This window comes from Lagenorhynchus albirostris, chromosome 2 (assembly GCF_949774975.1).
Source record: "Lagenorhynchus albirostris chromosome 2, mLagAlb1.1, whole genome shotgun sequence".
Classification (NCBI taxonomy): Eukaryota; Metazoa; Chordata; class Mammalia; order Artiodactyla; family Delphinidae; genus Lagenorhynchus; species Lagenorhynchus albirostris.
In genome coordinates this window covers 178,958,617-179,194,805 of record NC_083096.1, presented here as the reverse complement: position 1 = coordinate 179,194,805, position 236,189 = coordinate 178,958,617, and the positions used below count along the sequence as shown (strand labels likewise).

General features: G+C 51.2%; 2 protein-coding genes, 1 long non-coding RNA gene and 1 pseudogene across 4 annotated transcripts; 3 read left to right on the top strand and 1 right to left on the bottom strand.

Moving 5' to 3' along the window:
• Positions 1–48,193: 48,193 nt before the first annotated feature.
• Positions 48,194–48,990, top strand: LOC132516384 (uncharacterized). The gene is made up of 3 exons (XR_009539308.1): positions 48,194–48,247; positions 48,760–48,866; positions 48,941–48,990. It is a non-coding gene; the product is annotated as an uncharacterized LOC132516384 (long non-coding RNA).
• A 32,506-nt stretch (positions 48,991–81,496) lies between these two features.
• On the bottom strand, positions 81,497–130,004 carry LOC132515622 (developmental pluripotency-associated protein 2-like; annotated as a pseudogene).
• Positions 129,820–160,428, top strand: SLC25A33 (solute carrier family 25 member 33). 2 transcript variants are annotated; one of them, XM_060141520.1, is made up of 7 exons: positions 129,820–130,121; positions 139,120–139,299; positions 150,933–151,010; positions 153,193–153,293; positions 155,257–155,323; positions 158,468–158,748; positions 159,936–160,428. In XM_060141520.1, the coding sequence occupies exons 1-7, from the start codon at positions 130,066–130,068 to the stop codon at positions 160,136–160,138; spliced, it is 966 nt and encodes a 321-aa protein (XP_059997503.1). In that variant the 5' UTR covers positions 129,820–130,065; the 3' UTR covers positions 160,139–160,428. The 2 variants fall into 2 exon arrangements, with proteins under 2 accessions (XP_059997503.1, XP_059997504.1); XM_060141521.1 differs by lacking the exons at positions 129,820–130,121; positions 139,120–139,299 and adding an exon at positions 147,203–147,315.
• Positions 160,429–163,738: 3,310 nt separating this feature from the next.
• Positions 163,739–188,208, top strand: TMEM201 (transmembrane protein 201). The gene is made up of 11 exons (XM_060141519.1): positions 163,739–163,958; positions 170,794–170,914; positions 171,561–171,755; positions 172,968–173,144; positions 174,301–174,653; positions 175,138–175,341; positions 180,692–180,924; positions 182,998–183,069; positions 183,747–184,046; positions 184,858–184,995; positions 186,140–188,208. Exons 1-11 carry the CDS (start codon positions 163,846–163,848, stop codon positions 186,235–186,237), a joined length of 2,004 nt encoding a protein of 667 aa, XP_059997502.1. The 5' UTR covers positions 163,739–163,845; the 3' UTR covers positions 186,238–188,208.
• Positions 188,209–236,189: the final 47,981 nt, after the last annotated feature.

Below are 236,189 nucleotides of genomic sequence, written 5' to 3'. Positions count from 1 at the left end.
TGCTCTCGCCTCCTTCCCACAAGCTCAGCGCCCACCCAGACCGGCGACCCCCCGGACCGCCCCTGTCTCTTCACGGCATAGGGAGCAGACGTTCCGTTCCCCCTCCCACCTGCACCCTCAGGCCCCATCTTTTGAAAAATTTTCAACCAGAGCCCGTTTATGAAGTACCTTCCCAATGATTTCAGTTAAGCAAAGCCACCGTTGGGCTGCTGATGACTGCAGGTAGAGGGCTGGCATCAGGTGGCCAAAGTGGGACCAGGACGGAAAAGCAGGGAAGAAAGGGCGAGGGTTTTTTCAGCCAAAAAGCAAAGAACCTCACCTTCCTGCTGGTTCGCGTGTTGACAGGGGAAGGGCCTGGACTCCGGAGCCAGGACAGCCCGGGATTCATGCCCAGTTACCCTCCTTGCTGCCCGGAAGGGAACGGGAACCCCAGGAGCCTTGTTGTCCCCATCTGTGAAGTGCCTCTCCGCTTTCCAGCTGGCTCTTTTTAAAAATTGAGGTGAAATACACATAACATCAAATGCACCATTTTAACGTACGTCTGTAAAAACCTTAGAGCACGGCCCCGCCCATGGTAAGTGGTCAGTAAAAGCAGCCGATGTGATTATTCGCACACCGCCTGGGGCGCCCAGAGACTCTTGTCTGTGCTACAAAATCTCCTGCAGCCGCTGTCAGAAACGAGACTTTCCCGGGAGGGCATCTTGCAGGGAAATTGCCTGGGCCTGGGAGCGCCTGTCCTCCTGGATGGAAATGAGGTCACTTTTCTAAAAACCAGTCTCATAATCAGGGCGGCAGGCTACCCAGCAGTTAAGAGCTGCATGGTCTCGCTCACTCTCTCTGACCCCCAATCTCCACATTGTATTAGTGTTTGGAGGCTGCCACGGTGAGTTACCAGACACTGGGGGGTTTAAAACAACACACATTTATTCTTTTACAGTTCTGGAAGCCAGAAGTCTAAAATCAAGGTGTGGACAGAGCCGTGTTCCCTCTGGAGGCTCTCGGGGAGAAGGCTTCCTGCCTCTCCCAGCGTCTGGTGGCTTCAGGCTTTCCCCGGCTTGCGGCTGCATCCCTCCAATCTCTGTCCCCGTTGTCACATGCCCTTCTCCCCTCTGTGTCTCCGTATCTATCTTATAAGGACAATTGTCCCTGGATTTAGAGCCCACCTGGATTATCCAGGATGAAATCATCTTCAGATCCTTAACTGGATGGCATCTAAGGCTCTTTTTCCAAAGAAAGTCACATTCACAGGTTCCAGGGTTGGGACGCAGACCTATCTTTCTACCATTCAACCGTCTACACACATCTCTAGAGCAGAGTTCATAATAATACCCACTCATAGGGTGACGATGAGACTTTATGAAATGATGAAGGTGGTAAACAGCCCAGTGCCAGACCTGTGAGGGGTGCTTCCAAAAAGGCAAGAATTCCCAGAGTTATTAGCTACGGCACCATGGCCCGCCTGTCCCAGCCTCTGGTGGCCAGTCCCACGAGAACAGATCTGCTCTGGAATTGATGGGCGTCTTCTATGAGGTAGGTGCCCAGGCTGTGTGTGGAAACCACAGCGGATGTGGAGAGAACTTGAAGCGTGACCACAGACCGAGGATGTGGCCCCTCTCTCTGGGTCTCCCTCTGAGTGGCTATAGTGAGTGGGTCGCAAGGTCTGGAAAGGCGTGGACATTGCTCAGGGGTCATCGGAAACCGAGCCAGGGATGGGAGGCCCGAGTGCCAAGTTCCCCGTGGGGTCTTACTGCCCACTTTCCTCCATCTTTCTCTGGGACGGGGTGGGTGGGGGGAGGCAGCTCGCATCCCTGCAGCCTCTCCAGCCAGGCCCCGCTTGTGCTGATCTGTACAAGGAAATGGAATGTGAACCCCGGGCTATTTAAAGAGCAAGAGAGACGGGGGCGAGGCTGGGACCGGGCCAAGCAGGGTGTCTCAGGTCGGCCCAGGGCTCCTCTTTGCACATGGTTTGATTTACTGGAGGGCTGCGAGCAACTCCAACTTCAGACAGAGAACTATTTGAAGCAGCTGCCAGATGTTGTGTCTGAGTTGGGTTTTTACAACTTGCTTACTGGTTAGCAGCCTGCCTCCCGCTGGAGTGCATCTCGCCCCAGCGGGTTCGGGGGCCCTGGCACTGGCCCACGGGCCTTTGTTCAGCGGCTTTGCCACTTCCCCCCGCGCAGCCCAGGCCTGCTCTTCCTCGAGTGAAGCGAGAGTGGGAGTCCGATTTCCAAAGCATCCAACCCACCTGGGGTGGCAGCGTGGCCCCTGACTTCAGGGCATCCTGCAGGCACCCGAGGCTTGTGGAATGTTCCCCTGGTATAGGCAGGGTCTAAAACCAACCTCGAGACCCCAAGGACAGCTCTGCAGTGAGCGCCCCTTGGAGCAGGCCCTAGTGCCAGGGCTGTCCCCTGGGAGGCATGGACACAGACCTCACCCTTTCTTCCCTGCTTTTCCGTCCTGGTCCCACTTTGGCCACCTGATGCCAGCCTCTTCTAATGGAGCACAGAAGGCTACAGGGGACCGGGCCTGAGACCACAGTTCATTTTAGGGGGCTGGTTCTGAAAGGTTCCCAAACCTCTGGAAATCCCAGTGAACCAGGGAAGTTCCAGGGAGGCACCAGTAAGACCAACCTTTGGATGGAGGCCACCGTGTCAGGCCAGAGGCCAACCCCATCAAGCAGGCCAAGATGTCCCAGCATGAGACTGTTGAGGTCCACAGGACTCAGGGTTAGGGGGTGTTTCTCATCCCCTCTCCCCTCCGAGGAGGCCTGTGGCGAGAGTCACGTGATCCAAGTGTTCACTTCCTGAGGCCACTTGGAATGATTTCTCCAAAGTCTGCTCCGGAGCAGAGCAGGCGACCAGGGACAAGGGAGGGGATGAGAGGTGGGGATGGGAGGAGGCGGGAGGGAGGGGGGCAGGGAGGGAGGCTGTGCAATTAATCTTGTTGCATGTGAAAGCACACTTGTGTCCGTCCAGGAATCCCAAAGGCCGCCAAAGTGGACAGAGTGTTCAGTCCCCTCCTGAACGTGCCAGAAATGTTTTGTCCACTGGGCAAGAAAACATCCTCTGCTAGCGCGCCCGTGTCTGGCTCGCCCTCCTCGAATGAAACGCCTCTGAGGGCTGTGCTGGGAGGGGCGGGGCGGGGTGGGTGGGTGATGGGATGCGGGGAAGGGGAAGCAGCTCGCCGGCCTGCCTCCCTGGGGTACAACGGGAGACTCCCCAGCCTGCCCGCCAGCCCTCAGGCACCCACCTCTGCACCACCCATTTGCAGCCCTGCTCGCTTTGAACTTCTGAATCTTCCAGAGAACCAGAGAGAGACGGCGACCAGGGTGCCCTCTCCCAAGAGCCCGTGTGCCCAGTCCAGAAATGGTGGCAGAATTTAGGAAGTCCCCAGGCCTGCCCACCACAGCGTGAAGCCCGCGACAGTCCACAGACGCACAGAGAGACCCAGGCAAGGGGGCGGAAGGGCTGGGGTTTGGGATCTAGATTCAGAATATCAGTTGCCCACCCCGTGTCGCGCTCCTGTGGAGCCTCAATTTCCTCTCCTGTAAAGTGGGAATAATGATACCTTCTAGCCAAGCTCATGGTGTTGCAAAAATCACACGAGGCCTGGGTGTGGGGCAAAGCCTGGAGAAGTTGCGAAGCCCAAGCATGCCCGAGGTCTGATTGTTGTAATATGTTTACAAGAAAGTGGGGAAAATAAGCATCTTAGATAAACCTGCCCCTCCCAGAAAGCACCCGTCCTTCTGGTCCTATGGCTTCTCCTCAGGTACCCTGCAGCCATCCCTGGAAGCTGGAGATCCCCTCTGAGTATACCCCACCAGTAGCTTCCTGGAAGGGTGAGCTGGGGTTGAACTGAAGCAGCAGCCTGCCCAGACTCACCTCTGGAGGACAGGCCCTTGAAGTCATCCTGGCCACCTAGGAGGGAGAAAAGCAACCTCTTCCTGCAGGAGGCCCTGTGGGAATGAGGAGAAGAGGTGCCACAGCCTTTGTTATCCCATTAGGCAAGCCCATCTTGACCCCTTGTCTGTGCCAGACACGTGGGGACACCAGGGATTCAGACTCAGAAAAACGTGGGAGATGGGGCTCTGCATCCAAGTGAGGCAGAGTGAGGAGCAATGGACTCCACCAGGTGATCAGGCCAAGGATGTCCTAGCAGGGTTTTGAAGGATGAATAGGAGTTTTCTGGGGGAAGGAGAATGAGTTCATTTGTGTCGACTCCTCTGTAAGATAGGGATGGTGACAGGACCTGCCTCGTTGAGTGGCTCTTTGTAAGGTGCAGGATTCAGTGTGTGGCACACAGTGAGTGCCATTTAAGTGCTGGGTAGAAACAGTAATACCACCACCGCTAATAATAACAATGCTGCTAAGCTCACAGCCTCTCTGCCTCCCACGGGCAGCCCCTTGAAGGAACCTTAAACCCAGAACCTCAGGGATCCGGGGTCCTTTTTTCTGCTTGCATACAGAAGTTCTTCCAGCTTTGGGCAGCTCCTGGTCTAGGCTCTGGCTCTGAATTCCCCTGGGTGCTCCAGTCTCAAAACCCACCAGAGTCTACACTCCTGAGAAGAGCCCAGGCTTATCTGTGTGGCTCCTTCAGCCCCGCCCTTTGGTGTCTGGTTTGCCTGGGAGCATCACGGTGGCTGCGTGGAGCCCGCTCAGCGCGGTGCAGAGTGTCCCGGGAAGGGGGTCCTGTGCTCCCAGACCTCTTCTGAGCACGGTGACTGTTCCCTCAGGCACCGGGGCTGTCAGTGGGTCAGCCCCCAGCGATGTTGCTGCTGTACCTTGGGGTGTGTTCGGGGGAACAGGGCCCAGCATCCCCAGGTGAATTGAGGCTGCCTTTCCCCTAGAGTCGTTCCTGAGCGGGAGTCCAGGAGGAGCTGGGGTCTGCCTCTCCTGAGGGATGTGGGTTCAAAAAAGGACTTAGAGGGCTTCCCTGGAGGCGCAGTGGTTGAGAGTCCGCCTGCCGATGCAGGGGACACGGGTTCGTGCCCCGGTCCGGGAAGATCCCACATGCCGCGGAACGGCTGGGCCCGTGAGCCATGGCCGCTGAGCCTGCGCATCCAGAGCCTGTGCTCCGCAACGGGAGAGGCCACAGCAGTGAGAGGCCCGCGTACCGCAAAAAAAAAAAAAAAAAGACTTAGAGTGGAGCCCTGGGCTCCAGCCCCAGCTCTGCTGCTGGTTGGTGATTCTAGGGAAATGACCCATTTCTCTGAGCCTCTGCTGCCACCCTCCAAAGCAGGTGTGATCACAATGTCTACGTCTAAGCAAAAACGCAACCCTGAGGTCTCGCCCTGTGGCAGCAGACTCTCTCTGCACACATTAACACGTGCGACCCCGTCAGCAGCCCTCTGTGGCAGGAGCTGCCATGACCTCAGATGCTCAGAGAGGCTCATTCCCTTGCCCAAGGTCACACAGCTGAAGTAGTGAGGCCAGAATTCAAAATCAGGCCTCCCTGACACCAAACCCTGGACTCGTCACCCCAGGCTCTACCGCCTCTCTCAGGAAGTCGAGAGCTTTCTGCCACCCCTGCAGCCATGCTCCCATTCATTCAGCAGGTGTCCACCAAGCCCTTACTCTGTGCAGGACGCTGAGTGTGGTCCCTGGGCACGGAGTGGACTTGACCTGCCACAGGAATGGGAAGGTGGGCATTGTGTCTGTCTGTCTTCCTCCTTGAACTTGGCACATAGTAGATGTTCAGCAAATACACATGGAGTGAACAAGAGGCTGGGAAGCAGGGCTCAGCTCTTGAGGGCCTGGAGGGCCAGCAGGAGAAACCCCTGGGCTTTCTGAAAGTGAAGGAGAGGCAGCCAAGTCTTCTCTGACCACAAAGGCCCCAGGCCCGGGGAATGAGGCGGGGGCCATGTTAGGCTTGACGCTGAGAAGCCGGGGCAGCCTCTAAGACAATGACGAAGAGGGAACTTGTACCTTCAACTGGCACTGGGTGGGGGTCAGGGTGGGAGGGCCAGTCTGCCTGAAGGGTTTATCTGTCATGGGCTGTCACGCCCTGGCCTTCTGTTTATAGGAGAAGCTGGGACCCAGGTGTCCAAGCAGCAACCTGCGCTCCCAAGCCCCGGGTGCTCCGTCCCTGGCAAGCCTGCAGGGGAGCCACTAGCGTCCCCATTCCTCAGAAGCAGAAACCGAGGCTCAGAGGGTGCCAGGATTTGGGGGCAGAGCTGGTGCTGCCGTGCTTAGCCCCGTGGGAGCTCTGTCCTGCCCCAGTTGGCCCCTCCAGCTCTGCCCCGCTGTGTCCACACAGCAGCCTTGACAGCAGCTGCCTTGCCCCTTGGGGAGGCCTGGATCAAGTCCACTCTTGCTGCCTTCTCTTCCTTCCCTTTGCCCAGAACTGACATTTCTGTGTTTGGAGCTTAGAAATGGATCCCGGAGCTGCTCACAGAGAGGGAGACTTCCCAGCAATCCTCCCCCTGTCACTTGGTTCGTGTCATCAGCAAACACCCAGCTTGCAACTCTGTGTAGGCCCCGAAGGTAGAAATTGGATCAAGTGACAACACAGAGCAACAGTAGTGCTAACACTGGGACCCCCTCACGGCGTGCCAACGCTCTCTTATCCACGCAGTCCTCTCCCCGGGGTGGAGGGTCCAAGTCATCCCCATTTCACAGATGAGGACACTGAGGCACAGGGCAGCTGGCTGCACCGTCCACACAGGACTAAGAGGTTCAGGCCCCAGCCTGCCGGGCTCACACGCACATGCGCTCAGCTCCCAGGCCACCCCCCCCAGGATCTCAGACGGCAAGGGGGACAGTGAACCTTTACAGCCCACAGAGGTGGCAGTGAGGACCCTTGCCTGGGGTGGGGGCTGCCAGGGCTTCGAGGTGGGCACGTCTGGGATGGGTGCCCCAGGTGGGACCCGGGGAAACACCATCCGGAACAGAGTGAGCAGCCCGTGGACAGGCTCCGAGGAGGGGAAGGGGGGCCCTGGGGAGGGTGGGATGCCAGCATTGGGCTGAAGGGTGCAGAGAGGCAGGCAGGGGGCAAGGACTGAGGGGCGATGAGGCTGGTGGTGAGGAAGGCTGGGCTGCTGTGCCCGCCTCTGCTTCATGGGTACCAGGGAGCCCCTTAAGTAAGGGAGCAGTAAGGTCAGATCACTCCAACATTTCTCTCCAGGACACGAACCTGTGTTTTCAAGTCTGTTTCCCCTCATGTCCCTCTGGAAGCATCTTGAAGGCAAGACCTGAACGGCTGCCTGGCCTGTGGAAAATGCTTAGTACATATCTGTGAATTGATTGAATGAATGAACAAATGAATGGATAAGTGAATGAATGAATGAACATAGGAGGTATGCCCCAGACATGTGTCTCCTTGATCAGTCACCCAGAGCCTGGCTCTCTCTTGAAGCCCAGATAACTGGGATGACCAGCAAAGGCCTCTGCACTGAGGGTGGGAGCCTCAGGAGACAGCAGCTGGGCGCTTGGCAGCCCCGGGGAGGTAAAGGCTTCTGCAGATAGAGTCCTGGCTTCTCCAGAGGCCTGTCCTGGCCAGGTGGCAGTCCTTTGTCTCCTCCTGCCCCTGAGGGGGAGACTCTGCAGCTTCTCCCCACCCAGCCCCCCATGGATCTCTGCCGAGGGGCACCAGCAGAGCTGCTGGCTTCCCCAGGGCCACATCACTCCTTGTTTTCTCTGAAAGCATCCCTGTGTCCAAAATAAATGAGGACCGTTGACCGAGCTGGGTTACCTTGGTCTCCCTGGCCCAGTCCTGTTCCCAGCTTATTTTTATGAGCTGTTTAATCTGCACACTGTCTTCTGTTCTCAATAAATGGGCTTGCGCATTCCAGGATGGCCTCGAATGATAACACCAGCCGTCTAGACGGAGGCCAGCCCACTGACACTGTCATAAATAAAAATAGCTTTGTCTTCCAGCTTCTTGCCAGAGCCTGGGGAGGGGAGAGCAGGCTCCTGCAGGCTGGCTGGGATACAGCTCCCCGTCGCCCTGCCTGCCCCTTCCCCTGCCTCCAAACCCCAGCCCCGCACGTGGGGGGCCGAGGAGTCCACACTGCCTGTGGGGGAGGAAGGAGGCCAGGCACCCCTGGAGGCTTTGACTTCGGACTCCAAGGTCAGTGCTCCGCCCACTGGTCCCTGGGCCCAGGTCTGGGCTGGGAGAGGCTACGGACCCAAGCCCAGAACCAGCGGCGGTTAAACCAAGAGAAGGAGCTGCCTCTACCCGGCCCAGACCCCGAAGCCGACCAGGGTCCAGAGCTCTGCTCAGTCCAGGAGGTCAAGGCACAGGGTCAGGATTTCCAGCCGCTTGCCCTCTCCTTTCGTCATCATTTGCCTCAACTGTCACTTGCCCCCTCCTTCATTCATTCGTTCGCTTATTTGGTCTCTGCTTGTCCCTCAAACTCTGACTCAGGTCTGCCCTCGGGGAGCCCTGGGAGCAGCAGGCAGGTGGAGGAAACTTGGGGCATCCCCCAAGCTCAGCGGGGGATGGCACAGTTGTAGGGGTGTGTGTGTGTGTGTGCGTGTGCGTGTGTGCGTGTGCGTGTGTGTGCGTGTGTGTGTGCGTGTGTGCGTGTGTGCGCGTGCGTGCGTGTGTGCGCGTGTGTGTGCGTGTGTGCGTGTGTGTGCGTGTGTGCGCGTGTGTGCGTGTGCGTGTGTGTGCGTGTGTGCGTGTGTGTGCGTGTGCGTGTGTGTGTGTGCCAGGAGTGTGCAGGCACCTCTCTGAGGGTGTCCAGGCCAGTGTGGGGCTAAGCACAGGCCTGGATTCTCACACTTGCCCACATGGTCTCATATAGGTCAGTTTATATCTACACTGACAACTGTCCTCACAGGTGCCCTTGTGCAACACGCAACCTGAACATCTGTACAAGGCAGCCCTGTGCCACTTCCCCTCTCTTGCCCCAGGTCCAGCCAGATTGAGTCTCTGTAACAGAAAATCTAGCTCCTCCGTGGTCAGTGTGGCCTCTGGTGTGGGCTGGGGGAGTCCCGAGGGTCACTGGGTAAAGCAGAAGAAAGATTTACACAGAGCCAAAAGGCAGATGCTTTGAGATGGACCCTGGCCTCGGGGAGTTGTGAGCTGTTCACCGTGTGCCCAGCCAGGCCCATAGACGCGGGGCTGCTGGTCCTCTGCTGTCCCTGCCACCCCGGCATCTTCGACGAGTGCTTGTTAGGGGGCTCCATCCACACCAGGCAGGGCCTCTGGGATCCAAGTCAGAGGAAAATGGGGGCCGCAGGTAGAACGGGAGGGGTCAGTGCCATGAAACTCGTGCACCTGGGCCGTTCCCCAGCTCCCCAGAGAAATAGCCGGGCGGGTGCAGGGGCGTCTTCTGCGGGGCTCTCTGGCCTATCGGGACTAAACGGCATCTTTAGGCCAGAATGTTCAGTGGGCAATTCCCCAAACCATGCCGAGCAGCTCCGCCATGAGGAGGGACCATCCCACTCGCCCTTCTGGCTGCAGACAGGTCTCTGCCAGGACCGCCTCAGACAAAGGGGCAGTCCTGGGAGAGGCCTTTTTCTCTTCAGAAAGGAGACTGCACCCTCCTGAGAGCTTTTTCTCTCCTCCCCTTCTCTCTCCCCTCACACCAACAGACAGTGTGCACAAAACCAGGGGATTTCTGGCCCGAGCATTCGGTAGTAACACCATGTTATAAGGGGAGAGTGAGTGAGACGCTTCCTGTTGCCCCAGATTACACCCGCCCCCAGTCATACAGACAGACTCCGACCACCAGGGCCAGAGTGCCCTCCCCTTACTGGGGGGCCAGCCCCCACCCCAGGCATCTTCCTTCCCTGGCTGCAAGGAAGGAGGTCCGGGGAAATTCTGGGGAGGGGAGCAAAGAAGGGGACACCGGCCACTCATCCCCCCGTTGGGTGATTCTCACGCCTCCAACCTGTTAATGCCGGGTAAGCAGAAGGGGGAGAGCAAAGGAGGAGGCCAGAGAATTAGCATGCGGAGGCCTCTGCTGTGTAAAATTGAAAGTGATTGAAAATCTGCGAGTCAAGGGCCAGGAAGGAGCGGTCTGACAGTGCACAGCTGGGAGGCAAGTGACGGGAGCAAAGTCCAGGCCAACCACTCCAGGCTGTTTGATGAGCCAACCGCAAAGCCTGCGGCTCGGACCCGGCCCCTGCAGGGCACTGGAACATTCTGCCTCACTTACAAGCTGCCGCACTTCCAGGAGCTCGGCTGCCTGTCCTTGTTTTACAGAGGAGGAAACTGAGGCCCGGGGGGGAAAGGCTGGCCCAAAGCGAGACTCGCAGCCGGGAGGAGGGGGGGCCTGAGTTCAGACAGAGGCAGCTCTGATTCCAGGCTGGCCCAGCCCCTATGCCTCCCCGTGCCCCCCGCCGCCTGGCACCGGGTCGGAATAAGACGTGTTTCTTCAACGTCCGACCCGGAGAAAACAGAGCCGTCCCTGCCCCACTCCCACACGTCAGCCTGCCAACAAGCACTTATTGAAGACGCCGGGGTGGCAGGGACAGCAGAGGAACAGCAGCCCAGCCTCTATGGGCCTGGCTGGGCACACGGTGAAGAGAAGGACACAGAGGGGACCGGAAACACAGACCTTAGCTGCAGAGCACCAGCCCGTCGCAGGCCTGGAGGTGGAACTCAGAGGTCGGGATCTCAGGCTCGGACAGGGACAGGGTGCTTGTGAATGTCTGCTGAGGCCCCCGGCAGCCTTTTCTCATCCAAAGTGTCCTACTTAGTTGTCCCGACAAAGGCAGCGGGCCTCGTTTTTACAACAAAGGAAACTGAGGCCCAGAGGGCAGAGGGGCCAACCAGCCCCTCACGCAGCGAGGATGGGGCAGACAGGGGTGCGGCCTGCTCTCTCACTACATCAGAGCCTCTGTGCGGCGCAGCTGGGGAGCTCTAGGGGCCCGCGGTGTCTGGAGCTGCAAGGGCAGACTGTGAAGTAGCAGCCCTGTCCCGCGGGAGGGTTTATGGTGTTGAAGTCCTGTCCACCTGCAACCAGCACCCAGGAGCTTGCACCTACCCCGCCCCCGACAGACTGTCCACCTCCTGCTTCCCGGGTCTCTGGCCAGGCAGGACCCCGGCACGAAGGAGGAAGAAGCCCCAGGCCCACGTCTGCCCGCCCCGCTCCCACTGCTGCAGGTGACTGATAAAACCTCCACCCACCTACCTCACCAAGCTGGAGGACACTGCACCTGACCTTTCCAGAAGTCTCCATGGTACCCTGACTTCCCCTAGGCTGGGGGGGTGGGGGGAAGGTGCCTGCCCGGCATGTGATCCAATCCACCACTCTCTTCCCTGGGACTCCTGCAGGCTCTGGTGGGAAAGCAACTCTCTGCTGAGAGGCTGAAGCTGGGAGGATGAGAGCCACCTGGGCCCCCCCCCCTCCCCGGGCAGAGCTGCTGGAGGATGCAGCCAGCACAGGGGGACACAGAGCTGAGAGCAGGGAGGGAAACACGCCTATTGCGGGCCATCATTTGCACACCTGAATCCAGAGGCGCCTCAGGCCAGGCCACCCCCAGGGCTTCTAAGGCACATGAGCCAGTAAATTCTCTTCTTGCCGAAGCCTGTGAGAGCTGGGCTTCTATCACCTGCAGCGCCGAGAGTCTGGAGCAGTCCGGGTGGTCAGGCCCCACTCTCCCTGCATCTCCACACCCTGAAGGACCCCTTTTGGAGGCAGAAATGGCTTCTTCTGGGACCCCGAGAGAAGGAGGGTACTGCCCGGGACTGTGAAGCCCAGAGAAGTCCTACAGCCCCGCACCTCAGCCACACGGCTTTGGGCAACTAATTGAGCCTCGTGGAGCCTGTTTCTTCTTTCAAGTGGGGATGATACTAATTGTAGGGACGGGAGGAGACGGAGCAGGGGCTCAGTGCCCGTCATCGGCGTCCCAGCGAGAAGCAGAAGGCTCCTTTGGGTCCTTCAGGGAGGGCTTATTCACAAGCTGGGGAACCTCAAGGGAGAAAAGGGGAACGTGGGAGCCAGGGTTGGCACCAGGAGAGCCGTTACCACCCGAGATCCAAGAGGACAATGACGAGAGAGAGGCGTGCGGGGCAGGGCACCTTATCGGGCAGTGACCGTCGGGCAGGGGACACAACCAGTCCAAGAGGGCTTATCCCCCAAAACTCGTGTCTCCCCGAACCTCAGAATGTGACCTGAGTTGGAAGTAGGATCTTTGTGGCTGTAATCTGTTAAGGATCCCGAGATGAGATCACCCTGGATCTCGGGTGATCTAAATCTCTACCTGGCGTCCTAAGGAGAAGAGGACACACAGAGGAGAGGCCATGTGGAGATGGAGGAGGAGATTGGATGATGCTGCCACAACCAAGGGAGAGCTGGTACCACCAGAAGCCGGGAGAGGCCAGGATGAATGGTCCCCTAGAGCCCTGAGGGACCGTGGCCTGGAGGACACCTTGATTTCAAACATAATGCCCTCCTGAACTGCGAGAGAATACATGTCTGATGCTTTCAGCCACCCAGTCTGTGGCGCCCGTAGTGACCACTCCAGGAAACTAACACAGGCCTTGAAAGGAGGGGCCTGGGAGAATGAACACCTTGCCTCAGCCTCCTGCCTCCCCCTAGCCTGCGGTGGGGCTCCCCAGCCAGAAGATGGAGGGCACAGACCCGCTGTGGTTCATACAGGCAGCCTCTGAGGCGGGAATGCTGAGGCCAGGATCTGGAGGGGCAAGTGGAGGATACTAGATAACAGTTATTATTACAGGACATCCCACCCCGATCCCAAAGGGAGAGCTGTGGTTCTTCTAATCCCAAGGAGGTGGAAACCGAAGCCCCGGGGACCTCGGTGGACCCTGGCCTGCCCGAGGGCATGGGGAGTCCTGCCACCCGTGTCTGTGCTGATGACGGTAATGTTGGTATCTGTGCAGGTCACTCTCTGCCTATGATAACCTGGGCATCCACGAGATTTGCCAGCGAGACACCATGTGCTTCCTTCTCGTGCCCCAAGCCCAAGCCCTCGGGTCCAAATCATCGTGGGGAAAATCATCAGCAAAGAGGGCCTCCCTCGCCAGGAGGGGGTCCAGGAGGACTGAGGTGGGGGCCACCTGGGGAGGGGTAGTTCTCTGTTTCCTTCCAGGCAGTGCAGCGATGGGGGGGGACATCCAAGCAGGGAGCGCTCAGGTTACCGCAGAAGCTCCCCAGTCAAACGGTCCAAGGAATAGGGCAATACTTCCTGATTACCCACGACAAGCACTGAAGCGGCTGCCGTAGGGATGAGGCAGGATGAGGTTGGGGAGGACTTCCCGCGCTGCGGCTGTGACTCCATCCCTTTCTTTCCCACCTGAGAAAACGGACCTCGATACAAATGGCAGGGGGTGACGTCGTTATTGCAAGTGACAGAATCCCACCTCAAACTGGGTTAAGCCAGTCGGGGGCTCTAGTGGTTCATGTGTCAGCAAGTTCAGGATCGGGTTGCTCGGGGCTTGACCAGGAGGTCAGGAGGCACTTGGACCCCCTCTCAGTTCTGGGTCCCTGATTTCTTGCGTGGGCTCCATCTCTAGGAGGCCTCTCCCCCTGCAGTGGCTGATGGCCGCCAGCCCTCCCAGCTCCCGTTCATCCTCAGTGATTCTCCTCCACTGTTTCTGCAAAAGTCCCAGACAGAGCCTTTTTGATTCAGGTCACCTGCCCTGGGGCTGGGGAGATGTGATGCTGTGATGTTTTCATCGTCTGGTCACCTGCTCCACTCAGGGGCTGGGGGCTGGGGTCAGTTCCACCCAACACAGGGAGGGAGTGACAGCAGGGACGGGAGGTTCCCAGAAGAAGGTCCAGGAGCTGCCACCAGGGAATGGGGAAGGAAGGCCGGACAGGGCAGGGCAGACCTCGATGGCCCCTGTGTTAGTTTTCCGTGCTGTTATAACAAACTGCTACAAAATGACCTAAAGCAACACAAATGTATTATCTTACAGTCTGGAGGCCGGAAGTCCTAAAACCAAGGTGTCAGCAGGGCTGACTTCTGGGGCTCTAGGGAAGAACCTGTTTATTTGCCTTTTCCAATTTCTAGAGGCACCTGCATTCCTTGGTTCATGGCCTCTTCCTCCATCTCCTCTCTCCCTCTCTCCTTCTCTTTCTCTGTCTCTCTCTCTCTGCTCAGGCTGCCATATAAAATAACACTGACTGAATAACTTAAGCAATAGAAATTTATGTCTCACAGTTCTGAAGGCTTTGAAGTCCAAGACCAAGGTGCTGGCCAATTTAATTCCTAGTGAGAACTTTACTCCTGGCTCGTAGACAGTCATCTTCTCACTTTGTCCTCACGTGGGCTTTCCTTAGTGTATGCACACGATGGCGGGTGGCGGGAGCGGGAAGAGAGAAGAAGGAGGAGGAGGAGGAGGGGAAGAAGAAGAAGGAGAGGCTTCCCTGGTGGCGCAGTGGTTAAGAATCCACCTGCCAACGCAGTTGGCACGGGTTCGAGCCCTGGTCCGGGAAGATCCCACATGCCGCGGAGCAGCTAAGCCTGTGCACCACAACTACTGAGCCTGCGAGCCACAACCACTGAGCTCTCGTGACACAGCTACTGAAGCCTGCACACCTAAAGCCCATGCTCTGCAATGAGAGAAGCCAATGCAATGAGAAGGCCGTGCAATGCAATGAAGAGTAGCCCCCGCTCTCGCTGCAACTAGAGAAAGACCACACGCAGCAACGAAGATCCAACACAGCCAAAAATAAATTAATTAAATAACTAAAATTTTAGAAAAAGCTTATAGAAAAAAGACTTCAAAAAAAAAAGAAGAAGAAGGAGAAGGGAAGGGGGGAGGGAGAGGGGGAGGGGAAGCATGGGGGAGGGGAGGGAGGGGAGAGAGTGCAACCTCTCCCGTGTCTCATGAAGACACTAATCCTACCTGATCAGGGCCCCACCATTATGACCTCACTTAATCTCAATTAGTTTCTTAGGTGCCCCATCTCCAAATATAGCCACACTGGAGTTGTTGGGGGTTGTTAGGCCTTCAACACGTGGATTTTGGGGAGACACAAACATTCAGTCCATAACTGTCTCTCTCTCCTTCTGGCCCTCCTGCCCCTCCCTTGTGAGGACCCTTGTGATCACAGGGGGCCCACCTGGATAATCCAGGTTAGTCTCCCATCTCAAGATCCTTAACTTAATCACATCTATAAATCTCTTTTGCCAGGAAGGTCTCATAGCCACAGTTCTGGGGATTCGAAAGCAGACATCTCTGGGCAGCTCTTATCCTACAACATCCCCTGCAAGGATTAACCTCATATCCATCTTAACGTTCAAGCCCTAACTCCTACTAGTGGCAAATTATTCAGTCTTGCCTCAGAGAACCATCCTGCCTGTAAGATCCTGCCCCAAGTTTTGACCTATGCAAACGGGGCCCAGCACTCAGTCCAGTGGCAGACAGAGAACCGTCTCAAAAAACACCCCAGAGGTGGAGGAACAGAGGCCCGATGCTGCTGAAAGTCAAGAGGACACGGTGCCCGGTGCGTCACTGTCCCCCGCTGCCCAGGAAGTCACAGGAAGGTAGAGCCAGGGGAAGGGCCCCCTGGAAGGAGGGAGGGAACCCAGCTGCTCCCTACACTTTCTCAGACCCACCTACGTGGACTCGGGTCAGAATTCCAGACTCAATAAAGAGATTTTTAAAAAGAAGAAAAAGGGAGTGATTTACAAGAGAAGGGGGTGGGCTCCGACATGGTCACCCTTCCCTGAGGTGGCACGTCCAGGACGGACTTGCACACTCAGCAGGATGCTGGCGGCCTCTGCTCAGCCATTGGGCCCCAGCAGTGGTGTGTGTGGACAAGGGGCTGGGCCCTGCTGAAGGGTCCCGGTCTCAGCTAACCCCAGGAAGGGGAAGGAAGGCAAAGGGCTCCCAAGAGAGTATCCCGGCCGTGGCGGCTGCCCTGCTGCCTTCTGCCACCCTCGGGGCCACTCTGTAATAGCCCAGCACCGCCCACGCCGGGTCCTGTCAAGCTGGACTCCAGGGGACTGAGGCCTCCACAGCTCGAGTCCCCAGGCTCGGGCTGGGCCCTGAGGTTTCTTTCCTGGGAAGGAATAGGTCCTGCGGGGCTGGGGGCTGGAGCTCTCCCAGACCTAGCAGGCTTATCCCCTGGGATGGACTCCAGAGCCCAGAATCCCCTGTTCAGCCCTCAGCGACCAGCCGCTGGAGAGATTTCAAAGGACTCTTCAGTGAAATCAGTGGAGCCGAGCAGCGCCCCTGTTCAGGGTGGACAAGCCCGGGCACCGCGGCAACTGCTCAGCCGGCACGGGGCCTCTGGCCAAGGCCAGCGGCCACACCCTTGGACAAGCCAGGCTTTTCCTGAGCGGGATGAAGCAGGGTTCACATCCCGTGTGCCCTGCAGGACCCAAGCGGCAGGCAGGTCATCCGGGTCCCATGGGAAAGGTGGGGAATTCTGGCCGGCAGCCAGGGAGGGGCTGGGAGAGGATGCTGAGATGCTTCCAGGCAGTTTCTCCACCCTCTTGAGTCACGCGGGACCATCTGAGACCAGGAGGCAGGTGGCTGGGGGCAGGGGGGAGGGGGCCGGCAGCCAGCGAGTGAAGCTGGAAGAAAGCTGGGAGGAGGGTCCAGCTGTAGCTTCAGCCTAGTCACCCCTCCCTCCTTTCCAGGGACGTAGCCCACCGAAGGACTCACTCTCTGGATGCACTGGCGGGCCCCACCCACGAGGACAGGGGACAAGCCTCCCCAACCCCAGCGGATCCCAGGGCGTCCCACAGCCTGGACTCACAGCCCGCCGCTCTCTGCCACCCCCGCGGGCTGCTCCTTCTTCATTCTACCCCCAAAGCATCCAACACCAAGCCAGGCAGGTGGCTGGGGGGCAGTAAATGCCAGGGTCCTCTCCTCCTTAGTATCACGACAGAGTCTTTCCAGTGTCCGCTTTGCCCCAGTAGGGTCACTCACAAATTGGAAAGTAAATAATCAGCGAGAGCTGGCTTGCGTGCCCTTGGAGGAGGTGACCGAGGAGCAGCCTGGGCTCCCCCCGCCCCGGCCCCGCCCCAGGGAGATGCTGGCGGAGCCCCTGCCTGGGCCTGTAAGCGGAGCCGCCCTCGAGCCCCACTCCCTGGGAGGATCCCGCTGCCACTCGGATCCGCAGGCTGCCTCTGGGCACCGTCCTTATTTGCAGTTTGGCACCTCGAGCAAGCGGAGCCCTGTTCTGCCAGCTGCCGGACTGGCAGCTCAGCCCATCCTGCAGCTGGGGGCCCGAGCCGGGAGCCCGGACGAGCCCTTGGAAGTCGCTGTCTCGGCCGACAGCCCTTCCCTCTGGCCTCCCACTAGGGGATCCCACTGCCTCTGGTGTGGACAGACACCCCCAGAGCTCGGAAGAGAGCAGCCATCTTTCCAGAAAACATGCAGCCAGGAGGGGCCTGCTGGAAGCCGCTGCCTGCAGCTCTCAGGGCTGGGACCGTGGGGGCCGTGGCTCTCTGCAAACTGACGTGGGCTTTGGGGTGCAAAGGGGAACCACAAGACCTCAAGGTGTCGAGGCCAGCCCGTCCCAGCCACCTGTCGCACAGGCAGGGCTGAGGAGAACCTTGGGGGATGTTTAGTGCCGGCTGCTGCCTTGTACCCAGGACTAGAGGTCGGGCAGCTGGGATTAGTCAGACATTCCGAGTTGGGTCTTCGGCCAGCCCAACCATGGGGACCTTCTCCAAGTGAAAACCTCGGCCCAGGCTTGGCTAGCAGTTGGCCTATGAGCTGGAATCAGACCGGCCCACCTGGCTGGACACACCGATGGCCCAGACCACGTGAGCCTCTGGGGCTCCGCAGGGAGGAGGAGTTTGGCTTTGAGATCTCTGGCCCCCGGAGGACAGGGGAGGGCTCCTTCCTGCCAGGACCCAAGAGGGGTTTGGGGACCAGCAGCTAAGCCTCCAATTCAAGCAGCCAACAAATGCCCCTGAATTCTGCTCTGTGCCAAGCCCTGTGGTTGGTTTTGAGATGTGGAAATACACAAAACCAGTCCCTAGCTTAGAGGAATTCCCTGGAGACAGGTAAAATTACGGCATCACAGTATGTCTGCACAGGTGCACAGAAGCCCAGAGAAGCCTCCAGCGAACCGCCTGAGAAGTCTCCAGCGAACCGCCTGAGAAGTGCCCCGGAGCTGGGCCCTGCACGACGGGCAGACTGGGTCGGCAGGAAGGGGTGAGGATGCTGGACACAGGGCTCTGCAGGGCTGAGGGGGCCCGGGGCTCATTTGTTCAGCCATCCCTCCCTTCCCAGCGTGCAGGGTTCAGGCCCTAGGAGGCGTGAGCCAGCGCGCAGGCCCCCGCCCTGGAGCCTCTGCCGTCCAGGAGGCCGCAGCTGCACCTGCCCGGCCGGCGGCCAGGGGAAGTGACTCGCCTCCCAGGCTCCTGCCGGCCGCATCCCGGGGGAGCCCACAGGAAAGAGTTTGCAAGTTTTACGGCCACTGAAGTCAGCTCGGGCCTGCGCCGGGTGCGGGCCAAGCCGGCCGGTTCTAATTAGGGGATTGGGCTCCTTGCAGGAGCCCTCGGGGCCGGGGGCGGCGCCAGGTTTGCAGAACGGCCAGCTCTGTTTTGTACCGGTGTCTCCCAGCAACGGGGGGCACTCTGATACAGGCTGGGGGCGGGGGGGGGCGGCACCCCGGGAGCTGGCGAGAGCCGAGGCCAGCCTGCTGCACAGGCCTGTGAGCGGCCAGGCCCGGACACCCTGGGCTGGAGGCGGTACTCCCACTCATGCGGCCCCCTTGAGGGCTGACCTTGGGGAGCAGAGATCCCTGTTGGGCTGAGGGAAAACTGCCCTCCCTTGCCCAGGGCACCAGTGCCAGGACTCAAAGGGATGGGGGCAGGGCCTGCTTCTGGGATTTACTTTATTGCCTTGGGTTGCCCTGAGCAAGCGTTCTACTACCATGCCTGGCACACACGTTACAGTAGGTGTCCAAGAAAATGCAGGGCAAATAGCTGGAACCTAGTATCCGGACAATGCCTAGCGCACAGTAGGTGTCCAAGAAAGGTACACTGAAGAGCGGAACCCAGTGCTTAGAACTTCGCCTGGCACGTAGTAGGAGCTCAATATAAATGTGTCGGACAAAGGAAAGAATGAGGTTTTTCTTCAGCACGATGCAGTCGGCTAGAAGCAGGTACCCTGCTGTGACCCCGCCCAGGTTCCCACACCCAGAGTGCCCGAGCCTGGGCAGGATGGGCCCCAGCGAGGTTCCTGCCCCGCTGCTGGGGGTGGGGGTAGGGGAGACGCCGGCAGGCAGCTGGTCAGACAGTGTGAGTCTGGACTTTGAGTGCTATTCCCGGCAGTTCCTCTGATTCACAGCTGTCCCAGGAACAGTCATGGCTGTGTCAATAAATATTGGTGACTCTGAATGACCTCTCCATCTCGCAGGGCCGTTCGGGCCTTCCTGCCCCTCCAGAGATCAAGTCCAGGCCATTGTTATTCCAGCCAGCATGTCACTCTTCTTGCTAGTGAGAGGGCCTTGGAGAATGAATGGCCTGGCGAGCTGATGATCCAGGAAGCGTGTGCCGCGTCCCAGCTTTGCATTTTCACGTACCCAGAACTGTCCAGACCTTCTGGGAATTCATGAACCTGGGTGCAGAGGGATGGGTGACACTGCGAGGCTCAGACTCAGAAAGACCAAGAAAGACGCTCAACTTTGACCCTGCCCTTCCCCCCACACCCTTGCCTGGGTGTCCCTTGCCTCCCTCTTTGCTCCGAAAGGACAATATCACGTCTCAGATGGACGCCACCTACCGGGCAGAGACAAGCTGCCCTTGCCGTTTTCAAGGTTCACACTTCCCATGGTTTAGACTGAGAGTTTGAATTCTCAGTATTTCCTCAACTGCTCTCCCTTTACGGGGTACAGATTTTATCATGAAAGGAAAAGATAGTTGTGAGCACACAGAATTAACGGTCGTCTCCAGATTCAACTTCAAGAAATACGGATTCCCTGCTTTCTATATGCCAGGAACTCCGGGGAACACAACCAAACCCAAGACGGGCTTGGACTTGCCCTTGGAGTGTGTGCAAAGCAGAGGATTAAAGAAGCCGCTCTACAGGGAAGGATCAGGGCTTTGCTGGGCCACCTCTGGCGGGCGCTGCCGGAGGGATCACCAAGATGAGAAGGGCCTGCGACCAGACGCCACGCGCAATTCTTGCTTGGATCCCGGATTGAAGCAAACTAAGGCCAGTCGCTACTTTTAGGGACTATCGGAGAATTAAATCATGGATCGTATATTAGATAATAGTCCTGCATCAAAGTTAAATTCCTGGAGATGAACATGGAATTTGGGTCATGCAGGAGACTGATTTGGTCTTAGAAGACACTTGCTTAAATATTCAGGAGTGAGGGTGATTGTGCCTGCGATCAGCTTGAACATTTAGGTGTTTTTTGAGGAGGCAGGCACCGGCAGCCTGAGCAGGAATTAGCTGAGAAAAGCAGAGAGAAGGTGCCCGGGACAGAGGGCAGCCTGGCAGAGGCCAGCACTCAGGGGTGGCTGCACGGAGAACAGCTTGGAGGCTGGGACTCTTAGGACGTGGCAGGCAGGGTGCAGCAGGATGGAAGGACAGGGGTGCTGGTGGTGGGTGTGGAGAGAAGCAGGGGCTATCTGGGACGTAGAGTCGACAGGGCTTGGTGTTGGCTTGTACGTGGGGAGAGGGGGTGCGGAAATATCGAGAGACCTGGTTTCCGGCTTGAGATCCAGGACGATGGAGGTGCCACTGTCAGAGGCGGAGACCCCGGGGAGAAGCGGATTCGGAGCGGGAGAAGGTCAGAGCTCGGTTCAGACCCGCCAAGTTTGGGGCTTGTAGGGCATCTCTGTTAGCGTCCCAGGAATTTGAAAGTGCCTCTGGCCAAATACCCGGGAAACCAGAACTCTGACCTCAGGCATGGGCCGTGGGATGCTGTGTCCTTTGGCAACGCCAGGCAGGCAGGCTGGACGCTGCAGAGCTGGGGCCTGATGAGGACGGACAGAGGGACGTCTAGAACAGAAACTGTGTGGCTGCCCATCCCACATCTGTTTTCCCAGGTTCCTCTTCATCTGCCGGGAGGGATGGGTTGGGCTGGGACCATGCCATCCCTCATCCCCACAAGGCCCTCGACGGGAGCCAGGATTCTGAGATGCACCCAGAGGCCACCCACCTCCTGTCACGGGTCTGATTTCCCAGAACTCAGTGGAAACGAAGCCACACATTTCAGCCTGGATTTTCTGCGTTCCCACGTGTCTTGTTTATTCATCACCAGGGCAATGCCGGGTGGCTTGGTCAGGTGGGGGCAGGCTGGGCCAGCCTCAGGGATCAGGCTGGGTGCCTGGGCCCTTTCCAGCTCCCTGGAGGCAAAGACCTTTCCCCCACTATACGGTCACTCAGCGCGTAATTACTGAGCACCTACTGTGTTCCAGGCATCATTCTAGATGCTGGCAATAGAACAGTAGGCAAAACAAGAGGCCAATCTATAGTAATAATCATTTTTATTGTGGTAAATCATTAACATAATATAGATAATAAGGGGTCAGTATATGGTCATGACTACTACTTATTGAGAACTCAGTACATGCCAGGCACAGTGCTCAGCACCCTCCATCCCCCGTAACCTTCACGACCACCTATTGTGTAGTATTAGTATTCTGACTTGACAGATGGGACAACATGGGCTCAGAGAAGCTAGCTGCCAGCCCGCCCTCTGGCAGGTGGGAGTTAAGAAGCTTGAGACCACAGACGTACTGGAGAACGTACTTGAGGATATGGGGAGGGGGAAGGGTGAACCGTGACAAAGCGAGAGAGAGGCATGGACATATATACACTAACAGACGTAAGGTCGACAGCTAGTGGGAAGCAGCCGCATGGCACAGGGAGATCAGCTCGGTGCTTTGTGACCGTCTGGAGGGGTGGGATAGGGAGGGTGGGATGGAGGGAGACGCAAGAGGGAAGAGATACGGGAACATATGTATATGTATAACTGATTCACTTTGTTATAAACTAACACACCATTGTAAAGCAATTATACCCCAATAAAGATGTTATTAAAAAAAAAAGAAGAAGAAGTTTGAGACCAGAGCCCGGTTCAGGTGCAGGTCTGCCCCCAGCGGTCCAGCCTGACACATCACTTCGGCGTTCTCCCGCTCCTGGGCTCCTCCTTGAGTCTGGGTCCCCACCCGGAGGGATGGCTGGAGAAGACGACCCAGGGTAGGTTCAGGCAGGTGCGGGTGGCACAGAGTCGCCAGACATTGCGAGGGATGTACTTAGACTAAAAAGTTATTTGTCGTTTATCTGAAATTCTGATTGACCTGGAAGTCTTCTTTTCACTTGCTAAATCTGGGACTCTTAGGGGCGGGACTGCAGAGCAACGTGGCAGTTCCCAGCAGGAGGGGGCAAGGGAAGGGGGTTTGGATGAAATATCCTGGGAAGATTCCCCTTTGGGCCCGCTATTTATCTATTTATTTGTTTATCGTTGGAGTCTAGTTGATTTACAATGTTATGTTAGTTTCAGGTGTACAGAAAAGTGATTCAGTTATGCATATATGTGTATATATCTATATTCTTTTTTCAATTCTTTTCCATTATAGTTTATTACAAGGCATTGAATATAGTTCCCTGTGCTATACAGTTAAGCCTTGTCGTTGATCTATTTTATATATGGTAGTGTGCATCTGTTAATCCCAGATTCCCAATTGATCCCTCCTCCCACCTTCAGGCCTTCACCAGTCCCCCGGGGCCAGTCCTGTCAGGCAGGAGGTGCGTGATCTTAGTCGAGGACCCACTGCACCAACCATCCTCCCGGGTGGACTGGTCCTGCCCCCAGGGATGTGCTTTTAGCTTGTGCCTGCTCAGGCGGGGGTCCTTGCGGCTTTGAACCTCCTGCCCGGCTTCCCTCCCAGAATGAGGCTCACGCAGATTCTCAGACATTTGAGAGCCTTTCCTTCCTGCCGCCTAGAAGTTCAGGTGTCAGCTTCCTGTCTCCTGATGGTTTCGTTCAACCAACATTCGCTTATGAGCTTCACTAGCAAAAGAGTGACATGTAAGCCTGGCTTAGAGCTTACTATTTACAGCAGTCACTGTGACCCTTCTTCCCCATCTAGCCCTGCACATGCGGCCACTCCCCCATCCTCCACCAATTCCAGCCATGCTCTAGAGCTGCCGGGGCCTGTCCCTTCTGCCTGGAACACTATCACCCCAAGAGAAAGAAAGATAAATGAGCTGGATGACAGCACCCAGCCCAGAGCCGGCACAGACAGGATGTTTTTTGAATGGTGTTTGAATAAATGAATGACTCAGTGCAAAGGGCCTGGTGCCCAATATTTTGCCTGCTAGGCTGGACTCACCCTGAGTGTGCCCCTCGAGATCACCTCCCCATCCCCAAAGGTCACCTAGGCCCACGTCCTGCCCTTCCCACCAGCTCAGCCCAGGTTCACCTGGGGTCTCTGGGCCATCTCCCGGGATGGGTGGGCACTGGACCCATCCAAACCAGGAGGCCCTCACCTTGGGTTCTCAGATGCTTCCCCGGCGCCCAGGACACAGCCTGTGTGTGTGCCAGGAAGCCACAAGGATGTCCAGCCAAGGTGTCTTGATGGGCAGGGAGAGTGGACCCTGCAGGCCATGGCTACAAGAACCAGTCCCCACCTCAGCTCAGACGCAGGTCACCTTCCCACGGGGCTCCGGCTGCAGGGCCATCAGCTGAACTGACGCTGCGGATGGAACACTGTCTCTGCATTAAGAATTTTGACATCCACGCTCACGTTCTGTGCTGTGCTGATAAATGCTTAACAACCGGCTCTCTGGGGGGAGGTGTGCCCATAAATATATGTACATAAGTTTAGTATAAATTTTACTACAAATAAGTGCTTGATTACCATCCACCTCAGCAAAAGAAACCATTCACATCATTGAACAGAGAGCGCTGTTCTGACATGAAGGTTGATTAATATTTCCACTTATATTAATGCATGAGGAAGAGTGAACCAGTGAAGATATGCATCGGAACTTCACTTTTTTGCTGAATTGCATCACAGTGTTTGAACACAGGAAGAATACGTCCTTAATTTTTTGTGCTCTTCACGATGCAGTGACCCGAGACACGACTCACTTTCAAGTTTAACCTGCATTATTACCATTTTCCCCATCACCTTCTTAAACCTAGAAAATCAACAAAACAACCAAGCAAGGCCTGACTAATAGTGTTTACCAACTCGCTGGTGTAAAGCTTCCACCAAGGCTGATCCCAGGCCACCAAGGCGGTGTCACTGACCATGGAGTTGAGAAGAGACACCTAGCAGCCGCCGTTGTACAATGTTTCCACCACGCAGATGCGACAGACGTAAATAACCTTCAGAGCACAGACAATAGTAAAATATAGTAAAATAATGAGGAAGTGATGAGATTTGAGTATTTGCTTCGTTTTTAATAGAATTTATTGAATTGTAAGCTTGTAAAACTGAATTGTTCATGATGGCCATATTTAACCGCTGGCTCACGAAATTCCTGAAAACTGACCATTCCACCTTCATGAGCCAGTCCAAGCTGGCTCCAGTGAGTGCACATCTCATCCCCCTACAACTCTGTAGGGTAGGATTTAGTCTCCCTGTTTCACAAATCAGGAAGCTGGGGCTCAGAGGCCACAGGACAAGGGCTTGTGCCCAGGACGGTCTGATGCCATGGTGACATTAGACATGCACCCGTCGCTCCGTGGGGCCGACGTGAGCAGGGACTGAACAGCAGGTGTGTCTGGGGAGTTGCTATTGTGTCAGGAATCCATGAACACACTCCTCTCAGTCTGGTGTGACCTGCAGACATCACAGCCCCAGCACGTAGAATCCACTAGAACAAAGTTAACAACAGGAGACTTTCAAAAGAAGATAACATGGTGGCAGAGTTTTCCTTTCCATAACACAGTACAGGAGAGCTTTGCCCATCTAGTTCTAAAAAGAGGGGTCAAGTCTCATAACCCAAATGCTGAAGCTCTTCAGACAAAAACATTGAATAGTTCAAAAGCATGGAGTCAGGCCTCAGGGTTCCTCACGCTCAGGACTACCAACATCAGGGGCTGGTCATTTCTTTGTTGTATTGAAGGGAGCTGTCCTGTGCATCACGGGATGTTGAGAGGTATCCCTGGCCTCTACCCACCAGATGCCCTAGCACCCCTCCGAACCCAGAGTTATGACAACAGCCAAAAGTGTCTCCAGACATTGCCAGGAGAGGAGGGAAGAACCATCCCCATGTTGAGAACCGTCGGGCTTGGGAAAGGAGGAGCAGGGAGAGCCCAGCTCAGACTGATGAATGGGCTACATGTGCCCTGGGCCCCAGAGCTGGCCTTGGTTGCTGGCTGAGCAACAGGAAGGCTTGGCGGGAGTGGGAGGAGCCAGGCAGTGGGAGGAGCCAGCAAAACACACTCCGACATATCTGCCAGCCTTGAGTCGTGAAGTCTGGGCTTTTTCCAAAATGGCAGCCATAGGGATTTGTGTGTGAGAGAGGACTGGAACGGTGGACTTCTTTCAGACTCACCCACTGTGGCTCTGATTAATTTAAGAGCTATGGAGTCCACCGGGTGCCTGACACTGCCAGGTGCTGGGATAGACAGTTGAGAGGGGAAGAGACCTTGTGCTCTGTCCCCTGCTGGAACAAAAGCTCCACGGGGACAAGAATGTTGGGTTTTGCAGAACCCATAGTAGGTGTTCAATATATACCTGCTGAATGGAGGAATGACAGATGGGAGTTTTCAGCCTGGCTGGGGGACGGACACATAAACAGATAGTTATACGGAGCCAAGGAAAGCTTTGTGGACCCCTGAGCAGAATCAGGAGGCATAGGAAGAAGCCAGCCAGCTAAGAGCGCCAGGCAGAAGGCACAGCATGTGGCAAGACATGAAGGTGAGAGAGAGACAGAGAGAGACAGAGCATTGCTGGCTGAGTGTATTAGTTTCCTACTGCTGCTGTAACAAATTACCACAAGCTTAGGCACTTAAAACAACATGTTTACTCTCTTGTAGTTCTGGAGGTCAGAAGTCTAAAATCAGTCTTGCTGAATGTTATAGACTAAATTGTGTTCCTCCTCCCAAATTCATATATTGAAGCCCTAACCCCCAATGTGACTGTATTTGGAGAGAGGGTCTTTAAGGAGAAAATTAAGGTTAAATGAGGTCATAAGGGTGGGGGCCTAATCCAATAGGACTGATGTCCTTTTTCTTGGCCACGCTGCATGGCTTGCAGCATCTTAGTTCCCCGAGCAGGGATTGAACCCTGGCCCTTGGCAGTGAAAGCGCAGAGTCCTAACCACTGGACCACCAGGGAATTCCCAGGACTGGTGTCCTTATAAGAAAAGAAAGAGATACCAGAGAGCTCTCTCATTTTTTTCTCCATATGCACAGAGAAAAGGTCAGGTGAGGGCACAGTGAGAAGTCAGTTATGTCCAAGCCGGGAAGAGAGCCCTCACCAAAAATCCAATTTTCCGGCTCCTTGATCTTGGACTTCCAGCCACCAGAACTGTGAGAGAACAGATTTCTGCTGTCTAAACCACCTAGACTATGATATTTTGTTATGGCTTACCCGGTAGACCATACCCGGGGCTAAAAGCAAAGTGTCAGGGTTATGTTCCTGTGGAGGCTCTAGGGGAGAATACGTTGCCCGGCCTTCCCCAGCTTCTAGAGGCCACCTGCATTCCTTGTCTCATGGCCCCTTCCTCAATTCGCTCCAGCCTCGGTTCCTGTTGTCACCTCTCCTTCTCTGACTCTGACTGTCCTGCCTCCTTCTCTGACTCTGACCATCTTGCTTCCCTCTGATAAGGATCCTTGAGATTACAGGGGCCCACCGGAATAATTCAGGACACTCTCCCCATCTCGAGGTCCTTAACTATAGTCACATCTGCAAAATTCCTTTTGCCGTGTGAGGGCACATAGTCATGGGTTCTGGGGACCGGGATGTGGACGTCTGCAGAGGACCCTTATTCTGCCTACCACACTTTGGTCAGCCAAAGAGCAGCTTGTGCAGTGTGTGTGTTAGGGGCTGGGGGTGCCATGAGGACACAGAAAGAATCTGGGTCAAGACTTTGTGTACCAGGTCTAGTTGTTAGAAACATCAACTTGAATCGGTTCCTCCTGAGGACCCAAGCCATATCCAGCAGAGTGGAGCAGCAACAATAACCCCTGTGGTCTTCTCTCTTACTTACTAGTACCAGAAACCCAATTCATTCTAGCTTAAAGGGGGGAAAACCTATGAGCTCTGATCTGAAAACTTCACGATGGGCCAGCTTCAGCTTCAGGTACATCAAGATCTATGAGGTCAAATGATGTCATCAGGTCTCCATCCTTCTCTAAGATAAAGTCTCTCTAGGAGCAGATTGTGGGGGCGGGGGGGTCACCTGAAACCTAAAACTTGCCGTTTTTCCAATTCACCTGCCCTCACCAGCAGGAAGGAGAGCTCCTGCCCAGCAGAAAATTCCTGGGAGGGCTCTGATTGGCCAACTTGGGGCATGCGCTTATGCCTAAGCCAATCACTGCAGTCAGAGGTGTGAATGGGTACCCTGATTGGCAGGCTCTGAGTCATGGGCTCACCCCTGAGGAGAGGAGGGCCTGGTCTTGGAAATGCTGGGAACAGCGTGATAGTGGGCTGCTGCTACCAGGGGATGGGAGGGGTGCTGGTCCTGCAGAAACAGCAGTGCCCCCTGGTTGGGGTGGCCTTGTTGAGGCTCCTCCCAGCTTTAGCTGTGCAGTCATCCTTCCAGTGGACACCCCAGTCTCTGGGGACCTTTCTGTCCCTGAAACCAGAGGAGTCCGATCACAGCACATCGGGTGGTTCAGGCCTCCTTCCTCTGCCTTCTGGGTCACCACCTTGTCCTGGGTGAGCGGCCACCTTGTGGGTTCTGCCACTGATTCTGGGGCACCTTGGTGTCTGAGGCCTCCTCGTACCACCCACCAGGACGTTAGAAATACAATCTCAACCTAAAATAAATGTCTAATAGATTAAAGGGAAGTCGCTAAGAAGTTTTAGCGACAGGAGGCCAGGTCTACAGAGCATCACTCCATCCCCTGAAGGGCCTAAGACGTAAGAGACAGCATCGCTCCAAGTCTGGGCTAGAGGTGAGCAGTGGGATGACAGAGGTTTCCTTTGAAAACAAACCATATATTCTGCACCCAGTAGGTGATTAGCAGATGTTTTCTGATGGATGTAGGCTGTTAGAGAATGGAACCAAAATAATTCCCATCACTGAAAAATAAAAACGTGGCCATATCCTGTGCCACATCCCCTTGGGTCTTGGGGAAGAGCATCTATTCTACAAAAGTACTCTGAAGTTCCTCTGTGTGCCAGGCTCTGGAGGGCAGTGCAGCAAGCAGTCCTTGGGTGCTGCATCCCTCCCTCCCATGCCTGCTTTGGTCCCTGGTCCCTGGTCCCGAGCCCAGCCTTCCCACCCTGTCCTCACCCTGACCCAGCAAGCAGGGCTTGGCTAGCCTGACCTGTTTTGCCTTCTAAGTGGAAACAGTCTGCTGAAAAAGAAAGTCAGCTCAGGTCAGAACCCAGTAACTCTTGATTCATGTTCACCTCTGACCAAGACAGAAACCCAGCTGTGGTTATCAGAGAGCAAGTGAGAGGCTAGGTGTGGGAGTGGGGGGGCAGAAGGAGGAGGAGGGGTTACGGGGAGGGATGTTGGGGGGAATGGAGAAGTTCTGAATCACGGGATCTTATTCATGGGGCAGACGTGGCCACAGGATGGGATGGGGCGAGGGTAGGGAGTCCAAGTCCTATGCCGAGGGCAGGCTGCACGGAGCAGGGCTTCTGCATCCCCTGCCTCCCTCCTGCCCCCCTCCCCAGAGTGCACGGCATTTCCTAGGAAGAGTGGAGGCCGCAACTGTCCCTGAGATCAAGGGCGTGGAGATGGTCCCAGGCCTGGGAGGAGTGAGCTGGCCTGGTCTATGGGGGTGAATGAGTCAACAGTCACCTGAATCCTGCTAGCACATTACCAGGGGACCAGGGAGGTGGCCTTGGCAAAGCCCTGGAACAAACGTCCCCAACTGAGCAGGGCGAGGCCGGGCAAGACCCAGCAGGCCCGGGACCCACTGAACCCCCAGGGCCAAACCTGCCTGATTGGCCAACCCGTGGAACTGAGATGGAAACCCCCAGCCTGTGGCCAACAACTGCCAAAACCATTTGAAAGGGAAAGTCTCCCACTGGTTAGAAACTTCAGACTTTGCAAAGGTCAGGATTAATGAGCAAATCGGTTGCTTAGAGATCCTTAGACAGGCAGTGGAGGGCACAGGACCGGGACCTAGAGGCCAGAATGGAGAAAGTGGGCCTGGGGGCAGCCCGTCAGCAAGCTGGTTCCCGTGGGGTCAGCTCTCAGGTTGGCGATGGTGGCCTCACCCTGGCCTGAGACTCCACGCAGGGAACAGCTCTCGTCCCAGGAGCCTGAGCCAATGTCCTAACTCTTCCCATAGCCACGGGAAACTTCCAGGGAACTGGGACCTCCAAGCCCAGAGAGAACGCCTCCAAAATTCCTTGGGATTTTTCTTTTCTAGTGAACCGAGTGTCTATTTATAGATGTGGAAATATGCATGGAGAAAGGACTGGAAGGAAATACGTAAAATGTTCACATGCTTGTTTTCTTCTTTTTGGTGCTGTTTTATAAATTTAAAAAAAGACTCTCAAGATAAGAAAAAAGATTTTTTTAAATAAAATTAATCTTGATATAAGTATTCATGCTTGTTATAGAAAAGTGGGAAGGAGAAATTAGAAATCACCCACGGCACTGTCAACCATTAACGTCTCACTGTGTTTTCTTTCACTATTTCTCCTATGCAGACATGTCTGATGTAAGGTTGTTGTTTGTTTCACATAGCCGTGATCATCTTACATTATTACAAACCTTTTTCATGTGACCACAAAATCAACAAAGCATCTTTTAAAATGTCTATCTAATATTTATGCAGTAGATAATACCATTACTCCTGTAGCCATTCTCCCATGTTAGCATATACAGGTAGTTTCCAGTTCTTCACGGTTATAAATAACACTGCTGTGAACATCTTCATCTGGAAAAGTCTTTCATTTTTTGGAGATTATTGTCTTCAGATTCTCACATTTCCAGATGTGGGATTACAGTGTGAAAGGTGGCCACACATGAAGTAACAGGGTGAACTTGAACCCAGTTAGTCTCCGTCCCAACTCCCCAGCCTTTAATCCTAACAAAGGGTGTTGAAAGAAAAATAGGAATGAGGCTCCTCTGGGGACAGGGCAGGGGTGGGATCTCTCCTGCCTCCCCCATGCCCCCTCCCCGACCCCATTCACCCAACACATGTGGTTTTTATCATTAGCAGTGGTGTCCGCTGTGAGCCCAGCCCTGCCACATTTGACAGGATGCTGTGGGGGGTGAAGAGGACTGAAAGACTCCCCAGCAGAGTTGGGGAGCTAAGGTCTTAAGAATGAGCAGCTTGGACCACGAGGGAGAAACCCCTTGTGCCACGAGTGGGAAGGCTTCTCACACATGATGCACCAGCCACATCTTCCAAGGTGGGTAGGGTTCCTGCTGACAGAGCCGAGGAAAGCACTCTCCCAGGGCTGGGGCCCCGGGTTGGCAGTTAGGGCCCATGCAGAGGAACCCAGGAGGTAAGAAAGCAGTGAGAGGCCAGGCTGACATAGGGGCAAGTCAGTTCCAGGTGGGCACATACGGAACTGATCCCCCAGTACATCCCCGGGGACATGAGGCAAAGCCCCGCCCCCCCCTTCAGTGTCTTGGAGCATTTCCGAAGTTTCTTCACCTTGCAAGCAACCCAGCCCCTGGCCTCCCCCACCCCACTCCAGGCCTATCTCCCACTCAGCCCTCGTAGCCACTGCCTCCCTGGTCCCTCCCTGGTTCCCGTTGTTCTGTGGAGACCACAGCATCCTGTCCTGGCCCAGGAGGGCTGCTGCATATGCCGAGGGTGAGCGACTTCCTGTTCCAGCCAGACTCCGTGGGGGGTCCTGTCTCCTGGCTGGCCCAGCCCCAGAACAGAGGGCAGGCTCACGCTCACACACACACACTCACTCCCACCTTCACACACCCTCTCCACCCTCCCCGTGGCTCAGAACACCTTGCCCTGCTGCCCCACGAGAGGAGAAGTGTCCTGGTCAACGGGACCAGCTGGCTGGTGTCCACTGCCCCCAGCAGCTGCAGCCCCCGCCTCAGCTCCTGCCCCTTCCATGGACACAGGGGGACACGCCCAGAGGAAGGACCCAGGTCCCAACCCCAGTCCCACCATTTGGGAAGAGACTGGGCTCGGAGCCTGTTTCCCTGCCTGCAGGGGGCTTGGGCAACTAAAGGACGTAACGCGTGCTAAGGGCTGGGCATGGTGGGAGCTATGTGAGTCCCACGGATGGGATTGTAAGTGGCAGAGTTAAATATCACTACCATTAGAAGACCTCACACGCTAGGTACAAGGCCGGCGCCAGGGCCCCGGGGCTGAGCGCCCTGCCGCTGCTCTCTGTGCCCCAGGCTGAAGCCCAAACCCAGCAGCCCGGGCCCTGCCCAGCTTCCTGCCAGCCAGACACACCCAGACAGCATTCATCCCCAAACTGGGGCAGCTCCGCCCTCGACCTGGGGACCCCTCGGCCCCTCCTGCCCAAGGGCCTTGATCAATAAGCATTTTATAACTATTTTATAACTGCCCTCAGCTCTTCCTCTTTGCTCTGATCACCGTGGTGCTTTTCTTCCCTCCAGCCCTGGGGTGCATGCTGCCCCCTCCCCCTTTTCTGGCCTCAGAGCCCCTTTCTGCTCCATCTTTCCCTGTTCTTTCTGCTCACATCCCACCCCGAACCGCTTCGCCACTTCACACCCATCCCCGCCTCCCTCTCCCCCCTCCCACCTCCTCCACACCTGCGGCCTCTTTCCATGACCTCCTCCCCCTCCCCTCTGACGGCTGACCATCCTTTCCACCTAATCAGACCAAGCTAGCTCCCTGGAACACGGCCAAAATTTCAGCCCAAGAGAGTCCTGTCCTTGGAGCAGTCTCTCCGCAGACAAGGGCTGCGGTGGGGAACGAGGTGATTCCAACGGGAGCGTCAGGAGAGCAGAACCGGGCGTGACCAATGTGAACCGGGCTCAAGGGCCACACCTGTGTCCATCCTGCCGGGAGCTCCAGATGGCTGGGGAACTCTCGTTGGCTCTGCCCTCCCTCTCTCTGGGGCCAGGCGGTCATCCGAGAGGCGCATATTGGGGCAGACTGGGCTGAGGCCTCCTGCCTGTCCTGGAATAGCGCTCCTGCTACACTTGGAGAGATGCCCACAGCCAGGGACAGTGCAAGCACCCAGCCCCTCCTGCAGAGCCGTGAGCCCATCCCAGGCTGATCTGGCCCATGGCAGCTGGGAGGCCCGGCTCTGCCCCCAGCAATCTGCCCACGACCTTCCTGTGGGCTGCAGGTGGGGATCCGTACCTCGGCTGGGAAAATTCTACCCTGGCCATGGTGCCCAGGGCACACTCACGTTGGTGGCAGGCATTTGAAATTCATCTGCCCAGGATGGTTCACCTCGTGTGGGGCTGCTTGTCATGAATTCGGCGCCACCAGGTGAGAAACACAAATGCAGTTCACTCTGCTCTGCACTCTGTACAGCACGGCAGCCAGGTTTGGGACCAGACAGACGTGAGTCTGAGGCCCAGCAATGCCTCTTCTTAGCTGTGTGACCCCAGCAAGTTACTTAAGCTCTCTGAGCATCAGCTTCCTCATCTGTAAAATGGCGACTGTCAGAGAACGTACCTCTAGGATTTGGAAAGTGAAATCAGCTCGTACTTCTAAAGCCAGGCACAGGGTGGGCACTCAAACGTCTCCTCGGAAAGAAGTAGCAGTAGATGCTGTCATTGATATTATTTCTCAGCTTGGAGTATAGGAAATGAGGCGTTGTCCCAGACGCCCAGGTGGGGACAGCAGCCTCAGAGCCCCAAGCCAGGACCAAACGGTGGAATTTGAGCACGAGGCCTGACCCGGGCTTTCCCCATCTTTGCAACCTGGAGCCCACCCTCTCCCACACCCCAGAGACAGAAAGGGAGAATGAGTCCATACCGGGTTTGTTTCCACTCGCTCTCAAAGGAACAGCAGGCCAAGCTCTGCTGGGCTGCCCATTTGCTTTCGTCAGCATTGCTGCTCTATCAGGCTGTTGTCACTGGATGAAGGATCGCGGTAACCCTGCTGGTTTCCAGGGCTTGCGGGGGAGATAACACCCGACTTCCGCTCGGCTTCTCCCTCTTCCAAGAGGGCTGTTTCCTTCCGTCCTTCATCCTTTTCTTCTCCAAGAGGTCCCAGGTGGTAAACGGGTGGGTGGATAGACATCACAGTACAGGTGGAAGCAGGAACCGGTTGCTGTGAGAGATAGAACCATCCTCCTAGTTTCATCTTCTTTTCCTATGTGAGCCTTTGCCCGGCAGAATTAGGTATGAGAAAACCACTCCCATCCACCACATACACGCACCCCAATTTTAAAAAAATTTTTAACATCTTCATTGAGATATAATTTACTTACAATAAGCTGTACCCACTTAAAGTGTACAATTCAATGAGTTTTAGCAGATCAATACGCCTGTGAAACTACCACCACAATCAAGATAAAATCCAACTCTACTTAACTGGCTATGGGTGGCCCATCTGTATTATTCACGGCATTTTTAGTGGCAGATGGCAGGAACTCAACTCACACTGCCTAGGCAAAGAAAGGGGAATACTGATTTGTGTAACTGGAACATTCAGGAATATATCAGCTTCGGGTATGACTGGATTCAGGAGTTCAAGTGACATCATGAGTGTCCCTTTGCTCACTTGCTTTGTCTCTAAGAAACTCTCTCCCTGTGGCTGACAAGGTGGCTGCTGAAAGCCCCAGAATAACATACTATATCTCTTGATCAGTGCCAAGGGAAAGAAATGGTCTTCTCTGATAGCCCTAAGAACTCTGATACAGCACCTCTGGGTCACGTGCCCATCCCCAGATGGGGCAGAATCAGCACCACTGATGTGCTGTGAAGGTTCAGTGATGACATGTTTGTAGCTTGAAACTGGCCATGGTGGGAGCACAGGCAGACCTCAGAGATCCTGCGGGTTCGGTTCCAGACCACTGCAATAAAGCAAATATCACACTTAAGTGGGTCACGTGATTTTTCAGTTCCTCAGTACATGTAAAAATTATGTTTACACATAATTTTTATATAATTATGTGGTCTATTATAGACTACTTAATTATGTAGTCTATTACGTGTGCAATAGCATTATGTCTTTAAAAACAATGTACAAAGCTTAATTTCAAAATATTTTATTCCCAAAAAATGTTAACCATCTTCTGACAACGCCAGGTTGCCACAAAACTTCAATTTGTAAAAAACACAGTATCTGTGGAGCGCCATAAGGCAAAGCACAATAAAACGACGTGTGCCTGTATTTACACCAGGGAAATTGGCAAACGCTAGAAATCAGGGCTTCCGCACTCCACCCCCACTAGAGCCAGCTGTTGAACACAAACACACCACAGGAGTCGGCCTACCTAAACCAATGAAACAGGTTCTCCTGAGGAAAGACACATTCTGTTACCGAAAGAGGGGAATTAGAGGGGGGTCAGACAGAAACAACAGAAGAACTCCACTTGGTTCACGCAGAGCTGCCTAGAGCAGATGTCAGAAAGGAATCTTCCAGGGTTTCCTCCCACCCAAAACCCTCGTGAGAACACTGACCAGGCCGAGGCCGGACCCGCCACAGAAACAGTCCAGCCAACGTGCAGGAGAAGTGTCCAGGCTCTGTTCCCCAGCCTCCACCTCCCCCCACCACTGCCAGTCACGGAAAATTCAGGAACTTTCTGAGCCCTCCACTTTCTGCAAAGCCATACCAGCAACCAGAACCATGATTTTCAGCTTGTTCAGCTCTTTTAAAACAACTCTTTCAAAGCAGCCCAGAAATGGGGGCTGTGGCTTGATTTGAGGTTAAACAAATAAGTGTCATTTATCCAGCGACACTCTAGGAATGAGAGGTTTCTTAAGGCAAATTCCCCAGCTACGTGCTCCAGAAAAACTACTGCCCCCAATTGCTGGGTTCTAGTCCACTGTTCTCCATTTCTGAAGATATCTGGGTTGCTTCCGGCTGCGCTCTGCACAGAGCATTTGGACTGAGGGCACACAGCCTCTAGGCTGTGTCAGCCTCCCACCCAGTGCCCACAGGACCCTGGAGCTCCGGGGTATTTCTTGGCCTGCTGGCAGATGACCCCCCTCCAGCCAAGGGAGCCAGGCCAGACTGCTGCTATCTGAAGCAGACCGCTTTTCTTCCCATGTTTTGAGGGTAGGCAAGAATGAGAAAAAGGAAGAAGAGAAAAAAACAACCCAACAACCACATTCTCAGACAAATAAAACTCAGCTCTACCAGACAGGAAAGCTGAGCTTCTCAGCACATAGGGTGCAGGAGCAACTCAACAGAGAAATTTTCCTTTTCTCTCTGAGAGATATCAGTCTTTGGGCCCCTGCTGGAAACCTGGGCCAAGAGTTTTCAGCTCTCCCTACTCTACGCACGAAGTACCCGGCAGCAGAATCAATGGTGCTCCCCAAGTATGCCATTTGCTCCCCTGCCTTTCCCAGCTGTGCCGTGTGACTCGTTTGGGCTGATGAAATTGAGCAGAAGGGATGCATGTCATTGCAGGCGGAAACAGTAAAAAGCCCAGGCCGTGATCGCCAGTCTCTCTTTCCTGGCCACTCTGACCATGGAAGCCAAGTGTTCCAGATAGTGTGGCTATAAGATGACGGAGATTCCGCCCGCCTGGGTCCCTGAGTGAGTCTGTGGAGCAGAACTGCCTGCTGATCTGCTGGGATGTACAGCGTGAGCAAAACCCTTGTTGTGTTCAGCCACTGAGACCCAGGGTTGGTTTGTTATTGCAGCATTACCTGGCATGGCCTGACTGATTCAAGCTCTGGTGTACTTTGCCATGTTGTCACTGGGAGAGCCCAGCATGCAAGAGGTGGAAAACCACACTTCCTCCCTTTCTGGCCAACAGCCTTCACCCAAAGGATTGCTTATATTCAGGGGCCCACGGTTCCCTGTCTCACCAAAGATTTAAGGAACTTCTCTGAGGCTTGGGCCTGTGCCTTCCTTTGAATTTCTTTGCAGCACTTGGTTGAACACAAGCATAGAAATGGTCATCTCTCACATTCTCTCATTGAACAGGAAATGAGGCACTGTCACTGGTGATCCCCCATGAGGAAGGTGGGATTGCCTTAATTCCTATGTTAAAGATGAGAATATTGAAGCTCAGAGGGAGTTAATGTCCTCCTGAGGTTGCACAGCTAATTAAGGAACTTGAACCTAGGTCTGTGCCTGTCATCACAACACTGGTATTTCTCAAAATGTAGCTCATAGACTCCGAGGTGGGGCTTGGGAATCTGCATTCTCAGAGCCCAGCGTGCTAACCATTACACCATGGAACTGCACAGGAATCTGCATTTTCAAAGCTCCTCGGGCAATAACGATGCTCGCTAAGTCTGAGAACATTTACACCACCTGCTTCCGTCAGACAAAGCCACCACCAGGGCGGTGGGGTTTGAGGGGTGCAGCAAAGGACCACCTCTCCAACTAAAACAACATAATGTCTCCCCTGCCAGACAGCTCGTGAAATTCTCCCCAAAGAGCCCTTTCTTTGGGTTCAAATACAAGTTGTCCTAGAAACACGTGAGGCTTTCTCGTGAATTAACTCAGATTATCCCCAGCTAGGAACAACCGTCTGTAAGACGTCACTCTGCAAGGGAAGTTTCTGCAGGGAAACAAGACCTTGCTCTGAAAGCGTGCATCCAGCTGGAGGCTGCAGACGGGGATGTCCTGGACTACAGGAAGAGGCTGAGCCTCATGGGGTTGCGGGTGGGAGGAGGACTCCAAGGAGAAGAAAGAAATGCAACTGCAGGAGGTGGTTAAACCTTCACACAGGAGAAAGAGTCAGAAAGAACTGGAGTAAAGTCTCAGCCTTACTATTTACTACCTGGGTGAACTTGCAAAAGTTACTTCATCTCTCTGAGCTTCAGTTTTCTCATCTGTGAAATGGAACTACTCACAGAACCTACCCGTAGTTAGGCTGCTGTAAGAATCAAATGCATTTGCACATCCATAACAGTTATTGTTTATCCATCCCTTACCATCTGCCAGCAGCCGTTCTAAGTGATTCACATATATTAACTCACTTAAACATCACAACTATCCCATGATGTGGTTATTGCTTTACCCATTTTATAAATGAGGCAACAGAGGCACAGAGACGTGAAGTAACTTGCCCAAGGCTGCAGAGCTCATAAGTGTCAGAGTCAACATCTGAACCTAGTTGGTCAGACTTCAGAAGCAATGACCCTGGGGACTTGCCTGGTGGTTCCGTGGTTAAGACTCTGAGCTTTCGATGCAGGGGGGAGGGTTCAATCCCTGGTCGGGTAACTAAGATCCCAAATGCTGTGCGGTGCGGCCAAAAAAAACCCCAAAGAGGCAATGACCCTAATGGCTACATTCAGGGTGTAAGTGGAAGCCTTATCTCAAAGGGAAGGATGCCACTGGAGGAGGGCTGGAGTGGAGTCTGTTGAAGGCTGGAGTCCCTGTTGCTCATGTCCAAATGCAGTCTGAATGGCAGCCATAATTATCAACACAAATACCAGCACTCTTGCTCTGCCTCCAAGCCAGGCAGTGTCCTGGGAACAATGTTTTGGGTGTTGTTTTATCTCTTTTGCCTTTTTAGTGCATCCCCTTAAATAAACTGCAGTGTTGCAAGTAGAAAAGGGAACCAGCATGTCTTGAGCAGTTACTACAGGCAACATTCCATATCAGGCAAACCCACGTGTCTCATTGGGCCTCACAATTTCATGAAACAGATATTACTGTCTCCATTTTACGGATGAGGAAAGTGGGCCTAGAGAGGTTAAATGACTTGCAGCAAATCGGTAGCACGGCGCTGCTTCAAAACCTTGTCTGTTGAATCCAGAGCCACTTATGAGAAGTGATGGCAAGCCAGGGCTTTTAGATGCAACCCCCGAAGATGAAGCTCCCTGTTCCTCACCCATTCCTCCACGTGCTGAGTGTTTTTGAATGGCTGCTCTAGGCCAGGCACCAGCTTAGTGACCGTGGCAACCCGGCTTCGGCTTCATGCTATTCAGCAGGGATGCAGGTCTATCTTAACAGTATATTTGGAGAGATTTCTATTGTCCCCGGGATCTGTGAGGACCGACCATCAGCCCAGGGGCTGCTTCGCGGGGCTAGGGGGACTCAGCCTCCTCCTGGGAGAATCCAGGCTCTGGGTGTTTCAGGAAATGTCTGACCTGCCAGGTTTCCGTGTGACTGATCAGCTAGAGCTGAGGAAGGGGGGTCGGCGGCCGGGAGGGGAGGTTTCCCGTCAGCCCAGCTTTTGTCTCGCACATGAGCCCGAGACAGACAAACCACAACCACAGACTCGACCAGCTGTGGAAGCATTGAACAGGAAACCCAGAACATCTGGTGCCCCACTTCCTCTGAAGGCTGTGCAAGTCTGGGTGTGTGTGTGTGTGTGTGTGTGTGTCCCTGCCTGTGTGCACGTCTGTTTTCTCTCCCTCTGTTGTTTAGTGGGATGGGGATGCAGACAGGGTTGGAAACCACAGGCCTTGTGGTGACAAGGGAGCCTGACACCCGCTCCCCAACCCCTACGGTGCCTCAACCCTCCTCAGACAGTGACCCAGGATCTGACCCACCCTCACAGGCCACCCTCCAACACCTAGCTTCAAGTCACCACGCACTTCAAGAAAAGGATTTTTTTTTTCCTTTAGGATTTGGGTGGTTTTAGTGGAATTTGTTTGGGGATGAGGTGGGAGGGCTCTGCTTAAATCTAATTTGGCCTCAGCACACAGACTCACAGAAAGCAGCGTCTGGATGAAGGCTGTTTTTAAAACAATTTGAGGAGAACCTGTGGATGACCTCTGAGGCTGTGTGCCGGTCAGGGGGCTCTTTTCCCACTAGTCGTGTTGTCCTCTGTGTAAGGCCTGAGAAAGACAGGCGCTGAGAGGGGAAGAAATGTAAGGAAGTGGAAAGAATACCCCCCCACCCCCCAACCAGGGCACGAAGTTTAACTCTCACGTCTGTCATCTTTAGGAGGTAGGGTTATGCTCATTTTTACAAATCATGAAATTGAGGTGCAGATGGAGTTCAGAACTCACCCAAGATCATTCAGCAAGAAAGGAGCAGGGCCAAACATCAAGACCAAACCTGACTCCTGGCTGCACCGTATCTCCTGGATCTCACTTCATTCTTTCAATGAACAGTAATCATGCCCCACACACAACTGGTGTTCAATGAATGTTTCTTTAATGAATCAATGAAATGAGCTGTCACGGATGGCAGGGGCTGGCCTCATCACTGTGTCCCCAGGGCTCAGCACCAGTGGGTGCTTCCTAAGTTCCAGAACAGTGACACTTCTTTTACCTGGAGGTCATTTACTTAGCCAGGTCAACTGCCTGGATCCTGGCTAAAAGTCTGAACGGAGGTAAAAGGAACCACAAGCTGTCCACAGAAGTCGCAAATCCTTAAAAGTTCAAATACTTGGCTCAGAGACCTTCTCAGGCCCTCAGTCGGAGTCTGGTTACCCTTTCTTTACAACTCGTGCTAATAAGTCTGCTTGCTGACCTTACAAGCGTTGGCTGAAAAGCTTCCTGCTAGAGGAAGCTTGCTGGCAACACAATCTGGGAATTCAACTAGCATTTTCAGACTAGTAGGTGGCATTATGGATGGAACAACGCACCAGGAGAGGTAACAGGCGAGACAAACTGCCCGATTCTCCGATATCTGCTAGCTTTGAGAAAGCCAGTTGGAACTATAGCATCTCTGACGATTTCTCTGGCCAAAATTAAAGGAACAGCAGCGAGAGCACGCAGACCTCAACTGTGCTCGCTCACGACTTGGTGTTTAAGAGCTACACATGCGCCAACCTGAGATGACACATGTGCAGTGTCCGAGGCCGTGCTCGTTTTCGTCGGCAGAGCCCACTTCTGAGCTGGGACTGACGTCATGCAAAGCGCCGCGGGAGCATGACGTCATCCGAGTGCGCCTCCCACGGTGCCGAAGCCCCCGGGCTTCTACTAAGGTGTTGCTGTGGAGACGGGGCGCCGAGCCCCACTCCCGAGACGGGATTGGAGGAGAGCTGGTCATCTGACGTTGGTGAGGTTTCGAAAGCGCGCGGGAGGCGCTGTGGGGCGCTCTCTGCGCGGTTCTCCTGGCAAGTCAGATACTTTCCCGCAGTTCTGCCCGGCAATTTCCGGGAACGCCCCGCCCCCCCCAAATTAGAGTCAGAGACCAAAATTCAATTTGAGGGGCTTCTTGACTTACGGTAGTAAATTTCGGATGTACCTCTTGTCCAAGTAAAGTACAAATTCAAAGTGCCCTAGACCCTATTCTGCGTGGGGCAGGAGGCCCCGTTAAGGCTTAAGTTTATCACTTAAACAGCGTAGGGATGGGAAGAAGAGTCTGGACCAGAAGACTTAGTCCTAGGGGCAACCTAACCTTTTTTTGAAATCAATTTATTTATTTATTTACTTATTTTTGGCTGCGTTGGGTCGTCGTTGCTGCACGTGGGCTTTCTCTAGTTGCAACGAGTGGGGCCTACTCATTATTGTGGCTTCTCTTGTTGCGGAGCACAGGCTCTAGAGCACAGGCTCTAGAGCACAGGCTCAGTAGTTGTGGTGCACGGGCTTGGTTGCTCCGCGGTATGTGGGATTTTCCCGGACCAGGGCTTGAACCCGTGCCCCCTGCATTGGCAGGCGGATTCTTAACCACTGCACCACCAGGGAAGTCCCAACCTAAACTGTTTGAGTCTCAATTTCTTCTCCGTGAGATCTTTCCCATAAGCATATAAATATATTATTTCTTCCTTCCTAAGAAATCCTTTCCTTGACTCCATTTCTCCCTCCAGTTCACACCTCATCTCTCTCTCCTTTCTCTGAATATCAGAGCTCCTTGAAAGAGTGCCTACAGTCACAGTCTCCAGCTCTCCCCAGGCTTTGTCGAACCCTCTTCCTGCATACTCACTTTCTTCCCCATCTCCTTCTCACCTGCTCTGTCAGCAACGTTTGAAACAGTTTATCACCTCTCCTCTGAGAAACACTCTCTTCACTTGCCTTGCAGGACTGCACACTCTTGATTTTCTTCCTTGTACTTCTCAGTCTCAATTTATGGTTCCTCCTCATTCCCCTGACCTTTCAATGTAACAGTACCCCTAGGACTGGCTCCTTGGATTTCTCTCTCTTTTCACTTAATATATCTTGGTGACCTCATGTAGTTTCATGACTTTAAAGACCATCTATATGCTGACGAGAGCCTCTCCCCTGAATCTCAATACCTGAGTTTACAACTACCTATTTGGCATCAAAACTGGGATGCCTAGTCAACTGCTCAAACTCATCATGTCCAAAAAGGATTCCTGAGCTTCTCTGCCAAAAGATGCTTCACCCGTGCTCTTCCTTATCTCAGAGAATGGAACCTCTGTCCTTCTAGCTTCTCTGCCTCCAAACCTTGTGTTCTTCATCCCGCATCCAATCTGTCAGCAAATCCTATTGGCTTTTTCTTTAAAATATACCCAGAATCCTACCTCCACGGACACCACCTTAGACCCAGCCCCTCATCTCTCACGGATTATTGTAAATGGGTTGTTGTAATTGCCTCCAAACGGTTCTCCCAGATTCTACCTTTACCCCTCTCTTCCTCAGTCGATGTTCACATAATGACAGTAATTCTGTTAAAAGTCATAACATGTGGCTCCTTTTGAGCAAAACCTTCCAAAGACACCCCTCTCACTCAAGTAGAAGGCAACGTTCAATCATGGCCAGGAGTGTCCTCCACCACCCGGCGCCTGGCAGCTTGCTGAGCCACCGCTCCTAACTTCAGCTCCCCCACTGCCTCTACTGCAGCCACGTAGGTCATTTTGCCAGGCTTCCTTATGCCTCCAGGACACTGGACTTGCTTTTACCTCTGCATGGAGCTTGTCCTCAAATAGCCCCAAGGCTCCCCCTCTCAATGTACACTCAGACATTCCTTGCTCAGAAAGGCCTTCTCTAACCTCTGATTTTAAGTTACACATCTGCCTCCGTAATCCCACATTCCCATTGGGCTTCATGGCATTTATCACCTCCTAATATACTATGAAACTTACTTCTTTATCTTATGTGACATCCCTCTCCACATGAAGGCAATGATTTTGTTTTGTCATGGCTGCATCCCAAGTTCCTAGACAGAGACCAGCAAGTGATAGGTGCTCAAGAAGCAGCTGCTGGGTGAATGGATGCATTTCAAGATCAGAGGGTTCAGTACTGGTTTCAAGCCAGAGCTTTAGGGGCTTGCGTTCCAGTCCTCCTTTGCCACTTAGCTGCTTTGAGGCCTTTAGGAAGTTTAACTGAATCTCAATTTCCTCATTTTTTAAAATTAATTAATTAGTTTATTTATTTGTTTATTTATTTATTTTTGGCTGCATTGGGTCTTCAGTGCTGCGTGCGGGCTTTTCTCTAGTTGCGGAGAGCAGGGGTTACTCTTTCTTGCGGTGTGTGGGCTTCTCATTATGGTGGCTTCTCTTGTTGCAGAGCACGGGCTCTAGGCTCACGGACTTCAGTAGTTGTGGCACGTGGGCTCAGTAGTTGTGGCACACGGGCTTAGTTGCTCTGTGGCATGTGGGATCTTCCCAGACCAGGGCTTGAACCCATGTCCCCTGCTTTGGCAGGCGGATTCTTAACCACTTCCACAGGGAAGTCCTCGATTTCCTCATTTTTAATGTCAGTGAAATAATACTTCTTTCATTCAACAATATGGAACCCCCCTCATGTGACCAGCAAGCACTGTGCTGGTTGCTGGAGACTCTACAGAGAACCTAAATGCACATTTCCTCACTGCTCTGGAGTCTAGAGCCTGAGGAGGGGATACAGATAATATCCCTGTAGTCCTCCAAGTAAGTGACTATTTGCAAACTGTGATAAGTGTGACAGAGGAAAAGCAATATAGTGCTGAAGGGGGAGGGGTGGGGAGAATCTCTCCAGGGGAGTGACTTCTTAAGTATTAGTCAGCTTGGGCTGCCGCAACAAATACCACAGGCCAGGTGGCTTAAAAACAGTAAACATTTATTTTCTCACAGTTCTGGAGGCTGGAAGTCCAAAATCAAGGTGATGGCAGGGTTGGTTCCCCCGAGGCCTCTCTCCTTGGCTTGCAGGAGGCTGCCTTCTCCCTGCGTCCTCACATGGTCTTTCCTCTGTGCACCTGCAACGCTGGTGTCTCTTCAGATGGTTCTAATCTCTTCTTATAAAGACTCCAGCCAGATCGGCTTTGGGCCCACACTAATGGCCTCATTTTAACATACTTACCTCATTAGAGGCTCTATCTCCAAATGCAGTAACATTCTGAGGTCCTGGAGTTAGAACTTCAACATATGATGGGGCGGGGGGCACCGTTTAGCTCATGGCATTAATTAAGATCCAAAGGATGTTGGGCTTCCCTGGTGGCACAGTGGTTAAGAATCCTCCTGCCAATGCAGAGGACACGACTTCAAGCCCTGGTCCAGGAAGATCCCACATGCCGCGGAGCAACTAAGCCCATGCGCCACAACTACTGAGCCTGCGCTCTAGAGCCCGCAAACCACAACTACTGAAGCCTGTGCACCTAGAGCCTGTGCTCCACAACAAGAGAAGCCACCACCATGAGAAGCCCGTGCACTGCTTCAGTAGAGCAGCCCCCGCTCACCGCAACTAGAGAAAGCCCACGTGCAGCAATGAAGACCCAATGCAGCCAAAAATAAAATGAATAAATTAAAAAATAAAAAAAGGATGCATAGGAAGGAGAGATGGGACAAGGGGAACCCCAGGAAGAAGGAAGAATATGCACAGAAATCCCATGGCTGGAAGGAGTGTGACAGCTTGGAAGAAATGACAGCCCCATGTGGCTTGAGCTCGGGGTGAGGGGTCTTGGTACGAGATACGCTGGGGTTTGGGGGGAGCAGCCCACACAGAGCCCTGGAGGCCACCTAGGCCTGTGGTTGGTGATGTGGTAGGTGTCGTCTTATGAAAAGATTCCTCTGACCACGGTGGGTGGAGGGAGGCTGTCCCCAGCTCCAGGGTTGTGGTGTGCTGAGGGCTACCTGATAGGTTACACGGTGAGTGTCTCACTCAAGGGCTCAATAAAGGGTTAACTGTGAGTGTTTTTAATAATGCCCCCCCGACACAGTTGATGGGGAGACTGATGAAAAAGAGACCAGGCAGGGGCTTAATAAACTGAAGTGATAAACACACAAGCACAGTAAGGAGAAGCATGAAGAAGGATGGAGTCTCCACATTTGGGGGCTCTGGATATAATACAGCTTAGACAGATGTGATTTATGATTAAAACTGAGAGTTTTAGATGAAACTAACGCAAAAGAGAAAAGGTGTAGATAGAGCAGTTGAATGCTTACCCCCTATGTCTGTCTCCTAGAAGCCAAAATACAGTGGAAATGATTTGGTAAGAAGGAGCGCTCGTCTTTTTTATTTTTTTTTCAGGCCCAGCTAAAATCTTCCCTTAGGTTTTACCTTGGGGAAATGGATACACAGCAGGTAGTCCTAAAAGACTTGGAAGGAAGAAGGGGTGGTCATCTCCCATAGGCTGTCAGTAATGATGGGGGAGTGGGCGGTGTCCCCATTTCATTCCTAGAATTCGTATCAGGAAGTGAAACCCGGTGTCACTTCCCTCCCACCTTCAACTTGAGTGGTGAGTCTGCCCTCTGATGACTTAAGGCAGCAAAGACTCATTGCCTCTTTGTGTTGGAGGGAACCAAGATGAGCATTTCATCCCAGTGGCGAAAGAGCAATAACTATCCACTTTGATACTCCGGACAGAGGGCCGTCTGCCAGTGATTGGGAATCTACAGGGCAGCCCATCCTAATCTGGGGCAGAATGAACTGTTAGAATCTGCTTTGTAATATTAGGCCACATCTATGTCTTGTAAGTCTTGGCCTGGCCTTGAGGAGCTACACAGACCATGATCCCTCCTCTTTATAGTGTCAAGTATTTGACAATAGCTATATGGTCCCCTTCTGAGGCCTCCAAGTCTTCTGTCCCCAAACCGAACACCCCCCTCCCCCCAAAAGTGTTCTTTTCCTAACAGTAATTTTATGAATATCCTCGTACATAAATCTTAACTGTCTTTGGATACATTTCTATAAGCGAAACTACTGGAGCAAATGGTACATTTTATAGTTTTTGCTCTGTGTTTCCAGATTACCCTCCAGAAAGGGTGATTTTGTTTGTACCTCTTACAAAAGAGCCTGTTTCCCCACACCCTCGCCACCAAACTGGGGAATTTTCATCCCTTTAAGCACTGCCAATCTGATAGGGGAGAGTGATTATCTCATGCTTGCCTTCATTTGTATTTCTTTGATTACGGGTGAAGTTGGACATGTTTTCCAATCACATCCTATACTTTTGCAATCAAGTTTTGGAGCTGGACGCAGGAGCTTACATGTATTCCAGTTAAATTTTATCTTGCTGGATTCCACCAATCATTCCTTCCTGCTGAGATAATTTGGATCCTGGTTCTGTGATTCCAACATATTGGCCTTCCCACACAGCCTTGTGTTATTTGCATGGTTGATAAGCAGTTATCTTTGGCTTCATCCAAGTTGTTGATAGAATGTTAAAGAGTTTAGGGCCAAGGATAGAACGGCTTGGCAGGTCACTGGAGAAAGCCTTGGGAGGACACTGTCCCATGTGCTGTTAGGATTCTACCTGACCACGCCCAGGAGCCGTGGCCTGTGGGTGGAGCCTTCACCTGGGACAGGGGCCAGGCACAGACTCCAGCCCGGACACTAATCGGCTGTATGGTCTTGAGCAAGTGGTGTCACCTTAAAGGGAGATGTGACACATGATTATCTATTTTCTCTTCAGGCTCTGGAGGCCTTTTTGTCACTATTTTGTCCATAAAGATTTCATGAGAACCTTTCAAACTATTGTCAAAAGTCATCACTCTGGGACTTCCCTGGAGGTCCAGTGGTTAAGACTCCATGCTTTCACTGCAGGGGGCACAGGTTCGATCCCTGGTCAGGGAACTAAGATCCTGCATGCTGCACGGTGCAGCCAAAAAAAAAAACGATGTATAGATATAGATAGATAGATAGATATAAAGTCATCACTCTATAGATATAGATAGATAGATAGATACAAAGTCATCACTCTATGGCAAAACGCTCACCAGATTTACTAATCTAATGAAAGACGTTCCTTCGATGGTCAATATTGAGCCTTATGCTCGCCCTTTCTAAATGCTGGTCCACCATTCATGTGATTATCTGCTTTAGAATTTTGCCCAGGATCAACACTAAGCTCACTGGCTTTCCATTTATCCAATTCATAATTTTTTTTAAATTTGGGACATTTGCCTCCATTCTGCATGATTCCTGAAAGGACTCTGAGCATCGGAAGTGTCCCGGGCTCCCTGCGGAGGCAGGGCGGTTCTGCCTCCCTGGTTGTTCTCTTTCATATCATGAAGGAGCACGTCCCTGGAGCATTGTCTCCTCTGCTCCCAGCATGGACAGAGGGTCCAGGGAATCTGAGGAGGGTTCATAAATAACTTGGACAGTATTGACAAGGAAGCAGGTAGAATGGCCCAGTTTGAGGGCAAAGAGGGTCTTTGTGAGGCTGAGGTTTGCCAGCTGTTCTCGTCTTTGGCTGAAGAAACAGCTCCAGTGGGCCTGGGAGAGGGGCCTCTGGTTATCCAGCTCCGGGCGTAATGAAGGAAACAGGCATCAACGGCATCGCCTTGAGGACACACGATGGGACTTTCCTTTGAGTGGCTTCCATATCAAAAATCAGACAAGACTATTCTAAGGAAGGAACAGTAAACACCCCCATGTAATAGATAAAGAAACTAAAAGACAAATTAGGTCACTGATTTAAGTGACATAATGAGTCAGTCCTAACTCTGGCCATCTGACTTCTTACAGCCATGTCTGCGAGGTAGCTGTTGATTTTCACCTTGTAAATTTACCACTAACATATGTAAAAATGGTCGTCCCTTGCCGTGTGTTGTTGCTCAGACTAATAATAACCATAAGAATGATAATAAAGACTGATACTTAGCTCTCCTGTACGTGTGCCAAGCACTGTCCTAAGTACTGCGCATGAGTTAACCCTTTAATCCTGACAGCACCCCTGAAGGGTCAGTGCTGTTTTCACTTGGTTTTTTCACAGATTATGAGACGGAGGCACAGAACAGAGTTTAAACGACCTGCCTGAGGTCACACAGCCCTGAAGGGCCACAGCTGGGGTTGGGACTCAGGCAGCCCGGCTCCCCAAGTCAGGAGACATGAGTAAACGAGGACGGAAATGGAATAGCTAGTGGAAGGTATTTCTCCCCCAAATTATGAATGTCTTGCCAACAGTGGTCTCAACTGCTGTGGAGGAACAAACCGACTCACCCCCTGAACGAGCTGCGTGAAAAGGAAGGAGGAGCCACGTGGAAACAGGAGCTCGGGATGTGAATAACCTGTCGGGTGGGCGCACAGGCTCTGCGGAATCCCGAGGGGACGGCATAAGCCGACGGTGAGTGTGACCATGACGTGGGACACACAAACACCAGGACCCGGGATTACAACCAAGCCAGATCCGTGAGACGGGGCCTCACTCCACGGGCCCCCGCCTTCCAGTAACAGGACTGCGAGTGCAGTGACCACTGACGCAGGGGAAGGAAGGGCTGCAGACCCGGCCAGGACTAGGCTCTGATCGGCAGAGTCCCAGTATTGTCTTCCAGTTGCTAGACTACGCTGCTTTCCAGTACATGATTAGGGATATAAAAACTAAAATGTAAGGAAAGCATTTTCATACAAATAATTTCAACGGCAACGAGGCAAACTGGCTTCTGATGAAGTTGGCAAGGGCAGGTAATGAACTCACTCCAGTTGACATATTGAGAGTTGCTCTCTCCAGATCCAACTGGCAGCTTCATAATTATGGAAACGTCCGTGTTGTTTCCACTTATCCAGGGTTAGGCCTGCTGGTATCTGATTCAGTGTTTACTTCATGAATGAGGTCAGTTCCCAGCACAGCTGGGGTTTCAGCAAAGGAACCAGAGCCGCTGGTCAGCAGACAGCATTCCCAATCACCTCTGAGCGTGGATGTCAGGGCCGCCTTCTCACAGCTCACCCACGCTGGCCACTCTCTCTGGCATTTTCTGGGGCTTGGCTCTCCTCCCTGCTCTGCAGACGGAACCCGAGCTGCAGCCTGAATGTGATGAGATCACATCCAAGTTTCCCACAGCCCAGCGGTTCACTCTTCAACCTGCCCCCCGGCATTGCGACATCTCGCCCCTTCTGAGGTTCAGAACTGCCAGGAAACCGGGTCGCTGTTTAAAATTATTTATTCCAGGCTGGTTCCACTTGTGTGGCGTGAGAGTGACTCAGAATACCTTGGAAGCCACCTCCAGAGGTAACTGTGTCCCACAGGCCAGAGCATTCTCTGGGCCAGCTCCCCACACTGGGGAAAACAAGAACAAAAGCTCACGGGGGCTCAGAACACTCGTTTACGGAGTGACATCCCCAAAGTTCACGGAGGTGACAGGGAAGCCTGCTGAGGGCAGAGAGGAGGGGTGGCGCTCCAGGTGACTGCAGCAGCGGCTGCGGGGGTCTTCAGCGTCACCGATCTGCTCCCCTGCGTCCCGAGCCGCAGCCTTGGGACAGCAGCGGCGACAGAGCGTGGGGCCCAGTCTGGAGCGGCTTCTCAGCTCTGGCGGGAATGGCTTTACCTCAGCGAGAGAAGGTGGCAGGAGCTTAGGGACAGCGATCTGGTTTGGACTGCACAACGATCGTGGGAATCATATGCTGAGATGGTTTCACGCAAAATCTGTGGGCTGTGGGGGGAATCTGGAGTAGGACGTGGTTTAGGAGTATGAGGCAAAGGCAGATTCAACAAGGAGGCTTCCTCCTTCTCACGCTGACAAGGCAGAGTATGTGCCACGACACACGTTGTCACCGCCTAACAGACCGGGGGCTGCTGACACAGGTGCGAGAGAACAGCGTGGAGGAGCCACAGTCCCAGATGTGAAGAGGTGAGCTCTCTCCTCCACTGACCTCAGCAGAGGGCGTTTTAGGATAAAGACTTCACTCTCTCTCTCATCTCAAGGGTTGGTCCAGCGGCCGCGGGAGACTTCAGAACGTCTCTGCCCACCGGAGGGTCTAAAGAGCCTGTTCGACTCGAGTCAGATTCAATCACTTCCCTGACATGCTCCCTCAAGAGCACAGCCTGCCTCAGCCCCAGGATGCTCCGTCCACCGATTCCTGTGACCCAGACCCCGTTACTTGCTGGCGATTCTGTTGCCCGTTGTATCCACCGTTGTCATGTCAACTTCTAGTCTAAATGATCTTTTCCCTTGAATATGCTTCTGGAAGTTTTTGAAGATGAGGCCCTGAACAAAGTCCATTCCTGCACCCTCTCTGGCCTCGTCACCTTGGCCCTCTGCCCGCTTGGCTGCCGCTGCTGACACTTGAACGTACCAGACACACATGCACCTCAGGGCCTTGGCACGCGCTGCTTCCTCCGCCTGGAATACTCTCTCTGGGCTGTCCACGTGGCTCCATCAATCAATCCCTTCTTTTAGGTCTTCATCCACATGCCTGCTGGCCAGTGAGACCTTCCCAACCACTCTCCTCCCCAGACCCTCCCATGTGTGTCCTCCTTCCATACATGTTTGTCCCTGGAGCTTTTAACCCCATCTCAGACAGCACCCACTACCTGTCTGTTCTCCACCTACCTCCCCCATTGGAACGCCAGCTCCACGCCGGCAGGGATTTTTGACTCTTTTGTCCACTGTCACAGACTCATACCTGTAACAGTGCTTCGCTTATCCACCCTGAAATATTTAGTGAGTGTTCCCTGCACACCAGGCACCAGTCTAGACACTGGATGTTTTTGCAAAAGTTTGTCCAGGGCTTCCCTGGTGGCGCAGTGGTTGGGAGTCCGCCTGCCAATGCAGGGGACACAGGTTCGCACCCCGGTCCGGGAGGATCCCACGTGCCGCGGAGCGGCTGGGCCCGTGAGCCATGGCCGCTGAGCCTGTGTGTCCGGAGCCTGTGCTCCGCAACGGGAGAGGCCACAACAGTGAGAGGCCCACGTACCGCAAAAAAAAAAAAAAAAAAAAAAAAAAATTGTCCACTGAGTGAGGCATTGGCTCAGTAGGTCCTATAAGCTGAAAGAAGCTGTGTGTCTCCTGATTCCTCGCGGAGATTTGAGGACTTGGATGAATACTTTGCCTCTCTCCCTCTCCTTCGCTGCGCCCTTGATTCTGTATATTCTGCTTTCCCAACAGACACAGGAAAGGGGGCTCATTCCAGAGGAAAGGCAGAACCTTCTATGATTTAGGAACACAGGTGTTCGCTCTGCCGGGGCCAACTGAGCCTGCTTTTTACGAGCTTCTGAGGAGGAAACGCATCTGACGTGCTGTCACCTCCCGGCCGTTAACTGAGAGCCCTGGGACTGGCTGAGCTGTGGGTGAGGCAGGCGGCTGGGGCCCTTACACAAGCTTTCCAGAGAGATGGGGGGGAGGGGGGAGGTTGGCGGGGTGAGCTGATGCCTCAGCCACAGCAGAGGGACGGAGGCTGCAGCCTGCAGCCAGCAGCCTGGCTGGAAAGTCTGCGTAAAGGACACCTAGAGGAAGAGGGGCCTCCGTCCCTCTCCACCTCGCTGTCACCCTGCATTTCTCGCCCCCTCCCCACCCCAGAGATTTGCAGCCCGGGAGGCTCCCTGCATCTTGATCATTTAAAAGCTCGCTGGTTTCTCCCAACAAATCAGAACTTCTTTTCTTTCCTCCCTTTTGAAAAGCCTTTTGTGAGATTGGGAGTGACCCAAAAGTAACCTCTCTATTCCTGTCTGAAGGGAAAATATTTCCAGATCAGAGTGGGCAGTCGGCAGTGCCAAGCCCGGGCATGTATGAATACTCGATTATGCCTCCTGAGCCGCCAGCCAGTCACAGTTTCAGAAACGAACCAGCAGCAGAGCAAAGAACTTGCGAATCAAGAGGTTTATTCTTCTCCCCTATGCAGTATTTTGAAACCGAAGTTTCCACATTTTTAAGGGTTTGATGTCATAAAATTCCCATGTACGACTGCATTTTGCAAAATGGAGTCATTGTGTGTGTGTCGGAATGTGAGAGGTTTAGCGTATCACTTAGAACCAGGAATCTGAGATGCACAGACAAGACAGGCCACTGGGCATTTTCTGTCATGAGTTCATGTGATGGTAAGACTGTTCCGGAGCCATCTGGAAGTTAAGTGTCAGTCTTCTGAAAAGAACTGGGGCCTCTGAGTGCCAGCTGTTGTTATGGCAAGTGCAGTGCAAGCAGGCTTCCATTTAAAACATCCGCAGCTGGTACTTGACTAGTTCTCGTTGTCCGAAGGGCACCCTCTCTCCCTCGGAGTGTTGCCCACGCTAGTCCGGTTTAACCCAACCTGCTGGGTCAAACCCAACCCAAAGGCATGAAGAGAAGGACATTGATAAAAGGAGCAGGGAAGTTATGGTCTTGTGCTGCCGGAACCAGGCTCAGATGAAGACAAGACAGCCCTGGAGACAGTGCTGGAGGGCGAGGGGTGGAGAGCGGCCAGAGATGGCGAGGAAGGAGTGTTTCCCTGGCTTTGCGTGAAAGAGGAGGCAAAGGCAGACACCCAGGACTTATCCCTTCACAGCCTGTCTAGTAAGGCCCTTGGGTGCCCCCTGGGATCCAGGACGCCTAATCTAAGTAAACTCCAGATCTGGACAGCAGTTGCCTATGGCGGGCAGGGGACACTCAAGAGAGGAAGAAGGAGAATTCAGAAGTGGGGTGAGCGGGGCTGGAAACGGGGAGATGGAGGGATCTGCAGCACAAGCAATCGAAGGCAGAGACCAAGGATGAGCTGGGTGTCAGGACGGGAGCCCAGAGTCTTTATTATCATGTAGGTCCCCAATCTTCCTCGCCTTAATTATGGAATGAAAAGTGGTGAGGCTCGGATACTCGAGGACCGGGGCTTTAAGGCTGTGGATTTTGTTCCTATATTTCCCCAGTTGTGTAAGACTTCTCCCTTCTGATCTTCAGAGGCCCTCCTCTCCGTCCTCCCACCTCCATTCTCCCTCCTCCCTCCTCCCTCCTCCTTCATCAGCCCTCCTCCCTCTCTTCTCCCTCCTCCTCCTCCCTCCTCCACCCTCCCCATCCCTCCTCCATCCTCCCTCCTCCATCCTCCATCCTCCCTCCTCCATCCTTTACTCCATCTTCCTTCCTCCCTCCTCCATCCTCCCTCCTCCTTCATCAGCCCTCCTCCCTCTCTTCTCCCTCCTCCCTCCTCCATCCTCCCTCCTCCATCCTTTTCTCCATCTTCCTTCCTCCCTCCTCCTGCCTCATCTCCCTCCTCCCGCCTCATCTCCCTCCTCTTCCTCCTGGGCACAGCCAGTCACAAAGGGGCAAGAGTGACACCAGTGGGGACAGAGGTGTGCTGGAGCTGGGCCTGCAGTAGTCAGCCCTGGAACAAGGCAGCACTTGTGTATATAGAAGCTTTTCAAGGCGGTTTCACAGATACAGGGACGTTGGAGTGAGAGGAACAGAGAAATTCCAGAGATTTTTCACGTGCAAGCGGATATTTCCTTTGAGAGTTCATAGACTAAATACTACTCCTTGCGTCTGAGGGACGGTGTATACTGCTGACCTGGCAATGTTCTCTGCGCGAGGCAGGCACCAGGAGCCCCCGGCGGCCTGGAGGGAGATGGAGGCAGAGGAAGGTGAGGCCGCCTGAATAAATGTCTTTATGGAAGAACATCGGGGGTGTTCTCCCCCCGCCGGACAAGAAATCCATTTCAAATATGGAGGAAGAACGTGTTGGCAGATCTTGGGAATGAAATGAGCTGGACTTCTCAAGATAAATATACCCAGGCCTTTCTATTAACCATTTTCACATATGTGCATATATTTTCATCGACTTTATTTTTTAGAGCAGTTTTAGATTTACAGCCAAAGTGAGTGGAAAGTACAGAGAGTGCCCATCTACCCCCTGTCCCCACACGCACAGCCCCTCACTATCAACGTCCCCCACCAGAGCGGCACGTTTGTCATGCGCAACAAACCTACACTGACGTCACTGTCACCCAAAGTCCACACCTCACATTAGGGTTCACTCCGTGTTTTGCATATTCAAAAATGTTGACAAATGTATAATGACATGGTGTCACACGGCCTAAAAGTCCTCCGTGCTCCCCGTATTCATCCCTCCCCTGCCTCCAACCCCTGGCAAACATGGATCTCTTCACTGTCCCCATGGTTTTACCTTTTCCAGAATGTTCTATAGTCGGAATCATGCAGCCTTTTCAGATTGGCCTCTGTCGCTCAGTAATGCATGTAAGGTTCCTCCATGTCTTTCATGGCTTGATGGCTCCTTTGTTTTTCGTGCTGAATAATATGCCATTGTCTAGATGTAGCCATCTTCATATATATTTAAGCAGTCAGATTTTTTAATGGGGTGACATAAGTTACTAATAAAATCTATGATCAGATAAAGGCAACACTTGGCTTAAATGGAACAACCTCTATATCAACCCTATTAATATGAGGGCTATTATCAATCCTTCTGGTTGTAATAAGTAAACTGAGGCACAGAGACGACCTGACAGTTAAGTTAGTGTGGGGAGATCCATAAAAAGAACAGAAGAGTCTAGAATCCCAGCTGTTTGCTCTAGCTCAGATCAGAGCGTAATAATACGTTAGTAGTGTGTGTTTTTTAATATAAATTTATTTATTTATTTTTGGCTGCGTTGGGTCTTCGTTGCTGCGCGTGGGCTTTTCTCTAGTTGCGGCGAGCGGGGGGCTACTCTTCGTTGCGGTGCGCGAGCTTCTCATTGCGGTGGCTTCTCTTGTCGTGGAGCACGGCCTCCAGGTGCTCAGGCTTCAGTGGTTGTGGCTCGCGGGCTCTAGAGCGCAGGCTCAGTAGTTGTGGTGCATGGGCTTAGCTGCTCCGCAGCATGTGGGATCTTCCCGGACCAGGACTCGAACCCGTGTCCCCTGCACTGGCAGGTGGATTCTTAACCACTGCGCCACCAGGGAAGCACGTTAGTAGTGTTTTAAGTTGATAAATGTGGGGAGGGGGGACGGACCCTTACTCCCAGCTCTTCAGGTTGCCGGGCAAAGGGAATTCCTTAGAGTAACACTCCTTGCCTCTCCGCCTCCCCGCACCACTTCCTCCTTTCACCCCAGGGGAGGAGGAGCCACTTTCCCAGTTGGGTAGATGGGGGAGAACTGGGCATGCTCAGAGTATCCCCCAGCTCCTCTCTGGGATAGCCTGGCTGTGGAGCACGCACTGGTCAGCTGGTCAGCTCTCAGCCAGCCTGTGTAAATCAGCAGGTCCAATTCAGGAAGGTGACATCAGCAAGCCCACTGGCCCACACACCCAAGCCATGTCCTACAAACAGGTTCATAAGAATAATGACACTAGCATCCCAATCTCCTTTTCTCTGACTCCTACCTCTGACTGGTTGTCCTGATTTAAGTGGGGAGGACACCCACTTCCAAACCTATAATGTCATCATGAGTGGCTCTGACAGGCTCTTAGCACCTTATCAGCCAGATTCTTACTGGTGCCAAAGTGTCTCCACCATCACTGAATCTGGTAACTTTGAAGCTATTTTAGGCCCAAGGGACAAGATTTAGTGAACTGAGGTAGTAAATTAATTAAAAGCACTGAGCTAGCCTGGAAGCACAGCCAGCCTACTTTCAGGTAATCATTTGATCCCTTAGAGAAATCCAACTGAAAAACTAATTTTAGACCAGAAATTTAACTGCTTACAGCCTATACAACAAGTCTATCTGGAAATGTCTACATAGAACCAACTGCAAACTAAAATTTCCATGAAAGAAAACAGATATTAAGACTACATCCAAATTTTTATCAGGAGTTGCAGAAAACTTCCCTCTTCTGCCCTAATGGTTTTTTTTTCCCCTAAATGATGTTTTATTTATTTATTTATTTATTTTGGCTTCGTTCGGTCTTCGTTTCTGCGCATGGACTTTCTCCAGTTGCAGCGAGCGGGGGCTACTCTTTGTTGCGGAGCATGGGCTCTAGGCGCGCGGGCTTCAGTAGTTGTGGCATGTGGGCTCAGCAGCTGTGGCTCACGGGCTCTAGAGCACAGACCCAGTAGTTGGGGCACACGGGCCTAATTGTTCCACGGCATGTGGGATCCTCCCAAACCAGGGCTTAAACCCACGTCTCCTGCATTGGCAGGTGGACTCCCAACCACTGCGCCACCAGGGAAGCCCCCATCCTAATGGTTTGATACACATTTTCATGCCTTGAGTCCATCCCAGTACATCCAGGTCATTTGGTAACATCTGAGTTTTCTTAAGCCAAGGTTGAAATACCACCATGGCTTATTAACATCGACAGCGACAGTAAAAAGTGTAATGTTTCTGTGTCTGCCTACGTAGGGACTACACAAGAACCACGATGAGCCCCTTGAGAACAAAATCTAATTTACATATATGTCATATGTCTAGTCCACACAGCATCACTCATGAGAGCCCATTAATATTTGACAATTAGGGGAAGGAGGATGGCGATGATGATGGAAAAGGTTTTCCCGAGCTCAGTTACCATCTTGGCTGAGGTGGGCTGCTCAGTGAGACAGACACTGACTCACTGTGGCTAACAAGTTACCACTCCCGGCCCCCTCCTCCCTTGTCTACCTCAACTCAGGCTGCAAGAGCCAAATGCACCTGGCCCAGTTCTACCAAAGGACACAGGCATGGATGTCTTCTGGAGGCCCTCTGCAAGAGGTTTTGCTTTTCTTCTATGAGGTGGATAGAACTGGTGATGCCCCTTCCCCTTCTCCCTGCCTTGACAGTGGGCATGATTCCTGGAGCGGCAGCAGCCAATCATGACCATGAGGTGACCAACCAACTCTCTGAAGCCGCAGGTAGCCTAGTGCACAAAAGCTACTCTAGCTGCCAACCTTCTCTCCCCTGGGTGTAACTATGGCCATCACAGGACATCAGAAATGCCTGGAACATCATTAATCCAAAGAAGACAAGCTGCACTATTAAAATTAACTGCTGGCCTACTACCCTCAGCTAATACGAATGGAACAAGATGTTAAAAAATGATTCTGTTTCAACTCTGGCGAAGGTCCTGAGGCAGTACCAGTAGGTCCCAACTACTCTCATGTTGCGCGGAGGCACTAGACCACGTCTGCATGGCCTGCAGGGCTGTGACCACCCACGGGTTGGAGGTGGCAAGGCCTAGAGGGAGAGATTGGCAATTAGAGGATCTCTTTAAAGGTAGTTGTTGGATGCTGTGGCCCCAGCTGTGGACGAGAGGAGGGGCCTAGCATGGAGGACTCTGAGGAGGCCATTCACAGGCTGACACACGTGCCCAGGAGTTTGGGGGACCAGACAACTGGTGTCTGTCACGTGCCCGAGAAATCTTAACAGCAAGAAGCCCTAAAGTTGGGACTTCCTTGGTGGTCCAATGGTTAAGAATCTGCCTTCTAGCGCAGGGGACTCGGGTTCGATCCCTGGATGGGGAACTAAGATCCCACATGCCTCGGGGCAGTTAAGCCCACGCGCCGCAACCACTGAGCCCGTGTGCTCAGGAGGCCGAATGCCGCAACTAGAGAGAAGCCCACGCGCCACAACAAAGATCCCGCGTGCCACAACTAAGACCCAACACAGCCAAAGAAAGAAAGAGGCCCTAAAGTCATTACAGGAGAGGTGGCTGCACAATTAGGGAGAGTCTCACCCCTGGTTTTCCCATGGAGCAGAGCTGGCCCCAGAGGGCTGCCGGCGGAAAGGGGCTGAGCCATGAGGCTAAAACACTGGCTGAGCAAGTCTCCATCCCCCTCGAGGGAGCCACATGTGAGCCAATCCCCCAGCTCATGGGGAGTCTCCAAGAAACCCCAAAGCCCGTCACAGCTTTGAGTGGCCAAAGGAGGCAATGGCTGATTACATGGGGGCCCCAATCACTTCACCCTGGAGGGGCCCAGTGAGTGGGAGGGAAGAGAGTAGACAGAAAATGCGGAGAAACCCAGTGTGAGGGTTCATTTTATGTGTCAATTTGACTAGGCCACGGGGGGCCTAAATACTGGGCCAAACGTTATTTCTGGGTGTGTCTGTGAAGGTGTTTGTGGACGAGATTAGCATGTGAGTCCGTAGACTGACTGAAGCCGATTGCCCTCCCCCCAACCCGTGAGTGGGCCTCATCCTATCCATTGAAGGCCTGAGTAAGAAAGAAAGTTCCCTCTCTGCCCGACTGTCTTCCAGCTGGGACATCATCTGCTTCTGCCTTTGGACTCACGCTCGCACTGGGACTCACGGCTTCAGCTCTCCTCAGTCTCCAGCTTGCTGTCTGCAGATCTTGAACGGCTCCACCTGCATGATCCGTGACGGTCAGTTCTTTAGGGTAAATATATATCTCTGTCTCCTATCCGTCCTCTGGAGACCCCAGCCTAAACACAGGGGGAACTTCGAGAAGGGCACCTCTGCCGTCTCCCACCGCAGGCTGCTGGCGGGGCGCGGAGTTCTGGAGCTGAGTGGGAAGAAATGCAACCTCTATACATCCATGTTGCACAGAGACCCTGTGGACTTGAAATTACCAGAAAACTTTCTGCCATCCACCGGCTGCTGGAAGGTCACAGAGCTGCAGAGATTGCCCTGGGGAGGGGGGTGGCGGTGGCTAGAGAGAAACCAGCCCCCCAGGAAGCGTGGGAGGGGCCCTGGAAACTAAAGAAGAGAGTTTCACTCTGCTGCACCCACAAACCCCATCAGCGCCACACCTCGTTTTCACAAACATGGTGCGTGACGCCTGCAGATGATTTGTGTGTTTAGGCAGAACCCAAACATTTCCCAGGTCTCTTCTCCCAAACGCTAAACTCCTTTCTCCCTCCTTGGCAATCTGTGTAGGTTTTAGAGCACAATAACGTGTGGAATTGAAACCTTTGGTTTATTAAAAGTAAAAAGTAGCTTCAAGGAGCATAGAATTACACAGTTCCGTTTTAAATGTGCTTGAAAAGCAACTCCTTCCAAAGCCGTATCATTTCCCATCCTGCAAGAATCCCGCTGGAATTGGGAGGGTGGCCTCAAATCGAGTTCCAAGCTGTGTCTCAGCCGGTGAGAGACGCGGCAGACAGTGTGTTGAAAACCACCAGACCAGGAGTAGCTGATGTTTATCTGTCTCTGTCGAATTCCCAGGGATACCACGGGGGTTTCCAAGCCCATGTGGGAAGCGTCGTCAGCCTGTGTCCAGAGGTGCAAAAAGCATGAGATTGGGCAATTTCTGCGTCTTCACCCCCGCTGCCCTCATCTCGCTTGGTGCTGGCTCTCTCCGAGTCCTCTGGGCCCCTGGGCCAAGGCAGGCTAGATCCAGCTGGATATTTATAGCGCTGCTACATGAGAGCAGCTAGTGGGAGCAGGTGGCTTCTGATAGGGGGAAAGGAAGCTGTTTATACCGGGAGTTGGATGAAAATTAGCCAGAGGGCGGGCTGCAGCCATAGTTGGTGTTCCTTGCCCTCTCAACGCTGGGGAAAGTCCTCGGGATCCTCAGGTGAAAATACCTCTCAGCCTTGCTGCCTAGACAGTTCAATTCAGCAGGTGCTGGTGGGGCACCAGGTGCCGGGTAGGCCCTGAGGTGAGTAAGACAGGCCCCTCTCCTCGTTACAGCCCAGGAGGGGACACCTTGTGAAAGTAAACCGTGATGATGTGGTCCAGCTCTGCCCGCTGAGAGCGCCTCGGGAACACAAACATCAACGTGATGGAGACTGCTGGGCCTTGGGGAATGGAGATGTGGTGGGGAGAGGGGAAGGAGTGGTCAGGGAGGACCACAAGGCCATGACTGCTAACCTGGCTTGGTGGGATAGACAGGAAAGGTCCAGGGAGGAAGGAATAGAATTCAGGGTGTGGAGGTTTTGCAGCCTGACCTGGTGCATTCTGGGAACATCCAGAAATCAGACGTGACCTGAGGGGAGAGGGGCTTCCTGAGGGATTTCGGAGGCGAAGGCTGAACAGGTGAGCAGGGCTGGGCCGAAAAGGGTCACTGTCCATGCCCAGGAATGTGCACTAATGCCAACTGCGCCTTCAGGCAGGAGGAGCTGGCAAAGCTTTCTAAGCCGGGAAGCGGTCGTTATTCCAGGGAGCAGGGGAAACTGTGGATCTGTGGGCAAGTTCCTCCTGTGTCTCTGGTGGCACCATGCCTGGCACAGCTGGTACAGCATAAATGCCTGTTGAAAGAGCAGACTCACCAATCTACACCCCTGTCTGGAGGTAATGTGTGCAGACCATCCGTGAGATGAGTCCAGGCAGACTCGCTGGGCGCCGGACGGCGGCTGCAGGCACCGTCCCCTCCAGCCCCTTAGGCGGGTCCAAGCCTCCCCAAGGTTTCTTCCCATCTCACTTCTCTGCCCCACAGTCCAGCTCTGCCCTGCCTCCGCTCTGATTCTGCCTGTTGCTTTATCTCCACCTTGGCATCCACCCTGGCACGGGTGTGGCCTCAGGCCTTCTATTTGAAACCCAAGTAATAACCATAACAACAACAAAAGACACTCCTGTGTGCTCTGGCTGAAGGTTTGGGGAGTTGAAGCGAGTTTACAAACGCTAACAACTTAAAACGGAGTATTAGCCTTCTGCTTGTTCTTAAACAACTGTAAGCCATTTCCGCTTCCCCCCGCTTCTTGCTTCTTCCTCTCCCTCCAGGCTTCTCCCCTTCTCTCCCTTCCCAAGTGCCTGTTCTTTGACTATGCGGGATAGTTTAAGGTGTTTGGGGTTTGGTTTGGTTTCTTGGTCTCCTTTCCTGCGAACTCTGACCGCTTCACCTTTCACCCTTTAGTGGTGTACTTTCGTAAACAAAGACCTTTTGTTCCCTAAGAAGAATGCTGGTCCCATAAGGTAAGAAAGTCATTTTTCCCATATCACAGCATGATGGAGCAGCTGTGTGATTTAGTTTATACCTGGCACCATAGGGGACAAGAAAAATAAGAACTGTCCTTAGGGCAAATGTTGGAAAACGACAAAGATTCTTTGCTTGACCAAATTTTTTCAGACTCCTGAACCTTCTAGGTCCATCTGTGCCCTTCCTTGTAAAATCCAGTTTTAGCAAGAACCCTGCTAAGTCAGTTCAGCAAGAGCCCCCAGGCCTTGCTATCTGATCAGTTTCTTATGCCCCACTAGCCCCCAGGGCTGTCTGCCCACCCTGGCCTGTTTCCAGCAAGAATCCTCTGAGGTTCGTTTAGCCAGAACTCCCCTAAACCCTGATGTTTCCTCTTAGGAATTTTCCACCCACCGACCCCACCCCTGCTCCTTGGCTGTAAATCCCCACCTGCCTGTGCAGTGTTCAGAGCTGAGACCAATCTCTCTCCCACTGCAAGACCCCACTGCAGGGGTCCCTGCGCCCATCGCCATGGCCCCCCTTTGAATAAAGTCTGCTTTCCCGTCTTCAACAACTGTCGTTGAATAATTTTTTCTTTAGCAGGAAAAAAGACTTAACCTAGAGCACTTTGACTCGGTATTTAATCACATGTTCCATTGGTGGCCACACTGTATAAAGTGTAGAAAGCAGAGGTGAAACGTGCCCGTGGTGCTGGGAGCAGACAGGACGGGAAAAGCGCTCTTCCCCATGACCTCGTATGGGAAGAATTAACACTCCAGGGCAGCTAATTGGTTTTCCGTGATGGAGGGAAGAGGAGGGGCTCGCTGGATCAGCTCTGGGGATGAGGGAGAGTGGGGAAGGGCGATGACGAAATGGGGAAGGTGGAAAGAGAAGCCGTTTGGAGGAAGGAGAAAATATAAGTTTGGTTTTTTTTTACATCTTTATTAGAGTATCATTGCTTTACAATGGTGTGTTCGTTTCTGCTTTATAACAAAGTGAATCAGTTATACATATACATATGTTCCCGTATCTCTTCCCTCTTGTGTCTCCCTCCCTCCCACCCTCCCTATCCCACCACTACCAAACTAGTGGGAAGCAGCCGCATAGCACAGGGAGATCAGCTCGGTGCTTTATAAGTTTTAAATGGATGAAGTAGAAGAAGCCGAGAGGCAGCTACCCGAGCTGTGAACAAGAAGTGCCCGGCAGCACCAAGGCCAGGGCTGGAGAATGCTCTGGACCAGCAGGTGTGGGCCGTGCTCAGCAGAGAACATCTCCAGGGGCAGCACCTGGTCCTCAGGCCCCAGGGGGTGTCAGATTCTCAGTGTGCCTTGTCTTAGAGGGATTGGGAACTTGCTGAAAGTTCTGGTATGTTCCCGACCCTTCGATGTTTGACTCAAACTCTTGGTTTCTTCTTGGAATGCTTCAAAGGTTTTCAATGCAAAGCCAGTCTTTTCCCCCCTCACTTATATATTTCTGTCCCATATCCATTTGGCTTGGTCAGGGCTTAGCAGAGGAAGCGAGGAAACACACGAGCTGAGTGCTACCGGTCCAGCCACTCTGAGCAGCGCCCCCACCCACCATGATTCAAGGTAATGAGGCCACTTTGGAGGAGCCTTAGAGACATGCACTAGGACAAGCACGCAGAGACGTGCAAAAGGCTACAATGCAAGTAAGTGTCTTTGTGACAAAGCAGTGCCAATCCCACCAGAGGCAGACACAGGACCCAAGGTAGAAGAGGACAGTAAGAGAGAGGCCCCAGGTCTGCAGGGCTTGCTGGGCCCTGAGGACAGGTCACAGATGAGCAGGGAAATGCAAAAACACCAGGGCAAAGGTGGCAAGTTTTTCATAAAGCAAACCTACATTTCATTTAAAGGCCATAAAGCAAACCTACATTTCATTTAAAGGCCATTTAAAGGGCTTCCCTGGCGGTCCAGTGGTTAAGACGCCATGTTTCCGCTGCAGGGGGCATGGGTTCGATCCCTGGTCCAGGAACTAAGATCCCACATGCCATGTGGTGCAGCCAAAAAAACAAAAAAGGCCACCCGTTGGTCATTCATTCTAAGAGTAAACGATTCCTTGGGAAGAGCTTTCTGTTTCAGAAATGATCAGCTCAGCACCACTAATCATTAGAGAAATGCAAATCAAAACCACAATGAGGTATCACCTCACATTGGGCAGAATGACCATCATCAAAAAACCTAGAAACAATAAGTGCTGGAGAGGGTGTGGAGAAAAGGGAGCCCTCCTGCCCTGTTCGTGGTAATGTAAATTGATACAGCCACTATGGAGAACAGTAGGGAGGTTCCTTAAAAAACTAAAAATAGAACTACCATATGACCCAGCAATCCCACTACTGGGCATATACCCAGAGAAAACCATAATTCAAAAAGACACATGCACCCCAATGTCCATTGCAGCACTATTTACAATAGCCAGGACATGGAAGCAACCTAAATGTCCATCGACAGATGAATGGATAGAGAAGATGTGGCACATATATACAATGGAATATTACTCAGCCATAAAAAGGAACGAAATTGAGTTATTTGTAGTGAGGTGGATGGACCTAGAGTCTGTCATACAGAGTGAAGTAAGTCAGAAAGGGAAAAACAAATACCGCATGCTAACGCATATATATGGAATCTAAAAAAATGGTACTGATGAACCTAGTGGCAGGGCAGGAATAAAGATGCAGACATAAAGAGAGGACTTGAGGACACAGTGGGTGGGGAGGGGAAGCTGGGACGAAGTGAGAGAGTGGCATGGACATATATACACAACCAAATGTAAAATGGATGGCTAGTGGGAAGGAGCTGCATAGCACAGGGAGATCAGCTTGATGCTTTGTGACCACCTAGAGGGGTGGGATCGGGAGGCGGGGAGGGAAGCTCAAGAGGGAGGGGATATGGGGATATATGTATACGTGTAGCTGATTCACTTTGTTGTACAGCAGAAACTAACACACTATTGTAAAGCAATTATACTCCAATAAAGATGAAAAAATATTTTTTTAAATGATCAGAATAGGGACTTCCCTGGCGGTCCAGCGGTTAGGACTCCTTGCTCTCACAGCCGAGGGCACGGGTTCAATCCCTGGTCGGGGAACTAACATCCCCGCCAGTGGAGCAATGCAGCCAAATTAAAAAAAAAAAAAAAAAAAAGAATAGTATGTGTCTGTTGCCCTTAAAGTTCTTACTTGGCAAAGCAAGAAGTCAGAAACATTAAGTCCTTCCAATTAAAAAGGAAAACAATGGCTCTGGGAGGCCATGAACTTGAGGGCACCTCTCCATCGCCCAGCTTGGCACTGGCAAGCGAGGCCCTCTGCAGGGAGAGCTCCAGAAGGAAGGCCTGCGGGGGAGAAACAAGTTTTTCTGACTTCTTTCTGGGAAAGAGACCGAGCTTCCTTTTCTCTCCACACCCCCAGCCCCACAACAATCACCACATGAAATCTCTGTTGTAAAAATGTCCCAGGGCAAAAGCTTGCTCAAACTAGGCTCAGGGACATGGCGTGTGTGCACAGAGGCCGGTCCCATCCGGGCCGGTGGTGGCCAGAACACAGATCCCAGGGGACCAAGGGCCAAGCTGACCTGTAGAGGCCCTGTTTGAAACCAGAGCTGCTTTTCCCATCCAGGGCCCCCAGCCATCCCAGGAGCGGCCTGGGGGCTCTGCAATTAAAGTATTAGATTGTGATGCCTCCTGGGCCGCCCTCCCCAACGTTCCGGGCTCCCTGGAGCAGGTGGGTGGGGATCAGGTGGGAAAGCCACCTGTATTATCAGCGACATGGAGCCCAGTGAGGCCAGAAACACCCATGGGTGGAAGAGGCACAGTGAGACCGGCCACCTGGGGAAATAGAAACAACACAGACCCCCAGGCCAAGAACGTTGACTGCTCTAGGGCCTCGCTTCTGCTGCCCGAATGCAAACTGCACTGATGGGCAGAATGGGGTGGGGGGAGGGGGGGAGGGACGACCCCGGATTGCATCCTTGTGACTTTTACACACACAGGCGCTCACACAGGTGCACACACACCGTTTTGTGGTACGACCCCCTCCCTTCGCTCACCTGGTGGGAGAGTTGAGATCCCTCTGCAAGGACTCCTGGGCTGGGCTCCCCCAGATAGTGTTCTGACCAGCTTTCACGCATGGGGCCCATCACAGGGAGTACTGTGACAATGGAGAGTCTGTCCTTGGACACCCTCCCCTGGCACCCCTGGCCGAGGACCGTGGCCCACCCCCTGTGTGGCTGAGCGCTTCCGTCCTGGTCTCCTTAGAACGACCAACAGCACCAAGAAGGAAAATGTCTTGGTGTAGTTCCTCGGCGTAGCAGCTGCAGCCAAGATCGGCAGGTCTGTAAACAGGCTCTTCTTAGAGAAAGCCTCCATTTTTTCAGATGTACTTTTTTCAGATCTCTTTACCACTGAAGATCCCAAATGGGGTTGATGCTGTCCTTGGGAAAGGGGGAAATTATTTTTGAGTCATTAAATGGAACGGAAACGAAGAAGAGAACCCCGTTTGCAGTCTGTTGTTCAGTACAAAAGTTGGTCATTTGATCGAAGAGCCCTTGTCAGGTCCACTGAGTTTTCTCTCATAAAATCGTCAGGCTCCCCAAGAGGCAACCTTGATGCCGTGAGTAGTTTGCAAAATGGTGATTGTGAGAATCTGGAAGGCACGCCCACCCACTTTCCTGGGCCTCTGAAATCTGGAAGCGAGACCAGGGGAGCAGTAAAGGAGTGTGGCGCCCTCTGGCGAGAGCGGATCAAAACGTCCCTCCCGAGCGCCCAGAGTGGGCGCCCGTGGACTCGGGCCTCCTTCTCCTAAGGCCCAACATCTCCCCACCTTTGTGCAAAACCCAAGATGACTAGTTTTGCCTGTGGCCCTTCGGAGTCTGCATCCTCGGGCAGAGTGGAGCTGACGTGGTTCAATCTTGGAAGACCTAATTGAGATTTTGGCCAAGTGGGGAGGGAAGTGTTTATCCCAGGGGAGATACACAGACCATGGAGGGGCTGAGATCATGGAAGGCCAGATGGCTGAGGGGTCCAGGCCTCGTGGTCCCAAACGCTGACCACAGGACTCAGGCAAGGAAGCCATAACCGGCCAGCTGTCACTACTGGGGCCCCAGGGTTTTCCTCCAAGATAAGGAAGGACCGGGCAGACACCAGGAAGCCTCCAAGTTGAACCAAGCTTCTCTGTCCATCTGGGATCAGAGCACACTTGTCAGATATGATTACAGAAATTCCCAGGGAAGATTCAAAACAAAAGCCACAAGCTTGTGAAAGGGCCTGTTCTCGGAACAACCCAACACCAGGACTCGTCTTCTGGGTCAAGTGGAAAAGTTTGCGAAAGGCCAAAGAAGATGGATTCTGTGCTTTCCGGGCCCCAGTTACAGCCTAGAGGAAGTTATAGGGAGTGAGCTCTGGACGCAGCCCCGATGCTGCAAGTCTCTCCAGGCTCAGATTTACACGCCTGATGTTTCCAGGTCCCAGACCGAGATTCCATTCAGGGGCGGATGATTTGATTCCCGTAAATAACATATGTGGCTGTGCAGCGTTGATCAGGGGATCTGGGCGTGAACCGCGAGTCACCGGGGATCCAACAGGAATTTCTCTCTCCGCCATATGTGTTATTTGGAAGCTGAGCTCCTTCCAAGCATTCTGATATTCCTTGGAGGGATTGGCCACAGACTCAGAGCCAGGCAAGAGGGGCTTCAGTGGACCCTGACACGTGGAGGAGGCCGGCGCCCACCTCCTGCAGAGGGTTTGAAGGTCCTTGAGTCTGGGCTCTAGGAAGGCCCAGAAGGGACCCTGAGAAAGAAACTCAAAAGATTCCTTCACAACATTATGAGCCCCACTAGAGACAGTCTGAAGCTTGCATATACTCTCTGGCCTTAACATGCCAGTTTTTAGATAGTTTTTTTTTTCTGGAAGTACAAGAACACCAATGAGCAAACTTGAAAACATCCTTGTCCTTTCAGGGGAGCAGGAAAGCAAAAGCTGTCTCAGATTCAGAGCCTTGGTGGTGGTGCTGGGGGGAGTCTGCCCTCCAAGGAGGGACTTGGGCTTGGGGGGAAGAGGCCTCCACACTCCCTTCCTCCCTCTGATGTGTCCATCCATTCTTTCTCTTTTTTTTTTTTGCGGTACGCGGGCCTCTCACCGTTGTGGCCTCTCCCGTTGCGGAGCACAGGCTCCGGACGCGCAGGCTCAGCGGCCATGGCTCACGGGCCCAGCCGCTCCGCGGCACGTGGGATCCTCCCGGACCGGGGCACGAACCCGCGTCCCCTGCATCGGCAGGCGGACTCTGAACCACTGCGCCACCAGGGAAGCCCCATCCATTCTTTTTTTTTTGGGCCGTGTGGCATGTGGGGTATCTTAGCTCCCCAACCAGGGATGGAACCCGTGCCCTCTGCATTGGGAGCACAGAGTCTTAACCAGTGGACCACCAGGGAAGTCCCAATCCATTCTTCATCTTTGTGATGTCTACAGCTCTCACCCCTATTCACTTTTTTCTTATTCTTACTTTTGTGACATATACATTTTTTATTGAGATATAATTCACACACAATACAATTCACCCTTTTAAAGTTATACAATGCTGTGGTTTTTAGTATATTCACAGAGTTGTGTAACCATCACTACAGTCCATTTCAAAACATTTGTATCACCCTAAAAGGAAACCCTGCACTCTTTAGCCATCATCCCCAATCCTCCCATCCCCTCTAGCCCTAGAAAGCCACTAATCTACTCTCTGTCTCCATGAATTTGCCTGTTTTGGACACTTCATATCAACGGGATCGTACAATATTCTGCTTTTTGTATCTGGCTTCTTTAGTTAATATTTCAAGGTTCATCCATGTTGTAGCATACATCATTACTTCATTTCTTTTTAGGTATGAATAATTTTCCATTGCATGGAAATACCACATTTTATTTATCCATTCACCAATTGATGGTCGTTTGGGTTGTTTCTAATTTTTGGCTATTATGAGTAATGCTGCTATGAACATTTGTGAACACAATTTTGTTTACACATAGGTTTTCATTTCTCTTGGGTAGACACCAAAGAGTGGAATTGCTGGATTATATGGAAATTCTATGTTTAATCTTTCCAGGAACTTCCAGGCTGTTTCCACCCCTAGTCACTTTACATCTAAGAGTTGGTCAGTCATGTCTGGCAAAACAATAACAGAATCACTGGACCTTTCCAGAAAGATTCTAAACAAGTACCAGGGTTAAATTTCAATTTTAGCTAAGAAAGTTGGCTAACTGGCTGCTTTGTAGATGAAATTAATGGTAATACGTTTTAAAAATCCCATTTTGTTTTAACTTTTGCTGAGAAATATGCTAATTCGATTTGGCACGTTATAATGTCATCCCTTAGAAAGAAGGGAGCAGGGAAGATCATCTGACTTTCCTTGTCAGCCAGGATGCACCATCTTCAAGGATCACTCATCCGTTCACTAATATTTTTTTAAATGGAGTATAGTTGATTTACAATGTTGTGTTAGTTTCAATCACTCTGTACAGCAGAGTGATTCAGTTACACACACACACATATATATATATATGCATTCTTTTTCAGATTCTTTTCTGCTATAAGTTATTACAAGATATTGAATATAGTTCCCTGTGCTGTACAGTAGGTCCTTGTTGCTTATCTATTTTATATATAGTAGTGTGTAGCTGTTAATCCCAAACTCCTCATTTATCCCTCCCTCCGCCCCTCACTAGCACTAATTAAGGGCCAGTTGCAGGTCAGGCCTGGGGGCTGGGTGCCCCAGATCCACAGGCGAACAAAATAGACAGTGTCTTTCCCTTCCTGGGCTACGTTGTAGTGTGGCAGAGAGAGTCAGACAAAGCAGACAAAATTATTTCTTTGAAGGTAACAGAGGAATGAGAGAAAATTACAAAGGTGTTGGATGGCTGGGGGTAGGGGTGGGCTGCTTCAGACAGGATGGTCAGGGAATTCCCTCTGAGGAGGTAGATTAGTTTTGCTGCCATAACAAGTTACCGCAAATTCAACAGTTTAGAACAATACCCATTTATTCGCTCTCAGTTCTGTAGGTCAGAAGTCTGGTTGGGCTCACCTGGGTTCTATGCTTAGGGTCTCACACGGCCAAAATCAAGGTGTTGCCTGGGCTGGGGTCTTCCCTGAAAGCTCTCAGAAAGAATCCACTTCCAAGCGCATTCCAGTTGTTCACAGAATCCAGTTTCTTGCAGCCATAGGACTCTGTCTTATCCTGTTGGAGCTGCTGTAACAGAATACCATAGACTGGGCGGCTTACACAACAAACATCTACTTCTCACTGTTCTGGAGACTGGGAAGTCCAAGATCAAGGTGCCAGCAGATTCAGGGTCTTGTGAGAGGCCACTTCCTTGTTCGTAGACAGCTCTCTTCTGGCTGTGTCCTCACATGGCAGAAGTGGGTCAGGGAGCTCTCGGGGGTCTCTTTTGTAAGGGCACTAATCCCATCCCTGAGGGCTCCACCCTCCCGACCTAATCACCTCCCTAAGGCCCCACCTCCAAACACCACCACACTGGGGACTAGGTTTCAACATCTGAACTTGGGGGAACACAAACATTTAGTCTGTAGCAAGGACTGAGATGGGAATTCCCTGGTGGTCAAATAGTTAGGACTCTGCACTTCCACTGCAGGCACCACGGGTTCGATCCCTGGTCTGGTAACTAAGATCCCGCGAGCCCCGTGGCTCGGCCAAAACAAAACGAAAGCAAGGACTGAGGTACTATCTTCTGGCTGGTGTCAGCAAAGGGTTGGTTACTCTCAGCAGCTCTGCGGCACCCTTCTCACGTGACCCCTCTATCTTCAAAGCAACAGTAGTATCCAGCTTTCCTCGTACCTTGCAGCCCTCGACTTCTTCTGTCACCAGCTGGAGAAAGCACTCTGCTTTTAAGGTCTCGTGTCTTCCCACCTTAAGGTCAGCTGTGTCATAGAACATCGCACAACAGCAGGAGTGATGTGATGTCTCCTCATATTCACAGCTTCCAGGGTTTAGGACATAGAATGGGGAAGGGCATTTTTATAATTCTGCCAAGGACAGAGGTTTATTTGTTTGTTTGACCTAGAGATTATTATATATTTTAAATTAATTTTTATTGGAGTATAGTTGATTTACAATGTTGTGTTAGTTTCTTCTGTACAGCAAAGTGAATCATTTATACAACATATATCCACTCTTTTTTAGATTCTATTCCCATATAGGTCATTACAGAGTATTGAGTAGGGTTCCCTGTGCTATACGGTAGGTCCTTATTAGTTATCTATTTTATATATAGTAGTGTGTATATGTCAATCCCAATCTCCCAATTTATCCCCACCCAGTCCCCCCTGGTAACCATAAGTTTGTTTTTTATGTCCGTGGGTCTATTTGTGTTTTGTAAACAAGTTCATTTGTACCATTTTTTTAGATTCCACATATAAGCAATATCATATGATATTTGTCTTCATCTGTCTGACTTACTTCCCTCAGGATGACAATCTCTAGGTCCGTCCATGTCGCTGCAGATGGTATTATTTCGTTCTTTTTTATGACTGAGTAATATTCCATTGTATGTATGTACCACATCTTCTTTATCCATTCCTCCATCGATGGACACTTAGGTTGCTGCCATGTCCTGGCTATTGTAAATAGTGCTGCAGTGAACTGCGGGTGCAAGTTATCTTTTCAAATTATGGCTTTCTCTGGATATATGCCCAGGAGTGGGATTGCAAAAGCAGAGGTTGACGCTGAGACCTGGAGCAGGAGGAAGAGGTGAACATGTGGGCTTTGGAGGCAGCATCCTCTCTGGGGGAGGAAGGTGCTTGGTCTGTGTGAGGGACGGAAAGGCCAGCGTGGGCTGCAGGAAAGCATGTGACGTGGAGCATGGCTTGAGAAGGAGTGAGCTGCAGGGTGAGACCCTCTCAACCATCAGGGTTGTGGTAGACAGCCGTGGACAGGACAGAGCTGGAAGTAAACCAAGCCCAGGACACTTGGAGGAGACTGCCTTTGAAAATTAAACCCCTGAAATTGATTTTTTTTAAAAAAAATAGCTTGATTAAGATATAACTGACACACAATACACAGCACATAGTTAAAGTGTACAATTTGAAAACCTTTGACATACGTATACATTCATGGAAACACCTCCACAATCAAGCTAATGAACATATCCATCATGCCAAAACGTTTCCTCGGGCCCCTTGTTAGTTCTTCCTCCTACCGCTTCTGCTCCCCCATCCCCAGGCAGCCACTGATCTGTCACTATAGACTGGCTTGCATTTTCTAGACTTTTACATAAAAACAATCATACAGTATTTTGTGGAATGAATTGTACCCCCCTTCCCAAATTCATATGGTGAACTCCTGACCCCCATGACCTCAGGGGGATTTCCCTGGCGGTCCAGTGGTTAAGATTCCATGCTTCCTCTGCAGGGGATGCAGATTCATCCCTGGCTGGGAAACTAGGACCCCGCATGCCACACGGTGCGGCCGTTCGAAAAATATATTAAAACATAAAAATTGAACAAATGTAAAATAGAAAACTGGGAAATAGTGTCTTTAAGAGGTAATTAAGTTAAAATGAGGTCATTAGAGGGCCCTAATCCAATACGACTGGTGTCCTTATAAGAAGAGGAGATCAGAATACAAACACACACACAGGGATGACCATGTGAGGACACCAGAAGGAGGTCCATCTATAAGCCAAGGAGAGAAGCCTGGGAAGAAACCAGACCTGCCAATGCTATGACCTCAGACTTCCAGCCTCCAGAAATGTGAGAAAATAAATTGCTGTTGTTTAAGCCACACAATCTGTGGTACTTTGTTATGGCAGCCCTAACAAATTAATATAAGTATGTGTGGGTTTTTTTCTTTCTTCATGAGGCATCATTATTTTGAAATTCATCTATGCTTTTGCATGTATCACTAGTTCATTTTTTTATCGTTGAGCAATATTTCATTGTACGGATACACAATTAATTTATCCACTCGCCTGTTGATGGAGGCCCAGGTTGTTTCCAGTTTTTGATTATTATAAATGATGCTGCTGTGAACGTTTGTTTTTGTACGGACATATATTTCCTTTTCCTTTGGATAAATTCTTAGGAGTCGAATGGCTGGGTCATAAGGCTGGTGTATTTTTTTTTGTTTTTTTTCTTTCTTGCGGTACGCGGGCCTCTCACCGCTGTGGTCTCTCCTGTTACGGAACACAGTCTCCAGACACGCAGGCTCAGCGGCCATGGCTTACGGGCCCAGCTGCTCCGTGGCATGTGGGATCCTCCCGGACCGGGGCACGAACCTGCGTCCCCTGCATCGGCAGGCGGACTCTCAACCACTGCGCCACCAGGGAAGCCCAAGGCTGGCGTATGTTTAACTCTTTTTAAAACTGCCAAACTATCTTCCAACGTGGTTGTACTATTTTTCATTCCCACCAGAAATATATGAGAGTTCCAGTGGCTCCACATCTCCATCACTTGGCATGGTCAGTCTTTTGAATTTTAGCCATTCTAATAGGTGTGTAGCCGTTATCTCAGTGGTTTTAATTTGCAGTTCCCTAGTGAGTAATGATTTTAGCATTTTCTCATAGGCTTATTGACCATCCAAAAATACAAGCTTATTAAACAAAATACGCATTATTTATTTGTTCAAATATTTCACCCCTTTTTTAATGGGTTCTTTTCTTAACTTTTGAAAGTTCTTTATATATTTTATCAGACATATGATTTGTAAATATTTTCGACCAGTCTGTGGCTTGTCTTCAGTCTCTAACAGTGTCTTTCAAAACAAATAGAACTTTTAAATCTGGATAAGCTCAATTTTTTGTTATTTTATGGGTTGTGCTTTTGGTGACATATCTAAGAAATCTTTGCCTAACCCAAGATTACAGGGTTTTCTCCTGTGTTTTCTTCTAGAAGTTTATAGTTTTAAGTTTTACATTTAAGTCTGTTTGGGGTTAATATTTTTACATGATGCAAGGTATGGATCAAGGTTCTTCTTTTCTTTTTTTTTTTTTTTTTTTTGGCATATGGATATCCAGTTTTTCCAGAGCATTTGTTAAAACGACTCTCCTTTTTCCATTGAATTGCCTTTGAACCTTTGTTGAAACTCTGTTGTCCGTGTTTGTTTGGGTCTATTTCTGGGCTCTCTATTCTGCTTCATTGATCTATTTGTCTTTATGCTAATACCACACTGTCTTGATTACTGTAGCTTTACAAGGCTTAAAATCAGGTGGTGTGAGACCTCCTCCTTTGCCCTTCATTTGCAAAGTTGTTTTGGCTATTCTAAGTCCACTGCACTTCCATTTGAATTCTAGAATCAGTTTGTCAAGTTCTACCCCAAAAAAGCCTGCTGGAACTTTGACTGAGATTGCATACAATCTACAGACCAATCTGAGAATTAAACACTTGACAGTATATTTTAAATTAAGATATAATTTACATACCATAAAGTTCACCATTTTAAAGTGTACTGTTCGGTGGTTTTTAGTATGCTCACGACATTGTGTAACCATCACCACTATCAAATTCCGGCACGTTTTCATCACCCCAAAAGGAAACCCTGTACCCATTAGCAGTTAATTCCCATCGCTCCTTCCCCCCAGGCAACCACTAATCAACTTTCTGTCTCTATGAATTTGCTTCTTCTGGATATTTCCTATCAATGGAATCATACAACATGTGACCTTTTGTGTCAGGCTTCTTTCACTGAGCCGATTGTTTCCCAGGTTCATCTAGGTTATAACAGACATCTTAACAATATTGATCCACAGCATCTAAATCAACGGAGACGTAGACCAACTTGGAAAGTTTGCAGAAACCTCTTTAAAAAAAAAAATCATTAGTTCATTATAAGAAACATGGAAATTATTTACACGATGAAAAGATTTCAGAACTTCAGTGGAATGGGCACCCTCACATGTTGCCACTTCAATAGTGAAGTATTTCAGTCCACATATTTTCCAAGAACATCACCATCTCCAAATAAGAAGTAATCCTTGTCATCTAGAACGACTTTGGTGCCTCCACATTCTAGTAGAACTTTATCTCCAACTTTAACGCTAACTGGTGGAATTTCTCCACCCTTTCCTTTAGAGCCCAATCCAACAGCTACTACTGCTGCTTGCAATACTTTCCCTTGAGATTTTTCTGGAAGCATAATGCCTCCTTTGGAGAAAACGCTTTTTAGAATGAACCCCCTGGAATCAGCTTTTGTAACACATATATCCGCTTATATATCTCACTCAAAGTAAACCATGTGATTCGTTTCCGGTTAACTGAGGGGACGGCTGGCTGGTTAAATAAAATCATTGAACTTTAGAACTGACGGGAAACTTAGAAATTGTGTAGCGAAGAGGTTGCAAACTGGTTGCCCAGAGGCCAACTTGGCAACCGGAGGTGTTTGTGTGGCCTATACAGGATGTCCTTAATTTGTGAGCCAACATTTCAGAATTTGGGAATTTTCACAAAAAATTCTTTAAAAAATCAGACATCTGGCAGCCCAGGGCCCGCATTTTGCCTGGAGGTGATGGGCTGGCTGAGGGGAGGAGCCTCTTTTCCAGGTCTCCTTGGTCTCACCATCCCACAGACCACCTGTGTCCCCAGACCTGCCCCCTTCCCTGTCAGGTTATCTACCCTGCCTGTAAAGAGCTGAGCTTGTTCCTCCCCTAATAGTCAGTCTCTCCTTTTTATAGATAAACCCCGGGGAGTTTACCCCATTTTGCAAATAGTGAGTTAGGGGCAAACCATGAATGTTGACATTGAAGCCTGCACCTTTTCCTGCTGTGAACATCTCCTCCACCAAGGTGACCGGCTTATCCCAGTTTTAGAACATAAAGTCCTGTAGGCTGGAACCCTCTCAGTCCCAGATAAACCGGGATGGTTGGTCACCCTCCCTCTCACTTTCCATCCTTCTCTCCCAACAAAAAACATATCACGAGGGAATTCCCTGGCAGTCCAATGGTTAGGACCCAGTGCTTTCACTGCCCAGGTTCGATCCCTGGTCGGGGAACTAAGATCCCAAAAGCCGTGCCATACGGCCAAAAAAATAATAATGATGACATGACATAACACAAAAAAGTGGAGGTTTTTTGACCTAAGATTTCATCTTTCCTCCGGCCAGCTTGCTGGGCCAGACGTGGTGCTGTCAGCACCGCCATCCCCGGCTGCTTCCTAGTCCAAGCGGTGTGCGGTGGTGCGTCCTGACAACAGTGCCTGGGGGGACATTCTGGGCTTCCAGGGGCCGCGCGGCTGACACCAGGCCCGGGGGTGGAGTCCACCTGGCACTGAGGGGCCTGGGTCCCAGCTGCCAGCAGCACGCTCACCCTTCCTGCCAGGTGGCAGAGCGCACCCCTGTTTATGATCAGGTGGCTGACTGCACTGGGAACCCAGCAAGCCGATGATGAAAGCTGTAAAGAGAACATTGTTATTTGACTTTTCATACTTTCCCAAGTAAATATGACACTCACTGCTGCTTGAATTACTAATGCCTTGGATGTGAGGGCCGAAATCTGTTCCCAAACAGACTCCTCTTTTTTTTTCCTCTGTCACCTAGGCGCTCGGCATTGTTGTCGAAATGTTTTCCTGGGCTCACCCATCCTGGTAACTCAGTACATTCCCTCGGAGAGAACTTGGCGCCCGGGAAGCCCGGATGGCCCAGCAGCCTCACTGCCCAGCGCCTCTGCTCCAGCTTCGTCCGCATCCAGCAGGCAGCTTGCCGCGGGCAGGTGACCCCACTGTCCTGTGATCAACTGCAAAAGGTGGCAGTGGAGAGGCAGACACAGCCCCTTTCCAAGGAGACACTGCTTTGCACAGGCAACTTCAGGTAGAAAGGAAAGGACCCTGCCGGACACGCGACCTCCAGGGCCCACTCTGGGGCACTTAACTCCTTCCTTGGGCTACCTGGGGACAGCCAGAGAAGGTTCCTGGACCCAAGGGGCTCTCAGGTCTCTGCTGTCTTTATTACTGCTTAGAAAAGCTAGTAAACAGATGGTTTGGTTTAGAGAAAATATGCAGCCAGGGTTTAAAAGAAAAAAAAAGCAGAAAAATGAGGAGAGGAAAGGGAAAGGCAGGAAGGCTTGTACACAGCAGGACCGGTGACAGCTCGTAAATCCCAGTGCCACTGGTTCTGCATGTGTCTCTGGCTGGGCTTCCTGGGTCCTCACTGAGCCCATCTGTCCCAAAAGAAGCCCCAATAAAACCAATCGCAGGTAGAAAACGCACTCCTCCCTCCTCACCATCCCACACGTACCCATGACACTCTGGCCAGATGGGGCTGGGGGCTCTTAGAGCCACAGAGGTCACGTGGGCTGCCCTCTGGAGGGGCCGGTCACACCGTGGCTGGTCACAGGGAAGCTGTCCCTCCGCAACGGTGACGGACGATGAGCAACCTCGGAGACGCCCCTGAGCGAAAGGAGCCGAGACCACGGATCTCCTGCGGGAATACCGAGGACGAAGTGGGCGGAGGGCGTGGTTACGTCCCTGGTGGTGACCTCAGCCGGGATGAAGCTGCCAGCCCACTTGGATCCTGAGAGCGTTCCCTCAAGGAAAAGCCCAGGACGTGCGGGCTCAGGATTGAACCACAGGACGGAGACTCTTAAGCAAGGAAGGGGCAGAGATGCCCCGTACCCCCTCCAGCAACCCCCTTCCCATGCCCTCAGCATCTCCTGGAGGGTGACATCGGGCTGCCAGGATACAGTGGGTTGGGGGAGGGGGGAGCACAGGGAAATCGGGGTGCGGCACCGTCTTCATGTCAGCAGTGCAGTATTCCAACCCAGCCCCAGAGGAAACTTGTCCCACATCTAAGGCAGAGAAGCCACGAGGTGCCAAAAGAAGCAAGGTGCGATTCCTAAGGATCTGTAAGAAACTGAAAAGAGCAAGGCTTCTGCGCTCAGGGTCTCATACAAGGTGGGCAGAGGCTTCTCTCTCTTTTACTTCCGCTAAAGCAACATACACGGGAATAGGAAGAGGACGGGACCCGCAAGGAGCTGGGAAGGGGGCCCCAGGCAGACGCAAACAGCAGGGACCACTCCAGGTCAGCCCAGGGCGGGGCAGAGGGCGGTCTAAGGCAAGGCTGCTCCAAGTGTGGCCCACAGACCTGCGCTGGTCAGCGAACAGCGTGCCTACAACCCACGGAATAAGTATAGAAATCGAGCGTCAGCACTCAGAAATTTCTACGTGCCCTTTGCCCCTCGTTAGGTTTGTCCTGTTAGATCTTGTGAGATGCGATTTTGTGACCATTGAGTCTAATGATGAGAAAAGAAGTGGGAGCTTGTACTTTGGATGGCTTTTATTTCTCGCATTTCTTTTTCTCACCTGTGTCACGGCTATTGTATTTCACAAAGGCAGCAGTCTGTGATGGCCTGGAAATGTGGAAAACATGGCCTTCTCTGCAGATACTCACTGGCCCAAGGGATGTGAAGCGCGAAGAAAATAAACCCCTCCTCGGGACTCCCCTGGCGGTCCAGTGGTTAGGCTTCCGCACTTCCACTGCAGGGGGTCCGGGTTCAATCCCTGGCTGGGAAACTAAAATCCCGCAAGCTGACACCCCCGAATAAGAAAGAGAGAGAGAGACAGAAAAAAAGAACCCCCTCGTCGGTCCCGGGACAGAGAGTGAAATCCGCGTGGCAGCAGGGGCTACACAGGGGTACTGAGCCCAGGACTGCCAGCCCCACCAAGACACACAGATTAGGGTTATCCCTGCCCTGCCCCGACCAGGCATAAGAACGAAGGCGATCAGAGCCAGCCCTGCAGTGGAGAGGTTCACTGGACAGTAAAGAGGAGGTGGGTGCCCCCAGCGTCCTGCCACGAGACACGAGGACTTCTGGGAATGGGGCTCTGGAGACCCACTGGGCAGGCTTTGTGGTGACCCCGCGGCCCCCTCCTTTCTCCCATCATGCACGTCGGGTGGAGACTCGAGATGCACAGCACAAGGGAAAAGGATGCTGCGGCTTCTTTCTAATATCAGACCACCCCCGCCCCGTTCTCTACATGCTCTCCGTCCCTCTCCTGACACCCACATGGCCTGTGGGACAGGGAAGGTGTCTTCTCCTCCTCTGCGTTCTCTCTTCCCCGGAATGGTGGTGAGAAGGGCCACGGGAACCTCCTAGAACCTAAACATGCTGTTGGCTTCAACCCAAGATGCAACATAGCGTACACTTCCCTCTATGTGAAGTACCAAAACAGGCAAAACTGTGAGCCGCTAGGATCATGGTCACCCTGGGGGTACAGTGACGAGGGGACAGGGGACCTTTGGGGGGGCTGCTCTTGTTGGGGTGCTGGTGAAAGGGAGAGTTCACTTTGCAGAAAAAAAATTGTACCTTTATAACTTGTCCACTTTCCTCACGCACATTATGCTTCAATAAACGTTGGAAGAGCCTCTCGTTTCCAACCATAATGGCGAAAACAAAATAAAATATCGGGGTAGAGCCTTGCTCTATTCTCTTCCTGTTGTGTGAAAAGCGCCGAGTCGTAGGCCCCCCGAAAAGAACAGTTACCCTGTAAGAGAAGCTGGGATCTGTTTTTTGGGTCACTGTTTTCCCAGGTGGTCAGGGGGGGGGGGGGACAGTGGACTCATTTTCCTTTCTCCCCTCCTGCCCTTGTCCCCTCCATGTGGGGCTGGCCTGGGGCCAAGGGCTGGGAGATTTTGGCTGTTGCCTTGGTAATGCTTAAATATTGGCTTCAGGTTATGATGGTAAAATAAACAAGCAGAAGCCTTGGGGAGCTCTAAGTGGCCCTGCCCGGTGTTCCAGATGCCTGTCAAAGCCCTTGCGAGGACTTGGACTTGGCTCACCAGCAGAGAAGCATGGAGCTCTCTCCTGGGGAACGGAGCACAGGTTAGGGGCCGCGTGTGTCCCGGATGCTCAGGGACCCTTCACCATACTAGATGCCCGGTCTCGACGAACTGTCCTAAAATCCTTGCTCACGGTCGTGTGGTGATACAGAGGCCAAGAACCCCAATCCAGAGCCTCGGGAAAACTTTCTCTCTGAAGGTGGGGTGGGCGCGGAGGAAATTCATGGAGCTAAGATCACTGCTGAAGGTAAGATATACTCACTTTCAGAAGGTGAGGGCCAAGAAAATAAGAGCTGTTTCTAGAGCCCAGAAGCCACCATGCCTTGACTCAGGGGCGGGGTGGGCGTGGGGGCACCTCCAGGACCCAGGAGTGGGTGAGCTGAGATTAGCAGCAGTGGCCGAGAAGATGACAACCCTGGTCCAGGAAGTAGAACAGAACTTTGCCCAAGATAAGTTCTCCATTCCAGTCCCGGCTCTGTTGCCAAGAAGCTCTTTGACTTGGAGGTGTATAACAGGTCCTTAGCAGCTCTGGGCCTCAGTTTCCCCACCTGTAGGCCATTATTTTTATAGACGGAGGTGAGAGAGAGAGTGGGACTCCAGCCGCAGGAACAGTCCCTGCGAAGCTCATCCCATCACACGCTCCCCGGGCAGCTGTGGCAGATGTGCAGTGCCTATTCCAGGATTTACGATGCGGCTGCCCTCGGGGAAGTGGAAACTGTTCGCCTCGCCCATTCCGAAGCATCCAAATAATAAACCTCCACTGAAGTCCTGGCTCAGGCAGTCTGCTTGTCCTGCTGTGTGTGCAAGGGAGGGAAGAGCACACAAGCTTGGGCAGGGGTGGGGTGGGGACAGCTCCCTCTGGGCAACGTTGAAGCATGAGGGCGGTGCTGGGAGGGGCCCTGAGTGTTTGACACCAGCATTAGGTCACCACTGTCTTGCCCCTGGGGTGTGATATGTCAGCAGGCAGCCACTGGCCCGCATGCCATGATTCGAGGGGCGGGGGCATTCCTCGCCCTGGGCCAGGGCTGCCCTTCCCGGCCCTCTCCTTGGTGCTGTCCCCTCCCGGCTCCCTGCCCAGGCTCCAGCCTCTGGAAGCCAGGAGGGAGTGGAGTGAGGCAGTGCACCGGCAGGGCCGGCCCGGACACACTGGGCATGCTCCTTTTGACTGGTTGGTCCTCTCCAGAGCCACGGACTGCTCCCTGAAAATTTATTGAGCTCTCTGCTGTTCCGTCTACACAGTGATTGAGCCCCTTCTGTATGCTGTGTGTCAGATGTTCTAGGTGATGACTGTCCTTTGAGGCAGTGTTTTTGTTTCCTAGGGTGCCCACTACAAATGACCATAAACAGGGTGGTTTAAAAGAACAGAAATTCTTTCTCTCACAGTTCAGGAGGCCGGAGGCTGGAAATCCAAGTATTGGCAGCCCATGCTCTCTCTGAAGGCTGTTGGGGAGAATCCTCTCTGACTTCCTCCAGCTCTGGGGGCTCCAGGCCTTCCTGGGTTATGGCCACATCACTCCCCTCTCTGCCTTGTCTTCACATGGCCTTTTCCACTCTGTGTATATCTCCGTGTGTCCTCCTCTCCTTTTCTTTCTTTCTTTTTTTAAATTAATTAATTAATTAATTTTATTTTTGGGCTGCGTTGGATCTTCGTTGCGGTGCGCGGCCTTCTCATGGCGGTGGCTTCTCTTGTTGCGGAGCATGCGCTATAGGGTGCACGGGCTTCAGTAGTTGCGGCACACAGGCTCAGTAGTTGTGGCACACGGGCTTAGTTGCTCCATGACTTGCGGGATCTTCCCAGACCAGGGCTCAAACCCGTGTCCCCTGCATTGGCAGGCAGATTCTTAACCACTGCACCACCAGGGAAGTCCCCTCCTCTCCTTTTCTTACAAGGACACCAGTCATCAGACTTAGGGTCCACCCTAAATCCAGGCTGATGTCATCTGGGGGTCCTTAACAAATGACACAGGCAAAGACCCTGGTTCCAAATAAGGTCATATTCAGAGGACCTGGGTGGACATGAATTTCGAGAGCCCCCTTTTTAGTTTTTTTATTTTTTTACTTTCTGCCTACACCGTGCGGTTTGTGGAATATTAGTTCCCCCACCAGGGATCGAACCCGGGCCCTCAGCAATGAGAACACGGAGTCCTAACCACTGGACCACCAGGGAATTCCTGAGGGACCCCTTTTTAGAGATGAGGAAACCGGGGACCAGTGAAGCAAGGTGGTTGGTCCGGAGTCCCCCAGCTGGAAAGTGACAGAGCGGAGTCAGGATTCAAACTCAGGCCCCATGGCCCCAGGACCCACTGTAATATTTCTGCCGGAGCCCAGCATCTGCAAGAATTCCTACCCTGCATGTCCAGGCAGGAGGTAAAGCAAGTAGGAAATCCTCAGCTTTTGGGAGCAAAACATAGTCCCATCCTCCAGTCACTCTCTAACTTCAGCTGGTGAACAAATCCCCGAACGGAGTTTGTAAAATCCCTCTCAGAGGTTCTGACCCAGTCAGCTGGATCTGCATTGTAGACAGGACCCTAAACCCCAGATGACCAGGTACAGGTGATCCAGGCGGGTCCAAAACCATGACCTGAGAATCCCCGAAGCATCACTGAGATCAGACCCTGGGGTTGAGATCAGCCCGTCACAGCTCAAGGCAGGAGCAGGGAGCACAGCTCAGCCAGAGCGACCGCTCCCCGTTTCTGTGCCAAATGAGCCCAGAGGGCCAGGCCTGCCAGGGACCAGAGGGCCTCATCCCGCCACAGCCAGCTGGTGCCGAGCAACCCAAGGAGGAGTGTTTGGATTCAAACTCCCATTCCTGAAGGAGCTAATGCAAGCTCATTCTGGGAGAGCCCCAAGGCAGCTCTGGGCTCTGCCCAAACCCCAGCATGGAGGATTTGGAAAGGCCCAGAGAATGAGCCAAAACCTTCTTTCCCCTTTACAATTCCAGCGCCAATAGCTTTCCCCCAAACCAGCCCTTTCATAGCGGCGTCATCCGTGCATCCTCAGGGCCAAGCGATGATGGAAATCGGCATCCAAGTCTTCCCGGCCAATTGGAGCTGCAGCCTCGTACCCTACGGAGTACAGCTCCTGTCCACCACCCAAAGCGGGGAGGAAAACAGGTACAGCTGGTGAACAAGACGTCCTTGGCATCTCACTAGAGGCCTCTGTACCAGGTCTCATGAAAAGACATGAGCTCAGCTTTTGGACCAACCATGCAGGTCTCCAGGGCCACTGTAGTGGGCAGTGGCTCTGCCAGTTGCCACACCCAGAATCACCTCTGGCTTAAAATTCACTGAAAGTCCCAAACCCTCTGAGGTTTAAGAAGGGAAAGAACAGGGGAAAAAGGAAAGAAAGGAGTCGCACCATCCAGGCGGCCCTGTGAAATAAGGAAGCATCCCAGGATGCCTGGAGAGTAGACATCCACTGTGTTTGGGGTTCGTTTGTTTGTTTGTTTCTAACAAACATTTTTTTAATTGAGGTAAAATTAGTATATAACATTATGTTACAGATGTACAACAGCGTAATTCGAAATTTGTGTACACTACAAAATAATAGACCATAGTAAGTCTCGTTACCATTATTACCATACAATCACGCCCCTTTGCCGATTTCACCCACCCTTCCCCCTTCCCCTCTGGTAACCTTTTATTTTGTATTAAGACATGGACCATCTATGTTCCTTTTTTTCTTTTTTTTTTTTTGCGGTACGAGGGCCTCTCACTGTCGTGGCCTCTCCCGTTGCGGAGCACAGGCTCCGGACATGCAGGCTCAGCGGCCACGGCTCACGGGCCCAGCCGCTCTGCGGCATGTGGGATCTTCCCGGACCGGGGCACGAACCCGTGTCCCCTACCTCGGCAGGCGGACTCTCAACCACTGCGCCACCAGGGAAGCCCCCCTTTTTTTCTTTAACTTCCTTTTTTTTTTTTTTTGGCTGTGCAGTGAAAGCACCGAGTCATAACCACTGGACCACCGGGGAATTCCCGACAGGGACCATCTAAAAGCAATGATGCTGGTGTGTCCAAACCAAGTTTCTTCCTCTTCCCCATTGCAATTTATCTTTTCTTAATTTTCTTATTCCTCATAGCACATTCAGGGTATAACATATTATCTTCTAGGTCTGGGGATGGGAAAGTGCAGGCAGGGAACATAAAGAGAGAGATCATCCCCCAGGGAGTGTCAGGCACCCAGGCCTGACCTGCACGGAACTGCAGGCGAACCCAACCTTCTGTGTCTGCCAAGAGCAGTCTGCCAGGGACCACACACCACTGGACAGCTGAGGCTTGCGGCAGAAGGGACTCAACGGAGGTGGGAAGGGCCTGTGAATTCACAGCCTCAGGCTGAACGTTCTTGCAGCAATTCTTGACCATGCTGCCAATATGGCTTCCTGAGCTGAAGTTATCACTCCACCCACAGTAGTCCTTTCCTGCTCTCCCTCATCCTACTTTTCCGAACACTTGTTCTGTTGGTCACCATCTCGCGTTTCCTTGAACGTGACTGCAATCTGGACTCCTGTGATGATTGAGGAATATACTGATCCTTTTTGGGATAAGCATGTTTCTGGAGTCTCAGATAAACCCCTATTTTCTGGCCATCGGTACAGTTCCATAAGGCGTCCCAACTCACTTTATTAATTGGAGGCATCATGGTCGGCAAGAGGTAAACTGGTTTACTACAACTAGATTTGGGGCAAGCCTTGAACCCTTCGCTTATTTCAGGAGGATGAGCTTGATCATCTGTATTCAGTGGCTCCACACTGACTTCTTTTTTTATATTTTTGTTTATTTATTTATTTTGGCTGTGCCGGGTCTTAGTTGTGGCACGCGGGATCTTCGTTGTGGCCCGCGGGATCATTTAGTTGCGGCATGCAGACTTCTTAGTTGCGACACGCGGACTTCTTCTTAGTTGCGGCGTGCGTGCGGGATCTAGTTCCCTGACCAGGGATTGAACCCGGGCCCCCTGCATTGGGAGCGTGGAGTCTTACCCACTGGTCCACCAGGGAGGTCCCTCCAGGCTGACTTGTGAAGTTGAAGAAACACCTGGTTCCCTTTGACGGTCTTCAACAATTCCCTCATTAACTGGAACCAATGTAAGAGTCACATTTTCTTCATCTAATGCCTCTCGAAAGAAATTCTTCTCGTAATTTGGGTATGCCATTTTTCTGGGGTTTTTAAACAATTTTTTGTTGAGGTGGGATTCACATAACATAAAATGAACCACTATAAAGTGAACAACTCAGTGGCATTTAGTACATTCACAGTGCTGGGCAAACACCACCTCTATTTGGTTCCAAAACATTTTTATCACATCAAAAGGAAACGCCCTGCACATTAAACCACCATCACTCCCGTTACCCCTCCTCCCAGCCCCTGGCAACCACCAATCTGCCTTCTGTCTCTGGATTTACCTGTTCTGGACGTTTCATATAAATGGAGTCATACAACAAGAAACTAGACATCTGTTGTTCGTAGCTGCCCAGTGCTCCATTTCCCCCTCTTCTGATCGCAGCGACCATATTTCACTTTGGAGAAGCCACCCCACGGCTCCCCTAAGTCCACTTGGCTGCCCACCCGCTGCGTGCAGGGGCGGGCGCATGACTCAAACCTGGCAAATCAGTCAGCGTGATTGGTTCAGGGATGGGCTTGTGACTCGATCTCCCCCAATGAGAGCAGCCACAGGACTTCTGGAGCAAGCGGCTTCTCTGCTTGGCTCACTGAATCAGCAGAATGGGAGACTGAAGCTGCCGGCAGCCACCTTTGTCACTGTGGAAGGAGTGCCCACCTGGGAAAGAAACGCACCTGAAGGAAAGCAGAGACAAAGCACTGAATCCGCGCAAAGGGCTCGTGTGTCCGAAGCAACGAAAGCCAAACTGAGGGTGGGCGTTTGCAACAAAGCAAGGATTTTGTTGCAGGGTGCCAAGCAAGGGAACGGGAGACAAGTCTCAGATCCACTCCAACTTGGTCTCTGAGTTAGGGATTTCTAAAGGCGAAGAACAAAGGAGCTGGGGTTAATCATCTTAATCAGCTGTGGTCTATGTGTCTTTGAACCTGTGGTCTGTGAACCGGGGGCATCTGTGTCAACATAGTCTGTACAGGTCATCTTGACCTGGAAGATATCCCAGAACATCACATAAATGGCGATGCTTATTGGAAAGCTGCGGCTCAAGGCCCATGACCTTCGCTACTCCTTATTAATTAGGCAAACATGTGATCGAACAGGTATGGCCTAGGACAGAGAGGAATAAGAAGACCAAGAACAGAAACCTGGGTGTTATTTTAATTATAAATTAGTCATTATAATGACTAATAAATTTTAATTATAAATTATTTTAATTATACATTAGTCGGTTTCAGCAGGAGGCTGGTTCTTGTCCACATTGTCTGAGCACCTGGATCCAACTCTGCCTGAAGGTAGCACTATCCTCAAAACATTTCACTTTTGAAAGTCGATCGCATCCTGTTGTGATCAAGCTGATTGGAACTGGGTTTCTGTAATACGCAACTAAAAGGGACCCAAACCTGCCTTTGCATACTCCCATCTTTTATGAAATAAAATGCAACTCCTTAGCGAGGAACATACAGTCTTCCTGATGCAGCCCTGTCTCCTTCTTCCTTCATCCCTTGTAACACCCCCTCCTCATTTAATATGCCAGCCACACAGTTCATACACACACACACACATACACACACACACACACACACACACACACACACAATGCTTTTCCTGCCTTAGGGTCTCTGCTCTTTCTGTCTCCTCTGTCCAGAATGCTCTCATCACCCCCACCCGACTCCCAAACACTTACTCATCCCTTATCACTTGATTCAGGCATGATCTCCTCCAAAAAGCCTTCCCTGACTCAGTGTCCCACCTCTCCTCCAGCAGAAAGGCGTGTCCCCCGGGCTCCACACAGCCCTGAGTTGTGGTTCAGTCACAGATCTTGCCCACACATTGTTGTTCATTATCTGCCCAAGTCTGGTCTCCACCCCGCCCCCCCCCCCCCGCCCAAACAGGGATCCTCCAGGGCCAAGTGTGTGCCTGACTCTGCTGACAGTACAGTGCTTGGGCCACAGTGAGGTTGAACTGCTTTATTTTTTTTTCCTTTATTTTTTTGGCTGCATCGGGTGTTAGTTGCGGCACGTGGGGTCTTCGCTGAGGCCTGCAGGATCTTTCGACCCGGTGGTGCGGGCTCTTCGTTGCCCTGAGGCATGTGGGATCTTAGTTTCCCGACCAGGGATCCAACCCGCATCCCCTGCATTGGAAGGCGGATTCTTTACTACTGGGCCACCAGGGAGGTCCCTGAACTGCTTTCAAAGAAAGCTTATTTCCCAAGTTTTTCCCCAAGATTTAAATTTATGCTTTCATCCAGGCAAGCTTTCATCCAGGCAAGCGTCTGCTCTGTTCTGTCCTGTACTTAAGGATGCAACGTCTAAATAGAGACACAGACAGAGAAAACAAATGTATGGATGCCAAGGGGGAAGGGAGGGTGAGGTGGGAGGAGCTGGGAGATTGGGATTGACACTATACACTATTAATACTATGTATAAAATAGAGAACTGATGGGAACATACCGTATAACACAGGGCACTCTACTTAATGCACTGTGGTGTCCTAAATGGGAGGGAAACCCAAAAGGGAGGGGATATATGTATATGTGTGGCTGATTCATTTTGCTGTGCAGTAGACGCTAACACAACATTGGAAAGCAACTATACTGCAATAAAAATTAATTAATAAGAAAATAAAAATTCAGATTCTGAAAATCAAAAAAAAAAAAAAGGATGCGACGTCTGATATTTCAGTGGTTGGTCTTTGTTTGGGCTGAGACTGGACTCTGGAGCCGTCCTCTCCCTGGAGCCGCACCACCCCCGCCCCTGGTTGGGGGAAGGCGAGAATGCGGAGAGATGGGACCCGCTCACAGGGAGGCCTGACTCCTACTGTTGAGGCCGGGGGAGCACGGAGATCTCTCCCCCAGCCTGGGATGATCCAGATCAGGCCCTTCGATGCCACCCAAAGCCTGTCTAAGGCGTTTCGTAGCGGCCACAAGCATGTCTTTAAATGTGAGAGCCCAGAGGCTGTCAGAGGGGGTCACCTGTCGTCCCCCCTTCCTCACCGATGACTGATCTGCAGACCGGCCGAGGCAATCATGTCAGGCCTCTGCCTGCCTCGGGCTAGCTGGCTCCATGCACTTAAATGCAATGTCTGAGCCTCCGTGAGCAGAGAGGGGCGTCGGGAGGTGACAGTGGCAGGGTGGGGCTAGGAGCCTGCCAGGCACGCCTTTCCTTGTTTCTGGGTGTCCCAGAAGGGACCCCCCCCTCTGGATGCCGCTTAAGGTGTGAACAGGTGGGGTGGGGCTGAGCTGGGTACCAGGGACATTGGGAACTGGCTATCCTGAGTCAAAGGATGAAGATGCCTCAATAATAGGCAACTTTAGCTGGTTCGCAGTGGTTTCCTTCCCCCACCAGTCCCTCCAGTTACTTGTCAGGGAGTAAAAGTTGCCTCTCTGGGGCTTCCCTGGTGGCGCAGTGGTTGAGAATCTGCCTGCCAATGTAGGGGACACGGGTTCAAGCCCTGGTCTGGGAGGATCCTACGTGCCGCAGAGCAACTAGGCCCGTGAGCCAGAACTACTGAGCCTGCGTGTCTGGAGCCTGTGCTCCGCAACAAGAAAGGCCGCGATAGTGAGAGGCCCACGCACCGCGATGAAGAGTGGCCCCCGCTTGCCACAACTAGAGAAAGCCCTCGCACAGAAACTAAGACCCAACACAGCATAAATAAATAAATAAATAAATTTAAAATGCACAGTATTCCAAATAGTATAAAAATAAAATTATTTTAAAAAAATAAAAGGAAGTCTATATATTTGTAGAAATGACATTAAAAAAAAAATGTCTCTCTGGACACTTCGTGCCTCCTACAACTGCTAGTCTAACTTCCCTGGACCAACTGCATACCTGGGCCCTAGAATTCTAATGACCCGGCCCATCCTAGGACTCACTCAGGGAGAATGGGTCCCACTGTTCTGGCAGGTATTGGGGAACCCACTCTTGGCTTCTCTCCTGCGGTCAGCAGGTCAGGACCGGGCACACTGGAAGCCTCATCCTCTGAGAAGCCAAGCCACTCACCAGATAGCTGCCTGCATTTGGAACACCTGCATGGCCCTTGTACTCCCCTCCAGGGTCACTCAGTGACCCTACAAGCTCCCAGCCAGACCCAGCTGCCCCGGCGGATGAGCACAGGACCCAGCTGCCCCGGGAGTCAAAGGTTGCTTCTTAAGGATTCATTTTTCCAGGACAGTCTATTCATGTGGGAGAAGAGGGATGTTTCATTCACTTATTCATTTATTAAACCTTCATCCAGAGCCACTATGAACCAGATGCTGTGCTAGGTAGTGTGTGGGGTGCAGTGCCCACCCTGGACCCAATAACAGTAATATGAGTTAAAAATAGCTGAGTGCCCAGGAAACCCCTGGCAGTCCAGTGGTTAGGACTCTACAATTTCACTGCCAAGGGCCCGGGTTCAACCTCTGGTAGGGGAACTAACATCCCGCAAGACGTGCAGCATGCCAAAACACATTTGCTAAGTGCCGGAAGAGCACAGTGACAGAGTGCTCTGGGACCTGGGAGAGAACGAGAGAGCAGGGGTCCCTCCGAGGCTCTCGCCCTCCCTGATTTAGTTTATGTGACAAGAACTTACAGAGCCTTCGGTGCCAGGCGTTGTTCTAAGGACAAACACTAGGCCCTTTCATTCTCCTAAGAGCTTTGTGGGGTCGGTATTATTATAACCATATTTTATGGAAGCTGGGGGGCACAAGGCACAGAGAGGTTGAGTTGCCCAAAGTCACACAGCTGCTAAGTGGCAGAGTGCTCTTTGTACCCCAGCAGTCTGGCTGTGGCCCTGCTCTTACCAGCCCACCAGGATCTAAATGACTCTGAGGTCAGAGGTCAGCCGAGCTGAGGGCTCCACGCAGGGCTGTAGGGCTCTCAGGCAGGATAGCTCTGTCTCTGTCCACCAGCCATCAGGGGTGGACTCCAGGAGCCACATGGGTCCGTGCAGTGCAGAGCAGGAGGTGGCCTCCCACCCCTCAGAACAAGGTTTTACACCCCCATTCAACTTGAATGAACTGTTTGTTTTTGAAGGAAAAGCAACACAATGAAACCTGACACTGGGTAAAGGGCCTCTCCTTCTACCAGTGAGGGGGGATGGGCTCCGAGAGGGAGCTCCGGGACCCATGCGGTCCCTTCCGCCTGGACCGCTGACCACCACGTGAATGCCAGCCAGAGAGAACATTCTGAGGCCCCGGCGGCCTCATCACCTCTCCCAGGGGTTTGGGAGGGAGTCTGAGAGGGCGGCCCGGCTAGGAGCTCGCAGCCTCCCTCGTGAGAGCTGACTGTCTCCTGGGAAAATGGACAGGTGAAATTCTAGAAGCAGGAGTGGATCATGTTCCAAATGGTCTCTGCTCTCAGAAAGGGGCACCTTCTGGATTGGGACAGCCTCACCCAGATGGAAACTCCACCAGGGCCCGACTTCTGTCTTCTTCACCACGTCTGTCATCCCAAAGCCCCACAATCGTCCTGTAAAGGACAAGACAACCCGCTGTTTAAGTCCACAGGTCCCGCCACCCGGATGAGACCATCACTCTGCCACAGCTGCTTTGCCTTGTTCAGTACATAAGGACGGGCTTGGCTTGTCCCAGTAAAACTTTATTTACGAACACTGACATTTGAACTTCATGTTATTTTCACGTGTCATGAAATAGCATTCTTCTTTTGCTTTTTTTCCCTCCTAAGCGTTTAAAAAGGTGAAAACCACCGTTAGTCTTCAGACTGTCCAAAAGCAGGTTGTGGCTGGATTTGGCCAACGACCCCTGACATGGTGGCTGCACAACGTTTGGGATCAAACGCAAGCACGAGGCTTCTCACGCTCCGCCAGTTAGGGCCCCTGGAACCCCGCGGGCCCCACATAACATCTGCGGTTCTCAGTTCACACCTCTCTTGTGGGCTCTTCTGGATCATTCTTCCTCCCTTTCCTACGCTTGATTTTTTTTTTTTTTTTTTTGCGGTACGCGGGCGTCTCACTCTTGTGACCTCTCCCGTTGCGGAGCACAGGCTCCGGACGCGCAGGCTCAGCGGCCATGGCTCACGGGCCCAGCCGCTCCGCGGCACGTGGGATCCTCCCGGACCGGGGCACGAACCCGCGTCCCCTGCATCGGCAGGCGGACTCTCAACCACTGCGCCACCAGGGAAGCCCCGCTTGATTGTTTTCAAGGCCCAGTTCAAGCATTCCACTTCTGGGAAGCCTCTCTCAATACACAGTCGGGTTTAGATGCCCTTCTCTTTATTGCTTGAGCCGCAAAACTGGGCCCCGGTGCGGTTGATGCCAAGTCTGAGGACAGCGGTTTGCTCCTTGGCCTCAGGCATCAGCCTGGAAGCTCCTAAGTGCAGAGCCTGGGCTTTCCATCCCCATCCCAGGGCCTCCACGGGGCTTGGAACATGGTAGGTGCTCAATAAAGGCTTGTAGGAAAAATTCAGCCTTCCTCTTCCCCTTCCCCTTGTCCTTCCCCCTCCCCCTCCCCCTCCCCCTCCCCTCCTAGTCCCTAAGGTTGTTGGTCCCCAGGGCCCAGGCCTGGGCTCTTCTTTTCTCCATCCACCCTCACACCTTCTGTGAGCTCACCCCACGTCGGGGCTTTAAGGCCATCAGCTTCCCACTCATATCTCCAGGTGGATATGGGGCAGGCATCTCGAGGTTTCCATGCCCCACACCTGCTCCTCTCACGGGCTTCCCCATCTCAGGTGCCATGCCCCCAAACCCTGGGGTCGCTCCTGAGCCCTCTCTTCCTCTCACAGCCCCTTCACTGCTCCTGCTGGCCCCAGCCACTGGCCTCTCACCTGGATGGAGGCAAAGCCTCTTAACTGGTCTCCTCTCTCCCTGGTCTCTGCTTGACCCCCCTTCACACAGCAGCCAGAGGGACCCTGTGACAGCATAAGCTCTCAGGCAAGTCACGCCTCTGCTCAGAGCCCTCCTGTGGCGCCCATCTCCATGGACGAGTACATGATCTTAAGAGGGGTCTGTCTGCCAGGCACCACTGAAGCGCCTCACTCATTGCCCCTCAGGAGAGCCCTGAGGTAGGGCCTGAGAAACAAAGGCCCAGGGAGGTTAAGTAGCTTGCCCAAGGCCACACAGCTATAGCCATGATAGAACTCAAATTCCTGACACTGGCCTTCCTGATCACACTCTCTGAGGTCAGCTGCTCCACCAGAAAGGGAGCACCTTTGTCCCAGGTACCCTAGTCCCCTCCTTCTTTCTTTCTTGTAAATATTATTTTTCAATAAGTACTACATGTGTATGGCCTCGAATTTAAAATGTATACAAGGGGGGGCTTCCCTGGCGGTCCAGTGGTTAGGACTCAGCCCTTTCACTGCTGGGGCCCGGGTTCGATCCCTGGTCGGGGAACTAAGATCCCGCAAGTCATGTGGTGTGGCCAAAAAATAATAAATATATTTTTAAAAAAATTTTAAGGTACACAAGGGGAATACAGTAAATCTCTCTCCAACCCCTGTCCACCCACAGCCACCCACTTCTCCCAGAGGCAACCTTCTGGAGTTCAGCGAAGCACCACCCTCGTAGGTGTCACGGGCATGGAGTCATGCGCCGTGGTCTCCGCGTTATACGTGCAAGGTCTGGGAGCTCTGGCTGCCTCTGATCAAGTCACTTGCTCCTTGCGGGCCTCAATTTCCTCATCAGCGAATCGGGGGACCAGAGAAGATGATGCAAATACTTCTGCCACTCTGAAGGTCACCTTCAAGTAGTAACAATGATAAAGGAGGTAATAGGCATGCAAGTGCCTTGTCAGCCGGAAACGTGGAGGCATCATGACCCCGTGGGCAGAGGAGCCATAGAAATCAGAGACTGGCCTGGGAGCGACCAGCCCAGTGTGTGCTCGGCTCAGACCTGAGGCCGGAAGGGCATTGCTTGCTTACCCCGGGGTTCCAACAGCATCCCCTTCATCTGGTCCTCCATCCATCCTTCGCTCCCCGTGTGGATAGAGATGCTCTCCAGCCGGCTCACGTATCTGCTTCTCTTTGCTAAGCTCTCTTCTAGGCCTGTGTTCACAGGCCAGAGCCCTGTCCACCGCCCTGAAGACCTGGGCTGCAAACCCACACGGCATTTCCAAACTTGTGAAAGAGACAAGGGACCTGGAGATGAAACATCTGAGTTGGGGAGGAGGTGGCCACTTCCAACAGAGCAGCTTCTAAGACTTTAATCTTGTCAAATGTTAGCTGTATCAAGCCCTGGAGCATGTCTACGGCCCTTGGGATCCTATTATTCTCCTAAACAGGCTCTTTGCCCAGAAATCATCTTGATCCACAGCCTATCACTTTCTTTTCATAATATCACACCCTTACTCCTACTTACATCCTCCCAGACTTTCCCAACCTCTCCTTCCATCTGGGACCCTTCACATCTGCCAGATGAGGCCGTGTCTCCCCAAAATCTGTGCTACGGCCAAGCTGTCGTTTCATCTTTGCTCATAATCAGGCCCTCCAGCCTCTTCATCACTTTTATTGCCTTTTCTCCTCAAAATTCCCTCCAGGGTCGCCGGTGCACTCTCCATGTGAAGACCCAAAAGCAAATTCTCCCAATAAGAACCATCCTCTTATCTCCAAGGTGCTATTTTTGTGCAAGGACTTCTCATCAGCCTGACTGCAGACACGATTTTGGCTGGATCGAGCATATTTGCGATACTCGTGGTATCACATGCTCTGTCTGAGCGTGGGTTTTCTCCCCACTCCCAGCCTGCTTTCCTGCTCTCCCTGGATCCTCTTCATCAAGCTGTAAGAGGAAACTGCTCTGTGTTATGATCTGTTTCTGCCTAAAGCACTTTCAACCTGAGGAACAAAGCCGTGGGGCTCAGCAGGTAATCCTGGAGCCCTGGGCCCGCGCCAGCCGCCTCTGCTGGTCGTTCCTGCATCCCAGGGCCCCTGCAAATGTCCGTGGAGCATCTTCCATGTGGCAGGTAACGCCGGAGGGCTTGGCCACATTATCTTATTTCCTCTGAAGCAACAATCCTAGAGGGTTTCCATTATAGGGAGTGGACACTAGGGTTGGACGGGTTAAGTAACAAACTTGGCCATACAGTCGGGAAGCAGCCGGACTGGAATTTGAACCCAAGGCCTCACCTTTCCTGTGGAACCCGTAATGCCTCAATGGCTGTGGCCGATCAGCCGGGACACCGTGGAGCTGGTACTTCTGGTAAAGAGGGACTTGTTCGGGCTTCCCTCATGGCGCAGTGGTTGAGAGTCCGCCTGCCGATGCAGGGGACACGGGGTCGTGCCCCGGTCCGGGAAGATCCCACATGCCGCGGAGCGGCTGGGCCCGTGAGCCATGGCCGCTGAGCCTGCGCGTCCGGAGCCTGTGCTCCGCAACGGGAGGGGCCACAGCAGTGAGAGGCCCGCGTACCGCAAAAAAAAAAAAAAAGAGGGACTTGTTCTCCAGACACTGCTCTACCTCCAACAGTAAACAGCCAATGCGCTTCTGGTCTCTGATCCAAGCTGAGCAACAGATACTCCAATGCCTGCACTCGAGCATCTACTTCCCCAAGAACTGCATTGCACCGTCGGTCCTTGATGAGATGAGAATGCAGGAAACTCCAGATTCGGGGCCCAGAACTTTCCTGTACTTGAGCACTTGGTGTTTGGTTCTTCTAGGCAGGCCTGAACATTTACCCCTTTAATATTAAATACATGAAACAAACTTGGACACGAATGTTCACAGCAGCACTATTCACAAAAGGTGGAAACCACCCACGTGTCCGTAGACAGACGACTGGATGAACGCGGGGTGGCGCAGCCAGGCAATGGAATGTCACTCGGCCACGGGAAGGAACGAAACGCTGGTACACGCCACAGCCCGGGTGAACCTTGTAAACGTGCTCAGTGAAAGAAATCAGACACAAAGGGCCACATATTCTATGATTCCATTTTATTTATGTCCACAGGGAATTCCCTGGTGATCCAGTGGTTAGGACTCTGGGCTTCCATGGCAGGGGCCACAGGTTCAATCCCTGGTCGGGGAACTAAGATCCCGCAAGCCACGCGGCGTGGCCAAAAAAAAATTTTTTTAAGTTCTTTTTTTCATTAAAAAAGAAAAAAGAAAAGAAATGTCCAGAATAGGTAAATCTATAAAGACAGAAGGCAGACAAGTGATTTCCAGGGGCTGGAGGGAAGAAGGAACCGGAAGTGGCTGCCTAATGGGTGGGGGGCTCCTTCTGGGGAGGTGATAAAGGTCAGGAACTAAATAACGGTCATGGTTGCACAACACGGTGAACGTATTTAATGCCACTGAAGTATACACTTTAAAATGATTAAAATGGTACACTTCATGTCATGTGTATTTTACCACAATAAACGAAAATTAAATGGGGCTCCAGGCTGGCATTGCAGACCCCTCTTGGCAGACACGACAGCTCTACCATCCTTCACTGGGTAAAGTGGCTGGAAGGGAACCTGGCATGATCTCGTACTGCCCATTTGCCCATTCTGCCCTCCAAGATACGATGGAGGCCCACGCGTTTTCCTTACAGCAACGAAGCGGAATTAGCCTCGGGGGGTCTTGTCATTTGTAGACAGTATGATGGCCGAGATCTGCTTCAAAATAATACAGGATGGGGATATGCGGAGGAGTGAGTGGAGATGTAGGCAGAACAGGACTGGCCATGAGTTGACCATTGCAGATGCTGGCTGACAGGTGCGTAGAGATGTATTATGATGTTCTGTCCACTTCTGCATATGCTCACCATTTTCCATAATAAAAAAATGAAAGTGGTACTTTTTAAGCTTTGGCAGAAATTTTTGAAAACATAGGAAAGTTTATGGACTGCAGCAGTCATCTAGAATACCACCACCTGGAGACCATCCCTGGTGGTGTCTTCGTTCCATCCTCTCCGGGTCTTTTCCACACGCACGTGCAAATCATGCTCTAAGTTCTATGCTTTATCACTTTGGAAGCTTATCATCAGTGGTACCTGGCTTTGGCTACTAAGTCACTGGCATGCTGTGCTCAAAGTGATACCTGTAAGTGCTATGAAAAGCAGAGCAAGGAAAGGATTTTGGAAGTGCTCGGGGTGGAAGGAGGGGGTGGGCTGCCTTTTTAAACAGAGTGGTCAGGGTGGGCCTCCTGGAGAAGGTGGCTTTTCTCAGGACTCGAGGTGAGACAGCTGGCCATGGGTTCATTTGGGGGTGTTCCCAGCAGAGAGGTCAGCCAGAGCAAACACCCCAAGGCCAGCAAGTGCCTGGCCAATTGGAGGCACCATGAGAAGGGGGGGAGCAGGGACTAGGCCATGAGGTCAAAGAGATGAGGAGGGTGTATTTGTTTTCTGATGCTGCTGTAGCAAATCATCACAAACTTAGTGGCTTAACACATCAGTAATTTATTTTCCTGTGGTGCCCTGAGGTCAGAAGTCCAAAACAAGTCCTATGGGGTAAAATCAAAGTGTGGGGAGGGTTGGTTCCCGCAGGAGGCTCCCGGGCAGTCTGTTCCTGCATCTTCCAGCTTCCAGAGGCCGCCTGCATTCCCTGGCTCATGGCCCCTCCACTTCTGCCTCTGTGGTCACAGAGGCTTCTCCTCTTCTGGGGTCAAATCTCCCTCTGCTTCCGTCTTATAAGGACACTTGAAACCATACTTAGGGCCCACCCAGATAATCCAGGATGATCTCCTCCTCTCAAGATCCTTCACTTGATCACATCATCAATAGACCCTTTTCCCAGGTAAGGTGACATATTCACCGGTCCCAGGGGATAGGACATGGCCATCTTTTGGGGCGCTGTTATTTGGCCCACACAAGGGGTCTGATCAAAGAGGGTCCTGTGAACCTTGTACAAACTTCAGCTTTTTCTCTGAGTGAAATGGGGGCCGCAGGAGGTTTTGAGAAGAAACATGATCCGATTTATGGTTAAAAGGATCAATGGGGCTGCTGTGTTCAGAAGATTCTAGAAGGGCAAAAGGGAGACTCCATAGGGGGTTATTACAGCAATCGGGCGAGGGGAGATAGTGAGAACAGTCACATCCGGAACATCTTCTCATGTCACGTAGAACTGAAAGGATTTCCAGACAGGTTGGATGTTGAGTGTGAGAGAAAGAGCCAGGGATGACCCCGATGTCTTTGGACTGGGCAACTGGCAGGATGGAGTGCAGGTCACAGGGGTCAGGAGCCGGTTGGGGTGGGGAGGGAAGAAGTGGATTTGCAGAAGTTAGGTTTGAGCTTCCTGTTGGGCAACTCGGCAAGATGGAGAGGCAGGTGGATGGGGCAGTCTGGAGTCAGGGGACAGTTCGGGCTGGACTGATGGCTGGGAGGCACCTGGGGGTGACCAGAAGAGCAGGGGTCCAAGGGCTGGGTGTAGGGCACACCAGCATTGCCAGCTGGCAGAGGAGGAGGGACCAGCAGGGGGAACTGAGAAGCAGCCACCAGAGAAGCAGGAGAAAGCCAGGGGAGCATCACCCGTGACCCAAGAGCCATTTCAGGGGAACGGTGAGGGCAACAGCAGCCCGGAGCCTGAGACTGGGAACGTTCCAGATCTCGCTGTGCACCCCAGTTCTAGAAGGAAACCTCAGACCTTCTGCCCACCTGGGTGAAAGATGGCCCCCCAGGTCCAGTCTTTTTTTTCTCTCACCATTTTAACCATTCTAAAGTGTGTAATTCACTGGTTTTGAGCCTATTCACAATGTTGCACAACCGTCACCACTATCTGACATTTTCATCACCCCAAAAAGAAACCCCACCCCCATGGGCAGTCACTTCTACTCCCCCTCCCCCAACCCAGGCAACCACTAATCTACTTTCTGTCTCTGTGAGTTTGCTTATTCAGGTCATTTCCTATCAGTGGAATCATACAACACGTGGCCTTTTGTGTCTGGCTTCTTTCACTGAGCATCGTGTTTTCAGGGTTCACTCATGGATCAGCACTTCACTGCTTTTTATGGCTGAATAGTATTCAGGACGGCTATACTACCTTGTATGTTGTTGATAGACATTTGGGTTGCCTCCACTTTTTGGCTATTGTGCATAATGCTTCTATGAACATCTGTGTACGGTTCTTTGTACAGACCTATGTTTTCAATTCTCTTGGGTGTAAACCTAGTCTTGGAATTGCTGGGTCTTGTGGTGACTTTAAGTTTTTGAGGAACTACCGGCTCATTTTCCACAGGGGCTGCACCGTTGTACGATCCCCCAACCATGTATGAGGGCAGTCAGAGTCTTTTTGAACTGTAACTGCTCATCACCCTGCTCTAATTCTTTGTGTGTGCACACATGTGTGTATGGGGTGGGTGTGATCCAGTGGACCCCAACCTCTTTAGACTCTAATTTTAGAGAAGCCAGTTTTATCGACCAGTCTAGAGAGTATCATGGCAACCTGCAGCTTCCGTGTTCTGGACCAAGCTCGCTGAGGGAGGGGCAGGAGGCCCCTGGGGTGTCCCGTGATGCTCTCATTTCCAGGGTGGGAGAGAAAAAAGCCTCCTCGTTCATCAAAACCACAAGGGGATGTCCAGCGTAGAGAAATCTACAGACGGAAAGTAGATTGATGGTGACTTAGGGCTGGGGACAGGGGATGGGAAGATAGTCGGGGGATAACTAAACCATATATGGTTTCCTTTTAAAGTGATTTAAAAAAGAACTAACACTGTAGGAGGTGATAGTTTCACATATCTTTGAATATACTAAAAAAGACTGCATTGTACACTTTAAGTGGGCGATCCGTATGATATGTAAATTATATCCCCCAAAACAATTGTGTAAAAAAAACCCACAAGGGAGACTGGAGAAACTCTGGGACAGAAGCCAACAAAATAAAGTTCTCTGAAGAAAGCAGCAGGAAAGCCCAGTTTTCATCTACAAGTTTTCAGCAACATTCCTGCACTCTCGGTCCTCGCCTTGCCTTCATGCACATCTCTTAGGTTTGTGCCCAAACTTTCCCCCACGGAGGAGTCAAATCTCAGCACATCTCACAGGAGGTGGAGAAAAGAGCCAGGAGGACCTGTCCAGCCCCTCTGCTCTGGGTCAATTCATGTGGTCTCAGCCGCCCCCTGGTGGACACTATGGACTGAGCCTTAGAGAGGGGCATACGGAGGGAGCTGGCGGCTGGACCAGTCTGAATAGCCTGGCCCACAGGGGTACCTCTTGGTGTCTGAGTCCCTTTGCACCCAAAGAAGGTCAGTTCTAGCCCCTGTGTGACCCTTTTAAAAAAATTTAAATCCTTTTTATTATGGGCGTTTATTATAGAGAATTGCAAACATTTTTAAAATAAAGAAATAGTCCAACGAACCCGTACGTAGCCACAACTCTGCTTCAACAATTACCAACGTGTGGCCAGTCTCATCCTCATTTTGTCTTGACCTCCGTCCACTCCCTCCAACTGTATTATTTTAAACCAAATCCCAGAGAGCCTAATATTCCATCTGTAAATATTTCTGAATGCATGAAAGATAAACTCTTTTTAATCTCATCACAATACTATCACACCTAAAAAAAAATCTTCAACATAATTAAATTACTAGTGTCCTATTATCAATAGTCTCCTCGATGCCAAAAATATTCGTTTTTTTTTTTTTAAACAGACTGAATCAGGATCCACTAAGTTTGGTTGGTCTGACATTTAAATTTCTTTTAGATAAAAATGTTATAGGCTCCCTGTTCATCTTGCCTCTTATTTGTTGAAGAAAACTGCTCTTCTATTTTTTCCAGCTTTATTGAGGCATAATTGACAAAAAATTATATACGTTAAATGTACAACAAAAAGATTTGATATACGTATAGGTTGTGAAATGATTACCATAATCAAGCTAATTAACACATCCATCACTTCACATAGTTATGTGGGGGGGGGTGAGTGGTGGTGGTGAGACCACTTAAGACCTACTCTCTCATTGTTTTTCTATTTTTGTTTGTTTGTTTGTTTGTTTGTCTTGCGGTATGCGGGCCTCTCACTGTTGCGGCCTCTCCCGTTGCGGAGCACAGGCTCCGGACGCGCAGGCTCAGCGGCCATGGCTCACGGGCCCAGCCGCTCCGCGGCATGTGGGATCTCCCCGGACCGGGGCACGAACCCGTGTCCCCTGCATCGGCAGGCGGACTCTCAACCACTGCGCCACCAGGGAAGCCCAGTGTTTTTCTATTTTAACACATAATTTAGATTTGCAAGTGGCCTGGGATTGCAGCCGTGTTCACAAACAGAGGGAATGGCCGCATGCCGACCGTGGTTGTGGTTGGAGCTACAGTTTTATTTGCTTTTCTGTCCCAGTTTTCCCAGCTCTCTGTAGCTCTATTACTTTTATCATAGAAAAACGATTTTTAAGACAGAAAATACACCTGATACTCTGTCAGAGAAAACTGACAGATACCACACAATTGATGTCTTTCAAATGACCAGAACCTAAAATTTGTCCAAGTCCTTCTGAGATTTCCAAGCCTGTGAAGGAGGCGGTGAGAAATACAAGGATCTCTGAGATCCTGAGTCCAGGTCTGGGCAGGTGAGGCCGCTCGGTTCCCAGGCTGGCCCCAGTCTACACAGGGAGTCCTGGACCTCTCTCTCTTAGCTGCCCCTCTTCCCTGAGCCCGGAGGCCCTCCTCTGTTCTCCTTCCAGAACAGTCTGCCATCCTCCAGCTCTGGTGGCCCTGTCACACAGCCTGTTTGCTGGCAGCACTCTGATATCCAAGGCAACATCAGTGATTTTAAATATTGTGACCGATTCAGATGTCACTTTGGGCCAACTTGGCCCTTTGCAATTTAGATAAACATGGCTCAGATGTCCTGATTTCACAACCGGCTCAGGTCCAGACCAAAACCCCAAATGGACACACGACACACAGTGTTCTCCCCTCCTCCCCCCGTGGTTCCCACTGTGCTCTCCCAGCAGTGGCGGCGGTTGGGGGACCTCCATTCAGCTTCTGGTCAGCAGACCTGTGCCCCTTGCCAGTTTCCTCCAGAATCCAATCACACTTAGGATGTCCTGGGATGGGTACCTTTACTAAGATACTAATGGCCAGGTGGGTGGGGCTCCAGGGCTCCCTCATCAGAGGGCTTGAGGGTGACTCTTTAGCTGGGCTAGAGCTGAGGGCACATTGACATGAAAGTTGCCATCAGTCAACTGAGGACAGCACCAGAAAATAATCCAGAAAGATGTTATTAATAAATACTTTTCCGGGACTTCCCTGGTGGCACAGTGGTTAAGAATCCGCCTGCTGATGCAGGGGACACATGTTCGAGCCCTGGTCCGGGAAGATCCCACATGCCGCGGAGCAACTAAGCCCATGTGCCACAACTACTGAGCCTGTGCTCTAGAGCTCACAAGCCACAACTACTGAAGCCTACGCACCTAGAGCCCGTGCTCCGCAACAAGAGAAGCCACCACAATGAGAAGCCCGCGCACCGCAACGAAGAGCAGCCCCCGCTCACCACAACTAGAGAAAGCCCGCGCGCAGCAACAAAGACCCAACACAGTCAAAAATAAATAAATTTAATATAAAAAATAATAACATTTAAAATTTATTTATTTATTTTTTATCTATTTTTTTACATCTTTATTGGAGTATAATTGCTTTACAATGGTGTGTTAGTTTCTGCTTTATAACAAAGTGAATCAGATATACATATGTTCCCATATCTCTTTCCTCTTGCATCTCCCTCCCTCCCAGCCTCCTTATCCCACCCCTCTAGGTGGTCACAAAGCACCGAACTGATCTTCCTGTGCTATGCGGCTGCTTCCCACTAGCTATCTATTTTACGCTTGGTAGTGTATATATGTCCATGCCACTCCCTCACTTTGTCACAGCTTACCCTTCCCCCTCCCCATATCCTCAAGTCCATTCTCTAGTAGGTCTGTGTCTTTATTCCCGTTTTACCCCAAGGTTCTTCATGACATTTAAAAAAAAATTTTTTTTTAAATAAATGTTTAAATAAATAAATAAATACTTTTCCTTGGGCTTCCCTGGTGGCACAGTGGTTGAGAGTCTGCCTGACGATGCAGGGGACACGGGTTCGTGCCCCAGTCCGGGAAGATCCCACATGCCATGAAGCGGCTAGGCCTGTGAGCCATGGCCGCTGAGCCTGTGCGTCCGGAACCTGTGCTCCGCAATGGGAGAGGCCACAACAGTGAGAGGCCCGTGTACCGCAAAAAAAAAAAAAAAAAACTTTTCCTTACAAACACGTTACTAATAGGGTTTTTTAAAGTGGAATCTAGAATTTTCCCCTAATGACCAATCAATTACTTCACCAGTACATTATCATTTTCTCGTAATTTCTTCCTTCCATGAGTTAACCAGTAGTCCCATCAATCTATGAATTTGAAACACGTACTTTGCCAATTTTTTTATCCTTATTTGTGGTTGCTGGAGAAGATGGGAGTGGGTAAATCCCCTCCAAGTGCTGGCACTCAGCGTCCCTCAAAAACCAGGTGGCAGGGCCCTTCTCTGGACTTCCTGCCCCTTGAGGGAGGGTCCCAAAGGAGGACCTGTCTGTATACCCAGCCCTAGCAGTCCGCCTTAGTGGGGTGGGCTGTCCAGGGCTGGGGTGGGCTTTCCAGAGGGGAAGGGGTTGTCTCCTTCCACCTCTGCGGATGTGTCCTGGGAGAGCCCAAGGGGCATGGTGTAGGCGGAGATAGAGGACCAGCGTTAGGGTCTCCATCCAGGTTATGGTTATGGGTGTGTGAAAGGGTTTAGAGCAGAATCCTGCAAGCATCCCCCAGTCCTGTCCTGGGGATGGCGACCCCAGGACCCGAGAAGAGGAAGCTGGGAGAAAACTCAGCATGGCCACCTTTGGGGACCTCGATTAGTACGTCATAAACTGCTGGCAAAGCAAGCTGCAGGCAGCTGCAGGGGCGAGTGTGGCCAAGAGACGGCCAGAGCGGCCGCTCCAGATGCGGCCACCAGGCGGCGCAGCGGAGCCAGCAGGAGCTCGGTGAACTGACAATTCCCTCCCGCCAACAATGCCCTCCCGCCACTGCTGTCCAACTGTCAACCCCGGGCCATCCACCCGTGTCACCTCGGTAATCTTCACCGACGCCCACGGGGGGTGCCATCGCCATGTTACAGACAGCCACAGACTTGGCAAGTTTCCCCGCTGAAAAGTGGTGAAGCAGGACTGGAGCCCAGACGCAGTCTGCCCACAGGTGGGAAACCACCCAGCCCTTGTGTTTTATTTTTGCTGCTGCTGCTGCTGTTGTCGGCTGCGCGGCATGTGGGATCTTAGTTCCCCGACCAGGGATCGAACCCACGCCCCCTGCAGTAGACGCGTGGAGTGTTAACCACTGGACCGCCAAGGAAGTCTCCACCCAGCCCCTATTTTATGGTCACCGCTGGCACCTCAAGTGTCCCCTCCAAGGCTGATGAGGCCTGGGGAGATGAGGATGACCCGGGCAGGCATGGATGTGGGACAACGGCTGTCCTTCGCCTCTCTAGACATCCTCTCCTGGGGACCCTTCTCCTGCGAGCCCCAGCTTTCCTTCCACTCGCAGCTCAGGGGCTGATGACCAGGGTGAGGGGTTTTTTGGCTCAGTGAATTTTTTTTTTTTTTTTTTTTTGCGGTACGCGGGCCTCTCACTGCTGTGGCCTCTCCCGTTGCGGAGCACAGGCTCCGGACGCGCAGGCTCAGCGGCCATGGCTCACGGGCCCAGGCGCTCCGCGGCATGTGGGATCTTCCCGGACCGGGGCACGACCCCGTGTCCCCTGCATCGGCAGGCGGACTCTCAACCACGGCGCCACCAGGGAAGCCCAGTTAATAATTTTTTAATGGACTTTATATTTTAGAACAGGTTTAGGGTCACAGCAAAATTGAGGGGAAAGTTCAGAGATTTCCCATTTACCCCCTGCCCCCTTACACTCACAGCCTCCTCCACTACCACCATCCACCACCAAGTGGTACTGTGGCTACAATCAATGAACCTACGTTGACACGTCATCACCCAAATTTCATACCTGACTGTGCGGTTCATTCTTGGTGGTGTACATTCTATGGGTTTTGAGGAATGTGTAAGGACAGGTATCCATCATTGGAGTGGCATACAGAGCAGTTTGATGGCCTAAAAATCCTCTGGGCTCCTCCTATTAATCCCTCTCTCTCCCCATCCCCTGGCAACCACTGATCCTTTACCATCTCCACAGTTTTGCCTTTATCCAGAATGTCATATATGTAGTTGGAATCATAAAGTATATAGCCTTTTCAGATTGGCTTCTGTCACTTACTAACATACATTTAAGTTTCCCATAGTCTTGGGACTTCCCTGGTGGCACAGGGGTTAAGAATCCGCCTGCCAATGCAGGGGACACAGGTTCAATCCCTGGTCAGGGAAGATCCCCCATGCCGCGGAGCAACTAAGCCCGTGCACCACAACCGCTGAGCCTGTGCTCTAGAGCCCGCGAGCCACAACTACTGAAGCCCACGCGCCTAGAGCCCATGCTCCGCAACAGGAGAAGCCACCGCAGTGAGAAGCCCCGCACACCGCAACGAAGAGTAGCCCCTGCTCTCCACAACGAGAGAAAGCCCGCGTGCAGCAACAAAGACCCAACACAGCCAAAAATAAATTTTTAAAAATACATTTAAAAAAAGTATGATGTTAGCTGTAGTTTTTCTGTAGATTTTTTTATGAAGTTGAAGAAGTTCCCCTCTTCCTAGTTTGCGGAGAGTTTTAGTCATGAATGAGTGTTGGATTTTGTCAAATGCTTTTTCTGCATCTATTGATATGATCATGTGATTTTTCTTCTTTACGCTGTTGATGTGATAGATTACATTCACTGATATTTGAATGTAGAATCAGCCTTACATACCTGGCATAAATCCCACTTGGTCATGGTGTTGAGCGAATAATGTTATGCACTAGCCCTGTGACAGGTTATGCATCTCAAGTGCTACCACACCCGCCCACCCCAACAAAGTTGATGCGTGAGATTGCAACGCTCGTCCTGACTCATGCCTCTGATTTGGAGAACTCCCTCCTTCCCTCAGTTTCCAACTTTTTAGAGCAAGTAGATATGGCCAGGAGCCCACAATCCTGACACTTTCCTCCTCTCTCCTCTGCTATCCCAGGGCTCTGCCCACTTGAACTGGAAGCCACCCCAAACCTTAGGCGACAGATCAGGGGCCTAGCAGGTCTGGATCGTCCTTCTGTTGACTCTACATGGTGAAACACAGGCTCCGTGGCCGAGCCCCTAGGCCCACACAATGTCCCCAGCTGGCCTTTTCAGCCTTGCTTCCTCTTATCTCCCCACTCCAGTTCCCGGCCCCTTAAACTCTGGCTACAACAGACAATAAATCAAAGGGTGGGGCATTCATCCTGTACATAATTACCAAGAGCCCCTTTATGCCAGGCCCTAAGCTTGGTTCTGCAATACAAGGCGAACTAGACCCGGTCCCTGCTCTCAGGAGCCTTCAGTGCTGTGGGAAAGAGATGTGAGTAAACCAACCCCTGTAACACAGTTGGGGAGTCAGTGCCAGAACAAGGGTGACACAGGGGTCTTTGGAAGCTCTGCAGTCTCCAGCCTCTCTGTTCCTTCTCTTCTACTCACCTTTTTAAATGTTCTTCCTGGGGAATTCCCTGGCGGTCCAGTGGTTAAGGACTCGGCGCTTTCACTGCTGTAGCTGGGTTCAGTCCCTGTTGGGGAACTAAAATCCCACAAGCCACAGCCAAAAAAGAAAGTTCTTCCTGGATTCTTGGTGCAGCAAACTCCTATTCATCCTGCAAAACTCAGCTCAAATGTTTTCTATTTCATGAATCGTTTCTTGGTTGTCCTTTCTGCTCAGGCAGACTTAATTGCCCCTTGAGCTTTGCTTTTATAGCATTTGATGCATGCTCCAAGGCCCACCTTTGGTTCACGCTACACTGGATATTCCTGACCCCAAGTACAACTCCCTAGGAGAGTGTAATGCTGGTCCCTATGTGGCCACCATGTCCCACCAGGCAGCCTGGGCTTCTGCTTTCAGCTCCAACTGCATCCCCCCAATTCTCCCTCTGGTGCCAGCATGAGACCTTCCCCAGCCCCCCTCCTTTCCGCTGCAAGCACTTTAATCTCCAGCCTTCTCCCAAGACTAGAGAAGCATCATTTAAAGCATCCTTGAAAGCGCTCAGTGGCACTGGGCATTGGGAGCCCGGACAGGGCCACCCTGTATGTTCGGGCGGGATGTGCACATCGCACATCAGAGGGGGTACCATTCACATCACGGGCACGCTGGACAGCATAGATTTGTATGTTTAGTGCACCAGTTTCTTGACAATCAAGGGTCTTGAGGAAGGGATGCCTTTTACGAATTTTCACAGGGCAATGGCCCTGGGCCTGAGGTAGCCGAGGCTGGAGGAAGCCAGCTGCCTCAGGTGCTGAACAACACTGAGGACGCTGGGCCCAGGGAAGTCGAGGGAAGGAGGGGGAGGGGAGAGCATGGCTCCAGACGCAGCCTCAGCCCTGGGCTTCCCCCTGTTCTGGACTTTCTGCTCCTGGTGGCTTCCACTGGGCCAGGTTCGAGTGGCTACTGATTAACGGAGGCCTCCAGGCAGCTGTGTGTGGCTCTTACCATGAGCTGTGGGCGTGTAAACTTTTCAAAGTCAAGTGTGGGTGAAGAGGCGTCTAGCATGGAGATGGAGAACGAGGCTGTGGGTGTGGTGAGCAACGGGTTCAGCCCCAGCTGTGCGTGACCTTGGACCAGTCATCTCATTTCTCAGCCTCCACATCTGTGGGTTTGGGGCAGCGAGGCTACCCACCCACCCCACGGGCCTTTTGCGGAGTAGAAATAGGACTTCGCATGTACATCGCTTAGCACATAAACCCGGATACGGGTGACCATCAGAGAATAAAACAGCAGTGGGATGGAGGCCCAGCAAGAGGCACCGGGCTCTGGGGCCTTTAGGAGACCACACGCCTGTTTTAATTACTTTACAAAATCGGAAGAAAAGAAGTGAATATATTAGTAATGAATGTATAGCGGCAAATCCAGCCTGAATTATGTTTGTCTTTATACCAATGCACTTATAAAATATATCTTAAAACAATTTTAATGAAGGAAGGGACCCAGGAAAGCAGAAGTTCTCGGGGCCCGTGGAAGTCAGAGCACAGCCCTGAGCCCTACAGTGTTCGAACGTTCTGGACGCCCGTTCTTCGGGGATGTCAGTCCACTTTGCAAATAACAACGAAGCTCTGAAAAGGACACAGTGGAGGACAAATTCCAGGCAGATGCTCTTGGGGCCCCCCCACCATGCCCACAGCCCCACTGTTGTCCTGGGGGAGAGCGGAAGACAAACCACACATCTGGACCTTCGAGGCCTTGACGGTGGATGACAGAAAGTATTGATCCAGTGTTTGATTCTGGGTTTCCCTGGCGATGGTCAGGTTCAGATTCTCGTTGGAGAAAGAGAAACAGGAAAACACTTGGCACCAGAGACTCAAACAAACCGCTCTGATCCAGGAGGGCTGGCGGCAGCCGGAGCTTATAAATAACTGTGGCGTGGCCCCAGCCCTGGAGCCAGCGCGTACAGGCCGTCCTGCCTGGGCCTCGGCTGGCACCCGTGGCATCAGCGAGCTGTTATTTGCTGCTAGAGAAGGAGGGAGTGGCAGAAGGCGGCTCAGGTGACTTTCATGGGTGCACTTGCTCTGGTCCCACAAGTAGACAGGCTCCCAGCCAGCCAGCGTGGGAAAGGTCACGGGGCTAATGTTACTTGCCTTTTGAACGAGTGTCCCTCAGAGCCCCGCAGCCTGGGACCCAAACGTGTTTATTATGAAATGTGTTTTTTTTTTTTAACATCTTTATTGGGGTATAATTGCTTGACAATGGTATGTTAGTTTCTGCTTTATAACAAAGTGAATCAGTTATACATATACATATGTTCCCGTATCTCTTCCCTCTTGCGTCTCCCTCCCTCCCACCCTCCCTATCCCACCCCTCCAGGCGGTCACAAAGCACCGAGCCGATCTCCCTGTGCCATGCGGCTGCTTCCCACTAGCTATCTACCTTACGTTTGGTAGTGTATATATGTCCATGCCCCTCTCTCGCTTTGTCACAGCTCACCCTTCCCCCTCCCCATATCCTCAAGTCTGATCTCCAGTAGGTCTGTGTCTTTATTCCTGTCTTACCCCTAGGTTCTTCATGACATTATTTTTTCGTAAATTCCATATGTATGTGTTACCATACGGTATTTGTCTTTTTCCTTCTGACTTACTTCACTCTGTGTGACAGACTCTAGGTCTATCCGTCTCATTAGAAATAACTCAATTTCGTTTCTCTTTATTCTGAGTAATATTCCATTGTATATATGTGCCACATCTTTATCCATTCATCCGATGATGGGCACTTAGGTTGCTTCCACCTCCGGGCTATTGTAAATAGAGCTGCAATGAACATTTTGGTACATGACTCTTTTTGAATGTGTTTTAACAACCCGTGTTGCTTTCTTCCAGGGCGAAAGGATGTGAGAGGAGGGGTGCACGTGGGCAGACTCCTAAGAGCCGTCGGGCTTAGAAGCTGTGGCTGTGTGCAGGGACGAGGGGTCGCCACCCTCGGGGGGTCTCAGTGAGCCCATTGTCCCGTGGGCACTGTCCCTTCTCACGGGGCCTGGCTGTGCCCTGCCAAGCTGTCAACATCTTGCCATCCTGTCAACATCTTGCCATCACTCCCGCTTACACACACCAAAAGGAAGCAACAGGCCAACCTGCCTGTCACCATCCAGCTTAGACTCAGTGTCTCCCTGCACAAAGAGAGGATGCTCTCTGGGGCCACTTCCGGGTCTGACCTCTGGCTCCCAGCCTGACTAAGCATCCCTCTCCTGACTAGGGTACTTTAGGGGTGGGGAGAGCTGCCGAGGAGAGGACCTTCTGGGCAGGGCAGTAGGTGACCCCCAGGACCACTTCCAAGGCCTGGCCGCTGAGGTTTGGGTTTAACCCTTTAATCTCCCCCAGCCCCCCACCCCATGCCCCTCAGGTTCCTGCAGTGCTAGCTGGTGCCGGGATGGAAGATCTCAGGGAGAGGCCAGGCCAGAGGCTCTCTGAATTAGATTCCCAGCGCTCTTTTGAGTATTAGGGAGCCAAGGGCAAGAGCCCTGGGGGAGCTGACCGCAGAGCAGGTCCCTGCCTGGCCACGGCCCGATCACCGCCTCCCACGGCATCTCCCTCCCGCGTGGGCGAAGCGGAATACTAGTGTCCGCCGCGCAGGTTATTCCAGGGATTAGATGGTGTAAGTAGGTTAAGGCTTAGCCTACATAGTCCCTGACACACGGCGAAGGCTGCTCTATTTTAATATACCCTACAGATGAAGAACAGAGACTCAGGACTGTATTAATTTCCTGGGGCGGCCATAACAAATTTCTACCAACTGGGTGGTGGAAAACAACAGAAATGTACTCTCTCACAGTTCCAGAGGCAGAGTCTGAAATCAAGGTGTCGGCAGGACCTGGCTCCCTCCAAGGGCTCTAGGGGACGAAACTTCCTGGCCTCTAACAGCTTCCAGTAGCTCCAGGCCTTCCTTGCCTTGTGGCTGCCCCACCCCAGTCTCTGCCTCTGTTGCTCACGACCTTCTCCTCCTACTGTCTTCTGTGAGAATACCAGTTATTAGATTTAGGGCCAATGACAGATAATCCAGGATGATCTCAAGTAGAGATTTTTAATTACATCTGCAAAGATCCTTTTTTTCCAGATAAGGTCACCTCCACAGGTTCTGGGTGGACCTATGTTTTGGGGAAGGGAGGGCACCATTCAACCCACCACGGGGCCTAACACCCCATGTGAGTTCATGGTGAAAGGGAAGATAAACCAGCTCCTTCAATGCCCGCCGGTGGTGGACGGGGAGAACCGGGCACCAGGAAACACGGAGCGTCCAGATTCCCCACCGACGTGCTGAGAGGTTACAAGCAAGGCCAACAGGTCTGCAGGTAGAGCTGGAAATGGAGGGGGAGCGAATTCTTCGTAATTGCTCTGAAAAGCCACCTGGCCTCCCCCTGCTTCCCCCGTGACAAGTCACTCTCATTGAGAACAGATGCGTGTGACTCTGTACACATGACACTCACTCTCAGATTAGCTTCTGGAACTGATTTCTTTGGCTGCTTTGCTATTTCCTAACCCTGCTGCTGTAATCACATTTGATCTGGCATCAGAAAGTGGTCCCTGCCCCGAGACAGGGCCACAGTCCTGCAGACGGGGCTAAAATTCTGTCACTTGCAAAACTGTCCCCCATTCCAATCCCAATTCGCGTCTTAGAGCAGAGGGAGGCGAGGGTCCAAAGGTGAAACGACCGTGACTGTTTTCTTTGTGCACGACCTTCTCCACCTCTGGGACCCACAGCCTAAGAGGCTTCACCGGTGTGCATGGCCAGCTCCTGTGTAAGGACAGATCTGGGAACCTTTGAATAAGCCTCCTTGGCAGGTCCTGAGTCAGCCTGAAGCCGCAGTTGGCGCTGTCATGAAAGTAACCCTGAGTCAGCCTGAGAATTCACCGTGAGTGTGACTAATCTCAGTGGACTATCACCTTAAAGCAATCGATAAGGGTACGGTTTTGTTTGTTTTGTTTTGTAACAGCTTCATTAAACTGTAGTTCACATAGCATACAATTCACCCATCTAGAGTGTACAATTCAATGGTTTTTAGTATAGTCACAGACTTGTGCGATCATCTCCACAATCAATTTTAGAACGTGTTCATCATCCCTAACCCCTTAGCCATCACCCCCTAATTCTCCCTCCCCTCAGCCAGTGACAACCACTAGTCTTTTCTTTCTGGCTATAGATTTGCCTGTTCTGGACATTTCATATAATACGTGGCCTTTTGTGCCGGTTTCTTTCGCATATCTTAATGTTTTCAAGATTCATTCATGCCGTAGTCTGTCTCAGCACTTCATTCCTTTTTACGCTGAGTAACGTTCCATTGCGTGGATGGACCACATTTCGTTTATCCATTCATCAGTTGATGGACGTTTAGATCTTTATGCCGTTTGGCTATTATGAATATGCTGCTATGAATATTCATGTATGCAAGTTTTTTAAATGTTGCTTTCCTTTTGAAATCACCAGCCAGAAGATGTACAAATGCCCTTAAGAGAGCCACATGCACTGTCTAGCCTGCAGCACTAAGAAAGCGTGAGTTATAAATCCTTCAATGGCTTGACACAGAGGTGGATGTGACTTAAGCATCAAGGACCCTAGCAATGGTCCTCTTGTGGTCAAATATTTGCAAAAGTGAGATATTTAACTGCTATTAGTTAAACATTGCTTCTTTCCATTCAGACTTTCCCTCCAACTCTCCTCCCCTCCTGTCAGGGGACATTACAGTGGCTGCAAACCATGTTTGGGGATCTGGTCAGGGGAAGATGAGTTGGGTTTGGTGGAGAATATTTATACAGCTTATGGTCAAGTCGGTATATGTGAAGTTATTGTGGAAAAGTCTGCCGGAAATGCCTCCACTGCTCCCACGTCTCCCACAGCGACGGTGGTGCGAGATCAGAGAGCCTGCAGCCAAATGTGGGGAAAAGAGCACTAGGAAACTGCCTGCTGGGCAGCTGGTTAATTTTTTTTTTAATATTTATTCTTTTTTTTTTTTTTTTTGGCTGCCTCGGGTCTTAGATGCAGCACGCGGTCTCTTCATCGCAGCGCGAGGGCTTGTCTCTAGTTGTGGCACGCGGGCTTAGTTGCCCCGCGGCATGTGGCATCTTAGTTCCCCGACCAGGGATCAAACCCGCATCCCCTGCATTGGAAGGCGGATTCTTCACCACCAGCAGGGAAGTCCTGCTGGTTAATTTTTTAATGCTGGGAATTCCCTGGCGGACCAGTGGTTAGGATGTAAAAATGTAAAAACCAGGGTTTTCCCTGATGGTCCAGTGGTTCGGACTCCATGTTCCCAGTGCAGGGGGCACGGGTTCAATCCCTGGTCGGAGAACTAAGATCCCGCATGCCGCATAGCCAAATACATAAATAAATAATTTTTAAATAAAATAAAATATATTTTTTTTTCTGGATTGATTTTTTTTTTTGTCTGTTCCCCACTTTGTGATGATTTCTTCTTGTCTCATGGAGGGTAGCAGAAACAGAGGTTGGTTTGGGTCCTGCTGTGCTAGAGGCACCTGTGAGAACATCTGAGTGGGAGGTCCAGTGGCGATCCGGAGGAGCTGATGTTCAAACAAGTTCAGGCGGGAGGGGTCCATGTGGAAGCTTATTAGCACCCAGAGAGGGAATGAGTCACCAAGGAGAGACACCGCAGAGTGAGAAGGGTGGGCCCAGGCTTCCAGCCCCAGGAGGTGACCACAGAGGAGATGCAGGGCCCTCTGGGTTTAGCAACAAGGAAGCCATTGGGGACCTTGGCAAGAGCAGTTTCAGTGGCGAAGAGAGAAGTCAGGCTGAGGGCAAATACAGAGTTTGGCTGTGAAAGGGAGATGACAGGTGATGCTGTAGTGGGAGATACCCAAGGTGATCGGAGAGAAGGGTTTTCAAAGATGCTAAATGCTGGTGGGCAGGAGCCCATGGAGAAAATCGATTCAGTCAAAATGCAGAAGATGGAAAAAAGAACAAAATAATGCCATTTGCAGCAACATGGATGGACCTAGAGATTGTCATACTGAGTGAAGTAAGTCAGACAGAGACATATATCATATGATATCACTTATATGTAGACTCTAAAAAAGGGGTACAAATGAACTCATCTACAAAACAGAAGTAGAGTTACAGATGTAGAAAACAAAGTTATGGTTACCAGGGGGTAAGGGAGGGAGGGATAAATTGGGAGATTGGGATGGACATATACACATTACTGTATATAAAATAAATAACTAATAAAGACCTACTGTATATAGCACAGGGAACTCTACTCAATACTCTGTAATGACCTATATGGGAAAAGAATCTAAAAGTGAGTGGAGATATATATATATATCTGATTCACTTTGCTGTATACCTGAAACTAACACAACATTGTAAATCAACTATACTCCAATAAAAAAATTTTTTAAAAAGAAAATGAGCTATAAAGCTATGAAAAGACAATAACATAAAATAAATAAATAAAATGCAGAAGATGGAGATGGAAAACTGATCAGTGCTTGCCAAGGGTAGGAAGGAGGGCTGAATAGGTGAAGCACAGGGGATTTGTGGGGGGGTGTGAAACCGTTTTGTATGATACTGTGATGGTGGACGTGTGACATTGCCCATTGTCAAGCCCCCAGCACAGAGTACCTTAATGGAGGCAAATTTTTAAAAACTCAGTTAGGAGGTTGAGGGATGACAGCATGGAATGCAGACTGTGAGAAGAGAATCTAACTGCGTTAGAAAAGTGACATAACCTCCCTGAAAGAGGTGGGTGAGAAGAGGTGCTGATCTAAAGTTACCTAAGCAACTTTGGGAATGAGTGGCAACCATAAGACTTTAGACAGGGTCTTCAGACAAAAGGGGCTGCACGTAGCACTGTGCTCTTGCTGATAGAGTCGTTTCTCATGGTAAACAGGCTAACAACCCTGAACCTCACGGATAAATAAACAAGTAAAGGGATGACGGGTGGTGGGAGCCTGGTCTCTCCCAGTCAGAGAGGGAAGTTACAGATAAGCCAAGGCGAGGCTAGAATGAACCACGTGGTACTGGTTTAGGGCTGGAGACGTCAGTAGGGACTCGTGTTTAGCTTATATAAATATAGATGCGTAAACACAGAAATCCTAAGTACGTGTCTATACACAGGTTTCTTATATTTACACATACATTTCCAGTTTTGTCCCTTGAGAGGGCTGGAAGCAACGACACCCACATAGCAGGGAGCACACACAGCACCCAGACCTGGATTCCTAAGCCCGTTCCTCAGTAACAGACACCAGGGCTCCTTGGAGAAGTGGCTGATTCTAGCCTGGGGGAGGAGCCTGGAGCACCTTGTAAAGCCAGGAAGGAAGTGCTCCCAAAACAAAGCCAACAAAAGAGCCCCCAGTGGCAAACGTTGGAACAATTTGAACAAAAAATAATGTGTTTGATAACAACTCGAAGAATAAAGTAAATATCTATGAGTCTACACTGATACAAATAAATGATTGAATAAGCAAATAAATGGGGGAGAGAAATCTCCCGTACAGAAAATTCTAAATAATTGAAGTAAATATTGACCCTTCAGGGGATGGGATGAACTGGGAGACTGGGACTGACATATATACACAACTATGAATAAAACAGGTAACTAATGAGGACCTCCTTATAGCACAAGGAACTCCACTCAGTGCTCTGTGGTGACCTAAATGGGAAGGAACTCCAAAATAGAGGGGAGATAGGTACACGTATAGCTGATTCACTTTGCTGTACAGCAGAAACTAACACAACATTGTAAAGCAACTATACTCCAATTAAAAAATATATATATCGACCCCCTCAAGGATGTGAAGCGTGACTCCCCACCCACTAAGTAGGGGCTGCACCTAGTGCCTTCTTCCAAGGAGCACAGTATGGAAGGAGGACAAGAAAGAACTTCACAGACATCACCTCAGTCAGCTGATATGTTGGCAGCAGACACCCTCGATGTGACGTGACGAGAATTGCATTTTGCCTGTGTGGTCTTCCTCCCAAGAGCCCATAAACACCAGTCTAGTCATGAGGAAAAAACAAAAACCACCACACAAACCCAGAACGAGGGATAGTCTACAGAAACACCCGACCCGCACTTCCCAAAACTGTCAAGATTATCAAAGACAAGGAAAGTCTGAGAAACTGTCACAGCCAAGAGCAGCCTAAGGTGACATGACAACGAAATGTCATGTGATGTTCTGGGTGGGATCCTGGAACAGAAGAAGGACATTAGGAAAAACCTAAGGAAATCTGAATAGAGTATGGACTTTAGTTAATAATAATGTATAACTGGGTGGGAGGGCTGTGTATGGGAACACTCTGTATACTTTCCTGTAAATCATAAACGATTCTAAACATAAAAGGTCTATTTGAAAACAAAGCCACAATGTATAAGAGGGGACCGGGATGGAGCTGGAGGGGCTGTGGGAGCTTTGGGCCCCACCCGCTTCCACCTCCCAGGAAGGAGGGGAGAAGGGATGGTGCCGTGTGCATGGGTCCCTGGCAGGAAGCCACGGGAGTTCAAGGCAGCAGCCTGTCATCTGTTTTCCCTTTGCAGACAAGCTGGCGTCTTTTAGGGGCCGGGAAGGGGGGGTGGGTGGAGTCCGAGCAAAGAGGAGGTTTGCAGAGGCCATTGCTGGGAGAGCACCCAGCGGAGGGCAGAGAGCTTGAATGTGCTGACGTCATCTACTAAACTATGGGATACGAGCATTTTGCCTCCCTACTCTTGGAAAAGAAAAAAACGCAACTATCTGTGACTCTCTCCCTTTTGCCACCTTAGGACATACCGACTGGGCTCTGGGGCTGGACGCTCAGAATTCTCTGCTCTGGGACAAAGTTCAGAGGTTTTTTAGTCTCCAAAAAGAGTTGAATTGTCTGCAGCCGGGGGCTGAGGGAGTGGCAGGCAGGGAAAGGGCAGACTGAGGGCCGGCCTGTGTCCTTGGGGGCCCAAGTGGAACAGCCACCTGGAGGATGTGGGGACCAGGTGGGACTGGGCCTCCCAGCTTCATCCAGAAGTGGGCAGCTAGGACGGAGGGCAGAGCAGCAGCGACCAATAAGGCCAGAAGTTCCGAGGGTCCTGCCCCAACGTCTCAATGGCCTGAGAGGACCCTCAGCATCTCCGAAGGTGGGAAAGCAGGACGGCGGAGCTGCAGTAAAGCCTGATAATGAATTTCCCTTCCGTACTGCATGACCCAGCCCCAGAGCAGATACACTTTGATTTAAAGAAAATTAAGTGTCCGGGGACTTCTCCGCTGGTCCAGTGGTTAAGAATCCGCCTTCCAATGCAGGGGACGTGGGTTCGATCCCTGGTCAGGGAACTAAGACCCCACATGCTGTTGGGCAACGAAGCCCACGCATCTCAACTATTGAGCCCAAGCGCTCTAGAGCCCACGCGCCACAACTAGAGAGAAGCCCGCGCCACAAATAGAGAAGCCCACACGTCTGCAACAAAAAGCCTGTGCGCCACAGCAAAAGGTCCTGCATGCCAAAACTAAGACCCGACGCAGCCAAATAAAATAAATAAATTTTTTAAAAAAAGAATAAGTATGGCATGCTACCATTTAAAAAAAAGAAGAGGGCTTCCCTGGTGGCGCAGTGGTTGGGAGTCCGCCTGCCGATGCAGGGGACACGGGTTCGTGCTGCGGTCCGGGAAGATCCCACATGCCGCGGAGCGGCTGGGCCCGTGAGCCATGGCCACTAAGCCTGCGCATCTGGAGCTTGTGCTCTGCAACGGGAGAGGCCACAACAGTGAGAGGCCCGCGTACGGCAAAACAAACAAACAAAAAAAGAAAATAAAGTGTCATGGAGTCAACTGTGTCCCCCCAAATTCATATGTTGAAGTTATTGTCGAACCCAAATCCATGCGCCTGACTAACAGTGGGACCAAACAAGCCAAAATGTCAGAGAGTTTGAGGCAAAGAAAGTTTATTTTCAGGGCACCAAGGAGAAGGGGCAGTTCATGATTAAAAGACTCAAACTCTCTAATGGCTTATAGGCAAGGGTTTTTAAAGACAGAGTTAGGGGGTAGGTTGCCTGATCAGCTCATGCACCTTCTTCTGACTGGTTGGTGGTGAGGTAATAGGGAGATGTTTCCAGAACCTCAATCAGCAACCTCTGGTCCAGCCAGTCTGGGGTCTAGTGCTTGCGATTAGCAGGCCGTCATCATCCTCCACTAGGTGGGAGTCTTCGTTTCTGCAGAACAACTCGAAGGTGTGCATCAGATTGTTATCTCTGTCTCTTCAGGAGGAGCTAGGAGTCCTGTTGTAACTGTATTGTTATGATCATTAACTGCTGGATCTGCTCTTTGAAACTCCGGGCGGGGAAGCCTAGGAGACTAAAGTCTTTTTTCTACAAAAAAGAAACGGAAAAAAAAAAAAGAAACGGGACACGGATGGGCTGTTGTACCCAATAGGACCCTGGAGGGTCCTGCTTACTTTCAATCCCCATTTTCTTAGATACTCCTCAATCCTGAGGGTAACAGGGGACAGGATGAGAAAGAGAATAAAGTTTTGGAAAAAGAGCTTAATCATAAACTTGGCAGGAGAACTCGGTTTGAGATGGACTCAGTTTCAGAAGTCCTAACTCCTAGGACCTCCGAATGTGACTGCATTTGCGGTCAGGGCCTTTAAAGATGTGATTAAGATTGAGTGAGGTCATACGGATGGGCTCTCATCCAATGGGACTGGTGTCTTCCTAAGAAGAGAGGGAGACACCAGGGAGGGAAAACCAGGTGAGGGAGGACACAGGGAGATGGCGGCTGTCTGCAAGCCAAGGAGAGAGGCCTCAGGAGAAACCAAACCTCCGGCACCTTGATCTTGGACTTCCAGCCTTCAGAACTATGAGAAAATTAATTTCTGTGGTTGAAGCCACCCAGTCTGGTATTTTGTTCAGGCAACCCAAGCAGACTAAGACATTAGGTAACCTGACATTTGAGAAGAGGGAGTGGCATTGACACCCACTTGGATGGGAGGGGTGAATTCCTGAGTAGAGTGGGTGGGTTCCTGGGTGGCTGGCCAGGGGGCAGTCTCCTGATGCCCTGAGTCTCATCATGCTGGCATTAACGTTCATTCTCCAGAAGTGTGTGGGTTTCCAGGGGGCCATGACCACCACGTCCTCTTTCAGGCCTTGACATTGGTGCAACCTGGATCTGGGGATGGTCTCCACGTGAGACCGTGTGATCTTTTTGCTCGCTCACTCCATCCATCCCTTCGTCTGTCCTTCGATATGCGAGGAATGCTCAGTAGCGGGGCGTTTTACTGGGTGCGGCAGCATCATGAACTCCTTTATCGCCAATATCCCAACCCAAGGCTCAGTGAACCTTCTGCAAAGTGCCAAAGAGTAACCTCAGCTTTGCAGCCATCCCATCTATGTCTCTATTACATGGCTCTGCTTCGTAGGGAACGCAGCCACAAGCAATATGTAAATGAATGGGCATGGCTGTGCCCCACCAAAACTTTAAGAACACAGAAATTTAAATTTCTATAGTTTTCACCTGTCACGAAATATGATTCTTCTGGTGCTTCTTTCCCAATCCTTAAAAAATGTAAAAACCAGGGCTTTCCCTGATGATCCGGTGGTTCGGACGCCACGTTCCCAGTGCAGGGGGCACGGGTTCAATCCCTGGTCAGGGAACTAAGATCCCGCGTGGCATGACCAAAAAATTTATTTATTTCTTAAAAAATTTTAAAAAATAGTAAAAATGTAAAAACCATTCTTAGCTTCCGAGACATACAAAAACAGACCTACAGGCTATAGTTTGAGGACCCTTATTCTAATTAAAAAAAAAATTCATCAAGCCAGATGTATAATAAGATGACCCCGAGTCTAACTGATTCATCAGGGTTCCTCTGTTTCAGTCCTTGTTGACGGATATGATTCTTGATGTCATATCTGAGCTACAAAAATCAAAGCTAAGATGGGGCTGTTTCTATGATTCACAATCGCCAAGACATGGAAACAACCTAAATGTCCATCGACAGATGAATGGATAAAGAACGTGTGACCTATAGATACAATGGAAAACTACTCAGCAGTAAAAAGAACGAAATAATGTCACTTGCAGCAACATGGATGCAACTAGAGATTATCACACAAAGTGAAGTAAGTCAGAAAGAGAAAAACAAATACTATATGATATCACTTATATGTGGAATCTAAAATATGACACAAATGAACTTGTCTACAAAACAGAAACAGACTCACAGACATAGAGAACAGACTGTGGTTGCCAAGCAGGGAGGACGAGGGAGGGATGGATTGGTAGTTTGGGATTAGCAGATGCAAACTATTATACAGAGAATGGATAAACAAAAAGGTCCTACTGTATAGCACAGGGAACTATATTCAATAGCCTTTGCTAAACCATAATGGAAAAGAATACTAAAAACAGAATGTGTGTGTGTATATATATACATATAAAAGAATCACTTTGCTGTACAGCAGAAACTAACACAACATCGTAAATCAACCATACGTCAGTTAAAAAAGAAAAAGATGGCGGGACTTCCCTAGTGGTCCAGTGGTTAGGTCTCCGCGCTTCCACTGCAGGGAACACCGGTCGGGGAAGTAGGATCCCACATGCTGCACTGCATGGCCAAAAAAAAAAGAAAGTAAGAAAAAAAAAAAAAAGATAGGAGTGTTTCTGCAGGATAGGTACCCCCACCTCCGGCTCCTCCTGGGAAGCTGATTCTGGAATGAAAACATTCACTTAAATTCACTTTCCCAGTTTACTCCTCACTCAAGACCTGTGACTTGTGACCAATCTGCTTCTAAAATTCTGCGGATGGAAATGTGATCCATGACTGTGGGGTCCCCTGTGAGGGCACAGATGGGGCCAAGTCCCTGCACGGTGTCCCTAACAACCAGGGTTGAAGTGCTGGCTCTGCTCCTCTGTTGGAAGACTGGCCTGGCCCTGTGGTTGCCTAAGAAATGCTGGCAACCCCAGGCTTATCCTAGAGCATCAGCTGAGCCCCCCTATCCTCCCCCAGGGGAAGGCCTTTGGAGAGAGAGGGCAGAGCCGGAGGAAGGAAACATCTCCAACCTCACAGTACAGCAAGTTCCCGGGACCACTGCCAGGACCAGCTGGTCTCCCAGGGATGGACAAACAGAGAAGGAAAGGAAGCAGCAGCGAGTTGGCCAGTGCGTGCCCCAAACCAAGAGACACATTTAAAACCTCACTCTATGCATAAACAACGAGGCCCTACTGGATAGCACAGAGAATGATATTCAATATCCAGTGATAAACCATAATGGAAAAGAATATATATATATGTACATACGTATAACTGAATCATTTTGCCGTACAGCAGAAATTAACACAACATTTTAAATCAACTATACTTCAATAAGATAAATTCAAAAAACCTCACTCTACACTGAACGGGAGGTGAATCTCACCTCAATTTAAAACAAAGACAAAAACATAGATATCCACACTTTCAAGGGAGACCTGGTCTCAAATTCACAGACTGTTTTAAAGAATTAAGTGTTATTATATTCACAGACACAGGGTTACTGAAACTAAGTTGACCAACTTTTCCATAGCAAGACTCACCCTTGACAAGGGGATGAGAGGGAGGTCTGGGCGGGGCAGTACCTTTCACCACTCTGTTATCTACTCACTTCACGTGTACTTCCTGGGCTGGCCACCGGCTGGGCAGTCAACGCTAAGGCAGGAAAGACAAATGTAAACAAATGGGACATCTGGCTGAGGTGTCCTAGGGGTGCAGAGGGGAAGGATGCTTGGGTCGGGGAGAAGGTAAACCTACAGCAGGGAAAGGAGAAAGAGTCCCAGGCTGAGGGCACAGCATATACAAAGGCATGGGGGCATGAAAGAGTGTCACGCGGCAGAAGAATCTGGGAACACTCCCGGGGTAGACTGTGCTTTTTTCTTTGGCCTAGATGCAGGGCACGCAGGATCTTAGTTCCCCCAGCAGGGATCGAACCCGCGCCCCCTGCGGTGGAAGCACAGAGTCTTAACCACTGGACGGCCAGGGAAGTCCTGATTGTGCTTTGAAATGGAGGTTTTGAGTTCACACTCAGCTTGCGCCTTAGGATGGAAATCCTGCAGAGCCATGGTTGAGGGCGTAGGCCTTCTGCTAGACGCCCCCAACCCTGCTCCCTGGACTATTTAACTTAATGGATTAAGTGTTTTCAGGCATCCGCCTGCATCCCCTCAGCCAGCCCCAGAGTCATGGCGGACACTTCCCAGGCAAGCCCCAGTGGCTTCCCGAATCCTCCATGAGGACATGCCCGGGCCGGGGACACACACGGTCGGAGGGAACCAGGAGCTGGTCGCCCAGGAGCAAATCTGAGGGAGAGACGCCCAGCCCCCAGCCCCCTCGGGGACGTCCTGAGCTGCGTCCACTCCGCCTCCCTGGGGCCCCGTGGGGTCTGGCTCCACATCCCCGCGGTGGTAACAGCTCGTTGGCACCTGCTTACCCTCCCTCCCTCCACTCACCACCCTGCCCAGCCTGGGACCATGTGCCCCACCAGCTGCCCACAGCCGGGCTTTCTCACAGGCCCTGGGGTCTTTCTGGGTCACCAAGGCGGTATAACTTCAAAACCCAGACTCACATGAAGGCGGGCCTGTGGGCACAAATTGTCTTTTTAAAAAAATAAGTTTATGTACTTATTTATTTTTAGCTACATTGGGTCTTCGTTGCTGCACGCAGGCTTTTCTCTAGTTGCGGTGAGCAGGTGCTACTCTTCGTTGCGGTGCGCGGGCTTCTCATTGCGGTGGCTTCTCTCGTTGTGGAGCACGGGCTCTAGATGCGCGGGCTTCAGTAGGTGTGGCACGTGGGCTCAGGAGTTGTGGCTCGCAGGCTCTAGAGTGCAGGCTCAGTAATTGTGGCTCGAGGGCTCAGTAGTGTGGCTCACGGGCTCTAGAGCGCAGGCTCAGTAGTTGTGGCTCGCGGGCTCAGTAGTTGTGGGGCACGGGCTTAGTTGCTCCTCAGCATCTTAGTTCCCTGACCAGGGCTCGAACCCTTGTCCCCTGCATTGTCAGGTGGATTCTTAACGACTGCACCACCAGGGAAGTCCACAAATTTTCAGAAGAGCTTCTTTTTGCTTTCCTCCTGAGTCCAGATGGACAGACACGTTGCTTCACCTGTCTTTGCTGGCAGTTATGTTAAAATCCACCTTCACAGAAGCTCTGGGCCCTGGAGGGGCCCCTGCACCCTTATTCCTTCAGTCTCCTCATGCCAAACATCCTGGCTACAAAGTTCAGCCAACAACTGAAGGGTAGTCGTGATTCCCTCTCCATAGACCCCCTGGAGTAATTTCTCGAAGTTTTATGGGAGATAATATGGCAGTTCCTCAAATAATTAAAAATAGAACAACCACATGATCCAGCAATTCCACTTCTGTGGAATACCCAAAAGAACTGAAAGCTGTCTGCAATCCTAAACAGACATTTATTTATACACCCACATTCAGAACAGTCTTATTCACAAAAGCCAAAAGGTGGAAGCAACCCAGGTGACGCATAATGGGTAAATAAGGTATGGTACCATATTGTTCAGCCTTAAAAAGGAAGGACTGGGACTGCCCTGGGGGTCCAGTGGTAAAGAATCCACCTTCCAATGCAGGGGACACCGGTTCGATCCCTGGTCAGGGAACTAAGATCTCACATGCCATGGGGCAACTAAGTCCGCACACCACAACTACAGAGCTCGCACCACAACTAGAGCCCACGTGCCTCAAACTACAGAGCCCACGCGCTCTGGAGCCCACGCTACAACTAGAGAGAGAAAACCCAAACGCCACAACTAGAGAGAAGGCCGCGTGCCACAATGAAAGATCCTGCGTGCCACAACTAAGACCCGACGCAGCCTAAAATAAATAAATAAATCTTTAAAAAAAAAAAAAAAAAAAAAGGAAGGACCGACAAAAACAACATGGACAAACCCTGAGGACATGATGCTGAGTGAAATAAGCCAGTCAGAAGAAGACAAATAGTGTAGGATTCCACGTATAGGAAGTACTTCGAGCAGTCAAATCCATAGACAGAAAGTAGAAGGGTGGTTGCCAGCGGCTCTGGGAGGAATGGAAAGATAATGTTTAGAGGGGACAGAATTTCTGTTTGGGAGGATGAAATAGTTCTAGAGATGGATGGGGGCGATGGTTGTACAACGAGGTGAATGTATTTAACGCCACTGAACTGTATTCTTGAAAAAGGTTAAAATGGTAAATCGTGTGATGTCTATATTACTACAATTAAAAATAAACACAGAGAATAACTTGGTTTTGTGTTCTAAACATTATCCTTTGTGTCTCGTCTTGGATTTGGAGGAGTTTTGTAGCAAAGGGTGTTTTGGGGACCTCAAATCAGCCGTATTTCCAGAAACAGAGGCTCTGGGACCAAGGAGTGAAGGGCCTTGAGGGTCCCGCAGCGTCCCTGTCACCATCCCCTTTACAAACTTGTAAACACGGTTGGTTTGCTTTGCGAGCCTGTTCCTCCCTGGCTGTGTGATTCAGCCATGTCTGCACTGCTACAGACTCACGGGGCTTGAATCAGTGAAGTTTCGGCATGTGAACTAGGATGTATTCAGAATGTAAGTTGCTGCAAACCAATCCCCAGACTCGGGGGGAGGGGGTGGGGGTGGGGTAAAAACAGGTCCTGAAGGTTGGAGTCCGTGTCTGTGCACACAGCCTGCCTGGCCTGGTGAGGACCTACCTCTCCATCCCCTGGCATCTCCCCTCCCCTGCTCACCAGCCCCCAGCCACATAGGCCTCCTTCTTCCAGCTTCTCACACAATCCAAGCTCACTCCCACCTCAGGGCCTTTGCATCTGCTATATCACTGGTGGGGACACTCACCCCAGGTCCTTACATGTCTAGCTCCTTTGCATCTTCCACATCTAGCCTAATGCCACTTCTGCAGACAGGCCTTCCCTGACCACCCTCTCCAAAGGAAATGTTAGATACTTAAAGCATTTACCATCACAGTGTTCCACTTACTTCCTTCGTGGCATTGGACACGAGGTTATAGTTTATTGTACCATTTGTTCCTTTGTTTATTGATGGTCTTGCCTAATGGAATTCGAGCTCCATGATGGGTGGGGACCACTTCTTGTTCTTACCTGAGTCCCTAGCGCTCAGATCAGAAGGAATTCAGCTAGAAGCTGTGAAAAAAGAAAAAAAAATCAGACTTTTCATGATTCAGTGACTCCATTAAGTCCTGAACTGATTCCAGGCCTAGAAAGCAACACGTGGGTGGCGATGTCCTTCTGATGGAGACCATCCAGTGGGGCAGGTGAGGTGGGCTGGGGAGGATGGGCTGAGGAATCAGTAGACGGGCTTTGTCAATGTTCGTCCCCACCTGCCTATTCAATCCCCATCTGGAAGTGTCAAGTAGGTGGATATTCCAGAACAAATCTAGGGAAAGGGTGGAGCTGCAGATAGAAATTGGGAGTCAACACGAATGTCATATGGATGGTTTTTTAAGTCTTGGAACTTGATGACGTCACCTAGAGAGAGGGTTTGGCCCCCAATCACAACATTGGGTGGTTTGGCTGTCTTTGAACGGTAGGGACCACATTTAAAACACTTTGTCAACCACCCAGCACGTAGCCCTCAGTGACGGGCATCGGGATCCCATGGAATCGGGAATGATAAGACTCAGGTCTCCTGTTATTTCTGTCCCTTACAATCTGTAGAGCTATCGAGATGCAACGTCTCTAAGCCTCAGTTTCCCCATCTGTAAAATTACTGTGGGGCACATGACTTACTCTATTTATCAATAATCCAACTACACTCCCCCAGTGCCCTCGCATGCTGGTGTTGGGAACGACCTGTCCCTGTCCTGGACCCCACAGTTTAGTGGGAGAGCTACAAGGAAGGAGTGGGCTGAGTCCCAAGGAAGCAGGAGGGACCACTTCTAACTCTGAGAGAGGGTGTGTGTTGGGGAGATTCTGAACACCCCGATGAAGTAAGCATTTTAAGCATCTTTTTATAAAAGAGGAAAGTCAGGTTCACTGCAGGTCACACAGCCCGTAAGTGGCAGAGCACACAGTGACATGCTCGGCTATCATTAGCTTTGATGCTCATGGCCATGGCCGTGGCAGCCAAAGCCCTCTGGTAATGAGAACCCAGCTTGTCTTCTTTCCCTACCCCTGCCTTCCTCTCCCTTCACTAGTAATAGATTTACAAGTCAGCACAAAGAGCGGTGATCGACGGCAAGGTGGCTTACAGATCAGGGAGAAAGAATAACTATGCATTCCCCTGAGAGCCCCTAATCCAGTCCTGGGAGGTTGGAACATAGAGTCTGGAGCCCAACCACACTGGTTCAAAGCCTCTGTGCCTCAGTGTCCTCATCTGTAAAATAGGGACAAGAATAACATTCTCCCCTCACGGGATTGTTGGGACAGTTGCGTGAGTTAATACAGGCACAGGTGCTCTATAAAGGCTACTAGGATTCTGGCTCCCTTTTGTACACCTGCCCCCTCCCTTGACCTGGGCCCAGGGTAACAGCAGCCCAGCTCCGCCCCACTTAGACTGGGGGGCTGCCAGGCCTGCAACCAGAGCCAGCTCCCCCTGGGAGGACAGCAAACATGGGATAATTGCCAAGAGCTAATGAAGCCTTCAAACCCTGGTGCCCTGGTTCCCCCTCCCTGGGCCAGGCAGCCCAGGAAAGAAGCCCATTGAGAAGCCAGCCGTCAGAGCCTGAAGGACAGACCCAGGATACACGGGCACCTGTGCCCTCCTGCACGTCTGCAGGGACTCACCGGGACTCCACCCCTACTCTCATGTCCCCTGTCTACCAACTCCCCTGTGGTCCTACAGAAAGCCAGAGAGAGCTGTAATTTCCCCCAGTTCTGTCAGGTACAACTGAGTTGAAGCTGCCCCAAGAAAAAGAGCCCTTCTCCACCCAGCTTCCCCAAGGCAGATCCTCAGTGCCTTTCTCCTGTTTTGCTTACACGGGTGGGTGGTTTTCAGAGCAGGGTGAAGGGGAACACTGGGGTCGTCACTGGGCTCTGACATCTGCCATCATCAGCGTTGGAGTTGGCACGAGCACCCTGGCTCTAGGCCATCTACGTTGGGCCCACAATTTTTTTTTTTTTTTTTTTTGGCCCTGCCGCGCGGCTTGCGGGATCTTAGTTCCCCGACCAGGGATCGAACCCTGGGGCCACAGCAATGAAAGTGCTGAGTCCTAACCACTGGACTGCCAGGGAAGTCCCTGGGCCCCCACTTTAAAATCATAACTGGTTCAGGCTAGGCCAGGAGAGCCCAGCGTGACAGTCATCAAGTTGGAGGAAAGAGGTAGAGGAAGCCATGCTCCCGCCAGCCGACGGCTGTAACTGGAGTGCCCCCCACTCCATTATACGTGGGCTCAGAAAACCAGCTGTCTGCCACAGGGACCACGGTCTGTATCCCCACCTCACAGCCATCCCTCACATGGTCTGTCATCTAAATAAATGCACAGCCCTTTCCTCTGCCCCCTATGTCCTGACCCTGCTCTAGGCTACTACTCTTTCCTTGTCTGCACCATCCAAACATCTCTCTGATTCTAATCTTCCACCAACCAATTCTTTGACCACACAGCAGCCAGAAGCATCTTCTTCAGACGTCTTCTCAGGTCGTACCACTGCCCTTTTGAAACCACCACCCTTCAGTGGCTTCCCATTCCCCCCAGGATAAAGTGCAAAATCCTGGGCTTTATTGGTCTGACCTGGCTGCCCTCTCTCCCTGCCGTTCTCCGGCCCCATGGGACTTGTTTTCTCTCCAGGCCTCAGGCCCTTTGCCCCTGCTGCTCTTCCTCCATGGGCCATTATCCCCCCTCCTTTTAGCCTGGTTCATTCCAGGTCAGTCTTCATGTCTCCAAGAGACTGAAGCCCCAGGCATGCAGGACCCTATAAAATTCATCCACTAAGGATGCCGTGTGCCAGGCTCAGGTTTGCAACAGAGAAGCGGGCAAATCAGTATTTGTTGCATGAATGCATGAACGAATGAATGAGAAGTGTCTGCCCTGTTTCTCTCTCCTGCTCAGCCCCAACCGCCTCAGTGGTTGGAAGCTGCTTTGGGTCTAGACACCGTTGCCTCTCCCTGTGGGATGGCTGCATCCACGCTGATGCTCCTGGCCCAGCATCCCTCAGAGGTCAGCACAGTCAGCACTGGGTACCAGGTTGAGGAGAACAAGGGGCCTCTCCCCAGTTCAAGGCCCCACCCTGTGGACAAAAACCCAGACCCCGCTTCTCAAAGTCTCTCACCCAACAGCCTTGCCAACTGCCAGCAGCAGCCCCCTCCCCAATCAGTGTAGCTTAAACCCATATCAAGGGGCTGGGGAGCCAAAAAGCATGATAATAATGAGACTTATGTTTACTGGCAGTTTCTCTGGCCAAGGCACAATTAGCTTATGTAATCCTCTCCACAACCCCGAGAGGCAAGCACCGTTAGTATCTATCTCCTCTTTAGAGTAGGGGAACAGATGCTCAGAGAGGTTAAGTGACTTGCCCAAAGTTCTGGAACTTGAACCCACATGGCCTGACTCTAGGTGGGTATGGTTAACCTTTGCCACCACTTGGTGGTAAAGCACTCCCATTCTGCAGCTTGCTTAACCTCCCCTAAGCTGAGTTTGCTCAGCTGCAAAATGGGTATAATAAGAGGTCGTGGCTTGTTGGGAGGATTAAATGAGATAGCACTGGACCTGGCTAGCGGGAATGCTCTTGCCATTGTCTCAGGGCTCTGTGACCTCAGGCAAAGTCCTCAGCCTGGCTGCCCTGGTGGGATAATACCCAGCTCCCAGGCTTGATGGGAGGATGAAGTGAACCACTCCTCCACAGTCCCTCATCCACCACCCTAAAATGCAGAAAGCCCCGCGAATTGGAAGCTAACTCCCTCGGCAGCAGAACCTGACCTGGCGCCACCTCATGTGGCGGCGAACTCTGACCTTGCTGGATCCTGAAGCTGTTTACACGGTGCTTTTTAATCCCACACGGTGTGACTATCCAGAACTGTTCTGTGCTTGCGGATGGAGTGCTGCCCTGGGGCTGGGGTGTCATCTAGCACGCAGTATATGCACCGTCCAGTGTTTCTAAAATCATCAGAATAGCTCTGACTTGTGACACACACCCCAGCGTTTTGGATAAGGGGTTGTGTTTATAGCATCCTCTGCACAAGGCTGGCATATAGCAGGTGATCAGTAAATAACCGTTCTCTCTTCTTTTAGGGTTACACATGTCCTTAACCCTTCTCTCCAGCCTGCTCTGCTCTTTTAAATTGGAAATGACAGTTCTTGTGCATTTCAATGGATGCAAATAGATACCTGGTGAGAATCCTGGTCATAACTACTGTGTATTCAGTATTGATCATGGGTAGGGCTCTAAGCTCTTCATGTGTCTTACCTCAGACCAATGTAGCTGGGTGGTTAAGCACATTCCCTTTGTTCAAATCCCAGCTCTGTCACTTATTAGCAAGGCCTGCTGTGTGATGACCTCCCCCCACCCCATGACATAATACATGGGGATACAGTCATAGTTCCAACTGAAAGTGTCCTAGAAGGACTTAGGACAGCATGTAGCCCATACTCAGTGTTAGCAGAATTATTATTATTAATCTTCACTTTGAAGTACATACCATAACTGGCCTGGTTGAACGAGTGGGGTGACTGAGGCATGGGAAGACTGAGTAACTTGGCAGTTGGGTGACACAGTGCTATACTCTACTGCCTCTCAGAAGTCAGGACAAAGGGAGGAGTGGGAGGGAGGGAGGAGAAAGAAAAAGGGCATTATCCACCCCGGCAGCGCCTGGCCAGCCGGACAGACTGTCCAGTCAAGTCCCAAGCTTTATTCAAAATATATCAGAAGCACAAGTCTGGGCCTCCGAGAATTTACATTTTACCGAAGGTGCTTTCCTTCTAAGAAACGGTCAGGAAAACGTGGGGTCGGGAATAATGAGCTCACAACACATTTGGAAAAACAGGTTCCAGCCTGTGGACAAGGAGAGGGAGACCCACTGGCAGAGGCTTATCCTTGCAGGAGCCAGAACAACACAGCCTTTCATTAATGAGAAGGCTTGGCCTGCAGAGCCTCATTAGGACTGTAACCAGAAACCCGGCTCAGGCTGAGTTTGGTAAAGAGAAAGGAAAGGAGGGAGAGAGGCTGCTGGCCTGTGTCCTTTGCCCCCAGTCACACCACCTACCCCTGCTTCCCTCCAGCCCCCAGGCAGGCACAGGCCTTTCAGCATCTCCTGAGATGTGGGACCCCTCAGGAGAGACTTGTCCCTGACCCAGCCTTAGACTCTGGGAACCTGAAATGCTCCTTACGAATCTCTGCAAAGAAATGAAATCTCAGGCCCTGGGGGTGGGATGGGTAATGGGATGTTTTCCCAATAGTGTCCCTTTTGCAGAAAAACAAGGATTAAAGAAGCAATTAAAGGTTTGACAGCCAGCTGTCAGAAGAAGAAAGCAAAAGGAAACTGGTAACAGGTCAGCAGGAAGGCTCAGGACCTTCAAAACCAAAACCTCAGGTTTGGTTACCAAAAACCCAAGCAAGTCTCTCCTCCAGACCCCACCAAGTCTGGGAGCTCCACGTCTGAAACTAAGCAATGCCTAAGTGGGTCTCTGGGTGTAGCTATCTGTCTGTGCCCTTCCACATTTCTGAACTTGATATTATGTACACATATGCAGTTATGTAGTCTGCCTTACTTTTTTCTTTTTAATGAATATTATTGAGATATAATTTACATACAATAAAATGCACCCATTTTAAGAGTAAGTTTTAATGAGTTTTGACAAGTGTGTATACCCTGACCAGAATACAGAACACTTTCATCACCCCAAGAAGTTCCTCTGGCCTGTTTGTAGTTAATCCCCTTCCCAGCCCCAGGCTCAGCCCGAACCCCAGGCACCTACTGATATGTTCTCTGTCACTGTAGATTAGTTTTGCCTTTTCTAGAATTTCATATATAGAATAGTGTACTCCTTTATGTCCGGCTTCTTTGTTGTTATTGTTGGGGTTTTCTGATACTATTGTAAATAAAATATTTTTAAACTTCATATTCACACTGTTTGCAGCTAGCAAAAGAAGTATTTCTTTTTTTGTATATTGACCTTGTCTCCTTTGAGCTTGCTAAATTTACTAATTAGTTCTAGCAATTGTTATATAGATTCCTTAGGATTTCCTAGTAAACTATTACATCACCTATGACTAAAGACAGTTATAATTCTTCCTTTCCAATCTTTATGCTTTTTATTTCTTTTTCTTGCCTCATTGCACTGACTACGACCTCTAGTCCCATGTTGAATAAATGGCAAGAGCAGACATCTTTCCTTGTTGCCAATCTTAGGGGGGCAGGCATGCAGTTTTATGCCATTAATTATGATGTCAGCTGTAGGTTTATTGTGACACCCTTCAGCAGGTAGAGGAATTCCTTGCTCCAGTTTGCTAAGAACTCTTTTCGGGAATGGGTATCCTGTTTTGTCAAATGCTTTTTCTGCACAGAGTCGATACTCAATAAAAATGTCTTGAATGAATGAATGAATCAGATAGCTTCCTTGACATGGGGATCAAACAATATATGCTTTTCAACATTTTGTCAGAAATGTCCAGACTTCCCTCTGAAAATGTCCCAGTCTTCTCTCCCACCAACACATACATCAGGGAATGAATGCTGGTCCAGCTCATTGCCACACGGCACAGCAACATGGCCTGGTGACCACAGCCACAGTCCCTTGGCTGAGCCATGAGGGATAGGAGAAAAAAGCACTCCATTTCCCCAGGCAAGCAGGGGGCAGCTTCACAGAGAAGGTGACTTCTGAGCTGGTCTCAGAAAAGGTCCAGAGGAGTCTGGCCAATGGAGGAAGGGGACATCCTAAGCAACAGCATGTTCCAAGGCAGGGAGGCATGAAAGATTGTTGCATCAGCCACTAACTAGATGTGTGACCTTGGGCAAATCTATCCTGCTTATCCATAAAAAGGGAAGGAAAACAACAGGGCTGCCAAAGAGTGTGAGCATCCAATGAGATAAATACATGAAAGACCTTGCAAAAACTCTTAACATGAAGGCAGCATTACTATTAACAAGGGGATGGGGAAGCCTGTTTATGTGTCCAGCACAGCCTAGACTGACAGTCCTTAGGGAAAGAAGGAGGGGGCAGGGTGCTGCTGTGGTGTGAGAAGCCTGGGTCCCAGTCTCAGACACCTCTACGGGAGCACAGCCAAGATGGAGGGCTGTGCTCCAAGGATGGAATCTCCTTGGGTTTAGAATCCCACCCGGATGGGAACAGCTCCCTCCTGGTTAATAGGGTTGCATTACTCTCTCCTGTTTCTACTCATGCCTCATAAATCGTCTTCAGCTAAAACCAGCACTGACTTTCTGAGCAACTGAATCAAGGGATTTGGGAGATCCAGGAAGCATGAAGAAAAACCTTTCTTTTTTCCCTGCCTCCCTCATTTCCTTCCTTCCTTCTTTTTCCCCAAATATGGAGCACTAGTATGGCTTTCCCCCTTCCCAGGGGCAGTAATGGCTTTAATATACAGCATTCACTGTGTTTGTATTTTGGATGACTGCTCCTAAGAGCTGTTTTTAAAGAGATCTCCCAGCAATCAAATACCTAGCTCCTGTGTTTGCACACAATTTCCCTTCTGCTCAAGCTCTTGTTGTGTTTACACACAGGACATCTAGCAGCTTGGTCTGGTCAAGGTACTGCTTTTAGCAGCTCTGGGAGACTGAAGACAAAGTGTTGGTATATTCTGTACCTGGTGCCTCTGGAGAGGGGTGAGAGTGGAGGCCGACAGACTCAAGGGTTGGCCTGTGAGAGCAGGTAGAAGAGTTTTGTTACAAGAGACATGAGGACTTGAAACCAGCAGCAGCAGTGGAAGGAGCACAGAGAGGGGGATACTTTGGGAGAATTCCAGGAAACAGAAGTGCCAGGTGGACTGGGGGTGGGGGGGTAGGGGAGAGATAGAGGAGTCCAAAGTAACAGGGAAGTTTCTGGCGTTGGTGACTGTGCAGATGTTGGTGTCACCATCTTCCAGGACAGGAAATACAAGAAGCAGACAGGTTTGGGGGAGGGGAAGAATTAAGTCACGAGTTCTGTTCAGGACATTTATTCATTCGTTTCTTGGGCATTGCTAGTGGGAGATACCTTGTCAGGAAAAACCGTGAACAAAGAAACAAAGTCCCTGCAATCCTGAAGCTTACACTCCAGGGGCGGAAGGACAGTTTACACAAATAAAACAACAAAGTAACTGCAGAAGCCTACGTGAGGAAATTAAGCAGAGTCGTGTGGTTGAGTGTGCTGCAAGGGGGGCCAAGGAAGGCCTGTGTGTCCAGACTTGGAGTTAAGAAGTTGCCAGGCTGAGTTTGACGGTGACCCAAGGACATATAAGCAGAGAAGCAGCTCGGATAGAGAAGCTCAGAAATCTGGGCTGGAGATGATCAGAAAAGAGGCCAAAAACCGTATCGCAGCATATAATGCTATTTCTAGAAAAATCAAAGATACACAAAATGATACCACGGGTACACTGGGGGTTAAGGCTATTTGGATCTTGTTTTTCCTCTAAACTGGGCGATGAATACAGAGCTGTGAGATGTCATATGTAATTTATATACTTTTTTACACAGCGTATCACAAAGTAAACTTGACTAAAAAAAGGAAAAAAGGCCAGGCGCAGGGTCTCACAACGCTCAACGAAGACCCCGTTTCTGTACCTCCCTCATCAGGGACCAGGCAGCCTTGGCCGGTTCTCGCTTCACGCGCATTGGCTCACGCAGTCTCCCCGCCCATGTCCGCCCGCTAGCCAATGGGCGTGCGGGATCCGGGTCCACACCCCCGCCGCGCACCGCCCCGGGCCCGCGCCGCCGAGTGACGTCACGGCCCGGCCCCTGCACGTGACAGTGGCGCGCCAGGCTCCAGCTGGCCGTTGGGCTCCCGCTGACTGCCGGGCTCGCGCCGCAGAGGCAGGTGAGGCGCCTGTGGCCACGCGGCAGAGGGCGCGGGCCGAGGGAACCAGTCGTGGGGGCGCGCGCGCATGGAGGCGGTGCCGGCGGCCGCCTGAGGACGACCGGGAGAGCGGAGAGGCCACCTCGTGCATCCGTCAAGCCGCCTCGAGCCCGCGGCACCCGGCGGCTGCGGGCCGCGGAGCCGGCGCGGCCATGGCGACGGGCAGTCAGCAGAAGGAGAACACGTTGCTACACCTCTTCGCCGGCGGGTGAGTGTCCCGGCCCGACTCCGCGCCCCCGCGCCGCGCCCTCGGTGCGCCGGGGCCGGTTACCGGCCCTCCCGGGGCTGAAGCTCCGCCTGCCGAAAGAGGAAGTCCCGGCGTGGGGGTGGTGGGGAGCCCCGGGGGGAGCAGGGCCTGTCCCACCTCCTGGCCGCATCCCCAGAGGGTGATTTTACGCCGCGTGCGCCGCGCCCACGCCCACCCCCATCCCCATCCCCATCCCCATCCCCACGGCACCTCCAGCTTTTTCTCCTTTTAAACAGTTAGTGGCTGGTCTGACGAGTGTCACTCGGGGGCGGTCCTGCCAGGCCACGCTGCACTTAACGACCCTCTGCCTAGATTCTCCTCCTGGGCCTTTTCCCGAAGGCTCTGGGCGGTCTTGGGGATGCTTAGTTTGGCCCGGGAGTCCCTCAGGGTAGCGCAGGGGCGAGTTCAGATGGTCGAGAGGGCTGCCGGTATTGGGCATCAGCAGGGGCCTGGAAAGTGCTAGTGAACCGTGATGCAGCGGTCAACAACCTGTGGGAGAGCTGATGGGGGACCTCGGGACTAAGTGGAGTCGGGAAGGTGTGCTGAAATGCTTCTCACCTGCTGGTTGAAGCGTCCAACGTCAGAAACAACATTAAATCTAAGATGTGCCCTGTTTTGAAAGTATCATTAGCTTAATCGTCATGGCACCTTGAATTTTTTCAGTGGAGGCAACGTATTTTTAGGGAGGTGGGGTGGTAGGGGGTTAGGAAGGGAGCTGTTGTTTTTGTTTCTTTCAGAAAATAAAAGTAAAAATGTTTTGTATTAGTAATTTGCTTTCTTTCAATACAACCTTTGGGTCCTTTTGGAGTCTTCTAGATGTTTGGAGTCTTATTTGAGGACCTCACAGGCCTGGCACAGCCATTTTTAAGTGTAGGACATTCTGCATAAAGTAGAATTTATCCTGGATTATTATCTTGATTTGTGTATTTTAGTTGCAGCTTAGTGTTTTAGTTACTACCCAGATATGTTCCTTATTACAAACAAGTAATGGTTGAGAATTTATTTGCAAAAATGACCATGATGAAAGTGTTCCTGAGCGCTCTGTGCTTTTTATTGTAGTGGATTACCCAGTTACGTTGTTTCTCCGGTCAGAAAATTGGTGGTTCTTCATACACAGGAACGATTTCTCATTCACCTCTTCCCTATCAATCCCCCTCCTTTTGCTTCATCTCCCCCTTGATATTTACTTTGAGAGTAACACAAGGTTTGGGGAGGGATTCCTAAATTAAGACAGTACATTAATTTGTCATTGTGGGGAATTTTAAACAAGTTGACCATGTTATTTAAGTCATTTCTCAAGCTAAGAAGGATAGCTAATCATTTTCTTTTTAATGATTTTATACTCAGTGATTTTGATTTACAGTTTTTAAGTGAGGTGGTCTTTAAAAAGATTCTTGTATTCCGAACTGGGAGAGTTACTTGCTCTGGAGCAGCCTCTGTGAGGCTTGCTTGGTAATTGATTCCCCTGTCGACATGAATCTCCCTACACGCCCTTCACAGTGCCCTCTGGGTGCTGATGCCCCTCCCGGAGCACCAGCCTCTTACCTTGTGATGGAGGAAAACTGCAGGAGCCAGCACAGCTCTGGACTGATTAAAACTTGGAGTTTATTAGAGGGGTGCCTGGGGCTATTGTATTTAATAGGTTTCCTTTCCTTCATTAGCAGTTTGGGATTCCTTGCAGATATTCAAGAAAGAAAATAAATCTTCGAAAAGGATGCTTTCAGAGTAACTAATTGGATTTCGACTCATTCCCACTAGCCTAAAATATACTACTTCCATTTCTTTTAGGGAAGATCATTAAAGGAGCTAAGTATCAAATGGGTGTGTCATGCAGTGAAAATCAGTGGTGCAGTGGTCCCCCCCTGTGTGGTAGAGGGCTGTGTTGCTTTGCTCCAAGTAACTAGTTTCCACTGTTAAGCTGGCCTCTTTCCAAAGAACTGAGTACTTTCTTTGAAAAGGAGTCAGAGCCCCTGCTTTTTAAGGGGTGCTCTGTGACATTTCTCCTGATTATTGAATAGCCATTGGAAACTAACATCAAACAAGTTTAATGCTATAACTAATTAATGATACTGAGTAAATTTTTATCAGGTATAACAGGCTTATGAATAGTTGAAAATTAATTTTAGATCCTGGAAAGTAAAAACTACACCCAAAATAACTCACTGTCTTTTAAATTTCTTAAAAAATTTTTAAGCAGTTTTGTGTGTTCTTTGCAAGGCAAAAATACTCCTAAGTTAACCTGTAATAGTTATCTTTTTAATATAGTGTTGCCTTTTAAGAAAGAAGAGAACTGGAGGAGAAACACCCACAAACCAACACCTAGAAATAAGCACTTAAGAATCAGGTCTGTGTGTGTATGTGCACCAAATGTCATTTCATAGTTAATTTTAAAATAGGCTCCCGGGCTTCCCTGGTGGCGCAGTGGTTGAGAGTCCGCCTGCCGATGCAGGGGACACGGGTTTGTGCCCCGGTCCGGGAAGATCCTATATGCTGCGGAGCGGCTGGGCCCGGGGGCCATGGCCACTGAGCCTGCGCGTCTGGAGCCTGTGCTCCGCAACGGGAGAGGCCACAACAGTGAGAGGCCCGCGTACCACAAAAAATAAAAAATAAAATAGGCTCCCATTCTTTATACATTGCTTCCTCCTTAGAAATATGTTGGGTTTTGATGGCAGCATGGTAGTGAATTCTCTGAGTGTACTCCTAATCAATCGTTACTGTTCTGTGGTTGCAGTGAAGAAGGTAAACAGTTTCCAAGCCCAGTGACAGGAATTCAGGGAGGCTCTTATAGTGACTTATGACAGGGCTACCTAATTTATTCTGATTACATAATTTCTTTCTGATCTTTCATTGCTAATTTTTTGCCTTTATAAACTGGACATCCTTATGTGTACCTGTGTAGTTGTCTGATTACTTCCTTAGGATAAACCATTAGAAGTACAATTGCTGAGTCAAAACACATTTTTAAGGCTTTTGCTAGCTACCAGCATCTTCATAAGCCATCTCTTAGGGTGGTTTGCTTCTGTGTGAGGGAACCTCATTCATTTGATGTCGATTTTTAGTATTTTTAGGAATTCTGCTGTTTTCTGCTTTCTCTCCTCCTATCCCAAAATCTGGGTAGTATTGTTGTCAAAACAAAAAACCTAAACAAATTTTTTTGTAAACCTATCATTCCTTTTCTACTGTTTAAACCAGACCATTAAGAGAAACACTGAAATCCTCCGAAGTGGCCCTTCTGTGTCTAGGCCTTATGTCTGTTGAGAAAAATCTCTTCTTAAACTTTCCCTATCAAATGACTTGGGAATTCTGGTTGTGCGTGTAGTGTTAGTGACGTCCTTCGCCTGCTGAACAAGCAACCAACGTGGCAGGGTGGCGATTCAGGAGAGTACTCAGCACCTGAAATAGCTGTGCTAAGCTGCTCTTAGATTAGAGGTTGATGGCCTCGATAATATTGCATTAAGTCTTATTTTTATGGCATGGTTTTGTCATTAAATGTACTTACATAGCCTTTAAAATGTATTTTAATGGGGATACGGTATGTCTTTAAGGTTTTTAAAATATGTAACCTAAGATAATGTTCATAATTCAGTACTTCCCCCATTACAGACAGCTGTCACCTGGTGTACTCCTATACTGTCCTTGTCCCTGCCGATTTAATCTGTATCAGCTAATGGTTAGTTTTGAAGTGTTAGACACATGTTAATATATCTGCTAAGGAACAATGTAGAGAAGATGCAAGATTTATTTGCAGTGATGAAAGAAGTTTTGATATAGTGTGCCCATTTATCTTATATAAGGCTTATATAAATGTATTAAGGCTATAAATTAACTTTGATTTCATCCAGTGTATTTCATATATGTGACATTTTAAAAAATTTATTGTGTTTGGATGAAATATTCCTGCTAGAATTTAAGCTTCATGAGGGTAGCACCCGTGTCTGTTTTCTTCACTGGTCCATCCTAAGTACACTGCCCACCCCACATGTTAGAGATACTTGTTTAATGAGTAACTAATTGATGTGGCCTGTTAAATTGTCCCAAATAAAGAAAAGCAGTACTTTATTTGTGAATTATGAACATGGTTCTGTAGTAAGATTTGCTGAAACTGAATTGGCATAAGGCAATATTATTTTGGATTTGTGTGTTTGTGAAAGATAATGATTCTCTTCAGATTCAGCAGGTACTGTAGAGGTTTTTTTAAATAAATTTTTTTATTTTATTTAGTTAGTTTTGACTGTGTTGGCTCTTCGTTGCTGCACGAGGGCTTTCTCTAGTTGCGGAGAGTGGGGGCTACACTTCGTGGCAGTGTGCGGGCTTCTCATTGCAGTGGCTTCTCTTGTTGCGGAGCACGGGCTCTAGGTGCGCAGGCTCGGTAGTTATGGCATGCAATCTCAGTAGTTGTGGCACAGGGCTCAGTAGTTGTGGCTCGTGGGCTCAGTAGTTGTGGCTTGCAGGCTCTAGAGCACAGGCTCAGTAGTTGTGGCCCATGGGCTTAGTTGCTCCATGGCATGTGAGATCTTCCCGGACCAGGGCTCGAACCCATGTCCCGTGCATTGGCAGGCGGATTCTTGACCACTGCGCCACCAGGGAAGCCTACAGAGTTTTTTTATTCGGGTGCTGTTTCAGATTTTTTTTTCTAAATGAGGTAGAATATAGAAAATGGCATCTAAAGGACAGTTACCTGCATCAAAAAATACGCGTTTTGCTTTTACTGAGTGAATACAGAATTTGCATAATCAAAATCTTCTGAGCCCTATGCTAGGTATTCAAATAAAACATTCCAGACAATTGTGTATAAAGAGGCACTCTTTTTTTTCAAGTAGTGACAGTAGAGGTAGCAGATGAAAAGGAGGAAATTACCAAAAGCTCCAAAGATTGGGATCACAGGGTGTCTGGCCGTATTATTAGTTAGTAGAATCCATATTGTAGTTAATGTATAAGCTGTGAGTCTGGAAACCAGTTTACTATCAGTTGGGTAGCAATTATAATAAAGAGCATCTTGGTCTTGGCTTTAGTGTCTAAAATGAGTGAGTGTATAGAAAACAGCTTCTTGTTGAAAACATCTAGGTTTTAAAATCCTCCTTGTTGCTTGAAACTCAGAGTTAAAAGGTAAAAATTTGTGTACATAATTTAAAAATTTTGTCTCTGATCACATAAAGATTGTAAATTAATGTAGTGAACATGCTGTAGTAGTAATAGTCCAGTTTTGCTCTGCTGTAAAGTTGAGGGGAGGAGTCTGATCCACAGGTGGAAGCAACAAGCGAGCTTTTTGTGGGTAAAGGTAGACAGTTAAATACACCTTTATGTAATAAACGCAAGACTTCAGTTCTGGGCAGGAAGAATGAGAGAAGGTAGAGAATGAGGGGAAGGGGAAGGAACAAGTAGTAAAAGATAAAAAAGGTGCAGAAAAATACAGGTAATGGGTTTTTTTTTTTAGAAAATTAGGCAAATAGGTTTCAGAGAACAACTACCTCTTGTGGCTGCTTTGAGACATGTGTAATTTAACTGCTGAACAAGCAGCAACGTGGCAGGATGGTGATTCAGGAGAGTACTTAGCATATTTTAGTGGTCCAGGATATGGGTATCCAATCAGAATTAGTTTCCTGACTGTGTGATGCCAGGACCGCGTCACCATGAAACTCAATGTCGAATGTGACTTTTCCTGCCTTCTGAGCATTGGCTACCAGGACCCTCAGCTGAACCTACTCTACGACTTAGCAGGAGGTGGCAGAATTTGCCTGACTGCCATTGACCGCTGCACCCCAGGCTGTATATGCAGAGCAGAAAGCTTATGGTTGTCAGCATTGTGGCATTTGGAGTGTTGAGAGAGGCTTTTCCCGTCACTGTCCCCTTCCCTGTCACCAGCCCCTACTGGTCTATAGATTGAGGGAGCTTGTGAGGCTGAGAGATGGGCACCTTGCTCTGTGTCCAGAGGCGTCCTGAAGGTGGGAGGCTGCTGCATTATTGGCCCATGCCAGCAGCGTGAGAAGGGGCAGTGTGGTGTGCTTGGGAAGGACGTAGGGCTGACTTTCTACCCAGTGCCAGTCTTGTTGCTTCATGGTGGGTGTGGAAGGACACTAGTGGTTTCCATTGGCTTGGTGTCAAGAAGCATGGGGACCAGAGGAAGGAAGGACACCTAGTGCTGCCTGCAAGGTTCCCAGGCCAAGTTAGGCCAAAAGGAGGTTGGGGGCTGGACTGCTGGTGGGCCGAATACAGGGGTTCTCAGTGTCGGGGCTCTTGGGGGGATTGAGCGCCACCCCAGGGAGGCCTGCACACCATTTACACTGACTCATAACGTTCTCTGAGGCCACCAATATACGTAACACATGGCCAGGTGGACCCACAGCTAGACCTGGACCATTTACATAAGACTGCTTCTCTCCCAGTCCCCGTGCCCAGAGAGCCCTAAAAGGAAGGGAAGGAAAAAGAAGACGGAAGAGCAGACCAAGTCCCCTCAGTGTGTTCACGAGACTGAATTTGAACAGCTGCAAGGGTAGGAGAGGCAGGATTCGGTGGAGCACAGCTGAAAAGCAGTGCCAGGGAGGACTGGCCAACAGAGCGGAGGTCTACACCGTCTCTGAATGGAGATTCCTGAAAAGCTCCATTAATGCCTTCTGCAGAGTCAGGGTGGATGGGGCTTCATCCCAGCTAGTTGACCGGGTGAGGGGCCGGGCTAATATTGAAGGTCTTTGCATTGAAGAATTGAGAATTGACAGGACGTTTTTTTCCTACAAAGAATATAATTTGTTGTACTCTGAAGTGCTTTGGACTCAACTTGACTAAATATCTCTAGAAAATTTGGAAAGCCAATCTAGAGAAGGCAGTGTTTTGATTCATATGATGTTATCTCCTCAGACTGATGAATGTCCAGTACATGTGGTTCGTGAAGAAAGAAAAAGCAGTTGAACTGAAAGATTAACATTTAAAATTCTGCTGTGAAATGTCTTAAATTTCAGGAAGAATCTTCTTTGGACAATTTAGTTTAATGTCAGAACTTGTCTTCTAATTAAGAGTATTTTCGTGAATTTGTATCCAACACAGCTTAATGATGTAAAATATCCTTTGGGGGGACTTCCCTGGCAGTCCAGTGGTTTAGACTCCGCACTCCCACTGCAGGGGGCATGGGTTCGATCCCTGGTCAGGGAACTAAGATCCCGCATGCCAACCTGCATGCCCAGCTGTGCAGCCAAGAAAAAAAACAAAAGTCCTTTGGGTATTTTTCATCTAAGATTTTTTTCCTGGTAGATGAGGAAGGGCTTAGCTACTGAGTTTACAGCTGCCAGTGCTTTCCCAGTTTTTAGTTGTTCCCCGCGATGCTGCGAGGCTGCCTCATCCCTCTTGTGGGAGAGGCACCTGGAGAGCCTCAGCTTGCCCCGAAGGAGGCCAGGACCTTTTCACCACCCCACCCCTGCCCTGGGCACGGTGTGTACTGTGTAGAACGGTGGCTGTGGAGTGAGTGTGGCCCACCATCCCCAGGAGGTGCCCGGCTCGCTATCGCTGGGCGTTCGCTTTGTTAGCAGGCACCGTCCGGCAGGCCATCCTCTGATCGGTGGCGTTGGTGTGGATGACAGTTGGCCGAGGTAAGGAGCACTGCTGACCTGGGGACAAACCAAAGGTGGTTGACCCGTGTTGTATTGGAACTTTCTGACTTTCTGATGAAAGAATTTACCCAAAGCTCTGTTTATTTTTTTATTTTTTTTCAGCGACATGAAGTCAGGTTATTGACTTCAGATATTTCTTTATCTTACTCTGGAGCTTGTAAGTTTTCCATTGTTTAAAATGTTATACTGTTTTTCAAGCACATGGCTCTTTTTTTAAAATATTTATTTATTTATTTGGTTGCACTTGGATGTTAATTGTGGCAGGTGGGCTCTTTAGTTGCGGCACGTGGGCTTCTTAGTTGTGGCACGCAAACTCTTAGTTGTGGCATGCATGTGGGATCTAGTTCCCTGGCCAGGGATCGAACCCAGGCCCCCTGCATCGGGAGTGCGGAATCTTAACCACCAGAGGAGTCCCGAACCTGTGCATTTTAATGCCAGGGATACAAAGATGAATACAACGCAGGTCCTGATCTTCAGTGTTTTCCAAAGAGTAGAACCTGTGTCGCTGGCGGTATGGGGGTGGCTTTAGATGGTACAGGACATTGTTACCTAGAACCAGCCCATCAGACGTGCAGTTTCGTGGATATTATTGTTTAAGAAAAGATGAAAGTAGGTATTCTAGGATAAATAGGTGAAAAATATTTAAATTTTAAGTTCAGGTAATATTTCAATATGAACAAATTGTAAAGGGTAGTTTGGGGAACGCTGACCCACAGAGACAGTGCATCTAATGAAATCTCAGAGGATGAATTGATTAGTTCTGACTGAGGGAAACACAAGGACTTAATGATTAAAAAGTAAGCTTTAGTTTGATTTTCAACGGAGTCCAGATTAATCAGATTTTAATGAAAATCTGGGTTGAAATAAACACTGATTTTCAAAATAGTAGCATTACCTGAATAACTATTTTGTTTCACTGTGAAAAGATGCATTCTCTAGAATATTCATTGCAACATGAGAGTGAAATTGGAAATGACATGAACGTCTAACAGTAGGAAATAGGTTAGAATATTTTACACTGATAGAGAGGAATAGTATGCAACCATTACAAATGGTGGCGTAGATGTCTATTGATGTGGAAAGACATTCACGATATCTAGATAAGAAGAAAAAAATGTGAGATTGGAAAAACCACTAATGAAAAGCCCTAAAGGATGTACTAACGTGTTAACTAACAGTGGTTATCTTTTTAAGCTGCTGGAATTTCGACTAATTTTTTTTTCAACTCTTGGTATGCTCTAATTATGAGATGAACATAGGTACCTTTTTTTTTTTTAACAGAGAAAAGTTCAGTTTCCCATTTCATCTGTGTACAGAACAGTGTAGCTTTTCTGATCCTGTTGTGATTTCTTCTCTTACAGGTGTGGAGGCACGGTTGGTGCTATTTTCACTTGTCCACTAGAAGTCATTAAGACGAGGTTGCAGTCTTCAAGATTAGCTCTTCGGACAGTCTATTATCCTCAGGTTCATCTGGGGACCATCAGCGGAGCTGGGATGGTGAGACCGACGTCAGTGACGCCTGGACTCTTACAGGTTCTGAAGTAAGTTCAGTGGCGGTTCCAACTCCTACCCCCAGCCCCCCGCCCCCACTGTCAATGCAGAATGTTTATCAGGCCCATCGGATGGAATGTTCTGTTTGTACAGGCTTTGTCCAAATTTAAGAATTAGGTTTCTGTACCAATACCTTTGAACTTTGACCTTGCTCTCTTGGCCTGAGGGCTCCCTGTGTGCATGTGATCAACGTCCAAGGACAGTTAAAGTAAACCTAACAAAGCAAACCCAACATCCATGTTTAAACTGTTGCATCAAAGTGTTGCTCTTGCCCCAAATCTTCTGAGGGCTAGCGAGAGGCTCTGAGGTGGTGGTGAAATTAAAATTTTTTAAATTACACAAGAGGAGGGTTGTAAATATTTTAAGAGGAAGTAATATGGAAATAAAATGTTGCAATTTTTTACTTTTTATTTGGAAATAATTTTACATTTATAGAAAAGTTGAAGTATATATTTAGTAAAATGGTCTTTAAATTTTTGTTTCATACCTAGGCTATCTGCCTAATTTATTATTTTTACTGCATTAAAATATCTCATTTGTTTACAAAGTAGCTAAATATTCTTAGGTCAAATTTGGCTCATCAGTCTCTATGTGTAAGGCAAAATCAGTAATTCAGAAGAGCGCTTGGCAATGTCTGCCTTTTAGCTTGGGGCCTTGTGCTTTAAAAGAATGTTCAGTAAATGATAGTTGAATTTGACTACACTGATATTCAGAACTCTAGCACTGATCATTGGGAGAGCATGGGTTCAAGAGAGACACAGCTGTGTATGAGTGTGCATGTTTAATTGGGAAGTGTTAGAAAAAGATGCAGTACAGTGGAAGTGCTCTGTCATAATAACCACAACGCTTCGCACTTTGGGCAGAGTTCTGTCACATTTTAGATAAGGCAGAATGGATTGGAAAGCACTTAATTTATTTTTAGGTACGTTTTGTTTGTCAAGCCGACTTCTGAGTCACTCAGGCACCCATGCCAAACACACGTACGAGGGTGCGTCCAAGCTCGGGCAAGACTGGGCAGCAGGGCCAGCTGCCGAGGGCAAGGTCCCAAGTGGGAGAGTCAGAAACCCAACTCGGGAAGGAGGCGGCTGCTACCCAAGACTCGAGGAGAATCTTTTTTTTTTTTTTTTTTAATTGAACGCTGAGAAATGTTGGGGAGGCACAAAAGGCAGAAAGTTAGGGGCAGGCGCAGGGAAGGCGGAAGCACAGAGACGGGAGGCACACTTTTGCTCTCAGTAAGGAGAGAGACAAGCCCGTTTCCTCCAAAAACATGGCTCTGAAGACACCCCATCTCAGTTCGCCTTTTTATAAGTGTAGTCACTAGCAGTGTCTCAAATGACGCCTTTCTTCTGAGGAACTTAAGATGCTTTGGACCTAGTGAAACAAGTAATTTGCCAATTCTGCTAACATCCAAGGTGAACTTCCTCTTACATGCTTGCCAACAACGCATGACTAGTAGATTCATCTACTTAACTGTAACTGGGAAACTCTTGCCCGGAAGTTGAGGGTGTCACCGGGGCCAAGCCCGTAAGGTAAATGGGACTGCTTCTCTAGTTCAAGTGTTTCAGGATGTGTGTTCTGCGCCCCCAGTACCTCTGTCTCTCTATCTCCAATAAATCTCTCTCCATGTATGTTTTTCCCCAATTAGGACAATTGTTTACTAAAATGTAAACCAAAGGGGAAGAAGAACCTCTCCATCTTTTAAAACACATGAACAGTGCCCACACCGCACGCAAGACAACCCATTTTCCTAAGTGGTCTGGTGAGAGACCTTGCCCCCTGCTCCATCCTCAGGAGCAGCGGAGAAACTTCTGCCCAGATGCCTCCAAGGCCCATGCCCCACCCGCCAGTAAAAGCCAAAGCTACCTTCGGGGCCTGCTGGTCTCAGCACCCCTGTCACCCACCCCTCCCATTACTTCCCTGACTTCACCTCCTCGTATTTCCCCTCCCGAACCCTTTCGGCTACATCAGCCTCCTCCTGTCCCTTTAAAAGACTGGGAACTCTGGAACATTCCACATCAGGGCCTTTCTACTGGACATTATCTGCATGGCTGGCTCTCAGTTGTCACCTTTGCGGGAAGGCCTTGCAGTGACCATGCTGTTGAAAACTGAGCCCTTCCATCACGCCCTGTGCCTCCTTCCTGCTTTATTTCTATCCACAGCACTGACCTCTATCCAACACACAGTGTAGTTTACTTATTTATATTGTTTCTTTTCTCTCCCTGCCCCCACCAGAACGGAAGTACCTCAGAGGCAGGGACTTCGGTTTGTTTTGACCCCCGAGGTACCCCCGAGCACTGAGAATGCCGCCTGTCACACAGCAAGAATTCAGGACAAACAGAACATGGCACATCAGTAAGATACTGAATATAAAGAGCTTAACACACAGTCCTCCCCCCACTGTGTAAATAATAAATATTAGCTGCTATCATAATACATACTTTCTGTACTTTTGAAACATAAGAATTATAACTGAGTTCCTTGGTAGCCAAGGCAAAAAGGGGACTCTCATACTACATAATTCTCATCTGGAGAAAGCACACTTGCTCTTCGGGGCAGATGTATGTCATTTCCTGTTAATCAGTTCTGAAAGCAGTCTGTTACCCAGTACTTACATCAGACAGTGTACCAGCATAAGAAGCGTATCTTTTAGGATGCTTTAATGGAAGGTGACTACTTTTCACTTTACCACCACCCTCCTGGCTCATCTGGCTCGTTGGACTGCTTTCTGATTCTTCCACTTGTCACCCCTAGGCTAGGGCAGAGCCAGCTCCTTATCCAGGAAATAGTAAACCAGGACAGAGATCCAGGCCTTTTCTCTATGCCACAAAGCCCATCAAGGTTGTCTGTTAACAGTTTTAGAAGCCATTGGGTTTATCAGATGATTATTCATTTAAAACTAAGCTGCTTATTATTAGTCTTACTCTTCCAAGAAGTACTGCATTTACCTTTTTTTTTTTTTTACTTCTTTTTATTTATTTATTTAATTTATTTTTATTTTTGGCTGCGTTGGGTCTTGGTTGCTGCATGCAGGCTTTCTCCCGTTGCGGCGAGCGGGGGCTACTCTTCGTTGTGGTGTGCGGGCTTCCCTTGTTGCGGAGCACGGGCTCTAGGCACATGGGCTTCAGTAGTTGTGGCACGCGGGCTCAGTAGTTGTAGCTCACGGGCTCTAGAGTGCAGGTTCAGTAGTTGTGGCGCACGAGCTTAATTGCTCTGCGGCATGTGGGATCTTCCCGGACCAGGGCTCAAATCCGTGTCCCCTGCATTGGCAGGCGGATTCTTAACCACTATGCCACCAGGGAAGCCCAAGAAGTACTGCATTTAAAGACTTAGCAGACAACAGAATTTGTGTACAGGAAGTTTATTTTTCAAAGTACAAATCAGTGTTTGCTTGTGTCTCGTGTTAGGTTAACCTATCGGAGAAAAAATATTCTCCAATGGAGCATCAATTACCTTTATGTTTTGAATATAGTTACTTAAAAAGAAAAAAGACAAGATGTTAAAACAATTAGGCTCTCAATATTAAATTTACCAAGGGGTAATTAATAATCCTTTTATTCAGGCATCTGCCTTAAAATGTCTTAGGACTTAGTCTTTTTTTTTCCTAATCAGAACTCCTGTTCTTTAAACTACTTCAGGTTACTTTATTTTTGTTTTTTGAAGTACCTCTTTGAAAAGTAATATGTTAGTGAGGTCGTTTCTCTTTTAAACACTGATGGGTTCAGATGAGAGCTTTGTCCTGGATTGGTCTGTGGTATGCATAGTATGATCTAAAATAGTGAAGAGAATGAACCGCTCCAAACGGGACTCTAATTTCTTTCTGCATTTCTTTCCTAAATGAAAGTTTCTATGACTGTGGGAAAATTAGTCTGAGTCCTAACAAGCTGAGGAGTACCATTTATAGTAGGCACTTGATTGTTCCAGAAAAGTTTTGTAAACATCCAGCTAGGTTAGCAGTTTGAATTATGTAACAGATTTGACTTTTTGCCCACTGTTAATATGCGTAACTATGGAGACAGCCTTTCTGCGGTTCTTAAAAGGCCTGAGTCACTTGAGGACATGCGTTCCCTACTGCATTATAGATGAGCGGCTCCCAGCTCCCTGGAGCCAGAGATTCCCTTAATTGTGTGTAGGTGACCCCTGGGCCGGCTGCACGGTGAACATTCGTGGGGACCAAAGATGGAGTCTGAACTTTAAAAAATGTTGAATATTGACCATTTGAAATCTTTTACATGCTATACTATAAGGTGTAGGTCCCTTCAGGGTGTTATTTGAGAGAAGTTTTGGTTGAGAGAGCCTGGCTTTTTAAAAGCCCAATCCTGTTTTGAGAAAGAGTAACAGTAAAGTATTTAAAGTTGAAAACACTAAACTCTGATGCCTGTATTAAGGACCAAATGGCTTGGTTTTGGCCAGTGTGAAAATGCACTGAAACTCCGTGTCCTTCATTTGGAGTGTTAGGTTTACAGAAACCCACGAATTGTCTTTACCCCAACCCTTGTTTCGTGGCTTTGTGGGCTACAAACATGAGTTCAGTATTTTTATAACCTATGACCTATAGCTTTTTTTTAAGAACTTTTTTTTTTTTGATTATTTCTAACTTACAGAAAAGTTACAGGAAAAGTACAAATAACTTGCTTATATACTCTACCTCAGGTCACTTGTCTTTAACATTTTGCCACATTTGCTTATTTGTTTTTGGTCTATATACATACAGGTTTTTTTTTCTGAACCATTTGAAAATAAGTTACATTGCATTATGTCCCTTTACCCTTAATTCTTTAGCATTTATTTCCTACAAAAAGGATATTCTCTTAAAACCACAGTACAGTTTTCAAATTCAGGAAATTTAATACTGATGTACTGCTTTTTAACTACAGTCTATATTCCAGTTTTATCATTTATCTATTGTTAAGCGATTGATTTAGCACAAGGGTTAAATTTTGTTTTAAAACTCTGTTCCTACAAATATGTCTTCTGTTTTCAAGAACTTTTTCAGTGAGGCTTTCTGGGTTTTTTTTGTTTGTTTAACTGCTTTATTAAGATGTAATCTACATGCCATACAACGTGCCCACTTAGAGCACACAGTTCTCCTGTTGTAGTATGTTCAGAGTTTTGTGCACCCATCACAACAATTCTAGAACGTTTTCATCCCCACTATAAGAATCCCCTAACCTGTTTGCAGTCACTCCCCATCCCTAGGACTCCAGCCCTAGACAACCAACTGCTAATCTTCCTTCTGTCTATATAGATTTGTCTCATGGATAGTTCATCTAAATGAAATCATACAGCATATGGCCTTTTGTGTCCAGGTCCTTTCACTTAACCTACTTTTTTTTTTAAGATTTATTTATTATTTATTTATTTATTTTTTGGCTGTGTCGGGTCTTAATTGTGGCATGCCGGATGTTTGTTGTAGTGTGCGGGCTTCTCTCTAGTTGTGGCTTGAGGGTTTTCTCTTGTCTAGTTGTGGCGCGCAGGTTCCAGAGCATGTGGGCTCTGTAGTTTGTGTCATGCAGGCTCTCTAGTTGAGGTGCGCCAGCTCAGTAGTTGTGGCGCATGGGCTTAGTTGCCCCAGGACCTGAACAGATACTTGGACACTCACGTTCATAGTAGCCAAAAGGCAGAAGCAGCCCAAGGGTGAACAACATGTGGGGCATCCATATAATGGACTTATAATTTAGCCTTAAAAAGAAGGAAATTCTGACACATGCTATAACATAGATGAACCTTAATGACACTGTGCTGAGTGAAAGAAGCCAGTCAGAAAAGGACAGTTACTGTAGGATTCTACTTGTATGAGATCCCTAGAGCAGTCAAATTCATAGAGACAGAAAATAGAAGGGTGGTTGCCAGGGCTGGGGTGGGGGGATGGAGAGTTAGTGTTTACTGGGTATGGAATCTGTTTGAATTTTATTTTATTTATTTTTTTAATACAGCAGGTTCTTATTAGTTATCCATTTTATACATATTAGTGTGTACATCTCAATCCCAATCTCCCAATTCATCACACCCCCGCCACTTTCCTCCCTTGGTGTCTATCCGTTTGTTCTCTACATCTGTGTCTCAATTTCTGCCCTGCAAACCAGTTCATCTGTACCATTTTTCTAAGTTCCACATATATGCGTTAATATACGATATTGGTTTTTCTCTTTCTGACTTACCTCACTCTGTATGACAGTCTCTAGATCCATCCATGTCTCTACAGATGACCCAATTTCATTCCTTTTTATGGCTGAGTAATAGTCCATTGTATGTATGTGCCACATCTTTATCCATTCATCTGTCGATGGACACTTAGGTTGCTTCCATGTCCTGGCTATTGTAAATAGTGCTGCAGTGAACATTGGGGTGCATGTGTCTTTTTCAATTATGGTTTTCTCTGGGTATATGCCAAGTAATGGGATTGCTGGATCATATGGTAATTCTATTTTACTTTTTTAAGGAAACTCCATACTGTTCTCCATAGTGGCTGTATCAATTTACATTCCCACCAACAGTGAAAGAGGGTTCCCTTTTCTCCACACCCTCTCCAGCATTTGTTTGTAGATTTTCTGATGATGCCCATTCTAACTGGTATGAGGTGATACCTCATTGTAGTTTTGATTTGCATTTCTCTAATAATTAGTGATGTTGAGCAGCTTTTCATGTGCTTCTTGGCCATCTGTATGTCTTCTTTGGAGAAATGTCTATTTAGGTCTTCTGCCCATTTTTGGATTGGGTTGTTTGTTTTTTTAATATTGAGCTACATGAGCTGTTTATATATTTTGGAGATTAATCCTTTGTCTGTAATTTGCAAATATTTTCTCCCATTCTGAGGATTGTCCTTTCATCTTGTTTGTAGTTTCCTTTGCTATGCAAAAACTTATATTTCATTAGGACCCATTTGTTTATTTTTGTTTTTATTTCCATTACTCTAGGAGGTGGATCAAAAAAGATCTTGCTGTGATTTATGTCAAAGAGTGTTCTTCCTGTTTTCTTCTAAGAGTTTTATAGTGTCCAGTCTTACGTTTAGGTCTCTAATCCTTTTTGTGTATGGTGTTAGGGAGTGTTCTAGTTTCATTCTTTTACATGTGGCTGTCCAGTTTTCCCAGCACCACTTATTGAAGAGACTGTCTTTTCTCCATTGTATATCCTTGCCTTCTTTGATAGATTAGTTGACCACAGGTGCATGGGTTTATCTCTGGGCTTTCTATCCTGTTCCATTGATCTATATTTCTGTTTTTGTGCCAGTACCATATTGTCTTGATTACTGTAGCTTTGTAGTATAGTCTGAGGTCAGGGAGTCTGATTCCTCCAGGTCCGTTTTTTTCCCTCAAGACTGATTTGGCTATTCAGGGTCTTTCGTGTCTCCATACAAATTTTAAGATTTTTTGTTCTAGTTCTGTAAAAAATGCCATTGGTAATTTGACAGGGATTGCATTGAATCTGTAGACTGCTTTGGGTAGTATAGTCATTTTCACAATATTGATTCTTCCAATCCAAGAACATGGTATATCTCTCCATCTGTTGGTATCATCTTTAATTTCTTTCATCAGTGTCTTATAGTTTTCTGCATACAGGTCTTTTGTCTCCCTAGGTAGGTTTATTCCTAGGTATTTTATTCTTTTTGTTGCAGTGGTAAATGGGAGTGTTTCCTTAATTTCTCTTTCAGATTTTTCATCATTAGTGTATAGGAATGCAAGAGATTTCTGTGCATTAATTTTGTATCCTGCAACTTTACCAAGTTCATTGATTAGCTCTAGTAGTTTTCGGGTGACATCTTTAGGATTCTCTATGTATAGTGTCATGTCATCTGCAAACAGTGACAGTTTTACTTCTTCTTTTCTAATTTGTATTCCTTTTTCTTCTCTGATTGCCGTGGCTAGGACTTCCAAAACTATGTTGGATAATAGTGGTGAGAGTGGACATCCTTGTCTTGTTCCTGATCTTAGAGGAAATGCTTTCAGCTTTTCACCATTGAGAATGATGTTTGCTGTGGGCTTGTCAAATATGGCCTTTATTATGTTGAGGTAGGTTCCCTCTATGCCCACTTTCTGGAGAGTTTTTATCATAAACGGGTGTTGAATTTTGTCAGAAGCTTTTTCTGCATCTATTGAGATGATCATATGGTTTTTCTTCTTCAGTTTGTTAATATGGTGTCTCACATTGATTGATTTGCATATATTGAAGAATCCTTGCATCCCTGGGATAAATCCCACTTGATCATGGTGTATGATCCTTTTAATGTGTTGTTGGATTCTGTTTGCTCGTATTTTGTTGAGGATTTTTGCATCTATATTCATCAGTGATTTTGGTCTGTAATTTTCTTTTTTTGTAGTATCTTTGTCTGGTTTTGGTATCAGGGTGATGGTGGCCTCATAGAATGAGTTTGGGAGTGTTCCTTCCTCTGCAATTTTTTGGAAGAGTTTGAGAAGGATGGGTGTTAACTCTTCTCTAAATGTTTGATAGAATTTACCTGTGAAGCCATCTGGTCCTGGACTTTTGTTTGTTGGAAGATTTTTAATCACAGTTTCAATTTCATTACCTGTGATTGGTCTGTTCATACTTTCTATTTCTTCCTGGTTCAGTCTTGAACGGTTATACCTTTCTAAGAATTTGTCCATTTCTTCCAGGTTGTCCATTTTATTGGTATAGAGTTGCTTGTAGTAGTCTCTTAGGATGCTTTGTATTTCTGTGGTGTATGTTTTAACTTCTCCTTTTTCATTTCTAATTTTATTGATTTGAGTCCTCTCCCTCTTTTTCTTGATGAGTCTGGCTAATGGTTTATCAATTTTGTTTATCTTCTCAGAACCAGCTTTTAGTTTTATTGATCTTTGCTATTGTTTTCTTTGTTTTTATTTCATTTATTTCTACTCTGAGCTTTATGATTTCTTTCCATTTATTAACTTTGGGTTTTGTTTGTTCTTTCTCTAGTTCCTTTAGGTGTAAAGTTAGATTGTTTATTTGAGATGTTTGTTGTTTCTTGAGGTAGGATTGCATTGCTATAAACTTCCCTCTTAGAACTGCTTTTGCTGCATCCCATAGGTTTTGGATTGTCGTGTTTTCATTGTCATTTGTCTCTAGGTATTTTTTGATTTCCTCTTTGATTTCTTCAGTGATCTCTTGGTTATTTAGTAACATATTGTTTAGCCTCCATATGTTTGTGTTTTTTACATTTTTTCCCTGTAATTGATTTCTAATCTCATAGCACTGTAGTCAGAAAAGATGCTTGATGTGATTTCAATTTTCTTAAATTTACTGAGGCTTGATTTGTGACCCAAGATGTGATCTATCCTGGAGAATGTTCCGTGCGCACTTGAGAAGAAAGTGTAATCTGCTGTTTTGGGATGGAATGTCCTATAAATATCAATTAAAGCTATCTGGTCTGTTGTGTCATTGAAAGCTTGTGTTTCCTTATTTATTTTCTGTTTGGGTGATCTGACCGTTGGTGTAAGTGAGGTGTTAAAGTCCCCCACTATTATTGTGTTACTGTTGATTTCCTCTTTTATAACTGTTAACAGTTGCCTTATGTATTGAGGTGCTCCTATGTTGGGTGCATATATATTTATAATTGTTATATCTTCTTCTTGGATTGACCCCTTGATCATTATGTAGGGATCCTTGTCTCTCTTAACATTCTTTATTTTAAAGACTATTTTATCTGATATGAGTATTGCTACTCCAGCTTTCTTTTGATTTCCATTTGCTTGGAATATCTTTTTCCATCCCCTCACCTTCAGTCTGTATGTGTCCCTAGGTCTGAAGTGGGTCTCTTGTAGACAGTATATATATGGGTCTTGTTTTTGTATCCGTTCAGCAAGCCTGTGTCTTTTGGTTGGAGCATTTAATCCATTCACGTTTAAGGTAATTATCGATATGTATGTTCCTATTACCATTTTCTTAACTGTTTTGGGTTTGTTTTTGTAGGTCCTTTTCTTCTCTTGTGTTTCCCACTTAGAGAAGTTCCTTTAGTATTTGTTGTAGAGCTGGTTTGGTGGTGCTGAATTCTTTTAGCTTTTACTTGTCTGTAACGCTTTTGATTTCTCCATCAAATCTGAATGAGATCCTTGCCGGGTAGAGTAATCTTGGTTGTAGGTAGGTTCTTCCCTTTCATCACTGTAAATATGTCATGCCACTCCCATCTGGCTTGTAGAGTTTCTGCTGAGAAATCAGCTGTTAACCTTACGGGAGTTCCCTTGTATGTTATTTGGCGTTTTTCCCTTGCTGCTTTCAATAATTTTTCTTTAATTTTTGCCAGTTTGATTACTATGTGTCTCAGCGTGTTTCTCCTTGGGTTTCTCCTGTATAGGACTCTCTGCGCTTCCTGGACTTGGGTGGCTATTTCCTTGCCCATGTTAGGGAAGTTTTCCTTTATAACCTCTTCAAATATTTTCTCCGGTCCTTTCTCTCTCTCTTCTCCTTCTGGGACCCCTATAATGTGAATGTTGGTGTGTTTAATGTTGTCCCAGAGGTCTCTTAGGCTGTCTTTATTTCTTTTCATTCTTTTTTCTTTATTCTGTTCTGCAGCAGTTAGTTCCGCCATTCTGTCTTCCAGGTCACTTATCCGTTCTTCTGCCTCAGTTATTCTGCTATTGATTCCTTCTGGTGTATTTTTCATTTCAGTTATTGTATTGTTCATCTCTGTTTGTTTGTTCTTTAATTCTTTTAGGTCTCTGTTAAACATTTCTTGCATCTTCTCGATCTTTGCCTCCATTCTTTTTCCGAGGTCCTGGGTCATCTTCACTATCATTATTCTGAATTCTTTTTCTGGAAGGTTGCCTATCTCCATTTCGTTTAGTTGTTTATATGGGGTTTTATCTTGTTCCTTCATCTGGTACATAGCCCTCTGCCTTTTCATCTTGTCTGTCTTTCTCTGAATGTGGTTTTTGTTCCACAGGCTGCAGAATTGTAGTCCTTGCTTCTGCTGTCTGCCCTCTGGTGGATGAGGCTATCTCTGGAATCTGTTTGAGAAGATGAAAAAGTTCTGGAGATGGATGCTGGTGATGGTTGTACAACAGTGTGAATGTACTTATTGCCACTGAACTATACACTTAAAAATGGAAAATGGTAAAAAATTTATGTACCACAGTAAAAAAGTTTTTAAAGAAAAAGCAGGCACAGTATTCTCTTTGAACCTGAGATACTAAGCGTTAGCTTTAAAGAGCAGTCATCGTCCCATGAAAGTTACTGAATTCTTCTGTTCCTCATTTCCCTGTTTAGGGCTCTCCTGTAATGGGTAAAGATCTAGAAGATAGGTTAGAAATAAGGAATAAATCCAAAAGAAATACCATCCAAAGAAATTTCTCAACCTGTTTCTCAGTGAATCTTTTCATAACAAGGACATCATTTCCTGTATCAGACCCTTTGCTGCTCTCTGCCTTCCTGGGATGTCGGTGGGTAGTGCAAACCCTGAACACCTTGCTCCTGCCTGAACAAGGGAGATTTTGAAGCATGTTTTTTCACTGTAGTAATGAAAGCAGTATTCATCAGTCTTCTGATTTTGTATTGTAATATAATCAGATAAGACCCTGGGGTTTTGTAAACATTCTGTTCTTTATTCAGGGAGCTAATGTGAAGGCTGAACCCTTATCATTTTGCACAGGCCTTGCCTAAGGTTTTTAAAGATACATCTTTTCTCGTTATTCAGGTCGATCTTGGAGAAGGAAGGACCAAAGTCACTTTTTAGAGGCTTGGGTCCAAATTTGGTTGGAGTTGCACCATCAAGGTAAGCATTAGTCTTTCAGCTAGCTCACTGCATACAGTATCTAATACCCTGAGTCCTTTCTTACTGGAGGGGCAATACCGCTAGATGTCTAGTTTCTTTTTCCGTGGGGGATTTGCCAAAGTGCATCTGACATATAGAAGTAGTGATAACTGTTGGCATGTCTTTCAGTGTGTGCGTGAGAAAGAGATTCTTGGTTATTTTATTCTTAAGTGGAGAATTATTCTGCTCCCGTCACGTGGTGTCTTCTCTGAGTGTTTGCTACTCTAAGGATGGCGTGTGGTCAGCAGCGTTGGCATCACCTAGGAGCTTGTTAAAACTACTCGATCTCAGACCACACCCCAGACCTGCATCAGAATTTGCATTCTGCCAAAACCCACAGGTGATTCATATGCACTTGGAAGCACTGATCTAAAGCAATTTTAAAGGCTTCCAAGCTTACTTTATTTAAAACATTCTTATTTGTGTTACAAGGTTTAATTCTCTTTAAAGCTTACTTGAATATATCAAGCTGCATTGTCCCAATGCAGTAGCCCCTGGTCATGTGGGGCTACTTAAATCAATTAAAATTAAAAATTCAGTTCCTTGGTCTCACCAGCCACATTTCAAGTTACTTAGCATTCATATGTAGCTAGTGGCTCCTGCATTGGAGAACATAGGTATAGAACATTTCCATCTCTGCAGAAAGTTCTTTTCGACAGTGCTGATACAGAGGATAGGCGTGTGTGGATATGAAAGTGAATGTCTCTGCGTGTGTGTGTGTGTGTGTGTGTGTGTGTGTGTGTGTGTGTGTGTGCGCACGCGCATAGCAGCTTATCTGTGAAAAGTAGGTAAGAAACTGCTTCTAGAAATTACCTCCTGGGAGGGGGAGCACAGTGACAAGGGTCACTTATGTGAATCCACATAGTACTTGAATAGACTTTAAGCAAAATTCATCTTTATAACAAAAATGAGAATTTTGTTTTATACAAAGTTAAGACTAAAAGCTTCTAGAATACTTGCATATCAGTGCTCCAGTTTATACGCAGATCTCCTGAGGATGTTGTAACAATGCAGAGGTCCAAGAGGGAGGGGATATAGGTATACATATAGCTGATTTACTTCATTGTACAGCAGAAACTAACACAACATTGTAAAGCAATTATACGCCAATAAAAAAATGCAGATTCTTACTAAATCCTTTTGTTCCTTTGGAATTCTGTAGCTTATGTGTATAATCTATTGAAAATATAGAAAATACTAGTTTGTGAGGTTATATGAGGTATGCATTGTTAAGAGAAGGCAAACATACTGCATATATGTAGTAAATTTTTTAAATGGAGTCAGATCTACTTGTGGACAGTGCTAATTTGGTAACACCTGTCAATCTGATATAGAGTCCTGGCCACCACACCCATTTAGAACAGTTGGGACCTAGAAAAAAACGAAAGACTGTTTTCTAACACATTCATGATATGTAGTCAGGATCCTAAGTTGAAAAATACATTCTGTAATTGATCCATGGGCCAGCTGAAAAAAAGCATTTTCCCTGACATTGCTGGTGAAGAAGCAGGGAAAATCACAGCCAGGCTCTGCTCTCCAGCCCCAACAGGAGAGGAGACAGAAGCGGGGAAGCAGACAGAGGCAGAGAAGACCGGAGAGCCAAGGTGGGGCACCCGCCACCCCCAGCGGTCCCTTTTTGGGGCTGGGAGCACGTCAGTGGAGGGTGCACTTGATGAAAACACGTGTGCCACCGTACATGTTCCTATGTGATCCTGAGTCATCAGGAATAAAGTTCACAGTACATCTGACATACTCATTTTGGTGTAAGGCAGGACAAGTGTGGTATGTTTTAGAAATGTATTATAAATTTTAACAGTTGTGGTATATGTTGGTGCTTAAAAGGATTGGCATTCATCCAGGATGAAGACTGTAAACGGACTTTGTATGTATATTACCAAAACCTCATTTTCCTCAGTTGTTTTGGGCACTCCCGTCATCATTGAGTACTTTCTGGAGGGCCAATCAGGAGCTTCCTGAAGATGCCTGCAACAGGTTTTGGTTTTTAGCACAGATAAGGTCAAGCTTTCGGTTACATGTTAACTTCTTTCCCATATTGCTAAATTTTTCAGGGGTTGTGGAAGGACATACATATTATATAGCGTCGAACCAATGTCTTGATAGCATTCTCTCTTTGTTCTAACAGGGCTGTGTACTTTGCATGCTACTCCAAAGCCAAAGAGCAGTTCAATGGCATTTTCGTGCCTAATAGCAATACTGTGCACATTTTCTCAGCTGGCTCTGCAGGTATGTTACCGTAGTGAGTGGAGATGAGTTGCTCACTTTCCTAAAGCATGTGTTGTACCAAACAGCTTTCTCCAGGAATTAGAAATTAGGTCTCTGCTTCTTTTGCATCTAAAATCATTTTCCTAAAGCTTTATGTTAGAAGTGATAAAACATGACTGTTTGAGAGCGGTTTGTAACTTGCTTCCGTTTCCTTTTACCCTGAAGCTTTTTATTCTCCCTCAAAATTGACATGTTCTCATGCATGCTACTGGTTAGTGTGATGTATCTTTTAAAGGAATATTAATGTGTTTTCATGCCTTTTTATTACATTATTTTCTAAAGTTCAAGCTGCTTTTTCTGTGGCTCCCGACGGTGTCTAGCCTACCCTGAGTACAGTTGGCACTTCTGTCCTTAACAGTTGGATTCTATGATGAGGGCTCAGGGCTTGTAGCGGGATTCTTGCAGTAGGATCAGTGATAGATTAGGTAGCTTCTGTTCTTTTTTGAGGGAATCATTCCACCTACCATGGAAAATTCACAAAAGGATTTTTTCCCCAGGAAATACTTGGCAAAAACATGGACATGTAGATTGCTGAGAGAAGACTGTGTCTTTTTCGATGTAAATTTTATGTCTATTTCAATAGAAGGGTGTTTTAGAGAATTAAATTGGCATTTTATGAAAACTTTCTACCCTCCAAGTTGTACATACCAGTCTTGTCCCTGTTACTCCAAATAAACGTACTAGTAATCCATCTGAGTAGTTACGGATAATAATTTCTGGACCCCAAATGGGAAATGACATTAGCAGAGCTGCTTCACAACAAGAAAGGTGTTTTACAGAATACGGAGCCTGAGAGGAGTGCGTGGGGTTCAGAGGAGGCCAGGCTTCACTGCCAAGGCCGATAGGGAGTTAGCCATACGCGAAAGGCTGTGCCCCAGTTTTGTAACTTTTGCAAAATTAACATAGAGGAACCTTGGTAAATAAAACAGACCTGGAGGGAGATTTTTTTTTTTAATGAAGTCTTTAATTTGCTGTTTTAAGGAGCTAATGTTGCTGTTACTGTTTTTTGTTTTGTTTTTTTTTCCTCCTTCCTGGTAACATTCAGTTTTTTGGGTTTTTTAATAATTCTAGTATAGTTGATTTACAAAGTTTTGTTAGTTTCAGGTGTACAGCAGAGTGATTAGTTTCTTATGTATATACACACACACATATATATTCTTTTTCAGTTTCTTTTCCATTATGGTTTATTATAAGATATTGAATATAGTTCCCTGTGCTGTACAGTAGGTCCTTGTTGTTCATCTGTGGAGGGAGATTTTTAAACCACTATCTAGGGTCCTGTTATCTAATCAATCTACTTAGGCTGTGGAGGGGATGAGGTATTCCAGAGGACTGACTGCGTGTCAGGTCAATACTGCTTTTTTGGTTGGTCTGGAATGATTAACAATATTAAGATGGAGAAGACTTACTTTAAAAATGGTTACTATAGGCAGATCAGTCTTAAAACTTTGATTTCCTAAAATGGTCAGGTATTAAAATGGTGAAGTTTGGATTCAGGTAAATGGAGATTTAGTTTCTTCTATTTTAAGTTATGTATCAGGTACCCTTTTGGATAAGACCAGCAACTTTTTAAAACAAATTATTTCTGAACCTGAACCTTTCAATTGAGTTTTAGAATAGTTTCGTATATATTTACCAATGGAACCACATTAACAGGAATATCAACAGCACCACCTAGCGGCTGAATGGACTAGACAGGGCTCTAGAAAATAGATCTATGTTAGGTCCTACATACCAGTAGATGTTACATTTTAGGGGACTATAGCTTCCATCTGTAGTATGGAAATATAACTGCTTCCTACCATCCGTTTTTATTATTAAGCCATTGAAAGCCTGATTTCGAAGTTTATCACATGGAATAGACAGCTTTAATAAGCATTGACTCTGTTCACTGATAACATTTTCTATTCTTTTTTTCTTCCAGCTTTTGTCACAAATTCCTTAATGAATCCTATATGGATGGTTAAAACCCGGATGCAGCTAGAACGGAAGTAAGTTGTTAATTGTTCCTTCCTTAATATAAGAATTCTTAGGGTTTTTTTTCTTCCACCAGTTCCAGCTGTGGAGTGAGATCGTCCTTAGCCATCCCCATCCTTGTTTTGTCTGAATATAAGCATATGTAGAAACTCCTTTTGTCTTGAGGTTGATACTGCCAAGCCTTGTGGGGAGACAAAGGCCAACAGAAATAACACACAAGGGGGTGTCGAAGTTCGCTCAGTTGTGGCCCCTGATCTACAGGGTAGTCGGTGGGTCTCTGCTCCTGGATGACCCCACCGCCCCCAAGTTGGAGTGCTGCGGGCTCTCCTCCAGGTGGCCTCTCTTTCAAGTGGGAAGATGCCAGGAAGGGCAGAACAGCAAATGCCCCTGGTCTCTGAAGGGGCATTCTAATCTCCAAGGCCCTCAGATATCCGAGATTCCTGTGCTGAAACTAGCCAGGGATTCTTGGGATTTTTCATGCTGTGGGTTCTCTTGGCAGTCTCTGGTGAAGGCTGCAGGTGCTTTTTAGAACAATATTTTTAAAAGAGTGAAAACCAATTATTGAAATACAATTATCAGTGGGGTTTTTTTTTGTTTGTTTGTTTTTTTGCGGTACACGGGCCTCTCATTGTTGCGGCCTCTCCCGTTGCGGAGCACAGGCTCCGGACACACAGGCTCAGCGGCCATGGCTCACGGGCCCAGCCGCTCCGCGGCATGTGGGATCTTCCCGGACCAGGTCACGAACCCATGTCCTCTGCATCGGCAGGCAGACTCTCAACCACTGCGCCACCAGGGAAGCCCAGTGGGGTTTTTTTTTAATTGCAATATAGTAATATAATTCTTTAACACATTAAATAACAAAATCAAAGAGCAGCCCCATAACTATCGTAATTTCAAGTTAGTGAAGATGGTAAATGATGCTTTGTGATAGGATTCTAAGAGCCCTTCTGTTACTAGGTTGCCTAGAAACGTTGTGTGGGGCGCTGGAAACTTCCAGCTAGTCCAGTCTAACCTTAAGCTACCCAGTAAAGAAAGCAGGGGAGAGAGCGAGCAAGTGCGCCCCCTGGAAGTGGAGCTGGGGTCTGCCTTAGCTTGTTTTTTCTCTTCAGTGACCCCCATAGCCTCTGAATTGGTCTTTGATTCTGTGTTTCCCCTAATCCATTCTGTCTGAAAGAACCTTCTAAAATGCATCAGGTCTAATCATTTTGAATAGATTGCTTGCTCAGAATCCTTCGATGAATGTCAGTTACTCTCAGGGTCAAATCCTCACTCCTCAGCTTAACATTCAAGGTCCTTTGCGATTTTCTAAAAATGTCATGTGCTCTCATGCTTCCATCTCCCTGAATCTGCCGTCCCCTCACCAGGAATCCCGTTTCCCCTTCTTGTCCCTCAAGAACACCTTGTCCTGCAAGCTGCAGACCAGTGTCCTCTCCTGGAAACCTTTGGCAATCGCTCCCAGTTCCAGGTGTGCATACAGTGTCCTAATGTCACTTCTGTTTAGCAGCGGATAAATGCATGAGTCAGCTGAGAGCCTTCCTTTATACGCATTCTTTTAAATCTGGCTGGAAATGACCCGTGCTTAGGACATTTGAAAGCCATGTTTGTGTGGGCTCTGTTAACATAGCCCTCAACAATGAGTATTTGTTGCATGCTTCCTGTGCAACTAGTCACAGCAGAAACAGCAGGGAATAAGACATGGGCCTTGCCTTCCAGAAGCTCACAGCTTCACAGAAAATAAAAGAGAATTCTAGGCTGGTGCGATAAGAGGCCTGAGGTGCTCCAGGACCCTGGAGGGTCCTTAATGCAGTCTGGGCAGGACGTGCAGCCAGGGAGGGGCTCTTGTGGCATCCACCCTCCCATCTACAGGATAGCTGGTGGGCAGCGGCGGGTGTGAAGGTGCCTCAGGCAGGGAATCTGCTGTGCAGAAAATCTGAAGGCAAGAAAGCATTGTTCATTCCGAGCAGCAGAAAGAAGGGGTGTGTCCTGCATGCAGATATGCTGGAGAAGGAGGGAGATAAGACGGGAGAAGCCAAAAGAGAGGGCCACATCCTTAAAAGCCCTGGGGAGGAATGGGCGTTTGGACTCGGCTTTATTTTGAGGCAGCAGTGGTTCAGGGGGCCTGTCTGTCCTCCGTTAGAGGATATTTGGCAATGTCTGGAGATGTCTTTCTCTCTCGCGACTTAGGTGGCATCTAGTGGGTGGAGGCCAGGGCTGCTGCTAGATATTCTACGAGGCATAGGCCCGCCCCCAGCGGAGAATTACCTGGCCCCAAATACCTATAGTGCCAAGGTCGAGGAGCCCTGCCCAAGAGGGTGTTAAGCAGGGGAGCGAGGTGCTTGGCGTTTGTGTCACAAAGGTCACACCAGGTAGGGGGTGGGGCTGGGGGGCCCAGGACACTGGTCTGCTGCCCCACAGGGGGGCCTCCCACGTGCGCCCAGTGTGAACACTGTCCAGTCCTGGGATTCTGTTTGTATCCCGGCGGTTTATGAAAACTTCCTGTCGTGGGATAGGAGCATCCAGGCCGAAGGCTTTTTAGTTGTTGTAGAGTCTATTCTGTTTATAATTTTACAAATGTAGAAATAATGGAATCAAAATACACCCTTTGGAGACTAGAACGATAAGAAAGAATACTCACACTCACCACCCTGTCGGAATGTTGGGGAGTTTTTCCTTCAGTATTTTCTTAAAGCATATGTGTACAGTAATCGCAATTATACTTTACGTGTAATTTTGTCCAGCACTTCCCCATATCTGACTGCCTTCACAACTGTTTTAATCTAGTATATGTACCACGGTTTACGTATCTATGCCCATGTGTAGACGTTGGGATTGTTTTGATTCTGTTGCAGTCGTATTTTCCTCTGATGAACACCTTCCATATAGCTCTTTCCAAAAGTAGATCGAAGACCCTGAGCACGAGTCTGTGACCCAGTACAGGTGCATGTCCCATCCTGTGGGCCTGTCGGGTGTCCCGGCTGATGGGCCTGGCCTCACAGCAGGCCGGGCTCAGCCAACCACAGACCAGGGAAGACTGTGGCACCCACCATGCAATTTCTCTTTAGCTAATCTTTGTGACTCGGTGCAGCAGGCGGGCTCCTGAGCAGACGGGCTCCTGAGCGTGGTGTCGTAACGGCCTCTCGTTGGTCTCCTTTGTGCAGAGTGAGAGGCTCCAAGCAGATGAACACGCTCCAGTGTGCTCGCTATGTTTACCGGACAGAAGGCATTCGTGGTTTCTACAGGGGACTAACTGCCTCGTACGCTGGAATTTCAGAAACCATCATCTGTTTTGCTATTTATGAAAATTTGAAGAAGTATCTGAAAGAAGCTCCCTTAGCCTCTTCTACAAATGGGACTGAGAAAAACTCCACAAACTTTTTTGGACTTATGGCAGCTGCTGCTCTCTCCAAGGGCTGTGCTTCCTGTGTCGCTTACCCCCATGGTAGGTTTTGCTTTTCCTTCCGGAGCAGGAAAATAGCCATCAGTTTGTGTCAGTGTATCCAGACCTCCGTAGCTCAGGTGGACGTGCAAGCACCTGCAGGTGACAGGGTAGCTGAGCCCAGCTCGGCTGGCTTCAGCTCACGTATGCAGCTCACGCGGGCAGTGGGAGCTCCGCTTTACTTGGCTGCGGCAGATTGTGGCCAAAACTCGGCTGTGTGGAATGTGGGCCCTGGGTTGTGGAACTTCTGATGTTTCCAAAGAAGCCAAAAATCTGGATTTTATTTAAAATTCCTCAATTTAAAAAAATGATGTAGGAGCCAAGCTTTAAAAAAAATTTCAGCTTCCATTTTGAATGGAGTGCTGAGGAAAACTACTTTGGGTAAGTTTACTTTTTAAGGAATTAATAATAGACCTAATGTTCTACTGAACTACTTTTAAAAGAAAAAAAAAATAGCTTATTTTATTGTGCCATGAAAAACAGGTTTTGTTTTCAAACACCCGCTGCACTGTCAGCTGTGACAAATGCACATGGTCAACTTCTCACAGGTCATTGAGTCCCCGTCATGTGCTGGGGCACCGAGCAGCCCCACGGGCTTGCAGAGAGGGGGTTGGTGCTCCCGGGTCACGTGCCCTGAAGTCCACTTGACAGGCAGTCACAGGTGTCATGCTGTGGGTGCCAGGGTGAGGCAGGGCCAGGTGGGCAAGGGTATGAAAAAGGAGGAGGCTGGACGGAGTGGAGAAGGGTCCTGGTAGGAGGAGAAAGTTGGGGAGTACATGGAAAGAAAGTTTTGTTGGAGATGTCACCATACGTGATACAAATACACCTCCAGGGAAATGACAGTGTTTACTTCACTGAGAGTAGAAAACTGTAAACTATCTTAACATTGAGTCCCATTCAAACTAAGCTTATTTTTTAAACCCCTAGAAGTTATTTGGTGCTTTTGTATGTATACATCAGTCTTGGGACAATTGACCAATTCCCTAATTGACCAATTCCCAGAGTTAGAAAATGTTCTGAAAAGAACTTTTCATGGTCTCTCTGTGACTACCCCAACCAAATAGAGCTGAGGTGGCGAAGAGCCATGGCTGTACGTGAACGTTTGTAAAGCTGTGTGCTTCGCGTTCTCTGCACATGTTGCTTGGAAGTACAGTTCATCTGTAGCCTGAAATGTGTGTTTCTCTCTGCAGAAGTCATAAGGACACGGCTCCGGGAGGAGGGCACCAAGTACAAGTCTTTTGTCCAGACTGCTCGGCTGGTCTTCCGGGAAGAAGGCTACCTGGCCTTTTATAGAGGACTCTTTGCCCAGCTCATCCGGCAGATACCAAATACTGCCATTGTGTTGTCTACCTATGAGTTAATTGTGTACCTGTTAGAAGACCATGCTCAGTAACAGACCATAAAATTGTGGTCTAGAAGAATAAAACTGAGAAACTCTAGAGAATTTTTTTTTTTCCATTGATGTGTAGAATGTTTGAGACTGAAACAGGAAAGGCCGTAGACTATCTGGCTTGTGTCACCTGTTGGACATTTCCTTTTGGATTCATGCTTTCTGGAAGGTTTATTTTCATTAACGTTAACAGTTAATTATAACTTTTGGTTGTTTTTGTTTTGTTTTGTTTTAACTTAAGAGAATTCAGGATAAAGCAGCCAGTAAATTAAATCATGGTATTTAAGTATAAATTTGTTTTGTGTCCTCTTTTATGTCCACCCATAGGGTAAACTGTAGCTAAGGACTTCAGTGAAGCATAAGCCTAGAAACGCAGAGAAAAACTATCAAGTCAAGGTACAGTTGTTTTCTAGTCTGACTAAGATCCTGCACTGCGGGACCGGTAGGAAGCGCCACATCTTGATGGCACAGGGCAGACCAGGACAGACTCCCCAGCTAGTCTCCAGAAACCTCCCACAGATTGATCATTGAAGCTCTCCGGCTGCTGAGTTTAAAAAAATAAGTACAGCTTCCTGACACTAAATATTTTAAACTATAAACCTTTTCCAGAAGTTATCCTCTATCCCCAGTTTGAACCAAAGGCAAGAGTTTTTTTTGTTTGTTTTGCGTTACGCGGGCCTCTCACTGTTGTGGCCTCTCCCGTTGCGGAGCACAGGCTCAGCGGCCATGGCTCACAGGCCCAGCCGCTCCACAGCATGTGGGATCCTCCCGGACCGGGACACGAACCCGTGTCCCCTGCATCAGCAGGCGGACTCTCAACCACTGCGCCACCAGGGAAGCCCGAAGGCAAGAGTTTTAAAGAATAGTTTACCAATTACCTTGGCCCTGGATGTACTTGCCCCAGTTCAGCCTAGTCAAGCCCAGGTCCCTTGTGAGAGTGTCAGAGGGCAGCCTCCCGAGTCAGCTGTAAGTGTGGAACGTGGCGCGTCTGCAGCCCTGTTCTCGGGGCTCCACCACTGGAGAAGAGGGGCAGGGAGCACGGTTGACTGCCCACCCCTAGGGGAGTGCTCTTTTATTCTGACAGGAGGCGTTGGTGTTGTTTAAATACCCTAGAATTTAAGGTTAAAAAGTTAAAATCCTAGAAATGAGAAATCACCAGTTTTAAACCCCCCCTCATTTTTAAAGGAAATTTAATAAAGGACAGAAAGATAATAAGACAGAAGGCAGGTAAGATAGATGGTCTTCCCATGAACTCTTCCACTGGAATTTGCATATACTGTACATTAAGGTTATTTTTCAATCTGAATATCTAGAAAGATACTTGATTCTAATCACTGATGCACTGTCACATCAGATTCAGTGGCAGATACTCTGGTAGGAATGAGAAGAGGTTATTTTCAAATTGAAATACAATTGAGTTTAATTCTCTTCACCTTTGGTCATAAAGGAGGTTGGTTGGTGTTTTTGAGCCCTCTAGCATAATTTGCTACAACTGTCAACACTAAATGGAAGTCAAAGTAAATGACTTTAGTCAAACTTCAGTGATTCTACGATGCGTGACAGCAAAGATATTTCTATTCCAGAAGCTCATTTTAACTGGTTAATAGTGGCACTTAGCAACACCTTCCTATTTTAATGTTCATACGAAAGCCTGAATTTTTCCTCAAGATTTTATCTAATATGAAGGTCAAAAGTTAGGTTGCTTAATATTCACTAGTTGGGTATGAGAATTATTTGGAAATAATTTTCACTTACACATTCTTGAGGTAATAAGTTTGACATTAATCTGGTATAATTTAGTTCTCTGCTTCTGCACCAGGGCATTGAAATGAAAGAAATGTTGAGTACCAGAAGTAGGAAGAGAACAAGCAGGAAGAAAGTGATGCTTCCTCTATAAAGGGGCTTACTGGATTTTAAAGTGGCATATATCACTGAGCTGTTAGTGGAAAAATCCCATGATTGATTTCTCTCTTTTCCACAAGCTTAGTCACTGACATTTCACCATTTTTCAGTAGTCATACGTATAAGACTTTTTAAACCCTCGTTGCTTATCCATGTGTGCCATGCACTGTGCAAGGTGTTACTTACTTTCTCATTTAAATTAATTCTGACAAACTTGTGAGGCACGTATTACCATCATGCACATTTTACAAATGAGAGAGGCTCTGAGGCTTGCCTGGCTCGCCGGAGATAAGTAGTAAACTGGACCAATCATGGGTTTGTGCTGCTTGCTGAGTAGATGAATGTAAGGTGGAAGGGGCATCCGAGCCTACGCAATGATCTGACTCTGAAGCTAAGGTACAGCAAACCATTCCATTCAATTCACTTAAGGCTTACGATTCCACCCCAGTCAAGGTGAGCTTCTAGCCATGCCCAGGACAGAACTGTTGGGTGCATTCTTTGTCCACATAGATCACAGAGCCCTTCCTTTGAGTGGGACGTTCTGCAGACGATCTTCCTTGGAAATAGAATGGTGCTTAAATACAACGCCTCACATTTTGAAGGGAAGCTTCACTGCTATTCATTCATTTGTGGTGAAAGCAGAAATGAAGCAAAGGAAAGCCTCTACTCTGACACTTAACTTACAAGAAAGTGGAGCGTCCAGGCAGACTCTCATCACTGCCCAGGCTTCGTGCCCTGTTCCCTTGTCTGCAGTTCCTGGTGAAGGCACAGGACTAGGATGTGGGACAGATTAACCAGCAACAGGAAACAGGAAACATTTGCTGCTAAATCACCCATCACTGTCCAGGACGGTAAGGATTCTAATGTTGACCTCAAAAAACACGAATAGTTGTGAAACACTGAAATAGATATTGCGGAATTAAATACAAATATTCCCAACTTGAGCTTCTTTTTTTTTAAGTTATAAAAGTAATTTAGCACAAACCAATAATACTAAAACACTTTCATGAAGTGAATCTTCACCCCCCCGAGGTAGCTGTTTGCAGTTCAATGTTAACCATCGTCTGTTCCAATAAACATACACATATTATAGGAGTTTATTCAAACTTAGGTATTATCAAAATTAATGTGCATGTTGCTTTTTTTTTTAAGTGTTTCATCCCTCTAGGCCAATACCTATAGCTCTGACATTCTAATAGTTGAATTACGTTCCGTAGCATGGCTGTCCCATGATCTAGTTACCTTCCTCCCTATGGCAGGAGTGGGCGGGGTTCATGTTTCTGCAAACTAATTTTTTGACCATTGGAGTGGCTTCAGTGGAAGCGGCTTAAGAAGCTCCGACTTGCCGTAAAACAGCGTCGCGCGCATAGGCCCGGTTTGGCTAGGCGTTGGGAAGACAGGACTAGCCGGGGAAAGACTTATTAGCCCAGGATGCTGAAGTTGGGGCGCCGGGCGAGCGAAGCGGGAGCGGAGAAGGGCCGGGCCGGGCCCCGCGCCCCGCGCCCCGCGCCCCGCGCCACCTCCCCCCTCCGGCCGCGGGAGGGCGCGCTCTGGCCGGTACGGCGACTTCCGCCGGCGCCCCGCCCACCAGGCTCGCCCCACGCTCCGATTGGCTGCGCGGCGGGAGCGCGCCGAGTCAGGGGGCGGGCCCGCGCCGGCTACAAAGCGGCGAAGGTCACGGCGGGAGGAGGCGCGCGCCGCCGCTCCGCGTCCCGCCCGCGGCCCTCGGCCCAGCCGCCAGCGCCACCGCCGCCGCCTACCGCCTGCCGCCTGCCGCTGCCCACAGCCCATCGCCCGCGCCAGGAGCCATGGAGGGAATGAGCGCGCTGCTGGCCCGCTACCCAACGGCCGGCCTGGCCGGCGGCCTGGGGGTCACGGCGTGCGCCGCCGCCGGCGTGCTGCTCTACCGGATCGCACGGAGGTGAGTGCGCGCGGCCCACGCGGCCGGCTAGTATCACGCCCGCGCCCCTGCCCCCGCACCCGCCCTCCGTCCGCTGTCCTCCCAAGCCCGCCGGCTCCGGGGCCGCCCGCGCCTCGCTGTCCGTGAGCGCGGCGAGGCCGCGGCGCGGCGGTGGGGCCCGGCCCGTGTGTCCCCGCGCCGAGACCCACTGTGCACGCCCCGCCCCCGGAAGGAAAACCGGACTGGGGATCCCCAGTCGGGAAGCGGCTGAGGAGTGGGTTGGGGGACCCCAGGAATGTGGGGCGGGCGGGGACAGCCAGCGCTTGACGTACGAACTTCCTCCCCCGCGGAGATCTGCGCTGGCCCAGCTGCAGGGTCTGCAGGGCCCCCAAACCCTGCGGGAGAGTCGAGCGGGGGTCGGGCCTTGCTCCTTTCCGTCTTGAGCCCCGATCCCTGGTCCTCAGGGGCACGTTGGGTCGCGTGAACACCGGCCGGTAGTTTCTGAGCCGCATACGCTGTCTCGGGCGTTGTTCTAATCTCACATAAGCCCATTTCAGAGTCACAACCCCTGCTCTGTCTAGAGAAGCTGAGGGACAAAAGAGCTACATAAATTGTTATTAATTAGACGAGTCAGGGTGTGAGCTGAAGTATCCTGACCCTGGAGCCTGCATCCCTGACCCCCGGGCTCCACAGCCTCCAAGAGCAGGCAAGCCTGACATACTTCAGAGGTGTTTAAACCGGGCTGGGCTGCCCAGCGGGTTCAGTGGCGGCTCCCCACCCCCGACCCTGGCTCCGAGATCATGCTGACCCCACTGTGCACAGGTGGTCTCCATGGTCAGGGATAAAAGCTTAATGGCCTCTTGCTTCAGGAGGACCTCAGGGGCAGCCCCACTGTCAACCCACTTGATCCACCTTCCCAGGGGATAGGGGAGAAAGGTGGGGTTGTGAGAACATTCTGGAGACAGAATGGGTGGGCTTGTAGCTTCAGCAGGGGATGTGGAAGCGCAGCTCTTAGGCGGGAGAAGCGAAGGAACTTGCCCACGGTCACTCGGCAGCAAGTGGGGGAGCTGGGACTTGAACATGGAAGGCATGTCTGTTCTTCCTTAGCCACCACCGTGTACTGCTTCTCACCCAAAGGGAAAAGAAGTGAGGGCGACTGAGTCACAGGCTTCCTGGGGGAGGAAGGGGTAGGAGGGACATCAGCTGTGTCTGCAGGATGAGCCAGACTGGCAGGCTGAGGAGGGGGTGGCCTCAGGGGTCCCTGACAACGCACAGCTCTGCGTGTCCCAGCTTCTGCCCAAAATTTGGAAGCTGGAGGGGCTTGCCGGACCAGCTGGTTCAAACCAGTTATCTTATGCACGAGGGAACGGAGGTGCAGAGGTGCATGCCGCCTGCTGTTGCTCAGATTCCCAGAGCGTGTCGATGGCAGAGGTGTGTCCAGAGCCCGGTTTGCCTCCCAGTTAACCGGGGGCAGGGAATGTCAGCCCAAGGACCAGAGCCTGGGCCAGGTCTTGTGTCCAGGCTTTGCAGCTCTCGCTTGTGTTGGTGTGGCTAGATTCGCACTGGGTTTGCTCACTGTGCCTCAAGCCCCCGTCTTGTGCTGCGGCTGTTCCTGGGGGTCCCGTCTCCCCACCTGGGCTGCCAGCCACAGCTTTCCCGCTCCCGGAGACAGGAGTCTGAGGCCTTGGTGCAGTGTTGGGTGAGCTGCTTCGAGGGGAGCCAGGAGGGCACCAGTGTGGCGTGACACCAGAGTCGTGGTGTGGCATTGGGACCTTTTGATTGAGAAGGACCAACGCTTTCCCAGGAGGCTCTGAGATTCTACCAGAGCGCTGGCTTTTGTCTGGGGGTCATAAATTAGCCACTGTCACGATTCAGAAGCAAGACCAGGCTGAGCCCTTCTCCTCTGTGGGGGAAACAGTGACAGTGAGGAATGGCTTTGGCCACAGCGTGGGTTTAGAATGACCCTGGGGAGGGCATGTGAGGAGAGTTGTTTCTGGAAGTGGACTTGGCCGGCTGGGTGTTTGGGGGCTCCGCACAGCGATGGAGGGACCTGGACGGAGGATCGGCCGGGGAGCAGGGGGAAGAGCCCGCTTCTCTGAAGGGCTGCGGTCCCCAGAGCCTCCGGCAGGGCCAACCCTGGCTTCCCACCCGCGGAGTCCTCTTGACCGGACCGTGTGTTATGACCTGGCGTGGGGCAGGAGCTGCTGTTGGCCCCATTCTACAGATGAGGAAACAGAGGCCCAGGGAGATTGGGCTTCCTGCCCTATGACACCAAGTTGCTAAACGGCAGAGCCCTGCCTCACTCTGGCCCTTCAGCTCCTAACCAAGCCTCGTGCTCTGGGTCCTCACTGAGCAACTTGGCTGTCACTCTGCACCCATAGGAGGCCAGGTGGAAGCCCCAATTACACTTCCCCAGGCTGGCGTGCCCTGTACCCAGGCAGTCTTGGTGGCTTCCTGTGCCTCCCCCACCCAAACTCCCACCCCCAGGCTCTGCCGCTTGCCATCATATCCATCTCCTGCCATCACATCCCTACTCAAGACCTCTGGAGGCCCCCGTAGATGGTTATCGGATTGTCCACTTTCTGGTGTTTGGGAACAGAGAGGATGCAGCCTCCCAGGTAAAAGAGTTAAGCCCCGGCCTGGCGTCCAGGGTCCCTGGTTCCCGCTCACCTCTTGCCAGGCTCTCCTGGTGCTGCGCACTGTGGCTGGGGGGACCCTGCTCTCCGCACGCATGCCGGGTGGTGCCCCCCTTGCCCGCAGTCCATCTGTTTGAGGGCCACCTGCTCATTTGCCTTGCTGGCCGGCAAACCCGTTCTTGAGGGTGACGGCAAATGCACCACTTGTTGGCTCTCTCCTATTGCACCTGTCACCAGCTGCCCTGTGAGGTCGTTGTTCTCGTCCTTGTGTCCGGGTCAGGAGTGGAGAGCCTCGCTCATCTCTGCCTCCCTGCGATCCAGCGTGTGCCCAGCCAGCGCTGTGCTGAGGGACCGGTGTGGTCCACCGAGGGCGGATCCGGGCTTTCTGTCTTGGTGTTGGCTGGACTGCTGTGGGCCTAAGTGTGATTCACCTTGAGGCTGGCGCGGGCGGCTGGAGGCCCGCTGGGTCCTGGTGGCACTGAGTTGCACATTGGTGCCGCTGTCCCGCTGCCCAGGAGCCTGCTCCTTGGATTCTCTCTGGTGGATCAGACAACACTCAGGGCACAGAGGAGCAAGTGAGGAGCCGTGTGGGGTCCGACAAGGACCCCTCGCCTATGAACCTGTCCTGGGATCCCCTCAGGGCCCTGCTGGAGGCTGACCTCTCGGCCCCCAAGGGAACCAGCCTGACTCTCAGAGACCATCTTCCAGACCCCGCCAGGCCAGCACGTGGTGCCCAGGGTCACAGGCTGTGTGCCATACCCTCTCGGGGAACTTCTCAGGGCCTGGCGGAGACTGGTGGAAGCATGGGCCTCCCCCAGATTCTGAGCACCCCCCCGCCCCCCAACAGGGACTGATCCCCATCAGTGTCTCTTCCATGTGGCACAGTGCTGGGCTCACAGCAGGTGCCCACCCCCTGGCAGGGTCCTGGACCGAGGGCCTGGAGCTGCAGCCCTCAGGGAGGTGGGCCAGTGGTGGGCTAGAACTGACACCCCCCGCTCCCACCAGACCTGTAGGGCACGGCGGGATGCCAGGGCACGAGCTCTGTTGTAACTAACTGTCCGTGTGTGGGGCTGAGGGGGTGATACCACTGTTGGGGGCCTGTGTTCATCTTTTCTTCCCCATTGTGGGTTTGGGGCTTGTGGAGGGACGGTTCCAGAGCATGCAGCTGCCCCTGGCTCCCCCCAGGGGCCCATCCTGCCCTTGGCTGCCTCAGGCCTCCTCCAACCCCCGCAGAGCCTGAGAGAGCTCAGCACACAGGTAGCAGGAGCTGGGTGAGTAACCTTCCAGACCCTCCCGGCCGCTCACCCTCTGGGGCCCAGCCTTCCACCTGAGGTGGCCTGGCCTGGACCCACCTAACTTGCTCCTGCCTGTGTCACAGGGACATTCTGTCTTGTCCCCTCAGATCTCGTCCACCACGAAGAGTGGTTTGACCCAGAGCCTCACTGGGGATGGAGGTTGTTGGCTTGCGGGAGAAGTGGGTGAGGGGTAGGAGGGGAGCGGGCTGGAGGGGCTTTTCCCTGAGCAGCAGAGAACCCCAACTAAGTGGGCGCAGAATAGGCTGACCCAAGGGCTCCTGCGTCAGGCCTGGTAGAGGTGGGTGCAGGCCCAGAGGCCAGGCCCGCGCCGTGGCTGTGGGGACAGTACGTACGAGCTGTGAGGTCAGCCGTCAAGCGCAGCCCGCGAATGTGAGTCACTTCATCCACGTGTCTGACGCGTGGCGCTTCCGGCAGGCGGCAGCGGCGCTGGTGCTTGGGGAGCTGACATTCACACCCAGCTCCCTGTAGCTTTGCTGGTCCGTCTGCCGCTCACAGGCCTGCACGCGCTTTCAGGGCTCACCCCTTGGGAGCTGTGGGAGGTGACTTCCTGGCGCGGGGACCCCATCTGGCCAAGGTGGCAGGCAGCTGCCCTGTCCACGAGAGAGGACCCTCACCCCGCCAACCCTGGGCAGGGATTACCAAGCCAGAGCCGCTGGCCCAGGGACCAGGACGTATCCCCAGCCTCCCCTTCCTGCCACTTCCTTCCAGGCCAGGCTCACTTCCCTAGCAATAGAGCTGGAGGTTCAGGGTAGAAATGATGACTTCCTGGGCGGGAGGGGCTTCGTGCCTGGCCCCCTGGCCCAAAGCTTCAGTTCCTGCTCGCCTGCCACTGGTCGTCTTTATTCCCTTCCCATCTCTCTTTATTCGTGGGCTGCCAGCTCTCCTGCTGGCTTCTTTCCAGAGGCGGGGTGTGGTGCGGTGAGCTTCTGGGGTGAAGGGGGCAGAGGGACCCATCACGAGGACAGCAGGACCTGGGGGCAGAGGGGAGAGGTTTTCCGGCCTGCCTCATCACCCCTTTGGACGCACCACTGTGCACTCTAACAGAGAAGCCTGTAAAGCAGATACAGATTAACAAGGAGAAAGCCAAGTGCCGGCTTCTCAGCAGAGCAGGTTCCCATACCGCTAGCCGCCTCCTTCCACTGCTCTTTGCCTGAAGCCCGGTGAAGCTGTCAAAATGCCTCCGCTGATCACCTGCCCAGCTCAGCGCTTTCCTGAATTCCCTCATTTGGGGAATGGACGTGGCAACTACCAAGCAAACGCCTCCAGTCCCAAGGATCTAAAACAATGTGGGTGACAGGTGGCAGCCGCTCTCCTGGGGTGGAGACTTCTGTGAAGCCCAGGAGGTGCCTTCCATCCGAGCCCCTTGGCAGCCTTTTGTGGGCAGAGATTATCATTATCCCCCTTGGCCAGATAAAGAAAGGACTTTCCCCAAAGGCCACACCATGACCACGGGCCGCGCTGCCCAGTGCTGCTGTTTCTGGGCCTTGCCCTCTGGTTCAGTGATGCTGAAGACGTGCGGTCCCTTGTCGGCCATTCTGAGGGCCTTGGCCTGAACTGGAGCTGCAGGTGCCCTCTGTGGACCCTGGGACCCTTCCCTGCAAGGTCTGGTTTCATGTCCTTGTCTCTGTCCGGGCTTTCTCCTCCCCTCCCCTGCCCTCCCCACGTAAGCTGTCATTTATTGGGTATTTAGCTGGGCACTGTAAGCGCTTCCCACACTTGACATGTCTTGTCCCCAGTCGACAGGTGAGAAGACTGAGGTTTGGAGAACTCTAGTAACCTGCCCATGGTCAGTGGAAGGGCAAGGCCAGGAAGCATCAGCAGTGTCAGAAGCAGCAGCTCTGCTTCCCGGGGAGCCAGCCTTTCTTCCAGGCCCCTGACAGTCCCGGGGACAGGGTAGTGACAGCCAGCGCCCTGCGTCGCGAAGCACCTTTACGTGTCTTGTGTCATTGGGTCCTTGTAACACGCACATGCCCTGGTTCTGTGATCGCTCCCACTTTGCAGATGCGGGCCGAGGCTGGGAGAGGAGAAGGTGGCAGAGCCGGGGGCTCTGGCTCGCAGAAGGTTGGGGCCGTGCTGTCCTGTGGACAGTAGGGGTGTCCGTGTGTGGTATGGCTGCCCATCCCAGCGAAGGCCCAGGCGGCACCCCCAGAGCTGGAGGTGGACTCTGGGGGTGAGTCGGGAGACAGGAGTGGCAAGGCCAGGGCCCCAGGCTTCAAGCAGCTGCCACCTGTCGTCCACATTGTTTTAGATTCTTGGGACTAGAGGGGTTTGCTTGGTAGTTGCCATGTCCATTCCCCAACCCCCTCGACACACACCCCCCCAACAGCCAGGGAGATGGATGGACGGCCCTAGAGCACAGATCCGTCGGTGTCTGGGCCGGGATTATCCTTCACACCCCACCTGTCAGCACACATGTGGCCGGCAAGGGCCACTGTGGCCAGCCTGTCCTGTCCCCCTGCTGGGGAGGGGTGGCCCCAGGCTGAGCAGCCTTCTGCAGTCCCTACCCCTTGGCCTCCTTGGCCCTCGCTCTCCTGGGGACTTCTGTGAAGCCCAGGAGGTGCCTTCCCTCTGGAAACTCCCCAGGGAGCACCATTTCCGCATCCTGGGAACAGGCCCAGGTCTGCGGGCCTTGCGGGGGTGGAGGGTGGTCCTCGAGCCTGGTCCCTGTCGGCCCCGGGCCTGGCTGGCCCTGGGTTCTTGGTGCCTCTCCAGCTCGGGGGAGGCTTGGCCTCAGAGGCCAAGGAGAAGCCCAGGTCCTGCCGTTGGACACACAGCGTCCTGTCCTCCTCCGCCTGCCTGCATCTCCAGCTTGGGGTCCCCATCCCGCTTCCCACACGCTCTCCCTGGTCTCCTGTCGCGTGGGTACGGAGGTCTTCCCGCTGATTCCACTCTGCTTGTCCACAGGATGAAGCCGACACACACCGTCGTCAACTGCTGGTTCTGCAACCAGGACACGGTGGTGCCCTATGGGAACCGCAACTGCTGGGACTGCCCCCACTGCGAACAGTACAACGGCTTCCAGGAGGTGCGGCCCTCCCATCCAGGACCTGCGGGCCCGGGGCCCTCCTTTGAGGAGGAGCAGACAGGCTTGGGCAGCTAGGGTGACTTGTGCAAAGTCCCAGCTCTGAAACTGGCAGGTTTGGGTTCAGACCCAGGTCTTTCTGGCTCTGAAGCCCAGTCTCTGCCTTGCCCCAGGCCGGGGTCGGCAGGCTCTCTGCGGGCCAGGCAGTGAGGGGTTCAGGCTTTGCAGGCCGCACGGTCTCTTGCGACCACTCGGCACTGCAGAGCCTCCACAGACGTGTGAGCGCGTGTGGCTGTGAATAAGCCCAGGAAAGCTTTACTCACAGACGTGGGCAGCCAGCCCATCGCCAGAGTTTGCCGACCCCTGTGCCGGCCCCTGTTGGGTCCTGAGGAGGGACACCAGGCGGGAGTGTGGGCAGGGGGCGGGGTCCAGGCTGCACCCTCAGCGTATCGCCTGTGTTGGGGGTTCCCATGAAGTTTTTTTGGAAGAAGAGCTTCTGCGTTGCACGTAGAGCAAGGGAGTGTTAGCGGTCCACTTCCGTGGAGTGTGGGCACACGGGCCCTCCGTCCGGCGCCTGGCCCGAACCCGTGGGGAGGCTCTTGCCCGTAGGGAGGGGCTCCCCCTGACTCAAGTCCTCCTCCCCCCTCAGAACGGCGACTACAACAAGCCGATCCCCGCCCAGTACCTGGAGCACCTGAACCACGTGGTGAGCGGGGCGCCCGGCCCCCGAGCCCCCATGCAGCCCCCGCAGTGGGTGAGCAGCCAGGTGCTGCTGTGCCGGCGGTGCAGTCACCACCAGACCACCAAGATCAAGCAACTGGCCGCCTTCTCGCCGCGCGACGAGGTGAGCGGGTGTGGGAGGGGCTGGGGGTCCGAGCAGTGGAGGGGAGGCCCCTCCTCACCCCAGCCCCGTGCTGGCCCTGTGTTCCGCGTGTGTGATCTAGTCCATCTCAGCTGCCACTCGCTTCTCGCTCTTTCTGTCTCGTGTCACTGCTCTGGGGGCCCCAAGCCTGGGAGCATCATGGAAAGCCCAGGTCCTGCCAGCCCAGAGGGCTTTGTCCCTGGGTAGGGGGAGGTAGGGTCCTTGGGCTCCAGCTTGGGGCCCTGTTGGACCATCCTGTCCGTGTCCCTCTGAGTCAGTCTTAGCCACTGGCTGGCGGGCAGTTTGCTCTGGAGTTGGTGGACGATGTCCCGGCTTGTGGGAGAGGAGGGGACACAGGTGCTGCCGAGAGGCTTGGTGTTAGGGCTTTGCCTCCCCCGGGTCCACCGTGGAGCCCAGCAGCCTTGTCATCTAGCTGGTGTCACCTCACCCAGTCTGGGGGTTCCGTGACCTCAGGAGAAAATCCCAGCTGAAGCCCAGAGACACTGACTTTCCCAAGGCCCAGCCTGGGAGTGGGGGAGGGAGGGAAATGGAGGTGAGCTGGGGCTGGGAGGGGAGAGGCAGGGAGGCTGCAGAGGGAAGGGCAGGCATGTGCGGTGAGGCAGCCAGGGCACCTCCTCTGGTACATTCAGTCCCGGCAAGAGGTGGGACTGATAACCCCCCCCCGGAAGCGGGGGGGCGTGTGGCTGCGTCTCTTGGGGGAGGAGGGGTGGGAGGGGACTCGAGTCTCCTGGGCTGTTCCTGAAACGTAAAGGCCCTTTGGTTTCTGCTAGGGCCCTGGCCCGGCCAGGGGCTCTCCGGTGTCTTCTAGACCACTGGGCTTAAGGGCGGAGGCAGCCCCACCTCTGGGTTGTCCATCTGCCCGTGTCCAGGTGGTGTCAGCCCAGAGCTACCTTCCCCCGTGGGTCACCTGCCTTCCTGGAGCTCTGGAGTCCGGGAGCAGGGCCTGAAGCAGGGGCCACGTCCCAGACTCTGGCCTCAACGTGCGTCCTTTGGAGCGACAGAATTGGCTGGAGTGTCTGCTGTCAGCTGAGGGCCCTGCTGTGTCCCGGCCTCTGGGGGGCCCTTATTCCCAGCCGTTTGTCCTGTTGGGCAGCGGGGGAAGCAGGTGCAGATTGGGGACGACTTGCACACGGTCGCCCCCTGGAGACCCTGAGCCTCTGTCTCCCTCCGCAGGGCAGATATGACGAGGAGATCGAGGTGTACCGGCACCACCTGGAGCAGATGTACAAGCTGTGCCGGCCGTGCCAGGCGGCCGTCGAGCACTACATCAAGCACCAGAACCGCCAGCTGCGCGCCCTGCTGCTCAGCCACCAGTTCAAGCGCCGGGAGGCCGACCAGACGCACACGCAGGTCCGAGGGGTGTCCGTGGGGCACTCCAGGCATCCCAGCCCTTGGGTCTGTGCAGGAAACCCCTTCCCAGAGGGCTGGGCCAGTAACTGGGGGGCAGCTCTGCAGAGCTGAGGCCCTTTTCCCTGGGGCAACAACTGTCCCGTGGGGCCACATCCCAACCTGTCCCCAGACACGGAGCGGAGCAGGGGTCCTAAGGAGAATGTTAGTTATTTGCGTGCGTGACAGGGGTTTCTGAGCTGCCCTGCTGAGCCTGGGCACCTGCCAACACCTGTGTGGGTTCCTCCCAGCGCCTTCGTGGTGGGTGCTCTCCAAGGCGCCACGGAAACCAGACTTGGGGAGGTTAAGTCACTTGCAGAGGGCCACGTACCTGGTGTGTGGTGTCACCAGGATTTGAGCCCAGGACTGGCTGGCTAAAACCATTGTTCATTTTTATCACTGTACTCAGATGCTGGAATGTCCTGGCTTAAAAAAATGTGATATAAGTAGCAAGTGGGTTTAGAAGTAAAATCCATCCTCCCCAAAGAAACTCCCACCCACCCCCTGGGTCCCCGGAGGTGCCCTCTGGTTGTGGCCATCTCGCTGACTGGTTGGTGTGTGGTTTCCAGTCTGCAGCCAGGCCCCCGACCACACAGCCACGCGCCCGCCACATGCCCACTTGCACAGTGGGATGCTCTGACCCTTGCTTTCCTCCTCTCCACCGTGTTCCCAGACTGAACAACTTACTGCTGTTTTTTTAAGCTTAATTTTGGCTAGAGTTATCTGTATACTTATTACAATTCCAGTTAGAGCCGCAATAGGAATTCTTTATGAGAATTTGAAAACGATTGGAAAAAACGTACTTGAAAGAAGAGGTCACCATCACTTCAAAAGGATTTCTGTAGAGAATGTGGCAGCACAGCTCTTCCCCACACAGGAGCTCGCAGTGGGGTGACGGCCCAGAAGTGAGACAGAGTAATGGGACCCAGTGGTGAACCAGAAACAAAGCCAAGAGGGTGTGAGAATTTAGGGCATCTCTGATCATCAGGAACTGGTGGGTTCTTCGGCAGGTGGGCCCCAGCCAGACCCCCGTGCACAGACTGGGCACCAGGATGGGTGTCGGTGGCTCTGTCCCTCTTGCCGACCAGTCTCTCCCTCCCTCCCTCCCTCCCTCCCTCAGAGCTTCTGCTCGTCCGTGGTGAAGGCCCCGCTCCAGGTCATCGTGCTCCGAGCCCTCGCCTTCCTGGCCTGCGCCTTCCTGCTGACCACCGCGCTGTACGGCACCAGCAACCCCTTTGCCCCGGGGGCGCCCCTGCCCCCGGCCCTGCCACCTGGTAGCAATGGCTCGGCCCCGCCTGACAACGGCACAGTCCCTGGGGCCGAGGGCTGGCGGCAGCTGCTGGGCCTGCTGCCCAAGCATGCGGCGGAGAAGCTGCACGAGGCCTGGGCCTTTGGGCAGAGCCACCAGATGGGCGTCGTGGGGCTGGGCCTGCTCACCTGCCTGCTGGCCATGCTGCTGGCCGGCCGCCTCAGGTGCGTGGGGGGCAGGCGGGCGGGGCATGGTGGGAGCAAAGCTCCAGGCTGGAGGGGCGGGGCTCTGAGGGGCCACTGGGGCCACACCGCCTCGCTGCTCCACCTCAGACTCCTCATCTGCACAGTCGGCTGACGATAACCTGGCTCACGGGCTGTTGGAGGGTCGAGTGGACGCCCTTGGGCCTTTGCTCTGCTTCCCCGTGCGGTTGCAGACCCTGTACCGAACGGTGTCCACATCATCTCCCAGTGACTCTGAGGGAGGTTTCTTAGCCCCATCGTACAGACTAGAACACTGAGGCTCAGAGAAGCACTGACTCGGAGTCATGCGGCCTGTAACTGTTGGAAGCAGCATTCAGAGGCCCACGCTCTCCTCATGGCCCTGGGTTCTGTCCTCTGAGCAGGGCTGGGGGTGGATGAAGGTGGCAGAGTGGGAGGGGTCGCCGTATCCCGCCTCGCTGGGCCCTCACTCCCGCTCTCCCCGCAGGCTCCGGAGGATCGACGCCTTCTCCACTGGCCTGTGGGCCCTGCTGCTGGCGCTGCACCTGGCCGAGCAGTACCTGCAGGCTGCCTCGCCCAGCTGGCTGGACACGCTCAAGTTCAGCACCACGTCCCTGTGCTGCCTGGTGGGCTTCACAGCAGCCGTGGCCACGAGGAAGGCGACGGGCCCACGGAGATTCCGGCCCCGAAGGTCAGAGAAGCAGCAGTGACTGCGGGGGGAGGACAGACGGACGGACAGGCCCAGGGCTTTGCCCGCAGCGCAGACAGTGCCCCTCTGTCTTGCATCTTTCTTACCTGCCTCACTTCCGGCCCCGCCCAGCCTAGGGCCCCCGGTCCTGGCCCAGCCCCTCCACTTCCCTGAGGAGTCAGGCCTGCCCCCCTTTCCTTTCTGGCTCCACCAAGCCATTCCCCAGCCCAGGCCCCCAGCCCACCGAGTGCTCTCTAGCTGCTCACTGCCTCCACCTCTCTGGCCAAAGACCCCCTCACCGTCCTGAGCCTGGAACACGGGCAGCGCCCATGCTGCCTGCCTCTGATCCGTGGCTTCCTGCTGGCAGCTCCAGGCACCCCACACTGGCCACGGCCCTTTTCCTGGCTCTGACACCACGGGCAGAGGGTTGCAGGCCTGCTGCCTGCTTCTCCTCTCACCTTGCCCCGCCTCTGGGCCCCCGACGTGGGTTGGTGGTGGTGGCTGCAGGGTGGGCCCTGGCCGCATGGCCTGACCACGTGGGCTGCTTGGCATGGGCAAGTGGTGCTGAGCCGGGGCCAGAGCAGAGTCCCCTACCTCGTCCCACCGTCGCTTCTCTGGTCTGTCCCTTTGGTCCTGCCCGTTGCCCTGTAAGCCCCGTGGAGCTGGTGAAACCAGGAGGAGACAGGGCTGCCCCCTGGGTTCCCTGCTCTGAGACCCTGTTATCCCTCAGCCTCCTTCCCCAGGAATGGAGAGTGCAGTTCTTAGGCCCAGACAGGCCTTGACCATGAGTGTGTGGGGGGAGGCCTTTCTCAAGGTGGACGGGAGGAAATCCTGCCTCTCCTGTGGTCAGCAGGTATCTTAACAGCCAGGCCGTGGTGAGAATTGGCCAGGCTGGGGGGAGGTCTAAGGTCTAAATACTCTCTCCTTTACTTCTCTATCTTTTGGGCACCACTGTGAGCCAGATAGGCAGAACCTGGGCACACACACTCTGCCCACTCTCCTGGGAAGCCCCTGGGTTCTGCCCTCGAAAGGCAGGACCCCAACCGTTATGGCCAAGCCCTCCACTCATTCCCTGCAGGGACTGGGGTTCAGGTTTCCTGGGCCGAGGCGGCCCTGATTGGCAGGCAGCGCGGGACCTGAACTGCTCTCGTTGGCCCTCTTCCCTTCCCCCCATACCAGGGGTGTCCCCAGTTTCCTCCTCTCACCCCCTTCCTCCAGTATGATGCCTGGGAAGTGTTCCAACTGCCCAAGGTTAGCATGGAATAAGGAGCCCAAGGGACACGCAGGCCCATGACACCAGGTCATTGTCACCTTGTCCCTCTCTGGCCTGTCACCGCCCTCCTCCTGGCCCCTAGAGCCCCTCAGGGAGGGCACCACAGCTCCTGCTTCCCACTTCCCTGTAGGGCAGCCGCAGACCCCACAGGGTTTCAGCCTCGCTCTCCCTGGGCCAGGCCCTGCCGTGCCAGCCTGTTTACTGCCTGTGGGTGGAGAGCTGGACCCCTCTCCAGGGCCCCTGAGTGCTGACCTTGGCGTGGATGTGCTCTGGAGGCTGACGTGCCGTCCACGTTTGGAGGCAGTTCCCAGCCTGGGGCTGCCCTCCCAGGGCCGTGGCAGGAGGCTGGACCAAGGCCGTGCGCCCCTCCAGGGCCCTGGGTCCTGCAACTCCTCACTGCAGGCACGAGCCCCCTCCAGGTGTGGCCCCAAGTGCGCAAGCCCCTCCGCTGTACACATGGGAGCCCAGGGAAGGCAAGAGCGGATCACACGCGTGTGCGGGTCACACTCAGGAAAGGGCGGCCAGCTGGCTGAGCCTGAGGGGCAGGTGGAGCGTGCCCGGCTCAGGCCCCTCGCAGAGCCCCCGGGGAACAGGAGTCGTGCCCAGGCCCCTCCGTCCTCGGGTTCTCGGGCTCCGAGGCGGCCACCCCTCGCCACTCACCCCTCGGCGGCCGGGTGGGGAGCGCCTGGGTGGAGCGTGAGATGGAAGGGCGCTGGCGAGGCAGAGGGGGAGTGGGCTGGCCGTCCCTCGGCCCGGCGGCCAGCCTCGGGGAGAAGGCGCGGCGGGCGCCAGGCAGGGAGCCAGTGTCTGTTGGCTGTGCGTGCCCTGCCCTCTGGAATCTCCCGTTCTCAAGGAAGCTGGCAGCGCGATGCTAATTACTGTTTTTCTTGGTGTTGAGTAGAAGCAGGACATCTGTGTGTACGTGTGTATTTAAGTTAAATTATTTATAACAACCCTAACCAGCTCTCTTGCTGGCCAGGAGCCTGCTGAGCAGATGTCACTCCTGCCCTCTAGTGGGGACGGAAAGACACCTTCATGTCACTGAGATGGAGCTCATCGAGGAAGGCTTCCTGGCCTCTTTAGTGTTTGGTGTGATGTTTTAAAATCACCCCTCTGTCCCTTAAAGTTTCATTACATAGAGCATATTCCAGCACCTTCCGACATTACTGGCGACAGCTGAGGAAGTGCGGGCACCACTGGGATCGTGGCTTATTACCTGGGAACGTGTCGGCCCTGCTTGGGGCCTCTCTCCCCTCTGCTGGGGACGACAGTCAGACCATCTGGGATCAAGGGGCCGTCTTCTCCCTCCAGCTCTGGGGTCCCCGCCCCAGGCCGAGCAGGCTCACTCATAACGCGTGCCCGGGAGCCCGCCGGGAGGGGCCCGTGTCCCTTCTGCCTGCAGCTGTCACCGAGTGTCCCGTCCTCTCTTGTGCAGACGTGGATGATTGTCTAGTGATCCTCCAATTACTGTAACCGCAACTCCCGGCCATAGATGTAGTGTTTTTGATGCTGTATTTTCAATAAATGCCTCCGGGGCCCTGCTTTGACCGGTGGGCGTCAGGCACCACGTCTTTTCTGGTTTTTTTCTTTCACGTTCCTTCAGAGGCTTCTGTGCCGGGGGCGGGGGCTTCGGGGGACGGGGGTGCCCACCAGAGCCAGGTTTGGGAGCTGGCAGCGTGGGCACCAAGCAGCTCAGGGCCCACCATCCTCGGGCGCCCTGAGGGCTCGTGCTTCTCCTCGTCTCCATAAACTGCTGCTTAAAATGCAGTCCTCTCTCCTGTTGTTCCCGGCTTGGCCTGGGGTTGGCTTGGAAAATCAAAGGTCCCCCTCAGTGTCAGATGGGAGGCAGTGCAGCCAGCCGCCCGCCCCCTCGCTGGAGCCCCTGTGTCCCGGCGGACACACAGACTTGGATCCAGGCCGGGGCCTCTCTGAGATGGGATTTGAAGGCACAGGCGGTCTGGGCGGGCCTCGCCAGAGGAAGTGTCGGTCCCCGTGCAGCGCTCGGGAGCCTGGCGGAGATGGGGCTCCTTTGACAGGGGCCTCCTGGGGCCTGTCTTCTGCGGAACCAGGACAAGGGCTCACGCTTGGCGCTTCACAAGGATCTGCTAGTTGAGTGATGCCACTGCATGTCCCAGTGAGAGGGTCAGACCACAGAACCGTCTCCCCCTCGGCGCCACCATTTTTAGTAGCATCAGAGATTGGGAAAGCACCTGTACCGGGCGGATGAGAGACTCAGGTTATAAGCTATGGGGCAGCGCCAGGTGTGAGCAGGATCTGGGAAGCGTAGGAAAGGGCTGAGAAGACCCAGCTTCTCCTGGGCCCAGCTGGCCACCTCTGAAACCTGCAGCCCGACTTGGACCCTCTCCTCTTACTTGCCGATTACTGCAGGTGGCCCTCGGCCGACTCGCGGCCTGGCCTGGCCTGTGGGCTGCCCGGTGGGGCGGCACAGGAAGCCCAGCGCAGGCAGAGTCGCGCTGCCGCCCGCTGGAAGGGCCCGGGCGTGCCCGCCCCCCGTGGCCCACGTGCCCCGCCCTCATCAGGCTGCTTCTGCACAGGGCAGACGGGGGTCCTCTGGGAGGTGCAGGCCCCAGCAGGGGGCGGGGCTTTGTGTGTGATTGGAGCGAGTTGGCCAAAGGTCCCAGCGCACCTTCACCGCCCTTCACTGTTGTGCCGAGTGTCCCCCCACCTTGCAGGCCACTCCTCAAGGTCGCCTGTCCTGCCAAACGGTATGTCATTCTAAAATGACAGCACAAAATCGTATCTTGTATTTAGAGGCAGAACCTTCCGCAGGCGTTTTGGGGGAAAGGAGGTGTAGGGGTCAGACAGGCTTAGGCAGGATGGGTCAGCGGGTGGAATGCAGGCGCGTCCAGCCTGGGGCCAGCCAGGTTGCCCAGACTCTGCCGTAGATTTGCTTGATTTCCCCGTGTCCCCCAGACACTGGGCCCCGGCTTTGGTTCTGAAGTCCAGGTGGTTTCCTGGTGCTTTGGAAGGCTTTAAGGAGGCCACGCGATTCTCCAGGAGGGCGTCAGCTGACCCCACACTTTCCTCATAAAACTTGTTTAAAGAGGGGCAGGGATGAGAAATAGGGAAATCAGTGGCGTGGAGATATTGGCCAGCGGTGCCCCGAGCTCAAGGTCGTGGTGGGCACGGGGTGGGTACCTTAGGCAGCCCCCCGGCTCTGCTGCAGGGACTGAGCCAGCCTGCCCGTCCGTCGGCACATTATCCATGGGCTCAGTTGTCCCTTGGGGACCGAGGTAAGGCTGGACCTCGCGCAGCTCTGTCCAGACGGCGGACTAATCACGTATTAACTGTCTCTGTCCCTCCCCCTCTGTAATCGGTTGCCTTAATCAGAAGCATGGTTGACATTCTGGCTTGGGGCCACCGGGTCCTGTCGTGTGATCTGTACCGTTCTCGAGTTAAAGAGACACTGTCACCTTCCGTCTTTCGGGCAGCCTTGCGATCGTTACGGGTCTTTCTAAGTTCAAGTTGGTGTCCGGCCAGAGCCTCTTCCCAGAGCTTCCCAAGCTTGGCTGCCTTCCGCCCCGCTCTTCCAGGGGCTTTCGAGGAGTGTCTGAGACCAGAGGGCAGCGGCAGGACTCCCAGGGTGGGGCCCTGGGGAGCAGGGGCTCCCCGAGCTCGGCCGCTGCCGGGAGGCTCTGGGCACCAAGCGGGTAGCGGCGCGGAGGAGCCCAAGGCCGTCGGCCCAATTGAGCGGCCAGCGCAGGGCTGGGCGTTTTTTGCTTCGAGGTGAAGGGTTGGCGTGAGGCTGGTGAGGGCGACAGTGTCACTTTAATACCGAGACTCGTAGTGGACCTAGTTTGCTGTGAGGCTGAGGGGATCGGAGGGGGCATGCCGGGAGGGGTGGGTCACGCTGGCGCCTCCCAGCCACCCGCTCCTAATGGCGTGAATGTGGTCGGACTGCTTTTCTGCTGCAACTAACACACGCCTCCTCTGGGACCCCGACTCGTGCCCCACCTCGCACCGTGGGAGGGGAGGGGGCCCGCCGTGCGGAGGCCGCTCCGGGGGCCCCCGGGGCTGACCCAGTCCCCTCTCCCATGCCCGCTGGGCTCTCTCGCGCAGGTACTTCCCGGGAGACTCTGCCGGCCTCTTCCCCGCCGGCCCCAGCCTGGCCGTCCCCTGCCGAGGCGTCGCAGGCCCCTCGCCGGCTCTGTTCATCCCCGCCCCGCCCGGCTTCCTGCCACTTGCCAACCAGCAGCTGTTCCGGTCTCCCCGCCGGGCCTCGCCCTCCTCGCTGCCCGGCCGCCTCAGCCGGGCCCTCTCACTGGGAACCATCCCCTCTCTGACGCGAGCAGGTAAGTGGCGCTCGGGCCGTGGTGGGCAGCGCGGGGCTGGGGGCAGCCGGGCTCCGGGACTCTGGCTGAGCCCGAGGTGGGTGGTGGTGCTTCTGCTTAGAGACGGGCGGAACTGGGTTCAGACCCTGCTGTGTCCACTCACGGGCTGCCTTAGCCAAGGGGCTTAACCATGCTGAGCCTCAGTTGCCCTCAAAATTGAGGCCAGTGGTGGAACCCACTCTGGGTGGTCGTGAGGGTTAAACCGGGCGGTGGATTTAAAGTGCTTAGGTATCCGGTGGGTCCACGTCCCCTCCTGTGGGGTTTTGTCTTTTACACCATTATTATTAACTGCCGTTGTTTGGAGACACTGGGGACTGGGAATTTTGCCCCTGGCCTTCCTGTGTGGTCCACAGGGCAGGGATTCGGTTCAGGTCTGCTACATTTATGGAGCCCCGGAGTGACCGGCACCTGGTCCCTGTCACCGGAGGCTTTGTCTCCTCCCTCCCCTTCCCCAGCAGGGTCTTCCGTGACGACCCTCCTCACCTTGCGAAGCCACCCGGTGCCCACGGGGTTTGCTTCACCCTCGGGGTGCGGCCTGGGGTGCGGGGCTGTGTGGCAGGATCCAGCCTCTAGGAAGGTGGGCGGCATCTTGGTTAAGCCGGGCTTGCTGACGTGCAGTGTCTCTCTTAAGCCCCTGAGCAGCTCCCCCAAGCAGGGGGCTCCCCCTCCAGTCCGACACCCCTCTGGACCTGTTTCCCTCCGGGACTCGCCCAGTGTCTGCTGTGTGCAGTCCAGCGTCCTCGTAGGTAGAGGGTGGGCCACAGTGCAGGAGACACGGCTCGCTGGACACAGCTCGTGAGCTGAGCGGTGGGTAGTGTTTGAGGCCTTCAGGCTGGGATTGAAGGGGTGAGAGCCCTGAGCGGTACGGAGACCTGGACTCCAGGGACTTCTGTGTCACCGAATGTGAGCCGTGTTGCTGGCGGAGGGTGGCTGCCGCCTGCCCTCCTCTGGAAATGGCTGTTCAGCAGAGTTCCTGAGCCCGTGGCCGGCGAGTCCCAGCTCAGGCCTTGGGGCTGACGGACAGGGCCTCTGCGGGCCCTCCGTGAACAGCAGCTGGAGCCGGGGGGAGGGGAGCAGAGTGGACATGGAATGCCCTGGACCCAGGGACCTGGAGGGCCCAGAAGCTGGGCCCTTCCCCAGAAGAGTGTTCTCTGTGTCAACAGGCAACCTCCCGGTTGCCCTGGGAGGCCCGAGGCAAGGGCTCAGGAGGCCCCCTGCCCCGAGGGTGGCAGAGCAGTTCTGTGGAACGCAGGCTGGTCTCAGGGTGGGATCCCGGAGTCTCCGTTGCTGGGGCGGGTCCTTGGCTCAGGTGTCAGGAGGCCCTGGTGGTCCGGGGCGCGGGCGCAGTACCAGGTCCATCTTCCCGTCTCTCTCTCTGCTCTACTGGCCTCTGCACCTCTCGCTGCAGGCCTCACCCCTGCGTCCCTGCAGCTCAGCCCCAGCAGGAAGGCCCCTCCCCAGTTCTCAAAAGGACTCCGGCTGTGCTTGGGCCACGTGGCCATCCTCACACAGTCACTTGGGGGTTGACCTGGGTCTGTGTCCCCGGACCGGTGGGTGGAAGGGGCAGGCGGGGCTCTGTGGCCGACGGACCCCTCAGAGCCCTTCGGGCAGTGGGGCAGCAGCCCCCACGCGGGCGCGTGGAGGCCGCCGGCTCTCTCCACGCTCGGCTGTCAGTGGGGCACTCGGGGGACCCAGGGGCTCGTGAGATGGAGCCCCTGCCCTTGGGGCGCACTCGGCTGAGGGAGGGGCAGCGGGCTCTGCGCACCAAGGCCCAGCGCAGGGGGTCAGGCGATGGGTTAGTGGAGCAGGGCAGGGCTCCAAACGGCCGAAGCAAAGAAGGCGCAGGTCAGGTACCGGGACGCGACCTCCCGTGCGGCCTGCTGTGGGTTTCGGCCTCCTCATCCGCGAGGTGGGAACGTGCCCTTGTGAAAACTCCACACCGGTGACGGTCTTGGCAGAGTGAGGGGGGGAGGGGGCTGGAGCGGGGGCCCTGTCTCCGCAGGGACCTGTGTTGCCTTTCTCTTTCCTCTCCAGACTCAGGGTATCTGTTCAGTGGGAGCCGCCCACCGTCTCAGGTGTCCCGATCCAGAGAGGTTCCGGTTTCAGGTGAGGAGGACAGAACGCCAAGAGGAGTGACCGGGAAGCCGCCTGAGGCAGGGCAGCGCGTGGGCCGGCGTTTCCAGAGCGTGTGCAGGGCGGGACAGCAGCCGCATTGAGCGTGAGCTTTGGGGTCAGACGGGCCCCCAGAGGGGGTCACGTTCAAACCCCAACCCTGTGCCTCCCAGCTGTGCAGCCCTGGGCAAGTGCTTCACGCCCTGTGCTTCAGTCTCCTCTTCCGGGAAGTGGGCGTGAGAGTTTCTAGGATCAGCTGCGATGCTGCTGTCCTTACAGTGGTGACGGAGGGAGGCGGCACTGGGGGTGCCGGCGTCAGCGGGGCTCAGGGTCGCTGACCTCAGGTCTCCAGGGTTGGTTTCTCCCCGGGCCTTGCTCTCAGCTGAGGGAGGAACCAGGGACTTTGGATAGAAGTCAGGGGGAAGGGGGCAGAGGGGGCATGGCTGAGGCTCCGGGATCCTCTCCCCTCTCTCGGGTGCCTGGTGGGGTGCAGGCCCCTCCTACCTCAGTCCTCAGCAGGGCTCCCTTCTGCCCCCCAGTCTAGGCCCAGCCTCGCCTTTCTCCCTGGGTCAATACAGGAAAGAGCCCCAGGGCCACAGCCGGTCCTATAACCAGAGCAGACATTGACACGATATTGTCATCTTTGTTTCTGTCACCCTCCCACCCTCCAGATTACTTCTCTCTGCTGTCGGGGAGCTGCCCCTCCTCCCCCGTCCCTTCCCCAGCACCCTCCGTGGCTGGCTCCGTGGCCTCCAGCTCTGGCTCCCTGCGCCACCGCAGGCCGCTCATCAGCCCTGCCCGGCTCAACCTGAAGGGGCAGAAGCTGCTGCTGTTCCCGTCGCCCCCCGGGGAGGCCCCTAACACCCCCAGCAGCTCCGACGAACACTCGCCCCGCAACGGCAGCCTCTTCACCATCGAGCCGCCCCCCGTCCCACAGAGGCAGCTGGTGCGGGACACAAAGCACACCGTGGGTACGGCCCTCTGACCGCCCTCTCGGAGGCAGGAGAGCCCAGCGGGCCGTGGGAGGCCTCTGGTCAGTGTGCAGCGGTGGGGACACCGTCAAGAGGTCACACAGGGCCTGTCCTGGCTCTTATCTGACTGTGTGGCCACTCTCCCAAGTCCCTGGCCTGGCTGGCCTGGCTTCTGGTGACCTTGAACCCTCCAGGAATTTGCCCTTTTCTGGCTGATTTTATTTTCTTCTTTTGCAATGGACCTGGAGGCTCCTCTGTCCCTTGGGATGGTCAGCAATGCATCAGGCTGCATCTGGTTGCAGATGTATTTGTTTTGCTCAAATGAAGTTTTTCCGCAAAGCATTTTAGAATTTTTAAAATTAGGCCTCAACCTTTAAAATCTAGAACTTTCACATGAATGTGTGGATTTCCTGTGTCTCGTATTATATCAGAAGATCTGGCCACGCTGGGCCAGACAGGTAGAAGGGCAGGCTGAGGTCCCACGCCCCAGCCTCTGCCACTCCCTGCCCCACCAACCTGCCCCCTCCACAGCCTCGCTTGTGGCCGTCGTCTTCTACCGCCTGGCGGTGTTTGAGTTTGTTGCTCCTGATCTAAAGCCAGCTCCCTTCACGGCAGCTACACAGACAGGACCTGAATGAGGACCTGGCCTCCCACTGCCCACTGCCTGGGGCGGGCCGAGAAAGTTGGGACCGGCAGGGCTGGCTGGCCGGCCACGTCTGAGGACCATCCTGGGACTGGAGGTGGAGCTGCCCCGCGTCTGTCCCTGGGGGTGAGCCATGAGCTCCCACTGAAACGCCCCTTCTCCCTGCAGACATGAAGTCAGCGCCGGAGGCGGGCAGCACGTGCAGCAGCCGCTCTATCAAGAAAGAGGACGACTCGTCCCGGTCGTCCTCCTGTGTGGTGGACACCACCACCAGAGGGTGCGCGGAGGAGGCCCCCACCTGGCGAGGTCTGCACCCCGTGTGACGTGCGGGAGGGGGGCAGGGTAGCGCGGGGTCTCCGGGTCTGCAGCCGCCTCCTGAGAGCTGTCCGAGAACAGCCCCTCGAGGGCTGTTGGGTGACAGAAGAGCGTGAGACGGGCCACCCGAGGCCTCCTGGGCCCCGTCTGTGGCAGCATCCCCACTCAGATTCGGGTCTGATCTGCGCTCTTACAGGAGCCTCTGGCCACAGGCGGCTCTTTATGTCTAACAGTTAAAATGTAACAACAATAAAAATCTACCTGCTTAGCTGCACCAGCCGCATTGCAGGCGCTCCACTGCCGCGTGTGGCCTGTGGCTGCTTGACTGGACAGAACAGATGCAGAACACTTTCACATTTGGAGAAAGTTCCCCAGGAGGGTGTCAGCGTGGGCGCCCTGGGGGCCAGTGCAGAGGTTGCAGGCTGCGCAGGGCACTGAGTTGCCTGGGTTCAAATCCTGGCTCCTCTGCTTGCAGGATGGGGGCGGGCTGTGACGTCAGATCCCAGTTCAGTGTAAAGCCCAGCGGTCGGCTCCTGGTACCCCCTCCAGGTGGGTGGGAGACGTGTATGTTGACAGGATTTTCCTGTAATGATCGTTTTGAGCTGACTGGAAATGGGCGCTGCTCCCAAATCAGGTGGGGTCTGGGATGTGACCCAGCAGCATCAGCTTGGGGTGGGGGACCCCAGTGAGCAGCTTGTCGCCTTTGAGGCCTGGGCAGGGTACTCGTCCTGTCCTGTCTGTAAAGCTGGTGTACCCCATGGCAAGGTGCAGGTGTGTACCACCCTAGCCCGGGACCTGCCTGGTGGCACAGGGTCAGGAAGAGAGGCATCTTCAAGGAGTCAGGACTTGGGAATTCCCTGGTGGTCCAGTGGTCAGCACTCCGCTTTCACTGCTGAGGGCCCGGGTTCAATACCTGGTCAGAGAAGTAACATCCCACAAGCTGTGGGGCACAGCCGAAAAAAAAAAAAGAGTCAGAATCTAACTAAGTGACCCCACGTTCCTGGGTCTTTTCAGATGGGGAGGCGTCTGGGTGCCCCGAAAGAACTGGGGTGGGGCCTCAGTCCGGGAGCACCTCCCCTGGGGGCGGGGCCTCAGCCCCACATTGCTCACAGGTCTCTCGTTTTCTCTCTGGAAGGTCGTTTAGCCCCCTCGCTGATCCGGGGCCTCCTGGCCGTGAGCTTGACTGTCAACGCCCTCTTCACCTCGGCCTACCTGTACCAGAGCCTGCGCTGACCCGCGGTCCGCAGCCTCCCGGCACCCAGAGAATCTCGGAGGGTGCGCCCAGGTGCACGCCGCTTCCACCACTGCCGGCCTCAGCCCTCCTCGAGGGGCCGCCGCCTCCGCCCTTTTCTCCAGGGCCCTGGGCCTCGCCAGAGGGAGCCCTGTTCCCGGAAGCCTTCTCCCCACCTAACAGACTGCGGGGCTGGGCATGGTCTTGGGGGCCCCAGCCCTCCCCGCCCACCTCTTTGGCTGACATCAGTTGTGTGTTTGGTGCTGACGCTCTGATCCTGAAGCCAGGGGTCCCCGAGGGGCTGCATGACCCTGGGGTCCCTCCCCACCATCCAGCCCTGCCTGGCGGGAACGCCACGACTGCTGTGACGGGATCAGGAGCTGTGGCCCTGAGCCCGCAGCCGCGGGCTGTGATTACATCTTCGTACTGTACCCCTCTGTCCCGTGGGCCGCCTCAGGCTCCCTGGGGGAGGAGGGAGGGGAGGTCTCCAGCCGGGTGGAGGATAAACCTCCCCTGGCAGGCCCCGTCGAGGGCCGGCATCTTTTGCCGTTTCCTGCCCCTTCCTGTGGGCTGTGGGCTACGCCTTCCCTCTGGCTCTCCTGGGCGGGCAGGTGAGTTTCCTGCCCAGGGCCCCTCAGAGTTCCTGGGTCTCAGGGGCCCAATTGGACTCGTGTAAGCACCACCCCCCAGCCTCACTTCTCCCTGCTTGTGTCCCCATTTTATTACCTCTGGTGACCTTCCCTGGCAGCAGCCCTGCAGCCGTGAGAGCACTACCCAGGGCCCGCCCCGCCCCGTTTCCAGGCCCCTCCCTCATGCACTGTCCACAGGGGCCTTGTTTGACCCCCTCAGCCTGCAGGTCTCTGATGAGACTGGACCCTCACACCCACCCTCAGCATTCTGCTGTCGCGGTGGGCTCAGCGCGACCTCTGTCTCCAGGCCACTGTGGCCAGCCTGCTTCCTACCCCACGCCCCTTGGTCCTGCCACTGCCCTTCCGACCGATACGGCAGGTCTGCCCCCTACACCTGCCCTTGTGCTGGGGTCCCATCCTGCCCCCGAGAAGAGGAAGGGTGGGTCTCAGTCTGGCACAGGGACCCTCAAGATGCCGTGAGGAATGAGAGACTGCCTGTGGGTGTCAGCATCCCCGTCCCGCTGCCCTGCGCCCTGGACGCAGGTGTGGGGCTGTGTGTGTGTGTGTGTGTGCGCGTGTGCGTGTGTGCGTGCACACTCGTGCGTGTGTCAGTGCACGCGTTCGTGCCACTTCAGGAGGAAGCAGCAGCCTCTGAATTCTGAGACTCGTGGGGAGGCTTATGACGGCAGGGGAAGGGTCTTCACTCTGTCATTCAGGGATAAAGTTTAATTTTATTTTTCTACACATTTTTGCCAGGCAAGGCGTTCTGCTGGGAAGCAGGATGCCCCCAGTCCTCCCTGCCGGGGAGGTTTAGTTTTATTAAGCTTTGGGTGCTTTTTTAGTAATTTTTTTTTACCATGTGGGGAAGGAGGTTGCTCTGACATCCCCCCACTCCTGAGAGCTACTGTTTCCTGCCCTACCCCTCACCCCAGAACGAGGGGGACTGGGGGCCAGGGGCCACGCCACGTCCCAGACTCCAGCTGCCAGAGATGGTTCCAACTCGGAGGTGGTGCCTCTTGGCCTCCATTCGTACCGTGAGCGTGGCCATCGAGTTTTTTAATTTTACTGTTTGCCTAACCAAGCCAAATTCCATTCCCGAATACCCTTCCTCTCTGGCTCTGAGGAAGCCCTGACTGAGTGCCCAGCCCCCTCCTCTCGCGCCTGGGCCAGCCTGGCCCCTCCTGCCCAGGGCCGGTGGTCCTAGCGCCCCCCCAGGGGCAGGGGAGAGGCTGGGCGGGGAGGGGGCTGACTTACGTTTTCTTTCAAACAAAAAACACAACCTTATTTTTCTTTACAAAAGCAAAAAAAAAAAGGAAACCAAAAAAGATACCAACCTTTGAACTACACCTCAGTCTGTCTCGTCTTTATTCTCTTTGGGCAGCCCAGGCCTCGGATTGGGGGCCGGGGCGGCGGCAGGGGAGCCCAGGCTGCCGTGGAAGTGATTTCACTCGCTTGTTTCTTGGATACAGAGCCCGGGGTGGTGGGTTCTGAGTGGCAGTGTCCCCAGAAGGACTGAAGGGTTTGAACAGGACGTTATCGGCCTGGACGGGCCTGGGCGGCGGGAGGGTGAACCAGAGTCTGCTGAGCAGAGACGGGAGGCTCTGGGCAAACAGCGTGAGCAGGGGCTTAGCCGTCTCTCTGCGAGATCCCGTCCCAACCAGCGGGCCAGCGTCCTAAGCGTCCCAGCACAGGTTCTGGGCCCAGGCTGCCTGGTGACTGTGGAGTCTGCATTTTTATGGGCTTCATTTTGATGCTGTGAAGTAACAAGCCCACCATCCAGGGCTGAGCTGGGGATAATTAAAGCACCACACGATGCAGAAGGCCTCATTCGGGCCCAGCACCCATGGGGAGGGTGGGTGTTGGGTGCTTGGCTCCCTGAGGCCAGCGGGGCAGATGGGAAGGGACGGGGCTGGACTGCTCACTCCGACCGCACTCAGGTCACAGCCGACCTTCTGGGGCAGCAGGACCAAGCTGCCTGCAGGTGGAGCCACGGACACCCTGAGTTCACTGACCTCAGGGGTGTGATGTCCCATGAGGCTGTGACCTCAGGGGGCCAAAGGGCCCACTTCTTAGGACCCCTCTCCTCCGTTGAGCCTGCGAGGTGCCTGCCCAGGAAGAACCAGAGGCTCCCTTAAAAATCACACGGGTCCCCTTGCTCAGGGCTCACACCCAGCCCTGTGCTGGGAAGAGGAAACCCAGCCGAGGGGGCCGGGGGGAGGCTCAAACACAGTTGTTTCTGTGAGGAATTTCTTCCTTTAGGTGTGTCTGTTATTATCTTACTAATGTCATCTGTTTTTTTTTTCTTTTCTTTTTTTAATATTTATTTATTTGGCTGCATTGGGTCTTAGTTGCGGCACACGGGATCTTCCGTTGCAGCGCGCGGGCTCTTCATTGTGCCATGCGGGCTTCTCTCTAGTTGTGGCGTGCGGCCTCAGTAGTTGCGGCGTGCGGGCTTAGTTGCCCCGTGGCATGTGAGATCTTAGTTCTCCGACCAGAGATCAAAACCCGTGTTCCCCTGCATTGGAAGGCGGATTCTTAACCACTGGACCACCAAGGAAGTCCTGTTGTTTTCTTATAAAAGGGAAATACGTTTATTGTAGAAAATCTAGAAATACAAGTGAGCAAAGAAAAAAATGACTCATAATCCCACAATTAAAATATTGGCATCTACCCTTTTCTTCTACATACATATCTTCTTTTTTTTTTTTCTTTTCTTTTACGAAAGTGGGATCTTTCTGTCCACAACATTTTGTCACTTTACTTCTCACTTTACACCATCATGGGCCTATTTCCATATCAAGTGTGACTTCTCGTCCCTCTTAAAGGCTGCCTTCCCCGTGAGCACAAGCAGGTAATTTTACCTTCCCTTACAGCTGAGCATCTAGAAGGCTTATCATTTCTCCCCGCTTTTATAATTGGGACAGCAGTAAGCATCTGGTAGGAACCTACGTCTTCTGTACTGAAGACTTTTCTTAGGATAATTCAAAGGTCTTCAGGATTCTGAAGCTTTTTATATGCGTTGCCTGGTTGCATTGTAGAAAGCTACAGAAAATGATGAGTTGTTTTTTGTTTGTTTTTTCAAAAATCTGGAGCTGACTTTTGCTTTGGAAATCTGCACCTGGTTACCAGACAGCTTATGTGGTGGGGTGGAAAGATCAGATCGAAGTTCTGGTCACATTTGTAAAGAGATGGTTCCCGCCCCACCTCAGGCTCCAGGGAAGGACTTGGTGGAGGATGAAGGGCAGTAAGCAGGGTGCCCAGCACCATGTCTAGCAGAAAAGCTCAATTTTCAAGTGCTGGGCTCCACTTGGGTTGTATGTCAGAAAAAAGTTCTGCAGATTAAAAAGAAAAAGTTTTGTAAATCGCTGCTAGCATACTAGCTACCTTACCAACCGTGTGATGCCTGGACCCCTCTGTGCAACAAGAGCTGAAGGACCTAGATGACGACCTCCTTAGAAGGGTCTAAGGGGCGATCAGAGTCAGAAGCCCCCCATTAGAGGATGTCTGAGGGGTCCGGAGTGGCTCCACTGCTGCAAAATGCTTCCTGTGGTAGCAGCTCTGAGGGCGTTTTGCCGCAGGGGGTAGAAGTGGGGAAAGCTGCCCTCCGTCCCCGAAGGGTCTGGTAGGGGAGAGCGAGCTCGATCACAGTGAAGGAGGCGAGAGATCAGGATTTCCGCAGCATCATCATCCACTGCCAGCCGGATTTCCACGATAATTATGGTGGTGCCCCTAGCATATGCCAGGCTGTGCTAGGCACTGGGGCTACAATGGTGGGCAGAACAGAGATGTCCCTGCCCCCCAGAGCCTACCTGGAGCAGGAGGGTGGGCTTAGGTAAGTACCCAGCACAGAATTACACATCTGAAAGAGCTGTGAGGTCATGGGTCACGGCCCCTTGAGGTTGGAGATGTAACTTTAAGGCAAGATGAGACGTATCACTGTAAGTGGGAGTAAGTGCTTATGCAAAGGCCCTGGGGTGGCTTTCAAGGAATCGGAAGGTTAGTGCGGCAGGAACCCAGGGAGGGAGTGTGCAAGTAGCTCCAGGTGAGCCCAGGAGGAGAGCAGAAGCCACCCACAAGGGTACCATGAGGGGCACATCAGGGATTTCAGATTTCATCCTAAAACCAACGGGAAAGCCAGTGTCGAGTATAAGCAAAGGAGGGACAGGAGCAAATGTGCTTTTTTTAAATTTTTTGGCCGTGCCACGCGGTATGCAGGATCCTAGTTCCCCGGCCAGGGATCGAACCCGTGCCCCCTGCAGTGGGAGCACGGACTCTTAACCACTGGACCGCCAGGGAAGTCCCAGCGAACGTGCATTTCTAAAAGATGATTTCTGAGAACGATGAGTATGGGTAGGAAGAGCACAGGAACGAAACCAGGGCACCATTGGGAGTGGGGAGGGGTGCTGCTACATGGTTCAGGAGAGAGAAAATGGCAGCTGGGATGGGATGGAGGCAGAGCGACACTGTCAGGTTCCAGGGGCAACCCACAGGACTTGGTGATTGGAGATAGGGGCAGAGGAGTGTCCAGGTTGACCCCTGGGTTTTTAGTGAGCACAATTGGCTGGCTGAAGGGGTCCCTCCCGACCTAGGGAAACTAGCGTGGTGGCAGGGGCAGAGCATAGGCTGGGCATTTGCATGGGGTCCTTTGGAGGCAGCTGTGCCCCTGCCTGGAGCTCTCCTCTGACTGCACAGCTTCAGGTCCCACTAAAAGGCCGCCTTGAGAGGCCCGCTCTGAATGGTTTCCCCTCTTCTCTCAATATCGTACGGTTTCTTCCATGAATGACAAGTGGTGGTTGCCCACTGAGATTACTTCCTCGGCTGCCTCTCCCTTCAGAACATAATTTCCACGAGAGCAGAGAACTTGGCTTGGAGTTGAGGCTCATTAGCTGTTGACGCCTGAATGAATAATGAATGAAATGTCCATTAGGCTGCCAGCATGTAGGTATGTCCGGGTCTCAACTCCAAGGAGAGGTGTCGGGAAGGACACACACTTAGGGCTCCCTGAAGCCAGGGGGAGAGTGTCAGATGCTAGGCTTCAGAGCCCCTTTGGAGGGTCTTTCACGGACCTGGAGGGCAGGTAGGACAACAGAGGCCAGGAGGCATCCAAAGCCCCTTCCCACCTAAGAAGCCATGACCCTGGAGTAGGTGGGGAGGGCTGCTCACGATGGGGGGAGGTGAAGGCAGAAGGTGGCAGAAGCCACTGTCGAGAAGGGGTCCTGCAGGTGTGGTGACACTTCAGGCTTGAGAGACACCAGCTCTGACCCTCCTCTCTGAGCTGAACCAGGATGCTAGAGGGTCCCTGTGAGAGCCAGGCTGCGGGAGGCGTGGGAGAGAAGCCCACCTCTAACCGCGTACTGGAAGTCACTGGAGAATGGGTCTGATTCAGGAGTTTTGTCTTCTTGGATCGTCTGGAGGAAAGTGTCTGCCACCCACACTCAGAGGTGAGGTCTCTGTGTGGTTTAAGGCTGGGCTGGGGGTCGGGGTAGGCAGGATCTTTTTTTTTTTCCCTTTTTTAAAAATAAATTTATGTATTTATTTAATTTTGGCTGCTTTGGGTCTTCGTTGCTGCGCGCAGGCTTTCTCTAGTTGCGGCAAGTGGGGGCTACTCTTCGTTGCGGTGCAGGGGCTTCTCATTGCGGTGGCTTCTCTTGCTGTGGAGCACGGGCTCTAGGCGCACGGGCTTAAGTAGTTGTGGTGTGAGGGCTCAGTAGTTGTGGCTCGCGGGCTCTAGAGCGCAGGCTCAGTAGTTGTGGCGCATGGGCTCAGTTGTTCCGTGGCATGTGGGATCTTCCCAGACCCGGGCTCGAACCTGTGTCCCCTGCATTGGCAGGCGGATTCTTAACCACTGTGACACCAGGGAAGTCCAGGCAGAGTCTTCATGGGGAGGATGCAGATGGGCATTTGCGAATATCTGGCCTGGTGTGACCCCGCCAACCTGCCCTCACCCCAACAAAGGCAAAGGGGCCAGGCTGGATCTGGGGGCCGTGGGGAGGGACCTCACAGGGACAACAGGTCCACCACCCGGCCCGGAGGCCGCACCTCAGAGGTGGGGACACGAGCTCTGGCTGTTCCATCCACTACCCCAGGGATGGAACCTCCTACCTCAGGGGCACGAGCAGACCGTGGGCAGCGGCGATGGGCAGAGCTGCTGGCTTTGGACCTGGACAGGACCAGGGATGAAGCTGCAGCTGACTCTGGGGATATTTGTCCTTCCCCTTCTAAACCAAGTAAGGACAAGTAACCATGCTTAGAGTGGACAGTCTCCCACTGGGCCCAAGCCCTGGGATTTGAAGGGGAAAAATCAAACCGACTGGGATGCTGGGTTTCGGCTCTGCCTTTGCTGCCCAGAAAATCATATGCAATGTCAAAGAAACAGTCCCCTGGGGCAGAAATGGTGACACTTCTACTATATGTTTTTGGGGTTAAACAAAGCAATTTTGTTGTGGTTTGGTTTTTGTTTGGGGGTCTTGTTTGTTTGTTTTTGGCCACATGGTGGGGCATGTGGGATCTTCGTTCCCTGACCAGGTATTGAACCCGTGCCCCCTGCAGTGGAAGTGCAGGAGTCTTAACCACTGGACTGCCAGTGAAGTCCCACAGAAAGCAATTTTGGGTGTGAGTCCCAGGGGGTTTACCTACCCCACTCAGTGCATTAAGTAGCCTAACTACCCAGGGCTAAACGTGCAGGTAAAATTTTGCTGGGGTCCTTTCACTGTTCCCCTCAATTCTGAAGGTGGAAAGAGTTTTCTGGTGGTGATTTTTTTTTTTTTTTAACTAAAAGTTGTTCAATTTTTGGAGAACCAAGATCTGAGTCCAAGATTTATGAGCATAGCAGCATTTTCTGTGTTTGGTGTTTTCCTCTACTTAGCTGAATGATTTGCTACTTAGCTTGAATCGTGTGTGGAAATTAATAACAATACATATGTAGGGGTTTCCTCACTGCCTGTGGCACCTTAGCTAGCATCGGGCAGCCTGTGTGTCAGGGCACCGCTGCTGGGGCCACTTGGTGCACTTTATAGAATTTCTTTAAACAACCTGAACTCTTCCTTTTAATACTAGTGGACCTTTCCAAGTTAATCCATCTAAATTACACGTATTAGCACAAGTCCACATAGCATAGCTCTCACCTGCCCACCAGATCGCCAGCACATTCCCCAAGAACTGCTCGTGCTGCCTTCCGGCGAGGAGATGCATGATTTCCCCTTTCAACTTGCTGTAGACATAATGCAGGAAGACTAATTGGTTTAAGGAAAAGTTTGTGGTTTTCTGAAGTTGATTTTATTGCCAGGCCTAGTATGGGGCGGCCATCTATCACTGGTCAAGGCATTTTATGACCTTGAGGCCTCCCTGCAGCTGCTGAGAGGTTTGCTGAGTTGGGATTTTTTCTAGAGATTTGGTTTTCTGTTTTCAGGGACACTGACAGCTTGTCATGAACTTGCAGCTCCCAAATTCACTGTGGTGGAGCCTGAGGGACGTGGATCTCTATTTTGACCTTATAAATAGCAAAAAGGGTGGGGGAGTTGGATTGAATATTTCACTTGTATTTGGCCCCTTCACTCCACACTGCCAATTCACCAACTGCATTAGCTGATGACCTTATAGAAGGGCTGGTGGAAATGGCCCCAAGCGACCACAGGCACAACCGAGCAGTGTAGAAAGAGACCAAATCAGCAGGTCCCATTTTCTGCTTCCATGCTGAGTAAGCAGTAACCAGCCCGAAGTTGCTTGTCAGCTGTATTTTTTCCCCACAAAGTCACGAGAATACATGGAATTGGTATGGATTTCCAAAATATTAACCTATTTAAAAACAAAACCTTATTATAGAGTTTTTCTAGTAGTGATATCAGTTCATTCGTTGTGAAGATTGTACCATAATTATGCAAGGTGCTAGCAATAGGGGAAGCTAGATGTGGGGTATACAGAAACTCTCTGTACCATCTTTTCTGTACATCTAAAATTGTTCCAGGGACTTCCCTGGCGGTCCAGCGGGTAAGACTCTCCGTTCCCAATGCAGGGTTCGATCCCTGGTCGGGGAACTAGATCCCACAAGCATGCCGCAACTAAGAAGTGCATATGCCACAACTAAAAGATCCCACATGCCGCAATAAAGATCCTACATGCTGCAACTAAGGTGTGGCACAGCCTAAATTAATTAATCTTTTAAAGTACTTCACTTAAAATATTTTTTTAATTTAAGAGAAATAAAATTGTTCCAAAATAAAAAGTTTATTTTAAAAAATTTATTTACAGAACTTGGGGGAATCCTTGGCCATTACAATAACACTGCTTAATGGGACGGTTGCTTTAGTTATTTTTCTTATGCATTCTTCCCCTAATAAACATCCCTAATCTTTCACTTGGTCCCTAACTCATCAGTAGAAACACACCAGCTAAGTTTTTGAAATTAGTATCTTTTTAAAGGTATCAGCATAGCACTTGATGGCAACTTAAAAGCTTTCAACTTTTAACTAATTCAGACTCAGTTCAAATTTGACCAGAGCCTTTTGCAGGAAACAACCTTAGAGATCATAAGACCCATTTTACAGATGAGGAAACTGAGGCACTGCCTCTCCCCATGATAACACAGAACATCAGCAGGGATCTTATGCATGCTCTGGCTTCCAGATCCTGAACTTGTCAACTTTTTAAATCAGTGGTTTTCAAACTTTTGTGTGCACGGGACTCATTAAAAGTCTGAACCTTAGATCTTGGGAGGGACCCAGGAATCTGCATTTCCAGCAAGTGCCCAAGGGTGTGGTGCTCCAAAGACGTTGCTCATAGTCTGTTACCAGGAGAAGGGATCCTGAGGGCATTTCCAGGAGGCACCACCTGCTCCCCACGGCCCCCAATCTTCCTTCTGATCCCAGGCTGGTGTTTATAACCCACTACCTGATGCAGGGTTCACCAAGACCACCGAAGTGACGCCCACAGGCCTGCTGGAACTGCCCTGCCTTATTAACACATAGCCCTAAAATTTTGAGGCTAACTCACTGATTCTCAACCTTGGCAGGATATTGGAATCCCCTGGAAAACTTTTAAAAATGCTGATGACGGCTCCCACCCCCAAAGATTCTGATGAGCCTATTTATTTATTTATTTATTTTTCTTATTTGATTGCACTGGGTCTTAGTTGCAGCAGGCGGGCTCCTTAATTGCGGGACATGGGCTCCTTTGTTGTGGCATGCAAACTCTTAGTTGCGGCATGCATGTGGGATCTAGTTCCCTGACCAGGGACTGAACCCCGGGCCCCCTGCATTGGGAGCACAGAGTCTTATCCACTGGGCCACCAGGGAAGTCCCCTGATGAGCTAACTGAGCTTGGGGGAGGGGGGGTGGAATACAAGGAGACAGATAAACGCAAGAGTTCCAAACAAAGCAGCTTGGGGACCCAGAGGAAGGAGAGATAAACAAGTGCAATAATCTATATGAAGAAGCTTGGCAATAGTAGGTGCTCAATAAAAATCTGATTCCTTCACCTGTTAGATTCTCAGAGGTTGATCTTTATTTAGCGTAGTCCCTATTTGCTCTCCTGCAGTTACCGCAGGACCCAAAACAGGAAACGAACCAAACGTCCATCTACCGTAGAATGGATAAAAAATTACAGCAAACGTGGACATTGACACATGTGGACATTGACACAGCAATGAAATGAGCAGATTTTTGCTATGCAACATGGATGGACTTATAACACAACATTGAATGAAAGAAGATAGACACAAATGAATACATATATAAAAAGTTCAAAGTCAGACAACAATAATCTATAAGGTTAGAATCACAATAGTGGTTATAAAACTAAGCAGGACCCTGTGGGGTCTTCCTGGGGACAGACCCCAGTGTCCCCCTCCGGCCTCTTGTTTATATAAAAGCTTTAGCCTCCTAAGTCTTCTCTGAGTTCCAAAGAGCAGATTTAATCAGAGAAGTGAGAAAATGCGGAAACAAAAGAAAACTGTCAAGCAAGACAAAATAATAATAGTTTAGCCGTAAAACAAAGTCAAGGACCTTCCGTTCCTCCTCAAGGGCTGTAGATAATATCATGAGCCATGTCCTTTGAGCTGTTTTGCGGATTCTAAGACCCCCACCAGGTGGAAGAAGTTAACCTCTTGCTGACCATAACACGTAGACCCCAGACCAGTTGGAACCAGAAGGGTGATGATGCCGCCTCCCAAAATACCACCCGGTTGCCTTACCACCAACCCATCAGAAGAATGTCCACAAACTGATCAGACACCCCGCGACCTTCTCCCTCACCTTGCCTTTAAAATCTCTTCCCCAAAAGCCACTGGGGAGTCCGGGTCTTTTGAGCACGAGCTGCCTGTTCTCCTTGCTTGGCCGCATGTTGGGCACCTTGCACTAAACGCTGTACTTTCCTTCACCACAACACACCATCAGTAGACTGGCTTTCCTGTGTGCGTCGGGTGAGCAGACCCGAGTTTGGTTTGGTATCAGTTACTCTTTTGAGGGATGGGAAGTACCTAGAAGGGGGCCTGGAGGGGTGAGGCTCTGGGTGCTTGTAATGTTCTACTTCTTAAGCTGGATGCCATCGGTATGGCTTGTGAAAATGTACCAAGCTGTACACTTAGGATTTCTGTGCTTCCTGTATGACTGATGTTGTGGACTGAACTGTGTGCCCCTAAAATTCATACATTGAGCCCTAACCCTCGATGTGACTGTATTTGGAGATAGCCCCTTTAAGGAGGTAATTAAGGTTAAATGAAGTCATAAGAATAGAGTCCTAAGCCAATAGGACTGGTGTCCTTTTAAGAAGAAAGACACCAGGGACGCATGTGCACAGAGGAAAGACCACGTGGGGACACAGCAAGGAGGTGGTCGTCTGCAAGCCAAGGAGAGAGGCCTCAGGAGAAAGCAAACCTGCTGACACCTTGATCTTGGATTTCCAGCTTCCAGAAAAGTGAGACAATAAATTTCTGTTGTTTAAGTGACCCAGTCAGTGATATTTGGTTATGGCAGCAGTAGCAAACTAATACAGATGACATAGTTCAATATAAAGTTGAAAAAGTTAAAAGTTCCCCAGGTTATTCTAATGTAGACACAAGATTGAGGATCACTGCAGTAGCCCAAACGCTGTCAAACTGAGATCCTTTCTTCATAGTCTGGTGCAGAGAACCAGAATATGTCCAAGTTGGGGTAGGGAATGAAGGAACTAGGGGCTTCTCTGCCTCATTTTAAGGACATTATTGGTTCCTAGAATTGGGCTGTGTCTAATAATTGGAAAAACCCTATAGGTCACTGAAAGTTTATGAATGTCTATGATATATACTCTGTCTATACTCTATATACTAGTCTTCTATTTTTAATAATGTCTTGGGCTTCCCTGGTGGCACAGTGGTTGAGAGTCTGCCTGCCGATGCAGGGGATGCGGGTTCGTGTCCCGGTCTGGGGGGATCCCACATGCCGCGGAGCGGCTGGGTCCGTGAGCCATGGCCGCTGAGCCTGCGCGTCTGGAGCCTGTGCTCCGCAACGGAAGAGGCCACAGCAGTGAGAGGCCCGCGTACAGCAAAAAAAAAAAATTAAAAAAAAAATAATGTCTTTATTGAGACATAATTTACATACTATAAAATTCATCATCTTAAAGTGTACAATTCAGTGATTTTTAGTAAATTCACAGCATTGTATAAGTATCATCACTATCTAATTATAGAACATTTTCATCATCCCAAAAAGAAACCCTGGACCCATTAGCATTCACCCCTCCCCCGTTTAGTCATTAGAGAAATGCAAATCCAAACCACAGCGAGATCTTACTTCACACCTAGGATGGCCGTAAAGACACACAGTAACAAGTATTGATGAGAATTTGGAGAAACTGGAACCCTCAAACATTTCAATGTTAATCATAGAGTCACCAAATGACCCAGCAAGTCTACTCCTAGAAACACACCCAAGAGAATTGAAAACATATGTGACAAAAAGACTTGTACATGAAATTTCGTAGCAGCTTTATTCACAATAGACAAAACTAGAAACAACTCAAATATCCATTACTAGATGACTGGATAAACGAGATGTGACATATCCCCAAAATGGAATGGTACTTGGCAAAAAGGAACGAACTACTGATACAACCAAAAACAAGAATGAGTATCAAAATCATTATGTGAAGGGAAAGATGCTGGATACAAAGCAATACTACAGTATGAGCCCATTTTTGTAAAATTCTAGGAAATGCAAACTAATCCATAGTGATGATTAAAAACAAAACAGATCAGTGGCTGCCTGAGACTGCAGTGGAGGGAAGGATTGATACGGAGGGGCCCCAGGAATCTTTGGGGGTGATGGGAATGTTCTTCATCCTGACAGAGACAATGTTTCTGGGGTGAATACGTTTGCCGAAACTCAGCCAATGGGACACTGTAAATGGATGTCGTTAGCAGTACATAAATTATATCTTTAAAAAGTTTATTTTTTAAAAAAAGTTTATTTATTTATTTTTTTTAAAAAAAGAAGGGCTTGTAAAAAAACAAACAAACAACTCTTTCAGTGTCTCAGGTAAGTGGTTCCAATTTTTCATGTGGGTGAGATTCATTAAAAGGAGATGGAGGCCTGCAGAAGAATGACTCCCAAAGAAATCTATATCCTAATTCCCGGGACCTGTTAGAGTCAAACAGAGCTGGAAGAAGAGGTGAGGAAGCAGATTCTCACCTAGATCCTCCAGAAGCGACACAGCTTCTCAAAACCTTGACTGTAGCCCAGGGAGACCCATGTCGCACATTTTGCCCACAGCCCTGTAAGACAACAAACGTGTGTTGTTTGAAGCCACTAAATTTGCTGTAACTTGTTACAGCAACTAGAGGATACTCATACAGAGGCCTCCCTGGTGTCTCTATGGGAATACCCCATGAGAGGCTGCCCTCCCCACACTGGGGGCTGGTTTCTTTTTATCAGTGTGTGTCTCAGGTTGCAAGGGATCATGGGGGATTGATACTGGGGCAGCCTCAGGGTGAGCAGGAAGTTGAGCCCAGATTCACCCACTGAGAATCCGAGACGGGGCCCCTGTGATTTTTGTCACGTGGCACATGCCGGCCCCCAGCCCCGTGCCAGCCTCCCCCTGAGGGCCCTGAAGCTTCCGCAACACCTGCCAAGACATTCTTCACACCTGGACCCGCCGCTCGCTCCTTCTCAGCCTGGATGTTCCAACTGAAACATCTCCCCGACACTGCCATCCCGTGCTGCTGAGGACCTTCCATTCCCACTGTCTGGGGCTCAGCTCAGCTCGCAAGCCCCTGGCCTACAATGTGGAAACAGTCTTTCTCCAGAAATTGGCAGAGGTAGGGGCCAAGGAGGGTCGCTGCTGGGTTTATGATCAAGAAATTGGAAGCAGGGGGGGAGGGGGAGGGATAAATTAAGAGGTTAGGGTTAACGTATAGACACTACTGTATATAAAATAGACAACCAACAAGGACCTACTGTATAGCACAGGAAACTATATTTTGTAATAACCTATAAGGGAAGGGACTCTGAAGAAGAATATATATATATATATGTATATAAAATATATATAATATATATATTAAATATATATATAACTGAATCGCTGTGCTGTACACCTGAAACTAACACAATATTGTAAATCAACTATACTTCAATAAAAAAAAATTGGAAGTAACATGCATGTCCATCATCGGGGGCTGATCAGATAAATATGGCGCATTTCCATCCACTGGAGTGTCGGGCAGCTCCTAAAAGGAAGGAGAGAGAGAGCTCTGTGCGTGCTGACCTGGAAATCGGACAGAGCCCATGCGTCAGGTATGATCAGGGAGAGGTTAGGTGGGCAAACTCCAGATCCAACCACCTGTCTGCGAATCCTCCCTCTTCCACTTCCACTGTGACCTTGGACAAATCACTTGGACCTGTTCCTCCAGTCTCTCATCTGTATAATGGGGACAGCAATCGTTCATTCTATATCCTGTAATACCTACCTCACAGCATTGAAAATGAGATAAGCATATAAAGTGCTTAGCACAGGAGCTGGTGTGTAGGGCGACTTGTTATTCTTCATGAATGAGAAAAGCAGGTGGCAGAGTAACATGTACCGTAGATTGCCTTCTTGTATATATCTAAAGGCCTGCACCTCCTTAGGAGTGTATTTAAGAGGCAAAGCAGGAAGCAGAGCCGGCTTCCTGGGTGTGAGACCCATGCAGTGGCTCACAGCCCCGTGTGCAGAAAGGCTCCGTGCTCCGCTTGGTTTAATGCTCCGCTATCAGCATCTTGAAATTCTTCATCTTTTTTGAACACAGGGCCCCATAGTTTAATTTTGCACAGGGCCCTGCCATTCTGTCGCCCCTCCTGCCAGGAAGGAACTCATGCCAGACTCTCAGCCACGGTGGTCCCTGGGGAAGAGGATTTCTTGTATCCTTCCGTACACTCTGTGTGTTTCCAAGCATTTGTTCTCTTGCAACTTGTACACGTATATCCAGGATAAAATCTAGCCGCCCTGTGGAAACAACGTGGGCTTGTAGTGGGCAGAACTGGGTGAAATTCTGCCTCTACCTGGCTCGCTCACCTTGGATACATTAATTCCTCTCCTGAGACTCAGGCCCCTCCTGGAAAAAACTGGGGACCTGTTTTCTACCTCTTCGGGCTGCTATAAGATTGAGTCTGTAGTATAAAGGTGCTTGTTACATAGTTACTGGGTTGGGCATGAGGGTCGGGGGGGGCAGGAGAGCAGAAAAACTGACAACACGGCCTGATTTAAATCCCAACTCAGGGAATTCCCTGGTGGTCCAGTGGTTAGGACTCCGTGCTCTCACTGCCAGGACCTGGGTTCAATCCCTGATCGGGGAACTTAGATCCTGCAAGCCGCGCAGCATGGCCGACCTCTGACCCATAACCACCAAGAAAGAGAGTACATAAATTCCAACTCAGCCAACTCCCACGTAAAGTTGGATCCTTTTTGTATCGACCTCAGTTTTGTCATCAATAAAATGGGGGCAGGACAGACTCACAATCCCTTATTGTCCGTCCCAAAGCCCCCAAAACTCTGAAAACGGCAAGTGTTGAAGTCTGGTACAAACTCACTTGGCTAAATCTCTGACCTGAACTGAGGTGAGGCTATGATCTGGATTCCCCACCCACCGCCCGTCCCCCTCACGCTTTGCCTGCAAGCCACACATTCTCCTGCAGAATGACTCATGGGTTTGATAATGGAGGGCTCTCTGGACACCCCTGTGGCTGTGAGATGGTGAATCTGGACCGCCCCCACCCCGGCCGCCGCCAGAGCTCGGGTGAGGCTTAGACACCTTGCAGTGGGTCAGAAGCCACGCAGTGCTAGGTGCATGGGGTTGACCCACGAGGAAGGTTGGTTGGTGTTGTTACTTGGTCACCAGGTGAATTTGGGCTCAAATCTCCTCTCTGCCCCTTATCAACCGGGTGGGCTTGGGCAACGTGCACAAGGTCTCTGGGTCTCCTAACCTGTGGGCGTTGTTGCCACATCATGGTGTTTCATGGCGGTAGGCAGGAGCCCGGGGGGACCAGGGAGGAGCAGACACTCCGTCAAGGCGGCCACATTTGTTCGCTTGTTCATTGGGTGCTGAGCGCCCTAGAAGGTCAGGCAGGCAAGCGGGGGCTGCAGAGAGGGCACCTCGGGGCCTCTGCCTTCAGCGGGGCCCACGCCAGGGAGAGGTTTGAGGAGAGGGCTGCTCCGCTAACTCCCAGGAGGGAAGAGGTGAGGAGGGGCTCCGCCTCCTGTCCTGCACTGAGAAGACCCCACACGGCCCACTCTGGAACCTGGCGACAGCTGCTCAGGAGACCCCGAAAACCCAGGGGCGGGACTTCATTGCATTCACTGGTCCTGCCTGTGCAGCGAGGGACTGGACTACGGCTCTTGGAGAGAGGGGTGGGGACGGGCTTGTTCGTGGCTCCGCGATGCCTGGGACCCGAAGGGTGCGGTGGACGCTCAGGGCTGGCTTCCCTGTGTTCTTAGCTTCAAGTCCCTGCAGGCCCACCCCCTTCGGCCCTGCCTCCCTCCCCCTGCCCCATCCCTGGCTCCCTGGCTCTCCACCCACCCTCCACCTCAGTACCACCCTTAGGCCCAGACAAGGGGGTACAGGGACTGCAGGCCCCATGCCTCAGGGGTGCCCCAAACTTTGGATCCCCTTCCTCAAAGAGCATCTTCCTGGGTGTCCGGGACCAACAGGGGCCAGAATTGTCATTTAGGTGGGACACTTAACCCCTCAGACGCTTCGAGGAGTTCAGGTCTTCACACCTACGCAGTCAGCCCGGGAGGGAGCCTGGTAGAGGGTGGCTCCCACCGGCCAGCGGGGCATCGCTTCGGGAGGTTGCACGAGATTGGGCTGCAAGGATGGTGATGCCACGCTGATTCTGGATTCCTCAGAATTGTCTATGCAGACAAGAGCCGCGTAAACACCTGCTGGGGTCCCTGCACACCGGGGGCAGCCCTGCTCCAGCGCCATGATTTTTCTGCAGCTCCTGGAGTATCTCAGGCCCCTCCCACCTCCAGGCCTCCACCCGCAGACACGTGGCACTTCCTGCCTGGACGACTCTCTCCGCACTCTTCCTAGAGGTCTCTGCTCAGACATCACCTCCTCAGAGGGGTCTTCCCTGACCATTCCCATTATTCCCACCCATTTTTATTTCCTTTGTGAGACTGTGTGTCATGGGCGGGAGCTGGATGGACCCAGGCCCTTGGGTGACTTCCGTTCTGGTGGCTCACGGGGCCCCATCTGTCCTGGTCAGGACCCCCGATTCAGCCCCGAGCACTGCTTGGGATCTATCTGGCTCGTTCCCAAACTGGTGAGCTCTCTGCTGCCTCTGGGTCTCCCTCACCCTTTCTGCCCAGCTCTCAGTCCTGCAGCTTTTCCTTCCAGTGCCACGTCCTCCAGGAAGCCTTCAAACCTTCCCGTAGCCCCTGAGACTTTCTTCTGGCAGCCAAGCCTGCGGCTCACCTGTGAGGCTGGAGCAGCTCGGTTTCCTCACACCCGTCCCCCACCCCCACCCCCGCAGGGTCGGCTTGGCTCACAGGAGGCTCCTCTTTCGATAGATGTTGGTGGAAGGAATAAATGAGGGAAAATGTGTCTATTTGTTTAACAAAATTGGGATCATGCTGGGCATGCTGGTTTTGTTTTTTTAAGACAGCTTTTTAAAAAATGTCTCACATCTTGAGCATTTTCCCTTTCCATTAAATATTCTTCCACACGATCCTGAGGACGGCACACTTTTTCATCTTTGGTGCCGTTAACTTTTTCAAAGCAACCCCTGCTGTTGAGCGGCAGGCTTCATTAAAGGAAGCAGCTTCGCTAAATGGAAGATGAGTTACAGCGAGTCCTGTGTGTGTTAAGGGATGCTCGGAACACAACTCCCGCACCTTTTTTAAAAATATTTATTTATTTATTTATGGCTGCGTTGGGTCTTCGTTGCCGCTCACGGGTTTTCTCATTGCGGTGGCTTCTCTTATTGCAGAGCACGGACTCTAGGCGTGCAGGCTTCAGTAGTTGCGGCACGCGGGCTCAGTAGTTGCGGCACGCGGGCTCAGTAGTTGCGGCACGCGGGCTCAGTAGTTGCGGCAGGCGGGCCCTTGAGCCCGAGGACTTCAGTAGTCGTTAGTTGCTCCGCAGCATGTGGGATCTTCCCGGACCAGGGCTCGAACCCATGTCCCCTGCATGGGCAGGCGGATTCTTAACCACTGCGCCACCAGGGAAGTCCCTATGTATGTACATATGTATGTATTTGGTTGTGCCGGGTCTTTGTTGCGGCATGCAGGGACACAAGAGGTCTTCGTTGCCGCTTGCGGGATCTTTAGTTTCCCCTGCACATTTTAAATGTCCCTCCCCAATGACCTAGGGTGGGGAGAAGGGGTGGGTGGGAGGAAGCTGTTGGTCCTGATACCAGACTCCCCCTGGCTTCTGGTGATTTTGAGTTCAGAGAAGGGGATTTGGACAGGGAGGAGGGATCACGTCAAAGGCAGCGAGAAACATCTAACGCCCCCTCTCTCGTGTGGGGCTGCACCCCTGCCCCTGCTTTCTGGGTCCAGGACCCAGAGGACCTTTCTAGTCTCAACAAGGGGCCCCTGGAAGACTGGGGAGGGGGGGTCCCCGTGGGAAGGCAAAGGCAGCAGCACAAGCATCACCTACGACAACCCACCCTGGATCTCCCTTTCTTAAGGGCCTGAGCCAAGGTCCTCCTGTCTCTTTTTACCACCACGCCCTCTTCCTGAGAGTCCGACCAGTGTGATCAGAGGCCTGATGCTCGGTTTCATGCTCTGCTTGAAAAGCCGTCTGGAAATTCTTAGTTTCCCTTTGTACGTTTCCCCTTTGCACGTTACACACGGATCCTGCCAGCACCCGTCCTCCTGTGCCATCCAGCAACACGGGGCCCTTCAGCTTCTGGACCAAGTCAGGCCCAGGGGGTCTGGATCCCAGCCTGTCCATCACCTTAGCCCCCTGTCTGCCCCCCCCCACCTTTCCCCTGTGCTGTGAAAATCCCAGTAGAGGCTGCGTGAAGGACCATTGTGAGACCTGAGTGAGTTAACTGGGTGAGGATTGCTTAGAGCAGTGCCTGGTACTTGGTAAGCACTGGTTATGATCACTCCCGCTCAGGACCCTGGAACTTTCCAGACCTTTGTCTTTGCCTAGTTAGCCTGTAGAGCAATGAAGTCTTCTGGAAATAGGATCTGGCTGGGACAGGAGGGAACACGGGTTAGAGGAAAGAAGCTGCAGTTATGGACTTCCCTGGTGGCGCAGTGGTTAAGAATCCGCCTGTCAATGCAGGGGACACGGGTTCGAGCCCAGGTCTGGGAAGATCCCACATGCCTCAGAGCAACTAAGCCCATGTGCCACAACTACTGAGCCTGCGCTCTAGAGTCCCCGAGCCACAACTACCGAGCCCGCGTGACCCAACTACTGAAGCCCGTGCGCCTAGAGCCCGTGCTCCGCAACAAGAGAAGCCACTGCAATGACAAGCCCATGCTCCGCAACAAGAGAAGCCCCCGCTCGCCGCAACTAGAGAAAGCCCGCACGCAAAAACGAAGACCCAATGCAGCCAAAGTAAATAAACAAATCTATTTAAAAAAATAAGCTGCATTTAGAAGGTTCCAGTGAAATGTTCAAGGTGATAAAGTGAAAGAAACTGGCTCAAACCAGCTTCAGCCAAGAGGCCTGGGCCAGGGGGAGGTGGGAGCCGGCCTGCTGTGCCCCCAGCTTCACACTCCTCCCCTCCCCAATCCCAGAGGCTGGGGAGCTCCACGGTGAGCGAGGGAGGCCGGGCAGGGCAGCAGCCTCCTGATGTGTGGTTTGGAGCCCAAGCAGGGTGAGGAGGGCACCTGGGGGTCTGGCGATGGCGGCCCCATACCCTGCTTTCTTCTGCATAGCGCATACTGCCTTGCAAGGTATTGTTTTCTCCTGTAGCATCTGCCCCTCCCCTCCCCCCAAACCACCCACCCTTTGAATGTCCTCAAGGGTGGGGACATTCGTTGATCACCCTGTATCCTCAGGACGTAGGACCGTGTTTGGTGGCATCTGACAACGTGTCGAATGAGTGAATGAAACCTGTAGCCCCCTGGCCCTCGACGGTGACACCTGCATGTGGCAGAGGAGAGAAGTGGACGGTGAGGCAGGTTTCTGCTTAGGCCACTGCGGGGGCGGTAAGGGTGGGACAACTTTCACCAAAGCAGGAAGGGAATGCAGGATGAGGGCAGGTTGATGGGAAGTCGGGCTGGGGGCAGATTCCTTGGAGGTGACTGCCGCGTGCCCAGGTAGAGAGGCCACCAGGCTGCTGCAGAATCAGCGGGGAGCTTGGGAGGAAAGCCCAGGAAGGAGCTGCAGCCGGGCGCCCCAGGCACGGGAGCTGAGCAACGGGAAGAGGCAAGAGCTGGGCTGAGCCGCCGGCTCCAAGCTAAGCCGGGAAAGCGCCTCTGGAATAACCTGCCCCTTGCGCACAGGAATTGAGAAAAGAACAAGAAGTTTGGGGAAGTACACAATATACTGGGGCGCACAGTATCTGCCCCAAACCACCAGCAGCCCAGGCACAGCAACACAGGGGTTGCTCATTTTCCCATCCCTGGAGGGAGCTGGGTAGAAAGGAAGGTGAATTCCCTGTCTTATAATTTATTAGCTTAGCAGAATCACCACGCACTTAACCCGACCGGCCGCAGGGAGCACGGGCTGAGCGCAGCGAGGCGCGGCTGGGACAGAGGTGGCGTTAACCCAAAATTGCCACAAGGTGGCGCCCGTGCTCCCCTGAAGCCCAAACAGGAGGCCCAGAGGCTGGGGCAGCGGGAGCCGGGGGAGAAGGCGGTGGGCAGCCGGCAGGCTCCGCTCCGGGCTCCACCTTAGCCTCTTTGTCGGGGTGCAGCCTCGCATCCCATCCAGCCCTCCTGTGGGGGTGGGAGCGGCACAGGAGTGTGTGTGTTTGGGTGCAGTGTGTGTGTGCGGTGTGTGTACACATCCAAGGCTAGGGTGTGTGTGCAATGTGTGTACACATCCAAGGCTGGGTGGGGTGTGTGTGTGTGTGTGCAGCGGGTGTGCATCCAAAGCTGATGTGTGTGTGCGCATCCAAAGCTGGGGTGTGTGTGTGTGTGTGCAGCGTGTGCGCATCAAGAGCTGGCCCCTAAGCCAGGGGAGGCTGGAAAACCCCAGGTACAGTGACTGCGAGCACAGCTTCCAACAGACTTAGGTTCAAACCCCTGATCAGCCCCTTCGTGCCGCACGTGGCTTCCCCTCTCTCCGCCTCGGTTTTCTCACCTGTTAAACAGGAGCATAATGCTGAGACTTCAGGGGCTTGTTGTGAGGAGTAAATAGAGGATGATGGTAAGAAACGTCTACTGCGCTCTCCCTAAGGGCCAGGCGCTGTTCTAAGCACTCTCCTGTACCAGCCCATTCTCACAGCATCCTCTCACATGGGAGTGGCTGGGGACCGGAGGCCGAGGCCCCTGCACAGAGGAAAGGAGGCCCCTGGGTGCTGCTGAGGGGGGCAGCTCCCCCCAGGGGCCAGGGGGAGGAGGGACCGCCTTTGATGCTGAGGGCGGGAGCCTGTCTTGCTTGCCCACGGGGACAGCACACGGCTCCGTGTGGTCTCGCAGCCGCAGACGCTTCTGGGAAAGGGGCCCCTGTCGCGGCAGAGGTCGCTCGGTGGCGTGTAGCAGCGAGCAAAGGCCACAGCACGACGCCACGGTCCCCACCTCAGGGACCGCGGGGCAGCAGTGCCTTCCGCAGGGGCGGGAGAGCTCTGTGGAATGTTGGGGGGAAGCCCAGCAGCAGCTGGAGGTAGGGGGGTGGCCAGGAAGCAGGTGGGTACGGCACAGGGGGCTAAAGCACAGGGGAGGCCCCGGGGGTCAAGGTCTCGGGGGGGCCAGGCCAGCGAGAGGCTTGGGGGTGGGGACTCAGTGGGGAGGGTCCCCAGAAGCCCCCGTTTGCCCGCCGGGGTCTGTCCTGGGGCAGGGCAAGCAGGGTGAGGTGGGCTTCACGACCCTGGGGTCGGGGAGAGCTGGGGTCAAGGTGAGGCCTCGGGCTGGATGGGGAGCAGCCTTTGAGGGGTTCCCTCCCCACCCCATCACCTCGCTGCTCAGGCCACCTGGAGTCCCGCCTCTTTTCCCTGGGGCCCCGTTCTGATGATGCTTCTCAGACACATAGAGAGAGAGAAAGAATTGGGGCTACCCCAAGTTCCAGGCCTGCGAGGGAAAGCGAGCTCTGACCTCACCTGAAGTTCTGAGTCCTTTGGACCGTGGGCCCGCTGAGGTCATAAACACCTGATTTTGGATTTGGGGGGGCGGTGCCCTCCCTCTGAGGCTGTCATCTGGGTGCCTTCCCCTCCCTGACGCCCCCCTTCTCCTCTCCTGGTCCTCCCAGCTCACACATTCCAGGAACCAGAACCTCAAGGGTTGCCCTCAGCTGCCGGCCCCGCCCCCATTCTTCCCACCAGCTCAGATGTGCTGAGATGCAGGAGCCAGAAACGGCCCTCCCCTCCCATCCTCCCCTCACCCACTGCGCACTCACAGGCCCAGAACAAAAACACACCACAAATAGAAATCGAAGTCTGAGAAAGAATCAAGGAGCCATGACCCAGCCGTGGGAAAGGCTGTGTGGCCTCCACCAAGTCACTTAACTTCTCTGGGTTTCTTTGCTTACCTGCAAAATGGGGTAAAGTTACCATCCTTGAGGAGTTGTTATCAGAAGGTGAGAGAAGGGCCTTCCCTGGTGGCGCAGTGGTTGAGAGTCCGCCTGCCGATGCAGGGGACGCGAGTTCGTGCCCCGGTCCGAGAAGATCCCACATGCCGCGGAGCGGCTGGGCCCGTGAGCCATGGCCGCTCAGCCTGCATGTCCGGAGCCTGCGCTCCGCAACGGGAGAGGCCACAACGGTGAGAGGCCCGCGTACTGCAAAAAAAAAAAAAAAAGGGTGAGAGAAGATGTAAAATGCGGGATGCAGGTGTGATGTTTGGTCTAAAAAAAAGCCCCTCCTGGGCAAAGGGTTCTTTCTGGATTCTCCCCCGCCGCACTCCCATGCTCAGGCGGGGCTGCCCGCTCACCACTTTCCTGTAAGACTGCGGGTGGAAGGGGGCTGCCACGGTCTCCGCTGGGTAGTGCTTCTGCAGCCTTGCTCTCCAGCTCCACTTCCTGTTTTTCTCCCCAACGAATTTTGCACCATTGCTCTTTCATCAGGGCGAGCTGGTGGGTGGTGGGGTGAAGGCGGAGGCCTGCCTGGGAAGGCAACCTGGGGAAGCCAGAGAGAGGGGTGCGCGGGGCATGCCCTGCCCCCCAGCTGCAAGCTCTGGACTCCGTGGGCTGCTGCTCAGCGTAGACAGGATGCTAGAACCTGGGAGGCTGGTGGGGGGAGGCTAGGAGCCCGCCTGATGGGAGGAGCAGGGGTTCCTACGTCCTCATCCTCAAATGGGAAACAGCATTTGTTCCTACGCTTGGGGCAGGACCTAGGGATGGACTGAACCAGGCTGAAGCCACATCTCTGGTGATATGAGGGGTGGGGGGGCCACTCTGAAAGGTGAGTCCAGCCTCCCTGCCTCCCTGAGGCTGTTAGGCCTCTGAGCCTCCAGTTTCAGTGTCACTGGGTGTCAGGTTCCTGCTGGAAGGAAATGAAAGAGCTGTTTCCATACTGGCTGGGACCAGAACTTTCCTCTCCCTTGGCTACAGTCCCCTGACCCTTCTCCTGGGCAAAGCCTGACTTGTCTGGCCGTGACTGTGCCATTCATTCATCCGATTCATTCAGCATTTCTACAGACTCACTTGCAACAGTCTCTGGTGCCCGACACAGAGCTCAGGGCCGGGGAGCCAGGTCAGGTCCGTGCAGAGCCCCTGACCCCAGGGAGCAGCTGAGCACACAGGCAGTCACGGTCGAGCAGACCAGGTCTGCAGTGGGGACGGCACAGCCTGGAGTAAAGATGGGGACCCGCTCGGGGCAAGGGAGTCAGGTGGGTAACACCTGTGCTGAGTAGCCAGGCAAATAAAGTATGGGGTAGGGGCAGAAGGGGGAGCGGGGAAGGGTGCTCCAGGCAAGGGGAACAGCACGAGCAAAGGCCCAGAGTCAGAGAGAGAGCCCGGGCTGCTCTGGAGCCGCAAGCCACAGCTCACGGTACAGCATGGAGGGCAGCCCGCAACCCTGGGGGGCTAGCTGTGTCGGCTCCCTTGGTTCCCCACGTCTACTGTGTTCTCGAACCTCAGCCTCACCGGATACCCCAGTATAGGTCGCTGTCCCACCATATGTGTGGTTCCGAGAATCAGAAATCAGCGCTGTTAGCTCCAAGAGGAAAGGGGACTCCATGGCCGATGTACAGGATGTGCACCTCCAAGAGGAAAGGGGACTCCATGGCCGATGTATAGGATGTGCCCATGGGACCCAGAGACGCAGCCCAGCTTTGGGGTGATGGGACCAGACAGCCCTGGACACTCTCAGCGCTGCTGGCTCGTTCCCATTTGCCCACCTGCATCACACCCGCCAAGCTGATGGATCCTGGATCCCTTCACCCAAAGAGAACCATTTCCAGGTCCCAAGCCCATTTCTGGAGAAGGAGTTGACTCTCCTCTCTTGGATCAAGGCCTCCCTTCTGGCCCAGAGAGCTATGGCTAGTGGTCAAGTTTCTGTTCCGAGTTGCCTGTCCTCATGACCACACAGGGAGGGTGACCAGAAAAGGGGGCTGGATAGGCGGTCTGTCCTGCCCAGTACCCACAGCCTTGCTGTTCTCCTTCGGCTTTCCCCAGACATCTCCGTTCCAGCTGCCCTTGCTTAACCTTGACGCCACAAACTCAACCACAGATGCTTCGCCCCCCACGCCAAATGCGAGGCAATCCAAGCCCTGTCAAACCATTGCGCCCAGGGCTCCGTCCTCAGAGCTGCCGTCTCCAGCTGATCCCCACCCCCCTCTATTTCTGCGGAGTCTCCTCTACGGTGGCCCGTCAGGATCCCCCTCGATTGATAGACTAAATGATCAATTTGACCTCCCCTACCGTACTTGATCTGTAGAGCAAAAAAGGGAAACTCCGTACAGAGCACACAGCATGGCCTTCTAGACGGGCACAGTAAATGAAACTTTAGGAATAAGCTATCACGTGGGGTTTGCTCTGCTGGTTACCTACCTCGGCTCCTCTGTGGGCAAGTGTGGCTGCCCCAGGTTCTGCCCACTGGGAAGAGACCCCTTGTCTAGAGTCTTTCAGGCCTGCCTTGAGAGGTTCTTGGGAAGGCTTTTTCTAGAAGAGGAGGCAGCTGCCCCGGCAGCCTGCTTCTTGTTGGTACCAGCACTTGGGCCTGGGAAACGCCCAGCGGGTAAGACATCACAAGCCCCAACTTCCAAGCTTTAGGGTTTCCTGGAGTTTCAACCCCCATAAAACCCTAGTTGGTTGCCTGTCAATTTTACTTTGGGTCGCGTCATTTACTAATATCCAATTCCATGAAATCCTGCCCAGTTCAATACTCAGCCTTAGGCTGGGCCGTGCCCCAGGGCTGGGTTTCTTAGCAGCAAGCATGGTGGCCAGTTTCTTCTTTTAGCCTAAAGATGAGAAGAGGAATCATCATCTGACTTGGGGTGGAAGGAAGACTTTTTCTCTAAATTCTCTTGGGATGTTACCCCTGCCTGCCCTCTGGCCACTTGACAATAGGAGGCTTTAGAGAGACCAGAGGTTAAGGGTTGTCCACTCCTGTGGCTCTTCCCAGATATCCCCATTCCAACCGCTAAGCTCGCTGCCTTTTCTGTTCAGTGCTCCCTGAGCGTTAGGAACAGGGTGAGACAGAGAATGTGGCTGCCGCTTAGAGCAGGTGCATGATTAGCAGACCCTGGGTAGTCACCAGCTATAGGAGAAAAGCATTTCCCTTGACAGACTTAGATATTTGCCCTTCTTTTTCCTGATCTTGAGCAGAACTGAACAGAACTGAACAGAATTGAACTCATCTTGTAGCACCTTCTGAAGACAGCTAGAAGTAACGCACAGACTGGCAGCCTGGACATTTTGCTACCAAGTTTCCTGAAGTATCATCCTTGATTGGTACATGTTCTGGACTACATGAGACCATTGAAAGTAATTTTTTAAATAAATTTATGTATTTATTTATTTTTGGCTGCGTCAGGTCTTTGTTGCTGCGCACGGGCTTTCTCTAGTTGCGGTGAGCGGGGGCAACTCCTTGTTGCAGTGCGTGGGCTTCTCATTGTGGTGGCTTCTCTTGTTGTGGAGCACAGGCCCTACGGCGTGCGGGCTTCAGTAGTTGCAGCACATGGGCTCAGTAGTTGTGGCTCGTGGGCTCTAGAGCACAGGCTCAGTAGTTGTGATGTGCGGGCTCAGTAGTTGTGGCTCTCAGGCTCTAGAGCACAGGCTCAGTAGTTGTGGCACACAGGCTTAGTTGCTCCAAGGCATGTGGGATCTTCCCAGACCAGGGCTCGAACCCATGTCCCCTGCATTGGCAGGCAGATTCTTAACCACTGCACCACTGGGGAAGTCCCATTGAAAGTAATTTAACTGATCTGTTACCACGTACCTAGACCTGCCAGTGTCCTGTCCCAGGATAAGGAACCCTCACTGCCCCTCACTCTACCTCAGGTCACCTAGTTTCAATATTCAATATCCTGTGACAGGGAACTTCCCTGGCAGTCCAGTGGTTAGGACTCTGTGCTTCCACTGCTGGGGGCCTGGGTTTGATCCCCGGTCGGGGAACTAAGATCCCGCAAGCTGTGAGGCATGGCCCCCAAAAAAAGGTTTCAAAAAGTATCCTGGAGGCAGAGTCAAGATGGTGGTGTGGGAAGATGTGGAGTTAGTGTCTCCCTACAATTAGGGCACCTGCTGGCCACTGGTGGGGGACTCGGACGCCCAAGGAGACGGAAGGAGCCCCAAAGTGAACCAGCGGCTTGCGGGATCTTGGTTCACGAGCCCTGGGTCTGGCCGATGCTCCTGCGGTGGGAGCTCTGAGTCCGAACCACTGGACTAACAGAGAACCTCAGACTCCAAAGAATATTCATTGGAGTGAGGTCTCATGGAGTTCCTCATTTCAGCACCAATATCCAGCTCTACCCAATAGGCTACAAACCCTGGCATTGGAAGCCTCAGATCAAACAACCAGTAAGACAGGAACACAATTCAACTCATCAAAAGAAAATGAGACGGCAAAAAATTACATCACAGATGAAGGAGCAAGGTAAAAACCTACAAGACCAAATACATGAAGAGGAAATAGGCAATCTACCTGAAAAAGAATGCAGAGGAATGATAGTAAAGATGATCCAGACTCTCAGAAATAGAATGGAGGCACAGATTGAGAAAATACAAGAAATGTTTAACAAAGACCTAGAAGAACTAAAGAACAAACAAACAGAGATGAACAACACAATAACTGAAGTGAAAAATACCCTAGAAGGAATCCATACGAGAATAACGGAGGGAGAAGAACGAACAAGTGAGCTGGAAGACAAAATGGCAGAAATAACTGCTGAGGAGCAGAATAAAGAAAAAAGAATGAAAAGAATTGAAGACAATCTCAGAGACTCTGGGACAACACTAAACACACCAACATTCGAATTACAGGGGTCCCAGAAGAAGAAGAGAAAAAGAAAGGGTCTGAGAAAATATTTAAAGAGATTATAGTTGAAAAGTTCCATAACATGGGGAAGGAAATAGTCACCCAAGTCCAGGAAGCACAGAGAGTCCCACAGGATAATCCCTAGGAGAAACACACCAAGACACATATTAATCAAACTAACAAAAATTAACTTCAAAGAAAAAATATTAAAAGCAGCAAGGGAAAAACACAAAATAACATACAAAGGAATCCCATAAGGTTACCGGCTGATTTTTCAGTGGAAACTCTGCAAGCCAGAAGGGAGTGGCAGGATACACTTAAAGTGATGAAAGAGAAAAACCTACAACCAAGATTACTCTACCCAGCAACAAGGATCTCATTCATATTCAATGGAGAAATCAAAAGCTTTTCAGACAAGCAAAAGCTAAGAGACTTCAGCACCACCAAACCAGCTTTGCAACAAATGCTAAAGAAACTTCTCTAAGCAGGAAACACAAGAGAAGAAAAAGACCCACAAAAACAAACCCAAAACAATTAAGAAAATGGTAATAGGAACATACATATCAATAATAACCTTGAATGTAAATGGATTAAACGCCCCAACCAAAAGACACAGACTGGCTGAATTGATACAAAAGCAAGACCCATATATATGCTGTCTACAAGAGACCCACTTCAGATCTAGGGAAACATACAGACTGAAAGTGAAGGGGGGGGGGGTGGAAAAAGATATTCCATGCAAATGGAAATCAAAAGAAAGCTGGAGTAGCAATACTCGTATCAGATAAAATAGACTTTAAAATAAAGACTGTTACAAGAGATAAGGAAGGACACTACATAATGATCAAGGAACCAATCCAAGAAAAAGCTATAACAATTATAAATGTTTATGCACCCAACATAGGAGCACCTCAATACATAAGGCAAATGCTAACAACCATGAAAGGAGAAATCAACAGTAACACAATAATAGTGGGGGACTTTAACACCCCACTTACACCAATGGACACATCATCCAAACAGAAAATAAATAAGACAGAATAAATAAATAAATACAATAGACCAGATAGATCTAATTGATATTTATAGAACATTCCACCCAAAAGTGGCAGAACACTTTCTTCTCAAGTGCACATGGAACATTCTCCAGGATAGATCACACCTTGGGTCACAAATCAAGCCTCAGTAAATTTAAGAAAATTGAAATCGTATCAAGGATCTTTTCTGACCACAACGTTATGAGACTGGAAATCAATTACAGGAAAAAAACTGTAAAAAAACACAAATACATGGAGGCTAAACAGTGCACTACTAAATAACCAAGAGATCACTGAAGAAATCAAAGAAAAAATTTTAAAATACATAGAAACAAATGACAACAAAAACACGATGACCCAAAACCTATGGGACACAGCAAAAGCAGTTCTAAGAGGGAAGTTTAGAGCAACACAATCTCACATCAAGAAACAAGAAAAATCTCAAATAAACAATCTAACCCTACACTTAAAACAACTAGAGAAAGAAGAACAAAGAAAACCCAAAGTTAGTAGAAGGAAAGAAATCATAAAGATCAGAGCAGAAATAAATGAAATAGAAACGAAGAAAACAATAACAAAGATCATAAAACTAAAAGCTGGTTCTCTGAGAAGATAAACAAAATTGATAAACCCTTAGCCAGACTCATCAAGAAAAAAAAGGGAGGACGCAAATCAATAAAGTTAGAAATGAAAAAGGAGAAATCACAACTGACACTGCAGAAATACAAAGGATTATAAGAGACTACAACAAACAACGATATGCCAATAAAATGGACAACCACGAATAATGGACAAATTCTTGGAAAGGTACAACTTTCCAAGACTGAACCAGGAAGAATTAGAAAATATAAACAGACCTATCACAAGTAATGAAATTGAAACTGTAATTAAAAATCTTCCAACAAACAGAAGTTCAGGACCAGATGGCTTCACAGGTTCTATCAAAAATTCTATCAAACATTTAGAGAAGAGTTAACACCAATCCTTCTCAAACTCTTTCAAAAAATTGCAGAGGGAGGAACACTCCCAAATTCATTCTACGAAGCCACCATCACCCTGATACCAAAACCAGAAAAAGATATCACAAAAAAAGAAAATTATAGACTGATATCACTGATGAACACAGATGCAAAAATCCTGAACAAAATACTAGCAAACAGAATCCAACAGCACATTAAAAGGATCATACACCATGATCAAGTGGGGTTTTATCCCAGGGATGCAAGGATTCTTCAATATACACAAATCAATCAATGTGATATACCATATCAACAAATTGAAGAATAAAAACCATATGATCATCTCAATAGATGCAGAAAAAGCTTTTGACAAAATTCAACACCGATTTATGATAAAAACTCTCCAGAAAATGGGCATAGAGGAAAACTACCTCAACATAATAAAGGTCATATATGACAAATCCACAGCAAACATCATACTCAATGGTGAAAAACTGAAAGCATTTCCACTAAGATCAGGAACAAGACAAGGATTCCACTCTCACCACTCTTATTTAACATAGTTTTGGAAGTCCTAGCCACGGCAATCAGAGAAGAAAAAGAAATAAAAGGAATACAAATTGGAAAAGAAGAGTAAAACTGTCACTGTTTGCTGATGACATGATACTATACATAGAGAATCCTAAAGATGCCACCAGAAAACTACTAGAGCTAATCAGTGAATTTGGTAAAGTTGCAGGATACAAGATTAATGCACAGAAATCGCTGGCATTCCTATACACCAACAATGAGAAATAAGAAAGAGAAATTAAGGAAACACTCCCATTTACCATTGCAACAAAAAGAATAAAATACCTAGGAATAAACCTGCCTAAGGAGGCGAAAGACTTGTACTCAGAAAACTATAAAACACTGATGAAAGAAATCAAAGATGACATAAATAGATGGAGAAATATACCATGTTCTTGGATTGGAAGAATCAATATTGTGAAAATGACCATACTACCCAAAGCAATCTACAGATTCAACGCAATCCCTATCAAACTACCAATGGCATTCTTCACAGAATTAGAACAAAAAATTTTACAATTCGTATGGAAATGCAAAAGACCCCGAATAGCCAAGGCAATCTTGAGAAAGAAAAACGGAGTTGGAGAAATCAGGCTCCCCGACTTCAAACCATACCACTAAGCTACAGTAATCAAGACAAAAACAGAAATATAGATCAATGGTACAAGATAGAATGCCCAGAGATAAACCCACACACATATGGGCACCTAATTTACAACAAAGGAGGCAAGAACATACAGTGCAGAAAAGACAATCTCTTCAATAAGTGGTGCTGGGAAAACTGGACAGCTACATGTAAAAGAATGAAATTAGAACACTCCCTAACAACATACACAAAAATAAACTCCAAATGGATTAAAGACTTAAATGTAAGAGCAGACACTCTAAAGCTCTTAGAGGAAAACATAGGAAAAACACTCTTTGACATAAACCACAGCAAGATCTTTTTTGACCCACCTCCTAGAGTAACGGAAATAAAAACAAAAATAAACAAATGGGACTTAATTAAACTTAAAAGCTTTTGCACAGCAAAGGAAACCATAAGCAAGACAAAGAGACAAATCTCAGAATGGGAGAAAATATTTGCAAATGAAACAACAGACAAAGGACTAATCTCCAAAATATACAAACAGCTCATGGAGCTCAATATTAAAAAAACAAGCAATCCAGTTAAGAAATGGGCAGAAGACCTAAATAGACATTTCACCAAGGAAGACATACAGATGGCCAAGAAGCACATGAAAAGATGCTCAACATTACTAATTATTAGAGAAATGCAAATCAAAACTACAATGAGGTATATCACCTCACGCTGGTCAGAATGGCCATTATCAAAAAATCTAGAAACAATAAATGCTGGAAAGGGTGTGGTGAAAAGGGAACCCTCTTGCACTGTTGGTGGGAATGTAAATTGATACAGCCACTATGGAGAGCAGTATGGAGGTTCCTTAAAAAACTAAAACTAGAACTACCATATGACCCATCAATCCCACTACTGGGCATATACCCTGAGAAAACCATAATTCAAAAAGAGTCATGTACCACAATGTTCATTGCAGCTCTATTTACAATAGCCAGGACATGGAAGCAACCTAAGTGTCCATCGACAGATGAATGGATAAAGAAGATGTGACACATGTATACAATGGAATATTACTCAGCCATAAAAAGAAATGAAACTGAGTTATTTGTAGTGAGGTGGATGGACCTAGAGTCTGTCATACAGAGTGAAGTAAGTCAGAAAGAGAAAAACAAATACCATATGCTAACACATATATATGGAATCTAAAAAAAATGGTACTGATGAACCTAGTGGCAGGGCAGGAATAAAGTCGCAGACACAGAGAATGGCCTTGAGGACATGGGGCAGGGAGGGGAAGCTGGGGCTGAGAGTAGCATTGATATATATACACTACCAAATGTAAAATAGATAGCTAGTAGGAAGCGGCAGCATAACACAGGGAGATCAGCTCGGTGCTTTGCGACGACCTAGAGGGGTGGGATAGGGAAGGTGGGAGGGAGGCTCAAGAGGGAGAGGATATGGGGACCTGTATGCTTATGGCTGATTCGCTTTGCTGTGCAACAGAAACTAACACAGTATTGTGAAGCAATTATACTCCAATAAAGATCTATTAAAAAAATCCTGTGACAAACCATAACGGAAAAGAATATGAAAAAGAATATATATATATTATATATATATATTATATATATATTAGAGTCTCTGCTGTACAGAAGAAATTAACATAACATTTTAAATCAACTACACTTCAATAAAATTTTTAAAAAAGATATCTAGTTTCAATACTTTCTTTGAAAAGCTGTTTCTTTCAACACCCCCCTTCTGATACCAATTTCTATATTAATTGGGATTTGTTTGTTTGTTTCAAATGACAGAACCTAAGTCAAAAGACTTTGTCCTGGGTGGACTATTGTCCTCCTAAAATTCATGCCCACCTGGAACCTCAGAATGTGACCTTAATTGGAAATAGGTTTTTGCAGATCTAATGAGTTAAGATGAGGTCACGCTGGACGAGGGTGTCTTTATAAGAAGAGGGAAATTCGGACAAAGACACAGATGCGTAGGGAGAATACCCTTTGAAGACAGGGGTAGAGATTAGGGTGATGCGTGTACCAGCTGTTGGATGCTAAGCGTTGCAGGCAGCCCCCAGAGGATAAGAGAGAGGCCTGGAATAGATTCTCCCTCAGAACTTCTGGAGGGAATCCACCCTGCCAACACCTCGATTTCGAACTTCTATCCTCCGGAACTGTGAAAGAATACATTTCTGTTGTTTTAGACCACCCAGATTGTGGTAATTTGTTACAGCAGCTCTAGGAAACGCGTCCAGATTTTGAGCAGCATATGGGAGGAAGGCTTAAGGGTGCAGGGGGCTTTCAGAAGAACCCAAGGGTAAGAACGCAATGGGACCTGAAAAAGATGCACGGACCGAGAGCTGTAAAGTTGTCCCGAATCCTGTCTCTTGTCTGTGATCCTCTCTTGCCCTGCATGCACCTGCCTCACAATCTTCTCTCAACCTCCGTTGCTCTGCACAGCAGACTCTCTGATTTCTTTAGTCCTCTTTTTTTTTTTTTTTTTTTTTGGCCGTGCCGCGCAGCACGTGGGATCTTAGCTCCCCGACCAGGGATCGAACCTTCGTCCCGTGCGTTGGAAGTACGGAGTCTTAACCACGGGATCACTAAGGAATTCCCCTCTTGCGTCCTTTCGATGGGCATAAGAGGCCGCACAGCTCCCCAGCTCACATGTTACAGCGCCCAGGCTCCACGTACCTGAAGAAACACTGTTCTAGTTCTTAACCCATATTCTGGGGAAGATCACTGCTTGGCAAACCTGGCACCAGGCGACCACCCCTGGTTCCATCAACCTGGGCAGGCTCAAAGGCAAGCACACCTGACCAAGACTGCAACATAGCCACGGGGATGCACTGGGGGGGAGTGCTTCTAGAGAAAGGAGCTGGACACACATCCCAAGAGCGTGGTGCCCTTGTCATCTGGTGCCTCCCTGGATTGGAGCTCCCATTGGCTGAAGACCTGCTATCCACTGACAGAGTTCCCGGATGCCACCTGTATTCCCAAATGAGTCCTTCTCCTGGGGGCTCATCCCTGTACAGGGTCACCCCTGTGCCTCATTTGCAGACACGTGACCATCTATCTGGCTGCAGTACAATATGATTGGAGCCCAGGCAGGATGGAACAATGGCTCATCTAATGTCCTGATGTAAAGAGCGGTTAGAGGCATTAGCTCTGACTTGGGGAGAGGAAATCAAGTTTTACATTTTTGCATTTTTATTACACATTTGGCAAAGTGTGACTAGAAAATGAAACAGAAAGAAAAACATCTGTCACCCTCCTCCCACACAGCTTTCACTGTTCTAAGTCACCTCCTGCTACACACGTGCGTGTATGGGGCACTTTTGCTGTGGGAACCCAGCACAGAGGCAATTCTGCATTGAGCCCTTTTCACTTCGTGATGGGATCACTTCCCATGATGCCCCAGGTCTTCAGAATCACATTTTCAATGGCTGCATACTATTCCATTCAGTGGATGGACCATGCCTTCCTCTGGACAGTTCTGTCCAAGGGGAAGACCCTCCACAATGCTGAGGTGACACATTTTCTTCCTCTCACTTTGGGTTCATGGGCCAACTTACTGCTGCTGCTTGTCTGATAGACTCCACACCCTCCGGGTCATCTGACTTCAGGGTCATAGGAAGGCTGCCACCTAGTGGTGAAGCTATTGACCTAGGCACACCGGGTCCGCTAATCCCACCTGCCAACTGGGTGACCTTGGCCAGTTACCCAAGGCACTGCCTCAGTTTCTTCCTTCCAGAAGTTCAAACTCAAGGTGTCAGCAGGGCCGCCCCCTCCGTAGACTCTAGGAGAGATTCCTTCCTGGCCTCTTCCAGCATCTGGTGGCTGCAGGAGGCCTTCAGCTGGTGGCCACATCCTTCCAATCTCTGCCTCTGTCTTCACGTGGCCCTCTCCCATTCCTGTCTGTGTCCTCCTCTTGTCTGTCTTGAATCTTCCTCTGTCCTTCTCTTACTGATGCTTTTTCTGTCTGTGGGAAAAGAACCCAGTTGGATGCTTTCTCATTGAGGTTTTTAGCGTTTCACATGACAGTGCTCCTCAGAATGGGCGCCTTTAAAGATAGCTATCTAGAACGGCATGTTCTAGGTAGACAGAAGCTTTTAGAGCAGGGGGTAAAGTGTGTACCGGGATGTCGTCGGGGGAGAGCAAGGCCCAGCTCCATCCAGCACTGCCTCTTCTGCACCCTATTTGCAAAGCGTTGTCTGTCTCCAGACCACTTTCACTGAAACATGTCTTTTTAGTCTCGCAAGCTCTCTGAAGTTGGCATCACAACTTTTTATTATCACTTTACAGAGGAGGAGACAGACTGGACGATGTGGGAGCAGGTCTAGGTCTCAGGGCTCCCAGAAGAGAAGCTTCCAGAATACCCAACCCCCAGCCCCATCAGACCCCACGGGCTGAGTCTCCAGGGCCAGAGAATAAAGGCCTTGCCTCTGAACCTTCTGTGCTGCACCCCCTCCCATTCTGTGACTCCGGCTAACCGCCTAAATCATTGTACTCCAGGCTTTTAACACGATGCCCTTGCTTTCTGCACATCCTTCCTGGCCCCAAGGCATTCAGCCTGGTCCTTCCCCGCATCCCCCCAGCATCATTCTAATATTTTTTCTTTAAATAAAAATTTGCAAATTTATTTATTTTTTGGCCGCGGCACATGGCATGTGGGATCTCAGTTCCCCGACCAGGGATCAAACCCACGCTCCATGCATTGGAAGCGTGGAGTCTTAACCACTGGACCTCCAGGGAAGTCCCATAAATAAATTTTAGATTTTAGAGTAGTTTCAGATTTACAGAGAAGTTGCAAAGATAGCATAGGGAGTTCTCATATATTCCACACCTAGTTTCTCCATTGCTAACATCTTACATTGCGATGGTAATTTTGTCACAAGTACATGACTATTAACTAAAGTTCATACTTCATCCAGATTACCTTAGTTTCTACCTAATGTCCCTCTTCTGTTCCGAGATCCCAGCCAGAACACCACATGACATTTCGTTGTCATGTCACCTTAGGCTGCTCTTGGCTGCAACAGTTTCTCAGATTTTCCTCGTCTTTGATAATCTTGACAGTTATGAGGAGGGCTGGTCAGGTATTTTTGTAGACCGTTCCCTCATTTGGGTTTGCGTGGTGGTTTGGGTTTTGTTTTTTTGTTTTTTTCTCATGACTAGACTAGTGTTTATGGGCTCTTGTGGGGAAGACCACAGAGCAAAGTGTCATTCTCGTCGCATCACATCAAGGGTGCCTACTGTCAACATACTTACCACTGATGGTGGGAACCTTGATCACCTGGCTGTGGTGGTGGCTGCCAGGCGTCTCCACTGGGAAGTCCACCTTTGTCCCTCCTTCCCTTGTGTCCTCTTTGGAAGAAGTCACAAGCCTACACTGAAGGGGTGCTGAGTTCAGCTCCTCCTACGTGAGGGCAGGTGAAGCCTCTTCCCAAATTATCTGGTGTTCTTCTGTGCAGGAGATTAGTCTCCCTTGTTTATTTATTTATTCAATCATTTACTTATATCAGTCTGGACTCACAGATATTTATTTTATACCTTGGGCTCTTTTTTTTTGTCATTCACTTTAAAAATAATTTATTGAATTAAATATAATGACAACTGTTCTGATAGTAAAGATAAATAAAAAATGATCTCTGCCTTCAAAGAATTTAAATTCTCAATCTTTCCTGCTTATTATGATTTAAATACTATTAGTTGTTTTGTTTTTGCGGTACGCGGGCCTCTCACTGTTGTGGCCTCTCCCGTTGCGGAGCACAGGCTCGGGACACGCAGGCTCAGCGGCCATGGCCCACGGGCCCAGCCGCTCCGCGGCATGTGGGATCTTCCCGGACCGGGGCACAAACCCGCGTCCCCTGCATCGGCAGGCGGACTCTCAACCACTGCGCCACCAGGGAAGCCCTAAATACTACCAGTTTTAAATTTAATTTCCTAATTTCTCTTCCCAGATTTATGTTGTAGAAGTATTCATTTGTTTCTTAGAAGTTTACAGCTGTAGTGTTAATAATATGGGAGATGTGAATTAATCTTTTAAGGTGGCAACGCTCCAGGCAAACGGCTGTAGCTCTGCAGGAAAGTTACACTCTCCTGAGGGCTGTAGTCTCATGGCTGATTATTAACACCCCATAATATGTCCATAGGGAAAGAGCTGGGTACAGATTTTATACCTTGGGTTCTAATCCAATAATGCCTTATTTTGTTGCTCAAACTGTCCCCTCACTGGCCATTAGAAGCCTGTTCAGTTCACTGCCGTGTCCCTAACCCCATCACTGTGGCGTTTCGTTTTGTTTTTGCTGTGTTCTTCTCTTTCTGGCACTGTAAGATGCTCCAGGCTCATCTTGTCTATTTCCTGTCCTCATCAAAGAATCAGCCATTTCTCCAAGGAGTCCTGGTCTTTTTATTGAGCAGAGTGGGATTAGAGACCCAGATCTGGGTGCTGGCTGTGTGCTCGTTGCTTCTTGGGGGTTACTGTTTCTAGAACTTTAGGGTTGGCAGAGCAAGGAAGTATATACGTGTATATTGTAGACTTTTTAACATGTAAATCACAGCCCAGCTCAGCTTAGAACCCTCCCTCTGCTTCTCATCACTCTTTCAGCCAAATCCCAAATATCCCACTGCCCCTCCCCAGATCCTTCCCTTTGCTGTTTGCACCCACCTCACCTCCAGCCTCCCTGGCCTCCTTCCTGGTCCTCCAACGTGCTCAGCACCTTTGCACTGGCCTGTTCCCTCCGGCGGGGATTCCCTTCCATCCAGCAGGTCCTTCCCTCCCCTCCTTCAGATCCTTGCTCTGCTGGAAGGTCCTGACCTCCAGTGTCCCCTCCCCCACCCCTCTCCCCTCCTAACCTGCTGAATATTTCTTTGCAGCACTTAGTACTTCATGACACTGTATCCTATTTTCATTCTTCATAGTTTCTCTTCTCACTGGAGTGTAAGCCCCAGGAGGGCAGGTCTTTGGCTCATACAGTGCTATATCCCAAAGCCCAGAACTTGCCAAATGAATCAGTGTTGCAAAACCTGGGTCAACCCCGGTGTATGGAGGTGCGGGGGCTGGATCCAGCCTCATGACCCCAAACCCCGCTCCTCCCCCCCTCCCCTTTCCACATTTCCCCCACACCCTAGACGAGGAAGAGCTTTAGAGGATTTGTTTAAAGCCAGCTGCTGTTTCTGGAGCATTGACTGTGCTCGAGGCAGGATCATCCGCTCAGGGAACCCTCCCCAGCGCAGGGTCAGGAGGTGCTGAAGTGACCTCCCCAGGCTTGCACGGCTGGGATTTGAACCCAGGCAGCCTGGGTTTTGAGTGTGAGTGTTTTGGGGTTTTTTTCTTTTCTTTTTTTTTTTTGCGGTACGCGGGCCTCTCACTGCTGTGGCCTCTCCCGCTGCGGAGCACAGGCTCCGGACGCATAGGTCCAGCGGCCATGGCTCACGGGCCCAACCGCTCCACGGCATGCGGGATCCTCCCGGACCGGGGCACAAACCCGCGTCCCCTGCATCGGCAGGCGGACTCCCAACCACTGCGCCACCAGGGAAGCCCTGGGTTTTTTTTTTAAGATTTAATTTTTTATTTATTTTTGGCTGTGTTGGGTATTCGTTGCTGCACGCAGGCTTTCTCTAGTTGCGGCGAGCGGGGTCTACTCTTCGTTGCGGCGCGCGGGCTTCTCATTGCGGTGGCTTCTCTTGTTGCAGAGCTCGGGCTCTAGGCGCGTGGGCTAGTTGTGGCGCACGGGCTTATTTGCTCCGCGGCATGTGGGATCTTCCTGGACCAGGGCTCGAACCCGTGTCCTCTGAATTGGCAGGCGGACTCTCAACCACTGCGCCACCAGGGAAGCCCCGAGTGTGTGTGTTTTACAAAAAGGATAACTCGATTTCTGTTTGGAGCTCTCATCCAGGTGGGCCCAGAAACTCAGTCCCCATCAGTTCAGCCCTGGTCCCACAGGAGCCAGGTTCATCTGGGCCACCTCTGACTTGTCTGGGTCTTCCTGGGCCCTTCGGTCCAGCTCTGACCTGAGGTGAATGAAGTGCGAGGGCACAAACCATCCACCCCTGGGTCATTCCCCACATGGCAGGCACAGCCTGGAGCCCCAGCTTCTCTTCCTCAGGTATCCCCCCCCGGCCATCTCTCTGCGCTCACTGGAACCTGTGTCCTCAAAAGTCAGACTTTCCAGGAATCAAGCCTGACTTTCCGAGTTCTCCACCCATCTGCACTGTCCTTCCATTGCCACCACCATTATGTTGTTGTCCCCAGAAGGCAGCAGCTTTCTCGTTGTGCTGACAGGGACCTGCAGTGAGGATGCATTTTACATCTTGACTTAATGGTCACCCACACATACCTATAAATGGGACAAAAAGCCTCAGGGAGGGATACCACCCTTACTACGTGGAATACAATCTGGTATTGTTTATTCTGTTGCATTTTTATAAACTTGACCTGCTGAGTGGATTTCCAGTACACTAATGTGTTAATACGTCACAACCTGCTGTTCACTGCTATTGAAAAATATTGTCCTAGAGCAGAAACACCCCATCCCACAAAGCACAAAGATGCTGATCTGGAATAACCCAATAACTACCATTTTCTGGGGGTTCACTCTGTGTCAGGTATCCTTAGGAGCACTTTACATGTATTAACTCATTTAATCCTAACAACAATTCTAAACGTTGAAAGCCATTATCAGCATCCTTGTTTTTCAGATGAGGAAATGGAGGCACAGAGAGCTTAAGCCACTCACCTGAGGTCACACAGCTCCACAGTGGCCGTGCCAGGCACTTTGGCTGCAGGGAAGGTGCTCTTAATTGTGAATCTTCACCACACTTTCCTTGGCCAAGGCAAATGGGCAAGGGTTTGAGCTGGATAATTTTTGCCCTGCCTGGAAGGAAAGGCCCCTCGGCAAAGTGGGCTTCGTGCCAGGATGGGGCATGGAGGCAGGTGTCTGGAGCCCGTTGTGGAGGGGCTGAGGAAGTGAGCTCCTCACTTGTCCCCCTGCAGCCAGGTGCTCATCTTGGCTCCGGCTGCACTGAGTTAACCCTGCTGCGGGCATGTGTGGGTGGCGGTGGTGAAAGCACTCAAGGTCGAACAGAGCAGAGACGCTTACTGCATCCGTGAGAAGCTGTGGAGGCTGGCTTGGCTTTTGGAGGGGGAACTTCTGCAGGACAAGGTGGCAGGCCCAGAAGGAAACTGGTCTGGAGGGCTCTGTGTGCTCCTCTGAGAGGCCCGCGGGGTGACTCCTGTCCATCCGAGCCGTTCTCCACCGACCAGCTGCCCAAGATCTCTTTTCCCTTCCATAAAATGGGGCCAAAGTCTTTCCCAGTCAGGAGGTCACGGGAGTAACACGTGTTGACTTCCCTACAGCCCAAGTGCCACTTTTCTTCTAGGACTGCTATAAATTCTCCACCTTGGCGGGCCCATTTCACTTACAATTCAAAAGGAACTTGAAGTAGCTTCCTCCAAAACACACATGACAACAGTTAAAAATAAAGTGAGAAAGAGAGATCAGAAATTGTAGAGAGAAAGGCAGAAGTCTACTGGGAACTTGAGGGGCCATATTGACTGTACTTGATGCCACAGTTAGCTTGACTTTCCTGGTACCCCAGGCAAAAGAGGGGAATAAGTCTTATGGTTTGGTCTCTAAAAGGAAGTGCATTGGGGTTTCAGGAAAGTGAAACCTCTTGGACTGGGGCAAAAGCAGTGTGGCATGGGCAAAGAATCGAGGATCTGGAAGCAGTTAGACACTGACTGTGTGGCCCCTCAAAAGGATTCAACCTTCCTGAGCCTCAGTTTTCGTATCTTTCAAGTGGGGATGATAGCCAATAGCCAATAGTCTTGGGCAATAGACAATAGCCTTGGGAGGCTATTGTGGAGATCAGAGATAACAGCGTGTGAAGCACATCTGAGCACTTGGCAGGTCTCCCGTCTTGCATATTACAAAGCATGATCTGACTGGCGGTCAGCAAATACTTATTCAACGAAGAGCTCCTTTGGATGATGCAAAAGCGTTCCTAATCTGACTGTTTCTTACAACCAGCTCTGAAAACCAGCAAGCAGTGTTTAAATTACAACCAGGCAAAAGCAGGGCTAGGACAGATGTTTGGAAACATCCAAACCTGCCATCAGATTTTCTCTCTGAAATGTCCATTTCTCTTCCAGCTTTTGACAGTATCGCCCTGGAGTGGTCCTGGCCTGGGGTAGGAGTGAGGCTGTGAGCCTCAGATGTTCTGTTGGGAAGGATGTACACTCCTGGGGACAGACCCAACATTCTCTGCCAAAGAGACCCACGGTCCCTCCTGGTTCCTCCACAGGTATCATCCAGTTGAGAGATCAGAGCCTGCATCCTAGATCTTAGAAAACTGGGACCACTTAGTAACCCACTCATCTTGCCCAAATTCTCTCCTCTTTCCTGTCTAGACACAGAACCGCCTGCTCCTTCCGTTGCTGTAGCCAGCACTGAGCCTGAGACGGTCCTGAGAGGCCAGGGAATCTCTTGGATAGAAAGAGCCCCTCCCCAAGCCTCAGTGTCTTCATCTGTCCAAGGGAACCAAACAGGTGCTTTACCTCGCAGGCTGGGTTGGGGAGTGTCCTTTAAGTCATTTGATTAAGCTATTGACTGGCTCATCCCCCATCACATCCTAGAAGGATCTGAAGCCACTACTGTAATCTGGGGCGGGGCGCGGCGGGGGTGGGGGGGTGGCGCGCTGGCCCCCAACCCCCATGCTCTCTACCCATCAAAGCCTGGAGGCCACCGTTTCCCTCCAGGGCTGAGCGGAGTGGGACTTTGAGCTCCAAGCTCCGCCCCACTTACCCTCCCTCCTGCCCAGTTCCCTGCACTTGGCTTTGGGGGCGCTCCTGGCTGCCTCCCGCTTTTCTCTGGCCACTGTTGAAATTCTTTAGTGTGTGAATGTGGAAGGCGTGGGGCTCTTATGGGCTCTTAGGACCTTTATTTGGTTGTTTTCTTTTATATATAAATACATATAAACTTGTTTTGAAGAAGGTCAAGGTGCAGCTTCCAGAGGCCCTGGAATGATGCCCCTCCAACCGCAGACGGGGTGGGGACTTGGGGGGCGGGAGGGGAGGGCGCAGCGGCAGAAGAAGCTGCAGGAGGACCTGTTGTTTTTCCTGTTGCAAGTAAAAAGGAAACAAAGTGGGAAGTGGAGTATGCGGGCTGTCAGCAGGCGGGGCGCCCCTACCGCGCCCCGCCTCCCTCCCTCGAGGCTCACTCGCGCCCAGCGCCGTCGCTCCCAGCGGCCGCCGGCCCGAGCCGCCCCAGCCCCTGCCAGCCGCGCCGGGACCGGTAAGCGCTCGCCTCAGGCTGCGTCTGGGAGGTGGGGGAGACGACCGGGGCCGGGGACTTCGGGGGACCTCGGGGAGCCGCGGGACCGGCTTGCGGACTTCTCCCGGCGCGTACAGCCCGTGCGCCCCGGCTCTGTGCGCCCGCCCGCGTCCAGCGAGCCCGGGACCTGGGCCAAGGCTGTGCGCGGGGTCGGGGCCGCCCCCTGAGCGTCCGCCGAGAGGGGTGCGCACAGCTCCCCTGCGCCTGGACTGCTTGCCCCGCGGAGCGGGACGGGCTGCGCTCCCAGCGGCTTTGCGGCCTCGCGTGCACCCGCCGAGGCGCGGGGAGACGGACAGCGCTCAGCCGCGTGCGCCCTGTCCCGGGCGCTGGCGAGCAGCACCCCAGGGCGCCCCGGCCGCGCCGCGGGGTGCAGGCTACTCTCCTTAACGGCGGTGCCGACCCCTGCTCCCGTCGAGCGGTGGGGAGAGGGGTGCGCACACGTCCCCGGCGCCCTGGCCCGGCGCGCCCTCCCCAGCTCTGGTGAGCGGGGCCCTGGGCTGGAGAGCGGCCGGCGAGGACGTTGCCGGGCGCGTGGACGCGCGGCCGGTCCCTCTCCGGCCCACCCCGGCCGGGCTCCGGCCGCGGGCGCCGCTCACCGCGTGTTTACTGCAGCCGCGCGGCGGAGATCAGCCCCCGGATCTGCGGCTGGGCCCGGGTTACGGCGGCAAAACCGCCTTCAGCTTTGCATTTCCGGACTCTTTTTTTCTTTCTTCTTTTAAATACTCTTACCCGTAATTCAGCCTGAATGAGGCTTCTTTTTTTTTTTTAAATCGAGTTTCCTGTTTTTATTTAGACTTCGTCTTCTGCACCCCTTTCTTTGAGATCGAGGAGAGGGGAACAGGGAGAACTTTCTTGGGGACCAGGATGGGGGACACTGCTTTGCCGTCTGCGCCCTGCTCTGGTGGGGAGATGGAGGTCCAGGGGGCCAGGAGAGGACTGATAGGAGGCCCCGAAAAGCGCGCTCCCAGAGGGGAAGCGAGTGGGGATGGGATTTCCGGGGTCGGAGTGGAGTGGGGGGCGTCCTGGGGCGGCCCACGTACCAGGTTCTCGCACAGCACCCTTGGGATCCCCCCAGTTTGCAGATGGAGCGCTCTGGCGCCCTCGGATGATTGAGCAGCTTTCACTTCGTTCAGGTGTCCCCTGGAAGGAGGGACCTGCGGGGTCTCGAACCCCACCGTACCATCAAGTGGGGCTTCTTCCCCCGGGCTCCTGCAGAGCCCCAGTGGCCGCCACCCTCAGAAATTTCCTGCACGGTCACGCGTGTGTGCGGGGCTGTTGTGCCTTGGGGCCGGGAGCGGGTTCCTTCCCCAGGAATCTCGGAGGGAAAGGTTCACTGCTCCAAAGGGACTTTGAAACCGAGGACTGATCCCACTGAGCACTTCCCGAAGGGGTGCACACCCCTGGAGTGACTGACAGTGCCTTGGTCTTGTCAAGTGAATGGTACCACAGGGGACTCTTCCCCTCCAAAGAATTGACTGTTTTTACAGGTGGTTTTCGGTTAACCATAGGAGCTGAATGATGTCTCCATTTTCACCGGAGGAAACGAAGGCTCAGAAAAGTTAAATAACTTCCCGACCCACACGTTTACAATTAGCTGATCCAGAATCCCGGTTCCTTCAGATGCCAAGCGTTTAATCATCTGATGGTGTAGCTGCTTGCAGATGAAGGAGAAGTTTGCTAGTAGTTCTCTTGTTGTGGGGACGGGGGACTCGGGGTGTCCTTTCGGAGCCACCTGGATACTCTCCTGTAAAACCCTTCTACCGTTACCTACCCGGTTTGATTGATGTGACAAGTGGGGACGAAGATTCTTCTGATTTAGCAGGCCGTCACCAAACACAAGGAGACAGGAACAGAGCTTTCTCTGCTCTCTCTAGAGCAGAAATTGCCAACCCTTTAGCCTTTCCATGCCCTGCTGTGGCTTGATTTCCTGACTGAGATTCCGTCCACCCTGGTTCATGAGGGCACTGCCTGGCACATGCTGAGGTTGGTTCTCTTTCGGTGCTTTCACCAAAGTAATGGAAGACACCCTGGAGTGTGGGGATTGGGTGGGAGGTGGGGTGTGCTCTCAAAACCTAGTTGTTAGTTGCCAGCTCTAAAGACAGCCAAGCTTACCTCCTTCTGAGCTCCACTCCCCTCACCTTCTCCACCCATGTTTGGAAGCGACGCTGGCCGCTCTGCGAATATAGCTGTTTCTGGAATTAGGGCAACTGCCCCAGAGGCCCTCCCGGCCATGCCGATGCCCCTTTCCAGCAGGATAAGCTGCATTTCTGCAGCCTTGGTCCGTGCCCGGGGAGGGTACGTAAAGCATACCTTTGCACGATGCTGCGGGCTCCATCCTTTCTCTTGCTTTATTACGTTTAGCAAGTGTTTACCGCGATCCCCGGTGGGGGGTGAGGGGGGCGGGCCAAGGGGCTGTGCTAACAACAGGCAGGCAGGCAGGGCGGGTACCAGCCCCAGGGGGACCTTACCCGGCACAGACAATCCACAAATAGAGACCAGCTTCAGACCCGGTTAGACTTCGTGCCTGGTCGAGGGAAATCGTGGTGGGGGGCGGGGGTGAATGGGGGGATGTGAGGGGTTGGTTCCTGCTTCACCTTGTTTTTCTTCAATTGCACAGTTAAAGGGAGAAGTGAATGTGCAACTTATGAAGCAATTCCCCTTTGGCTGGCTTATTTTTCAAAACCATTTTTGTTTACAGAGCAGTTTCCTCCCTCCAGCTGCTTCTGTGGGTCTGACCGTGGGGCTTGGGGCCCCATCAAATGTTTCCTTACCGTGGGACCTCAGAAGAGCTCTTTCAGTCACTCTCCAGGGGACCAACACGTTTCCCAGCCAAGCTGTGGGAGGGGCAGGTCCGGAGGGCCGTGCTCTGGGCGGGTCAGGGAGTGTCAGTGCCGGGCTGTCTGGGAGTGAGACGCGTGTGGTCATTAACCACCAGCCTAGGATGGCTGGAGCCTGACTGGTTTGAGAGGGAGGAAAACATTCTCGTCAACATTCTTGTCTTGGTGCCACTGCCAGTGTTTCGTAAATGACAAAGGTTGCAAAACTCCTCTCTCCTTACAGTGAATGCTAAAACTGAATTTTCTATTTGGTTGGTGGAAATCCCCTGCAATCATATCAGAAATGCTGCCAATTTCAAGATGGAAAAAAAAAAAAAATTTGAAAGCCCAGGAACCTCCCTCCTCACTCTCTCCTTGCAGACAAACACTGACTTTCTTTGGGTCATTCCAAAATATGGCCCACTCTCCCCTCCCTTGGGGTCGGCCCGGTCCCTGGGGCCTGAGGTTGGTGTTGCACCAGCTTGGTGTGCAGGAGAACCCTCCGCTCCCGCCGCGGAAGTGGTGACCTCACCCATTCAGAGAAGGCTCTCTGAGCTTCTCCTAGAAATGGGTGCTTTCCAAGCCCACCTACTTTCTGAGCCGAGAGGGAGAGTGTTGGGAGTGATGGGTGTGGCTGTTTCTAAGTGGTATTTCAGTTCGCTTCTGTTTCTTTCTCTTTGGGGGAAATTGCGAGCCTCAGAATCCCCAGTTGTAACATTGAAATAGCAGTGTTACCGCCAGTCTTAAAGATTTCATATATTCATTTGTAAAGTGCCAGGTACACAGTGAAACACATAACGTCTGTAAAGGAGCTGGTGTGTAGAAGGGGATCTGTAAGTGATTTATTGTTTTCCCACTATCCCAACGTAGCCACTGCCAATTTGGGTATCTTTTCCTTTTTAAAAATGTGCATTTTTAATTGTGACTAGCAGGCACGTGCTTTTTTATCTTAATTTTTATGTTTCAATTGTGGTAAAATATATATCTAATTTACTATTTTGACGTACGTTCACCTTGTTATGAACCATCCCTACCATCCATCTCCAGAATTTTCTTGTCTTGCAAAATTGAAACCCTTTACCCCTTAAACCCTAGTTCCCTATACCCCTTTCCACCCAGCCCCTGGCAACCACCATTCAACTTCCTGTCTCTGAATTTGACTACTCTTGGTATTTAAGTGGAATTGCACAGTATTTGTCCTTTCGTGACTGACTCCTTTCACTTAGCATAATAGCCTCTAGATTCATCCACGTTGCAGCATGTGTCAGGATCCCCTTCTTTTTTGGGGCTGAATAATATTCCATTGTATGGATGGACCACATTTTGCTTATCCAGTCATCTATCAATGAACACTTGGGGGCTTCTTTGGTGGCGCAGTGGTTGAGAGTCCACCTGCAATGCGGGGGATGCGGGTTCGTGCCCTGGCCTGGAGGATCCCGCGTGCCGCGGAGCGGCCAGGCCCGTGGGCCATGGCCGCTGAGCCTGTGCTCCGCAATGGGAGGGGCCACAGCAGTGAGAGGCCCGCGTGACGCATTAAAAAAAAAAAAAAGAACACTTGGGTTGCTTCCACTTTGGGGTTATTGTGAATAATGCCACTTTGAACTTGGATATACAGATGCCTGTTTGGGTCCTTGCTTTGAATTCTTTTGCATATATAACCAGAAGTGTAATTGCTGGCTTATATGGTAATCCTATACTTAATTTTTTGAGGGGCAAAGCATGTGCTTTTGTAACTTGCTCTTTCACTTAACATGGGCACATTAGCATTTTTCCACATTGCTTCATCACCTGGCCGCCCTTTTATTGGCAGTATAAGTGTCATAATGCAGGGACACCATCATTTTCTTGGTCATCCTCTATTGTGGGACATTTATGTTGCTTCCAGACACACACACACACACACACACACACCACTTTTGAAATACTGTAACGGATATTTTCAGGTATCTGAGTTTTCACAAATTATCACATTAAAGGCATTGACCTTTTTTTTGTGTGTGTGGTACGCGGGCCTCTCACAGTTGTGGCCTCTCCTGTTGTGGAGCACAGGCTCCGGACGTGCAGGCTCAGCGGCCATGGCTCACGGGCCCAGCCGCTCCACGGCATGTGGGATCTTCCCGGACCGGGGCACGAACCCGCGTCCCCTGCTTCGGCAGGCGAACTCTCAACCACTGCGCCACCAGGGAAGCCCTGGCATTGACCATTTTTATGGCTCCTGAAGCTAAATGTTTTTCCAAGAAAGATGGGACCAGTTTATCCCAGTGATATATAATAGTTTCATGACACTCTTGCTGGCATTTAAAATAATATTGGAAAAAAATGTTTTACTAATAGGCCTAAAAGGTAGTCATCTTAAATGTGCTTTGTTTTCTTTCTGTTTTTTTTTTTTTTTTGGTTGGTTGGTTTGTTTTTGCAATGAGACTGAATAGCTTTCGTTTTGGTTGCTAGTTGCATGTACAGCATGCGGTTTGCTGCAGTGTAATACAGTGGTTAAACCCTTGAACTCTGGAATTGGATGGAACTCTGGAATTTAAACTGTGGTTTCTCCACAACCCTGCTGTGTGACCTTGAGTACTTACCTTCTCTGATCCTCGGTTTCCTCTTCTATAAAGTGAAGCTCAAGGGACCTATTCTTAGGGTTGTGTTAAGGATTAAGTGAGATAAACTAGATAATGAACATCACCTAGCACATAGCTGATACTCAGTAAACACTAGCTGTTTTCGTTTTTTTTATCATTATTTTAATTTAACAAGTCCCCATTCACTCTCACGATTCACCTTGTTTCTGCAAGGAGAGACGGTTTACACTTAAGCCAAAGGGATCCATTCTTCTGCTGTAAGGGTAGCCGATCCCAGGAGGAAGCTGACAGCCCCTCTCTGTCGAAACGGATCCTTTCGCCAGCTGTCTGGCTGGCTGCATCTGGGTGTGAGCCTCCCTGGGGCAAACACATGAACCGATGGCAGGTGATGCTTAACCTCGCTGAAAGGCGGGGCTGTGAGGGGCTGCAGGACCCTGTGCTCTACGGCCCTGTCGCCTCCGTGTCGTGGAAGTGGGGGTGGAGACTTACAAATGGTGGAGCCCAGAATTCATCTTGGTGAGCGTTCTGCGTCCAATCCTGATGCTCCTTCATGCAGTTTGGGAAACTGAGGCAGGTGTTTCGGGTGTGGGACTCTGGGGGCTTTGGCACCAGCTTGGGTTGCTGCCCATGAAGCAGGCTTTTGTAGCCCCTCGGAGTAAAGAGGCCTCCGTGCTCCTCTCAAGTGGGCATCAGGCAGCCTCAGGTGAGGGGGGATGTAAGTCCAGCACACAGATTATTTATCCACGCTTAATGCATGCATTTTCCTCTTTGCTGCTGATCTGTGTCTGAGGAGGAAGTTAATAAAACCAGGGTCTTGGTCTCAAATAAACAGCTTCATGAGAAATTTCTTCTAAGGGGAAAAAACACACAAAAAAACCCTAACTTTCCCCTTTATCTGCCCCTCTCAAAAAACTCAACTAAAAAACATTTCTCATGTTCAGAGCCAATGAAAAGGTGAGCAAAGCCACACCTCCTGTTTCTGATGGCCCTTGGGTCCAAAAGCCGGCTCACCGGGTCATGAATCTTTTTTCCCTATTGTGTGGTGTGATGAATATTTGGATACTACAGGTCATCTACTGTCATTGGGAAACCAGTGATGAAGCATGGTCTGTTTTTAAATTAAGTGCAGCAGCACATCTAATATGCGGCAGCTTCGTAAGATGTGTGTGGCTTTATATTTCCAGCGGGAAGCACAGTGGGAGGCACAGTGTTTTGAGAATGGGTAGAAAGGAAGCCTTATGTTCGCGTCTAAAACAAGAACTTTGGGACTTCCCTGGCGGTCCAGTGCTTAAGACTCGGTGCGTCCACTGCAGAGGGCACGGGTTCGATCCCTGGTCAGGGAACTAAGGTCCCATGTGCCACTCAGCCAATTAAAAAAAAAAAAAAAGCCGAGCTTTAAAAGTGGACAGAAGTTCAGATCTTGGCTTTGACCCCTAACACATAATGACCCGGACGAGTTGCTTAACCTCTCTGAGCCTCCAGGTTTTCACCTGAAAATTGGGATAACAGTAGCTCTTTTACGGGATTGTCGTGAGGATTAGAAATAAGGAAAAACCTGTCGTTGGTAATGGGCATCCAAAGGTTGCTGTTTTTGCCAGTGGGTGAATGAGTCTTTGCCGCCCACGGGGTAGGAGTGAATGGATTTTAAATGACAGGTATCTTTGTCGTAAGTCATTGAGGTTTGCTTGCATGCTAAGGTTTATTCAACCGCTATCTTATTTGACCCTCCCATGAATGATCTTTTTGGAATGCACGGGGTGTGTATTAACAAATACCTACCGCCATGTTACAGATAAAGGTTGGGATCGCTTTGTCCTTCGTTATCAGCCTGCTCTTCTCAGATGTGCCCAAACCAGAAGGTTTAGTTTTTCCAGCTTTTTCTAACCCTTCAAGGTCTGAAGGAGCTTGGAGGACAGGGCTGAGGAGGGTGGAGGTGAGGTCTTCTGGTGAGGTCTGCCATCAAGTGGCCTTGGCCATGGCAGCGGGCTCTGGCTTGGCCCTGTCACCTGCAAGCTGCAGCGGCGGGACGGGGATGCCCAAGTGGGCAAGCTGCTCTGGAGGCAGCTGTCCCAGAAGCCCTTGTGCTGCAGGTTTGTGGGAAGATGGCTGGGCATCTGGCAGTGACCTTGACCCTCACGGACTGTGCTTCTCCAACTTTCCCACCCGCTCTTCCTGCCAGAGGAGATGGGATTCCGACCCTAGCCTGCAGCAACCCACCCCAACCGTGACCTTGCTTTGAAGCTTCAAGTTTTATTTTTAACACTAACATTAATTTTACATTCTATTCCACGATAATCCGTGTTTGTTTTGCTATGTGGACTATTCCTCCCTTACTTGAGTCAGATGGATGCTCTGGGAAGATGTTTATGTTTTTCCTGTGGCTTCCGCTACTCCCAGCCCAGTGCCTTCAACTATAGTTTGAAAAACATAGATTAAGGCAAAATAGCGATTAGACG

Bases quoted from the DNA above. Each gene is read 5' to 3' on its own strand.
- SLC25A33 (XM_060141520.1), top strand. From the start codon at position 130,066: ATGGCGACGGGCAGTCAGCAGAAGGAGAACACGTTGCTACACCTCTTC. The intron at 130,122-139,119 runs GTGAGTGTCCCG...CTTCTCTTACAG, and splicing joins CTACACCTCTTCGCCGGCGG to GTGTGGAGGCACGGTTGGTG. The intron at 153,294-155,256 runs GTATGTTACCGT...TTTTTCTTCCAG, and splicing joins TTTCTCAGCTGGCTCTGCAG to CTTTTGTCACAAATTCCTTA.
- TMEM201 (XM_060141519.1), top strand. From the start codon at position 163,846: ATGGAGGGAATGAGCGCGCTGCTGGCCCGCTACCCAACGGCCGGCCTG. The intron at 171,756-172,967 runs GTGAGCGGGTGT...CTCCCTCCGCAG, and splicing joins CCTTCTCGCCGCGCGACGAG to GGCAGATATGACGAGGAGAT. The intron at 175,342-180,691 runs GTCAGAGAAGCA...TCTCTCGCGCAG, and splicing joins CGGAGATTCCGGCCCCGAAG to GTACTTCCCGGGAGACTCTG.